General features: G+C 42.4%; 3 protein-coding genes across 11 annotated transcripts; 2 read left to right on the forward strand and 1 right to left on the reverse strand.

The window, feature by feature from the left end:
* The first annotated feature begins 18,109 nt into the window (after positions 1–18,109).
* On the forward strand, positions 18,110–40,325 carry LOC116584576 (cytochrome P450 2U1). 2 transcript variants are annotated; one of them, XR_004283239.1, is made up of 5 exons: positions 18,110–18,730; positions 32,583–33,218; positions 35,015–35,176; positions 36,474–36,567; positions 36,681–36,767. XR_004283239.1 is itself a non-coding variant. In XM_032333093.1 (5 exons), the coding sequence occupies exons 1-5, from the start codon at positions 18,241–18,243 to the stop codon at positions 38,179–38,181; spliced, it is 1,635 nt and encodes a 544-aa protein (XP_032188984.1). In that variant the 5' UTR covers positions 18,111–18,240; the 3' UTR covers positions 38,182–40,325. The 2 variants fall into 2 exon arrangements, 1 of the variants encoding a protein (XP_032188984.1); XM_032333093.1 differs by lacking the exon at positions 36,474–36,567 and adding an exon at positions 38,003–40,325 and having other exon boundaries at positions 18,111–18,730; positions 36,681–36,848.
* Positions 40,326–54,562: 14,237 nt separating this feature from the next.
* Positions 54,563–102,189, forward strand: HADH (hydroxyacyl-CoA dehydrogenase). Its single transcript, XM_032333094.1, has 8 exons — positions 54,563–54,802; positions 79,933–80,061; positions 83,206–83,363; positions 87,105–87,231; positions 90,646–90,735; positions 94,483–94,555; positions 100,252–100,368; positions 101,292–102,189. The coding sequence occupies exons 1-8, from the start codon at positions 54,671–54,673 to the stop codon at positions 101,408–101,410; spliced, it is 945 nt and encodes a 314-aa protein (XP_032188985.1). The 5' UTR covers positions 54,563–54,670; the 3' UTR covers positions 101,411–102,189.
* A 10,714-nt stretch (positions 102,190–112,903) lies between these two features.
* On the reverse strand, positions 112,904–232,942 carry LEF1 (lymphoid enhancer binding factor 1). Of its 8 annotated transcripts, XR_004283240.1 has the most exons (13): positions 232,554–232,940; positions 229,973–230,039; positions 228,457–228,590; positions 149,177–149,309; positions 143,313–143,403; positions 141,589–141,672; positions 139,329–139,451; positions 138,182–138,344; positions 132,976–133,083; positions 127,406–127,454; positions 126,736–126,776; positions 119,157–119,222; positions 114,026–114,098 (listed from the first exon to the last, which is right to left on the reverse strand). XR_004283240.1 is itself a non-coding variant. In XM_032333097.1 (12 exons), the coding sequence occupies exons 1-11, from the start codon at positions 232,767–232,769 to the stop codon at positions 126,742–126,744; spliced, it is 1,203 nt and encodes a 400-aa protein (XP_032188988.1). In that variant the 5' UTR covers positions 232,770–232,938; the 3' UTR covers positions 114,003–114,098; positions 126,736–126,741. The 8 variants fall into 8 exon arrangements, 7 of the variants coding, with proteins under 7 accessions (XP_032188986.1, XP_032188992.1, XP_032188989.1 ...); XM_032333097.1 differs by lacking the exon at positions 119,157–119,222 and having other exon boundaries at positions 114,003–114,098; positions 232,554–232,938; XM_032333103.1 differs by lacking the exons at positions 119,157–119,222; positions 232,554–232,940 and adding an exon at positions 231,212–231,403 and having other exon boundaries at positions 114,003–114,098.
* Positions 232,943–288,358: the final 55,416 nt, after the last annotated feature.

The raw sequence follows: 288,358 nt of genomic DNA on the forward strand, positions 1-288,358 counted from the left end.
TCTGCCACCCACATCCAAGCCTTGGATGGATGGAAAGCTCGTTTCACTGATGATCCCATTTTCCCGCGTGGAACATTGGCGGGTTTCATTGGCCACGAGCTCAAAGACTGCCCTCGTCTAGAAGGCATTACACAAGGAACTGCTGCCCTGCTCTGTAAACCTTGACATGTAACATTTCCTTTGCTTCTAATGGATGAGACTTCCAGAAGCAGAATACTGGATTACTCACTAATGTCAGTTAGAATAGGAATGGATTGTGGGCTACTGTGTGTCTGTGTCATGCAGATTTAATTCCTGTGCAGCACCTGTAATGAGGCATAACATTTTAGTTAATTTATGCTTGACATACATTCTTTAATCTTCACAAAACCCTGTGAAGTAGGTAAGGAAAGGAGCGGTGACCCCATTTTGTGAGATGAAAGAGTTCTGAAGTGTCAGAACTGGAACTTGAGTTTTGTTTTCTCTCTTTTGCTGCCTTCCTGTATAATTACTGCGGCCCCCATTACCATTTGTTAGAGGGGTGTGTGTGTGTGTGTGTGTGTGTGTGTGTGTGTGTGTGTGTTTTGAGGGGGAGTTTAGTCCCTTATCAGCCAGTTAGTTTGTTAAGAGGGAAGCTGGCCCTTGGAACAGTTTTTCCTTCAAATGATACTACTTTTTCTTATACTTGCAATTTACTGCATATTGGAGGGGAGAAAAGTCAGCACTAAAAGCCTTAAACGCAGAAGAATTCCCAAGAGTTTGAGCTCGCAGATTTGCTGGACGAAAGCAAACTCACTGCGAGTATCACTTACGGGAGAGCACACCATTATACACTTCTGTCTTAAACAGGTTAACACAGGGGACAACCAAGTCCATACGGGCCTTACCTCTAACTGTGACTCTCAGGGTTATTCTTGGAGGAGACATGGGATGACCTGCTTTCAGAGGACAGCAGCCATCTGAGGAGATGGACCAGGGTTCTTGGGAATCACGGCAGTCTGGGTTGATTCTAGACTCCCCATAGGACCAAAGTGAATCCCTAGGAATTTTTGGCCCTGCCATGAGCTGGTAAGTTCGCTAATAATCAGCCCAAGCCAACATGTGCCCTTGCTTCTGGACAAGTTTTGGGTACATGACATCAATGCTTACACCCAAGCGTTTATCTCTTTCTTTCAGCCTTCCCTAAATGACGTGTTTCTTTGGGTAAAGAGAAGGGAAGATCCATTTGAGTTAGCCACAATGTGTCAGGCGCCCCTAATTGGCTTACTGGTATTTGAGGCTCGCAGTGCTCGTCCTCCTCCTGGGGAGGCCTCCTCACTTTCCTCTCTAATTGAGGGAACTCAGAGGTAAATAGGGGGCAAGGCACACGGCAACACCGAGGCCAGGAAGGCCAAAACCATAGTTTTCCTGTTGCTCCAAAGTTACAGAAGAGTCACCCGTGTGTGAGGAATTCTGGACAAGAAGAAAAGCCTCTTCCAGAAATCTTTTGACAACCAGGTTTTGTGTTGTGGAGAGCAGAGTTGCGGAGTGTGTGAGTGAGCCCTGTAAGCATCTTTGACCCACATTTTGACCATTGATGTGGCGAGTGAGGCAAAAGCCTGTTGCCCCCGTGCCCCTCCTTCCATCGCACACCTGTGAGGGCAATGGCGGAGGGGCTCTGGGCCTGTCAGACACTCCCCAGAGCAGACCTAAGACTCCCAGCCATGCAGCACTTGGCCAGGAGGAGATGGCACTTCTGAACATATTTTGTATTACATCCAGTTTCCCAGCCCATGGTTGAAGGGACTGTTTGACATTGGACACTGGGAAAAAGACATTTCCCTGGTGTCTTAGTCCTTTGGGGCTGCTCTAACAGAATACTGTAAACTAGGTGCCTCAAGCAACAGACATTTATTTCTCACAGTTCTGGAGGATGAGGAAGTCCAAGATCAGGATGCCGGCATGGTCGGGTTCTGGTGAGGACCTCCTCCTGGTTTCCTCACATGTGAGGGGTGGGAGGTGGGTGAGGGAGAGAGAGCTCTCTGCTGCCTCTTCTTACAACGTACGGTGACACTAATCTCCATCATGGGGCCTCTACCCTCCTGACTTCTAAACCAAATTACTTCCCAGAGACCTCACCTTCTAGTGCCATCCTATTGGGGTTAGGGTTTCAACATCAAGATTTTAGGGACATGCACATAGGGTCTATAACACCTGGATTTCTTAAATATACAAACCTCTCTTTTTAAAGCAGAGTGCACTGCTTAAAGCATAAAGTCTAAAGTGTCTTGGGTCCCATCGCTCTTTTAACCTGTGAGCCCAGTCCGTGTGTGGTACTTTCCCACACTGTTTCTTTCTTTCTTTCTTTCTTTCTTTTTTAAGATTATATTTATTTTTCAGAGAGAGAAAGAAAGTACAAGCTTGGGGAACAGCAGGCAGAGGGAGAAGCAGACTCCCCACCAAGCAGGGAGCCTGATGCGGGGCTTGACCCCACGACCCTGGGATCATGACCTGAGCCAAGGCAGACACCTAATAGACTGAGCGACCCAGGCGTCCTCCCACAGTTTTCAACAAACAGTGCCTTCCGCCTGGTCTGGTTGCTCCTCTGGTCGTCCCCATCCTCTGCGTGGTGGTGCTCAGTCCTACTGCACAGTGTGTTTCCCCACACAGAATATCCGCCACCCCCCACAGAAGGCAGCCTGCCGCAGTGGCCTTGTGCTGCCTGGGTTCAAGTTCCAGTTCTTCCAGAACGAGCTGTGCGTTCGAGGAAGTTCAACAGGTTGCCTGACCTTTGTGCTTCAGTCTCTCTATCTGTAGGATGAAAATAATAAATAGTCCATGTCTCACAGCGCTGTTGGAAGGACTAAATGGAAAAAATAGTAATTATACACATTTAGTAAATGTAAACTGTATTCAGTTAACAAGTGTTTTAGGCACCATGATTCCAGCACTGAAATTTATAATGTTTATCCGGGTCTTGCCCACCTAAAACTTCAGCTTTATCTTCACGTTCTCTGAATTCCTACCTAAAATGCACATACAAGCTAATTGCTCAAATCACTGCTATAAGGTTGATTTTTTTTAATCCCATTTCTATGCCAAATTAAAGTTCCTTGAAAGGAGGGAGTCTTAGTATTCATTTCAGTATCAAATAAAGTTCTTAACCACATACAAGATAATAATCAAATACTTGAATGAATGTTTTTAAATGTCTTGTGTATTTCAACTAACGATTCATTGGAAAGGAAATGGCCCATGATGCCACCAAATAATTTGCTATTAAAATAATAGGGACATTTGCCAAACCACCAAATGTTTATAACTTGAAATTGTTTTAGTAGCCATCATATTATATGTATTTTGCAATATTTTGGTCAAAAATATGGATTGAAAAATAAAGATTGAAGCGGAAAATCCAAAGACTTCGGACTTGACCTCTGTGTTTGATTCCTAAGGCAGTTGCATCCCAGCCATCTAACCTTGGGCAAGTTACTTTATCTTTCTGGAACATCGTGTCCTCTCTATAAAATAAGAATAAAGAAACTTAATCTCCTAATGTCATGGTGAGGATTAGAGGTAACGCATATAAAAAAAGCACTTGATACTTGACTCATATTAATATACAATAAAGTCTAATTGGAAAATATAACTCATGGAATTTTAAAATATTTTTAGTTTTATTGTAAATATGAGTGTTCTTTAACTTTTAAGAACTTAAAAATGAAGCATTTTCTACTTCATATGTGACACAAATACTTGTCATGTTACACAAGCTTTTGGATTTCAGTTGAGAACATGCCAGGTGTTTAAGTTTATTTCCAAAGGGCCCACTCTGCCTGCCTTCCCCACATTTTGTTCACTAATCAGACACATGAATTATTTCTATCCAGAAACATTCAGAAAAAAATGAATTGCTGCTGTGGAATTATTTTTTATTAGGAAAAAATAATTATTTTCTGATTTTCTAATAAAAATAATTCATTCAATAAAATAATCCATGGCTCACGCTGGCCCTACCACCCCGACCATGAAATTAAGAGTGATCGTTTTATCTTAGTCATGTGAAGCTACAGCTGGTTCATCACAGTGGGATCAATGTTGGTACAATGTTGTGCTGTCAAAAAAGTTACTAGATTTCACCAGTAACTAATCGAGAGAGCTGACTTCTATATGACTGGCCTATATATTGGGGAGAACACCAGAATTTGGGCAGTTCCCAAACCACCTTGAGATAAGTCGTATTAAAGAGAGTCAAACTCAAAAATAGAAAAAGTCATTAAAGGCTGCTTTGCTATCAACAACCTTCCCAGGAGAAATAAGAAATCCACTGCTGGAGCTATTTTAAAATGAAATTGCTCAAACATAAAAATTCGCAATATGGAAACCAACCAAGACATTCTGAACCAATGGGTCAAAGAAGAAATCACAAGGGAAATTTGAAAACCAAATTTTTCAAATTTCAAAACCTTGAAACAAATGACAATGAAAACACAGCATACCAGAATTTGTGGGATACAGTGAAAGAGGGAATTTAATAGTTGTAAATGCATGCATTATAAAAGAAAGATCTTAAACCAATAACCTAACTGTCGACTTTAAAGAATTAGATGAAGAGCAAACTCGATTCCCAGCAAGCAGGTGGAAGGAAACAGTGGGGCGGAGACAGGAATAGAAAAACAACAGCAAAATTAACAGAACCAAAAGTTGGTTCTTTGAAAAGAGCAACAGAATTGATAAAATGTTTCGCTGAAATGACTAGGAAAAAGAGTGAGAATGAAAGTGGAGACATTACTAGTGATTTTATAGAGATAAGGTTTATAACAGTACTACCAGTAATTGCAAATTGATACCCCATATGAAATGGACAAATTTCTAGAAACAAAAAACCAACCATGCTGAATCATGAAGACATAAAGTATCTGAATAGACCTATAACTAATAAGGAGGCTGAAACAGTAGTCAAAAACCTTCCAACAAAGAAAAGCCCTGGACCAGATGGCTTCCCTGATGAATTCTGCCAGTTATTTAAAGAATTAACACGAGGGGTGCCAGGGTGGCTCAGTTAAGTATCCGATTCTTGATTTCGGTTCAGGTCATGGTGTCAGGGTTGTGAGATCAAGCTCCACAGTAGGGCTGGTATTCTCTCTCTCCTCCTGCCCCTTTCCACTTTCTCCCTGTCTAATAATAATAATAATGAAATAAAAAATTAATTAATTACACCAATCTTTCTCAAGCTCTTCCAGCAAATTGAAGAGAAGGGAACAATTCCTAACTTGCTCTACGAGGCCAGAATGAGTGTGATACTAAATCCAGACAAAAGCTCTACAAGGAAAGAAAACTTCAGGCCCACATCCCTTATGAATGCTGGCACCAAAAACCCCAATAAAATACTAGCAAAACTGAATTTGGCAACATATTAAAAGGATTATATGCCAAAACCAAGAGAGACTTAGTCCTGGAATGCAGGAGTGATTTAACATGAAAATCAACCTACTACATTAACAGAATGAAGGAGAAAAACAAAGAAACCAATTCTTTCAAATGATGCAGAAAAAGCATTTGACGATATTCAACATCCTTTCAAGATAAAAACACTCAGCAAACTAGAAATGAAAGGAAACTACATCAACCTAATGAAGTCCATATATGAAAACCTTACAGCTAACACCATAGGCAGTGTTTTTCCTCTAAGATCAGAAAAAAGACAAAGATGCCCAGTCTTGCCACTTCTACTCAATAAGTGTTGGAGCTTCTAGCCAGAACAGTTAGGCGAGAAAAAGAGAGAAAAAGCATGCAAATTGGAAAGGAAGAGGTAAAATTAATTCTGTTTACAAGTAATATGGTCTTCTATGTAGAAAACTAAAGATTACACTCCACACACACACACACACAGTTCAGCAAATGATATTGGGATAAATGAACAGTACATACACAAAAAACTGGAACTTTTTCTTTCTTTTTTTTTTTAAGATTTTATTTATTTGACAGCGAGAGATCAAGTATTTTATTTGACAGCAAGAAATCAGATTATTTAACAGCAGAGAGGCAGGCAGAGAGGTGGGGAAGCAGGCTCCCCGCTGAGCAGAGAGCCCGATGCCAGGCTCGATCCCAGGATCCTGGGATCATGACCCGAGTTGAAGGCAGAGGCTTCAACCCACTGAGCCATCCAGGTACCTCAAAACTAGACTTCTTTCTTGCATCGTACACAAAAATAAATTCAAAATGGGCTGAAGACCTAAATGTGAGACCTAAAACCATAAACATCCTAGAACACAGGCAGTAACCTTTTTTTGACATTGGCTGTAGTAACTTTTTTCTAGATATGTCTCCAGAGGCAAGGGAAAACAAAAGCAAAAATAAACTATTGAGACTTCAGCAAAATAGGAAGCTTTTGCCCAGAAAAGGAAACAATGAACAAAACTAAAAGGCAACTTGCAGAATGGAAGAAGATACTTGCAAATGAAATACCCTCTAAAGAGTGTGTGTGTGTGCATGTGTGTATCAAATACATAAATATTAAAGAAATTATGCAACTCCATACCAAAACCCAAATAATCCAATTCAAACATGAGCAAAAGACATGAATAGACATTTCTCCAAAAAAGACATCCAGATGGCCAACAGGTACATGAAAAGATGCTCTTCACTTACCATTGGGGAAATGCAAAACCAAACTACAAGGAAATATCATCTCACACCTTTCAGAATGGCTAAAATCAACAACACAAGAAACAACACGTGTTGTCAAGTATGTGGAGGAAAAAAACCCCTAGTACACTATTGGTGGGAATGCAAACTGGTCCAGCCACTGTGGAAAACATTATGGCGACCCCCTCAAAAATTTAAAAATAGAACTACGCTACAATCCACCTATTGCACCTATTGTGGATATTTACCCAAAGAATACAAGAACCTAATTTAAATACCCACATATTTATTGCAGCATTATTTATAATAGCCAAATTATGGAAGCAGCTCAAGTACCCAACAATTGATGAATGGACAAAGAAGATGTGATACACACCCACACACACACACACACACACACACTAGAATGAAATCTTGCCATTTGCAATGACATAAATGGATCTAAAGAGTATAATGCTAAGCAAGATAAGTCAGTCAAAGAAAAACAAATACTATATGATTTCACTTACGTGGAATTTAAGAAAAAAACAAGCAAAGGAAAAAGAGAGACAAACTAAGAAAAAGACTCTTAATTATAAAAGTCAAACTCATAATTCCCACAGAAGGTGGGGTCTGGGATAGGTTAAATAGGTGATGGGGATTAAGGAATGCACTTGTGATGAACACTGGGTCGTGTACGGAATTGTTGAATCACAATATTGCACATCTGAAACTAATATAACACTGTATGTTAACTAACTGGAATTAAAAAATTAACAAGTCTGGAAATTTTTTAATGCAATCAACCAAAAGAGAGATTTGTCCTTTACATACTTAATTCTGAGCTTGGATGGGAATGATTATTTTCCTTCAACTGCAATATCCTGGAACTGTAAGACCCATATACGGCTCCAGTGGGGAGAAAACTGGATGGAACCATTGGACTGAAAGCCCGTGTCCAAGGTAAGAGGAAAAATCCAGGTCACTGCAGAAGGGTCAGGCTTCTCAATTATAGACTTGATAGGAGATTCAAGTAGGAAAATGAGTTTTGTAACAACTTCTAGACTTCATATATAGACTTGTCTAAAATGATATATAAATTATATATATTTTTTAATTTATAATTTATATATTAAATTTTACATCTGTGTGTGTGTGTGTGTATATATACATACACACCTGGACATTTACCTATTTAGGAGAGACCAAGTCATACAAATGTCAATACTTAGAAGATATACAGGAGTGGAATAAATAGATATTTAGTAACAAAGATTCTGGGGCACCTGCATAGCTCAGTTGCTTAAGTGTACAAGTCTTGATATCACCTCAGGTCATGATCTCAGGGTTGTGAGATTGAATCCAACGTTGAGCTCCATGCTGGGCATGGGACCTGCTTAAGATTTTCTCTCTTCCTCTCCCTCTGCCCATCAGCCCCCTCTCAAAAAAAAAAAAAAAAAAAAAGAGAGAGAGAGAAAAGAAAGAAAAAACTAAAAACAAAGATTCTGTTGCATTTTGTATTGTCTTACACAGATTATAGAGTTTGGAGAGGAGGAAATTAGCCTTCTCTTATAAATTCTCTTTTCAGAGATACAGGGATTGCCTAGAAACGGACCTCAGTTCTTTACTGAGCCCTTTGTCTGAAATGTTAAACAAGTGGCTTCCATGTTACTAGAAGCAGCCGATGTCTGGTTTAGCTTATTATTGTCTCCTATCTTGAATTGATAAAAACATTTTTTTAAAACGACTATCAGATCTAATAAATAACTTCAAAGTTGCAGGATACAAAATAAACACACAAAAATCAGTCCCATTTCTGTATTTTAACAAAAATCTGAAAAGGAAATTTTTAAAAAATTACAATAGCTTCAAAAAGAATAAAATAAGAATAAATTTAACCAAGGGGATGAAGGACTTCTGTACTAAAAGCACTGAATAAATGGGAAGACATCCCATGTTCATGGATCAGAAGATTTATTTGGTTAAGAGAATACTACTCAAAGCAATCTACAAATCCAATCTTTATAAAATCTTCATGGTGCTTTTTACAGAAATAGAAAATTCATCCAAAAGTTCATATGGAATTTCAAGGGGTCAAAATAAGAGCAAAATTGCCAATGTAGCCAAATTTGCCAAAATAGCAAAAAAAAAAAAAAAAAAAAAAAAAAGCTTGAAAAAAGAAATGGTTGGAGATCTCAGGCTTCCTGATTTCAAAAATTATTATAAAGCTACGATAGTAGGGCTCCTGGATGGCTCAGTCAGTTAAGCATCTGCCTTAGGCTCAGGTCATGATCCCAGGGTCCTGAAACAGAGTGCCTCATCAGGCTCCCTGCTCAGTGAGGAGTATGCTTCTCCGTCTATCCCTCTCCCCTGCTCATGATCTATCTTTCTGTCTCCAATAAATAAATAAAAATATTTTTAAAAATAATGGTACAGTAGTCAAAATAGTATGGTACTAGGGTGCCTGGGTGGATCAGTCAGTTGAGTATCTGACTCTTGGTTTCAGCTCAGGTCATCATCTTAGGCATGGGATTGAGTCTTGCATCAGACTCTGTGCTCAGTGAAGAGTGTGCTTGAGATTCTCTCCCTCTCCATGTACCTCTCCCCCTGAGCTCTCTCTCTCCCAAATAAGTAAATCTTTAAAAACAAAAAAGCAGAAAAACCCAGGCACCCTTAGGCAATAATTTCTTAAGCATGACATCAAAAGCACAGGAAACAAACAAACAAACAAAAGATAAACTGGACTTAATCAAAATTAAAAACCTTGCACAAAGAACAATAACAAGAGAGTAAAAAGACAATCACAAAATGGTAGAGAGGCACCTGGGTGGCTCAGTCGGTTAAGTGTCTGCCTTCAGCTCAGGTCATGATCCTGGGGTCCCAGGATCAAATCCTGCATCAGGCTCTCCATTCAGTGGGGAGTCTGTTTCTCCCTCTCCGTCTGTCACTCCCCCTGCTTGTGCTCTCTCTCTCTCTCGAGAAAGAATCTTTAAAAAAATCTTTAAATTTTTAAATTTAAATTTTTAAAATTAATTAAATTAATAAAATTAATTAAAATAATTCAATTAATTTAATAATTAATTAATTAAAATAAAATTGATTAAAAATTAAATTTAAATTTTAAAAATCTTTAAATTTTAAAATTTTTAAATTTAAATTTGAAAATCTTTTAAAAAAACAGAATGGGAGAAAATATTTGCAAGTCATATACTTCATAAGAGATTAGTATCCAGAATATATAAAGAACTACAACTCGACAATAAACAGACTGATTGACAAGTAGGCAGAGGATTTGAATAGTCATTTCTCTAAAGAATGTATAGGAATCACCACTATAAGCACACGAAAAGAAGCTCAGCATTATCAGGCATTAGAAAAATGTAAATCAAAACCACATGGTACCACTTTATACCCACTAGAGTAGCTACTACGAAAAAAACAAGATGGTTATTAAGAAAAGAAAAAGAACAATGGAAAATAACAATTATTGGTAAGGATATAGAGAAACTGGAACTCTTGTCACTGATATCATAGAGACGTAAAATGGTGCAGCCACTGTGGAAAACAATTTGATGATTCCTCAAAGAGTTGCATATAAACTTAGTATATGATTAAGCAGTTCCACCCCTAGGTATATGCCCAAAATAATTAAAAGCAGGTACTAACAGATAGTTGTACACCCATGTTCATAGCAGCCTTATTGCCAATAGTACAAAGAGGAAACAACCCAACAGTTCATTGATGAATGAATGGATAAAGAAAATGTAGTATATACACACAATGGAATATTATTCAGCCCTTAAAAGGAATAGCATTTTCACATATTACATGGATGAACCATGAAAACTTACAGTGAGCTAAGCCCGGCACAAAAGGACAAACAGTGTATGATTCTTCTTATAGGAGTTACCTAGAACAGGCAATTCAGAAGGACATAAAGTAGAGATGTTACCAGGGGCCAGGGAAGCTGAGGAGTTATTATTTAATGGTACAGGGTTTCTATCTGGAATGATGTCATTCTGGAAATAGCAGTGGTAGTTACATAACTGTGACTGTTATTGGGAGTGTACTTAATGCCACTTAAAAATGATTAAAATAGTAAATTTTATGTAACTTTTACCACAATAAAGAAAAACAATCCCCGCTAATGTTTATTCCACCACTATTTTTAATAGATACTATTTTTAATAAAAGATACTGGAAATAACTTAGGCATTTATTAATAAAAGATTTGGCTAATACAGTGTGACATGCCAGATTGATTTCCTAATGGTTTTGGTTTCACCTCTGGCCCTTTACAGAGCAGCCAAAGGGACTTTGTTGAAACCTGAGCGAAGGGCGTCTGGGGGGCTCAGTCGGTTAAGTGCCCAACTCTGGATTTGGGCTCAGTTCATGATATCAAGGTCATGGGATGGAGCCCCATGCAGGCTCCACATTCCGCATAGAGTCTACTTATCTTTCTCCTCCTGCTCCTTCCCCCCCCCTCACAGGCACACATGCATGCTCCCTCTCTCTCAAATAAATAAACCAGATGATGGTATTCCTTCTCAAAAGCACTTCAGTCATTGACTATCTTACTCTGAATAAAAGCCAAAGTCTCTACAATGCCCTGCAAGTCTACCTCTTCAATGTCATCTCTTTGTACCCTCCCCTTTATCTCCTTCACTCCAGCCATATGGCCTCCTTGTTCCTAGAAAACCCACAGCATACTTCATCCTCAGGGCCTTTGCACTTGCTGCTTCCTCTGTCTTTCCCCAAATACCTACAAACCTTTCATGAGGTGACCAACTATCCATGCAAAAGAGATTTCCCTGTATCCCTCATATGAGACAGCACACCCCTCCCACACACACACGCGCACACACACACAAAGATAGCAATCCCAGTGTGCTTTATCTCCTTCATGGTATTTGTCACCAACAGACACTTTACATTTATTCCTCTTTCATCTGTCTTCCTGCACTAGAAAGTAAGCTCCTTGAGGGCAAGCACTTTGTTTTGTTCACACGGTATTCTCAGGGCTTAGAACAAAGTATGATGCTCAGTGCTCCATGAATATTTATTGAGAGAATAAATCTATTTAATAAAATACCCAACAGCTCTTTAAAAAGGATGAGGTAAATCAACAGTCACTGATATGGCAAGATCCTCAAATTACACTGTCATGTAGAAAGGGCGGGTTAGGGAACCAAAAGCATAGTGCGATGACATTGATGGGGGAGGGGGAGTCACAGCGAGTAAAAAGTCTGAAAGGACATACTTCACACTTAATAGAGGTCATTTCTGAGAGGAGAAAGGCAAAGTGTGTGTGTGCATACTCTGTTTTATGTAGCAACAACCGTAGTACCAGTTCTATTTCTCGGTATTTATCCTACTGAAACAAAGATGTATACATCAGTTTTGTTCACAATGGCAAGCAAAACAAAACTAAACTAAACAAACCCTGACATAGACTATGTGTCGACAACAGCATGTTGTTCAGATAAATTTCAAAATAAACGATGGGGGCGCCTGGGTGGCTCTATCACTTAAGTGTCTGCCTTCCGCTCAGATCATGATCCCAGCGTCCTGGAATCGAGCCCTGCATCCGACTCCCTCTGTGGTGGGAAGCTCGCTTCTCCCTGCCCCACCCCCCTGCTTCTGTTCCCCCTCTCCTGTGTCTCACTCTGTCAAATAAATAAATAAAATCTTTTTTTAAAAAAAGATACTCCTGGGGCGCCTGGGTGGCTCAGTGGGTTAAGCCGCTGCCTTTGGCTCAGGTCATGATCTCAGGGTCCTGGGATCTAGTCCTGCGTCGGGCTCTCTGCTCAGCAAGGAGCCTGCTTCCTTCTCTCTCTCTCTCTGCCTGCCTCTCAGTGTACTTGTAATTTCTCTCTGCCAAATAAATAAATAAAAATCTTTAAAAAAAAAAAAGATACTCCTAAACAATGGATTTCTTCTTAATCCAGAGGTCAGCAAATAATGACGAGCTGCTGTTTTTGCTGTCTTAGTAACTAAAATGTTACTGAAATAGAGCCACGCCCCTCCCTCTATGTATTGTCTACCGCTGCTGTCCCATTCCCAGAGCAGGGTTGTGTAGTTGTCACAGAGACTGTGTGGGTTGCAAAGCGCCAAATATTTACTATTTGGCCCTTTACAGGAAAATGTTGCTGACCCCCCTGGACTAGAATATAGTAATTAAAAATTATTTGTGGGGAAAAAACATGCAAATGTTAATGATCTATCTTTGGTCGCATGTTTATCAAATATGTGGTACTCTAAATAGAAATATTAATAAAGATTTAAAATCTCATAGATACATGGGGGAAAAGATGAAATATACATGCAGAAATGTTACAAATTACCTAAGTGGAAAAAATTAAAAGATGATTCTTTCCTCTTTTATGGTTTCCTGCATTTTCAAAATTTTCTTAAAAAAAAAAAACTTATGTATTACTCTTTTTAAAGTCTGACTTTTTAAAGACTGACTTTCAAATATCTGGTTTGCTATGAGCATGTTCTTGACTAAAGGAAGGAATAGGTAACTTATTTTTTTAAGCTTTTATTTAAGTAATAGCTACACCCAACGTGGGGCTGAAACTCATGACCCCAGGATCAAGAGTTTATACTCTTCTGACTGAGCCAGCCTGGTGCCCTGGAAGGAGTAGATAACTTTCCATGTCTTACCTAAAACATGATTCTTCAAGACCCTTAGAAATGAGGCTTCCTTTTCAGGAGAAGGGCCACCCATGCCACCTGCAATAGGAAGTCAGGATCCCTCGTTTTGTTAGGCAACCAGCTTATAGTTTACCTTGTAAATACACTTTTTTTTTTCAGATTTTATTGACTAATTGTGTCATTATTAACCAGGGCCAAGTTCAAAGTCCTGACAATCTGATTGAGAGGGTGAACATCAAGGACAGTAGGAATCTTCAGAGTCCTGACGTTACAGCTCTCTCATTTTACCAGGAGAAGAAAACAAGTCAGAAGATTAACAACTTGTCCATGGCGACCCAGTTGGGCTTGGCCAGAGCTCCTGTGTGGTTTCTACAATGATTGGTGAATAATAAATAGAAGCAAATGAGGGAGAAGAAAAGAACAGCGGAGATTTTGTCCACGGTTCAGCCTACAAAAATCAAATATGAGGAATCTTTAGCAATTACAGCCAGGCTAACTAAAGTAAAGGGGGCACTTACTTTTTCAAAGGAGTGTCCTTCTTTAATCACCTTTTCTGCTAGTCCTCTTTCTTTTTTTAATTAAGATTTTGCTTATTTATTTGAGAGAGAGTGCACACACACACAGGGGGCGTGAGAGGGACAAGCAGACTCTGTGCTGAGCACAGAGCCCCACCCAGGGCTTGATCTCACAACCCTGAAATCCTGAGCTGAGCAGGAACCAAGAGTTGGAGGCTTAACCAAATGAGCCACCCAAGTGCTCCTCTGCCATTCCTCTTTACTTACATACTAAACTACTGGTCACTGTTATAACAACAATGTATCATGTACCTGTTGCTATTGGCACTCACAGTTGGTAACTGTCTTCTTACTTCCCCATGCCTTTTCCTCCCAAGATACTGGATTTCTTTAAAAAAAAAAAAAAAAAAAAAAAGTTGTCCCACTGAGATATAATTTGCCTACAGTGAAATACACAGTTTGGTATTGACAAATACATACACCCGAGTAACCAACACTCCAATCAAGATAGAGAGCATTTCTACCACCCCAGAAAAATTTCTCCTGCCCCTCCCCAGTGACTCCCACCTCCTGGTCTGATTTCTTCGCCACAGATGAGTTATGCCTGTGCTAAGACTTCATTTAATTCAGTTATACAGTGTGCACTCTGTAGCGAACAGGACTGTCACTCATGTCAAGGAGGGGCCTGCGTCAAGCAGGGAGAACGAGCAGAGAAAGGTACTGTAGCTAGGCGATATCGCTTGGACCCGTGTCAGCTGACACCCCAGAACCAATAAGAGTAGAACCAGCAGAGGTCTGCAGGGGCCCAAGACTGATTAAATCCTTTTAAAAATGGGAGGGCTTTTGCAGCAAACTGTCAGACTCTTCAGACATGACCTCATGTTTGCCTACTTGAAAAAGGCAGTTGGCCTTGAAGGCTCTGCCCAGCTGATCTCCTTCACTGCTTGGACATAATAAGGAGGAAGTGCCCAGAGCTGACCTGGAGGAAACCAAGGCCTTATCTCAACCGAGTGCTCACAGAGAGTTTGGGTCGTTAACTTCCTGCACCCTTCTGTTATCTTGTTTGTTGTGTGGTCTGTCTTACGTTCTGCTTTGTGTACTGTGTAAGAAGCCAAGTTCAACCACACGGTGAAATGTCACTGAGTTTGGAATCCTGCACCTGTTTCATAATTACGTCAACCTTGCTTTATGATTGAATAAAACTGACATGGTGGAAAGACAAAAGTCTTGTGTGCATCTTCATATTGTGCCCATGACACACTCTTTCATGTCTGGGTTTTTCCACTCAGCATGTTTTTCGAGATACATCACGGAGCGTATCATAGCTTCTCTCTTTTGCCTTGCTGAGTGGTAGTCTTTTATAAACACATCACAGTATCCTTCTTTCTTTTGTTGAAGGACACGTGAACTATTTCCAGTTTGGGCTCCAAATTTTTTAAAAAAAATTTTTTTTTGTTCCAGTCCTGGTACCCCTTTATCCCAACAAAAAGAAGTTTTGGGAATTGGATTTCATTGCTTTTGAGATTCTGCTTTCACTGATATTTAGATTTTTCAGGACCTCCGTCACTATATCCTTCTGCAGAAAAATCATAGTATATACACGCAACTGGAGAGGAATGAAGTCGCTAACATTGAAGATTGGCAAGTTTATTAATACAAGGCATAAAGGCTGAATTTGAAAACAAGTTAATATTCTCTCCAATTTCACAATCAAATTTTGGAAAGGGTAGAAAAAGCTGAAAATGGTGCCAAAAGGGTAGTAAGAGGGGCAACTGGGTGGCTCAGTTGTTCATCATCTGCCTTGGGCCAGGGCATGATCCCAGCGTCCTAGGGTTGAGCCCCATGTTGCATCATGTCTGGCTCCTTGCTCAGCAGGGAGCCTGCTTCTCCCTCTCCAGCTCCCCTGTGCTTGTGTTCCCTCTCTCACTATCTCTCTCTGACATAAATAAATAAAACCTTTAAAAAATAAAAAAGAAATAAAAGGGTAGTAAGAGTACCAACTTACAGAGTTTAAAGCATTATTAGGCCCCAATGATAATTCTTAAAATTATAGCTTGTTCTTACCAAGCTTTAACTAAATGCTAGACATTGTGTTAATTATTCCGTCCAATTCTTATGCTTGAGGTCAGTACATATATTATCCCAATTTCATGTAGGGCACACAGACACTCAGAGAGACCAGAAAGAAATTCATTAACACTATACATAGAACATGTTCAAATGAATATATATAAAGTAAGTCATAGAAACTTAAGGGAAATGAAGCAGTTAATTTTTAAGTGCCTTGTGGAGTTGGGCATCTAAATAGTATAAAGAGTATTTCTACTCTCTCTTTTTGTCAACACTTTGCAAACTTTTCTTGAACCATAAGCTCTCTCTGTTCATGCTCACTGACTGGATGGGTATAGTGTGCAGTCTCTATTTCCAGGGAATTATAAACCAGCTGGGCAATTATTGTTTCACAAGTAATTTAACACTACTCTTGGAAACAAAACAGTAAGTACTTAGATATTTTAGATATACTGTTACCAATACCTCTGACTGAAATTCATGTACAGTAAGAAGGATTTCAGTGGGAAAGAGACTGGTGTAAAATTATCCTTGAGGATTCAATAAAAAAGGATTTTTTTCCTCAATGCTCTCCTTGGTTCCTTTCTCTCGCTCCCTACCCAAAGATCTTTTAGTATGCTCTTCCTTAACTGCTAAGGATGACATTTTATTCACCCATTTAAAATAGGAAGAGTGGGGCAGAAAGTCTTCTTTTTTCTGGCAAGAAAGCCCTGCATATAATTTGGGGAAATTTAACCCTAAGAAGTACTGGATGAGCTACATGGTTAAAATAGTTTATCCAGGGGCTCCTGGGTGGCTTGGTTGGTTAAGCATTTTCCTTCGGCTCAGGTTATGATCCCAGGGTCCTGGGATCAAGCCCTACATCGGGGTCCCTGCTCAGGGGGAGCCTGCTTCTCCCTCTCCTGCTCCCCCTGTTTGTGCTCTCTTTCTCTCTGTCAAATAAAACCTTTAAAAAAAAAAAATGTTTATCCAGGAGCACCTGGTTGACTCAGTTGGTGAAGTATGCAGCTCTTGACCTTGGGGTTGTAAATTCCAGCCCCATGTTGGGTATAGAGATTACTTAGAAATAAAATCTTTTTTTAAAAATTTTAAAAAAGTTTTATCCATGGTGTTATGAAACATTAGTTTACTCTATTAGTTTGTGAGGGCAGCCCTAACAAAGTGCTATGCACTGGGTATTTAAATAGCAGAATGGATCAGAGAATGAATAAAGAGGACTCACTATGCTTTAGTCAGTCTTTTATAAGTAGTCCGTGGTGTTCGAACTTTTAGGGTCTATGTATGGGGAAGAATTAAAAGGCATCTGAAATTCGGAAAAGAACTTTGTTCATTACGATCAATTAGATTGATTCTTAAGAAACTGACCTTTCAGTAGATAAGTCATCTGCTATCGACAATTCTATGTGTCAACTTCACATTGACGAGAAATCAGAGGGTTTAGCGTATAGGAGATGGAAAGGAAAGTTCTTAGGAGCCATTATCGGGGAAGATTAAAGGACTTTGCCTTAAACGTATTATACAATTCATACTTAATTGTATGAAAATCTCAGCATTTCAGGGTTGGCCTCATACCAATAATAATATTGTCATCCCTCTTCACCCGATTAATTTTCTTTTTATATTATTAGCTACTTTAATCTTCCAAGTCTATTCTTTTCTTTTTTTTTTTTTTTTAATGTATCCCTGGATTAGGCTCGCTGTTTTACCCAGGCTACGTGTTTAAATAAACGCTGAGCTTTCGCTCTCCGCACAAAGTTCTGCCAGAGGCAAGTTCTGAGAGCTTTACTCCCCCAAGCCCCCACCCCGCCCATCCTTCCCGCAACGTTAGCTGTCTGCACCTGCAAATTCTGCACTTTGCTTTCCCATCGTCCTCCTGTCTCTGAACGGAGGAAACGGCCTCTTCTTTCCGAGTCCTGCTTCAGACAAACGCAGTCTTTTTGCTACCGAGGGGGGCGGGGACCCTTAGGGTAGAGGCGCTGGTGTTGAGGCTGAGTCATGTCAGCGGCCTGTTCAAGCACCGTTCATGCACTCAAATGACACATGGGTAACACGAGGAAACCCAACAGCCAATCGGAACGCAAGCATCTTTGTGTCAAGGGCAGTAACTGCCCTGCCCGACCCGGAGAAGAAGCCCGACAGGACTTTGGGGTCAAACTTTCGGATCGCGCGCCCCGCCTCCCAGAGGACCGCTTCTACCACGCTGCGAGCGCGTCCCCGTTTCTGCTCGGGCGTAGCTGATTGGAGGCGGGCGGTGCGCGCGGCCAATCCGGGGCGCCCTCCGCCGCCCTTCTCCCCGCCCCGCGCCCCGCGGCGCCGTCAGCTGCGGGCGCCCGGGGAGCTGGCGCCGCAGTCAGCTTGCGGTCTCCAAGGGTCCGCCCGAGGAAGCCGAGGCTGCGGACCCCGGCGCCCGGCCATGGCCTCCCCCGGGCTGCCGCAGCCCCCCGCCGAGGGCTCGCCCTGGCCTCTGCGCCTGCTGCCCGCGCCTCCCGGGCTGCTGCGGCTGGACCCCACGGGCGGCGCGCTCTGGCTGCTCAGCCTCGCGGCGCTGCTCGGCTGGAGCTGGCTGTGGCGGCACCGGGCGCGGGGCATCCCTCCCGGGCCCACGCCCTGGCCCGTGGTGGGCAACTTCGGCTTCGTGCTGCTGCCTCCGTTCCTCCGACGGAAGAGCTGGCTGCACCGCCGGGCGAGGGCCGCAGGGACGGAGCCCTCGGCGCTGAGCCCGCAGTTGCTCCTGGCCGACCTGGCCCGCGTCTACGGCAACGTCTTCAGCTTCTTCATCGGCCACTACCTGGTGGTGGTCCTCAGCGACTTCCACAGTGTGCGCGAGGCGCTGGTGCAGCAGGCCGAGATCTTTAGCGACCGCCCGCGGGTGCCCCTGGTCTCCCTCGTAACCAAGGAGAAGGGTGAGCTGGAGCCTTGGGGGTCGCGGGCAGCGTGAATGCGCGATGCGGCGCCTCCTGCGCCCTTTCCAGCAGCCGCACCGAGCCCACCCGCACCCAGCCCCGAAGTGGCAGGGAGCGGCGTCGCGCGACCGGTTAACGGTGCCCTTAAGATCGTGCTGAGCTGCTGGATGGGTGACTCGACCATAGTCGGAGATCGGAAGTAGGAAACCCACCGGAAAGTTAAGGAAGGGTAATGGGGACAGGGGTGGGAGGGATGTGTAAAAGCCAGGTTCTACCTTTCCAGGGATGTTCTGTCCTTCCCAGAGCAAGGCCTCATTCTCAAGGCTGTGTGTCCCCAGGGGGAAACCTTGGCCATGTTAGAAGGAGGCAGGGATATTCTTTACAGCTTCTGAGTTCTGAATGAGAGCTTAAGAAGGTATTTTCCATAAGATAAAAGGTCCAGGAAACATGTTAGGAGCCTATTGGCAAACCTCTTTTACTGGGTTTGTAGCTTCTGCTGTCTGCTTCTGGAAATCCAAGTTGGGCAGATTTGAATGTTGGGAAACATATTACCTACTGCAATAAAAGATCACATTTACCCTTTCCCTAACTCCATCACCCCACCCCTTTGTTTATCAGTTTTACCCTTTGTCTTACTGGCTGCTATAGACCCAGACTTTTTTTTTTTTAATCTGAGTCAGATGTTATTTTAATTGCTTTTCATCAGTCAGGTGTTACATTTAAATGTCTTTCCCTCCGGAAATTTTTTCTCACTTCCTATCCAGGTTAAGCTCCCTTTTGGAACCAATTTCTGTGCACAACTGCTTTAACTTTACCGCACTTAACAAAACTGGGGCTGCATAATTTTGTAACTGGATGTAAGTCTTCACTACTAGATTGATATCTAGGAGAATGTGGAATGTGGCATAAAGAGATCCAGGCTTTTTTGAATCTGATTAAGCCAGAGTTCTGCATCAGGATTTTAAATGAATAGAAATGATGATCATAATGTTTTAAATATCCCACTGAAAAACAAATGTCACTGTTCATAATTCACCAACTCCGTGCCTTCACACATCACTGCTGCTTCTACCTAGAATTTTCTTTCCATCTCATGGCTGCCTGGAGAACTCCTGTTTGCTCCCCCCCCCTTTTTTTTAACTTATTTATTTGATAGATAGAGACCACAAGCAGGCAGAGAGGCAGGCAGGAGGAAGCAGGCTCACCGCTGAGCAGAGAGCCTGATCCTAGGACCCCGAGATCATAACCCGAGCTGAAGGCAGAGGCTTTAACCCACTGAGCCACCCAGGCGCCTCTCTCCCTTTTTATTAAAAAAAAATTTGTGGTGAGATCACATAACATAAAATTTGCCATCTTAATCGTTTTTAAGTTCAGTGACACTAAGTCATTGACATTGTTGTGAAACCATTACAACTATCTGCAGAACACTTTTCATCTTGGAAAACTGAAACATCATACCCATTAAACAAATATTTAACAACTTCCTCCTTGGGACACATGGCTGGCTCAGTTGGTGGTGCATTCAGCTGTGATCTTGGGGCCATGAGTTCAAGCCCCACATTGGGGATAGAGATTACTCAAAATTAAACAAAAAACAAACAAACAAAAACCCTTCCTTCTTCTCTCTAGCCTCTGGCAACCACTGTTCTGTTCTAGGTACTTGATATAAGTGGTATCATACATTATTTGTCCTTTTGTGGTTGACATTTTTCACTTAGCATCATGTTTTAAGGTTCTTCCCTGTTGTAGCTTGTGCGAGAATTGCCTTCCTTTTTTTTTTTTTTTTTTTTTTGAGGGTTTTTTTTGGGGGGAGTTTTTTTTTTTTTTTTGGTTAATTTATTTGAGTGAGAGAGAGCTTGAGGGGGGAGAAGGTCAGAGGGAGAAGCAGACTCCCCATGGAGCTGGGAGCCTGATGCAGGACTGGACCCCAGGACTCCAGGATCCTGACCTGAGCTGAAGGTAGTCGCTTAACCAACTGAGCTACCCAGGTGCCCAATTACCTTCCTTTTTAAGTCTGAATACCATTCCATTGAATTTCTAGAACTCATTTTGTTTAGCCTTTTGTCCCCTGATGCCACTTGGGTACTTCTGCCTTTTAGCGACTATGAAAAATGCTGCTGGGAACATGGCACACATCCATTCAAGTCCTTCTCCATTTCATTCTTTTGGTAGAAACCCAGAAATAGAATTGCTTGATCATATGGCAATTCTATATTTAAGTTTTTGAGTACTGTCCTACTATTTTCCATGGCAGCTGCGCCATTTTACATTCCCTGGAGGCAATGAACCAGGTTCTAGTCTGTCCACATCCTCACCCACACTTGTTATTTTCCATTTTTTGCATACCTGCTTGAAAGTCACCTCTTTGAGAATGTGTTCGCTGACATACTTCTCCACTCCACCAAGGAGAGGTGAGCTACCCTTTCTCCATGGTTCCACTGTTTTATTTCAAAACCTGCTCCCCTTCCACTCCGGCCAGTCAGTCAGCATATCTCATCCCTTCCTCCTGCAGACACAATTCTACATCCACCCACTTGTTTCCATTTCCGTTGTCAGCACCCTCAGTCAGTACCATCATTTTTCATCTGACGCTTGAAGGCTTTTAACTAGCCTGCTTGCTTCCACTCTTGTTTTTTTAATCCACACAGCAGCCAAAAGGATCTCTTTTTAAAAACCATAAATCAGGGCCGCCTGGGTGGCTCAGTGGATTAAAGCCTCTGCTTTCGGCTCAGGTCATGATCCCAGGGTCCTGGGATTGAGCCCCGCATCGGGCTCTCTGCTCAGCAGGGAGCCTGCTTCCTCCTCTCTCTCTCTCTCTCTCTCTCTGCCAGCCTCTCTGCCTACTTGTGATCTCTCTCTGCCAAATAAATAAATAGAATCTTTAAAAACAAAACAAACAAAAAAAACCCCATGAATCAAACTTGCCTCCAGCTCCATCCTTGACCTATTGTGCCCCAAACAACTTGATCCCTGCCTGCCTTTCTGACTTTAGCTCTTTTGATTCTGCCTTTACTTGTACATTTCTACCTGTTCTAGAAAAATTAGGCAGATTTCTGCCAAGCTCGTGACTGTTCCAGTCTGCTGTGTTTGTTGTCCTTGGATGTGGAATAACTTCTCACTTTGATCGACTCCTTATTTTCTCTCAGGCCAGTTGTCACCTTTCAGTTCTGTTTTAGACACTGCCCAATATCACAACTTATTTTATCTTGTTCATATTTCAGTCACTGAACACCGTGAAAATATTTAGGTTACTACAAGCCCCACCTACCAATGGGATAGAAACTCTGTGAGGGCCAAGATTTGGTTTGTCTTATGAACCACTCTTTCCCCCACTTAATTGGTACAAGTAGGTAATCAAGAAATGAGTAGCTATGTGCATATAAGCATCTGTTGATACATTTACCACATTATAATTTTTTTTGCATGTCTGATGCACTTACTACATTATATTGTTTTTTTTTTTTTTTGCATGTCTGTCTTTTCCTCTGGATTTTTTTTTTTAAGATATGAGTTAGATTTCCTTCTTTGAGGTCCTTGGTGGGTTTATGGTTTGCTGAAAATCTGTAAGAAACAGTTTCTAAGTATTAGTTGGGTCACAACTTATTATTAGATCCTTTATGTAGGAAGAGACTGGGAATCTGGGGTAACTTGGTGTTTCAGCATCTCAAAATATTCATTCCTGCAAGAGACAGGATTTTTTAGGTGATACTGCTCTGGTATTCTAATGGATGTGTGTTGGATCATGGGCTGTAAACTGAGAAAAATACTGTGGCTGGTGAAGGTGATGGACAAGAGAAGGTGAAGGAAGAACCATAGTCACAAAGGAAGTACTTGTGGCATTAACCTAGAGTAGAGAACAGATAATCTGAATAGGAAAATGGAGATAGCTGAGGAATGTTTTTAATGGAACTTTTTCAACGGTGAAGAATAAAAGGGGAGAATGTGAGTTTATTTCAAGATGTCCCTCAGAGGCGGAAGGACCAGACAAATTCTGAGCAGACTTTATAGATCAAGAAAAGGATAGACTGAAGTTATCAGCCTGAAGAGAGAAGCCATGAGAACTAAAGGCTGAGCTACTTGGCTACCTTTGGCTACTGTTTCCAATGGTAGAATTATAAAATGTGAAGTTGCCTAGGAAAGAGATGTGTAGAGAATAGGAGAAAGAGAAACAGTATTAGGAATTAGAGGTTAATAAATTATTGATTACAATATATTTTTGGAGAATGTTGCTGCTAAAGTTGCAAGACTAGCAGAGAAGTGAATGTTTCATAAACAGTGATATGTGCAGGTAGGCGTGAAATAGTTGACAGCATGTTGCCAAAAAGTTCTAGAATGTGGGAGGTTGTTTATTTTGTTTATTATATTTGAATTTTTCAAAATATCATGCTTAGACAAGTTGATCTTCTTTTAAGCCCATGAAGACTATAGTAAGCTAAATATGCCATAGAGATATTTCACATTAGCCATGGCCATCATATTCTTTAATCTATATAATTGTTTTTCTGAGCAGGAATAGGAAATAAAGTTACAAAGTTAGAACCAAGGCTACCAAAGAGTGCTTTACTCTAAACGTGGTCTACTTCTTCTCAAAGGTTTTGCACATCACATTTTTATTACAAAATATTTCAAATATGAAGTTCAGAGAGCAATATAAATTCATTTATTTACCACTCAGATTTGCTTCAGATTCATAAACAATACAGAGCTTCATTTGGTATTTTTTTTTAAACTTATATATGTTATTTATTTGTTTGTTTGAGAGAGTTCACGCAAGATCAGGGAGTGGGGGCTGGGAGGGAAAGATGGAAGAATCTTAACCTGTCTCTACAACCAGCATGGAGCCCCGTGTGGGGGCTTGATCTCACGACCCTGAGATCATGACCTGAGCTGAAATCAGGAGTCAGATGCTTAACTGACTGAGCCACCCAGCTGCCTTGAAATTACCTTTCTTTTTTTTTTTTTTTTTAAAGATTTATTTATTTATTTATTTGACAGAGAGATCACAAGTAGACAGAGAGGCAGGCAGAGAGAGAGAGAAGCAGGCTCCCTGCTGAGCAGAGAGCCCGACATGGGACTCGATCCCAGGACCCCCAGATCATGACCTGAGCCGAAGGCAGCGGCTTAACCCACTGAGCCACCCAGGCGCCCTTGAAATTACCTTTCTACTTCCAGTTTTTGTTAGCTGATTTATTTCCTTGTTGATAGAAATTAGATCCTTTCTAATTTTAAAAGATTGCTAGAGGCTTTGAACAAGAGCGAAAGCAAGCTGTAGAGCCATAAAAATGGAAAGTAAGGAAATTTGGAAGAAGTTTAAAAGTATAGACTAGTCAGTGTTGACTACTTTAAAGGGGAACATGATACAAAAATGAAATTAGGAAATGAAAATAGAAAATGAAAGTTCAAATGAATTTAAAAATGAACGAGGAAAGCAGGATAACCAAATTTTGTAGTAAGTGCAGTAAAATAGGTATTTGAAATCATTATGTATTCATATCAAGAAGGCCTGAATTCCCACTAAGAGGAACATTTCTCTGACGCTACAGAAAGAAAGGACAAATATAATCAGTGGATGGATAGCGCCTTCTCTGCTTCAGGAGGAAGAAAATACATGTGTGATAAATGGAAATTGCGTCATTTAATGTAAACTAAGTATTTTTACTTTAGTGTATGTATATTACTATAAAACATGAAACGTGGGAAAGGAAAAAAAGAATTCCTTTCCATTCTTTCCAAATAGAATTGAAAATCTCTATGATCACTGTTATTTTGAGATAACCATTATTGACATTTTAAAAAGTTATTTTTATTAACATATAATGTATGATTTGGCCCAGGGGCACAGGTCTGTGAATCATTTATGTATTGCCTTTGTCTTAGCCTATTTGAGCTGCTTTAACAGAGGACCAAGCTGGGTGGCTTATCGTCAGCAGAACTGATTTCTTAACAGTTCTGGAGGCTGGGAAGGGCAAGGTGAAGGCCCCAGCAGACTTGGTGTCTTGTGGGGACCCGCTTCCTAGTCCCCAGATGGCCATGTGTAACCTCACATGCTGGAAGAGGGGCAAGGGAGATCTCGGGGGCCTCCTTTACAGGGGCACTGACCTCCTTCATGAGGGCTCCACCTTCATGATTTCAGTCTCCTCCCAAAGACCTCCCTTCAGATACCATCCCATTGGGCACTGGGATTTAGCATATGAATTTGGAGAGGGACACAAACATTCAGCCTGTGGCAGCCTTCCAGTATTTTTTCTATTTGTATTTGTACATGTATTTTTTTCCTTTTTTAGAAGTGTAGAACCAATTAGCAACATATAATACATCATTAGTTTCAGGTGTAGTGTTCAATGATTCATCAGTGGCATGTAACACCTAGTGCTCATCACATTTTACATGTATTTTTTTTAAAGGTTTCTTATTTATTGATTTGACAGACAAGAGATCACAAGTAGGCAGAGAGGCAGGCAGAGGGAGAGGGGGAAGTAGGCTCCCTGCTGAGCAGAGAGCCCGATGTGGGCCTTGATCCCAGGACCCTGAGATCATGACTGAGCTGAAGGCAGAGGCTTAACCCACTGAGCCACCCAGGCACCTCTTACATGTATTTTTTAAAAATGTATTTCCTTCTTTAAAATGGAGTCATATTCACATTGTTTTTGTCGCTTAAATTTTCTGAGTATATTTCCACATTATTCAGTATTCTCCTGCAAAGATCATAAGAGCTGTACACCATTCCTTTGTGAGAATGTATCACAGTCTGTTTAGCCTATCCTGTATTTGGTTTAAGTGGATTTTTGTTTCAACTTTCTACCACCTATTCCTCGGACAAGCTCTCCCCTCTGAGGACCTCTTTGTCTTCACCACACCTTTGTACCCACTGACTGCCTTTGGAGCATGAGATGCCCTATCTTTATATGAACTCCCCTCTCTGGCCAGTGATTAGTCAAGGGATAGACCCAGATCAAAGATGACTTGATCAGAATATCTTACGTCTCTGTACCAGTGGCTCCTCTGTAGGCTGGGCACAGAACTCAAGAATTTATATTTACAGTGTAGTTCAGAAAACTCAAGACACAAAATAAACCTCGGGTATCCAAATTGCTATCATCATGAAATACTGGACTAAAGCATTTGAATCCTCCTCCAGCATTTTTCAACGTCGATCTGGTCTTTTCTCTCTGGTGGGGAAAATGGGAGATTAGGAATCCCAAAATAGCTCCTGATGCTTGGAAAAGGTGGTTTGCAATAGGGAAGAAATGAAGCCATGCAGAAAGTAGTGAAAAATCGGTGCAGGGAGAAAGAGTTGTGTGGGCTTTAGTCTTCTCTGATCTGATAACGCCCAGCTTTTCCTGCTTTTGTTTCCACAGCCTAATTGGCCTTTTTGCCAAACCTACTTCAGGTTATATTTTTGTCAAACCTACCTAAGGATATATTTTTGTCATTCCCAACAAGAAGAGTCCTAATTTTTGCTTTGGAGACATTTTTATGTTTTAGTATTATCATCCTCCTTGAAATGAAGCGCTTGTATATATCCATGAATACAGTTGCTTTTCAGGGCTAGGAGTGGAGAGGTCAGCAACTGTAGAAAGGGCCTGAATCTCTTTCAGACAGTCCTAAGACCTTAAGCCATTCTGGCTCTGAAACATGAGTGTTTTGTGAAGTTTGGAAGCTTGAGGCCTTTAATTCTTTCCATGTGCCACTCATCCGAGCATTCTCAGGCGTGGTCTCCTGGGTCACCTCTTTTGTCCAGGATTTCATACCTGTCAACTTATTGTCAGATGTCCCAGTCTTCAAATATCCGCCACTTCTGAGTAGGTTCTCTCCATCTCCTTGCCTTATCTTAACCTGATTCTTTCTAAAGATAATTTAGCCCTTCTTGTAACATCCTCTTTAACTTTTTTTTTTTTTAAGATTTTATTTATTTATTTGGCAGAGAGAGATCGCAGGTAGGCAGAAAGAGAGAGGAAGAAGCAGGCTCCCTGCGGAGCAGAGAGCTAGATGCGGGGCTCAATCCCAGGACCCTGGGATCATGACCCGAGCCGAAGGCAGAGGCCTTAACCCACTGAGCCACCCAGGTGCCCCACATCCTCTTTAACTTTGCTCAAGTTTTTTATTTTTCTAAAATGTGCCTTCACACACACCTTTATTTACAAATGTGGCATCTGTTCACGTGTCCTCTCTTCGGAGAAGTGCCAGCTTCCCTCAGCTGACGTGGTGCTCCTTCCTTTGTCTACATTACAGCTTCAGTACACCTCTGACATACAGCATCCAATCAATATATCCTAGCAGTGCAACATTCAATACAGTCCAACATGAAACATTCAATACTGTGCACTCCAACTGTGCAACTTCAGCACAGTCCAACAGAAAAATTCAAGACAACACATCCCAACAGTACCACATTCAACAGCATATATTCCGACTCTGCAAATTCAGTACAATCCAACATAGAGCATTCAATACAGTATGCAATTTCAGTACAGTCTAACATACAACAGTGGATATGGATTGTTGGTTGATCTAGTTCCTCAAAAGACTAACACCTTAAAGAGAGGTATTATGTCTTTTTAATTTATATTCCTTTAGCAATTGGCACATGGGGACTCTACATAAATACTGGAAAAACTGTTAGAAAAGAGGCATTTTAATAGGTAAAATATGTTTGAATACAAATGTACAGTTTGAAAGATAGTAGATGATACAGGCTGAAGACCTAATAAAAGAAAAATAGTTTCTTGAGAAATAGGACAAAGCACAGATGTCATGTGTGATATCTTAAATTAGACAGCAGTTAAAATTAGTGTCAAATCATGAAGTGAGGAAAAAGAAGGGGACCAATGTCTCCATACTGAATCAGCAAGACTTGGCCATGGTTAATTGCAGGAAGAGTGACTAAGCTGCATTTGCCTAGGAAATAATTTATGGGGCTTAATTGAATCAAGGGAGAATTTTAGTGTCAGGAATGGTTAAGACATTTCCATTTCTTCTTTGTCTTGATAATCACACACTAAAACAGAGGGACTTTTAACAGAAGCACACACTCTGTCCATAGTGAAGTGAATCTACAATCCTGCACCACAACATTCGAAGATAAAAAGTAGACCTAGGATTCGTCAATGACTTCATAGAGTGGAGGATGACCACTCCCTAAGTGTCTACATGGAGGAGAGGAGTGTACTAGTGGAGGGTGAGACAGTTTACCCTGCAGAACCCCAGAAAGTCTCAGGAATTGGAGGTCCAGTGATTACAGGGGACAGGGATGAGCCACTGAGTTTGAAGTACATATAAAATACAGCTAGACCAGTTCCTTATCACCACAGCCACTCCCTCAGAAAACAGAAAGTAAATGCTCTGGGCACTCTTAGGTTTTAGTGACCCCTTGGACAAGGATGTGGATTAAGTGGAGGGAGGGCAGAGAGATATGACCTTCTATCACACAAGATGAAAAGTTGCCTCTAGATAAAAGAGGACTCTTGAAGAATTTCACTTTGAGTGAAAGATTGAATTTGACAAAGAACACCTGACAAACCTGGCCACCAGCACAAGAAAACAGGGAAATTTGTCTGTCTTGGCTTGGGCCCTGGGAGAGAAAGTGTTCTCTCCTACCAACAATCCCTGCTGCAAGTACCCTGCCATTTTAGTGCAAAAGAGCCACAGACTACATGTAACTGAAGTACAGTGGCTCATTAACTGGCTGTGCTCTAGTAACATTTATTTATAAACCCTGAAATGTGAATGTCATGGGTTTCATGACATATTGGGTTTTTTAAATATTTTTTAAAGATTTTTACTTATTTATTTGACAGACAGAGATCACAAGTAGGCAGAGAGGCAGGCAGAGAGAGAGAGAAGGAAACAGGCTCCCTGCTGAGCAGAGAGCCCGAGGTGGGGCTCGATCTTAGGACCTTGGGACCATGACCTGAGCCGAAGGCAGAGGCTTTAACCCACTGAGCCACCCAGGCGCCCCCATGACATATTGTTTTGATTTTTTTTCCCAACCATTTAAAAAGCAAAAACTAATCTTTGTTGAATATATATATATATTTTTTTTTGACCATAAAAAGAGGCAACAGGCTGGATTTGCCCTGTGGGCTGAAGTTTGCTGATTGTTAATCCAGACTGTAAATAAATGTGTTAAAAATTTGAGGGTGAGAATTCACTCTGTTTCTCTAAGTCAAAAAAGGGCAAGAGAAGAAAAGAAGAAGAACAGATACAGTAGGACAAAGTTCAAAATAATATATTAAAAATAAATTGGTAATTATATTAAATGTAAATGGAAAAATTGACTGGCTAAGAGATTGCTGGAATGGATATTTTTGTTAGAATGGATTTTTTTAAAAAACCCAAATGTAATATTAATAAATTTTTTAAAAAGATTACTTACTTATTAGAACATGCATGAGAATGTTCACAGGGGGAGGAGCAGAGGGAGAGAATCCCCAGGCAGAATCCCACTGAGTCTGGAGCCTGACCCTGCTGATCTCAATGACCCATGAGATCACAACCTGAGCCAAAACCAAGCTGAAACTGACTGACCAACCCAGGTCCCCCCAAATGTATGCTATTTTAAAAGAGACATACCCTCCCCCCAAAAAGAGACATATCCCAAACATAAGGGTACATTAAAATTCAAAATAAATGAAAGGAAAATGTTATACTGAGATAATACTTTAAAAAGGAAAGCTGATATCTTTTTGACAACATTTACTTTACATATACTTTTGACAATATATATTTTAAGTCAAATCATTGTTAAGAAGTAGTGAATTAAGTGGTGATAAAGGAAGCTTTTTATTAAACCAGGTATATATAATAATTTTAAACTTGCATGTACCTAAGTGTATATACATCTAAGAGAAAAGATAGATAGATAGTTATAAAGAGCTACATAGCAGAATTCTGTAGCAAAACTTGCAGAATTGCAAAGAGAAGTTGGTAAATGTACCAGCATACCAAAATATTTTAACATTAGTATTTGAATAATTGAGAGAGCAGGAAGATAAAAATTTGCTAAGGATACAAAAGATTGGATTCCAACATTTATCAGGTTTCTACTGGACATATAAAGAACCCTGTATCCAACAACTGATTTAGATAAAAATTCTTCTCAATTTTTTTGGAAATTTTATTAAAATCGATCACATACTAGGCTAAAAAGCAAGCCTCATTAGTGCCAAAAATCAGTGTAAGACCAATAAATTTAGGTAGCAAAAAAAATTATAACAAAAAATTTTTAAACACGATTATAATGAAAATGCATGCAAACAATACTTGTGGACTGTAGCTTATGTGGTACTCAGAGGCAAATGTAGATTCTTAAGTTATTTATTGGGATAAAGGTCTGAAAACTAGTGAGTTAGATGACCAACCTTATGTATCTGGAAAAGAACAAAAGCATGAAAGAAAAAAAAAAAAGGAATGTATCATTATAATTTTAGACAGATTCTTCCAGAGAGAAAGAGTATACACTGGCTCATTTCAGGAGGCCAGTATATTCAGACAAGTGTATTATGAGAGTGGAAATTTATTGGCCATGAAAAAAATATTAGGGGGGGCCCTGGTGGCACAGTTGGTTAAGCATCTCACTCTTGGTTTCAGCTCAGGTCATGATCTCAGGGTTGTGAGATGGAGCTTTGCATTGGGCTCCACACTCGGCTGGAATCTGCTTTGGATTCTCTCTCCCTCTCCCTCTGCTGCTACTACTCTTGATCTCTAAAATAAATAAATAAGTCTTTTAAAAATATATTAGGAAATCAAATCCAACAATTAAAACCAAAATAAAACTGTAACCAAAACTGGATTTATTCTTGCACTGCAAGCAGCTTCAATTATCAGAAAGAAGGCAGTTTTCACATCTGTAAATTAAATGCAATTCCAGTGAAAATCCCCAAAGTTTTTTTTTAATAGAACTTGAAAAAACAAACTGACTTCAAAGTTTTATAAAAGAGTGAAGAGCCAAGAATAATAATAATTTAAAAATAGTTTTGGGGGCACCTGGGTGGCTCAGTGGATTAAGCCGCTGCCTTCAGCTCAGGTCATGATCTCAGTGTCCTGGGATCGAGCCCCGCATCAGGCTCTTTGCTCAGCGGGAGCCTGCTTCTCTCTCTCTCTCTGCCTGACTCTCCGCCTACTTGTGATTTCTCTCTCTGTCAAATAAATAAATAAAATCTTTAAAAAAAATAAAAATAAAAATAAATAAAAATAAATAAAAAATAGTTTTGAAAGAAAACAAGAAGGGGGGTTTCCTATTAGATGTTAAGACTTACTATGAAGTCTTATTTGTATCTTAAAAAAGTAACAGTGATTAAGACAATGTACATTAAGCACTTCATATCATAACTTGGCAAGTCTTCTGTACATCGAAGATATACATATTTTATGACTCATCAATCTACTCTTAGCAATGTCTTCAAAATTCTGAGGAAGTAGAAGAGGTAGAATATGTTTTTTTAAAAAATCTTAGAAATTTGCCTCCCAGGCATTTTTGCTTTAGCAAAATCAGGGAAAGAAACAAGAAAGAGGAAGAAGTAGAATCTGGGAAATAGGTCCAACACAGGAGAGTCTAAGAAAAGTCCTAAATAATGCCACACAGAAGTTACCAGACACCTGAACAGAAGATCTAGGAAGGCAGCTGCTGTGGATTTGAGCAGATATGTGGCAGAGTCCAAGGAGAAAAGCTGAGTTGATAGATTGTCTCATTTGTTTGACCACACGGATGTCTATTTTGAAGGGCATTTTATGGAGGTGTTCAAGACTGTGAGATTTAACCACAGAGAAGGGTCTATATTTACAACATCCCAGTGCCGGGCACATAGTCAGCATTCAGAAATATTTGTTAAATACGTGAAGCATGTCTTCAAAAGTACCAGAAATGATGTCGATTAAAAATGGGAAAGGAGAGGGGCACTTGGGTGGCTCAGTCATTAAGTGTTTGTCCTCAGCTCAGTCAGGATCCCAGGGTCCTGGGATCGAGCCCCACGTCAGGCTGCCTGCTCAGTGGGAGGCCTCCTTCTCCCTCTCATACTCCTGCTTGTGCTCCCTCTCTCCCTGTCTCTTTCTGTCATAAATAGATAATCTTTTTTTTTAAAAAAAATGGGAAAGGAGAACCAGCTGGAACAATAAAGGGCTCATGGAAAATAAGAGGGTGAAATAGGTGATAGGAAACGAATATTTGAAAACAATTTGACACAACATCTTGGAACGACTCTGTTGGGCTTTGGTGGTGGGACATGTATAACGTAAGAGAGGATCAAATAAGGTAGAGTTGTGGAGACCTTGAGTTCAGAGGTTTTTAAAGTAGGGCTATTGCCAGCAACAGACATTTTAGAGTACCTGCCAGCTATTCGGATCCAAACTGATAGCTGGGGTTTATAATCCAGTTGGGCTGTTGATTTTTTCAGTTAATATTTAACAAGCTCCTCCTATATCCCCAAAATGATGCCAGAAACTGGGATCTTAATGGTCGGCACAATCCAATAATGTCCCTGCCTCATTCTATTCAGAATGCTGAGAATATGGGAATATCCAGCCTGAAGCACTTTTTAAGCCTGGATTTACTCTTAATGAAGCCTAAGATTTGGAAATTTATGCCAACTCTGGAAATTGAAATTCTTTCCTTTTCATTTTACCGGGAGTTCCTACCTATCATAATAAGCTTTATTGGATATGATTTTTGTTATTAGGAACATGTACTGTCTTGATAATTCAATTTTGCTAATCATTCTTCTTGGTGGTGATCTCTCCCTGTGCCTGAATTTTGCACACGGGACTTGACAAACACAGGTCACGCCTCATCGTAGGCCCTGCTCAGTAGGATCAGGCACTGTTCTCTCTCAGCTTCTTTCTCGCTGTCCTTTTGTAGGGATTGTGTTCGCACATTATGGCCCAGTGTGGAGACAACAGAGGAAGTTCTCACATTCAACTCTTCGTCATTTTGGCTTGGGAAAGCTGAGCTTGGAGCCCAGGATTATTGAAGAGTTTCAGTATGTGAAAGAGGAAATGCAGAAGCACGGAGAAGACCCCTTCGACCCTTTCCCCGTTGTCAACAATGCTGTCTCTAACATCATTTGCTCCCTGTGCTTTGGCCAGCGCTTTGACTACACCAATAGCGAGTTTAAGGAGATGCTCAATCTCATGTCGAGAGCGCTAGAAGTCTGTCTGAACACCCAGGTCCTCCTGGTCAACATCTGCTCCTGGCTCTATTATCTTCCCTTCGGACCATTTAAGGAATTAAGACAAATTGAAAAGGCTATTACTACTTTCCTTAAAAAAATCATCAAAGACCATCGAGAGTCTCTGGATGTAGAGAACCCTCAGGACTTTATAGACATGTACCTTCTCCACGTGGAGGAGGAGAGAAAAAATAACAGCAACAGTAGCTTTAATGAAGATTACTTATTTTATATCATTGGTGATCTCTTCATTGCTGGGACTGATACCACAACTAACTCCTTGCTTTGGTGCCTTCTGTATATGTCACTGAACCCCGACGTTCAAGGTAATTAACCTGTACCTCCTTCATTCAAGCAAAGCCAGAGTATTTAAATCGGTGTCAGCAGCTTGGGAAATCCTGTAGCTCCTGGCACTGAGCAGTGTCTTCAGGCTGGTAAACAAAGTGGAAATACTCGAATCCCATAGGGAGTTGGGAAGGTGTTAACAGTGCAGCTCCCAAGTTTCTAGACAGTGGGGCTAACGTCCTTTCTTCTTGCCCCTGCTTTAAATCTCTACGTCTGGTTGGGTGTGAAATGTATGCTAGTGGAAGACTTTTAGAAAAGAAGGACCATCCAGGGCTAACGGGTGTTACAGTGATTATCTGAACCAGTCATCTTGTTCTGAAAATGGGGACCAGGGACCCAGAGAAGCTATGTGACTTTCTCAAGATCACAGAGCTATTTTGACCACATCGATACTGATAGGTAGAGTCTGGAAGTTCACAGTGGAAGACCAACAAGAAGGACAGTGTATTGCTTTTCTGTTGTCCTATAACAAATCACCACAAACTTAGTGATTTAAATGAACATGAATTTGTTATCTTAAAGGTCTGTGTCTCACTGAGCTAACATCAAAATGTTGGTGGGGCAGCATTCCTTCCTGGAGGTTCTAGAGAAGTTTCCATTTCCAACTTCCTTGGCTCCTGGCTCCCTTCCTCCATCTTCAAAGCCAGACATGTTACCACTCTTCTGAGCATTTCCTTTTACTCAGATCTCCCTCTGACACTAAACTGGGAAAAGTTCTTCGGTTTTAAAACCCATGTAATTAGTGCACACCAGAAAATCCAGGATCATCTGCCCATCTCAAGGCCCTTAATCAAATCACACCTGCAAGGTCTCTTTTTTGCCACATAAAAAGTATCATTTTCCTAGGTTCTGGGGGGTTGGGGTGTAGACATCGCTGTGGGGCCATCTTCTGTTTATTACGAATAAGATCATGCTTACTTCATTAGTTAACAAGTAAACAAACAAACAAACTTGTTAACAAGTTAAAAGTACCAAATTATCCCCAAATTTGGCAGCTTGAAACAACCACCATATACTATCTCTCATAGTTTCTGGGGGTCAGGAATCCAAGGGCATTTCACCCAGGTGGTCTGGCTTAGGATTTCTCGTGAAGTTGTTGTCGAGAGGTTGGCCGGAGCTGCAGGCATCTGCAGGCCTGACTGGGACCGAAGGGTCCACTTCTAAGACAGCGTGTCCACTTGACTGTTGGCTGCAGGCCTTACCATTTGGGACTTTCCAGTAAGGCCGCCTGACTTGGCAGCTGCCTTCCCTCAAAAAAGAGCAAGTCCCGAGACAGGAGCCACCATGTCTTTTATAACCTAAGCTCAGAACTGACCCACCATCCCTTTTCCTTCCTTCTGTGCGTCACACAGACCACCGTGGTACAAGGTGGGAGAGGATGGTAGGAGAGGACCGTACAAGGATGTGAAACCGAGAGGCAGGGATCCCTGGGGCCCATGCTGGGCTACCTCATGTTGTCACATAAGACCTGAGAGAGTCCACTCATTATTCATATGAGGGAATGGTTGAGAGGTCTCCCTAATTCCAGAATGCTTTCTCCTTTACCCGTCTATCTGTCCTGTTAGCCACTTTTCAAAGTTGCCTCTACTTGGAATGTGTAACCAATGCTTCCCTCCCCAAGGCTGAGTCAGGTCTGACCTGCCCGCTTAGCAGTTGTGGGTATGACGTGATGACAAGTATGCATAGGACGGCAGTCTCAGTTCTGCTAGCTTATCTTCTGGATTATTATTTGTTATTGTTTAATTTTGTTTTGTTTCGTTTTTCATTTTTATAATAGAAAAGGTTCAGGAAGAAATCGAAAGGGTCATTGGTGCTGACAGAGTCCCTTCCCTCACTGACAAGGCCCAAATGCCCTACACAGAAGCCACCATCATGGAGGTGCAGAGGCTGACGGTGGTGGTGCCCCTCGCCATTCCTCACATGACCTCGGAGAAAACAGGCAAGTCTATGATCCCTCTCCTTTGAGTGCCCTTGAGGGAAGCCCAGGCTCTTAATCCAAAGGAGGTGAAGTGATGGCGTGTGGACCATTCTGAGGGTTGAACATCATGTCGTGGATAAGCAAAGGTTACCCAGCTTACCAGGGAGAGCTCTGGCCTTCAGCTGTTGGTTATTCAGGTCCTGGTGGTCCTGTCCAGCTTGTCTTACAAACAGCTCTCCAGAGGTCAGGGCACGCATACTTACGCTGTCAAGCACGTTCTGCTGCCATCTAAGATGGCTGTATGGACAGGAAAAACAAGTTAACACAGGCCCCTCTCAGTCTTCTTGGAGGATCAGAAAAGCTAGTCTATATGTCAAATTAAGGATTTTAACTGGGAATTACCCTACTTTACCTTTTATGGTTTTACAACCGAAGCACGAATAGTAAAGACTTAGAAGAGCCCTTCTGATTCTAAGGGCACCTGTTTCAACTTCTCACCTACACTGAAATGGGTCCAGTTTGTCATGTCGTTGACACGTAAGGACCCAGACTCTATGTAACTCCCTCATAAGAAGGAACTTACCTCCTCTGGAGATAGACCATGATGTGAAATATATATATATTAAATATATATATTTAATATATATATAACATAGTCATATTATATATAATATATTATATATATATTATATATATAATATAGTCATAAGGCAGTTGTAGGAGTCAATACCTTATAAATGACATTGGATCACTTCATGTTTTCAAATTGATACACTGGGTGTGCATATGAACTTGTCAGCTGCTAAGAGCCTGCATTGACTTCCCTGTACAGCTAACCCTTGGACAATACAGTGTCAACTTCATGGGTCCACTTATACACAGACTTTTCTCAATAAAATATTGGAAAATTTTTTGGAGATTTGTAACGATTTGAAAAAATTCACAGGATGAACTATGTAGCCTAGAAATATCGAAGAAATTAAGAAAAAGGTATATCATGAATGCATAAACCATATATGTAGATATAATTTATCATTTACTACCTTAAAATATAGCTGACTCTTGAACAGCATGAGTTTGAACCATGTGGGTCCTCTTACATGCAAATATTTTACCCTGCAGTATTGTAAATATATTTTCTCTTATGATTTTTTTTTAGTATCATAAAATTTGTAATTCTTTGGAAAGTTTATCTGGAATGCCCTATGATTTCTGTTTCAGTGTTTTCTATTATTTGTAATGTTTTTCTGGTTTTGTTTGATTTAATTCATTAACTCAACATCTGTTAGAGCAACTCCTATGCCTTACCTTGATCTAGGTCCTGGGAGCATGTGGTGAGGATGCCAGTTGTTAAGGTCTGGCCCCTACCCTCCGGCACCTCAGTGTTTAGTCTCCACAAGTTAAGTAGCTAGGTATGTAAGTGGATTTTTTTTTTCCAGATAGTGATGTTTAGGGAGAACTATTAGTAAGAACGTGTTGAATGACACTGTTTTTTGTTTTTGTTTTTTTTTTTTTTTTTTTTTAGTGCTCCAAGGATATACCATTCCTAAAGGCACAGTGATATTACCCAACTTGTGGTCAGTGCACAGAGACCCAGCCATTTGGGAGAAACCAGACGATTTCTACCCTAATCGATTTCTGGATGATCAAGGACAACTTATTAAAAGAGAAACATTTATTCCTTTTGGAATAGGTCAGTTCAACTTTTGTTTCTTAATGGCATAATTAAAGAGGTAGAACTAAAAGAATCTTGTGTCATTTCATGATATTGTTTTAAAAATAATTCTTTCTTGGGGAGCCTGGGTGGCTCAGTTGGTTAAGCTTTCAACTCTTGATTTCAGCTCAGGTCATGATCTCAGGGCTATAAGATGGAGCCACGCATTGGGCTTGAGCTCAGTCAGCACAGAGTCTGCTTGAGATTGTCTCTCCCCCTCCCCCCACTCATGCTCTCTCTCTCTCTCTCTCTCTAAAATAAATAAGTAAAATCTTTAAAAATATTTCTTTTCTAAGATTTTATTTATTTGACAGAGAGACAGCGAGAGAGGAAACACAAGCAGGGGGAATAGGAGAGGGAGAAGCAGGCTTCCCACTGAGCAGGGAGCCCAACGCAGGGCTCAATCCCAGGACCGCAGGATCATGACCTGAGCTGAGGGCAGATGCCTAATGATTGAGCCACTCGGGCGCCCCCAAAATATTTCTTTCTTAGCAAACAAATGTAAGAGAAGAGGTAAATAACCAAGCTAGTACAGCCCTACTATATTCATCTCAGATTTTAAAAACAAAATGAAAGCAATTGGCATTAAATCCTTAAATATGACTAAAAATCTCCCTTTCTGAGCTGTCTCAATGATTGAGTCCCAAGAAACTGTTGGTGTTAAGAGCATCTCGTTACCTTCTGCTGGACTGGTGGCTGAGAGGCTGGGTTCTGGAATCTCACCAGTCCCTCTTTTAGACACCTGGATGGGCACATGCAGGATTCTGTCTATAAAAGAGGAATGCTCCAGAGAGTCTCTTCTGACTCATTCTCTCTTTAATCTTCCAGGTAAGAGCAAAGGAAAGAGATAAAGTAGGTCTGAAGGAGACAGAGTAGCCTGGATCTGTCTCTAGTTCCCATCTAGAATGAGGATAAGTTTTCATGAGCAGGAATTAAAATGTGAACTAAGTACATAAAAATTCTGAGCAGCATATTCTCTGGGAAGCCATGAGGAATATGTGGCCATTTTATTTTAAAACTCTCTATATATGCATATAAAACACTTAATTGAGATATATAAAAATTGCTCTTCTCGAGATAGGAAGAGCCGGGGGTATTCTAATCACAGCTTTTTCTTCTGATCTCATTTTTAGGGAAGCGGGTATGTATGGGAGAACAACTGGCAAAGATGGAATTGTTTCTGATGTTCGTGAGTCTAATGCAGAGTTTCACCTTCGCTTTACCCAAGGATTCTAAGAAACCCATTCTGACTGGAAGATACGGTCTAACTCTAGCCCCACACCCATTTAATGTTATCGTTTCAAAGAGATAAAGAACTTGCCCAAGAAGAGAATGTAAATACATTTCCTCCTCAACAGATTCTTCCTTCTGCAGTTGACGATAGACCCAGCAGTGCAGTGGCCTCTGGTCAGACTTGGACAAGGAGACCAGACGTGGGTAGAGCTTGCATCATCTTGGACCATCCCTCAGCAGGGTGCTTCTGTCACTTTAGTAACGCACGTCTGTGACTTAGGGGATGGGGACCCAGGTGCTGGGTCGGGAAGCAGGAGATCCAGATTTGTTCCCCCATGGCTTCCACCAGTGAACATTCCTCCCCATCACTCAGTGCCTCAATCACTCATGCATCCAATGAGGTTAAGAAAACGTGCCTTCTCTCCCTCCTCAGCACTTAGGAAGGTCAAATGCCACGTGTCTTTCCCGACTTCACAAAAACTCTTGTTAAGTACAGAAGAACAAATTCAGAAGCTGAAGGAAGACCCTCCATCTTCAGACCTGTGACAACACGGAAGCGGGGTTCCAACTTGAATACTTTGCCAGAGAAGGATGTGGGTTTCGGTCATGATGAGTTAGAGCTTTTCTTCCCACAGATCCTATGTCAGTCCTGGGAGGGGGGAGGCTTGTTTTGCTACTGTTGTCTTTTCGTTTTGTGATTTAGTTTTTTACATTTTGTAGACGTACTCGAGTGCCCTTGTCAGGTATGGAGAGGAAGGGCTGTTTGGATGTGTATGTCTGCCTTCTGTTTCAACTACTGGCGAAAGAGGTGGCTTCACAGTGCTGAGTTGCTCTCTGCTGAGTTGCTTGAGGGGCTATAGCTCTACCTTTCCACCTGAGCCCTGAATAGTGAGCTTGGGAATTCTGATTCTGGGATTCCTCGGGGAAGGATACAGGCTGTGCCAAAAATGCCTTTCTTGTTCTCCCTTCCACGAGGCTTTGTCTGTCTCACCTTAGTACTTCTCAGAGACACAGAGGCATTCTGAATCTGGTTAATAGAACTGTATCACTCCTTCATAAGGATGGTCCCTCCAGAAGAATGGTTCTCAAAAAAGGCACTGAGCCCTTTTGGGGGTACTTGGAAATGTGTAAGGTGTAATGTGAAAGGCTATTAGCCTTTCCCACCTTGCGGCCAGGATGCTAAGATTCTGGGCAGACCTGAACCAGGAGGAATAATCCTGCCTCCTCTGCCAGTATTTCCCCAGCGAGGGAATGCTTCAAAGAATGGCCAGCGCACTCCTGGATTCTCCCATAGCCCCTCCTGACAGAGAAGTAACCACGATCCTAAGACGCTCACCCACAGTTTGGAGCGTTCCCTCCTGCTGGCACCACACTTGGGACTTTCCTTGTAGGCCTGCATAATTCTTATAGAAACTCTAGTAAGAAGACATTATTTTGTAGCTGATAGAGCCGAGCATCAGCCAAGTGAAGGTACCTAGTTAGAAGGTCCCGCTGTTCATTTCAGACCTACGAGTCCTTGTGACTGGAGAGTTCTGTCCAAACCACTACTCCTTACTGCTGCCTCCTGAGCCATGGGAGTCTGCTTGGCGTTTTCAGTGCAGATGGATGAAGTCCAGGCAAATCTCTAGGTGCCTTGAGGACTTTTGTCAACTAAACAACAACAACAACAACAACAACAACAACAACAAAACACAATAAAACAAATAAACAGATTGTCCAGGAATTGTGAGCGAATGGAGCAATTGTGGTCTAGATTTGTGATGAGATGATGCTTGTGTGGTTACACTGTATCTTGAGCAGGACAGTTTGTTCCTGGAATTTTATATGCGTTTGAATTGCACTAATAATTTGGCATTAGCAAGTTCATTACTCCTTAATTTATACATAAATTTTCAACATTCCTAACCAAGCAGTTTGTAGCTTACTTGGGGGGTGGGGGAAACCTGTTCCGTGAGATTTTGTTGAAATCAGATGTTCCTTAAACTTTTAAATACAGTGCCTCAGACTGTAGCACTTTAAAAACATCTTACATGGTAAGTCACTGAAAGGACTGTTAACGCTTTCCTTGTATATGTTGGCATTTTATGGTTTTATACCTTTCGATTTATTAGATGTATAAAAATAATAGTAATTTGTTTTATATATCTTCCAAATACCTAGTTTTTAATCCTCATCTTTAACATAATTTTTGGTGCTTTCATAAACTTTCAGTTTTAACTGAAATAGTATCACGTCTGGTTTTTTGTTTCTCGTTTTAACCGCTAAGCAAAAAATTTTTTAAACTTAATGTCCAGTTAGGAAATGGAAGAGGGAGCAGACCTCCAAAGAGAGAAAGATGGTCACAATTTAACAGAAACATGGCTTTTAAACTGGAGGATACTTCTTTTAAACTCTCCCCCTCAGAACACAGTTACTTTCAGGACTGTGCTGCCCCTCAGGTTTCTGATTTCCCATGCCCAAATCCAGCCTTATTTGAGGGAGGGATGAATCTACAAAAGCCCACTGTGGCAAAGTAGTGAGTATTTGTCTAACACTTCTCAGCTCTGGGAGAAGAATTTTCTTAAATACCTCAATCGTGGATTTTGCCTACAGATGAGCCCACTGACGGCTTTTTCCTTGTCCCACTCTTCTTCCTGATGTCGTAGCTCAGAGGTCACTTCCTCTCAAAAGTGGTGTTTCTGGAGAACTCCCTGCTGTAGCCTAATGTTTGTGCATCCCCCCTAAATTCATATATTCAGGCCTAATCCCAGTGTGATGGTGTTTGGAGTGGGACCTTGTGCAGGTGACTTGGTCATGATGGTGGAGCCCTCAAGAAGGGCTTAGTGTCCTTAGAAAAGAGGCTCCTGACAGCTCCCTTGCCCCACCGCCATGTGAGGAGCCATGTGAAGACAGCTGTCCGTGGGCCAGGAAATCAGCTCTCAGCAGGTCCTCTGCCCTGATCTTGGACATCCAGCCTCCAAAACTGTAAGAAATATATTTCTGTTATTTATTGGACAGCCAGTCTGGTATTTTTGTTCTAGCAGCCCACGTGGCGCTGCCTAAACTCATCACCCAGTTCCTCCAGGCCCTCCTTACTATTTATGGTTACTCCGTTTCTTTAAACTCTCAGCTCCTACAACCCGCTCCACCTCCTGCCAGTTTAAAAATCTTGATGCACAAATTTTTTAATTTTGATGAAGTCCAATGTGTCTATTTTTTCTTCTATTGCCTATATACACCTTTGGTGTCCTATCAAGAAATCATTGTCAAGTCCAGTGTCACAAAACTTCCCCCTGTTTTCTTTTAAGAATGTTACAGTTAGTTTCAGCTTTTTTGTCTAGGTCTTTGACCCATTTGGAGCCGATTTTTGTATGTGATGTAAGGTAATGCCTGAATTCATTCTTTTGCATGTGGTCACACAGGTTCCCCAGCACCATTTGTTGAAGAGCCTATCTTTTGCCTCTCGAATGGTCTTGGTATCCCTGTTGAAAATTATATGACCATATATATGAGCGTTTTATTTCTGGGTCAATACTATCTTTTAAAATAAATGAATTACTAGGAGTGCCTGGTGGCTCAGTTGGTTAAGGGTCTAACTTCAGATCAGGTCATATAATCTTGGGGTCCTGGGATTGAGCCCCAAAGGGGGCTCCATGCTCTGCAGGAAGTCTTCTTCTCCCTCTCCCTCTCTGCCCCTCCCCCTGCTTGTGTTCTGTCTCTCTCTCAAAAAAATAAATAAAATCTTTTAAAAAAATGAATTACTAAATTTTAACATCAGAATATTCAGATGAATCAGTGAAACAGAATAGAGCTAATAAAACCATATCCTCTAGTATGAAAGTGACATCACACCATGAAGGAACAGGAAATAATATCATTTAAAAAAAGTGCTAGGGCAATTGGTTAATTATTTAGAAAATTAAAATAACACATTTTCAGTTGGTTAAGCATCTGCCTTTGGCTCGGGTCATGATCCCAGGGTCTTGGAATTGAGCCCCGTGTCAGGTTCCCTGCTCAGCTGGGAGCCTGCTTCTCTCTCCCTGTGCTCTCTCTCTGTCTCTGTGACAAATAAATAAATAAATAAATAAAGTCTTTTTAAAAAATGAGACCAACTTAAAGAAAGCTGATTACATAAAAATTAAAAAAAAAAAAGAATAACATATTTTCTCTCTTTTCATATACCCAAGTCTAAAAGTTAGGTCTAAAAAGCAGAAACAATATTGTATGTATATATATTATATATATGTAAGTATCCATCTATGAAACATTTGATAGGGGAATGGGAGCTAATTTTTTAAGCATAAAAAAATAGATTCAGGGTTGGCGGGGAGGGATAGAGAGGCTGGGTTATGGACATTGGGGAGGGTATGTGTTATGGTATGTGTTGTGAATTGTGTAAGACTGATGATTCACAGACCTGTACCCCTGGGACAGATAATACATTATATGTTAATAAAAAATAGATTCAATCACAAATACAAAGCACAGTAGATTGATGACATAAAAAGGGAAAACTCATGTTCTAAAATGACAGTTGGCAAATCATGAAAAATATATCAGTCTTGACAAAAATTTAATATTCCTAATATATAGATTGTTTATAACTCAGTGAATGGAACACCCAGTTTTAAAAATAGGGAGGGGCTTCCTGATTGTGTTGGTGGATAGAACATGCAACTCTTGATCTCAGGATCGGGAGTTCAAGCCCCACATTGGGCATGGAGCCTACTAAAAAAGTAAACAAAAATAGGTGAAAGACACACAAAATTTTGGAAATACAAATGACCAATATATGAAAGAATGTTTAAATTCATTGAAAATGCAACTAAAACAGTAAGATACCATTTTTTACCCATGAAATTTTAAGGATACATCTTAAAAGGAAAATACCAAATATTGATTAGAGAGAAGTGTTCATATATTGCTGTTCGCAATTACACTGAAACTATACTTCTGGATAAAATTTAAGACTATGCATGAAGGTTTTTAAAGTATTTGTTCCTAGCTGCAGACTGGTTGTTTACATTGGATTCTGGGCCAGAATACCACATTACCAGGTAAACCTGAGAATCCCAGGGAAGTCTGGAGTTTGGTTAATAGCATTGTCTTCAGTGTTAATGTCTTCATTTTTTTTTTTTAAAGATTTTATTTATTTATTTGACAGAGAGAGATCGCAAATAGACAGAGAGGCAGGCAGAGAGAGAGAGAGAAGCAGGCTCCCTGCCGAGCAAAGAGCCCGATGCAGGACTCGATCCCAGGACCCTGAGATCATGACCTGAGCCGAAGGCAGCGGCTTAATCCACTGAGCCACCCAGGCGCCCAATGTCTTCATTTTTGAGAAGTATATCATGGTCATGTAAGATATCAAAATTAGGGGAAGGGAACACTTGAACTCTCTGCACTACCTTTACAACTCCTCTGTAAATTAAAACTCATTCCTCCCAGAAGTTTTCTTAAGTAAATATTCATCCCACTTGGCTCAATCAGTTCTACTTCTAAGATGTAACTATGGGTAACAATGATAGAAAAAATAGTTTTGGATTAGTTATTCGTTATTCGTTGCAGTCATATACTTGATAGCAAAAGAGAAAGGAGGAAAAAGACAAGCAGTCCAAATGCTCAACACTATGGGCAATGTCATAGCCAGACTCACTCACACATTAAAGAATTATGAGACCTGCTCTGGATATTGGGGTATAGAAGCAACCGAAGTGAAGATCTCTGACATGAAAGAACTTAATTTCCAAAAGAGGAAAAACTGACAGTGAATAAGATAAATAATACGTGTAGATATAGTCACCAATATTAAAGCCCAAGATAAAATCACTGAAGGGATGAAAAAAACCAGGGGGAGGTTGCGCTTTTAGGTAGAGAGGACAGAGAAAGCCTCACTGGGCAGTGGATATTTGAGTGAAGACCCAGGGGAAGGACCTCGAGGCAGAAGGACGGCAAGTCCACAGGCCTCAGTGCAGGGGCCATGAACGGGACATCTGCACAGAGCGTACAGGAAGGATGGTAGTAGGAGAGGAAATGATAAAGTTGGAAGAGAGCACAGATGGTAGGGACAATGGCTCAGTCTGAGTGAGACGGGAGCCATGGAGGGTTTTGAATAGAGAAGGAACATGATACGACTTGCAGCTGAATGGATTCTCTCTGGCCCTGGGTTCAGAATAATCAGAATAGGGGCAAGGGTGGAATCATGGGGTGTTACCTAACAAACATGATTCTTAATAACTTGATGGCATCAAAGTGCTCAAAATATTGCACTGTAAGTTTAAAAGGAGGACACAAATCTAAATACACTATGATCCCTTCTTCTAAAAAAACAAACTGACTGACTTTTGGATAGTAAAATTATGGTTAAGTTTTGTTTTCCTCTCAACTCTTCTATGTTTCTCAACTTTTCTGTAATGAACATCTTTTCCTTTAAAAGTAAGTGAATGAAAATGTCTACCTGATTATGAATTGCTCACCTCTAATCAGTTGAGGTCTTGAGTGTGATTTCTTTTTCTTTTTTCTTTCTTTCTTTTTTTTTTTTTTTTGACTAATGGGAATTTTCTTTTTAATTCTTTTTTTTTTTTTAAGATTTTATTAATTTGACAGAGCGAGAGATCACAAGTGGGCAGAGAGATAGGCAGAGAGAAGGGCGGGTGGGGAAGCAGGCTCCCTGCTGAGCAGAGAGCCCAATGCGGGGCTCAATCCCAGGACCCCGAGATCACGAGCTAAGCCAAAGGCAGAGGCATAACCCAATGAGTCACCCAAGCGCCCCCTGAGTGTGATTTCTTACAGCATTGAGCCTGTTTGATTCAAGATATTTTAATATTCTTCTATAAAATGAAAGCTTTTGTAGCTCTGAAAGCATATTGAGCTTTTTTAACTGAAACTTCTTTAGTCTGAAATGACAATAGGTTAAGGTTTTTTTATTTTTATTTTTAATTAATTAATTAATTCACATGTAATGTATTCTTTGTCCCAGGGGTGCAGGTCTGTGAATCATCAGTCTTACACATTTCACAGCACTCACCATAGCACATACCCTCCCCAATGTTCACCACCTAGCCACCCTATCTATCCCTACCCCTTCCCCCTCCACTCCAGCAACCCTCAGTTTGCTTCCTGAGATTAAGAGTCTCTTGTGGTTTGTCTCGCTCCCGATCCCATCTTGTTTCATTTTTTCCCTCCCTACCCCCCACGACCCCCTGCCCTGCCTCTCAAATTCCTCATATCAGAGAGATCATCTGATAATTGTCTTTCTCTGATTGTCTGATTGACTTACTCCGCTTAGCATAATATCCTCTAGTTCCATCCCAATGGCAGGATTTCATTTCTTTTGATGGCTGCATAATATCCCATTGTGTATATGTATGTATGGAGATATATATCTATATATAGATATATACACCACATCTATTTATCTATCTCTCTATATATACCACATCTTTTTTAGGCTAAGGTTTTTACACAACAGAACTTTAGAGCTGAAAGTTTTAAAGATAATTTCATTTAGTTTCAGGAGATGGAAGAATCAGTAGTGAAATGACCAAACCATGGACTCTTGTTGGATCCAGAATCAGAACCCACACGTTCCCATACCTGGTCTGACTCTACCATATGGTCAAGGAAAATTGAGAGCAAGATGCCAAATTTTAAGGGTTTACCTAAAACATCAAAGGTAGGATTCTTATTTCCTTTCATTTCAAGCACCTACGTTAAATGGTATTTTTTAAAGATTGTATTTATTTATGTGTGTGAGAGAGAGAGACTGAGCATGAGCAGGGGGAGAAAGGGGGGGGGAGGAGCAAACTCCCCACTGAATAGGGACCCTGATGCCAGGCTCGATCCCAGGACTCTGGGCCCAGGACCTGAGCCAAAGACAGACACTTAACTGACTGAGCCACCCAGGTGCCCCTAAATGGTATTTTTAAAAAATATTCATCTATTTTAATCTATTCTCTTATTTAAGGAATATCTTCAATGGCTACTATGTGCCAAGCTCTGGTAAAAACTTTCAGAATTTAGTCTAAATGAAAAGCGATGATTGTAGTTCCTTGCCTGTGCACTTAAGGGGGAAAAAAAGAGCTTAAGGAAGTTACTTTAAAATATAAAAAGTACTGCCACTATCAGATTTTCAACATGCTAGTAACTGTGTATTGAAAAGCTCTTTGCTGCCCCATTGTGGGGAAATAAAGGTCTTCACATTAAAAAATCTTAAAGGCAAGAGTTACATTGGAAATTAGAGATAATTTCTCTGGGGGCCTGAGATTAGCTTAATACCATTTACCCATGTGAGTGGTAAGTTCTTTCTGTTCTGTTAATAAGACATGTAATTGCATAGAAAACAATGAGGCTTTGCTTCTTTCAGGAATCATCCCATGATGTGTGTAGAGGTAAGTTGTAGGCAAAAACTTCTAAGGTAGCAGAGCTCAAGCTGGCATACCTAGGAAGAAAGTCAAACATAGCAGGAATGTGAGGACGGGACTAACGGCATGGCATGCTTCAGACACCAGTGTCTCTGCCAGGAACTGACCATATGACCTCTCTGGGCCTCAGTTTCCTCATTTGTCAAAGATTTGGAGAGAGGATCGCTCAGGACCTTCCACAGGTTTCTTGTCCCGCCATTATAGCCTCTCATGTTGAACATCTTGGCTGTGTCCATGAACTAATAATATTCCCCCACCCCCAAATAAGGAGTTGTGAAGTTTCTGGGCATCTTTCTCCTCCCTGCTTTTCTGCTATGCATCTACAGTGGGCATATCCAGGAATAGCTACAGGCAGTGGAAAGAGGACTGGACTGGAAGATAGCGCCTGGGTTGGAGCCCCAATTCTGTAGTTACCTTCTCTGTGTAACTGTTGGTAAGCATTTAACTTCCTTGGGCCTCAATTTTTCCTGCTGTCATAGAAGAGAGTTCAACTACATCAGTGACTCTCAACTCTGGCAGTATGTGAGGCTCACCTGGGGAGTTTGGTAAAAATGCTGATGCGTAGACTCCTCCCCAGACCAGTTAAACCAGAGTCTTACCCGGGTTGGGGCTAAGCATCAGTAGCTGCAGAAGTGGCAAAAGCTAAAAAAAAAAAAAAAAAAAAAAAAAAGTATTTGTAAAAGCAAAGAGCCAGAATAGCCAAAATGATCATGATACCAAGATGTCGAATCTCCTTCTAAAGCTACAGTAAGCAAGACAGTGTGGGATCAGCACAAAGTCAAACAGACCAGTGAGGCAGACTCACACACATAAGAGTACCTGATTTGTGATGAAAGACGCCACTGTCACATGGTGGGGGAAAGGGTGGAATTTTCCATGACTGGCATTGCATCCGGTGAATATCAACATACGGGCATAAATGAACCCTGACTCCTTATCTCACACCACATACAAAAAACAATCTAGACAGTGACAGGCCTAGATGTGAAAAGTAAAGCAAGAATTCTAAAATAATGTAGGAAAGTGTCTTTATGACCTTGAGGTTGTATGGTTGCCCTTACCTATTCTTTCTGTAGTTCCCTTCCACATCGAATATGGCTGACTCATGTGACCACTAGGTTACTGGGGTGCAGCTTTGGAAGAAAAGTCATGAAAAATATGTGGCTTCTGCTTTGTTCTCTTTGGATCACTTGTTCCAGGAGAAGCCGGCTGCCACATTGTCAGGACACACAAGTGACCCTCTGGAGAGGTCCATATGGCAAGGAGCTGAGGCCTCCTACTAATAGCAAGAATCTGGCACATCCTGCCCATAGCTATGTAAGTGAACCATCTTGGAATCAGACATCCCTGCCCCAGTGAAGCCTTTGGTTGACTATGGCCTTTCATGATATCTTGACTATAACCTCCTGAAGAATCATTTGCTAGAACCACCTAGCTCTTCTGCTCCTGATTCTCTGACACACAAAAACCATGAAATCATTTACTTTAGCCACTAAGTTTTATTTTGTTGTTTTGGGGGGTTTTGTTTTATTTATTTATTTGAGAGAGAGAGAGAGATCGTGAGAGTGGAGAGGTCAGAGGGAGAGCAGACTCCCCTTGGAACAGGGAGCCCAATGCAGGACTTGATTCTGGGACTCCAGGATCATGACCTGAATGGAAGGCAGTTGCTTAACCAACTGAGCTACCCAAGCACCACCTTTTTTTTTTTTTTTTTTTTTAAAGATTTTCTTAATTTATTTATGAGAGGGAGAGAAAGGCAGAGGGAGAAGCAGGCTCCCCACTGAGCAGGAAGCCCATTGGGACTCCATCCCAGGACCCTGGGATTATGACCTGAGCCAAAGGCAGACACTCAACCAACAGAGCCACCCAGGCACCCTTAGCCACTAAGTTTTAGGATAATTTATCGCATAGCAATAGAGAACAAATATACCCTTCAGAAAGCTTCCAGACTAATCTTATTAAAGTATAGCTGTGCCCAGACCTCGGTCTCCAATATCATTCCCATTAAAAGGAACTGGAGCACATCACAAAATGATTCTTTCTGGAACTAAGGCAGTGTAGCTTCATTATGCCAGAAAGTGAGGAGGTGTTGAGAAAAGAATGGGGAAATGTCACAAGAAATCATCTGAAGAGGTTCCCACTGGCCCAATCTAGAAAAATTTGAATCTCAAAATAACTAAATCCAGTAATGAATTATACACCTTTGGAAAAATTAGAAAACTTGTGAGTCCAAACCAATAATAAAACCAATGAAAAAGTATATAAGATATGAACAGATGTTTTCAAAGAGAAGATACATATATGGCTAATAAGCTCATGAAAAGATATTCAACATTAGGGAAATCCAAAATAAAACCATGGAGATACCATTTCACACTAGAATGAGAAATAAGACAGAAAATAGAGACTATAATAAATGACCATAATAAAATGACAGAAAATAACATGTATTGGTGAAGATGTGGAGAGATGGAAACCACTGTCTGTCGATGGTGATTATATGAAATGGTACCATCACTTTTGAAACAGTTCTGTGGGAGGCACCTGAGTGGCTCAGTCAGTTAAGCATCTGCCTTTGGCTCAGGTCCTGATCTCAGGGTTCTGTGATTGAGCCCCATGTCAGGCTCCCTGCTCAGTGGGGAGCCTGCTTCTCCTTCTACCCATTTCCCCACTCCCTGTCAAATAAATAAATAAAATCTTAAAAAAAAAAAAAGGAAACGGTTTTATGACTTTTCAAAAAGTTAAACATAAAACTACCCTACTTCTCAGCAATTCCATCCCCAGGTAACTGGGGAAACAAACACTTGCAAGAGAATGTTCCTATCAGCATGATTCATTATAGTCCCAAACAAGAAGCAACCTAAATGTCTATCAACTGGTGAACAAATAGACAAAATAGAGTAGATGTATACAGTAAAATATTATTCAGTAATGAAATGGAATGAACCACTGACACATAGTATACCACGGAGAAGCCACAGTTAAAAAACATTTTGCTGAGACAATGTATTTAAATGATTCCATTCATATGAAGTGTTTTATAACAGGTAAGTATACAGAAACAGAAAGTAGATGTTTGACTGCCTGGGTCTGGAAGTAGAAATGAGGATTAACTTTAAAAGGGCATTAGGGATCTTATTGGGGGGATGAAAATTTTAAAACCGATTTATGGTAAAGGTTATACCATTTTGGTAAAAGCCATTGAACTGCACACTTGAGCTGTGTGATATGTGAAATAAATCTCTTTTGCAACAACTAACATGATAATCTGAAATATAATAGGAATGTAACAAATTGACTCAATGGTATTTCATTGAAGAGGAGTCTACAAACAAGGATGTAAATCATGTTTTTTTTTTTTAATAATAATCTCTTTAATAAAGCATTTTTAACACTTAGGCCAAACACTGTATTTGAGATAAAGGATAATGAAATGATTTTATCCAGGAGCCAAGATGAAAATTTTAAAACCATATTTCACAATGCAAGCAAATAAAAGTAATGACCATAATTGAACACATTTTAATACCATATGCAGTTTTCCTCTTTTTATTTTTTTATTACGGACAATACCTACAGAAGTTAAACAAATCTTATTTCATCTACACCCAGCCCCATCCTGCATTGATTTACTGTGAAGCTAGTCTTAGACATATCATGTGAACATATTCATAATGCAAAATACATCTTGCAAAGATGGCTCGAATCTAGTTGCAGTTTTATTTCAAAGAAAAAAATGACAAGGTGTATAAGTATATTTACAAAATAGTATAAGGAATATCAGAATGTCAAATCAAACAGACTAGAAGATCATGGTTTGTAATTCTCAAATATCTTATGATTAAATTACAACTGTAACAATGTTATTGAAGGTTGTATATCCTATAGTTCTTATTCAGTCTTACTACTCAGATTTCCTTTATGTATGATGTGTGCTTCGTTTAAAAGAAAGTTTTCCACAAGGAATATACCAATTTGGCATTTCTAATTCTAAAAGATGACACAAAACTCTGTTCTTCTCCCACCATGTTGTTTGGGAGCATTTGTCCTCATTGTATTTTTTCCGGTCTGAATTTGTGTAGCCACTCTCTTCCCACCTCATATGCACAGGCTGAGAAGTGAGCTGTCAATGATAGCTTTTAAAAGATCTCTCCAAAGGATATTTAAGTCCTTTATATAGTTTCCTTGTTCACAAACACAATGTTCATGACAAAGCCAGTACCTAAACATAAAAATAATGACAAATTAACTAAACCCTCAATAAATCTGTTATTTAAAGAGAGAGAGAGAGAGAGAGAGAGAGAGATGAAACTAAATGCCATATCTGACCCTAGAGTGGATTCAGTACTAGAAGAAAAAAAAAATCTATGAATGGTATTACTGGATCAATTAACTAAATTGAAATACTGGTGCTCAATGAGATAGAAATGTTGTAACAATATTGAATTTACCAATGTTGACAACTGTGCTGTGTTATATAAGAGAGCCACCCAATTCTTGGGAAATACACACTAAAATACTGGATGAAGAACCATGATATGTGTAACTTACCCACAAATGGCTCAGGAAGTATATCTTTCTCTCTACATGTTATACATATCTTAAATATTATGGATAGATAAAGATATTTAGAGAGGTAGACATAGATAAATGATAAGAAAAAAGATGACAAAGCAGGGGCACCTGGGTGGCTCAGTCAGTTGGGTGTGGGTCTCTTGACTTTGGCTTGGATTATGATCTTGGAGTCATGGGATTGAGCCCCACTTTGGGCTCTATGGGGAGCATGGAGCCTGCCTGGGATTCTCTCTCTCTCTTCCTCTCCCTCTGTCCCTTGCTTGCTCTCTCTCTCTCTCTCTCAAAAAAAAAAAAAAAAAGATGAAGCAAATGTATATAATATTAACAATAGGTAAATATGGGTGTATGGGTTTCTTTGCATTATTCTTATTCTTAATAATTTTTCTATGGGTTTGTAATTATTTCTAAATAAAAATTTAAATGTAACTGTGACCACGACTCTCATAAAAAGGCCCACCCTGATCTGGCCCATGCCAGCTTCCAATCTCATATTTATGGTTATTCTATATTAATTGTATTTCCAGACCATTTTCTCTTCTGTGTTCCTTCACAATCTACAGATACAATCCTCTGTCTGGAACATCATTGTAACTCTTTTTCCACTTGACAATCTTCTACTCACTCTCACTACTCTGAGGAAGTAGTTTAGCACACTGGTGAAGAGCAGAAACGTGATCAGCGAAGAGTCAACAAATTGAGCATTCACGAAGTATGTTAGCTGCTACCCCTGTGACACCCCACAGACACCCTGCTACTCACCCCAAGCTAACCTCCTCCACAGTCCCTCGCATTCCCCTGTGCAGAGCAGTTGCAGCACATCTGAAGGACCTACTGTCCTCCCTGCTTCTGCCACTCTCCAGGGCCTCCACGATATATATTTGCAAATAATCCTTCTTTGATATGTATTTTTTAAGTATTACAATGATCCATTTATGAGACAAAAATAAAAGCAGTCATCACTTACTCCATTCTCTGTGCCAGTCCTTCCCTTTGCAGTCTCCAAACTGGTTCAGTGAGCAGGGTCATGCTTCCCGGTACCCCTCTCTTTCTGTAGAGAGAAATGACAGAACCCCCAAGAACAGGGTGAAGGTACCAGTCAGGGACCACAGAAACTATTACTGGATCCCTGAAAGGCCAAGGCTACACTTGGGAAAAGTCTCGCAGTCTTGGTAAAAGAAAGTGATTTTATTCTGTCATTTGATCAGGACGGGGCTGGAGTGGAAATGATGGAAATGATGAGAGTGGAATGATGGAGGAAAGATGTTAGGGTTCAAAGACCAAGGCCAAGAAAGAACTCTTTCTTGGTTTTTGTACTCTTTGGTGCAAAAAGCTAGTTTTATTGAAGCATGGGGACAGGAGCCGTGGAAAGAAAGAGCTGCAGTGGGGTCATGAGGAGTGGTCCATTATATACTTTCAAGTTGGGAGGGGATACGGATAGTTAAGTCTCTAAGGCATTTTGGAAGCAAGGTTTCCAGGAACGTGAGCGGGCTAGCTATTGTTAGAAAAGGTCATTTATTACTTTCTAATAAAACCTTAGTCATGAGACCCTTCAGATCCATATCGGTGGGCCATGGACTTGGGAGGTAATTGCCAACATGTATCTTGGGGGGGGTTAGAGATAATGGAAATTTCTAAAGGAATTTTTATATGTTAAAGTAGTTTCTCTCTTGCAAAATGAAATAAATAAAATCTTTTAAAAAATAGACTTACAAGATCCTGGGCGTTGGGCTAAAGTTGCCTTTTGCCCTTAGCAAAAACATTAACATCGAGGCAGTTGAGTCCTTAGAGGAATGTCATTCTGCCTGTTTCAAGGACTTGTCCATGGCCTGTGGGTAGTAAGAAAATTCATTTCTCTTCTGCTTTGTTTCCCACATCAAGAAGACTGTAAACTGGGGGCTGTGTCTTAGTGTGGAATCCCCTCATTTCCTTTGATAGACAAGGATGCTGGAGCCCAGGTAGAGCAAGTGTTGCAAGAGTCCTAGTGCACACAGGTGACAGAGCCAGGACTCCTGACGTCCATGTCTGTGCTCTATTCTTTCCCTCACACCTTTAGCTAACAGACAGCCTCAGATTTGAGAGCCACTAAAAACATGGCAACAGTAATTCTTCCCAGGGGAAAACAGATCACGATCTGAAAATATAGCATCCTTGAGCACTGTTTTACATTACACACATTTTAATTAGAAAGTGTTTATTGTGGCAGTGCTAGAGTATGTTTGGACGTCTGGCCTTGCGTGAGACACAACTTGTGAATGAGAACTGAAAGCTAAAATCCACCTCAAGAAACCTCCACACGTCCTCCTAATCCAGCATCCTAGCCTCACTTCTAACCACACCTAATCCTCCGTCCCACCACCCCCGCAATATTTTCTTCTGTTTCTACTTTTTAATGGGCAGCTGCTTCTTCTGCCTAGAATTCTCTCTTCATTGTTTTGCAAGTTACTAGTGTTCTCTGTGTAATCTTTCTTATCCATTTCCAGTCCCACTGGCTTTTGCATTTGCTACATTCTAGCACTCAATGGACTTTAGTTACTCGGATGTAACGCTGTCTCCTTAAGCAGTAGTGATCCTAGTATTGCTCCAATCCTAACAGAGCTCTGAGCAACAACTTCTCCCATCATCTTACAGATAAAAAATGAGACCAAAGCAAAGGCATGGCGAACACTGGGTTCACTGTGTGGATTCCTTCTGACAGAAGAGGCCGATTTTTGTTTGGATGGTGTGTTTGTGGAGTCTTATTATGTATTTAAAAATAATAAAGACTGTGGATTACTAAAGTACAGTAACCAGAAATCATTCACATGAACGAGAAGACTGACCTAACGGGTATCCGCATCTTCCGTTACTTGGCGAGGCATCTTTTTTTCCTCCGCTTCCTGCGCACGTTACATCACAACGGCTGCTTTTCGACCTTCAACCGTCCACTTTCACTGCACTGACAGACGCTGACGTTGACATGGGTCCCCACAGGTCAACGCCCTTTCCCTCCCGCGGGCCTGTTCTCTGTGCTGCGACGCAGGGGTCCTCAGCCGTTTGTATTGGGTACGAGCAGTTTGTTTCCTTCCGTTTCCGCAGGAACGGCCAATACCCACCGCATTAAAACGATCACTACCGCGAATCTGCAAGTCTGTATCCGGCGCCGATAGACGCACACGCCTCAAGGGCGAGGATTTAACCTCACCGCCCGCGCTTCTTCTCACGAGCGCCTTTTCCGAGCAGACGCCTGCACCGCGAGGGGACCGAAGCCCCGCCCCGCGGCCGCAGGGAGCCCACCGCTCTTCGCCCGCGCGCGCTCCCTCCTCGCCCCCGCGACCACGCCCCTTTCCCCGCCTGAAGGCCGTAGCCGCGCCCGCCCGCGCTGGGCCGGAAGCCGCGCCCCGCCGTTAGAACGCGGTTCCCCGCCGGCCCGGGCCAATGGGCGGGGCGCACCTCGAGACTCCACCCCCGCCGCCGATGATGTCACTGAACGCGGGGGCGGGCGGGACGGAGGCACCGCCTCGGCCTCCGCCCCCCAGAGGTCACCTAACTGCGAGTGCCCGTGCGGGGGCTAACTTCTCGAGGTCTTATCGCTGTCGCCGCCTTTGTGTCTGCAGCATGGCCTTTGTAACGCGGCAGCTCGTGCGCTCTGTGTCCTCCTCGTCCACTGCCTCGGCCTCGGCGAAGAAAATCATCGTCAAGCACGTGACGGTTATCGGTGGCGGGCTGATGGGCGCCGGCATCGCCCAGGTGAGCGGCGGGGTGGGCGGCGTACCCCGCTCGGGTTGCTGCGCACGCTTCCGGGCTGGTCCTGGCCCGCGGAGACCCGGCGTGGCTGCTCCGCCGGGAGGCCGGCGTCCGCGGGAAGCCGGAGGAGATGCCATCCCGCCCCCCACCCGTGCAGTTGAAAAGTCTCGAGTCTGGGCCTGACTCCTGCAGTCCCCCAAAGAACGAATGTCCTTGGACTGAGCCTCAGGTTCCTGGTCTCTAAATTCCAGCCGCCCCCAGGGTCCGACGGAGGCTCTGTGGAAAGTTTCTGAATGCACTTCGGAATGGGGCCGTGCAGAGAAGATAGTATTCCATGTGCACAATACTGAGGAATAACTTGCGCGCTCGCTGCTCGGCTTAGACCGAATTTGCTTCCGGAGACCCGGACTGCGATCAGTTAGTTTTGTTTTTATTCCGTGTTTTCTAATTCTCCAGTCTTTGTTAGAGCCGTTTTCTGCTCTTCTGAATGATCTCTCTTTTCCGCCCCCGCCGTGTGTTTCCTTTGCTTATGGGTTACAATGAAAGGTAGTAGTCATCCTTTTGGTAGCACTTTGTAAAGTGACCTAACCGAAGCTTCCAAGGCCCTGGGACTCCTCCAATTGCAAACGCGTTGGCTGCTCAACTTTGACCTGTTACCCTTTTTGCAAAGAACAGCGCGGTTTAGGTTCTGGGGAGAGTGGGAGTAGAGTGGCTGAGGGCCCAGGAAGAGTGTCTAATCTCATTGTTCATCTTCAGGACTCTGCCCTGTTCGCCTGAGCTGAGTAGTACGGGGTCAGTTGTGCAACTGATTACATGGTTACTGTGATACTTGTTATTTATTTATTTATTTATTTTTAGCGCTTACATTCCAGCTCATATTGGAGAACTGTGATTTTCTTAGCTGACTTTGTTCTTAGCGTTCCAGCCCTTTGCAACTTGTATTGTGGAGGGGGTGGGGCGGGCAGTTACCAAGTTTCTCTTAAGGGAGTGCTGGACTTCAGTGGCTACAGTCAAGAATGTTTAATTTTTTCAGTGTCTGTTTGCAACCAAGCCCACACTTCCATGCTTGCTTTTTAAAAATGTCTTCTGGGGTGCCTGGGTGGTTCAGGCAGTTAAGTCAGACTCTTGCTTTTGGCTCAGGTCTTGATCTCAGGGTTGTGGGATCAAGCCCCACCTGGTGCTAAGTGTGGAGCCTGCTTAGGATTCTCTTTCTCCCTCTGCCTCTCCTTCTCCTCCCTGTCTCCCTTTTTCTCTCTCTAAAAAAATCTTTTATTACAGCTATATATTTTAATTCTCCCTGCAGTTTTTTTTTTTGCAGCATATTCATATTTTCTCTTAAAAACAGAACATTTAAAAATGTTTTTATCCATCTGACTTCTTATAGTTTCTCCTTTTTTTTCTTCTGAGATTGTGTTTTTGGACATATATTGCCATTTTTATTGTTGGATACCCTGGCTGCTAGGTTATGGTGTTCCAGTAATCTGTTTTTTGTGAGGAGGTGTAAGTCCCTCTAACCTAGAAGTTCCACATGTTATACTATATATAACATACTTGAAGAGAGCTTAGCCTTGAGCGCACTTGTATTCCTTCTGCTCCACCAAAATCTCCCAAGGTTATGAGAGTGAAATTTATTGCAGGCAGGTGTAAAATAATGTATTGACTTAAAAACAAACAATGTCTTGGTGACAAGTTATTAGGGCTTTAGTCTCCAAGAACAGAATAGGAAATGGACAGTACCTTGAAGACATCAGTGAAAGAAGATCAGAAACTGTGTAGAAAGCATCACCTCAACTTTTGTACAAAATGGGATTGCTCAGTTCTTGCAATTCTGCATCCATTATTGGATACCATGAAAAAGGTATCCATGAAAAGGCATAAAGGTAGCTCCTAAAATTACGGGTATGGTAATGGAGCATTCACTTGAGAAAGGAGTGGGGAGAAATGACTGACATTGATGGAAACACATACTTGTGGGTCAAATCCTTGAGTAGTTGGAACAAGGAGTGCCTTTTCATTAAGGGGGAAATGTTTTTTTACCCCGCTAGTTGGAAACATAATGGAATTGTCATTCTGAAAGCTGATAAACACCAGAAGTCTAGGGGTGCCTGGCTGGCTCAGTCAGCCAAGTGGGACTCTTGATCTGTGCCTTGAGTTTGAGCCCCAAGTTGGGTGTGGGGCTCAGGGGGGAAAAAAAAGACTGGAAGTCCAAGAAGTCAACATTCATAAGGAACATAGTTCCAATCTTACATAATAAGGTTTAAAAGAACCTCACCCACTTCAGGTGACAGCTTTAATCCTGTGGAGGGAAACCATGCTTTCCTGTAGAACCTGGGTGCCTCTGGTGGTTTTGCTGATGTTTTGGGTGGTTTAGTGGATCTGTGTTTGCATTCTGCCCTGTGGCATGCGGTCCCAGGCAGTATCACCTCATTCTTTATGCTCCTTGCCCTATGGTTTTTTGGCACTGGGTAAGTCTCTTTTGCTGATTGAGTGCCACTGAAGAATTAGTTGATGTGTTTTGAATAGAGAATGGGTCCACTTCAGTATGAGGAATTGGATGATTTTTATGCTGTCTCAGCTTCACATGCCAGCTGTGTTAACATGGGAAAGTTACTTAGCCTCTAGCCTCAGTTTACTTTTTTTTTTTTTTTTTTTTAGTTTAGTTATTTCTAAAAGTAGGACTAATACTAGTACTAGCCTGGTAGGAGTATGGGGAGGATTGAGTGAATTAGCAAAATTCAAGCACTTAGCACAGTGTCTATCACTTAATAAGAGCTCACAAAATGTTAGCTGCCTTTGCAATTACTTCTCTTCATTGTGGTCATCCTTGTCCATTTGACCTTCTCCCCTCATATCCACTCACAACTCTGATTGTTGCTGCAGAGGTAGGACTGTATTATTTAGATGGAGAATATTGGTATGATTTGGTTCCAACTTGCTTAATCATTTTTTTTTAATTTTTTTTTTTTAATTGGACACAGAGAGAGAGATCCCAAGTAGGCAGAGCAGCAGGTAGAGAGAGAGGGGGAAGCAGGCTCCCCGCTGAGCAGGGACCCTGATGCAGGACTCTATCTCAGGACCCTGAGATTATGATCTGAGCCAAAGGCTTAACCCACTGAGCCACCCCAGGCACCCCCCAACTTGCTTAATCTTGAATACAAATGGTGGTTGATACTGTGGTTGGTTTGCTAATGGACCTCTGAAAAGAGGGAAGTCGCTTTTTACTGTCCTCTCACCCATGGTAGATCCTCACTGAAGCCGTAGAAACACAAGCACAAACTAGCATCTCAGCTCTGCATTTATCTTCACTTCCCTGAACTCTTTCTGAAGTAGTTTGAATTTTATTCAGGGTGTAGTTCCAGTTACAATTTTAATTTTTTGTAAAATGTATCCTTTTGCCAAGTGTCCCATTTCATGCTGAGTAGGATAAAAAAAAAAAATTTTTTTTTCTAGATTTTGTGGGAGCCTGACACATTTTTCAAGCAATTTAACAGTTTCAGATAAGTGAGGTTTGTGCTTCATTACATTTGATCAGAGCACAGACCATTTGTACATGTGTATTCTCTTAGAGCATCTACTTTGCCTGTCATTTTTGTTTGTTTTAAATTAAAAAAAAAAAAAATCCCTTAGGCTGCAGGTTAATAATTAGTAAGGTTAACCTGTGTTGTTGCCCATTACAGACTTCTGACTTGGTTCTGATTACCAGTTCAGCTATAGCCAAATACTTAGGCCAGCAAAGAAGCTTATAGAATTAAATGACCCTTGAGTGAGGGGCAGGTTGTTTTTTATTCTGTGAAGGAGGGGAGAAAAGGAAGAAAGCTACTAGCTCTGCATTTCTTCTGTTTATTGACTGAGTCCTTTCTGAACTTTGCTTTGTTGCCTTTTTTTCATCTGAGGCACCCAGAGAGACCATAGCTTTCCTTAAGTTACTGGGCAGGGGCAGGGGAGTCAATGGGCTCCCTGGAAATGGCCGTTTCAGAAGGTGGATTCCTCCAGGGCTCCTGGTACAACCTTCCTTTTAATGTACTCTACTTCTTTGAAGAAATAAGAAAGTGTAGAAGATGTTGGAGGCCTGATTATTCTCATCCAAAGCTCCCCCTGACCCCGTTAAGAAACAAAAAGTACACACTAATTCTGGGGTGGGAGGGCTCCTTAAACTATTAAAGTTGGAGTGTGGCGGGGAAGAGTGTTCTAAGCCGTGTTACTTCGTGGTGCTCCGTAAGACTGAAGTGGACTTGAGAGCTTTTTTCCTCCTGGCCACTGAATTTGTTCATGCCCCAGACTCTGAATTTTCTGATGCTGGATAGGAGAGTGGCCACAACTGCTCTGTGCTGTTTACTTTTTTGTTTCTTTCTTTCTTTTTTGCTACAGTGAATATGTCTCCGTTGAACTGTGCTTGGAAACAGTGCAGTGACCTGGGATAAGTTTCAAGATCACAGGGGACTGGCATGGTTACCTGGCTCTCAGCTGTCCTTTTGGTGTTCTTTCTGGAGGGGAATGTTTTTACTCCGGGGTTAACTGCCCCCTCAAGGGTGTGGGATGTATTTGTCCTGAAGCTGTTCCCTCCTTTCTTGTGGCGTTGTTCACTTCTTTACTGAGCTCTTCTCTGATCTTCATGATCCACGAGGGACAGCCAGACCAGCCTCTGTCAGCATGTTAGTCATTGGACTTGGGTGGGCCTGGAGATGCTGTAGAAAACTTGGGGCTAACAGGTAAAAAAAGAATGCCAAAGAATACATTTGGCCATTGTAGAGCCGAAATGGCACCTCAGTCAGGTTTGGGGTTTTCTCTACCATATCCTAGATAGAGCCTCACTGTTTCCTACCCCTTGCTTGAGTTTCTGATTTCTTTTCCTCCACTTCTGTCTTCTCCCCGTCTACCTTAGGCACACCCCTCACTGCCTAGCTCTCGAGGGCCCACAGGGAGATTGTACTGCTGCTGTCTATCCTGTGTCTGCCTAGGGTATACGAACAATGCAGTCGTTTCTGGTGAGGGGTGGTCCAACCCTTGAAAGTGAGCAGAGGAGGAGGTGCCTCCCAGAGCCTGGCCCCCAACCCTACCTGGCCCCTGCCGTAGGAACCTTAGGCAAATCTCTTAACCCCTCTCTGCCTTTTGCCTTACCGGCAAGCAAGGATTGCCTCACAGTGTTGGGAGAGCCAACCACGCAAAGAGCTTCGGCGGCTTCTCTAGCATGTTCAGTGGCAACTGTCTGGTAAATGTGGCTTTCGTGTGGATTTGTGAGACCCATCCAGGGATGACGTCTCTATTCTCAGTTCTTTTCACTGTCTTTGAAGGTGTCTGATCCCCAAAGCCGAGGTAAGCACAATTCTGCCTGGACCTCTGGCCTCTGCCGTGTTGTAGAGAGAAGTGTGGTCTCCGCGGGTGGGGGGGATCTTTCATGGGTATCTGGAATCAGTAGATAACAGCTTGACCTCTCCTTAGCTCTAGACTCGAAGTAGGAATCACTCCCTGGTGATCTCTATTTGGCTTCCCTGATGCCACCTTTCTGCCAAGAATAGACTTAAACTGCAGCCAAGACTTAATCATTCAGCCAGTTCCCTTCCTTTGCCCCCTCCAGCTTTCCCTGCGACGTTCCTCCCTCTGTCATTACCACTGTTGTTCCTCCAGCCACATACACTCTGAGGCTGAGGTCACGGTCGGAGTCTCCTCTATTCTGCAAAAGGCTCTGCGGCTTTTCTCTGTGAGGAGTGTTCTTTCCCCTGCACTCCCCTTTGTAATTCCTGGACCGGGCATTGATCCTCAAATTGTTGTGGGAGCCTCTTAATTGGTCCTTTAGCAAAACCCATTCATTCTAGCAGACACTGCTGTACTCATCTTACGGAGAGCAGTTTGGATTTGTAACTGTCTTTTCTACTCGGAAAGCATTCATCATGGCAACATCTTGGAGAGCTGGGTCAAACCAAGGGTTTGTTGATGGCTAGTGACATGTCCAGTTGCCCCTTCTTCTCCTTCCCGGAATTGGTGGGAGATGGGAGGAGACAGTCCTGGGAGAGAAGTTATTTTCCTCTATGTTACCAAATCCAGATGCTTACCGAATTGTAAAAAAATGTGTTCTTCTCATCTGAAAATGAAGGCACATTTCTTTGGCTTTTTAGAAATCCTTTTTGAAATATAAAAATCAAGTTAAAAAAAAAAAAAGGCCAACTAATCAATTACACTGTTCTAAGAATCAACCAGCTGGTTATGGTGGCAGTCGTGATTGAAAGCCTCAGTGGAATGCCTTATTTTGGATTGTCGAAGCTAGCGAAGACAGCCCACGCGGATGGCAGAGTTGAAGGGATTGCACAATCGGAGGTAATCATAAACCCAGAATTGCCAGCTCTGAGAGACACATCTGATTTATGACTTTTTTCCTTCCTGAATCCAACCATGTGCTCAAGGGCGGGTCTTGATGCAGAGGAAAAGCAATGTCTGGCTACAGTCAGCATCATGAGTGCTCACTTGGTGCACTTATTCTGGGAGTTGGAAGGAAGTCAGAATAGTTTTCGGAGGCAGCGTAATGCTGATGCCCCACGAACCTCCTGTCGTGTAGAGGCGTATGAGACAGCGCTCTGTACCAGGTGACAGAGTTCTCATACACTTACCATTCAGGTTATGCTTTGGAGAAGCTGCTTCAGATCTGGTGATCTGTTTGCAAAAATACATAAAACCAGCATGCTTCTGCTTGGCCTGCTTCCTTGGCCCAGTGGCTGGAGTACTCTGGGGCTTTGACAAGTGTGTTCTTTACCTGGCCTATTTTTACAGCTCTGAAGCACCCTGGTCTAAAAATATTTCTCTCTGGCTAAGCCTGCCTTCCACCAAGGCTAGGGAAGTCATGGAACTATGAGGACATAGCCTTCAAATAATTTTTTTTCCATTATAGATTGCTTGTCCTCAAGGTCTTTCAGTGGGTAGGTACTATAATACAAAACAGGAGTTCCCGAGCGCCTGGGTGGCTCAGAGGGTTGAGCCTCTACCTTCGGCTCAGGTCATGATCTTAGGGTCCTAGGATCGAGTCCCACATCGGGCGCTCTGCTCAGCGGGGAGCCTGCTTCCTCCTCTCTCTCTCTCTCTGCCTACCTCTCTATCTGCTTGTGATCTCTGTCTGTCAAATAAATAAATAAAATCTTTAAAAAAACAAAAAACAGGAGTTCCTAATGGGCTCACTAAAATTATGGTTGCTTCAGGCGCCTGGGTGGCTCAGTGGGTTAAACCGCTGCCTTCAGCTCAGGTCAAGATCTCAGGGTCCTGGGACCAAGCCCCGCATCGGGCTCTCTGCTCAGCGGGGAACCTGCTTCCCCTCCTTCTCTCTCTGCCCTGCCTCTCTGCCTACTTGTGAACTCTCTCTCTCTGTGTCAAATAAATACATAAAATCTTTAAAAAAAAATTATGGTTGCTCAAGTTAAAAATGGTAGGCAGAGCCCTCTTTATTGTAAGAACATCAGCTGTCTATGGGAGAACGAACAAAAGACCTTTATTTTTCTGTTCCATTTCTCCACTGCCATCTCCTCCTCAAAAGTTGGGAATAACTTGGGGGGCACTGCTGCATAATTCAAGAAGAATGAGTGTGGTTTCTTTGCAGGCGCAACACGTGAAATTCTTTTCTAAGTAAGAACCTCCGGTAATATAATTATTTTCACATTGGCGGGGGGCCTTCAGCTACACTGATGAAAAGAACCCTGGACCTTCAGGAGATCTGATCTCATCTTAGCTTTCCTACCAGCTCTGTTTGGTCAGTATTTCCTGGGGTGGGTATTTCCCGGGGGTATTTCCTTGGTCTTGGTGCCCAGTACACAGAGACAAATGACATTTTGTCAGGAGCCTACGGTGGGGAAGTAGGGAAGACAAGGCTGAAACAGATGGTCAGAGCAGTGAGGTGGGTGCAGGGCCATTACCAGAGTGCAGGAGGGACAGCTAGCCCAGAGCTAAGATCTTGGGGTGGGAGGTCTCAAGTGATCTTACTTATTATCTGTGTACTCAGCACTTAGTATGTGTGAAACTCAGACGTTGTCTGTGCGATACTGAGGCTTAGTTAGTGAGGGGAAGCTGCGGAGATGGCGTGGACCGAGCAGAGGCCAGGAGAGGAGACAGTAGTAGGCGTGGAGGCCGTGGTGGTGAAGTGGTCGGCATCAGGGAGCCGTGCGTCTGGAGCAGAGGTGAGTCTCCACTGTGGAGGGCTTCCCAAGCCGTATGTGGGAACTGAAGTTCTATTCTTTGGTTCCCAGGGGCCATTGAAGAGTTTGGAGGAATAAGTGCTATAGATGGAAGTGCCTTTTTGGGTAGAACGCTACTACCTGTAGAGTGATCTTACGTGAATGGTTTTTCTGCTTTAGTTCTGTTTCTTTCCTCAGGAAAATGAAAGTGTTGTGTTGGGATGGAACAAAGGTTTTTTGTTTTCTTGTTTTTTGTTTTTTTAATTGTGGTAAAATAGGCATAACATAAAATCGATCATTTTAGCCATTTTTACATGTGGGTTTCCCCCCATCTTCCAAGAGCTTGCATTATGCCATACTGCTTTTCTGAAAGATCTACATCAGTCTCTTTTTGGTAACTGAGGGAAAGCCATGGAGGACTTTTGCTGTTGCAAAAATAGGTGAAAAAGCATTCAGCACTTGTTTGGCTGCCAGCTGTGAGAGAGGCGGGGCTGTGGTGAGAGAGGCCATGCACAGCTGGAGGGGCTCCTTCCTGGGAACCACGCTCAGCAGGAGCCACCAGGGCTTTGAACTGTGTCTGCGAGCACCTGTGCTTTATCTTCGTTTATTTTGTGTATGCATCAGCAAGATGTGTCCTAACATATCAAAAGAGCTCAAGAGGTTATTTTTGGGGTCTGAGGAGGTTCAGAATTTTCCTGTATAAATTAATGATAAATGCTTTTTCACTTTATACCATTTTGGCTTACGAAAGGTGTTATGGGAATGCTCTACTTCCAGATAGTGGGGGAGACCTGTATGCAGTGCAGTGATATTTGAGCATATACACATTGTTGGAAAACCATCACCATCATCTATCTCCAGAACTCTGAATCTTGCAAAACTGAAGTTTTGAACCCTTTGAACGATAACTTCCCCCTCCTTCCCCAGCCTTTAGAAGCCACCATTCCACTTTCTGTCTCTGACTGTTCTAGGGACCTAAGTGGAATCATACAGTAGTCTTCTTTTTGTGACTAGCATATTTCACTTAATATTATATCTTCAAGGTTCATCTGTGTTGTACCATGTGTCCAAGTTACCTTCCTGTCTAAGGAATAATAGTACACTGGAATATTTTTAATGGAGTGATGTATATACCACATTCTGTCTCTCCAGTTATCTGTCTTGGGGCACTCAGGTTGCTTCCACTTACTGTGACTGATGTTGCTGTAAATATGGGTATACATAGAACTAACAAGGGCTGTTGAGAGTCCTTGGTTTCAGTTCTTTTGGGTATATAACTGGAAGTAGAATTGCTGGATAATATGTAATTTTTCCATTTTTTAGGAATTACTGTAACATATTCCAAAGCAGCTGCAACATTTTACATTTTCATTAGCAGTGGGCAAAGGTGCCTATATCTCCATATCTTTGCCAGGACTTATTTTCTGGTTTTTGTTCATTCGTTTGTTTTTTTGTCTTAGCCATCCTAAGGGATGTGACTAGGTTAGAGATTTTTACACTAAAGCTCTGATGGACTGTAAGGGTTCTCTGAGTCTCCTCAGTGGTTCCCAGACCTCCCTCCCCTGACCTCTGTTTTACGTATCACTCTTCCGTATGCATTCCTGTAGAAGGATTTTATGGTTAAAAAAGTTTGAAAGCCACCACACTGACTGATTGTTAGGGTGTCTTTCTGATCTAAAAATCTGTAGCTAATTATCTGTAGCTAATAAACATGAACAATAAATGCTTTTGCTCATCTCTGACTGTGTAGCAGTTGTCAGAAGCTAAGGTGCTTTCATTTCCCTGGTGTGATAGAGAAACAACCTGTGTGTCTGTGGCCATCCTTGATGTGGCTCACACATGTGCCCCTCAGATGGTCACAAATACAGGGTTTGCATGCCTCTAGCCTTGCCCACAACCCCTTTGATAAAAGGGTACAAGGCCCGTTCACATGCTGGAGGAAATTAAGCGTAAGTTCATTTTTTAAATCACTCATACTGCACAGCAGTTGTCTTTCAGTTCTGCTTTTGCCTGCCATCTTAACCACCAGTGCCAGAAAACAGTTAATGTGCTTCCCAACATAACAGAGACTTTTGTAGCATTGACTAAAGGACTGTGTTTATTAGCTCTTTCTGTTGTTGTTACTGTACTTTTCAAAGTAATGTGATTTTTCATAAGTAACTTGAAAGTTATGGAAAAGTTGTTATAGTTTCAAGTTACAGTCATGACTTTTTTTTCAAGTTTTTTTTTTTTTTGAATTCCAATTAACATACAGTGTTAACTTTCAGATGTAGAATTTAGTGATTAGTCACTTACATACTCATCATAAGTGCCCTTCTTAATACGCATCACCCGTCCAGCCTAAACCCCCATCCACCTTCCCTCCAGCAGCCCTCAGATTGTCCTCTATAATTAAGAGTTGGTTTCCTGGTTTGCCTCTCTTTCCCCCACTGCCATGTTCATGTGTTTTGTTTCTTAGATTCCACAAATGAGTGAAATCATGTGGTATTTGTCTTTCTCTGACTTACTTTGCTTAGGATAATACCCTCTAGCTCCATCCATATCATTGCAAATGGCAAGATTTCATTCTTTTTTATGGCTGGATAATTTTCCATCATACACACACACACACACACCCCATGTCTTCTTTGTCTGTTTCTCAGTCAGCGGGCATTGGGGTCTTCCCATAGTTTGGCTGTTGTTAATGGCTGCTGTAAACATTGGTGTGCATATATCCCTTCAAATCTATATTTTTTGTGTCCTTTGGGTAAACACTTAGGAGTGCGATTGCTGGGTCATAGGGTAGCTCTATTTTTAACTTTTTGAGGAACCTCCATACTGTTCTCCAGAGCAGCTGCACCAGTTTGCATTCCCACCAGCAGTGTAAGAGGGTTCCCATTCCTCTGCATCCTTGCCAACATCTGTTGTTTCCTGTGTTGTTAATTTTAGCCATTCTGTATAGTCATGACTTATTGAGAACTCTGAACTAAGGCTTTTTAGAAATCTATTATTCATGTGTTCTTTTCACCAATATTAAGTGTCTTGCATGGGCTGGGTTTTAGGGTGGGTAAAATGTACTCCGTGGTTGCTGCTCTTGAGGACTTCAGTGTCCAGAGAACGAAATACAAGCATGAACGACTAACTAGTGGAGGCAGATAGAGTTCCTGTCTGTTACATCTGGGATGTGACCTGATACAGATGAAAGTTTTCGTGGTTTAAATATCCTAAGGCCAGTGGCACCTGGCTGGCTCAGTTGGTTAAGCGTCTGATTCTTGGTTTTGGCTCAGGTCATGATCTTGGGGTCCTCGAATCAGGATGTACTTGGGGGAGGTCCCCGCTCTGGGAGTCCATTTCTCCCTCTGCCTCTGCCTCTATCTCCGCTCATGCTTGCTCATCCGCGAGCTCTCTCTCTCTCTCTGAAATAAGTAAATCTTTTTAGGTACCTTAAGGTAAGACTTTTAAATACATAAGATCTGACTTGATCTGTATGATACCTCTTTTATGATAAGGAAAAAGGGACATTTTAAAAGTATATATAAAAAAGGCATATGTATATGGGCACCTGGGTGACTCAGTCAGTTAAGGGTCCAACTCTTGATTTTGGCTCAGGTCATGATCTCAGGGTGGTGAGACTGAGCCCTGAGTTGTACTCCATGCTGGGTGTGGAGCCTGCTTAAGAGTCACTCCTTCTGCTCCTCCCTGCCCTCAGCTTGCACACACACACTCTCTCTCTCTCTCTCTCAAAAAAGGCATATGCATATATTGTGCTATATATATGTATATGAAATTTATATTAATGGGAGTCTTTTTCAAAGACTTTATTTCTTTTTTTTTGTAAACACTTTATTTATTTATTTTTTTTAAGATTTTTTTTTTTTTTTTTTGAGAGAGAGAGAGACAGTGAGAGAGAGCATGAGCGAGGAGAGGGTCAGAGGGAGAAGCAGACTCCCCATGGAGCTGGGAGCCTGATGCGGGACTCGATCCCAGGACTCCGGGATCATGACCTGAGCCGAAGGCAGTCATCCAACCAACTGAGCCACCCAGGCGTCCCCAAAGACTTTATTTCTTTAGAGAGCAAGCTGGTAGAGGGGCAGAGGAGGAGGGAGAGGAATATCAAGCCTACTCCATGCTGAGCATGGAGCCTGACGTGGGGCATGCTCAAGACCCTGAGATCACGAGCTGAGCGGAAGTCAGGAGTCAGGCGCTTAACCAGCTGAGCCACCCAGGTGCCTCTACTGGAAATTCTGCTTGGACTACACATAGGAGTGTGCCAGACCCACCCTGTGTTGGTATTTGGGGTAACAGCAAATTCAGACTCTGAAGTGGATGATGCAACAGCTTTTTTGAAAAAATCTCTAGGTTTTATCTTGAGTTCACCATTAAAAGTTGGTGTTGGTCAACTTTCCCATGTCCAATTTATCTTTTATCTTTCACACCTGGACTTTCTCCTATATACCGATGGGTTAGTGCCTGTTATTCTGAAATTTGTAAGATTTTACAACATAAAATAACCTGTGACCAGTTTGGTTTTGATTTATCTGTTGTGTCCATATCCTGGTGACTGCACTGCCTACATAATGGAGCAGCCATTGATAGCTGGTGGCTTACAACAGCTCTGTGCTTTTTCTTTCAGTATTTGGAGTCCTATATGAAAGATTTTCTTGTATCTGTAAGTCAGTAGAGGTTCCAAGTGACCACATCTGTTAAAGTTTGGGAGACATGTCACTAAAGGAGAAATAGCCTCTGTGTTGAATTCTAAAAGATGACTGGAGTCCCCCAAGCAGCAGTAAGGGAAATGGGGCTTCCCAGTGGAGGGAGCCACCTGGGCTGGGGCATGAGGCCATAAAATAGTATGGAGGAGGAAGAAGTGGGGTGTGGCTGGAGAAGAGTACAGGCTCAGGTTACTGTGCTCCAAAGAATTTAGTATTTACCAGTTACTTTTGGGACAGCCACCATGTGCAAGGCATGTGGTAATTACTAGAAGGTATAAAGACCAAATCAGTTTATGCCATAAGGAATTTCACCTGGGAGCAGAGATTGCTAGACAAAGATCTAAATGACACAGTTTACTTCAGTATAAAGTAGCAGCATAAGACCAGTAAGAATCTAGCTCTGAGGAGCTAGAGCACAGAGAAAAGAGCACATTCATTTGGAAAAAGGCTTCATAGAGAGGGTAGCCTTTGAAGTGGGTCTTGGATAAGGCGTAGGTTTTTTTGGACAGTAATTAGGGATTTAGATTAAGAAAAAAGTGTTATGTAGCAGATTGTGAGTGTCAGAATAGTGGTACTGTTAAGCTCAGAGAGAACTAGTTTTAGGATGTCAAGATGATGACTGTAGGACATCAAGATGATGACTGAGAACAGATTATGTTAGTTGTAGGCACAGTTTGAATTATGAGAATGATTGAGATTCCAGAAGGAAAAAGATAGAGGCAGAAGAAAAGAATATTGAAAGCAGAACCTTGAAGGATACCCTTTGTTCAGTGGTTGAGAAGATTCAGAGAAGTTAATATGGGGTGCCTGGGTGGCTCGATTGGTTAAGCATCTGCCTTCGGTTTGGGTCATGATCTCAGGGCCCTGGGATCAAGTCCTGTGTCAGACTCATTGCTTGGCGAGGAGTCTGCTTCTCCCTCTGCCTGCTGCTCCCCCCTGGTTGTGCTCACTCTCTCTCTGACAGATAAATACAAAATCTTCCAAAAAAAAAAAAAAAAAAGTAAATATGGCTAAGAGGAACAGAGATAAGAAATTGAAGAGAGCGTTTCAAAAAGTAAGGTCTAGTTGACAGAGCGCCCCGGCTGTGGAAAGGTAGAAGACGTAGTCAGAGAACAGGCATTGGCTTTAGCGCTTAGAAGACCACAGATAAGTTATATGTAATTAACTACAGCAGTGGTGATGGAGGAAACCATATTAATAGGGTTTAGGAACTGCATGGCTGGGGAGAGAGTGGAAGCACCAGGCCTGGTGACCAGAGCGGCAGCTGACAAGCATCATTGCCGGTCTATGTGCCTGGCATTGGTCTAAGCACTTTAAATGCATTTGTGGCAATCCAGTGAGCAAGGTACTGTGTTGCTCTTTGTAACACATCAGGAAACCACAGAGAGGCTGTGTAACTTGCCAGAAGTCATGCAGTAGGTGGCTAACCCAGGGTTTAAACCTAGAAAGTCCAGTTCTAGAACTTGTATTCTTCATACCACTCTGCCGCACAGTAATCAGAGGACTTTAGTGGTGAAACAAAGGCCAGCTTAAGATGGCTAAGGGAGTTTGTGGGGGCCCCTCTCCACCTCTTTTTTTTTTTTTCCTTCTTCTTCTTTAAGATTTATTTATTTGAGAGAGAGACTGAGAAAATCTTCAGTAGACTCTGCTAAGCATCGATCCCGATGCAGGGCTCAGTCCCAGGACTGCTGAGATCATGACCTGAGCTGAGATCAAGAGTCTGTTGGCTTAACTGACTGAGCTTCCCAGGTGCCCCTTTTTTTCTTTTTAAGTTTTTTTTTTTTTTTTTATTCATTTGACAGAGAGAGATCACAAGTAGGCAGAGAGAGAGAGAGGAGGAAGCAGGCTCCCTGCCGAGCAGAGAGCCCGATGCGGGACTCGATCCCAGGACCCTGAGATCATGACCCGAGCCGAAGGCAGCGGCCTAACCCACTGAGCCACCCAGGCGCCTTATTTTCTTTTTAAATGAAAAGAGATCCCAGTCTGTAAAGACAGAAGGACAAAGAAAGGAAAACCTGAAAATGAAAACCAGAAAGGGAACAAGTCTTGGGATTGGAAGGTCTAAGAACAAAAGCAAAATAAAATTATTTACCGTAGGAAGCTGTATCTGGATCCAGTATTAGGCCTCAGACCCTCAAACAAGGAGGAAGGGAGCTGCCTAGAATAAAAATAATGAGCTCTTGTGACATGCCAGGCACCATTTTGGAATGTAATAACTCGTTTAATCCTCTCAACAACCCTGTTGTTCCACATGGCCCACAAAGGTCATAGAAAGTTTCCCATCTCACAGCTGGTAATTGAGCTCCAAATGGACTAGCTCTTGCCCAGCTCCTAATGATCTTGACTGTTCCCCTTAGACCCAGCAGTGCCTTTTGGGTCTAGAATAGCCAGCACGCGAGCTCCAAATGCAGACAGCCCTACCTTGAAATCCCAGTCATCTGCAGACCTGCATGTTGCTTATTGTTACAGCGCCACCCCAAAGGCTGTTATGAAGATGAAATTGGGTAATTTATGAGGAGTGAAAGCTATCTGAGAGCAGGGCTCTTGTTTTGTTCACTATCTCATCCCAGAGCCTGGAAGAGGCACGAGCGACATAGATGTTGAGCATGTCGTAGGCGGTAGGCAGTAGTGGAAGGAATGAACATGGAGATGTGGCCAGCATAGTACTTTAAATGGTAGCCCCCCTGCATTCATAGGGGAGCACAGGTGTTGGGGAGGGGATCAACAATGCTCACTTCCAAGAAGCCAAGCTTCTTATCTGTGACTTTGGATCATTTGTTGAAAGCATTTTCTAATCCTGCGTTTTTTACCCAGACTATTCTCAAAGGCTTCCCCACTGTGTACCCCAGTACCATTATTTGGCTTCCAAGATAACACAGCAGTCTTGTTCTGATCTTAGCCTTCAAACCAGAGTGTAACTGAAAGCTGTGAATGAAGCCCTAAGCACTTGAAGGACTCTGGATTTCACTGGGGAGGGGTCACCAGAAAGCCATAAACGTGAACCACCATCTCTGTCATGGGAGAGAAGTGGGCCTCAGCAGTGGATAGGTATAGTTCTTACAAGAAAGAGTGAGGAAAGAGAGAAATTAGATGGGAAAGAGGGTTTAAGCTTAAAAAGAAAAGGCTTGAAGGAACTGTGTAGGTTGGCCTTAGGAGTTAGGAGTTTTAGACCTGGGTAGTTAGTGGAGGAAAGGGATGTGAACCCATGGAGACTTCTCACTTGCACTTTAAGAAAATGAAACAGACATCTGTAAGGTTGGGAGAGATGAACTTAGAGTGGGGAAACTCAGCTGGGAGGCTTTTGCTGTTGACATAGTACCCCTGCACTAGTGTATTATTATTACCTGCGACTCAAAGAGGAGTGCTATTGAACCAAGCCTCAGCCCTGTATTTCAGTTTAAGTGTGTGACCTTTTTTTTTCTTTTGTTTTCTTGATACTTTGTAACTCAGCTGTACAAACCTTCTTAACATTTGATCTTTTGATTGCCAGAAAGGTTAGATGAGGTCATTGTTTTTCGGGCTAAGGTCTTTATGAAAAGAAGATTTTGGGGCCCTGAAAATTCTGTAAGAAATTTTAAAAATTATGTGTTTTCCTTCCATTGATGATCCTGAAATCTTAAGCCTCTTCTGGGTGATGTGAGTGTTTTTATTGTTATCACCGATGAGATATGAGGCCTCAGTGCCAGTATGTACACTTAAGTAAGTTCGCCGTATTATTTGTGGCAAGGGAAGATACAGTACCTCCTCCAGGAACTCTGCTGTAAATTGAAGAGAAGTGGGAGAAGAGAAGAGTTCCTGGCACTTGGTAAAAATGTAGGAGCTCTGAATGCCGAGGAGTGCGAGCCTCCCAGCAGTTAGCGGAATGCTCACGCTGCAGATACTTGTATTCCGTGCGTCTTATCTCGGGGTCAGCAATGAGCTGTGGGAGTAATGGTACCTGCATAAGGAATTTTCCCATTCCAGATGTCAAAAATAATATTATGTGCTCTTTTATTGCAGGTTTTAGTCTCTTCATTGTCTTCAAGAGAATACTGCAGAACTGTAAAGTGACATCTCATTAAAATTGACACTTGAGGGGCGCCTGGGTGGCTCAGTGGATTAAAGCCTCTGCCTCCGGCTCAGGTCATGATCCCAGAGTCCTGGGATCGAGCCCCACATTGGGCTCCCTGCTCAGCAGAGAGCCTGCTTGCCCCTCTCACTCTCTGCCTGCCTCTCTGCCTACTTGTGATCTCTGTCTGTCAAATAAATAAATAAAATCTTTAAAAAAAAAATTTTAAAAATCGGCACTTGATAATACTTGAGACTTGGTTAAATAAAATTAAATGAGATAGGATAGGCCTGGTGTCTGGCATATAGGAAGGACTCTAAACTGGACTCGGATTTCCATTTGTTGTGGAGTTTTTCAAGGGATTTCTTCTCTAAGGAGGGGAGGATTTTTCTTGGCATTGTGGCTTGTGGAGAAGAAAGAGGGAGTGGCTGGCTTAAGGCTGTTAGGGGTTAGCCAGGAGCCATCAGTTAAGAATCAAAGATCAGTACAGATGCAAATATGGCTAGAGATCAAGGCCGGAAGACAGCCATTTCAAGGGAGGGGAGTGGAACACAATTGGGAAACACATGTGCAGGGCCTGACCTTGAAGAAAGGAATTGAGAAGCAAGTTCTCTTTAGGGGAGATGTAGCGAGTCGCTGATGTTCAAGAGACCTAGACAGAAGTAGCAGCTTGTTGGGGCCTGACTTTTCCTTCAGGGACCTGGGGAGAAGGAGGAGAGGAGTCTTCCTTCCAGATCGTGTCTTCTAGATCACGTCTAGAACTTGCTCATGGCCACAGGGCAACAGGAAGACATAGGAACCCCATGGATTTAGGGACAGAGATTTGCTGGTTTCTCAGTGGTTTGAAGAGATAATTGGCAACCCAGAAGGACTGGGGTGAGTGGGGGTAGGAATCAGGGAAGATGGGTTCTTTTCAAGTGATGCTTTAGTATTTGGGCTGCACATTAGAATCACCTTAGAATCAAGCTTGAGGTTGATTCTCAGTCAGTTTAGTGTCCAACTCTAGGTTTCAGGTCAGGTCATGATATCAGGGCCCTGAGAGCAAGCCCCTTGTTGGGCTCTGCACTCAGCAGGGTCTGTTTAATACTCTCCCTCTCCTTCTGCCCCTTCCCTCCCACTCGGCTCTCCCTCTCTCAAATAAATAAATCTTCCCAAAAAATTGTCTTGGGCTGTTTTTAAAATGCCAGCGCCTTCAGACTGCATAAATCAGAGTATCTACAGATGAGGTTTGGACATTGGTCAGTTTAAATGTTCCCCACCTGATTCTTACCCACAGCCAGATTGGAGCACAGATCTTAGAGCACCAGGATCACCAGGAAGGGTTTGTTATAATTCTGGCCCCAACCCATAGTTTCTGATTCATTGTGTTGGGAGTGGAGTCTGAGAATTTGCATTTCTGACAAGCCCCCAGGTGTGGTTGATACTGCTGGTGTGGGCCCCACACTTGGAGAACTGCTGTTCTAGAACCACAGGGTGTTTCAGGTGTCTTTTGAGACTTTCATGCTCACGTGGCAGATGTCATCTGTCTGGATAGATGTTCTTGGTTTTCACGTCATATTTGCTGTGAATGTGACTGTGGTTTGATGGAACCAAAGGCTGCTTCAGGATGTTATCACACCTCTTGCTAACCCTCACCGTGGGACAGTGTACAAGGTATGGAACCTCTTTGAGCCCCAGTTTACCTCCTGTACAAAATGGAATGGTGCTTCCAGTTTCGTAAGGACTGTGAATTTGTATTAGGACTCCAGTTTGGGGAAGAACTGATATGTTATTTAAGAGGAATTTTTATAGATGTCACCACATCTGTAATAGTTACTAAGGAAGGCATGGGGGAAAGAGAATACAAAAAAAGTCAATAGCGTGAAATTTTTGTGAAAAGATACTTTATTATTAACTGTATTTTGAAAGGTGGTTGTCTCAACAAGTAAGACCGCATTCCTTGTCCTCCTCTAACCAGATTACAAGAAAAGTTCTGGAGCCAGACAGCCTTGGAATTTGAACTCTGGCTTCACAGTTTAGCCGCTGAGTGATACTGGGCCAAGTGACTCAACCTCTTTCATTCCTTTTTTTGCAAAACAGGATGGTGTCTACTTCAGCACGGTTATTGGATTGATCAGAAATAGTCTTGGAAAATGCAAAATATGTGCCTGGCACGTAGTAAATGCTCAGTACATTACATCTCTCAATTTTGCTGCGTTGGGGTTTTTTGTTTGTTTGTTCGTTTTAAGGGCTTGTGTTCTTTCTGATAATTGTGGGTAGAGACTGTTATTTTTGTAAGCTCTCCCAACTCTCAGGGATCTCATAGGGGAAATAAGACAAATGCATTAATAACTGAGAAAAAACAAGCTGGCCTTTATGAAGTGGCCTGTGGCTGTCTAGCCATGCTTAATACTGTCTCAGTTTATTGAGTGCATCTGGGATGGGAGTCGTGCAGCTGGGGTGAGAGTCTGACATCGAATGCATGGGGTCAGGCAGCAGACTGCTTGCATCCTGGGTCATCTCAGTGTTGGACAGTTGAGACACACAGCAGGAGTAGATAAATACAGTCAAAAAGCACTAGGCTTATCCTGTGGAAATTGTATTAAGTATCTAACATTGTGTTTTGTTTGCCCATTTATTTAGCAAGTAAAGATTGAGTGCTGAGTCTGGGCCAGGCACTTAGGGTTGCAAAGACAGATACGGCTTGAAGTTGTCCCCGAGATATTGCTGACCTGGTATCTGTCCATAGGGTATTTCTGCAAGAGATGATTGCAGGAAACTAGAATATTGGGATGGGTTGCTCTCTGCAGGTGGGTAGAATGTAAATGTTGTTATAACTTGAAATCACTGGGTTTGTAATTTAATGTTGTAATTGTATTTTAATGTTTAAATTTGTAATTTGACGTTCATTTATTTCTACACAAATAAATTGTGACCTGCACTAAAGAACGTCTTCATAAAATGGAAAATATTTCAGAAGAATTTAATTTTCTCTTTTTTGCCTACATTTTCTTTATTCAGACCTAACCATATCCACTTTGGGTTTAAATAGGAATGTCCTTTCTGTGTGTGTGTGTGTGTGTGTGTGTGTGTGTGTGTGCTGTTTTGTTGTTGTTGTTATTTGACAGAGATCACAAGTAGTCAGAGAGGCAGGCAGAGAGAGAGGGGGAAGCAGGCTCCCCGTTGAGCAGAGCCTGATGCGGGGCTCGATCCCAGGACCCTGAGATCATGACCTGAGCCGAAGGCAGAGGCTTTAACCCAGGGAGCCACCCAGGCGCCCTAGGAATGTCCTTTCTATCTACCGTAAGATTTCCTTCATATTTTCCTGAAGTTTTATGAATTAATTAAAGAAAGAAAAGCTGAAGTAGGAAGTATTTACAAGAACAAACAAAACAAGATTCCTTGGGATAACTGTTCAGAGTAGACAATTGTGGCCTTCTCACTGGACCAGAAATACCAGTAGAGGCATTTGGGAGCATAGAAAACACTCCAGTCACTTGAGAAAGAGAGATAACATTGAGCTTTTTGAGACCAGTGGAGCCCGGTGGAGCTGAGTGCAATTTTGCAGAGCAAGAATGTGATCAGTAACAGCACACTAGGAAGGATCTGTCTTCCTCTCTCTCAGGTCTGGCCCCTCCTTGCATCTCTTGCATCTCCTAGGTGAGAAGGAAGCTAAAGGTTACACACTCAGTCCCTTTGACACAGTTATTTGACATGTGCACTTGGCTCTCCTGAGACATTGTCTGGAGAGCCGGTGTTGTAATAGCTGTGTTTGGTCAGGGTCTACACACGTGCTGTCTCCAGTGAGCTTGGTCAGAAACTCCGATGAAGCAAGGCCGGGATCGGGTTGGCTAGTGTCTTCTTACAGTGGGGGCAGGAGTGGCCGGGGGAGTTTGTCAGGGGACTTTGGATAAGAGAAGAAGGTCCGCATGAAGGCCGAAAATGCTCTTCCAGCTATGCGTTTTCCTGGCTGCATTTTAGTGTTTTTGTAACGCACTTATCTCTGGTTTACTTGAATATTTGGGGTACTTCTCATCTAGGTTTGAATCTGCTTGCAGTTTAAAACAATTACAGTTGATCCTTGAACAACATGGGTTTAAACTGGGGTGATCCACTTATACATGGATTTTTTTTACACTTTTTTTTTTTCTTTTAAAGGTTTTATTTATCCATTTGACAGAGATTACAGGTAGGCAGAGAGGGAGGGAGAAGCAGGCTGGCTCCCTGCTGAGCAGAGAGCCGGATGCAGGGCTCGATCCCAGGACCCTGAGACCATGACCTGAGCCAATGGCAGAGGCTTAACCCACTGAGCCACCCAGGTGCCCCCAGTTTTTGTGTTTTTTTTTTAAAGATTTTATTTATTTGACAGCACAAGCAGCAGGAGCAGTAGGTGAGGGAGAGGGAGAAGCAGGCTCCCCTGCAGAGCAGGGAGCCTGATGTGGGATTTGATCCCAGGACCCCAGGGACAGCCAAAAGCAGTCACTTAACCAACTAAGCCACCCAGGTGCCCCTGTATTATTATTATTATTTTTTAAGATTTTATTTTGAGAGAGAGTAAGCAGGGGAGGGGCAGAGGGAAGGAGAGACTCTGGGAGACTCCATGCTGAGTGTGGAGCCTGATGTGGGGCTCAACCCCACAACTCTTAGATCACGTCCTGAGCTGAAATCAAGAGTCGGGCGCTTAACTGACTGAGCCAGCCAGGCGCCCATATATTTTTTTTTTACAGTATTGTAAATATATTTTCCTTATTAGTTTCTGAACATTTTCTTTATAGTAAGAATACAGTATATAATACATGAAGCATACAAAATATGTGTGAATTGATTGTTATCTATAAGGCCTATGGTCAACAGTAGGCTATTAATAGTTAACTTTGGGGGGAGTCAAAATTGTATGTGGATTTTCAGCAGTGCAGCTACAGGGGTCAGCACCCCTCACCCCAAGTTGTTCAAGGGTTAGCTGTCTAAGGAAAGCATTGTGGCTTATCTGTTACATAACGAAAAATGCCCCATGATTATCACAATCAAACATGACTATAATACCTTTGAAAGTGGGTTTCTAGAGAAAAGATGTGAAATCACCCCTCACTTCTTTATGGTTAGTTCTTTTATTCCTTGGGAAGTTGGCCCATTCTAGATCTCCTTTTATCCAGCCTTCTGAGTTCAGCTTCCTGACAGGATTCTTCATGATGACCATTTTTATTTTATTTGACTTCCCTGTATGGAGTCTTACATACTTAGTTTTCTCTCCTGTGTATTCTCAGTGTGATTATAAAGTCCCTAAGCAAAAGGACACTGCCCTCATTTTCTTTATCTCTGTCCCCTTCAGCTTTGGTATTAACTTGTGCCAAATGTACTTGATACTCTTTTCCAACTCCTTGAGGATCAAAAAATTCTGAGTGATTCCTACTGGAGGTAAAGAGGGGGAAAGAGGATCGGGACCCAGTCAGGTAGAAATCTGGGAGGTGGGGGGTCATTCCTGGCCTATTCAGAGAATGATCTAGGTCAGAAGTTAAGAGGGACAAAGTGAAAATCAGTTGTGTCATTCCCCAGGGACACTCAGAGGAGCCAAAACAAAAATGGAAGGTACCTAAAACTAGTGTCCCTGCCTGCCCCTGCCTTGCAGGCAAGGTGCCCCATCAGTGATCATCCCGCCCCCATTCAACTATTGCCCCCGCCAGCTGCCTGCCTCAGAGTAATTTAATTTCATCTCTAACTGCATCTGGAATCGGAGATTTATTTCCTTAGTTTCTGTGTCCGGATTCTCCACCAAATCCACCCCCTCCTCTGAGTTTGTAGATTGAGTCACAGACCCAGCACATAATGATGGTCGTGGCTACAGTTTATTTCAGCAAAAGGATACAGAACGAAAGCAGCAGAAGGCCAGGGGTAAGGGGCAAAGTCCAAGGAGAGCAGGGGCCTCTTCCAGAGTCCTTTCCCTGTGCGGTCGCACGGGACACATGCAGTTCCTCTGGCAACCGGGTGTGATGGCACATGCGGAGCACCTGCCGGGAACGCTCGGCGGAGACCCAGGGCCCTGGGCTTCCACTGGGGCTGGGCACACAGGTACCTCTGCCTGGCACACACCCAAGTCCTAGACCCCTGGAAGGAGGCAGGTGTGCAGCAGGGCCACAGTGTATCAGCAGGTTAGACACAGCGAGCCCCTCTCCTCCGGGAAGGATGGGCGCTGTCTCCGAATCTGAGTTTCCCAGGACAAGCCAAGGGCCTTTCTGAAGACAACAGTCTTGGGCCTGCTAGCTCGCCTTTTCTGCACGGTTTCTAAATGTGCTCTTGCTTTCTTCACTCTGCATGTGTGAGAGGGGCCAGTTCGTGTCACGTGATTAAGTGTTGGCAAGCTGAGCTGTGGCCGGCTGTTACTCAGGAAGAAGGCTTGCTTCGGATCGGCGGGCACTCGCTGCCCGCCTGCAGGCCTGCATTTCTGCCAACAGGGCAAGTTCACTGCTTGCCTCTGCCCTTTTATCAAGATAACGCCATTGCCCAGCCAGGCTGATGAGACCTTCCTGGCAGTGCTTCCTTGACCTGATTCCCAGGCAGGCTCTGGGGAGCCGGCAGCCTGACTTCTGCCCGCAGGTCCCACAGGCTCAGACCTGCAGTCTCTGTAGGGAGCTGCCTCAGGGAGAAGTCAGAGGTGCTATTGTTAATTAACTTCCATTTTTTATAAGTGTTCTTCGGGAGTCTCAGTTCAGGGATTTGGACCTCTTTGCTGTGGAGTTGTGCTCTTCTGTTACTTTTCCTCTCCGGTTTTCAGTTTGGAGTTTGAGTTTCAATAGCCTTGCGTCCCGATGGTGAGTTACAACTGTCTTCCTGTCCTCTCTGGGCAGGTTTGCTTCAGCTGACTGTGCCCTCTCCTACACACTGTTGATCCAAGGACGTTCCAGTGCAGTGGTTCTGCCAGGGCCTTTTCGGACTCCGAGGGGCATCTAAGTCGTGCTGGTGTCCTGTATCACTCATGTTTGTTGTAGGCTGCATGTCCTCTTAACTGCGGCATGAACAGAGTGCAGTATTTACCTGTAGTGTGACCCAGTGACCTACTTTTAGCCACACTACCTGTTCCACAGTCCTTGCAAAAGCTATCGGCAGGGGCGCCTGAGTGGTTCAGTCGTTAAGCGCCTGCCTTCGGCTCAGGTCGTGATCCCAGGGTTCTGGGATCGAGCCCTGCATTGGGCTCCCTGCTCAGCGGGAGGCCTGCTTCCCCCTCTCTGACTCCCTCTGCTTGTATTCCTGCTCTCACTGTCTCTCTGTCAAATAAATAAATAAAATCTTTTTAAAAAAGTTATTGGCAAATCGTGATGAAAAAGGGATTGACCTATCACTGAATTCACTGAATGTGGCTGAACTAAGCTGGCTCCAGGAGAACTTCGGGGCTGCGCTAAGTGTACCCTCTGACCTTCAGCAAAGGTGGGATGGGGAGTTGCCCTCCTAAATTGGCTGATCACCAGAGACCTACTTTCATGGGAGCCATGTCACTAAATAGCCCTTGGAGTCTTTTTTTTTTTTTTTTTTTTTTTAATTTATTTGATCAAGTGAGCGAGAGTGAGCATGTGTGTGAATGGGGGAGGGGGAAAGGAGGAGGGAGAGAGAGAGAGAGACTCCCAGGCAGACTCCATGTGAAGCCTACACGGGGCTCTATCTCACGACCTTAGATCATGACCTGACCCAAAACCAAGAGTCTGACACCTAACCGACTGAACCCCCCAGGCATCCTAGCCCTTGGAATCTTTTTGCCACCATTATGGAAGTCTGGCCTATTGCTGATTTAAGGACTACAGGAAAGATGGGCTAACAGTCAAGCTGCATAGAATGCTCTAGTTTTAAGGAAAAAAGATGATGGGTGGGGAATTAAGTGCTCTGTGAATGGGCTGTTGAGCACTTGGAATATGGCTAGTGTAACTGAGGAACTGAATTTTTCATTTTATTCAATTTCTGTTTATTTCAATAGCCACATTTTAGTGGCTCCCTTGTGGAACAGCTGGAAAATAGTTCTGGTGTGGCCTTCAGAGCCTTGAGTCACATCCCAGCTCCGCTGCCTGCCTGTCTTTAGTAACCTTATGAGGTGTTTCTGAGAATTCGTCGACCGTTTAAAGCCTTCAGAGCGGTGCCTGGTGAGAAGTGTGTGTTTAGTTGAGGTTGCCTTATGATGTTTCCTCAGTATTTGGAAGAGAATGGTGGCAGAGTTCATCTGGAATGTGAAACTCTACTGTTTTTTCTAACTTTTGTGTTTCCTTTCTTTCCTTTTTGCTCTAGGTTGCTGCAGCAACTGGCCACACAGTAGTGTTGGTGGACCAGACAGAAGACATACTGGCGAAATCTAAGAAGGGGATCGAGGAAAGCCTTAGAAAAGTGGCCAAGAAGAAGTTTGCAGAAAACCCCAAGGTAATTTGTTTATGTGACCTCAAGACCTGTTTCCTGAATATAACATGTTTGTTGGCCTTTGCTTGCTTTTTCGATTTGTCAAGTAAAGCTCATTTTTCCATAACTTTAGACCAATATAAGTGACATATGATCACTGCACATTCTGTGAGGACTGACTACAAAACAGAAGTAAGAAACTGTATTGCTGGGGAGGTTTGGAGGTAAGGGAGATTTCTGCAGGTAGTGAACTCATTCTTTCTACTGGGAATTTGGGATGGAAGAACACCTGTTTTGTCATATGGATGGAAGAGAGCAAAACAGGAAGAGAATTTTGGTACTTTCAAGTTAAAAAGAGAATGATATAATAAATATTGCATTTAGATAGAAAATCTGGACTGCTGGGGTGATGTCTTCCACACATTCATAATGTAGTTACTGGAGAGGGAAATAAAAAGAGTGTTGTTCCCACTTCCCAGCAGCAGAGGGGGTACGAGAGCTTGAACTCAGAAGGTCGGGAACTCTGGTTTACTGACCCTTTCTCATTGGACCTTACGTTTAGTTGGAAGTACTGCAGAAATCACCCAAGTGAAATTAAAAAAAAAAAAAAAATGTTTTATTTACTTATTTGATAGAGAGAGAGATCACAAGTAGGCAGAGCAGCAGGCAGAAAGAGGGAGAAGCAGGCTCCCTGCTGAGCAGAGATTTCCAATGCGGGGCTCAATCCCAGGACCCTGGGATCATGACCTGAGCTGAAGGCAGAGGCGTAATCCACTGAGCCACCCAGGCGCCCACCCAAGTGAATTTTCCCTTACCTTTGCTACCTTCTTAAAGTTGCTTGAGATTGCTCTCCTGGGGCTTGGATGGAATTTCACTTCATATATGTGCAGAGAAGAGGGCAAGGGGGGCTTTTGTTGTGTTTGTCACCTCAGATATCACAGGATATCACAGGCTATTCCCTTTTGAAATTTTGTGTTGTAAAATAATATGTAACAAAATTTGCTGTTTTAACTTTTTAAGGGTACAGTTGGGTGACTTTAATTATATTTACGCTATAGTGCAAGTATCACCACTCCTTACAAAACTTTTTCACCTTTCCCAAGAGAAACTCTATACCCGTTAAGCAGTAAGTCCTCATTCCCTCCTCCTCCCAACCCTTGGTAACCTCGAATCTGCTTTCTGTCTCTCTGAATTTGCCTCTCCTAGGGACCTCATGTAACTGGAATCCAGATATTTGCCCTTTTACGACTGATTAATTTTGTGTGGTATACTATCTTCAAGGTTCACACGGGTTGCAATGTGTGTCAGAACTTCATTCTTTTCCTGACTGAATAGTATTCCTGTGTGTGTAGACCACATTTTGTTTAGCCATTCATCTGTCAGTGACACTTGCATTGTTCTCACCTCTTGGTCAGTGTGAATAATGCTGCAGTGAACGTCTGTCCAGGTCCTTCTTTAGTTCTTTCACATTTGTACTGGAAGTAGAATTGCTGGGTCATAAGACAGTCCTGTGTTTGGCTTTTTGAGGCACCACCAGACTATTTTCCATAGTGGGTGAACCATCTTCCATTCCTGCAAGCAGTATTTGAAGGTTCCAGTTTCTCCACGTCCTCGCCAGCACTTTTAGTCTTCCATTTTTTCATCACAGCCGTCATAGGAGGTGTGAAGTGGTATCTCGCCATGCATTTTCTTAATATGTAGTCACCTTTCAGAAACCAGAGGGGTGGGAGTGGAGTTAATTTTTACCCTCCCCCTGAAGAAATCCAAACACTAAATACCACAAGCAGATTAACATCTCTGTCACCTGTCCCCTAGATTCTCCATGACTGGGGGACCTGAGTTGGTCATGTGTGAGGGTCCAGGCAAGTGAGATTTTAAGAGCCCTGGGCTAGAGGTTGGAGTCAAGGACAGAGTGAGTCTGAACCCAGGTAATCTGCATTTTTCATGTGTTTACTCTGCAAACTTCTGCTGCTTGGCCCCACTCAGAGGGTTAAAAAAACAAAAACAAGGTGCTTGTACTCAAGATGCACAGCTTCAGAAGAGTGAGTCCTTGGGAGCCTCGTCTGTTGGCCTTTCTCATCTCCAGCCAGCATGTGCATGGAGGAGGGGCGCAGCCCTTCGCCTTGTCTGCTGACCACCCCGCCGCGCCTGGCCCGCACCAACCCGCACAGCAGCCACAAGGGGCTGGGAGCGTGCGATGTGGAGCCCAGAATTCAAGACTTAATAAGAGAAAAGAGTCTAAAACATCTCAGTGCTTTTTATATTGATTACATGTTGAGATGATAGTACCTTAAATGGATTGGGTTAAATAGTGTTAACTTTACCTGTTTCCTCTTTATAATGCAGCCAGTAGAAAACTGAAAATCACCTGCCCTCTCACGGTGTATTTCTGTGGACCAGCTGTGAGAGTTGTTTTGTTGCGTGATGGTTTCAGATGCCTTTGCTGATGGTGCCCATTTTGATGCCCCAGGAACAGATAAAATGGCAGTTGATAGAGGTGCCGCTTTTGGCCCACACTAAGATCTGTTTGTGGAAACGTGGAGTCACAGATAAGACCACGGTGGGACTGCAATCTCTTCGTGAGCAGAGGCTGTGTCTGGCGCGTTGTTGTGACCCCAGTAGCTGGCCCGTGCTGGGCACTGATTGCTTGCAGAGTGACCGCTGAGTCTGGCGTGCTGAACTTCTCTTGCCCTTACTCAGCTCTTCTCTGCCCCTGTTAGTGATGAACAGTCAGTACCACATCTCAGACTAATGAAGGGTGCTAAGCTAAGCTTGTCCTCTTCTCCGGAAGGTCATATTTCAGCACCTGTTTCCTGCAACAGCACGTGGCAATCTGTTCACAGTGGGCACAGAGAGAAAGCCAGCCCGGACAGGTGCTGCGAGAGGGCTGCGTGGTGACTGGGCAGAGCCGACGAACAGCGTGAGGGCTACGGCCTGTGCACCACAGCCATCTCGACCGGCAGCTGGCAGGTTCCCAGGCTGATCCTTGCCCCAGCGTCTGCAAGTACCTGAGATGCCACCATCCCTGAGCAGACGTGTAGGGAGTTTTATTGCTTAGAATCCCTGGGTGTATTCAGGTTGCAAGTTGGCCTGTCCTCACCCGCAGACCGCACATAGCGTTTTCCATGGGTCCAGTGAACGCTCTCTTCTCCTTCCTCCCCCTGTCAGGCCGGTGACGAATTTGTGGAGAAGACCCTGAGCAGCATATCAACCAGCACAGACCCCGCATCCGTAGTCCACAGCACGGACCTGGTGGTGGAGGCCATCGTGGAGAATCTGAAGGTGAAGAACGAGCTCTTCAAGAGGCTGGACAAGTTCGCCTCTGAGTACGTGACCTGTGGGCATTCTCGTTGGGTCTAGGGGCTCCCCCCCGGGCTTGGGCTCTTCTCCCAGGAGGGAGTCTATTGACACCAAGCCCAGTTCTCCAAGCTGTTTCCAGAAGACCTGACGCTCTTTCCCGTGTCCTCCATCCTCCCACCCCCAGTCGGCTTCCCCAGGCTTGGGCTGCCTTCATCAGATCCTTGTCCCCCAACAGGGGTGGGGTTCCCCACAGTAAAGTGGGGCATCCTTTTAGGGACAGTTCTCTGTCTCTTGCAGTGTCTGGGCCATGGCCCCACCCCGGGCCAGAGGATGAAGAGGCTTGGGCACGTCCTCAGAGGTCTGCCGAGGAACCTCAGGGTCGTTTGTGTGTCCCCCTTTTTTGAGTGGAACATACAGAGTGGTGCAGTTGAGGGGAGTGCCTTTCTGTCTACACAAAGTTCCCTGAGCTTTCCTGTTTTGAGCTTTATCTGGCTTCAGTCACAACACTTGGGAGCAGTATAGGAGCACTGAGTTCTCACCGGGTGGGAGAGGAGAGTCAGCCCCACGCAGGTCAGGTATCTGGGTGCCTGGGGCTCAGGAGCGGTGGTGCAGCTCTCTTTCTCAGAATCCGGACCCTTTGTTTGTGTTTGACTTTTGGCTTTTGGCAGTCGTGGCACCTGGCTGACTTATTCCTGCTCTCCTTGGGGCTTGTATATCCCAGCTTCCTGGATAGAGCTGAAGTCAGAGTAAGATTATAGGACAGAAGTAGTCCTCAGCCAGTGAGCAGTGGCTGGAGAGGGACGCTCGCATACCTGCCTGCTGGAACGGCAGCCCCCATAGTTGTACAGCCTGGTGTCTGAGAAGCCCTGCCCTGACGCAGAGGAGAGCCCTGCTGGTCACCTGTAGGTCGCCGTGCTGCGGAGTGGGCTCATGCTCCTCATAAGTCACGAACCCCACTGGCCCCAGGCAGTTTGGCCTTTATTGAAATACTGGTCATTCCGTGGTGACAATAACAGGTCTGGCCGCCCTCTCGTGCCTGTGTGAGTAATGGAAGGACTCTTGGGGAAAGTCAGGGGGCCTGGGGCCTGGGGCCATGTCCCCACCTCTGCTCTCTTTCCTCCGACAGTCATGAAGTCTTTCTGGCTATCAGTGTATATCATCTGTAATTTGACTGAGGGGTTAGGAGTAAATCCTTTCTAAGACCTTCCCCGTTCTGACTCTCTGAAGACGAATTTCCTGAGTGATCTGCACAACAGGGGTAGCAGTGTCCTGCTGCGCAGACTTCTTTAGGGTATTCATTCGAATTGGCTCAGTTTCCCCAGCACCTCCTGTGTGTCAGGCACTGCGCTAGGTTTCCGCTTAGGTTTCTGTCACACAGATGAGCCTTATGAAAGGGCACTCCAGAGGCGGCACACTGTAGATGTGACCTTGCTTCTGGCTATCAGCTGGCCATCTCTGTACTCTTGTTTTCATTTCATTTATTTTATTTTATTTTATTTTTAACAAGATTTTATTTACTTATTTGACAAGAGAGCACAGGGCAGAGCTGCAGGCAGATGGAGATGGGAGGGAGAAGCAGGGTTCCCGCTGAGCAGAGCCTGATGTGGGACTTGATCCCAGGACCCTGGGATCATGACCTGAGCTGAAGGGAGCCGCTTAACTGACTGAGCCACCCAGGTGCCCTCTTGTTTTCCTTTCAGATCACCTTTATTAATCCCCTACTCAGTTTTGTGGTTGCCTTTTTAGGTAGCTTGATTGAGATATCCTTGACTGTTGATTTCTGCAATGATTCCTGTAATGGGAGAGGAGAACATGTTCTAGTGGTGAGGTTCCCAGTAGCACCCCTGACACGCCCTAGGAAAGAACATGACTTCCTTGGCTGCGGAAGTGCAGATGAAGAGGGGGGCCGTGGCCCACAGAGAGCCCAGCTGTCCTGTCCTCCCTCCTCTGCTCCACCAGAGTCCCCACTGCACCTCTTGTCTTCTCCACACTAAGCCTTGGGGTGTTGCCAGTGATCATCGTGTTTGTGCTGTCGATTTTCTGTTAGTACGTGTAAGAGGAAAGTAGTGTTTTGGGTCCCTGAGTGTCAGAAAGGGAAGAGCCAAAGACCGTCCAAGAGTCCAGTGTCCAAGGAAAATGTGAGGGTGTACTTTTTTGTGGAAGGTAAGGCACCCCTGTAAATTGACTGTGTCTGCACATTGTGTTTGTGTGGAAAGAAGGCAGTATGAGAGCTATTAGGAACAGAGCCAGCCTAGCTTATTGGGTGAGGGGGAGGTAGAGGTATGTGAGGAAGAGGCATCTTTCCTCTACTGGTAAAAGGTTCACTGAGACCACCTTGAACTGGAGACACTGGGGACTGGGCTCTGATGTAACTTCACCCTTTAATGAAACGGGCTGTCCAATGTGCTTCCATCTCTCCTCTCTGCAGGGAAGTTGCCTTCCGTTGTTCTATAAGACGGCACCCCAGTATGAGTGTAGCAGCCCCTGCCCATGCAGCCTTGGGGTGCCACAGCCTTCTGCTGTCCTTGGGGTGCCGTGGCCTGCTGCTGTGGTCACAGTGTGCAGGCTCATGGTACCTGTGCCAGCCACACTTGTGTTTCTTCCCCCCGACCGCTCCTCCCTGACTCACCCCTGATTGCAGGCAGATTGTAGTATTGCCTTTCGGGTAAGCTAGAGCCCCCAAATCGGGTCAATCAGGGGCCACTCTGCCGGCCTGCACCAGGCCGTCTGGTTCTCGTTAGCATTAGGTGTTTTATGTTTGTGTACCCACAAGGTGGCGCTATAGGAAAGCCTAGAAGTCTTGCTTGTCTTTGTTTTCAAGATTTGCCCCTAATGCCTTTGGCACCCCACTTTATGGTGGTCTTTAAAAATTGAATTTGGATTAAGTCAATATGAATTTTTAGAAATTTATATTAGCAGACACACACAGATGGTACTGCTTTTTTAGATGTCTTTCTTTCTTTTTCTTTCTTTCTCTCTTTCCTTCCTTCTTTGAGAGTGAGTGAGGCTGGGATAAGAGAGAGAGGAAGAGAGAGAATCTTAACCCCCATGCGGGGCTCAGTCTTACAACCCTGAGATCATGACCTGAGCTGAAATCAAGAGTTGGAAACTCAACTAGCTGAGCCACCCAGGCACCCCTACTTTTTAAGGAGATTTTATAAACAGAATACCTTGAGCTACATTTCTTGTAGATGAATGTGTATCCTTCCTTCTCCAGATCTACCTGTGTAACCTTAAAACTATTTTTTGACCATGTTGGTTTTTCTTCTGTTTTCATTTTAATTCCCATTCAATGGAACATGAAAGCTTTTCACTTGAGGGGGAAAGATCTTAGTTCTTTTCGAGTTTTTTGTTGACTTTGAGGGTATGTGGCATATCCTTTCTGTCATTAATCTGTACTCACTTGGGGTTTCATTTTGTGACCGAGGCTGCTACTTAATTAACCTCAATTTTCCCCCACATACCATAAAAATTAACAAACACAAGTAGAGACATGTTGCTCCCCCAAATAAATGGAAGATTGGTAAAGATTACACCTCTGAAACAGGTAAGTTTAAATTACCTAATTTAAAGATTCAACCTTGAAATGAAACTGGTCACTTGATTTCAGCTTCTTGCGTGAAGATCTCTCTTCCCCGACTTCCTCCAGGGGTCAGGACAGCAGATCTGGGCAGTGGGCAGTGGTCTTGTGCATTGTACCGAGGGCAGTCCTGTTTGTTGCAAAAGACGGGACTCATCCCGACACTCCACTGTCTCTCTCTCCGCAGACACACGATCTTTGTCAGCAACACCTCCTCTCTGCAGATCACAAACATAGCCAACGCCACCATGAGACAGGACCGATTCGCCGGGCTCCACTTCTTCAACCCGGTGCCCATGATGAAGCTGGTGGAGGTTGGTGGGCGTGTGCTTGTGTCCGTCTGCTTGCCTCGCCAGCTCCGCCAGTCCTGCTCTCAGACTCATGCCCCTCTGCCATCTGGGGGGGTGGTGGCTCCAGGTGGATTTTGTTGGGTGGGTGGAAGGTGTCTTGGGGCACAGAGCCAGAAGAAGAGAGAGCCCCTGATATGTAGGGAGGCCTCTGTGCTTTGTTTCTCTGCAGCCCGGTGGTCTGACCAGTGAGGTCCGGGAGGGATCCTAACTCTTGGGATGTCATTTACTTTTTTGTGCCATATGGGCTGGGCAGTACAGGGAGAGGCGTCTGACTGGGAAGACAGCACTGCAGACCACTGGCTCTTGGAGGCCACAGAGGCCAGAGCCACACGTGTTCATACGGTCTCAGTGAGGTCAGTATGCTCCAGGCTGTGAATGGAATTTTATCAGCCTGTTTTAACACAGGAGCCACTGCACCCCCTAGTCCACCGTCACTGGGGTGAATTCTGGCCCAGGTAATCAGGCCTTACTGTTGTCTCCAGATGAGGCCCATCTCCCGGTGTTTTGATCGTAGCTGTTCAAGCAGCTCTCCATAGCCTGAACCTGCTGAGCACAGACCTTTGGAGGGGAGTGGGGCCCCTGATGATCCTGTTGGGGTCACTTCTGCTTGCTTGCTTGCTTGGAGACTTGGGTACAGGGAGACGAGTCACAATAGACAATTTGCACCTGAAATGTGGCAACTTGCCTTTTACAGGGGGCTAATTACAGGGTCTGAGGAGCAACCGCTGTTAAAGTAGCATTTGTTCTGGGGTTGAAGAGTTATTGCCGTGCGAAGTGTGGGGGATGTGAAGCCAGGCAGACCTCCGGGGGTGGGCCGGGGCTCCCTGGGAGAGTCTTGGGGTTTGCTTTCTCCCCTGGTGCCTTCTCCTGCCAGCCCTTTCCATCTTTCATCTCGCATGCCCTTACCCCTGCATCCCCTGCCTAAGCATTCACCTCTAATTCTAATTCACTTTTAATGACTACTGTATGTCCTAAATTTTCTCTCAAAGACAGCTCTGAGCTGTCTGTGGTAGGAATTTATCTGTTCTGCTAGCATTGCTCCTCAGCTGCTTCCCGTGTACTCTCCCGTATGAAGGAAGTTTTTGAAGAAGTTGAAGAATTGGGGGGTGGGGGGCAATAAAAGAAGCAGAGAAGACCAAAGAAGTGGGATGGAATTTTCAACCTTTCGGTGCTTAGGGACTAATCACTTTCCTAGTCACTGTGTCAGGTACGTGTGTTTGGAGATAAAGACACGTTGTATACATTTCCTTTAGACTCTAATGCTGTTTTCTTCTGCAGTTATGTAATAGTGTAGGCTTGTGTCTTTGGGAAGGTAGGGTGTTGGCTGTTAAAGGCCAATGCTTAGCATATGTTACCATTTTCTAGAAAATGTTTTCTAAAAGTACTCCCTATTCAGTTTTTATTCTTGGGTGTTCACATATGTGTCGCTGGTGGTGAGCATGACAGTGAATCATGTCCTAAGTTGAGCCTTTCTGCTCTGCTTGGGACAGGACTCACACGTATGTATGTAGGTGTATTTTTCCAGACTTTGTATTGGAGCTATAAACGGAATATCTGTAGCACATTGCTGCTTGTTGAATGGACGAATAAATATTATGCCTCCTCTTATTAAAAAAATCTTTACTATTGACTCCTTTAAATCAGTAAATTACATTTGAAACTCTATAATTAGCAGCCTTCGTCTTAGTTCAATCTGCAGGATTCTGCTGGAGACCTTTTCACACCTCCTTTTGCATCACTCTCGGATTGCTGTTGGGTTGAAGGTGTTTGCAGAGCAGTTTCTGGTCCATCTCCTCCCATTCCTCATCCCCATCGTCCTGGTGCTTTTGTCTGTGCTTCTCATTCACTTAATGTCATAACATACAGCCACACCCCAAACTGGGATCACATTAAAAGACGGGTGGTGGTAATTCTCTCCATTTATATGGCACCTTTCATCCTGCACAGACACTAGCTCATTAAGCCACACAGCCCTCTTGCAAGACGCAGGACGTGGCAGATATCATTATCCCTGTTTCATAGTAGAGAGGTGAAGCACGGGGGTTGACTGAGTTGTCTCACCTCATATAAAGGGTCTAAAGTAGAAGCCAAGCCTGTTTGCTTTGACTCCCATTGAAGTTCCTTTACTGGCATTTACATCATATATATATATACACATATATATGTGTGTGTGTGTGTGTGTGTGTATATATAATATATAATTTTTTTTTTTTTAATTTTAAGTTTAAATTCACCTGGGTCTCTCCATTTGCCAAAATCTAGTTGCTGACAGGTGTGCTAACTGTGTCCTGGGGCTGGCTGCAGGTGAGGTGGTTGGTGAGACCTCCCAGAGTGGCAGCGGCCTCTATGAGCAGGGCGGCTGGGCCTTTGCTTGCTTGCAGCTCTGGGGTCCAGCGGGCTGCCAGGAGCCTTCCCCAGGTGCACGTCAGGTGGTAGGCCCAGCCTGGGGTACCTGTGTCCTGGAAGTGGAAACCTTCCTCTAGGATAAGCCTGTTCTTGGGGCATCTGTGTGAGAGAGAGTGGAGTATTGGGGGCAGAGGTGGTGGTGAATACTCATCCCAGTGTCCAGAGAGCTGTAACTTGGGCAAATCACTCTGTTTTCTGGGGGCACAGTCTCCCCATCTGGACCAGAAGATGGCACTCCAGGCAGAGTACTATAAGGGCACTTGTCATACTCCATAGACCTCCCATTACCTCCCTGAAGTATAGTAACAGTACTGAGTAAAACAATATCAAAGTCAGCATTTCCTGAGCACTTTCTGCCTCCTACCTTTAGTGCTTCCCTTCCTGATCTAATCCATTGTCACCTCACCTCAGCTGCTTGAGGTGGGGAGAGTGAACTTAGTGTCATCTCAATTTCAAGAAATGTGCCCAGGGTCACAGAGCCAGTAAGTGGTGTGATGGACATTTGAACCCAGGTCTGTCTCAGGGAGAAAGTCTATAAAACTCTCCTACACACAAACACATTTATATTTTAAGCCTTGATTTTGTACATTTTGTAGTACTTCATTATCCTTTTTTAAGAGATTTTATTTATTTGAGAGAGTGCACACAAGCAGTGGGGGGATAGAGGGAGAAGTAGATTCCCTGCTAAACAGGGAGCCTGATGTGGGGCTCAATTCCCAGACCCTGAAATCATGACCTGAACTGAAGGCAGACACTTAATGGACTGAGCCACCAGGCACCCCTAGTTCTTCACTGTCTTAATGTGGACATTTTGGTAAACGCTTTGTTTCTGGGTTTAGATTCTTATATTATGGAACTAAAACTATTTTTACCCCCTTCTGTATCGACACTTTACATCAATATTTTCTTGAATTGTTCTGTGGCAATTGTTTGCTGACTCCCTGGTCATAATCCTCTGCTTTGCATTTCCAGGTCATTAAAACACCAATGACCAGCCAGAAGACTTATGAATCTCTGATAGACTTCACCAAAGCCTTGGGAAAGCATCCTGTTTCTTGCAAGGTAGTGTATAGGTACTTTGGGAAGGGGGTGGTTTTCCTCAGAACTGACTCATTTGGGGTAGAATTCATCTGTAGAAGGATGTGAGGGCTGGGGACACTCCCATGACAGGGCTGTCTGGGGGCTGGGAAGAGCAAGCTGGGCCTCTTCTCTAGTTTGCTGGCAGGGGAGCTGGACCCAAAGCCTTGCCCGAGGCTCTCTGATAGATCCTTTGAGATCTGAGGAGAGCCAGGGCTTCAGTTGAGGAGAGTGGGTCTTGGCTTTTGTCTGTGGATGGGCTGCTGTGTTTCCATAAATGGTTTATGTGGTCCCGTTGGCTTTAATTTCTGCTGGGTCTGGGGGAGCCATGGAGCCTGTGTGTCAGCGACAGCGTGGTAGACACGTGTGTCCCCAAACTGAAAACCAGCGCCTCACTTTGGGAAAGAGCGCAACAGGTTGCTAGGGAAATAACGAGAGAGGGGAAGAGCCTACTTCCCCAAGTCGGATTAATGAAGCTGTTTCTCAGGGAGTGTGGCATTATGGTTTTGTGTCTTGTTTTTCATTAAGAAGCAGGGCTCTGTGGGAAGCATGCCTCCCACCTTTCTTCCCTTCTTGCCACACTCCAGCACTCCGTTGGTGTAAGTGAAATGACCCCAGCTGCTGTCACCTGCGGTCATTCTCCTTCCGTCCCCGTTGCCTCTAGCTCCTCTTTAGTCCTCCCAAGGCTCAGGACTATACTTCTGCATGACTTGGCAGTTTTTCTAAATGGGTACTTGTGCCATACTGTTAAAAAGTCTTGTAAGTGTGTATCTCTTTTTTTGACCATACTCTTTCCTGTCACTTCTTTTCTGTGGAAAGGTCTGTTTCTGAATCCTCTGAATGAGTCCTCCGTCGGCATGGCCCCCACCCATAGGCTTGAGAGAGCAGGCTTACGTGCCTGTCCCCCCGTCCAGGAGAGTAGCCTTCTTAGGGAGTCTCATTTTTTAGCACTCACTTTTGATTTGTTTAGTGGTTTTCCTTTTTAGTTTTTTTAATTTTTTTAAAGATTTTATTTATTTGACAGAGAGAGACACAGCAAGAGAGGGAACACAAGCAGGGGGAGTGGGAGAGGAGGAAGCAGGCTCCTGCTGAGCAGGGAGCCTGATGTGGGGCTCGATCCTAGGACCCTGGGATCATGACCTGAGCCAAAGGCAGATGCTTAATGATTGAGCCACCCAGGCACCCCTGTTTAGTGGTTTTACATTGACTGGATTTTTTTTTTTTTAAGTCCAATAAATAACCAGAAGTTGCACTCTCTCACTGGGTTATGCTTTGTTCATGGCAGAAAGTAGTAACGGTGTGAGAAAGAGCATCTGTGTGTAGTGAATGAAAAACTAGATAAGAAAGTGGAAATGTGGGGCAGGCAGTGATTGTCCTTAGCAGCATAATCATTCATTCACAGAGAGTGAGGATCCCTTCTTCCACTGGAGTGGCCCCCGCAAATGCAGGAATCAGAACTCCCTGATCTCATAAAACTGCCTTGTTACATCATGTTCAGAACTCTTTCTGGGTGATACCTTCCAGCTTTCTGGGTCAGTTACTCGGGCTCTCGATGAAGTGTCCAGACAGTGTAAGGCAACCCTGAAGAACAAGGGTCAGCACACTTCCCTGCAGGGGGCCAGATAGTGTTTTCCGGTATGTGGTCTCTGCTCTAACTACTCGGCTCTGTTGTTGGGGGTGGGTGGAGCGGCGGGGGGCGGCCTAGACAGTACACGCAGGGCCCGTGGCTGTGCCAAGGTGGTGGAACAGTACAGAGGCAGGCTGGGGGCTGGATTTGGCCTGTAGGATCACAGCAGACCAACACACAACATAGCAGATGATGCTGATGCACCCGGACTGTGTGTTTCTTCATAGTGAGACTTCTTGAGAACGTGGTGTGGAAAGCATGAGACCATGGACTCTGGAGCCAGCATGACTGGGATCACATCCTGGCTCTGGCACTTGTTAGCTGTGTGATCTTGTGCAAGTTACTTAACCTCTCTGGGCCTCAGTGTCCTCTTCCCCCTGGTAAAGGTAATAATAGTGCTTATCTCACAGGTTTATCATAAGGAGAAAATGGATTAATATTTATAAGGTACATAGAACAGTGCTTGACACATAGTAAAGTAAATATAGCATATTTAATAAATGAGTATAAAAGTATAAGGCATCTGGTTACATAAAATTAAATTGCTTTATTAAGGGACTGTGTCTCTTTACGGTACAATTTACATATCAATATCGTGAGAGTACATGTCTCTCTGAATCAGCAGCAGCATTGAATATTAGCATGAGGGGGAAAAAACCCTTTTGCCAGTAATCTTATTGGCAAAATGCCATTTTATTCTAATGAGAACAACTTTGATTACTAGTGAGTTTGAATATTTTGTGAGTTTTAGCACTTTTTTGGTATTGAGCTCTGTGGATATTAACTGTATAAAACTCCATGTATTCTCATTGGAGCAAACATTTTCCCCAGGGTACTTTCTGACTTCTAACCTTATAGAAGTGTGCTTCGTCTGCCCTGTCCTGAGCTTCTACAGTAAACTTTCTGAGGTTTAAAAGCACTTTGGCCCTAGTTACAAAGTCAGCATCTTTTCCTTAATACAGTTGTGGTTAAGCTGATGCAGCTGTTTTGCTCATCCCTGTGGTCCTGTGGAGCTAGGAGTAGGACATGCTTTCTGCTTGTGCAGAGTTACAGGAGGGACAAATCCAGTGGCTTTACTGCCTAGTTTATACAGCATGCAGTCAGGCTAGTTTAGACTAATGAGGGGGGCAGGCTGGCTTTCATTTGTACATTTATTGAGGGCCTAGTGTGTGTACTAGAAAGGGAACACAGGGCCCAGGGCAATAGCGAGGAGTTCTGTCTGCAGGAACATTGCAGCCTTTTGTTTAAATTCATACCATTTACTTAGTGGTAATCAGCTTCATAGAAATAACACCAAAAAAAATTACCAGCCCAGCCTGCCTCACAGATTCCCCCAGAGAGACCACATCCCACAGGAGACCTCCAAGAGAGCTGATTAGCATGGTAATGATGAGGAAATCGAAAGGGGTGTGTGGTTCCCGGCAGGGGGTCATCCGGGGTGCAGGGACCTTCTGCCCTGGCACCTGTCCCCAGTTGCACTGCCTGGCACGGTGCCCTGGAGTGTGAGAACAGCCCAAGTAGCCCAAAGATGGCAGCAGGGAGTCCAGGCAGTGGCGCTCCTGTGCAGATGTTTCAGCGTGCAGATGGTGGTGCGTGCTCTTTCCAGAGCCCTGAAAGGGGTCCAGGCAGGGAGAGGGGTGAAGGGCCACCGTTTGAGGGTTGGCCGTGTGCATAGCATCTTGTGTGTTTTCTGAGTTGTCTTCACAACTTGTGGAAATTATGACTCTCATTTCACCCGTGATGAGCCTGATTTCAGAGTGTCTCAGTGTCAGAAACTGTTAGCATTCGAGCCGAGACGGCCTGCCCTCCGAGCTGCAGTCTTTCAGTGACCTCTGTGCCTTCATCTGCCTTTATTTCAGGATTCCTGCAGTGAGGGCATCTAGGCTTGATCTTATTTCATTTTTATAAAGCATTAGAACTGTTGGATAAATTGTCATGTACCATAGAAGTAGGGCCATGCTGGGAGTTCAAAAGAAACCTTGAGAACGCTGAGCTTTGTCAGTGCAGGTCATATGATGCAGAGGGAGAAGGGGCAGTCTGCTGACTCGCAGAAGATCAAGTTCAGTGAAAATTCACCTGTCTTTGATTTTTCTCTCCTAAAACAGGACACTCCGGGGTTTATTGTGAACCGTCTGCTGGTGCCATACCTCATGGAAGCGGTCAGGCTGTACGAACGAGGTAGCTGTCCTGATCCGCGCTGGGGGGCAGTGGGTCTTAGCTCTCGGTGCTGCTCCCTGGTTCTCAAGCAGCCCTGTGGAAGTGGTGAGGCCTTGCAGGCTATGGGAGGTGCTTCTGTTCCTTTAGCTCTGTGAATCAACCTCCCTCTGGACCCCAGGACCTTTGTTGTTGTGTCCCCCTGCCCCTCTGGGTTCCCTGTGAGGCCTCTGAGCTGCTGAGATGTGGCTCTGGAATGTCCCCTCTCCCCCCAAGCACCCAATTACAGTCAGCCAGAGCAGCTGCATGACCAGCCTGGATTTATAGCCTGAATCTCTGCTTTTGATGAAAAGTTTCCTGCTTAAAATAGTAATAGTGTAAAAATCACTGGACTAAGGGACCTTTAACATCCTTAAAGTTCTGAAATTTGTGACTCTGTGACAGATGATGGGAGGTAAGTGACAAGGCTAATAGGGGACAATGACTATTTCTAAGAGCCTTCCCCATCCTTACTAAGTGATGCCATGGTGATTTGATGATTTCTTTTTAACCTTAAGAATGGTCTCAAATGTTTTTCTCAATACCTGTTGGTTTACAAAGAAAGATTTCCCCTGTTATAAAATTATAGAACTTGGGACATGGTCCAAGGTTATAAAATGGTGTGCATTCTCCTGCCTCCCTTCCCTACCACATTTCTGGAAAGGTAACTCTCATGTCAGCTTCAAAGGCAAATAGGCCTTAATAGGACTGGATAAAAAGCAAGTGTAATTGTTTTCAATTACTTCATTCACAAATGCTTGCTCCTGAGAATGTCATTTTTGAAACAAAATATTTATACCAGCTCTTCAGAGAGATGAAAGCACATTTGCTTCCTCAAAATCTGCTTTAAATATTAAAACTTTTCTCTGTTTTATGGAAGCATTTGCCACACTTTTGCTCTAAGATCAAACCAACACTTCTGTGTTTATCTATCAACAAATATGCCTAATTACACCTCAAAGAGTGTGTGAAGCATTTTACCCTACTTTGAAAGGCAGGTGTTTTTTTTTGTTTGTTTTTTAGTGTAATGTTTTAGAATGTAGCATGCGGGTAATCTACTTCTTAATGTTTTTTTTTCCTCACTAAAACATACTGTCACTTTGATATATTTTCAGATGCACCTTGTATCTGATCGTAAGTGGAGAGGCGTTTTCTTGTCTTTTGCTCCCTCCCACTGGCAGTGGTCCCTTTGACCTTCTTCATCAGCACCCCCCACCCTGCCCTGTGAGGTGAGGCTGGATAGGGGGGGTCTGAGCCCCGGTGGACGTGTTCTTAGACGCTGCCCACGGTGCTGCCCAGGACAGCACGGCACTGCTCGCCCCTCTGCCTCTATCCCCGTGGCTTCTTGAAGCCTGGGAGCTGGAGCATTGGCTTCGGGAGCAGCTAGGGCCATGTGTGGGGTGGGCATGTGCCCAGGAGGCACACTGCGGTCTGGACTCCACAAATCCTACCTCGGGCTTCTTACCAGGCCCCTTTGCCCAGTCTCCACTGCCCCCCGTTCCGGCCCGGTGAGAGGGGCGCCCACTCTCAGCGGCTGGTGGAACCGCGTCAGTTCTCCTCTGAAACCTGAACTAGTTTGGACCCTTCCTCTCCTGTCTGCCCTGCCTGTTCATTTGTCACATCATCCGGGAGGGCGAGGAGACCCTGCCTGCCGCACCTCCCCACACACGGCGAGGAAGCTCGGGGCCGGCAGCGGAGTTGTGCAGCGAAGACACTCTGACACTTGGCTTTGCCCAGCCTCTTCCCAGCTTCTCCGGAGAGCTCCTCTACGTATGACACCATCTCGGTCGGTGTGGGCCCTGGTAACACCAGCCCTGCAGACTGGGTGGTATATCAACAACAGACACTCAGATTTCTCACGGCTCCACAGGCTGGAAGCCGGGGTGCCAGATGCTGGGATTCTGGCGAGGGCCTCTTCTGGGACGCACACGGCTGCCGCCTCGTATTTTCACATGGCAGGGAGCAGAGAGGGGAAATGAGCTCTCCTGACTCTTGGAAGGGCTCTCATCCCTTCATGGGGCTCCACCCATGATCTCATCTCATCCTGGGGGCAGGGGGTTAACTTGCATTCTGGGGACGTGCACAGTTGGTCCCTCACAGAGCCTGTCAAGCTGGGCTGTGTGTGCTATGCGCAGAGCATGGCGAAGTGCCGCTCCAAGTAGGGGAGGCCCCGTGGGGGGCTGTGTTGGCATTAGAGCAGTCACCTCTGTCATGGCCACTCAGGCCCCCTGGGTGACTGAGGGCTCTGCACCAGCGCCGCTGGCCAGCTCCCTGGGGCGTCTGGGGACACTGCGTCTTGTCCCCCGCCACTGCTCTCTGATGCTCTTGGCCTCGTGGCTTTTTCCTCGGGCCTGCCTTCTCAGTCCTTTGGCTTCTGGCCTCACTCTGCGTGGCTCTCACGCGTTCGTGCTGTAATGCGGGGCCCGGTGGGTGCAGTTGGTCCCCCTCATCCTGGCCGTTTTCTGTCCAGATCTTTGAGCAGGCTGGTGCCCTGTAGCAGACTGCCACACCTGTTGGAGGCCCCTTCCTGCCAGGCCCCAGGCAGCTCTTCTGGGAGGACTGGGCTGGTGGGGGCCCCCATCACGGTGTGACACGCTGCGCCCTGTCATTCCTCTGCTCAAGTCCTGTTCGGTGTTTCTGTTGTAGCCCACCGGATACAGTTCCCTTCCCGGAGAAGCTGCTCTCAGCTTCCCCTCTGCCCTTGCTGCCCCTGCGCCTCCCCCTCTGCCAACGGACCTTACTCCCACTGTTATTACAAGGTCCTGCCTGATGTTCCTGGGGTTCCAAGCTGGTCCTGATCTGTGTTCTTTTCCCTCTCTTTACAGCTTGACTCTCCCTCAGGGTGGTTGCCACTCTCCTCCCTTTGGCAGGGCGTGTCCCTCTGTTGCTGGATACTCTTTTTTTCTTTTGGGGCCTGGGAAGCGTCTCCTCTTTATCGAGGCCCAGAGTGCCTGGACTGGCACTTAGGGAGCTGTTGATGGAGAAGGGAGTAGGGGTGCTGCCCGGTTTGTTGTTAATGCCGAGAGTGGTTGGTAGGTGGCGCTGGTGAGCCAGCCTAGGAAACAGGAAACTCATCTGGCTGCTCCCAGCTCCCCACTGAGCAGGAGGTCTGGGGGCTCACTGAGTTAGGGGCTCTTAACTGGGGAGAGGTGGGAAGCCCCATGAACCTCCTGAAGTTGATGTGAAGTTTTGTGTTTGCATTTTATTTGGGGCAGGTGTCCTCTTCTGAGTGAAGTGCTTGATTCTCTACAAGTTTAGGAATTACTGGTCTAAAGCACAGTTCCATATTTAACTCCCACATGGAACAGCAATCTGTGTGCTTTATTTCTCCCTCTTTTTGCCTCTTTTGCTCTGTATTACTGAGAATTTTTAGAGTTGCTGACTTTGTAACACCGCTTAGATTCTTCTTTTTTTTTTAATTTTTTTTTTTAAGATTTTATTTTTATTTATTTGAAACAGAGAGAGAGAGAGAGATCACAAGTATGCAGAAGTCAGGCATAGAGAAAGAGAGAAGAAGGCAGGCTCCCCTCTGAGCAGAGAGCCCTATGCGGGCCTCGATCCCAGAACCCTGAGATCATGACCTGAGCCGAAGGCAGAGGCTTAACCCACTGAGCCACCCAGGCGCCCTTAGATCTTTTTTCTTTGATATGCTTTATCTTCATACTGTTTTTTGAAATAAAAGAGTCTTCACATGAGTCTCTGAATTTGGAATTACAGAATTGCCTCCAGGGTTCATTGTTTGTCCTTGAATATAGATTTGATGAAATGGCTTTAGGTAAGTTGGGACTGTTGTGCTATGAGATTTCTGTTCCCAGGAGCGGATATTCTAATGAAGGGAGCCATCCACAGCGAATGAAGCAGTAGACACCGTGTTAGGTTGTGACCAGTAATCTGGAGAGAGATAAAGGGAAGAGGATGGCGGGAGTCCTAGCCTGGAGTTCTTCCAGTTGCTAGTTTATATGCAGGGAGAGGGTGGGGTGCTCTGATGAAGGGACACATGAGCAGAGGCATGTGGGAAGCAAGTGTCAAATGTTGGAGGAGGGAGGACCCTAGGCTCAGGGAGCAGCAGGTGCTGGGCCAGGAGAGGCGCATGCTGGGTGGTCTTTTAGCATTCTGACTCTTAACACCACAGAAGTCTTAGGGTCCAGTGAAGGCCTCTGAGCAGAATCCATTTATCACCTGCTGTGTTCTTGCTCATTTCTCCTTGGTGCATGCCTTTCCCTCTGCCTGGCATGCTCTTCCTGCCTGCCCGTCCCTTGGGATTCTCTTCATCCTCCAGGACCTGGGCCTCCGTGAGTGGGTTTTGGTGAAATGTGGGCACTGCAGTTATATCTCTCACCTTTGCCCATGCAGAGGCGTGTCGGTCTTCATGAATCTTCAACGGGGGGTTGGTGAAGTTTTTGATTTACACATCTGAGTCGTCCCGCTATATCATGAGTCCTTGAGTGGTGGTCTGGTGTTTCTCTGTCTCATCCTAAGTCTCTGGTGCCTGGTATGGAGCAGACATAAATAAAAGTGGAAGGAAGGAAGGATGCCACCTGAAGCTGATGTATTTGATCATTTTTGCTCTTTTTGCTTTCTTATAGCCTAAAACTCAAAATTGTGATTCTCGGCACCCCTGGTTGACAAATCACTGAAGCACTAATAATGTCACCCATAGGAAATAATCAGTTGGTATTTTAATCACCTTCAACTGTATTTCATAGACTTTTTAAAAAATACAGTGTGGGGGTGCCTGGGTGGTGTGATTGGTTAAGTGTCCAACTCCTGGTTTCAGCTCAGGGCAGGATCTCAGGACCATGAGATTGAGCCCCACTTCAGGCTCCGTGCTCAGCACAGAGTCTGCTTGGGATTCTCTCTCAGAGAACTTCAGACCTTCCAGAGTTCTGCTTCACTCGTGCTCTCTCTAAAGTGAATAAATAAATCTTTTAACTACACACACATACACACACACACACATATGTATATACATATATATACATACATATACATACAAGTAGCTCCTATTCTTCATGTCTAAAAATCTGAAACATGTTCAGGTATAAAATTCTCTTGGAGTATTTGAACTTTTTTCTCCTTTCAATTAGCTCTGGTATAATTCACCATTTCTTTATATTTTGGAACAAAATTCTACATAAAATAAGCTTGTTATAGACTATTCCCATTCCTCATTTTGGAGAAAAGGAACCAGGTTGTCTGAGAGACTTCTTGTGGCCCGAGGACCATAAGAGTGAAGGGTAAAATTCCAAGGAAAAAGCACATGCTGGAAAAGTAAAATATGCATAATAATACATATAAAAATACAAAGGTTTGTTCTTTCCTATTTTAAAAAGGTCCTGTTTATCAGTAAAAATGATGCTCTAAGCTTTAAGTGATGTTGGGAAATCCCAGTCCATTAAAAATAACTAATGTTTCCAGGCCACCAGGGCCTTCTCCCTGCGTCAGCATTGTAGCAGTGCTCTCGAATGGACCTTGCAGAACAGCTTGGCGGAATGGCTTTGGAAATCTTGTGGTGGGTTTGGCGTGTACCTCTGTGATGAAATCTTACCATTGCCAGAAATCCTGACTTTGGATGTTTTTTGAATATGCAGATTTGCAAAACTGAATTCTGGGGTTATCAGTGTGACAAGGAGAACCGTGGGAAATACAGTGATGGCTCAGTGCTGCCCTCTTGTCCTCAGGTGATGCATCCAAGGAGGACATCGATACTTCCATGAAGCTGGGAGCTGGTTACCCCATGGGCCCATTTGAGCTTCTCGATTACGTGGGGCTGGATACTGTGAAGTTCATCTTGGATGGTAGGAATTGGATTTCTCTCTTATCTTTCTGTAATGCAGTTGAGGTAGTCTCTTTTGACTGGGAATTACAGTGCCTGTTCACAACCGTAACTTCAGACCTTCTAGAGTTCTTTCCCACCAACTTAAAGATTCAAGTTAAAAGATGACAGGAAAAGGAAAAATGTGCTTGCCAGCATCTCCTCACAGGGTAGCTTATTTTTAAAACTTTTCATCTTGAAACAATTATAGATTCAGAGGAAGTTTCAAATATGGCACTGACCGGTCCCCTGTACCCCTTCCCCGGTTTCCGCTAATGGTTCTGTGGGATAGGATCGCACTGGAAGCGGACATTGGTACACTGTGTCTTTCCATCATAAATGCTCATCTGTGTGACCTCCACTTCTGTGGAGCTCTAACCTCCTTTAAAGACAATAATATATCTATTTAGTGGCTCTGAAGACGGTAAAGATAATTATGAAAACTGGGCTCCTAAAGTTTAGTGTAGCTCCTGCTCCCACCTCTCATGAAGAATACCCAAGTATTTGTGGGGAACAAGGAGGGTTCTAAGTGAAGCGTGAACTTTTGGATTTAATGAGCCTGCCAGATCCCAGTGGCACCAAATCCCAGTTTTTAACATGTACTCCAGAAGTCGTTTCTTGGTGCCACTGAGGAGTCCAGGGGGCAGAGTCACTGGTTCTGTGTTTGTCCCTGGACTGTGGGTATCAACCATTTCCAGGAGGAGACTGCGTGAGTGGCGGGGCCACGTGAAGCCAGCTGTGACAGCCACGGTTTGTCCGGCTGTGTCCTCCCAGTGGCCTCCTGCCTCTGCCACAGTAGAGCAGGGCCCCTTCTCCCAAGCTCCAGCCCCTGCCTTGCCCTAGGGATGCTGAGGTGTCAAAATAATCCCACGCTCCATCCTAAGCCCTTTTCCCTCCTCTCAATAGGATGGTATGAAATAGATCCAAAGAACCCCTTGTTTCAGCCTGTTCCGTCCTTGAAGAAGCTGGTAGCGGAGAACAAGCTGGGCAAGAAGACTGGCGAAGGTTATTACAAGTACAAGTGAGGCTCAGCTTGTCTGGCTCCGGGAGGAAGCCCCGGAGGCACATGCCAGCAGCTCCCCCAAGTGCCCACGGGAATGTTCTGTGGTCGGACGTTCCCTCACACAGCACAGTCTGTTCGATGTGCATTTTGATTATAATCTAGCTGACGTAATTATTTACACTACTTGTCGTAATGGCAGATTCCACCATTGAGAACTGATTTCCCTTTTTCAGTCTGTTCATTTCTGTGTATTTTCTGAAAAGCTTTACACCCTCAGTGCCTTGGAGCAAACCTTACCATTTTTGTCAAGAAGTGCCCAGATTCCCTTACTTGTGGAGGGGCCGGCTCTTGCTCTGGGTGCTGCTGTGTTGGGTGTTCCCGTGTGGGAGCGTGAGGAGCTGCCGGTGGCGTGGCTGGGAGGTGCCGCCGTGAGCAGCACCCGCACCTGGCCTGGCCGAGAACAGTTGCTCCCCGCAGCTGCAAGCCTTACCGTGTATTTGGGGCACAACCTGAGACGTCATGTCTTTACCCATCTCGGGCTGTCGGTGGGCCTGTCTCCAAGTGCTTGGTTTGCGGGAAGAGGTTTCATTCACATCCAGAATCTCAGTGATGATGATGGTCTGTCTGTCTGTCTCTCTCTTTTCCCCATGAGAAATCATTGCAACAGACTGCCTGTAAATTGATTCTAATAAAATGCAAGCTTTTAATCTGTGAAAATCTGAACTGAAATAAACGTGTATAATTTAAAATTGTAACATGCTTGAATGGTTACAGAAGTAAAGGTTGGTGATTTAGTCAAAAGCCTTGCCCCATCTTCTTTGGCCTGTTACAATTTTTTTTAAAAAAGATTTTATTTATCTATTTGACAGAGCACAAGTAGGGGGAGGGTCAGAGGGAGAGGCAGAACTCCCCCCTTCCCCACCTCATTGAGCAGGTAGCCCAGTGCGGGACTCGATGCCAGGACTCCAGGATCATGACCTGAGCCTAAGGCAATGGCTTAACCGAGTGACCTCCCCCACGCCCCTGTTGTTACTTTCATACCGCCGCAGCGGCAGTAGGCGTTTCGGTGGGACCGGCCTGCCACTGTCACTCCGTAGACTTCTTACCAGTAAAGCAGTAGTAAGGGCACAGAAAACAATTTTTAAGGAGCATCTGTTTCTTCTTTGCCAACAAAGAGAAATAGTGTAACATAAGCTTCTTTTCATCATGGAGTTGAGAAAGTGTCTTCCAAGATAGAAATTTGAAGCAGGAAACACATCAGAGACCCTCAAGTCCAGCAGCCCCGGTAACAGTGCTTAAGGGACGCGCCGAGGTCGCAGAACTGGGTCAGAGCAAAATAGCACGTCTGAAAATCTCAAATCCAGACATTTCACACAGGGCCGTCCCCAACACGGCTGTCCTTGTTTGGTGTCCTGGGTCACAGTTCTCATGGTTGAGAGATTCCCACCCCCCCACCCCTGTGTCATGGTCTGGTTAACCCTTTTCCTGACTCTGTAGCATCACGGGAAAATAATATGGTACATTTCTACCCACGTAGAGCCTGGCTTAGGAAACTTTTAGGGTATTCTTATAAAACATTTCCTAACGAAAGAAAGGAAGCACCTGTGACACCACCACCGTTGCAGTACCCAGTCCCCTGTGGTCGCACAGGGCCCTGCTGTGCTCAGGCTGCTGCTTGACCTCGGCCAGGAGCCCTCACTTCCTTCCCGCTCTGACGGCAGGGCCGGGCCCGGGCACTGGGGCGCTCACCCCGGGAGCTGCAGGGCTCGCTCCGGACCGTGGAATTCCCGGAGAGCAAGTACTCCCTGATGCGACTGCTGCCCTGCCGGGATGTCTCTTCCTAGCCTAGGTGTTTAAATGCACTTCTAGACTACCGAAAAGTCCGCAGGCTTGGCCTCCGCCACCTCCACCATGCTTGGGGCCAGGCAGGAGTGTGAACATCTGTCGCCACTGGCAGGCGGGGCCGCTGTCCCAGTCTGGTGTGCCCTGGTCTCTGCGTCCCCCGCAGGCTGGGTCGCTGCCCAGCCGGACCTGCTCGGGTTTCTGCTTCCCGGGGTGCACCCATGCTTAAAGACTGGGCCTCGGCAGGGGCCTCGGGGGCTGCTCGGTGGCCCTTGTGCGGGAGAAGGCGAGTCTGGCTGGAGCCACCGGCCCTGGCCCTTCCTCCACACAGCAAGCGGGGACCTCTACTGGAATCTGGAAAGGAACCACCAGGCTTTCAGTCAAGAGGATACTTATTTCCCCCTCTCTCCTGTCGTCCCTCCTAGTGATACTTTTATTCCTAGAAGAGAAAGTAACAACTGAGAGGAGAAAGAAAACGTACCGTGGGTGAAATGGCTAACCGGGAAAAGCGTCTGAGCTCTGAGCTGAGCCATCCGCCTGGCTCGGCGTTCCATCCAGCAGGATGGGGGTCTCTGAAGCACCGCTTCCGTGCTTCTCGAAGAAGTCTTTGTAAAGTCGAAGCCGTGGCCCTTTAATGTCTGTAAGATTCACTGTTCATGGAGGGGAGGGTGGTTGGATCTTGACACGTCCTAAGGTGTATGTCCCGTCTGGGACTGTTCGATGGTGAGGCCAGGGGGCGGGGGTGGGTGGTAAGGGGGGACCGGCTCTGGGAGCTGAGAAACTTCTGTACTTTATCCCAGTGGTACAAAATGAGGGCCCCTCGGGTGCCAGGGGGCGGTGATTTCTCTGGCTGGGTCCCACATCAGCTTGAAGCTCCCTGGAGGAGGCCCAGTCGCTCGCCGCAGGGCAGCATCACGCGGCTCCCTGAGCTCCGGCTCAGACACCGTGTGCGCTGTGCGCTTCCTCTCTCGGTTTGCAAGCTACACTTCCCACACGTTCGTGAACAACCTTTTGTCTCGTCTCACCTCGATTTTAGCCCCCATAACATTTCAACCTAGGGAACCAATTAAGTCTATCTAAAAGTACAAGGTGTGGCTACTTCCTTGTAATTTTGTGGGGCTCATTTTCTTCTTGGAAATAGGCATTGATGCTACATAAATAGTAATCTGAAAAACACTTCGAACAATGGAAGCAGTGCTATATTCTCAACACATTTGGTTGTGTAAATTATATTTTTTTAAAATTGGTCGATGGGGGCGCCTGAGTGCTCAGTCTTCGGCCATGAGCCCGGAGTCATGGAATTGGCCCCACATGGGGCTCCCTGCTCAGCAGGGAGCCTGCTTTTCCCTCTCCCTCCGTCCCTCCCCATGCTTGTGTGTGCTCACTCTATGTATGTATGTATGTATGTATGTATGAAAAAAAAAAAATTGATCAGTGGCAGAACAAATTTCAGTTCCGGAAAGAAAAGTCCCATCACACATACTAATTCTATTTGGCGTTTTATTTAGAGTCACCAGCGTATTTGTTGCAGAATTAATCAGCATAAATGATGAGTGGCATGGGCTTTGGGGTTAAACAGACTTGGGTTCTAGTGCTGTGCACCACCCTGGTTTCCCTGTGTAACCTGGTGGGGGGGGGGGTGTTTGTCCCCTGGGGGCCTCGAGTAGGATGGACGAAGTGACAGTACCCATCTGGGGAGGTTGGGTTGATGGATTAAAAATGGTGAGCACCCCGCCAGCCAATTAGGCTACTTGTGCCCCACCTCCCTCCTCTCTGACCGATCTGGAAGGGAATGTTCCTGAAAACCTATTGGCTTGCAGAGTCCCAAACCCTTTACACCTGGGGGGAGAGGGCTGAAGATTGAGAACAGGCCCCCGTCTTATAAAAGAGCCTTGGCAGTTAGGCTGTTGGGCCGCCTGGGTAAAAGGACAAGGGCCGGAGCCTCATACTCCGCCCTCAGCCACCCCAGGGGGCCTTTCCAGGCACCGGAGAGGTGCTGGTCCCCCCTGTGAGGGAGGTGGGAGCGCATGGGGAGGCGACTGCTGCTCAGGTAAGTTCTGTTTTATCAAATAAGCGACAGACTGCTGCTGACAGAAGACCCCAGGAAGAAAGCAAGTGCCCAGAAGAGATGTGTCCAAGGTTCTAACGTGTATGGTAGAGAAATAGTGGTGTACAAACAGGAGAAAACTTCAACTCCATTTTATCCTAATGTGGTTTGTCCAGGCAGAACCCCTTTGCAGGCCAGAGAACGAGGCAGGCCGTGTGTCTCACCACCCGCAGCTGTTACAGAACGAATCCGTATAAATGATGATTACCCTGGGTTTGGGGGTTAAGCAGGCTTGGGTTCTGGGGCTCAGCTCCACGGAGCTTCTGTCACCTGAGTGTGGTGGGCATTTGTTTTCTGGGTGTCTCTTAGCGTGACACCTTAGCCTCATTTCTGTAGATGCACTTACCGGAATGTTCCACCAGAAAATGTCGGCTGTTCTTGGGCAGGTAGGTATTAATTAGGAAGGAGAGCCTGGAATGGGAAGTGCTTCCTGCTACTTCCTTGTGAACAGCCACTGGTCTCCGAAATCCCAGGTTGAGAAGCCAGGAAACCCAGAAGTCTCCAGAACGAGGAGTGGAGGGAAGTCCGTGTGTGAATGAAGTATCTGCTTGGGGCGGTTTGAAGGTCTGAGCCCCCAGACCTCCTTCCGGAGCTATGTGGGGGTTTTGGCGTATACTTGTGGGAAGGTAGATTTCCAGAACCTTCCGGCCTCCATGTTTAAGCTCTAGAGAAGGGCGAGGGTGCAAGCTAGCGTGCCCTCCTCTACATGGAGCTGTGGTGGGCTGGGCAGGCCGAGCAGGAAGCCCCTGCCCGGTGGTGCCCATTACCCACTTGCTCCCCACTTCCCCTGCTCCCCCCACCATAGTTTCCCCCGTGGGAGAACAGGCCGTCTCCCCTCCGCCGTGGCAACAGGTGAGACGTTCTCCCTTAACTGGCATCAGGTGGGTGTGCGGCTCAGGGAAGGGAAACAGCAGAGAGCGGTCCCTCCCTGTGAAGTCCATGCGGCCGGCACCAGCTGACCCTATCTGCACTCGCGGCCCCGGCCGAGAGCCAAGGGCATGTGCACGGGCTCTGGGGACACCTGCTCCCTTTTAGCACCCCGTCTCCGGGTGGATTCGTCCAGGCGCTGGCACCCGGCTCTCGAGTCCTAGGCCCGTGGTAGGTCTCTTCGTGCTTGTATCTTTATTTTCTCTGTTGTCCTTGTGAAGTCTTGTGCGTGTTAGGGGTTGACTTTTGCTGGGAGGGAGAACGAGTTTATAGTGCCCTTTTACTAAATTCACGGCTAATCCCGAATGTCGGGAGGTCAGTAAGGGACAGCACACCTCCCTCCAGAGTCTTCCGGTCTGCAGGCTCCCGACCCCCTCCAAAACGAACCACAGCCTCCTTGAGCCTCTGTGTTCCTGGGTCTCTGATTTACCCCTTTGAACTCCCCCAGCCTGCAGGACAGATGGTGGGGTAGGGTGGAAAGCCTGAAGGAGGGAATAGAGACTGCCATCCTAAAGTCTCAATAAAGTTGGAGTGGCTGTGATATTGAGGGTGGAATTCAGGTGGAAAGCTCCTAGAGACAGGCCCACTTCTGCAAGGGCTGCCTGAAGGGTTTGGTCCCCTTGGACTGGGCACCAAGGAGAGAAGAGTCCCAGCTCACTGGAGTCTTAGAACTGGGAGCCTACCGCAGGCCTAGGTCACGACGCTGGTGTATGAGAAAGTGATGGGGGCTGTTCAGGCACTTCGGGGCTTTTATATGCCCTTGGGTGAGCACCGAGGGGCCTCTCCAGAGCAGGGCACGGAGGGCAAGCTCGATTTTAAAACTCAGTTACCCCTTCTGCATTTGAGCTGACTGGAAAGACCTGTGACAACAAGGATGCTTGGCTGGCTTGGTGGTGGAGTGTGGGACTCTTCGTCGCTGGGTTGTTTGAGCCCCACATTGGGTGTAGAGATTAAAAATAGTCTTAAAAAAAAAAAAAAAGACCTGGGAGTGTCTGGGTGGCTTAGTCAGTTAAGCGTCTGCCTTCAGCTCAGGTCATGATCCCAGGGTCCTGGGGTCAAGCCCCATGTCCCTCAGCGGGGAGTCTGTTTCTCCCTCTGCCCTTCCACTGGCTCATGTGCACGCGTGCTCTCGCTCTCTCTCAAATAAATAAAACCTGGAAAAAAAAAAAAAAACTGTAACAACAGCCCAATTTGTAGGACTCCATTTTACTTTGGTTGCTTCATGCCTTCTATGGTAGAAAATATCATTACAGTATAGAACATAATTCAGTAATTCCATGAGTTCAAATACGGAGACAAGCTGAAGATGGAGAAAAGAAAAGTGACTCATCTATGAATTCCACTGTGGCCACAAAGGAAAAACAGTTGTGCGAGTCAGTCTGCTACTTGGATGCAGTATTCTCATTCCATCGGGCAAGTAACACATGCCCTACCGATTTCCTCCGCACATCTAATGGGGAGCAGAAACTCAGGATAGCCCGTAACATCTCCAGCTATGATAGATTGAGAGAGATTGAATGAACACATCAGAGCAGATGACCCAGTACGATCCAGATTCTGCCCTTTGGGGAGAAGTATTTTGTTGATCTTTGGTCCAGAACAGATTGGTTAGTCCTGGTTACCAACTGCTTCCGTGAGCAGAAGACATAATGTTCATATGCTCTATGGCTACAGGTGATCCGAGAACAACACGCTTCATACCAGACGAAATATGTTTAATAAATTCTAAGCCCATTCAAAGGGAAATGCATTTGTGAGTCATTTCCTGTGTGCGGGCCAGGTGGCGCTCTCATTTCCCACTCCCTGTAGCCCGTGGGGGTCTGTGACCTCGCTGTTCAGCCCAGGAGGAAGCGTGTTTGCAGGGGTCAAGTGCACAGTACCCAGCAGCACTGGGAGGGGACGCTGTTCCCCTCTGTGGGACTCCAAGCCCAGGCTTTCCCCACGGGCCCCCTCTGTCCTGGTGGAAGACCCTGTTTCCTTGCCTTGGGTGCAGCCCCAGCCGACCACCTTGAGCTGCCGGAACACTTGGCAGTTGTCAACAGGGACTTTCCCAGTTAAAACCCCCCTTCTCAGGGCAACCTTTGAGCTGCCACCTCTGTGTTTTGCCTAAGGGGGCCCCTGATGGTCACCATGTCCTCCATTTCCCTTCGTTAACTCCTTGGAGAAGGTTACAAGGAGTGACCCAGACATTAAATGATCACACAGATCCGTGCGTGTTCACCTCTGAGAACAAATGGAAGGGGCAAAAGAGAACTTTTTCAAAGTCTTTTAAAGTTTTTTAAAGTCCAGATTACCACTCAGGGAGAGGATGCTTGTATGTGAGAACAGGAGAACACTTGGAGATGCTGAACAATCTTAGTGGAAAACCTTTTCTCTAGGGTCTTGCCCATTGGCAGGTGCTCGGGAAGAATGTATTTCAGTGGGCACATCGATCATTGCTTTTTTACACCAGGTCATTACTGCCACCCACGGGTCTGCTGACGATACCCACCATTCGCATTGTTTCCTCAAGTGTAAGTCAACAGCAAGTTTTCACTTGAGTTCTTCAACTCTGACTGAAAGTTGTTAATTCTGTATTACCTACCACATAAAGCGTTCACTTCAGTTGATTCGTGCCTGCAATGTTTATTCCAAGTAGTAGCTCTTGCACGCCCACCCGTCTGCTCTCCATTCCGACGACTCCTGGTTGCGGAGCGAGGTCATGCAGGTCTTCCCAGTAAAGCACTGTGCAAGTTTGGAACCGCTGCTTCCAAAACGGTACCTGCTAAGCCGTGGCCCACCCGCCAAGGATCTTCTTTTGCCCACAATACATTTAGAATCACATCTTTCTATTCCAATTAAGATGCTCATGTGTATAGGGCACCTCATGTGTATGGGGTGTATGGTGGCTCAGTCATTAAGCATCTGCCTTCGACTTGGGTCATGATCCCAGGGTCCTGGGATCGAGCCCTGTGTTGGGCTCCCTGCTAACAGGAAGCCTGCTTCTCCCTCTCACTCTCCCCCTGTTTGTGTTCCCTCTCTTGCTCTGTCTCTGTCAAAAAAAAAAAAAGAAAATGCCCAGCTGTAGTCAAACTACTCAGTTTCTACTAAAAAACAGCTTAGATTTTTGCATACGTATGTATACCTAGAACTTAGCTGGGGTTTTTTGAAGTATAATTACATATAACAGATTATTGGTGTATGTATAATATAGTGATTTGATATTTGTAGATAATGTGAAGTGATCACCAAAAGCCCAGTTCACATCACCATCCCCATAGTTGCAAAAGTTTTCTTTTATGGAACTTTTAAGATTCTCTTAGTAACTTTCAAATATGCCCTGCAGTATTATTAACTGCAGTTACTGTGCTATACATTGCATCCCCAGAACTTACCTAAAGATTTTATGTATTAGCACAAGCAGGGAGAGTGGCAGGTGGAGGGAGAGAGAGAAGCAGACTCCCCGCTGAGCAGGGAGCCCGATGCGGAACTCGATCTCAGGACCCCGGGATCATGACCCGAGCCCAAGCCTTCACTGACTGAGCCACCCGAGCTCCCTGTGCTCCCCGTCCCAGCCTTATTTTATTACTGGAATTTTGTACCTTTTGACACTCTTCACCCATTATTGCCACCACCCCGTCTACCCACCTCCCCATCCTCAAGCAACCCCCGATCTGTCCTCTGTATCTGTAAGCTCTTGGTTTTCTTTGAGATTCCACATCTAAGTGAGATCATGCAGTATTTGTCTCTGGTGGACTTACATCAGGTAGCATAAACCATCACAGGTTCTACCCTTGTTGTTGGAGATGTTAGGATTTCGTTTTGTCTTCGGGTTGAATAGTATTCCATTGTGTATGTTATACCCTATTTTCTTTATGCATTTCTCCATCGGTGGATATTCTGATTGCTTTCATATCTTGGTGACTGTAAAGAGTGCTGCAATGAATATGGGGGTGCATGTATTTTTTTGAATTAGTGTTTTTGTTGTCTTTGGATAAGTACCCAGAAATGGAACTTCTCGGTCCAATATGGCAGTTCTTTTAATTTTTTGAGGAACTTCCACATGGTTTTCCACAGTGTCCGCTCCTGTTTACATTCCCATCAACAGTGCATGAGGGCTCCACACCCTTCCCACATGTGATTTCTTGTCTTTTTGTTACCAGCCATTCCACCAGGTGGGAGGTGGTATCTTTGTGGTTTGATTTGCATTTCCCTGATGACTAATGATATAGAGCATCTTGTCATGGACCTGTTGGCTATTTGTTTGTCTTCTTTGGAAAATGCCTGTTCGGATACTCTGCCTGTTTTTTTAAATCAGAGTGGTCCCCCACCCCCATGGAGTTGTAGGAGTTCTTTATATAGTTTGGCTATTAACCCTTTATAAGAACTCTGAAATTACGTTTCATGGGGCAGCTCTTGACATTCCCCAGGTTTTTATGTATGGAAAATGATATCCTGTGGCAGAAGTGGTAAATGTAATTTGTAGAACAACTACTATGTCATGTGGAACATTTAAGTTTCTCTTTTCTGTCAGAACCCTGCATTACTCCCTCCAGATTTTTCTCCTTTAAAAGGAAAGCCACACAGGCATCTTGTTACTGCTCACAGACCCTTGATTAGAGGTTTCCATGTTGTCACAGCCTGAGACCAAACTCTGGAAAAAAAAATTATTGTACTTGGGACATCTGTAGTCAAGAAACAGTTCAAAGGCCCCTTCAAACAGCTCAACAGGTAGTTGCCAGCAACCTTAGCAACTTCACACACTAAAACCAGGAGGAAAACACCCCTTCGTGAGGACCAGCATACCAGCTGTGACCTCAGAGGAAGGCAGTGTTTCCAGAGAGGCTGACCCATCCTCCTCCTCTTGGCACAAAGTTCATCTCTGAGCTTGCAGGGAACGGAGCCAGATCACTCCCAGATCAAACGAGGCAGAGCCGGTGGTGCATCCCTCTGCCCACAGCTGCCCCCAGGATGCCTTCTTTTGGGCCGTGCCCCTCGGAGACTCCCAGCTCTCCTTGCCCGCTCTGCTGCCTGCAGAAAGCAGGGTTTTGGTAGAGTGGGCCAGGAATGAGCACCGAGCTCTGACGTCAAAGATATCTGGGAGAAACAGGTTATTCTAGAAGGAATGTAGAAAACTAGAAGGGAACCAAGTTGGTGGAAGGAATGACTCAAAGCTGCAAACGATCCCATTCTTCAGCATTTTTTACTGTTTTTTTGTTTTTAAGATTTTATTTATTTGACAGAGATCACAAGTAGGTAGAGGAGGCAGGCAGAGAGAGGGGCCAGGGAGGGTGGGGGACAGGCTCCCTGCTGAGCAGAGAGTCCGATATGGGGCTCGATCCCAGGACCCTGGGATCCTGAACTGAGCGCGAGGCAGGGGCTTAACCCACTGAGCCACCCAGGTGCCCTTGTTTACTGTTTTAGGTCATAAAAATGTAGATGAACCACTGAAGGAGGGAGGACTTGTGGTGGTCCATTTTCAGCTTCGTGTCCTTGCTCATACTTGGTGAACAATTTTTTTTTTTTTTAAGAGACTATTACTAATCAGTTTCCTTCTAAGATCCAGGGGGAGCCAATCACTGTGTTGGTATAAGTTTTTTCTACTCACCCCCCCTCCCCAAAAGTAACCCATAAGTATCACCTCCTACACCATTTTGTTTAGATTTTCTAGTTAACTCCCATAAGGAGCTTGAATGGCAGCATTAGACTGCTTGGTTCGTGTTATTAAGAAGAGTCAGATGATTTTCAAAAATGAATATGAAACCTTTCTAACAAGTAGGTCTCCTGAACGTAATGGAGTTTCCTCTGGTTCACGTTCAGGACTAAATGATGAGGAACTGGAGAGGTTCCAGAGGATAGTAACGAAAATGATTAAAGGACTGATGATGAAAGGTTCAAGGAGTTGGGATCACTTAGCCTGGAGAAGAGAAATTGGAGAGGTGATTTCATGGCAATCTTCAAGTACAGTCCGTGGAGGGTTAGTACAAGTGTGGCTGCCACCTGTTCCCCAGCTGTACCGGAGCCTGGGAAAGGGAAACAGACGACCCTTTCAGCAGGAGATTTAAGTTAGACCGGGGTATCGGTGGTTCTCAAACTAGTTCAAGATATGGCAACCCGTAAGATACTGGTTTTAAACTTTAAATATGGTTTTTGCTAAGTCAGCTACTGATTTATATGCTAGCCTAATAAAAGCTTAAGAGAAAATTACGGAATAGAAACTGAAAACTGGGATAATGTTGATTTTTGGGAGATCAGTGGGAGTTATAACCTATCTTCAGCACAGGACCCCTTGCTTTGGGGAGCCCCGTTTTGAGAACAGATGAGCTCTGATGATGGAAAATGACCTGCCCACTTGCCGACGGCTGGAGCCCACGAGGCTGGTTTGCGGTGTTCAGGGCAGAAGAAACTCACTCCTGTCTGCATCCTGGTGGCCGTCTTCTTTCCACTGGCCCCTTTCTAGGTCTATACCTGTGAGGACTGCGTGTCCTGGAGAAAGGGGAAGGTGCCTTCCCACAGCAGGGGCCGGGCTGCCCCGGGAGAAGGCTGCATGGCGGCACGCCTCGGGTGTGGAAGAGTCAGCTTGGGCCTGGCCCGCAGACTCGGTTCATCACCACCAGCTCTGGAGGGTCAAGGAACTTCACTCTTTAAGGAAAGGACACGTTGTTTTAAAATGTTTTATTACAAAGCTTCTTTTAAAAAATGCTCAGCACGTTAACTCAAACTGGAATGACAAACGTTAGATGGCAGTTTGGGGCAAAGGCTGTGCCTTGTTATTTAAAAAAAAAAAAAATGGGTACATCAATGCTCATTTTAACAACTGGCATAAAATCCCACTAATTGGCTAATAAAAACAGATACAAATACAGAACATTTAAAGTAATAACAATTCAAGTGCTGGGCTTTTTACAACAAGGGGGTGAAAAGGAAAGAAATGAAAATTCACTGCAAACCGGCCTGCTCAAAGTATCGGTTAAGGTTTACCATTAAACAAAGGTGATCAGAAGAAAAAGAAAATGGACTAGGACTGCCCACTGCTACTGACAGGGTGGGTTTGGCTGTTCCGTGGACTTAGCTCTATCAAACACCTCACAAGGACGGAGAGGCCACTGTTACAAGTAATTCACAGAGAATCCACTTGTCTGACAAGATACCGCTCAGAAAAGGGCGGCTTCTTTTCATTTTTTATTTCAGACTTTTCCAGATCTTTGAATTTTACTCAAAAGCTCATAGCTAGCAAAATATACAACAAGAAAGTTTAAACTAAAAAGTGAAAAATTTTTTAAAAATTCAAGTTAAAAAAAAAAAAGCAAATACAAGATCAATCCTTTTGCACTGTTAAATAAAAGCTTTAGGAGAAAGGAGGATGGGGGGGGAAATGAAGACGGAAACAAAGAGGGAACTCTTCCACAAAGTCCCCCACCGGGACACTGGTGATGGATGTGCTGGCTGCCGGCTCCAGTCGCTCCTGGCAGGCGGATGTAGCCAAGTTACTGTCCTTGCCAAAAGGTTACAGGTATGGACGCAAGACGCTCTGGGAAGTGCACGCGGAGAGGAGGGGGGCAGCTGCTCGGCCTGCTAGCATTCTCGGGGGCTCTGTACTTCTCGTTTAGGAAACCTTTACACTTTATTTTGGAACTTGGCTCTTGAGGAAGATGAAAGGGGTTTGGCAGTGATTGTCTTTATGGAACAGCGTCTCTAGCATTGACCTCAGGGTGAAGGTGGTGGTAATTCTCCACTGGGGTCGACTGGACAAGCCCTGGAGACAGTCTGAGTTTTCAACAAGCTTCCATCTCCAGCAGAGGTCCCGGGGTCGCTGCCTTGGCCTTGCACGTTGGGAATGAGCTTCGTTTTCCACCTCAAGAAGGAACAAATGAGAAGCTGTTAGTGTGCATGTGCACAGGCCTTTGGCCTCTGTGGTATACAGTACATGTCTTAAGATCTCTGCACTTAAGAGTTAGTCCACTTTGTTGACTTGGGTGATGGCTAAAATGGCTAGCCCTATGGTAGCCCTAAGTCCTCGGACTACATTAGAGGGTAAATCTTACTTAACAGAGACTTTGCTTTGGTTCCACATGCGTGTGCCTGTGTGCACGGGGACATGGAATGACGGAACCCCTGGCAGGCTGAGCAGTGTTAGGGCCATTGGCACTCCAGCCACCTGGGAGCTGCTCTTATCATTAATGCAACTACTGTCAACACTGTCCCTCAAGAGGACGGATGAAAACCGTGAAGAAATGATCTATGTACGTAGGCTGCTACTGAAATTCACAAAACAGGAGCAAATCAGCCACAGAATGCTGGGGACTGTAGAGGCCTGCAATGCCCATTCCAGTTCCCATTCTCCTGTCGAGCTAGCCTTTCCCTGTTTAGCAGGCTAGCACCTACTATAGCCCTATGGGGTCTGAAATTTCAGCAAGGTACAGAGCCTGCACACAGGAGAATCAAAGAGTCAGGAAGGACCCTACCTTTCCAAGGATAAAGGAGTAAAGCCTGGACCCACAGGGAAGGCAGCCCGCAGACCCCTATTCACATGTGCTTTTGCAACACAGATTTTCAAAGGTTTGGCTCACACTGCTGTTCCAGATGAGAAACGGCCTCACAGGCCTGGGCTAGGCAGCTGAGCCGCCAGCTGCTGGGGCCAAGTGGGGTGATCAGAACGGACTGCATGCTGAAGGAGACGGGATGTCCCTCTGCCGGGATCCAGCCCGGCCCCAGCCTCAGGCTGAGGACCGTGCCCACCTCCCAGCCCCCGCTCAAGGAGGCCGCACTGTCTGGGGCAGCACTGCACACTTCCAGCCCCCCATGCCGTCCTGGTCTTCCCCTACCCGCCTCATCCGCAGGGCCTTGCCCTCTCCCTTTCTGGAGCTGAGCACACTCGCATAATTACTAAGACAAACTGGGCTGTCCAGAGTGGCCATGTGCTTCCCTGGGAAGAATCTCAACATCTCCTAATAAAGCCGTTTCTTTCTACAGCCTCCTAACTTCCCACTGTTATTTCATTATTTCAGTGTCCTCTTACTGATCCTCTTAATAACTAGTACTAAAATAAATTGGCCAAGAATTTGTCTTTGCTGTCAAACAAGACCGACCAAATGTGGTTGCTGCTTTAAGATGCAGGACCATCGGGGCAGACCAAGTCTTACCTCCGAAGGGGAGACACGGGGGCCTTACAGAGTTGCTCTATAGATATAAAACAGGTCAAATCAAGATTCTTTTCAAGAAACCACAGGCATGAGGCTCCGGAGACTGGAGACTTCCCACATCTAAGGCTTCAGTGGGGGGCTGTGGCTGGGCCGGGCCAGGCGAGCCCCAGCGCAGCCCAACCCACCAGTGAAGTCGGTGTCATCAAAGCCGGCAATTACGCTCCCGCTTCAAAGGCGGCGCAGCAGGGCCCATCGTACAGATGTTAAGGCTTGGGCTCGGCCGGAGTCCCTTCGCGGGCCAGTCCTCGAGGGTTTAGAGACGGCACACGACAGCCCCCTCTGCCACCTACCCCCACTGGCCAGCTAAAACCTGTGAAGTCTCCTGGACCAAACTCCAATCTTGACAAAAAGAGGCCACCAACCAAATGGAACCTGGAACTCAAATGGGGAGAGCCCGAGTGGTCAAGGGGCAGCTAAGGAAGACTGCCCGAGTAGCTCGATTTCTGGGCGATAAACAGCACTAACTCCTAGGCTTTAGCAATGTCCAGGCCTTGATGCAAAAGCAGGGAAAGACGGGAGTTTCCTTCTCTGTAAGCTCCAACGTGAGGAGCTGTTGGAAGATGAGTGCTTCACCAGCCCGCTCCTTGGGGTCCACAGCCCAGCCCTCTGCCCCAGGCTGTCCTCCTGCAGCAGGGGCCAAGGAAACAGGCCCTTTTGTAAGGATGAGGTGGACTAGAGGAGGGTCAGCTCAAGCTTTCGGGGCCAAGCTGGGGGCAGCAGAGCCGGCCTGTAGGAACCACAGGGGAAGACCGGCCCCCAGCCCCATGACTCAGGTGATATCATTTCCTTGTTCAGAAATGCCGAGGATCCCAAAAAGATGGGCTGGAACTACAGATCCTTCTCCCCCCTCCCAAATGTTACTAATAAAGAGGAAGAACTTTAGTTATTACCTGAAATTCGAGGGGAGAGTAGCAGAGAGAAGAGGTGAACAGAGGCAGATTTTAATTGCAAAAACTGCCTTAGAGCAGCATGCCTCACACCTCGCGCCAACTGCCTAAGTCCTGGTGCCTGGCCCAGGGGCAAACTGACAGAAACCTGTTATTTCAGGACATGAACTCTCCTGTTGTGCAATGCCGTGTCTCTGAAGGAGAGTGGCACAGAGGGCTAGAGCAGGCTGCCACAGGACCCAGCGTGACCCGCCCTGGCATCGCGGAGGACACTGAGGCACGTGGTCATTAAATGATTGGTCCAAGGGGACCCCTGGAGAGAACCCAGGCCTCCTGGGCCCATGGGGGTCACAGCCTCATGGCTTTCCTTGTGACTTAGGGGTGGCCTTGTGTGCATGCTGGTGAGGGAGAAGGAAGGAAAACCATGTCCGGTGAGTCCTGATGCGCCAGACACCAGGACACATACCTGGTATGCACGGTGTCCTGTCATCACGATGGCTCCCTGAATTCTTGCTCATTTACAAATCAGGAAATGGGGTGCTGTGTGAGGTTGAACAAACTGACCTAAGGTCACCCAACCTCTGGGTGGCAGCATTTGTTCTTGAGCCCTAAATATATAGCTTCTGCACCATATCTTGGAGCTAAATTATCATTCACTTTCTTTTTCTCTCCTGCCTACCTTCCACCCACCCGTCTGTTCCCGGTCCACAGCACGGTGGAGGTGGTGTTCATTGAGCTCACTGCCCAGCCCAAGACATTACGGTCTGCTGGAAAGCAGGATGCTACCGAGAACAAAGGGCATAAGACGTTAACTCTGAAATTTAAATTCTCCTCTAAGATGGAAAGTGTAACCCATAAAAACCAACTCCAGCTCCTTGTAGGTGAACACTGCTCGGATTTTGGAAAAAGGGAAAAATGATCATACACGGTGAGGAAGGCGGCACGGATCTCCTTTCTGCAGCTGAGGTCAGTGGAGTCCCAGCCGGGGAGACCAGCCAGTCTGCTAGCCGCAGGCTCGGACGCGGGTGGATCCCCAGGACTGGTTGGAAGGGGTGGGAGGAAGGGAGCAGCGCGAGGATGTGTCTTTGGGCCTGTGCTTGGGTCCATGTTCTACAGACGGAGGCAGGGGCACTGGATGCATGCAGTTACCACTCTCCCCACCCCCACGGGTTATTCAAAGTGAGCGTCAGCGGAAGCAGACTTTGCAGTGTTGAGAAGACCCTGAGGCAGGCCCAGGACCATTACTAACTTCTCTGGGGGGAGATCTCTAGCTGCTGCGACCGGTTTCTGTTGCACCTGCTCTGTGGGCACACAGATCACATCAGGGGGCTGTGCCTCCCAGGGCAGGTCCTCCAGAGCCTTGCTGCTTCTGGAAACAATACAGAGAACTTCTCGAATAAAGGGTGGAATAAGAGAGCCTCAAAACTTCATTTGAGTTCTATAAATTGAAGTGCTTGAGGAAGACAGTAACTAGGTAGACCCACCTTATGCTCCCACCTCCAACTTCTTTATCCAATTCACATTTTTCTGTACGTCTCCCCACCAAAGATGCTAACTTCACCTTCTAAACATGAAGCAACAGAATCAGCACATCCTTGTTTTTTTTTTCCTTTTCAGACCCAGATTTCCCTGTTAAACACCTGTGAGTGTGTGCAGGTACTCAGGTGTCTCGGCACAGGGGCCTGGGGAGGCACCAGTGTGCTGTGGGCTCTGGGCAGAGCTCTGAGGACAGCTCTGGGCTGGGTCTGAACACTGGCTACAGCGTACTACCCCATCATCTCAGGTAAGTTACCAGAACCTATCAGTTTCCTTATCTGCAAAATGGAAACAGTAAGCTCCCCCTTCATGAAGGAGGTCGTGTGTACGGTGGGTGGGCAAGTGTTTGGCATCTGCAGGACATAATAAAGGTTCGTTACTGCAGCAGGTGCAGACTGGGTGGCAGAGACCGACCAACCCAGGCTGGAGCCTGACCCTGGTGCACGGTGGTCGCGGGGCCCTGCTCCTATTCCTGGGGTTTGCTCACCAGCCTGCAGGCCTGAGGTCTCCCCTGCCCAGGGCTGGCCCAAGACGGCACGAGGGACCCCAAGCAGGGGCATCTCTCAGAGCACCCGGGACACAGAATGTGGTCCAGAAATGTCTGTTCTATTCCTGAGGCTCCCAACCTCAACATGTTTGAGGTAATATGCAAGATTCATACTATTTATAGAACTTCGGGTGGAGAATTAAGACCGGTAGAAGAGTTCTGTAAAATGTCTCTTAGGAAATATAAAATATCTCCAGCAACACAATAATTGAGAAAAGTAATCCCAAAAGCGCAGCAAAAATTTGTTATATTCTCAAAGAACAGACCTAAAATTTTAGAAAGTGTCAGGTTAGTACGAATTAAAACTTAAGTGAAAAGGTGAGCAGTATTGTCCCACTGAAATGCTCTCATTTTTCACTCTTTCTGCCAAAAAGAACCAAGCTCACGGATGTTGTAAAGCAGGGTCCCCCTCACTCATACGGATCTCAGTTAGCTGGCAGCTTCAGTCCTAAAGAAGACAGTTGAGGAAAGCAAGCAAAAAAAAAAGCCTCAAGCTGTGACGGTGCTATCGCAAAATTCAGACACAAACCCAGCACACTTTACCTTTCCTTGCAAGAGGGTCCTCCACATCCCAACTCAGAGCCCGTCTACTTTTAACTCACAAATCATTCAAATAAGCTTCTTTTCCTTGTTCCTGAATCTACACAACAGACCAGAGGAACCTATTACTGTAGGGGACCACAGAGTCCCCGATGACTAAGACGTGTAAATTATGAAGAGCAGATTTCTTAAAATCCCACCTTACTTGCGATCACTTAGCACAGTGGCAAACAGCACCCATTCCTTGTTAGCATACACTACGTGCTCTGTAAAATAACAGCAGAGAGTATTAAGAAATACTTAATTTTCATGTACTCTGTTGAAAGAGATTGAGGTTGCACTCAAGAGTTAAACAAATTACATGTTTTCATGCTTAAAGTAGTAAACCCAGAGTTCTCTGGGAAACCATTACCCAGAAGGCTCATTTCTTCAACAGTTCCAGATGGCTCATTGAGAAAACCATTCTTTTTAAACCAAATTTGTCCAAAATAATTTTCTTGTTCTATAAACTATTCTTAAGTGCATTGATCTTAATTCAATTGCACGCTCTTTCATGAACAATACTAAATATTCCAGGTCTCAAGAGGGTTTAAAGGAGCCTCTTCCTCTCCTATTATTTGCTAATGGCATGTGACCAACCTTGGTAGCCGAGGGTCCCGTTCCCTGTTTGTTTCCCCAGGCAACTTCAACAGGATTCTAGCTCTCCTGACCATGAAAGAGGGGAGAGGAGACAGAAAGGATGCTGCAGCACAGGAGAGATTTCTAAAAGCTCTCACCTGTGCCTTCACTTGGGCAGGGTTGGCGAGAGACGATCACCCTGTCTGCTGCTCTGGCAGACCCCAGCCAGCTGCTTCCCAGTGAGCGGTAGGAGACACATGTGGGGTTGCTGCCTAACTCCCCTCTGGACTGTCCCAACTCCAGTACAGCCGTGATGAGAGCGATGTGCCCCAACGTGACCCTCCCCTGTGGCTACAGCTGATGATGGGGTTAAGGCCGAAGTGTGACCCACGCTGGGCTTAGCGGAGTCCCTCCCCTGGAATTGGAATCATCTCTTTGGGACACGGATGCGAACAATGTGAAAGCTTGGGAGTTCTGGACATGTGGATCAAAGAACTGAGGAAGTCAATCTACAGAAGGGAGGAGGAAGCAGTTCTGGGGGACAGATGTAAGAACAGGCCCTCTTCTAGTCCTCTCCCTGGGCCACAGGCACTGCTGTCTTGGCTCCCACAAGATGCTCCTGCATCCTTGCAGTGGACTTCCCCATTCTCCTTACTCCAGCACGGACTGTCTCGTCTTGCCATCAAAGGCTTCCATCATATGAGTCAGTAGAAAGTGTCCTAGAGAATGGTCAGAATTGGAAAACCTACATTCCACACAGCAGAGTCCAGCCACACAGTGTCGTGATGCGGCTATCTCTCCCTTCAGGACAGTGTGCTCAAGCCTGCCCTTCCTGCCAAACGTCTGGATTTTCCTTCCTGAATGTTGTTATTACAGAGTTCCTAGTAAGAGACATCGTAATCAAGTGTCATTGCCTTGTGACTCCTCTACAAGGTTTCTACGAACTTGTGACAAGTTTAGCAGGAATTTGTGGACAAACATACAAGGAAGGAAGTCACAAGAAGGCCGCTGCCTCAGACAGAGAAGGCGTCATTCGGGAGCCTCTCCAGGCCGCCAAGATCTCCATCTTCTAGGAGAACAGCCTGCCAACCATGACACGACAGATGCCACATCAAATGTCATACCAGCAGCCACTTGTCAAGATCCCAGGCAGGAGGCTCCTCTCTGCTCTCGCCTGCTGCCCCTCGCCAGGCCAGGCCTGCTGCAGGGGAGCACTGGGCCCACGTGAGCAGGGTATCCCCTGGCGCCCGATGGAGGCAGCACAGCCATGCCTGCCGCTGCTGCTCTGTCCTCAGGGGTCCTCTCCATCTGATGGCCCTTCGACTCCAGGCCTTTGGCTAACTTCCTCAGAGCCCCAGCACGTCTCCTGCTTGTTCAGTGACAATTCTAAGTGCTTAACAGACTTAGTGCCAAGCACGTGACAAAAAGATGAAAAATGGAAGACAGGGTGTCATTTTTTTCACTTTCCCATTTTCAAAGCCTTAATTTTTTACTTTGAGACTGGACAAGGCTAAGATTCCTCTGTTTCTGACCTTCTTATTTTGTAAGGGCTTGGCTTTGCTTTCTAACTGACGGGTCAACCAGAAAAATTCCTGGAGGCTTACTGATTCCTAATGACTATATCTGCTCTTGGGGCACAGAACTCAGAGCAAAGATGAGGCAGAAGGGGCAAACTCACCAGGGCAAGCACCAAAAACTTTCTCAACGAGACCACTAAACACAGACCGCTTGCTCCCCGATTCCAGGAAGGCACAGGCTCTGGAAGACCTTCTTCAGGCCTAAGCCCCATGGCCAGTCCTGAAGGGGCCTCCAGCCCCACGCTGAGCTCTGTAGGGAGGCTGGGTAAGCCCCTGCGGCCCCAGGTCCCCAGGCCTCCATTAACAGCTCACCAGGCTCCCCAACATCACCCACCAATGGAAAGTTAGAGTTTTTAGAAGACGTAAATCCAAGCACTGCACAGTCAACTGCTATATTGTCTACGGCACTAGAAATTACCTCTTCCACACACCTCTTGGCCCCAGGGATATAAGGCGGAAGTAAGAAACAGAGTTTTCTCAGTTTGTCAATTATGCAAGGTAGAGATTACACCAAAGTCAAAAAGCTATGTTTTTGCAAGTATGTTTACATATGGGTGCCTGTGTGTATCTCTGTGTGTTTCTATTCTAGATAGCTGGTTCTTTCTCTTCAGCTAGCTCACTGATGTTATATAATCAAGTATGCTGAGGTATCATAAAAAAAATGTCTTTTCAGTCTATGTGATTTTAAGATGGGATGTTTGTATTTGTTTTGTTAAAGTAAATGTTAATAAGCCATTTAGGTTTTTAAGTTGGTAAACTTGGGAGTGATAGTTCTCTCTAGCCTTTTCAAAAATGCACATTCTTTGCTTCTTTAACTCCTTAGGAATCTTGATTAAGTCAGGAAGAAAGGGAAGTTCAGTATTTGATGAGGATCTTGGACTTCCGACAAACGCTTGAGATGTTACATTCTCCAAATAAACTTGTATGGAAACACTGGAAACTCCCGGCAACGCGATCACTGTTCTGTCAAACCCAAGAATTCCCCTCATGACCAGACAGCTCAATGGTTACTTACTCCAGGAAGCCTTCCTTGACTCACTCTGATTTAGATACTTCTTATTCTATTTTAGCATAAGGCATCCCTCTCCTTTATAGCATAAAATGTTTTTATAATTACTTATTTTTAGGTCTTCACCTTCTTAAATTGAAAGCTCCTCCAGGAAGAGTCCATGGAAGGAGTCCATTTAGCAAGTATCCCCACTGCCTAGTGCAGTCCCTGCCTTGCCAGTAGTCCTCGCGATGTTTGGAGAACGAAGAAGTGATAGCATTTACAATAGTGGCCTTCCAGGTGCACACAGAGAATGTGTGCAGACTCCTTCCCCAGGGCGCTGGGCTTCCAGCATTCTGACAAGTGACAAGTTACTCCTAAAAGCTAAGGATGAATCTGGCTTTTTTGAAAAACTACACAGCTTGGGAATGTCTAACCTCTAACCTAGAAGAATGTCATTCATGGAGCCCATTTCCAATTATCCTAAAAGTTGTTGAAGAGCACTGAGACTCGTTTGATACTCATTTGTTTCAACTGGATTTCACCAGAGTGGGTGTTTTTATAAAGCCTGGAAGTAAAAACACATGGAAACACAGGGACACGCTGGGTGTATGAGGAACTGCTCACGGGCTAGTTTCTACGTCGGCCCGCAATGGGGCACCTGCAGTGATATTTCCCACCAGAAAATGAAAGCATCAGATGAAACATATATCTTGTAAGAAGAGAAATGCAAGTTTTGGGGAGTGTGTTTCTGTTCACTGAGGAGAGCCTTTCCTCATTAAGTGGGGGGTGGTTTCCTTACTGTAACGAGTCCTGCACTAGTTCAGAAGAATGGGAATTCTCTAGCCTTGGTGAGACACGCGTGGCCACCTGAGCTCAAAGAGCTAATGCCACAGGACAGCAAGATAATGTTAAGTTTCATTGTGTAGCTAGAGAAAGAAACCCTCTCACAAAATCTCTGCATGTCGAAGTCACAGGATGTTCCCCTCCTGGGCATGAGGTTCCAGCAGCTCTGCCTCACGAAGGAGGAGACTTAGCTAATGCTCAGCACCTTCCCTCCAGACCCAAAACCAGTCTTGGGAGATTTAACTCCCCACTGTTGGCAGGATTAGCTCTAATCGAACATCTGATCTGGGCTTTGCTTGTTCCGACTGGGAAGCCAGCACTTGTGTGGCTGTAGTCTGGCAAACGAGGCTCCAGAGGCTCACGTTAGTGGGGAATCCAACCCCCAAACTAGAGGGAGTGTTTCTGAGGCGCCCGCGGGGGAGAGGCAGGAAGGCAGGAGGTAACCTACACAGAACTGAAAAACAGCCACACTGTCTACATGTCATTTTCCAGATCAGACTGCTACTTTGACAGAACCACTCAGAGAACAAGGACTACAAATCAGTAAATACAAGAGACCCTAGTCACTTCGACGACACTGGGAGGCAGTGCAGACCATGGCAGAGCTAAACAGATCTGGCAGCTGGGAGGCCCCGGATAGCTGGGAGCCCAAAGGCCTCAGGACCCAGGGAGGAACCCAGGTCTCCCGGCTTTTAAGGACTTACCCCCAGGCCTCACGTGGTTGGGGAGGGTAGGAGGGGCATTCCAGAGCCTGGGTGGCCTCTTCCCAGTCTAAGCCCTTTCCACAGAGCAATGTTCGGCTCCCCACGTCTTTCATTTCTCTGCCACTGCTCTATTCCAGAATCACACACACGATACCCTCCATTTTTCAGGGATAACCAGCTATCACCTTCTCAGAAGAGCCTTTCCTGACCACCCCACCTAAAGCAGACCCCCTAGTCAGTCCCTGTTTTATTTTTATGAGCGCGCCGCGCTCATACTGTCCTGTTAATGCAGTAACTGCCCTCAGCCACGTAAGCACTGCGAGAGCCTCGCTCAGCACTATCTTCCAGGTCTTACGACGCTGTCTGGCATCTGTTAGAGGTGCTCGCTAACCACTCGCTAACCAGCTCGCTAAGTGCTGACCACTGAGGAAACAAGTCAACTACCTTACGTACAGAAGTTTCTGAATTCCCAGAACAAAGGGGAGTGGCGATGGCAGGAACAGTATCATTCTTAATTTAGTACAATTTTTATGAATACAAATCAGGAGCTCCTCCCTGCAGTTCTTATCAACTGGCTGGCAGTGCTGCTCTCTGAAGGGAGGCCAGTGGCTTCAAAAGCTGCAGGATCAGCCCAGCAACAGCAACAAGAGCAACACTACAGACTCTGATAACGTGAAGGACACCAGCAAGCCAAAGCAGCTGCTGAGACTGGGGCAGAGGTAGGGTACACAGGGGAGGCACTTTGTCTTTCTGGGATAGGGTAGAAGGAGCACCTTCACTTCTAGAAAAAAATAAGTGACAAGAAAGCACAGTGACAGCTGTGACATTACAAGATGTCTGAGATACACTAGGACAAAATACACTTTGCCTAATCTTGTCTAAAATACTACATAATGTTGTTTAAGGACACAAAACCAAATACCAAACTGTATAGAAACCTGTTTCTGCATGATTTTTAACAGAAAGAGTGTTAAAGGTTTTGGAGTGACCGTAGGTCCTCAGGACACTGTACTTGGGAGGGTTGTCCACTGAGAAGCAGAGCATGGAACGGCTGCTGCCCATACCTAAGTGTTCAGTAATTAAAAGGACAACATTCTTTAATTCCATTTAGTGGCTGTTAATGGAGGACCTCTTCTGATCTGGCTTCCCAGCTGGGTCATTAGGGACCCAGAGGGGACAGTTGCAGGCCCTGTGTCATAGTAGAGGTAATTCTAGTAGCAAGCATGTACACATGCTTTTTGCATTTGATTTTTGCATTCTCTTTTTTTTAAACATGGATATCGTCTGTGATACCAGTTTTCAGGTATCTTACTTGGTCATCTGTATGAAGGGAAGATCCTCTTTTCAGAGAAGAGGCTACCCCTCAGCTTAGAAGAGTTTTGATATCATAAAACTACAATGATGGCATTTTGAAGAACCTGGGGAATCGGACTCAAGATCAGGAATGTTTCACAGAGGAGAGGGCAACTGGGTTAGGTCTCAGTGAGCGATGGAGGGAAGAAGGCGGGCATATAAGGTACATGAACAACCACTGGCGGTGGGTATTACTCCCATTTCACAGTTGAGAAAAGTGGACAGTGAATAAATAGCTCGAGGAGATGACCCAGGCAAATAGCTGATTGGAAATTCCTATCTATCTGGTACCAAAATGTTGATAAGCTTCTCTGGGAAAGTCCATTGAAATTTCAGCACCAAAATGGAGTTCTAAAATATTAAGTGGGGGTCATGTGGTTCTAGCCAAGAACCCAATGATCTGAAGGTTACTGGTCTCTTCTCATAAACACTGCATACCCACCCTTCCTTCCTCGGAAGAGGAAGGGAGCTTTGCAATCAAGGGACAGCATGTGCGGCAGCGGCGGTATGTGAGGGGAACTGCTAATAATCTTGTTTGGACTGAGCCCAGGACTCTTGATGGCTAGGATGGAGGCGAGGAAGAGAGACCAAAGGGAGAGGCCAAGAGAGGGTACAGGTAGAAAGAACCACACTAGCTGGTTTGCACTTTATCTTCCAGACAATAAAAAGCACTGACCGTTCTCAAGTTGGGAGGTGGCACAATCTATTTGTGTTTTAGCAAATCCCTCTTGGAGCAACATGGAGGCTCGATTGGCAGAAAAGAAGCTGGAGGTGGGAAAATTATCCAAAGGCTATTCCAGTAATCCAGACAGACAGTAAAGTGGGGGCGGGGGCCATGATGAGAGGAAGGACTCAACCAACACAGGCCACGAAGACAGACCCGACGGAACCTGGATGTGGGCAGCTGGAGAGGGAGCAGAACTGAAGGTAGCTCCTTAAGGAGCAGGTTGTCACTGGAAAACATGTCAATGTATATGAATTCAAAGCTCAGCACAACTAAGTCAACTTACAAAGCCAGGTTCCCACCAGGGCTGGTGGCCAGTTGGTCAAAAATATGGTCACTACAGTAAAACAAAAACAACTAAACATCACCTATGAATACTTGACTGGGATCTAGCAATGCTCACCAGTAAAGAAAAGAGCCTGATTGCAGAATACAGTTAATCAAGTCTCCATGCCATATTTTTAAATAATAGAAAAAGTACATAAAGCCCCTCTTTCTCACTAGAAGTAGATTACTTTTAAGTATCTACATATCATCTCCACTGAAAAGAAGTCTCTAGAGCAAGCCCTTCTGAGTCCTGGGCTGGAATGGGTCTGGACGCCTCATACACAACCCTGGGCTTGCAGAGTAAGTAAGAGGCCTTGGTGGTTTTGTTGTTTTTTTCCTTCTGCAGGCAGATTTGCCATTGGTCAGTAAGGAACAGCTGAGAAGAGTTAGGGGAAAGGGAAAGAAGAAAGATTAAAGGGGCAAGAGGGGAAGGAAGAAAAGAAGAGAGAAACACACACTATATTACAAAAACATAGCCGGTATAAAAACCATCCGATTTTTTAAAAGCACTAATTGGATTTTGATGGAGTTTCCTCTTTAAAGGAGCAGTGTTGAATGCATCAGCGCGAGCAAGGAGGTTCACAAGCAAGTTGCCTTTGTTTATAACTAACGTCAGCAGGAGGACCAGAGAATCATTCTTACCATGTTTCAGATGTAGGCAGCTGTCATTCTTGGACCTGTACCTGCAGAAAATTGTGTCTTTAACAAATTTTTATTGAAGCGGTTTTTTGTACATTCCAAATACGTAGTAGCTACAACATCATGTGGACTCATTTGCTTTACTTTTTATGGTTCTTATACCAGCCGTTTTTATTTGTGCAGTACAAGTAGTGGCCTGCCTTTTAACGAAAGAAAAAGTAATAAACAGGACCTCACTGGTTGATGCCTTGAATTAACGTCCAGGAAACTGTTGTCATGTTTTGTAATTTCAGAAAACCCAAACCACAGAAAAGATTCTCAGGGACACATAAAGTAGTGTACTACAAAATCAGAACAGATGCTGTCACTGTGAGGGGCTGTGGAGACAGAAGCTCAGCAGAAGTATCAGGACAGAGACAACGACAGCAACGAGACACAGGCTACCGCAGTCAACAACCAGGATTCTGGGGACGGGGTTTGGGGAAGGAGCGCTCAGACGTACCTTCACACAGTCACATTTAAAAGAAAGGTCTTTTAGACATTTTTAAAGACTGTCAGGAAGGAAAGCAGAGTTTAGAAAACCACGGGTTACAGGTGCAGAAGATACAGACTGCTTTAGAAGGTGTTTGTCGCACGCAGGAGAGCGGGCTGGGAGGTCACATGGTATGCCTACCTGACGTCGATTCCTGGAGCTTCTCTCTCTTCCTCTTCTTCTTCTTACCCTGGAAGGAGACGGACACACGGTCACGTTAGAGACTGGGCTGCGATCACAGGCATGAAGGGACACAACGGTACAAAATGCAGACAGGCAACAAAGAGACAGAAGTGCCTCATTCTCACTCTCTAATTGACCATCTACACCTAGAAACAGCAAAAGAGAGAAATTCTTCCCTCTTTGTGACCTTTGACTCCCCTGCTTGGTATTTTACTATCAAAACTGACAATGGAAGTGGTCTCCCACATACACGCTACGGTAGTGATGTCCTAGGCCTGTGACCACAGATGCCCACTTACGGAGGTGTTCTGTTATCAACTACCACACTTGGAACCCACTTCTGGTAGTGTTCATGATAAAGCTCCCTTCCTCTCAATTCCACCATGTCATTAAAAATTCACGATATTAGGTGAAGACCCTTAGCCCCCATGGCACAGGCATGACATCATCAAGGATAGCGGCACAAAGGTAAGACTGAACCTGAGGAAATGAACAGTGATTTCAAAGATACTTCTGGCAAATTTGGACCTTGTATCCTAAAATAGACACAATAACACAAATACTCCTGCAATCTTAAATACATCTTGAAATCACCCTCACAGATTTACAACCTTAAGTCCCATTTATGGTATTCTAATGTTCTGTTTTTCTTCATAATTTCCCCTAAAAAGTAATTATAATTGGGAAGAGACACAGTACATATTCAGTTTCTGTGTACAGTAAATGGCCACCCGGGATTAGGACGGTATTTTCACAGAACTATACAGAACACACATCACATCCAATAGTTCTAGCTTCTGTCTGCTGTGATAATCACATTAACAACATAAAACTGTAAGATTACACTGCATATCCTGTGTGAATGTATAAAAGTCTGTGTTTTTATGCACCTCAGGATAGTTTCTCTACACGTCCCGTGGCCTGACCACTGAAGCTTTAAAGCTTGGGGAGCTTGACTCAAACTATCCTCGGAAACAGCAGAGATTCATGCCTCTGGGAAATGGCCTATCAAAAATAATGGAGTTGACTTTAACGCTGTTATTAAAAGCACTCTGGGAGGAGGGGAGCAGACAGAAGCAGAGCAAGAATGAGAAGAATGCTTCTCAAGGGCTTCCCCTATTTTCCTTGCAAATGGCAGAACTGTGGTTTTCAGAAGATACTATGAGGTTGTTTCATGTGTCAGGAACTTCTCACTCTCTCCTCCGGGCTCCCATTTACCCTTCAACACTCATGTCAAGTGCCAGCTCTTCCAGGAATCGTCTCAGCCCTGCTCACCTCCAATCTACCCTGGTCTGGTCTGTCCCCACCCCTCCCTCAGGTGGCCCTCACTGCCAGAACCCAGCCCCTTCCAGAGGCTGCAGCAGGCCGGGTCCCTCAGGCCCTCCCCACAGGGCTCTTGGCTCCAAAGAGCACTATCTGAGCGTCTCAGCACATCTCTGCTGCTTTGTGCAGGCCCAGTATACCCGACCATGGCCTGAGGTGTCGGACCACTAGTGCCTTTGTGAAATGACCTGTATTAGAGTCTCAGCATGAACCACCGTTTCAAGAGAACCAACATTTTATGCAGACAAAAAAGACCTAAGTAGTTTGGATGTTCTGATGTCAGCTTCTACAAAAAACTCATTTGCATGTGGTTAATATAAAAATATTCTTCATTAAAAGGATACATAATACTGGGGATATTAAGCATTAAATTTAAAAAACTCTAACAGGGACGCCTGGGTGGCTCAGTTGGTTGGATGCCTGCCTTCGGCCCAGGTCATGATCACGGAGTCCCGGGATCGAGTCCCACATTGGGCTCCCAGCTCCATGGGGAGTCTGCTTCTCCCTCTGATCTTCTCCTCGCTCATGCTCTCTCTCACTGTCTCTCTCTCAAATAAATAAATAAAAATCTTAAAAAAAAAAAAAAAAACAGCTCTAACAATACAAATATCTGGTTGATCTCACCTAAGAAAATATGTGTACTGTTGATTTATGAAAACGTTGGTTATAAAAGTTACAAAAAATAAAAATGATAAGTACTGAAGTTATAAAATCTATGTTGCCACAGAATAGAGCATTTTAATATTAAAAATTGATATAATATTTAATATGAGGATAAGGACACTAACTGCTAAGATACAAGGCATGCATCTTGTTTAGACTTCATTCCTATGCTGCTATTTTAAGAATAATCTCTTTAGGAGCACCTGGGTGGCTCAGTGGGTTAAAGCCTCTGCCTTCAGCTCGGGTCACGATCCCAGGGTTCTGGGATCAAGCCCCACATCGGGTTCCCTGCTCAGCGGGGAGCCTGCTTCCCCCCCTACCCCCCTCTGCCTGCCTCTCTGCCTACTTGTGATCTCTGTCAAATACATAAATAAATAAAATCTTAAAAAAAGTAATCTCTTTAGCTAAAGCACTATCTCTTGATCGACTTCTGTTTGCCTTGGTAATTAATAGGCTTATATTTATTGTTATAAAAATAGTATGTAACAAAGCCGGGTTTTCCATTCATTCCAGGGGAATCCCACAATCAAGTTATGCCCAACAATTTCCTTTAAAAATTCTGCAGAAGAACATCTTTAAAGGTAAATTCACATTATACTGGCTTTTTCAAAACTACTTTCTTCTCATCTCCCCACATGGAGAAAAGGAGAGAGGGACAGAATATGTGTTTATCTCTTTTTAAAATCTTATCCTTTACCTAAGATTCAGAACAGAAACTTCCCTCAGAGATGTTCAGCAAGCAATGCTAAATCTATACAAATCCACAGCACAGCATAGTTCTTCCATGGGTCAAATCTGTCCAGAAAGATGCTAATTGTTGCCCAGAGAACAGAAGCACAGCTCAGGGGAGAAAACTCTTGAATTAGAGCAGTCGCCTTAAGAAGGCGCTGGAAAGACTGTGCTAGTCTCCTGCGGAGAAGGAATACTGCATAGATTTTCAGAGTCAGGGAGACCAGGGTATAACTGCAATTTAGCCACTACATGGCCTTGGACTAATGACTCAACCTGTCTGACCCCTTCATTTCCCCCATATTGCAGTAAGATGCAATAACACTATTCATGACCCTAAATTACTGTAAGGATTAGAAAATATCACAGAAAACATTTAAGACAGTTCTTGACAACAGGCATATGGTACTTATTAAAACAACCCAACAAGCGCTCAGGAGAGTCCGAGGAGCTGCTGTTCCTCTGTAGCAAGCCCACGACTCTTCCTTCCTGTGGCAAAGCTGTAGCCAAAGCTTAAGCTTCAGATCCCGACCAGCGGTGACGTTCGTCGGAGCACATTACAGGAAACAAATGTGTGCCAAAAGTCCTGGTGTCCCGTTATATGGGATGTCTGACCTCAGACATGGGGCCCCACAGGACCATCTACAGCAGTGGTCACACATTAAATTATATATTAATGGTTTCAGCCTCACCCTTTTGAAAAGGGACAATTCTACGTAATATTAAGGCTGTCCTAACTGGCTTTTCTAATGCCAGGTGCACATGGAACACTGAAAATGATCTTCAAAAATTTTAAATTAGGAACTTAAATATTCAAAATTATTCCCTTTAATAAAATATAAAACTGAAATATATAATTTATAACATACTTTCTCAGTAATCGTCTTTGCTGTATCAAGACCACATTAGTAAAATCTACAAATTCTAAATTAATAAAATAACGGGCCTGATAAACGGGGTATTTCTGGCCAATTAGTACAACTTAAAAAATATAATACTTACTCCATCTGAATAAAACATATACTAGACATCAAGGTACAGTAATATGAAACAAAAAAATTTTTAAGTCCAGCTTTAATTAGTCTGTGACAAAACAGTCACTTGAATACATACTTTCTTAAGAATTAGATAATATCTGGTGACTAACATAACATATTAAAAAGAAAAAGAATTAGATCCTTCTGGAAAGAAATTTGACAGTAAGTATCAAAGAGTCTTTATAATGTTTATATCCTTTAACTCAACAATTCCACTATTGTGAATCTATCCTACAGAGATAATAGCCGTAAACACAGAAAAAAAAACCTGTTATGTATAGATAGCTTCATTATAGATTTCCAATTGTAAAAAAAAAAAAAAAAATAGTAATTTAGTTGTCTAATAAACAGGAAAAAATGGTTAATTGTGACAATCATTGAAAATAATAAAGCCATTAAAATCGATACATAGAAACACTATGCTAAACAGAAAAATGCTTTTTTTAAAAAAATTTTATTTACTTATTTGACAGAAAGAGATCACAAGTAGGCAGAGAGAGAGGCAGAGAGAGAGGGGGAAGATGCTGAGCAGAGAGCCCAATGTGGGGCTCGATCCCAAGACCCTGAGATCATAACCTGAGCCGAAGGCAGAGGCTTAGCCCACTGAGCCACCCAGGCGCCCCAGAAAAAGGAGCCTGCTTTCTCCTCTCTACCTGCCTCTCTGCCTACTTGTGATCTCTGTCAGATAAATAAATAAAATCTTTAAAAAAAAAAAAAAAAGGGCATTTCTTTTACAGAGAGAGAGAGAGAGAGCGAGCATGAGCAGGGTAATAGGGCAGATGGAGGAGAGGGAGAATCTCAAGCGGAGTCCCTGCTCAGTGCAGGGCCCAAGGCAGGGCTTGATCCCATGATCCTGAGACCATAAAATCAACAGTTGGCTGCTTAACTGACTGCGCCATCCAGGCACCCTGAGATTAAAGGCTTTTTTAAAAAATTATTTTTCACCAACATTTTAGTGGATTTTTTGGATTAAGTTTTGCCTTAAAAGTGTATTATATAACCAAAGGGTAAAAAGCTATGACAGCTCAAAGCTTTCCACAGTTTGTTACCCCTGGTCAACCAAGGTCTGGAAGCAGACAATCCTCCTTCTAACATGGCGTCAGCAGGCCAAGAGAAGGCTAACACAACTTCACAATGCCTACATCAGTCATCTTACTTCATGTCTCATGTTATCATTTCACATCATCACAGAGAGAGAGGTGAGGACAGTACAGTAAGATATTTTGAGGGAGACAGACTACATTGACATAACTTTTAGTACAGTATATTATGTTTTTGTTCTATATTATTGTCAATTGCTTACTATGTCTCCTTTATAAACTTTATCATAGGTATATATGAACAGGAAAACACATAGTACATAGAGGTTCAGTACTATTGGTGGTTTCAGGAATCTACTGGGGTTTCTGACATGTGTCCCCAGTGAATGAGGTGGGGGGGGGGAGATAATGTACTCTAAAACACATTTTCATCACAAAAGTAACAGAAAGAGAGGCGCCTGGGTGGCTCAGTCCATTAAGTGTCTGCTTTTGGCCCAGGTCATGATCCCAGAGTCCTGGGATCGAGCCCTGCATCAAGCTCCCTGCTTCAAGCTCCCTGCTCAGCAGGGAGCCTGCTTCTCCCACTCCCTCTGCCTGCTGCTCCCCCTGCTTGTGCAGGTCTGTCTCTCTCACTCACTCACTGTCAAATTAATAAAATCTTAAAAAAAAAACAAACAAACCCAGAAAGCAAGAATGAGTGAAGGTAGAGAGCTGTTGGTATGCAGAAGGAGCTTACATAATTGTCTCTTGCAGACCAGCCTGGATAGAGCTGCATATGTAGCTGTCGTTCCTTCCGTGCTAATTCATAATATTTAGCCTGCTCTTCACGGGAGAGGGCATGCCACTAAAACAAAAAGAAGAAGGAAAACAAATCAAAGTAGGCAAAAGAGCAATGATATTATATATTTCACGTTTCAAACATTAAAGGATGAAAATATTAAGCACTGAAACTCTGATTTATTTTTAGATGGCAGAAGAGCAAGTGCTGCAGAAGTCCACTTGGGAGTCTGGCGGCGAGAGTGAAACTCAAACTTTGGTCTCTATTCTGTTCTCCCAGATCGCATGAAACACATCAAAGGCAATTAAATATCCAAAGTAACATGATCTGTCCCCCACCCTTCCTCTTTTCCAGTATAAATTAGAAAGAACTTTCACTGATGAACCTCAACACCTAACTTAGTGCTTTTTCAGTCTGTACTATATTCTGGTATTTGAAACCAAGTACCATTTATTTATGCAAAATGTGATCATTTCCAGATGTCTTTTCCACGCAGATGCATCTTCACCTTACAAGGATAATGCACATCTGTCATATAGAGAGTCTGAGACCTTCTTCCTAAGACCTCAGGTCAGTCTGCCTCCATCCCATCGCCCCTCCTCACACTACCTAGTCTAGTGGAAGGACGCTGACAACACTGTCCAGTCACACGTGCGCTCCTTATGGCTATGGTGTTTGGCTTCCTTCTGCTGGAAAGCAGGAGTGCTATCTAGATTTATTTTGCCATCTAGCACCTGAGATTGTAGTATCTAACCTGGAGAATGAAATGCCTGATACCCTGCCAACTTTCCATTTCCCTTCTGATAACAGACATAATTATGTATCATATACAGCAAAATAGCTTATGTATGCAAGGCATCCATTCAGGAATTTAAGCAGCTTACATGTGCACATTGCTTTGCATATGTTTGCACACCACTCACTTTAGGTGCCCTAGCAGATGGTTTTCAAGTCTTTTCCCCACTTCTCTGGTGCTAGGATCTCCCCTAGCACCAAACTTCCAGGAGAACCAGCTGGACTAGGGGACCAGCTAGCCAGAGAGGACGGCACGGAGGTGCAGCCACGGGAGGGCAGACCTGACCCACGCCGCAGGCACGCACACTACGGCTCAGCTCCCGCTTCCCACTCTGACTAGCCTCAGCTCCATGGTGCTAAGCATTCCTTCTCATTCAGCTGCCCTAAGTGATTTTAATTTCCCTGTCCTAGTTTTAAAAAACAAGGACAAAGAAAAGAAAGGTGTGGCTGAACTGGGGTGGGGAAAGGACAGATGAGGGAGAGAGAGGCCATGAGAGAGAAAAGCGCTCCTGGAGAAGGCTCCTGGGGTAGGGCTAGGCAGCATTCCTCAAGAAAACCCCCCCGCTTGTGTTTGTTCCAGGATCAGGGATCTGACCTCAAGAACACTGGAGCACCTTCTGCCACACCCCACCCTCCCACTCCAGCTTCCCACTGCGTGGTGCCCAAGGGCCGGGCAGCGGATTCAGTTCCTCCAGAAACCCCAGAACGGCTGGGCCTCTGTGTTGGGATAGGACAGATGGCTTCTTTTTCAATCGCTTTAGAAGTACAGTGTCAAGTAGTTAAGAAGCAGGACACACACAGCAGGACTTGGGTCCGAACCTGAGGGCAAATCAGGTAATTTGCTTTTCCTTTAAAAAATGGTGGTGGTGGGGTGGGGGGGACGGACACTGGGGAGGTGGCAGGAAAAAAAAAAACCCCAAATAAGTTACCTGAGACAGAGTTCTTTGTACCGGCAGGGTGAACACAATTAGTAAAATCAAGCCTAAGAAGGAAGCATGTGTGGGGCGGAACTTCGAGTTTAATTAATTTTTTTTTTTTTTTAAGATTTTATTCATTTATTTGTCAGAGAGAGAGAGAGGAGCGAGAGTGAGCACAAGCAGACAGAGTGGTAGGCAGAGGGAGAAGCAGGCTCCCGGCTGAGCAAGGAACCTGATGCGGGACTCGATCCCAGGACGCTGGGATCATGACCTGAGCCGAAGGCAGCCGCTTAACCAGCTGAGCCACCCAGGCGTCCCTTCGAGTTTAAACCAGGCTTCTGCCAAGCCCAGGCCTTCCTAAATCTGGAACACTGACCCAGTACTAGAGACCTACAGGGCGGAAAACAAACTGCACACCATGGAAAAGATCCACTTTGATTGTCTGTTTGGGGTTTTGTTTTGTTTCTAAGAAAAGACTGATCATTAATATTTATACAGTCCTGGAGCTAAACCTGATTGGCAAGGCAAAATGTTACCAAATGGAGAGACAAGACAAAAAGAAAAAAAAAGTAAAATTATAACTTTTGTAAATTTGTTTATTCATTTGACAAGTCAGAGCTCTCTTAAACTAATGCAACATACATCAGTATAATTTTACATAGTTTCTGGCAGCTTTGTAACTTGCTGAGAAAACCTGGAGTAAGTTTTATAAAACATATCTCTCAAAATACAGATAGAGATTAGGTCTTTTACCCAAACACCAGTTAGTTTTTACTTAAAATGGGACATTTAGGTTGACAAAACGATTCCAGCTAACAAAACTGAGCAAATGCAAGGAGAAAAAAGAAAAAACAGGCCACAAACCATTTACTTGAATTTTCAATTGCTCTTAGTTCCCTGATATTTCTAATGCCCAAAATCTTCCCACAAATAAAAGATCATTTACCAGAGTAAAACAGTAGGTAAAACAACGGTACTAAAGCCTTGTAAATGAAAACAAAAAGTCTAGTACAAATTAGAGAGATGATCTTTCTTTATAGGAATTTCTGAAACACAATGGGCTAAAAACACTTATCTTTCTTTTGCTTGTGAAAAAACTGAATTATTGGAAAAAAAAAATCTGATTTCATTGTCAGCATTTCCCAAGTTGAGAAAATACCAATTTAAATTTGGAAAATGTATAGAGTCAAAAAAAAAAAAACTGACAATAAATTTGCAACAAATAGACTTTGCTTAACAGCCTGGAAGTTCTGAAAAGGCTTCTTTGAAAATAAGATTTGTGCTATTATTATTTACAAACACGAAGAAGAAAACTTAAATTTATGTGACTGAACATTTCTTTTTAGAGATACAGTACAGATGAATAAAATCAAAAATTAAAAATGTTCCAGAATGAATTTAAGTTCTAATTTTAAAAATTCTAATTATGCCAGTGTATAAAACTTCATGATTTTAAAGCAGGATCTTTAAAGAACTAGCAAGGACTACCCTGCCAGAGGGGAGTTATGAAAAGGATAGAAAACCTGATCTTAATCAAAGATCTCAGAGACCTATAAATAGAAACAGGTGTCCAAATCAAAGACAGAGAGAGATTCCAAATGAGAACCATCTTTTAGGATACACGCTCTGATCTGGGGATCATTATGGGAGCTGAGAAAGTAGCAATTGTTGGAAACGTGCATTAAAAATAGGAAGCATACCTCTGTATTATATCCCTACCTACTCTCTTGAACAAGAAAATAATTCCCACTGGAGGGTCAGGGGACCTTTAACTCAAAAATGGAAAAAAGCTAAGAGTTTTATATAAACTGAAAAAAGAACATCAACCCTTCTTTCCCTCTGGTTTCTTTAAAGGGTCAGGGGGAATGGTCATCAGCCTTTAAGCTTTTAAGGTGAAGTTCCTCAAAGATGATGGGAATCATTTATCTGCTATGCTCTGGCTTGGGAAATCACTGTAATTATTGTTATTACGTGTTTAAGAATCCACAGGGAGGGAGAGTATTGGACACGGGGCACCAAGAGAGCTATAATCTGCCACCACACCCTACCCCTGAAACTCTGGTGTCCTGCAGATTGGAAATAACTGCATTTTTATTCTATCCAACAGGAATCGATAATACAAGAAAGCTTGCTGCCCCCCATCTGTTCACATGGCCTGGTAATCTCCTGCATGTCTTCCATTATGAATGCTGAAATTTATTAGGTTTGTATCAAACATGGTAAAAATTAACCACAACAACAGCTAAAACACAATCACCTAAGTTTTACAAAGACTGTTAGGCCTTCCTCGCCTAAATGTTCATTAACAAATCATGAATTCCTTGAGAGGTTGCAAAAACAAATATAGGAGTTCATAACTGAAGTAACTATCACACACATATGAAGAGCATCAATTAAAATGAAACATTTCTAAAATTATAATGTAATATTAGAAAGACTCCAATTTTTTCCACCACTCCTCAGATATCCGATATTTTAAAACCATTTCTATCCCAAGAAAAGCACCTGGAAAGACTTAATAGCCTCTGGGCTGGTGGATGGATAAAGAAATCTCAAGAGTGTCTGTCCTGGTTGTAGCCTAGAGCCTGCTATATAGCAGGTGATCTGAAAAGTATCTTGGCATGAGTTAAAGAAGGAATGAACAGAAAAGGGGCAAGGCAGAAACCATGCACCTATATACACTTTAAAAAGACCCAGAGAGCAATTTTTCTAGAATAAAGAACTTCTCTGACCCATATAAATTCTTCCTTAAAGCTTCTGAGTAGAGCAGATCTACTTCTGTCTCGGGAGGGGTGGCCCCCTGTGTTTGCCTGGGTGTTTCCAGAAGCGTGGCTGGTACTGCAAGGCCTTCCTATAGTTCCCTATGTGGGCGAAGTGCTTTCTTGCTTCAGACATGAATGCACACACCTGTCACTCCATCTGGGGAGGGCCCACCTCCCACCACTAGTCATGCGGTTAATTTCTACTCCTTACTCAGGTCTCAGCTTTAATACCATCTTCCTAGAGGCGCACTTCCCTAGCTCCCTATTATGCTTTCTCATAGAATCTTACTCTTGACATTCACAGCATTTCTCACAGTTTTAATTATACACCAGGTAATTATCTTTCTAGCATCTGTATCCTCTCAGAAGACATTAAGCTCCATGAAGACAAGGACCCGATCTATTTTATTCAGCAGTTATTATCTAATGCCTACCAGAGTACCTGGCACATAAAGACACCCAATAAAAGATAACAGGGAAAACAGTTAACATTTACAGGAGGTTTTCTATGTGCTAGGTACAATCTAAACTGTTAACCATGCATTCTATCGTTTAATCCCCCTAAAGATTATTATCCTATCTTCTGTTACTTCCCAAAGTGGCTGTGATTATACAAATGCATTCTATGACCACTTTTAACAAGACAGTCCAAGGTCACCATAAACATTTACATCCCACCCTACTACTTACCCTTCTGCCGAGAATCTGGTTGATAGCTGCGCTTTCTTTTAAGGTACACTCAGCGACGACATTCGCTCTCATTTCTTTCATGTATAACATAAAAGCATTCAAAGGCTTCTTAATGTGAGGTCTTTTTGGCTCCTGTTCCTTTCTCTGTTCATGCTGAGGCTTCCTAAAAGGTGGTTGGGATGGTAAGGGGGTGGGGAGGGAGAGACAGGGGAAGCAGAGCATCGCTCATGTCACCAGACAAAAACTCAGGCCGGGGACAATCCTCTAGGAGCTCTACAAGCACCCAGAAGAGCATCGGGTTAGAAAAACAACTCAGGAGGAGCAAAGATCCTTTGGTCTGACAAAGTTGACCTATAGCTATGCAAGTGTTTGACGCCAAATGGGCCTGAGCCCGTGCTCCTTGGTCACCTCAAGAAAAGCTGAACACAAAGTATGGGTGGTTATTCCTCTTTCAGAACTGATGTTCTGAGCTTCTTCTGTCAAGGGTCCCTCTGAGAACCTAATGAAACTTTAGACATTCTCCCCTAAGCAAGTGCATGTTGGCTTTGACTGCATGTGCCGGGGTTTTCTGCACCGATGCCCCCTGCGACCCCATCCTCTTGTCCCCGTCTACAGACCCTAGATTAAGGAATTCAATTACTGATCTCTTTAGGAAATTTAGTCCTGGTATAACATCCTGAGAAAAGCCTGGCCTGATAGGGGATCCTGGGCTTGGTCTGCCCCTTTCCCTTGAATTCTGTGCTTTTGAAGCCGAAAGCATGGTTAAGTGCATGTCCAGAAGGAAATGCAGGGAGCCGTCCTGTCTACTTCCCTCCGGTACCATCGGGTGCAACAATCAGAACCCAATTAAAACCTGGCTGTGAACTGCTAAACAGCTCAAGATTATTCAATCTTCCACACTTGGAAGATTGCTCCGTTTTGGTGCAGGTCCCTTGATTTTTGAGGTCCATGCTTCATTCCAATCTTAAAATCAGTGCAGTGAGAATCAAGCTGCTTAAAGTCCTCAGGGGCGGTACTATCAAGGCAGAGACACACTGATTTTCGTAATAAAAGAGAGGGAGGAAGTGTTCAACAACAGCAAGCAGAAGCTGTGTTTAAGTCCTCAGTCTGTTCAGGTGCTCACAGGTGAAACCAGAGGCGTACTCACACGTGCATTAGGTCGCTGTCAGTGTGGGGGTGCTCCTGTTTGACCTGAGGTGTTACAATAGCTGGATGAGGGATGCCAGTTGTGTGGGGACCAGGAGGACCAGGAATCATGTGATGGGAAAACCTGAAAGAAGGAAAGAAAGGAAAATATGTACTAGTGGCTGTTGCAGCAAAAAGGAGGCAGAATTCTGAAACAATCCACTAACTGCTATTGGCTGAAAGTGAAAACACACCTTTATACATCGGAGAAATAACTATGAATCAGAGTGGGCCAATAATTAATTTCTCTCTGTATTCAAGTGGAAACATTTATACTTATTCCTTGTATAACAGAATTTTTTCCCAAACTAACAGAATCAGACATTTTTCCTGAGAGGACTCTAGAGCATAGATTAAAAAAAAAAAAAAAAGAGTCAATTTTCTTGCAAAGCAGTTTTCAAAGAAGAATTTCAGTAATTGCTGGAAACATACTTTATTAAGATTTAGCCTTTTAAATGATTTTTAAATGAAAGCTGAAGACACCACATTAAAATATCTGCCTAAGCAAACTGTCAAATTAAGTCTTCTCAAATGGCTGGCTGGCTTTATTGATATCTGGAGAGAACAACTGAGAAAATAAGGCACAGGAAGTTTATTTTCAGTCCCTAATTTAATAAAGCTGCCATCAGCATCTTCTAAAATAATCTTCTATACGGAAAGAAAGTACTATTTGAGAGATCTAGTCTTATGAAAAACGGATAATAAAATTAAGGGAAGGGTACAGTTCGGCATCAGGTAAAAACTGCACATGCTAAGGGCTTTTCTCCCAAGTACACTTGGTAGAGCATTAAAAAAAATCTTAAACTGTCCCCCACCATACAGCACAAAGAAGGGCAACTGCCATGCAAGAAAAAAATAAAAATAAAAATAAAAATAAATGCTTTGGATAAATTTTAATAGCTTTAGAAATTTGTGTGTTTCAAATGGATTGACTGATTGATTTGCAGGCTCCACACACAACGACCTGAGAACTGGAGACCCTGCGATCAAGCTCTGCATGCTCTACCAACTGGGCCAACTAGGTGCCCGGCTTTTCCAACTGTTTTAAGGTGAATATCTAATTCAACAAGAACAGTGTTCTCAGGTCTTTTATCGCAGCAGCATGATTAATCTCTGCATCTGGGAAGCAAAGAAAGAACTCTGCTTGGATCAGAAACAAATTTTTAAACATTAAGGAGGCATGGGAAAAATACAAAGATTTTGATTAAGCAGTGATGCTCTGCTACGTGTACCATTTGCAAAGACACATGATGCTGTTCTTCGCATGGGGAGAAATCCTGTCACCAGAGAGTTCTCGCAACGTTAAAAGGTGTGAAAATACATTTGGGGGGAAGGATATTAATTTTATCTCCTCCAAACAGCTACATTTGCAATTTGCTGAGCAAATAATGATTTTTTAAAAAGCTGAAATTCACCACAGAAATTGTGAATTTCATACCAAATAATCAAAAGTGAAGATTCCCAACTAATTACTAGCCCAGTAGTTTAACTTCCAGCACAATGATGCTAGCTCCCCTGAACAAGCCACATGGGACAAACAGATGATGCACAACGAATGTGTGTGTACATCGAGCACAGACGCCATCCTTTCCAGAAGCAAAAGCAGTACACAGAGCAGTGTGGCATGGCAGACCTTACAGAGCTTCGCTTGAACTACAACATGTCCACACAGGGCCTGATTCACACACTAGGACACACACCCCGCATGGCCTGACAGCCAGTAAGCACCGTTCTTTCTCTTCGGACAGCCTTGGTCCAGGAAGGTTCTTGACTATCTGGGCATTTTCGGACACTGTCGCATTAAATGGTTACAACTTTCCTCAAAGAAAGCAAATTACAGAACTCAGACCAGACCAGTCTTTCTCCTCCCTGCTACCCCACTCCCAGCATATTTTGAATCAAAGAAGCTCTTCTTAGAATGTCTGCTTTCAGGTCGTTTCACATCCCGTAGTAGGGTGGCAGTGAGTTCTTTCAGATGCACAGTTTCCCAGGTGTTGCTGCGTCGTCTCCCCAGGGGTGTGGCTGGTGCTGGGGGTGCAGCGTTTGGCTCCTACCCAGGAATCTCTGCGACACCTAGTGTGGGAGCCAGGCACACTGCACAGACAGACGCGGGGCTGAGGTATGCACCCTCCTAGCCGACCGAGAGGCAAGCAGAGGCGCACGAAATGCAAGCGCAAGAGGAGCAACTTGTCCTGGGGTGCCCAGTTTCCACCTCCACCTACCTGGACATGGAAGTGTCGACTGACAGTGAGGATGGGTAGGGTTGCCTGAATCCACCCGTGATGGGATATACAGGCTGACCTTGCCTGAGGTCACAGAAGAAAGGAACCCATCAATGACAAAACATGAGTTACCAACCAGCAATAAGAGTTTGATGAGGGGAGAAGAGGGAGGTATTCAAAAAGAACCCCATGGGGGTAATTACAGAGCACAGCATTTCTTCAGTTATCCGAAGCTTCCCTTCTTGCCCTCCACCCAACCAAAGCACCATTTACCTTGAAGAAAATCTCCCACCCTCAACTTGAAAAGCAAACCAGTCCATGAATTACCTTTTTACCCCTTCCTCTCTCCCGATCCCACTAACGCTTTGAACAAAATAAGACATATAACACGTTTACTGAATATAACAGAACCATGAGAATGGTGAAATTCTCCTTTCAGAAATCTTTGAGAACTTCAGGGAAGGAAAGAGGGGTGAAATTTACATAAAAATGAACAAATATTTTATTTTATTTTTTTAAATGAACAAATATTTTAAAAACACTGCACTCCCCCACCCCTTCATATACCTATTCTATAGTCAAGAAATAAAAGACCAATTCACTGAAATTATTCCCTCTCCACTCTGAGAATCCCATCTCTGTTTTTCCCTGCATCTCACATTTCTCATTTACACAGTCTTTATTTCCAGCTGCCACTCAACACAGGATTACTGCCCCTAAGTCGTTAAGTTCAGACAGAATAATTGATGTAGGTTTGAAAGTATGCATAATCAATTAAACTCAAACAGTTGACTGGGAGATTTAGTGCTAGAGAGAGAGAGACAGACAGACGGACAGACAGCTGGAATTTCCAAGACAGGATGACCCCTTCTTGCTGAAGAAGAGATAACATAAGGATGTCAAGGTAAGGACTGGGGGAGTGATAGGGGCTTTGAGGACGGGAGGTCAGATAAAGAAAAGAGAGGGTTCCTCTGCTCAAGTTGAAGCAGTGTTTCTGTGGAGTGAGCAGTGGGGAGGGAGGGATGGAGAAGAATGGGAGTGGGACGGGCGTAAGCTGTGTGCTAACAATAACACGAGAAAAATAGGCTGCACTATGTAAGTCTTCCTTCCAAAAACACATTTCCTTTCCTTTACCTTTATAATTTAAAGAATTTTGAAAACAGCAGTAAGAATTTTTCTAGATATAAACAACAAAATAATGAGTGTCTGGATTCTGAAGAAAGGAAGCACAAACATCAGTTTTTCACTTGTCCGAACTCAAACTGGTGCTTACTTTATTAACATTCAAAAGAGGCTTTTGTATTTTTGAATTTTGAGTTGCCATTTCCCTCACTTGCTCATTTTATAAGCAAAGACTGATATCCAATGTGTCTAAGTTTGTTTCAAAAATAAGTTGTTCATAAAAAAGTAAACAAGAAGAACCACACTGAGCCCTGTGTATAGGCATAGCAAATGCCCAAAGCCACAAATTGAATCCGTAAGACTATAAGCCTCAAAGTAAATGCTACAGTCATTCACATATTAGCAAAGGGATTCAATCCATTTCAAAGTCTATATATTTTTTAATCCTTCAAATTGAAATGAAATAAAGTTAGCACCTTGCTTGTTGATGTGAAATTTCTTCAACTCCACAAATGTTATCATTCATAAAGCTAATTTCCATGAATGGAAAGAAGAGAGCACATGCTCAAATGACTGACTGAAGGCTGCAGGAAGGATCTTACCAGCCAAGAGGTGGGGTAATCTGTCCAACACCACCTGGAGACAGGGGGTAAAAGGTAGGGATCTCAGGAGCTGGAGGATGTCTGGACATGCCTGTTCAAAAGAACAATGGAGAAGAGAGTTTTCAGATTCACAGGACATCAGACTACAAGAATAAAAGAGAAGCAATAAAATGCTTTATACCATTAATTCTTAAGGTCTAGCATGAAACATTGCTCATAGGATGCATTTAACTGCGGTCAGTTTGTTAGCCTTTCTCCAGATCTCAAAATCAGAAAAAACAGGCCCTAAAACAGGACATCTTGAGGAACTCCTTAAAGAGTAAATATGCTGCTAGTAAAACAGTAACCATAGGAAGATTTTTAAATTACTTAGTTTGCCCTCATTATTCCACTTGGGTTAAGAAAATGGTAGACAGTAGTTTTTGTATAGAATGGAAAATGACAGCCTTCATGAGTAGATGGCCTGACATGGTGCCCAAGGATTAGGTAAATTGCCACTTTCATATTTTCATTGGCTCCCTTATGGACACATAGATTTGGGAAATGTGATACCTCAGAGGATCAAAGATTAATTAGGAATCATCTTCAGCCCCATAATGGTCACACTTGATATGATTCATTTGGTCTCTGCCACTTCAGCTCCAACTAAGCTCTTCATCAAGTTGAGTCCTCTGGGCTCCAAGGTCAAGCTGTTCTGGATTAGTTGTATTCCACAGAAAATGAGCATGCCACCAAATTGTTTCTTGAGCTCACACTCCCTGGGGCACATTGCCCTATAACTGTAAAAACCACCTAAAGATTATACCTAATCCTAGTCCCAAATGGCATCTCTTTGTTTATATTTTACCTTGGGTACAGAAAAGAAGGGGCACATGCATAAAAAGGCAAAATATAAAAACTTAGATTCAGTGTATTTGGGGAAAACTGATTCTGATTAGAAAAAAGCCACAAGTTTCTTTATATTGCTAATCTGGCCTTAAAAGGCCAACTCCATATATGAGCACGCATTTCCAGGTTTAACACCCAGAATATGCATTCAGTGGCTGTATACTGACCAATATGTGAAATCAGGGGAGCATATGAAAGATGTTCTTTAGTTATTCTGCTTTTTTACTGTTTAAAATGCCTATGGGTTTTGTTTGGGTCTTATTAGATATTAAAGGTCTTGAACCTACGGAAATGACTTAATTAGTATGGCCTTCAAAGTTGGTGTTAATTCAACTCTGAAGTTAGGACCAACTTTTACTCAACTCTTACAGGAAGCAGATAGGAAGAAGGTTTTTAATCCCTCAATAGAGAGTTTACATGAGATTATCTCATGTTTTGCTGTCTTTAAAAGATTGTTTCAAATCCCTGCCACCCCCCTGCCATTTTGGCTAGAAATATCACTACTTTTGGGGCACAGTGGACTCCAAATTTCATATTCTGGGACTTTTTTTGCCTTGGGTCTGGGGAGGTTTGGGCAGTAGGGGTGAATCTAAGGGAACCTACAAGAATGATGATTCTTGACATATCAGCATCACTGGGCCAACCTGCTGCCTCCCTTATCTTTGAGATTCAGAAACCTCCCCAAACTCAGGGTCTGCAGGGGAACTGCTCAATTTAAAAAAAAAAAAAAAACTCAGACAGCAACTCAGAAGAACTTTGGAAACTTTGTGGAATATTGAGCTTGAAAATCATGACTACAGGTCACAGACTATCAGAATTGTCTACTTTACTCTTTTTCTTTTGCAAATAGGAAAACCAAGGTCTGGAATGATTACTGATTACTTAGGCATCCTGTGCCGGTATATAGAAAATATGTATTTTCCTGGAATTTTAGCACTGGGACACAGACAGGTAACTTACAAGCACATTATCTATGCAGACAAGCCTAAAATCTTGCTCTCCACTCTCATCCATGTTCTAGGTAAGCCGAGAGCCCTGCAGCAGTGATTCTGGGTAGGAGGACTGCAACCAAACACAGTACCAGCTGGGTGGATTTGGGTTTACTGCTCAAAGGAGGAAAAAAGGAAACTATATTTGCTTACTAGCACCTGCTAGATTCTAGTTCTATGATGGTATTTAGTTTGATGGCTTCTACTAAATAAATTTCTACTCACATTTCAAATATGCCCCTCTAATGTGTATAGCTCTGAGAAAAACTTCTTTGTCTGAATCTACAATGTTTCATTTGTACTTTCAACATGGTACTTAAGATGTTCTTCATTTTGTTTTACATTAGTTTGGGCAAATGATTTCCTGTGTGAGCTTATATACTGCTTGGAAAAAAAGAGTCTATGTTTTACCAATCTAGGTGTCAAAGTATGGTTGTCTCCAGAGGAGGCCCTCAATAAATACTTCTGAATGACTGAACAAATGAATGAGCAAATTAAAAGTTCTTCATTCTGGGTCATTATCACCAACCATTTTGCATGTATACACTTCATGGATATCTAAATACGTGATGTGGCTTAGGTCATTATATGAGCAGAGAATGGATCTGTGTTTTTTATTTGGCCTATTGTTACGTTACGTCCTGTAAGTGTGTGCCTCTCCACCAACTGCTATGCTATTGAAACACATCTCACGTCACTCATTTCACTAGTATTTATTGAATATTTACTACGTATGAGAGGCTAGACACTGCAGAGCCTTAAAAGTTTTTAATTTTTTCTTTTTCTTTTTTTTTTTTAAGATTTTATTTATTTATTTGACAGAGAGAAATCACAAGTAGACGGAAAGGCGGGCAGAGAAAGAGAGAGGGAAGAAGGCTCCCCGCTGAGCAGAGAGCCCGATGCGGGACTCGATCCCATGACCCTGAGATCACGACCCGAGCCGAAGGCAGCGCCTTAACCCACTGAGCCACCCAGGCGCCCCAACAGTTTTTAATTTTTTGTAAGTCACTTTGATAATTATGGATGAAATGATTCTGGAATTGGACTTGTATGGATCTATCAGTTCTGCCATGCACAAGCTACGTATCTTTGAGGAAGCTACTTAGGTGTTAAGATTCTTTAAAATCAGGATAAAAATGGAATAGGGGTTGTTGTGAGGAATAAAGCATGAATACATGTAACAAAGAGTAGTGTTATGTGAGTATCTGTGGTTATTTATAAGGATACAGTGGGTAATACAAAGATATAAACAGGCACAGAAACCCAGAATTTCCCCAAATCTTTCTTTTTAACATTTTTACTGGACATAATGAGAAGAAAATGACTGGCATCAGCTTCCTTTCCTTTTCCTACACCTGTACACATACCTCACACCAACATACTGGGAGGAAGGTAAAAAATGAATGTGCTCCTATTGTGAAATTAACCTAGTTATTTTCCTACAAGTGAGAATGAGTTCTGCTGACAATTTATATTTACTCGATAGTTCTACCTACCATTAGAGTATGTGCATGATACTACTTTTTTCTTTTAAATAAAACTAACCCGCCTCCTAGGAACTTTGAAATTAGTAACTCTGACCTCAGTACCTCTACATTCTAACTAGTTTAGCTACATGATATAACTAAAAATGTTGGCAGAGAGAGAGAAAAAGCAAGAGACCTAATGAGCTTTTTACTTATCTTTTTGGTGATGAATTATGACCAAGTGTAATGATACAAACCCCAAATCAAGCAAATTAGTTCTTTTCAAAGCAAAGTTTACATATCCCCAGAGATAAATGGTGACAAGGTCTGTGAGGTCTTTGTTTACAAAAAAAGTAATTAAAAACAAGACTTTATATTAAAGCAAATACAGTGCATGGATTAGAATGCAAAAATCACACAAATTTTTAGGCCAAAATAAGAACTTCAAAGAATATGCAATTTTCTAATCATGCCCACTTGTTCTTTCTCTAGTTCTAGAGAGTTTAAAAATTAAAAAAATTTTTTTTTGAGAAGTAATGATATAAATTACAATTAGTAAAAGCAAAACAAGGTAGGGCAGCAGAAGAGATGGAAAGAGAAGAGAAAATAATAAACGTTAATTGGTAGCTAGTCAAAAACTAGTCTTTTTTAAAAATAGAACCATCCTAGAATTCTTAAAAGAAAGAACTACTGAACCATCATGTGTTATTGTTTTAAATAAGTTTATTTCAAAAGTGCTTAAAACAGGGCCTAGGACATAGTAAGCACTATGCAATTATTAAATAAGTAGTTTAAAAACAAGTAAAAAAATTCTTAAATTCTTTTTGCTAGTAGCTTGTTTGAGGCTTTTACATCTATATTTAACTGTTATCTACAGCTTTAAGGTTCCCAGATATGAATCTCCAGCTCAGATACTGCTCTGGGATGGTGACCCATAAATTATCTTACTCCTTCTCTCCCTCCAGGTATCTATAAGGCACTTGAAATCACCATGACCAAGGTCATGATCTTCCCTCTTAAACTCTACCTTTTTCCTAAAATATCTTATCTTAGTTCCCTTTCTCACCATATGTCCTCCATCTGTCTTGGATGTTTCTTATTCTTATTCGATAAAAGGAAAGTAGAGAAAGACTGGAAATGAGGAGTAAAACAGAGGCAAACCTGGAGCCACCTGGGTGGTTCAGTTGTTGAATGTCTGCCCTGGGCTCGGGTCATGATCCCAGTGTTCTGGGATCAAGCCCCACATTGGGCTCCCTGCTCAGCAGGGAGCCTGCTTCTCCCTCTCCAGTTACTCTGTGCTTGTGTTTTCTCTCTCCCTCTCTTGCTATCTGTTATAAATAAATAAAATCTTTAAAAAGATAAATAAAAACAAAAAGGCCAACCCAGACACATCTGTATAGGTGATTCTACCTTCCCTAGGTAAGAGTACATAGCTTCACTCAAGACAGAGTCCAACAATAACTAAGTCCTCAAATAAGCTGTTTTAACAATGGATGGAAATGAACGCAATACAGATTTAACGCAGTGGAAAAAACACCTAGCCTCTGAACTCCACTCTTTTTTTACACTTAAAAATTTTATTGACCACTGTGGATCAATGATTGGTCTGGACAAAAGGGGGAAATGCTGGTGATGGCAGATTTTACACCTTTACATTCTCTGCCTTCACATGGTTCTATAGGATCTTTTATTTCGAACTTCTAAAGATCCTGTTGAGGTCCAAGTGTGTATGTAAATGGAGAGAAAAACGGCCATCCTGTGAACAAATTCATCCTCAAAGTGTGCTCTAAGCAGATTGAGCCAGAAGGCTTGGAGAACCAGAGCACTGAGTCCTACAACCAATGCATACTTATACCCATCAGGTTAGAGAAACCAGGCATTTTGATTATGCAGACCTCTTCTGCTTTATGTTCTTCTGTAAATGATACAGAAGCAGACCTGGGTAATAATGAAGAGAAGTAAAATAGGAATCATGTTACTTTGACTGTAAACAGAGATGGTTTTGTACTTTATTATTCTATCTAAGTTGGTGATGGTAAAAAAAAAAAAAAAAGGATAAAACAAAAGGACTGAAATGAAATCACAGAAGACTTAAAAAAATAACATTTGAAGTAAAAATCTCCTATTTTGTCCCTTTTCTAACATTTTTCAAACACTACCATCAACACTTCGTACATGCAATAACCGAAGACTGTAGGGGGCATTGAGGATTGAATTTTTAGTGTAATATCTGTGTAACACACTGGCTTATACTGTAGATCCTAGATTTTAAAAGCTGTAACTTTGAAAATATGTTTTTTTTATGTTTTTCTTCTTCTTTTTTAAAATCCTGAAAAATAAGAGAAGCAACAACAAATTCTTGTGGGCTATAAAAAATTGCTATCAAGTTAATTACTCGTCTCCTACAAAGATGCTTTGATCCACGCAGTGACACAGAGCAAAGACACCTGTAAAGGCACTGGACTAATGAGATGTGGCTCCTCACTTACTGAGAAAGGCCTAGGAAGGCAGGGTCTCTCACCTTGTTTGGAGTTGACATCTGATGGGAGGTGTGAGGGGTGTGATCCTGGAGAAAAGTGCTCGTCGCTGTACGTGATGAGGGGGGTGAGAGGATGGACCGCATGCGATGGCTGCACCACCGGCACCTTATTTGACTGCGAAGTAACCACAAGGTCAATGGTTAATAGGAACGCCCAGGTCCTGTCTCCTCTCCCATAGAACAAGTCAGACAAGAGCAGTAACTGGACATCAGCATAACCCAAGAATCACCTCTAAACCTGGATAACGGAACTCATCTGCTGTCCTCATTCTATCTTCAGAACTTTTCCATGTTAAATACTCAAGTACATGAATATCCCATCAAGAGATAATCAGTTATTTAATCACTGTCCCTTGGAGATTTAGGTTGATCACTATTATTTCATATGACATGAATTTCTGTATGCACATATTTATATTCCATTTTGGATTATCCCCTCAGGTTATATTCAACCAGGAGTTACTGGAGCAAAAGTTATAAATATTTTATAAGCTCTTTTTATTCATTACATATGTCTGGCAATAAAAAGGCACTCAACTGTTCAATGAACAAAGGAATGAATAAATATTACAATTTGAAGGTAAAAATTTTAAGCAACCTAATAAATATAAATTTGCTGTACTGATATCCCCTTAGTTTATAGAATCTGTAATGCTATAGTTGTACATCTTTAAGGATTATGTTACAGTATTTTTTTTCATGTCTTACAGCTTTGTCAATCAAACATGACCATCCATTATGCTTTAGCAGTACTCAGTTCATCTTCATGTTCTCTAGTTTCTAGAGAAAGTCTTAACTGATAAAAGGGAATTTCTTATCTTGAGTTTAATATGAAATATGGCTTATAAGAACACTTTAAATTGTTAACATTTTATATATTTTGACATTTTGTATGTCTTATATTAGTTTAAAAACAAATTTTATTATTGAATTTGGAAGTCTAAAATTATATACCAATAATACTTTTAAAGATTCAATTTATTTTTTTGGTTAAACTTGAATTTTTTTCTCCCTTCTACCCCCCAAAAGTGGTTGCTAAGCAAATCAAGTAATGTAAACAAGGCGCAGGCAGTTTAACTGATTAGAAAAATTGTTTTGTTTTTTTTTAATAATTTTTTATTTTTTCTAAACATATATTTTTATCCCCAGGGGTACAGGTCTGTGAATCACCAAGAAAAATTGTTTTTTATAAATTCTATGCCCACTCCCCCCCAAAAGAAAGTAAACTCAACAAAATTATATACATGCAAAATACATATCTGATTTTAAACTCATCTACTAATTACAGCAGTCCCAAGAAAATCTCTATTTACAAACACCACAAAAATAAGTAACTTGTGAATTTAAGAGGAATAAAATATAATTAATTTTGAACATTCACTAATTAACTAGTTCAGACATGTCTTCCCCATAATTAGTTTGAATTAGTGATATATTTTACTGTGTTATAAACTAAAATGCTTGTGAAATCTGTTTCTCCAGAAGCAAATATCTGTATTTAAAAAAAAAAATTTAGTAAGTACCTGACATCTGCTTAAAATGTAGGTCTGTATCTAAAAGGCTGAGGGCCCTGTAACATGCCTGTTGTGTATGGTGGTGGCGCCTGACACATGTGTTAATTTAAACTTGATGTTGTTGTTTTCTTTACAGATTAGACATAAAAAGTATGTTGCTCCAATGGGTAGGACTACCCTCAGGAAAACTAGGAGCAATTATCCTAGTAACACTTAATTCTCTTTACAGCTAGTAATACTTATTCTCTACACCCTATCATTACAACCTCTACCCTAAAAAAACTTATTTAAAAAAAAAAAATGGAAGGGGAAAAATCACCTTTTTTTAGATGATATAATTTCCATACTAGATTTTCCCTGTTTTATAACGATCAGCTCGTCTCTAATGGCGGAACTTGCACAGCTCATATAGCCCTGGGCATTTATTAAATAGAGCACCATTATCAAAGCCCCATGCCTTTTCTCTATATACCTCAGCACAGACATCAATGCATATAAATGTGTAAAAGGTTAAAAAAATGTTTCAGTGCTTTTCAAGTGTTAATGATGCAGTTTGCCAAATACACAGAATGAGCTTCTTAAATACAAGGAATTTAGAATGTTAGAGGAGGTGGGGGTGGGGGTGGGGATAGGAGGGTATTATTAACAAACCCTTTTTAAAATGGAAACAAAAATCTCAGCACCCAAATGCTAAAATGAATATATTTCAACTCCACTAAACTGCTTTGAGTTTCATTTCAAAAGTCTCACAAGAAGCATAATTGCCAAGCAATCTACAAAGGTATTTTCTTAGAGTGCTTCTAAAGAGTAAGCATTGCAGAAACCTTCTAGAAATGTTATATATATATATGTATATATATACATATATATATATATATATTTTGCATGCCTTTCTTATTTCCAGAGCACCACCTTAAGGAACCCGCATTAGCAGGCAGCATCTTCTTAATGTCTGACCTATCCCTCCAGTCATATAGCTCAGAATCTGGTGCCATGAATTTTTGCTAAATTATGCTATCCTTGCTCTCCTCTTAATTTTACGGTTTTCAACACAGATTTGCTTTCCTGTGGGAAGGAGATAAGAAGCTGAGGATTTTAATTTAAGCTCTGGCCTTGTCTTATATTTTGCAAGATGGATACTGAAAGCAGTACTAGTAGGTGTGTTAAAGCCAACAAGGATTATGTCCATTTTTGTGGCCAAATAATAAAAGCAATATGAAATCTCAATAATATGTGTGAGCACAATTCTGAGGCTTCTACTCTGCCTCCTGCTGACTACCTCCACTACGTATATAAACGTACCCAGCCGTGTGCCACACACATGTCGCCATCACGGTCACATGGCCCAGTGGCCGCAGCTCTAAACTGTGGGCTTCCTCTGATATCCGGAGTTACTGTCCTTTGATATTACATGCGCTCACAAGGCAAGAACCCAGGCACTACTACTTTGTGTAATTTTTATGACAAACAATATAACCATTCTTAATTCTAGTCCTTTAATCTCCAAATAACAGTGTGGTATATGTTGTGGTGGGGAGTAAGGGAGGGGAAGACCAACCGACTGACTGACTACCTGGTCAAATTCGTCCACCACGGACAAATTTATGTAATTATATTATAATGCATGATTATACCTCCATATGAGGGCATATGAATATATTTACTAAACATCGAAAACATGCCAAGCACTCTTTCAGCACTGCCAAAAGAGACAAGGCCCCTATTCTCATGCTGCTTCCTTTCTAGGGGCCTGGAAGTAGAACGGGGGTATTGGAGACAAAGAGTAAATATGCTAAAAAAACAAAAACAAAAACAAAACAAAGAGATGGCATCAAGTACTAAGAAAAGGAACTGGGTGTTAGGAGAGACAGTATATATGTAATTATAATGCCTTCGTATCCCATTAAAGCTGTAAGAAACGAAATTTCATTTAGTTTAAGATTCCTATTTTCTAAGACAGGAAGATGAGAAACAGAGGTCACCAGGAAATGGATGATCAAGCTGTGACTACTGTCAGCACTGCTGGTAACACAGCCTTGTTCACGACAAAACTCCAGTGATACGGGGTCACCGTGAATAAAATGGGAATGAAAACCTCCCAGGGGGTGACTCAATAGAGTGGAATCAAGTAGCAGAGAAGTACCATCTTTGGGGCTCCTACTCTGTGTTGGCTCTTGGACGCCCAATATCTCTCACTTAACAGAACTGAAATCTCCTGACTCCCAATCTCGTGCTTTTTCCTGCTACACATCTCCCCGTGAGGGAGAGAGGACGGGTAAAAATCACATTGATTTTTTTTCTTTTTCTTTTTTTAAGATTTTATTTATTTATTTGACACAGACAGAGACACACAGCGCGAGAGGGAACACAAGCAGGGGGAGTGGGAGAGGGAGAAGCAGGCCTGTCGCAGAGTGGGGAGCCTGATGTGGGGCTCAATCCCAGGACCCTGGGATCATGAATTGAGCCGAAGGCAGACACTTAACGACTGAGCCACCCAGGTGCCCTCTTTTTTCATTCATACATCCAGTCAAGTACATTCAGAGGTGCAGTCATTGGTATTACATAGGTACATTTATAGTGAAGTCTTAGCTTCCCATGGAGAATCATGAGGTATTCCCAATGTGGGTCCCTTGTTTCATTATCCCAGGGTCACAGCACCCACTACTATTCCCCCTTTATGAGCTACCTGGCAGCTTTAAGACATCCCAAATCCTCCACTGCTGCTCAGAGAGGTTCAGAAACTTAGCTAAGCTCACATGGCAGTAAGCGAGCCATGCCACAGACCCTCATCTTCCAACTATAGATTCTTTAATCTCAGGCAGGTAAGCAAAGGAAAAGTAAGAAGGATGGAAAGAGCAGGTACTTGAAAAGGGACAGAAAATATAAGGGGGGGGGACGCCAGAAGACACCCTCTCACCTACACGCAGCACCCACACATGGCTATTCAGTCAGAAGCCTGCAATCTTTTCCCAAGGTTGAAAAATCATCAGGCCATCCTACCCACATAGCACATAATAACTACAGCAACTAACACTTACCAAGGGCTTGGTGTGTGCTAAGCATTTTATAATGCCTTTGAGGCAGGTACTATTCGTGTCCTTCTTTTATAGATGAGGACACTGAGGCTTGGAGAAGTCAAGTAACTTTCCCAAAGGCACAGAGATGGTTAAGTGGCAAAGCCAGGCTCAAGGGCAGAAAAGTCTGGCTCTGGAGACCACATTCGTTACCAGCGCACCCTGCAGCCTCCCTGAAGAGCCGAGTTCATAAAGTCTTGGACGCGGAGTTGACCATCCGGGCCGTACCGGACAGTATGTGACAGCAATGAAATGACCGTGTGGTCTCTGTCCCAGGCACAGGAGTCACATCAGACAAAGAGGCACCTCAGCAGAAGCGGTTAGCGCTACAGAGACTCCACTGATGCCTTTCTCTCCAGGACTGGAAAACATTCCAAGGAAGCTAGCTTGGCTGCCACCCAGGTAAGGACCTCTTTGGCATCACAGCCAATAAAACCCACACCTCCCGTGGACACGAAGTGGGTGCCACTTAGGGAGCCTGAGAGCCACCCCCAAAGCAGCGTTCCCAGAAATGACCCACTCACCACTGGCAGTAACTCAGCCTGTCATGAATGCTGTCAGCCTCCAAGGATGTGGTTCCGGGAAGGACTAAAAAGAGGTTCAGCGCCCTCCTGGCTAAGGCTGCAGGCATGCTGGTAAGTACAGTAACTGGGGGAGAAACCTGCTGGTCTAGCAGCCAGTCCCCATCCTGCACATCCCCAGATTTCAACTCAACCCACACTGCAGGGTCTAGCTGTGCATTTTATCAATAATCCTCTGGGTAATAACCAATTCCAAAGAGTAGTAACACTCAACCAACTTACTGAGATGAGGAGTTTCATCTGGCCTCAATTTTTATGGTGCCATTTTACTTTTTATTAAACTCTTAGGAAATCTGGTACTCATGAAATAGAAACTGTGTAATTTTATATTGTGTCTTCCCCTCTTCTTCTGAGAATCTGAGCTTCTCAAGCCTTCCCACAAAGAGGAGCAGATTTAATTTACTCAGAAAAGATATAATGTTTCTTGTACAACTCATCCTCAAAAGTAACAACTTGTACTGGAAATCTCCTAAGAGCCACCAAAGCTAACTGCCTGATTCTGGTCTGATGTGGCCTTCAAATCTGAGACCACTACTGGCTGTGATGTAGCAGCTTTTTAAGATAACAATTAGAGCCTAGGCTCTGAAGACTTCCTGAGCAGGAACTGATAAATTCTAAGGTTTGCCAGACAAATATTCTGAGCCTAAGTCTGGAGGGAAAGGGATGGTCTCCAGTGGAGACCCAGAATGTTTTCTAAGAGCAGAAGCAACGTGTCATAGGGAAAGGAATTAATATAGATTAGACACCCAGTAAGTGCTAGTCATTACGGCCATGCCTTTATATTCTCTGGCACTCATCCACATACGTGGGCCGCATCACCTCTGTATTTATGGCTGAGAAGGCAGAGTTCTCTTGGACAGAGGCCTAAGTAATAATTAGCTGAGCAAGGACTTGTGCCGGCACTCGTTTGACACCCAGGTCCCTGCTCCTCCTGCTCCACCTGCTCATGCCTTCGCTCCCTCCCCAACTGTGTTCCAAACCACTCTGCGAGGGGAGTGAGGCCTGCCATGGACCCCGCCGCCCTAAAGCATCTAGACAGGAACCACTGCCCACAGGAGAACCCGGATGTCACCACCAGGTCTTCTCCCAGTTTTCCCAGTTCTCCTTACAGTGAGGGTTTCCATACGTTACACCATGCCATCCTGAAATCACCCCGAAGTTACTGGCGTTATAATTTCTGTTTTATCGAGAAGAAAACTGAGCTTCTGAGAGGGGAAGTAATCTGTACAAGATCACGGAGGATGTGAAGAAGCAGAGACAGGACTGGAACCCAAAGCAGTAACTCTCAAGTCCACAGCTTGTATTCTAAAGACCCAAAGTGGGCAGTCCTGCCATCCTCTGGTTTCCAAGTGGAAGTGATGAGAACTCATATAGTTTAAGATTCGAGGACATGGGCAGTGAAGGCACAGAGTTCAGATCCCAAACATTCACATCCACTTAGTTTCATGTTTAGGTAATTCACTTAATTATTCAGAATCTTAGTTTCCTCATATGCAAAATGGGTGGAAACAATACCTGACAGAATTAGGTGAGGATTAGTGAAAAATGCAAATAAAACATCAGATCCTGGAATATATTATATGCTCAATAAATATTTGTGAAACGGATAAAGGAAAGAAGAAAGGAAAAAGAGGCCCAATAAATGAATTATTCTGGTTCCCAAAAGTGCACACTGCTCATCTCTATGACACAGTAAACTTCAGAGTTTAGACTGGCTTGGACTTTGCAGCAGGATACATATACACACAGGTTTTTCTATGTGTTTGCTTTGTCTCCCCTTTCAGAGTATGATTTAATAGACAATACAATCTTAGTTCATTCATTTGAAAAATCTCTTAGAGCAGTAGTTCTCAAACTTTTTGCTTGCAGGGCACTTAACACTCTTAATAATCACTGAGCATCCCACTGAGTTATTATTTGTGTGGGTTTATCTATACTTATCACATTAGAAATTAAAATGAGAAATTTAAAAGTATTTATGAGTTCATTTAAAAACAAAAAACCTATGTTTCCTTTATGTTACCATAAAAAATCATTCTTATGAAGTGACCATTTTCTAAACCAAAAAATTAGGGGCACCTGGGTGGTTCAGTCGGTTAAGCATCTGCCTTTGGCTCAGGTCATGCTCTCAGGGTCCTGGGATTGAGCCCCACATTGGGCTCCCTACTTGGTGGGAGGCCTGCTTCTCCCTCTCCTAATCCCCTTGCTTATGTTCCCTCTTTCATGGTCTCTCTCTCTGTCAAAAGAAATAAAACTTAAAAAAAAAAAAACGAAAACAATAAGGGTGGCATTGTTTTACACTTTTTTTGCAAATCTCTTCAGCATCTGGTTTAACAGAAGACAATTGGATTCTCTTATCTGCTTTTGCATTCAAATCTCCATTCTATTATGTTATTTTGGTTGAAGTACATGAAGAAATTCAACCTCACACAGATTTGTTGTTGAAAGGGTAATATTACTTTACCAATTTTATTCAGATTATTGTGGAACTTCTTTGATACTATACCAAAACTTGTCAAGTGATAATTTCCTAAAAGCTAGTTGCAATGTTAGGGCTCCTGGCTGGCTTAGTTGGTGGAAAGGAGATTCTTAATCTTGGGGTTAAAAGTTTGAGCCCCATGTTGGATGTAGAGACTATTAAAAAATAAAATCTTAAAAAAAAAAAAAAAGAGGCTAGTTGCAGTGTAGAGTGAAAAACTGTATCAATTTACTTTTCCAACTCCTTCATTAAAATCCACTGATCTTGAATTTTGAATTTAACCATGCATGATTTTATACCATTACACACTGGTTATTTGGAAAATACTGGTTAACTGAGTTGACATATTTTGTTACATAATATAAAAATTACATTCATTAATATCATCACCGATCTCATCAGAAAAGCGTTAAAGATTTAGGAAGCTGGGGTGCCTGGGTGGCTCAGTGGGTTAAAGTCTCTGCCTTCGGCTCGGGTCAAGATCCCAGGGTCCTGGGATCTAGCTCCGCATCGGGCTCTCTGCTCCGCAGGGAGCCTGCTTCCTCTCCTCTCTCTGCCTGCCTCTCTGCCTACTTGTGATCTGTCTGTCAAATAAATAAAATCTTTAAAAAAAAAAAAAAAGATTTAGGAAGCTATCTGGCTCACAGTAGTGAATACAAGTTTTCTAAAATCCTAATTCTTACTCAAAAGCTCAAATTCTATCACTGGCAACAGTCAATTATTTTCACTAAAGAGAGACTCACTTTGCTCATTTGCGAGAAAATACCTGCCAAGTACCGAAGTTGGAAGAAACAAAGTTTGTCAGGTATGTGATCAAGAGTTAAGATTTAATAAAATTATTAATTTTTACTGCTTCTTGATAGTCTTAGGTGACACTGTCGTTTTTTCCTATGGGAGGGTGTTGTGATACGGATTCGATGACTATAAGTACGAGTTTTACCCACCATTTCTTCTGCACCTTCAGTGCAAACATCAACACAGTGAAAAAGACCATCTGTTAGTGTCATCGTGGGAACAGTTTTGACCGTATGTGTCAAACCATCTCAGGGAGTCCCAAGGGACCACAGACTACACTTTGAGTGAAGAATGCTACAGAAATAGTCATTGATTGTAGACAATGGAGGCTAATAAAGTGAAGAGTATTTTTTCAATTAAGCTGAATTAAGGGAGAAACTGATTTCTGGGTTGTAAATATGGAATGTTTTTGCGATATACTAAGCTATCATTTTTCCCTCCTATTCGCTAGTATTCTAAATGTATCAAATCAAGAGAAATTTGAAAAGCAAACCAAAATAACATATGCCACATCCTTTTAAATTGTATTTAGAAATTTTTAAATTCCTTTGACCCCCTTAATTGTTAGTCAGTATAGAACCCCAGACTTGTGTGCTCTTTCATCAATTTTGAATTTTCTTCTTCAAAGGGATTCTAGATACACAGTAGCTGGGAATACAGATTTGCACCCTTTGGTGCTAAAAAGCCTTCTTCAAGTCCCTCAGTTACACTCAGCCGTTGTTCGCACTATACGTACAGCCCCTTGGACCTGACTCTAAGTATTTGTCACCCTGTACTGTTATTGTTTGTTTGTGCATCTGTTTTCTCTCACTAGAGGCCATACCTTGGTGACTTACCCAGCATCTAGTGCAGGTCTCGGCAAAACAGAGATAGTCAATACTTGTTTCCTGTAAGTTAGTTGTCTGAATGAGGCATTTCAACACTAAGAAGCCAACTCCTTTTAAGAAAGAATTCATACCCTTACATTTTAAACATGGATTGATCCCTGCATTTTCTATTGCTGCATAAAAAATTACCACAAAGTTATCAGCAGTGTGACATATGACAATGTCTTATGTCACAGTTTCGGTGGGGCAGGGTTCCAGCATGGTGTGACCAGGATCTCTGCTCATGTGACCACAGTTCAGGCTGGTCTGAACTCCCATTTGCAGACTCTGCAAGCTCACTTTCATGCTTAGTAGACTTCAGCTCCTTCTGGTTGTCGCCATTTCCTCGCTCGCCGTCAGGAATGTGAGTGGGAGAAATGTGAGTGGGGACCACTCACATTCCCTGACAAGTACTCCTTCCATCTTCAAGCCAGCAATGGGGTGTCAAATGTTTCTTTCTTTCTTCCTTCCTTTCCTCCTTTCTTTCTTCCTTCCTCCTTCCTTCCTTCCTTTTCTTTCTTTCTTAAGATTTTATTTATTTATTTGTCAGAGAGAGGGAGAAAGAGACAGGCAGGGGGAGCAGTGGAGACAGAGAGAGAAGCAGGCTTCCTGCGGGAGTAAGTCGCTCCAGAGGAGTGACTCGATCCCAGGACCCTGGGATCATGATACTGGGATCATGACCTGAGCTGAAGGCAGACGCTTCACCAGGTTCCCCAAATGTTTCTTGTTTTGAATCTCTGACTTCCTCTTCTGTGCAGTGGAGAAACTTTCTGCTTTTTAAGGGCTCATGTGACCATGTCAGGCATAGCTCATAATCTCTTTCCTCAAGTGACCAGTGAGAGTGGGAGAGGCTGGAGGGGCAGCTAGGATAAGCTCAGGATGCTGCCAGTCCTGTGTCATCCGTTAAGACAAAGATAACCCATTTAACCTCATTTTCTTCTTGTTTACAAAACATTATCTCCAATTAATCTTCAGCAGATAAAAATGGAAGTGCCTTTACAAACATCTGGTGTTATAGTTACTCTGATTACACTGCCAAATTCTGAGGTCCAGTTAGTTTTGTGTTTTTCTTTCTTTCTTTTTTTAATCCAGGAGACACACTGTCAAGAGCATGTTACTCACACATATCAGAATTGACAGGTGTTGCAGTTCAGCAGGGAAGGGACAAGAGTCAGGATTAGCACATCCTCTCCTTTCCTCCTAATAGCAGGGAAATGAGGAGAACTATGTGCAAGGAAAGTTGTACATTAACTACACGGTGACGGCTTAAGAAATGGAAAAGGGCAATCACTAAACAGAGTTGAGGGTGTAAATAAATTTATTTTGAAGAAATTTAAAAGAGATTTGGTTTTCTCTCCAACATCAACAGGTCAGATTTTGGCCAATCATTTACCTTTTAAGAAAACTTTTAGAGAAATCCCTTTATATTTAAATGCAACTCTTCTGTTAGGAGGATATATACCTTTATTTTAACTTAATTATCTCACCCTTTAGGGTGACTTAAGAGCCATATAACTGTTTTACCATTTATTAATCATTAATAATGCACTAAATGGTGAATGAAACAAACATGGTAGAAGTGAAATAAATCAAGGGAAGATTACTAAAAAGAGAGAAAGTAGAGGCTGCTAAAACCTCTGAGTGAGAAGGACAAGAGAAAGGGCATTCCCTGAGTGTTTACTATACTCTAGAAACCACACGCAATGCTTTTACACTTGTGCTCCAATTTATTTCCCCATTTTCAAATGAGGACACAAACCAAGGCTCAGACCAGCTAAGTTTTGCCCCAGGTCACAGAGGCTAGCCTATGATGGTTGAACGTGGATCAAATACAGAGTTGTTTTATCCCAAAGAGCTGAATGGCTACAAAGAATGGTATCAAAAGGGAATAATTGATTCTGGGAGCCAAAAGGAGACCTACACTTTTCAGTAACTGGAGTGTCTAGATAGAGGGGCTGGGGTTGAGGCTGGGAGCTGGGAGATCAGAGTAAAAGGGAAAAGGACTTTTAATTATGTAAAGTTGCCGCATCCTATTATTTGATTGATATCCTACCTTTACAACATCCCTAATCCCCTGAGTGCATGCATTTATTTTTTGTGTTAAAGACTGTCCTTTGTCCACGTTAAGATGGTCCTTTGAAAATGAAGGGAAAGAACTGGAGTCATTCAAGATTAATGAACAAACCAAAGAACAAAGCAGGTGTGAGATTCACTGTGCTACTGGTGAAGTATTAAAAATAAGTCCACACGGTGGCAAATTCAGAAGTCAAAAAAGGCCTAAGTGAAAGAAAAGACCACTAGATACTAAGGAGGCAGGATAAGGAAGAGGAGGGACCCGCCTGCACTACCAGCTGTCCAAGTGTGGGTTCTATGTGGTGCATGTGTGTCTATAAAATTTTTTTTAAAGATTCATTTATTTTGAGAGAGAAAGAGAGAAAGAAAATACAAGTGTGGAGAAGGGGCAGAGAGTCTCAAGCAGACTCCCCATTGAGCACGGAGCCCGATGCGGGGCTTGATCTCACGACCCTGAGATCACGACCCCAGCCAAAGCCAAGAGTTGGAGGCTTAAGTGACTATGTCACCCAGGTGCCCCACGTATGTAAAATTTTACAGTGGAAGGACATGGGGTAGGGCAAGATTCCAATGTTCCTAACATTTTCTGGATCACAGACACTGATCTGAGGAAAGCTGTGTATAAATGTTTTTGTACACAAATACAAACACACATCAATGGATTATGGGAGGGGGTTGCAGTATGCATAGGGGAGGACAAGGCCTATGGACTCTAGATTTTGCTGCCATTTTTCCAAGAGAGAAGAGCTTTAGCAATCACTGCATAATATTATTATTAATAAGCTGGGTTTTAATCAGCTTGTCCAAAGTAGTATTTGTGTAGGTCACTGGAAAATAATGGATGATAAACAAGTCACTGAAGTTGGGGAAGTCAGCAACAAGAGCCTTCTCTGTCTAGCCACAGCTGCGAGCAGAGGCAGAAGGCTCCATCTGCCTCTGGAGCCCAGGGACAAGGCTGCATGCTGACAATGGGCAAGAGGAAAGGATGAAATGAGATCTCTCCGGGAACTCCAGAATAAAAGAGAGGGTGCCCTGCTTTGGGCTGAATGAATGTCCAGACATTCTCCTCTAAACCCTATCGGCCATTATTCCTGAAAAGAGTTAATCAGACTTTCTGGTGCGGTCTGGGCACATATTGGCTAAAAAGGCTCTCTCAACCCACTGCTCAGGGATGGCATACTTGAAGGGAAGGCAAGTCTTCCCATGGCCACCACAGCAGTACCTCTCTGTTACCCAGTTTCAGAGGGCTGGGAGATGCCCCAACGGCACTCAGAATGTTCAATGGCCCAAGAAACTGGATGAATGCAGCTCTCCCCTTAGGGTGGGGGTTGGGGACTGGAGCCTGCATGGGGTCAAGATCAGGGAAGTCCCACAGCTACCCAGAGGGGGAGTGTGGATGAGCTTGTATGTTCAGACTACAAATGCATGGTGCACAATTCTGCAAGGGCAAAGGCAGCAGACTTAAACCTAGTAATTTCATACTGGAAAGGCACCTTTCACACTTAAGTAACTGTGCAAAGAATCTGCCTTATTTTTTTTTAAGATTTTATTTATTTATTTGACAGACAGAGATCACAATTAGGCAGAGAAGCAGGCAGAGAGAGAGGAAGGGAAGCAGGCTCCCCACTGAGCAGAGAGCCTGATCCAGGACCCTGGAATCATGACCTGAGCCAAAGGCAGAGGCTTTAACCCACTGAGCCACCCAGTTGCCCCTTGAATCAGCCTTATTTTAAATAAAATTGATTTTTGTTTTAAGGTCAGATGCAAAGCATTTACAAAATCGTAATAAGGCTTCTGTGCCTATTTTGTCCCAGCAAGCTATCTCTCTCATTTTAATAAATGTTGTAAGTGAAAAAGGTTCTCTGCTTAAAACTGGGCGTTTTAGGGGCTCCTGGGTGGCTCAGTCAGTTGGGCATCCAACTCTTGGTTTTGGCTCAGGTCATGATCTCAGGGTCGAGGGATCCAGCCCTGCATGGGTCTCTGCACTGGGCATGGTGCCTGCTTGGGATTCTCTCTCTCTCTCTCTCTGCCCCTACCCAACCCTCCCACCTCCTGCTCACAATCTCTCTAAAAAAAGCTAAAACAAAAAACCGGGTGTTCTAAAAAGTGAAAGGAGTAACATTTATGTCTATGGGGATCCTCATTTTTCTACAGATTTTACTTAAGAGTCTTTCAGAAATGAAAAGAAAAATACAATGAACAAATCATTTTGCATTTGGCTACTAACACTAAAACTCTAACTAAGCTAAAGTTTGTTAGGAAATTCAAGCCATTTTCTATGAATGTATAAATGTGATATTTGCACTGTGATATAAGCACTATGCTAGTCTGTAGAGCTGGGCTGTCCAATATGGTAGCCATTAGTCGCTAGCTTTTGAGCCCTTGAAATGTGGTTTTAACTGCTGTATGTGTGAAATACACACTGAATTTCAAACAATGTGAAAGAAAGAATGTAAGAAATCTTATCTCTTTTTTAATACTGACTACAGGTTGAAATAACATTTTGTCTGTACTGCATTAAATAAAGTTATTACTAAAATTAAATTTACCTCTTTCTCTTTACTTTTTTCATGTGGCTACTAGAAAATTTAAAATTATATAGGTCACTTGCATTTGGGACTCACATTTCTATAAGGTAGGTCTGCTTTAGGATTTGAAAATCTTTACCTAAGATTGCCCTTTCCCCTACTATACACCAACATGACTTAAACAACGAAGTAGGCATATTTACTGAGAAAAGTTCCTTTTGGAAAAGGAAACTTATAAATAAGGAAACTGAAAATTAGAAAAGCTTAGTGGAGGAGCTGGCAAACATTAGATTTCAATATCCCATACTCAGGGTCAAGTGAAGTTTAAAACCAAGTATTTATATAATAAGTTGTATAAAACTCTGACATTTCATATAATGGTATGAAAAAAATTACTAAATGATATCTTTCATAGGTTAGAGTGAGCCTTCTGAATAAATGGTTTTAAGGCACAGCAGTTATATACAACTTCTTTGACTTGTCAGTAAGCTCAGATCACCTTTAAAAACACCTAATACACATTTTCAGATTCATTACAAGGTAATGATCAACTCATTCCTTGATGGGTAACCATCTTTTCCATCTCACATCAGAGTATACTGCCTGAAAAACCCCCAGAGCTTATCTTGAGTGAAAAATGATGCCGTAGACATCACTATTCATAGGATATACCTGTATGAGTCAAGGAAAAAGAACCTTTTGTTTTGGATTTAAAAACAAAATCCTGAAATGAGTCGAGGCAGAATGGAGGCAGAAAACTTAAATGACAAATACAGTAGATTACACAAATTAGGTTTTATGTAATCTTGCACATTCTGATTCATCTTAAAGTAAGTCAAACTAGAATAGAAAACCTTCCTTGAAAACTTCTGTTTCAATGGTATAAAGAGAGGAAGCAAAATGTAAAGACCTTTTGAAAGACTCTCAATTCTACTTATATATTATGAAAGAGAAGCCTTCTATAGCAACAGAGAAGTCATAGCAGCCCAAAGATGGAAATAGCTACTTTCTGCGGGTGAAAAAGTATACTTCTGCAAACATAAAATAAAAAATAAACTCTATTTTGTACCATTTATTTTGAAGAGGTAATTTCCTCCCTGAAAATTTTTCCCCCCTTTTTGTGGGAAGGAGGACACATGCTGATGAACTTGAAGGCAGATTCTGAAAGCCCCATCTATAAATCCTTCCTAAGAGCAACCTAGGTTGCCTTTAATTTACAGTAGTATGTTGGAGGTGGCTTGTACTAGCTCTCTAGAGTGAATTGCTACATTTTCAGGAATTTTGAGAACCTGTTAACATGTTGGTAGCTTGGGGGACTGGCCATGGTGGGGATTATTTACACCATGGAAATTGGCAAATGTGAAAAGTCAGCATCACTTCCCCTGAAGCTGGTTGTTAAACATGTAACAGCACACCACTAACAAACACTGAAACCCTTCCTAACTAACTAGGTGAAACAAATTTTCTTCCTTTATTTCTCTTTGACAAGCAACAGGGACATAATTCTGATATTTGTCCGAAACCATTCCAGAGTAAGAAATTTCAAAGATCATCATTTGACATGATCTAGAATGACCTGATCTATGATCCCAGGTCCTGTTAACACTGGGGGAACATGTAGCCGTCCTGTGGTCATTAATTACTCTGCCTGGTTCCTTACGTTTGGGCCTCAACAATGCAAGGGTCAAAGGAGCTCCACTGCACAGAAATGAGAAGACTTGCAGAAGATTTGTGAGCATTTTCCTCCCTCTTCTCAAGCAAATAATTAATGTATTTTAAAAAATGTAAAAATGCTTGATATAATTTATCTTTTAGAGTTCTAAGAAATGAATCTTATGCAGAAAAGGAAATAACTGAAATGATGCCTATATGCATCAACGAACGCAGCTTTCGCCATAAGGGTGGTATATGAGAGTGCAATTATCCAGGCCATCCACAGAGAATCACATCCGCACAGAATCAGGCATGGGACTAAATACTAAAAAAGGAGCTGAGAGGCTGCCATCCTTGCAGCACATCCATTCAGGAAACACAACAAATTTTTGCAGGGCTATCTGAAAATAATTATGAATTTTAGGGAGAACTATAAAAAAGCCAAAATAATTTAAGAGCTAAAGAACAACTTTTAAGACACTCAACTTTTTGCTTTAACAATCCTTTTGCCCAGGTTTTGAGACCAAGGTTGTCAGTTAGGGGCCAGTTCTCAGGCAAAAATAATAGCATACTGGATTTGAAGTCAAAAGACCTAGATACTTACTATTCCTAGTACTACCTCCTACTTGCTGGGTGAACTTAGGCAAAGGACTTACTGCTTCTGTGTTTCAGATTCCTTATTAAATGAGGATAATATTTTCCCTTGCTAAGTTTGTGTAAAGATCAGATGAGATCATGCATAGAAAAACATTTTGCAAATAGTAAAACACCATGTAAACACCACATTAATTCCACTTTGGAAAAACGAAGTCATTACACTCATTTCCTACATTGAGAAAGTTATTACTTGAATCAACAATGTAAGAGTTTGGTGAAAACCAAATAAAGCTAACTTTGACATTTGCTGAAACAGTCATGGCCTCAAAGCATCCTCTCAATTACTGTTTCACTACTGATTTGTAGCCTCTGCTTGTAGCCCTCACAGGATAACGTCTTCACCTAAGAATGTTTTTTATATGGTCCATCTAAGTGCATGGATGATATTTTTTTTAAAGATTTTATTTATTTGAGAGAGAGAGAGAAAGCAGTGGGGAGGGGCAAACGGAGAAAGAGAGAGAAAAAAGCAGACACCCTGCTGAGCAGGAAGCCAAAAGTGGTTCTGGATCCTAGGACCCGGAGATCACGACTTGAGCCCAAGGCAGACACTTAACCCACTGAGCCACCCAGGCGGCCATAGAGAATATTTGAATTCACCTCTCTAATATGTATCCCCTGCTCCACCGGAATACCAATATTTTAATGATGTTTGAGTGAAGGCAGATGAAGGAATGATTGACTGGGTAAGATCATACAGAAAATGGATACGTATGTACTGGGGAGCCGAGAAGTACCACAGATGATCCACAAACACAAGAGGTAGGGAGAAAGGCAACTACAAGAAAGAGGAGTGGGTAGGCTAGAACTTCGGGTATAACAACTTAATTGTGAGCTTGAGGGTTGGATTCCTGCCATCAACAAATGGTAAACATGTGGGCCTGAATATATTCAATACCCTTTCCAGCAGGGATGACCCTGTGATCCCAAAGGTTCTAAAGCTTTGAATTCCAATAGTCTAATAGTCTAATATTCTAATATTCTATACTTATGACTTTTCTAACAGCAGCTACCAAAAAAAGAAAGTTAGGAAGCCAAAAAACAAAACAGAACAAAAAAAGAACTGCGTACAATAAGAGATGATTTATTTACCTGAACATGTGAAAGTCATATTTTAAAGAGGGAAGACTGCCACACTGCTGATGGGGTACAGGCTCAATGGCAGTGTGGACTGGTATTGTCAAGGAGCACCAATAAAGCTTACAGGACAGATACACAACAGAAAGTAGGAGCAATTAAGTTGTCATTAAACCTTTCTCCCAGTGCAAGGACCTATAGGACTGTCCATGATCTCAGGACAGAATCCCCAGATGAGATGGTGGATCATACTGCCAAAATTCCATTAAGTGCTTTTCCCTTTCTGCAGCAAAGCCTGGATCTGCTGGGTATTCCTGCACCCCAAATCTACCTTGAATCTCCAACACTAAATTAACCTTCAGAAACAAACCCACTGGAGAAGTCTGTGATCAGGGAGGTGGCACTCCCTTGCCAGAAGGGCAGGAAGACAGCAGGCACCTAGAGTTTACTGCACAAGAAGTCTCCACTGACAAATTAAGCCAACCCTGAATAGTGGTGGGCTCTAGAAATTCATCTTAATAAATTTATTTATTTGAGAGAAAGAGAGAGAGAGAAGCAGACTTGCTGCCAAGCAGGGAGCCTGATGTGGGGTTCCATCCTAGGAATCTGGGATCGTGGCCTGAGCCGAAGGCAGAGGTTTAACCGACTGAGCCACCCAGGCGCCCCTGGCTCTATGAATTGTATGATTACAGAGCTATGGTCCTACATAACAGCAAACATGGAAGAAGAGTCAGCTTTATTTCAGGAGTCTCACTTCCAGGTCTCAGAGTACATTATTCCGAAGAGGAGGCAGCGTTGGCAGTTTGGTCCAGCTATGAACAAGCCACTTCAAGGAAAGGCTGAGGTCTTGGAGGGAAAGCCAGAATTGAACTATAACAAAACAACCAAATTTACATTAGTTAACAAAGTGTTTTCATTTTCCTTACTTCATTTGAACCTCCTCACCCCTTGTAAGGAAAGTACGGTCAACATCATGTTTCAGGTAAGGACAAGAAAGCTCTAGAAAGTCCAACATCACACAGGAAGTAGAAAAGGCTGGAGTCAGTCCTGTTTCCTTTTATCAAACTTTGATGTGGCCCATTTTCTCACTATTCCGTGGCCAACAGCCCCTCTTAGGTTGGTCTGAAAAGTTGACCCGGAGCAGCCAACAGAGTCTCAGAGTTAGTCATGAAAAATGTCAAACCAGAAACGCACAGCCAAACAAGAAACTACCACAGAACATTCCTTTCCTCTTCAAATGCTATCATTGCTATCATCAAGTGTGTTCATGTTTTTGAAATCATCTTAACATGCTAACGAATAGTATAATCAGTAAATTATTCACAAGCCTCAGGACACCCAAGCAAAGCTGATGAGTGGAATGTCAAGAAGGAATGTAAAGCTATCGTTCTACTTAGAGAATTCCTATCCATAGGACAAAGAATCATCATTTTGAGATATCTGTGTTATTTTGTACTTTCCCTTTAATTTTCCAGTTTATGTGAATAATGGTCATTTCCATTTTCTCCAACCCTATTTAAGTCCTTTTTAGTGTCTAAATGTGCAGATAACATAAATCATTACATACAACATTTCCTTTTTTTTTTTTTTTAAACAAAACCTGGAATTTTCCTTCTCAGCTTATTACTAATTCAGTTGTGTTTTCTCTATGTTTTTATTTAACTGCTACCTCTCTTCAAAACTTTTAACGAGGTAAAACTTAGGGCTCTAAAAATATTTAAAAGAAATAGGAAAATACCTTTTCAGTTCCTCAAAAAGTTAAACAGAGAATTATCATATGACCTAGCAATTCCATTCCTGAGTATTACACCCAAGAGAACTGAAAGCATGTGTTCACATAAATACTTGCACACAAATGTTCACAGTAGCATTATTCATAAAAGCCCCAAATCAAAAACAACCCAAATGCCTATCAACTGATGAATGGATAAACTGTGGTATATCCCTACAATGGAACATTATCCAGCCACAAAAAGGAATGAACTTCTGACACCTGCTAGAACACGGATGAACCTTAAAAGCTATACTAAGTGAAATAAACCAGACAAAAAAGGTCACATATTATGGGATTCCATTTATATGAAAACATCCAGAATAGGCAAATCCATAAAGACAGAAAGTAGATGAGTGGTTGTAAGAACCTGATGGGAGAGGGAAATTTGGGACTAACCGCTAATAGGTAAAGGGTTTCTTTTGGGAGTGATAGAAAAGTTCTGGAATTAGAGGTGACTGTTCCACAACTTAGTGAATATACAAAAAAAAACCCAACACTGAACTGTACAATTTAAATGCTGAATTTTATGTTATCTGAATTATGCCTTAGTTTTTAAAAACAAACTAAAGGCACAAAAAGTGATTTGAACTGAATGGGAGCTAATTTTACTTTATATGTAAGGCAAATTGAAGTGAAATTCTACTGTGTATGTCTTTTGTATCTTTGAACCTAGTAATTTTAGCTGCAGCCATGGCAGGGGAATCTCAGAAGGCCAAACGTGGGATTATATATAACCATAGCAAAGCTCCCAGCAAAAGCATGACATACTGCATGTATTTAGGGACGGGGACAATACCCACATTTATCATATTAAGACCTAACTAGCAGCTAGCCTCCCACCTTCCCACACAGACACAGTTCCCGGGCCTATCTCACGGTGATGGCACTAAGGCTGTTATTAGCCCTTCTGTGCCCCTCCCCTTCCAGGAGTGCTTTCCGGAGTTGCTCCATAAACAGCCATGGTCTGATTCTTTGCGGGCACTGCCAGGGAAGAGACAGTTGTGAACTGGAGATGTGCCTTTTGAGGCAGTCTCCAACCTCCGGGAGAATGAAGAGGGTGCATGCAAAACTTCTGGGAACTGGCCCTGTCTGTGAGCTTGCTCTCGGCCGGCTTCCAGGTAGACAGATGGTCAAGTGCCATGGGAGCTAAAGGGAGAGTACCTTGCAGACCCTGAAGCTAGGCAAGCACAGAAAGGCTCAAGGGCATTCTGCTTGCCCAGTAACCAACCCAGGTTTTAGTCACCGATAACCTAGATACTATACATTTTTAACTTGGAGTGCTACTGTGCTTTCTATTTTTTCCTATATTTAAAAATGCAATAGTTTTTAAAACTTAGAAGTATGTGAAGAGTCTACTTCAATGTACTCCTTAAAGAGAACTACAAGGGTTGGAATAAAAAGCTTAAAGGCTTCTCTCTCAGAATTTTAAATATTATATTTACTCCAAATATTTCCATTTTCCCAACGGGTTTCGAAATGAACTTCAATAATGTTTCAGAAGATGATTTTTACTGTCATGAATGAGATTTTTAAGCCTTCTATTTCATTTTGCTATAGATGATCTGGTCAAATTCTTATGATAGAGCAGTGAAAACAATCCCATCTCTTGAAAAGTCTCTATCAGGGTTTCATTAGCCTCCCATCATAGGATATGTGCAAAATGGCTTCTGGGCTTGCGATGAAATATTCATTTTATCTCACATAAGAGGGGAAAAATTGCCACTTCAAAGTGATCGAGTGCAAAGCAGTTTATTAAAGTGGAATTTGAGAGCTGGAAGGAGCCTGAGGGCCCATGAGTCTGACTACCCTCAGGGTCCTATGAGGGAAGCAACTTCCAGAGAAGTTAGGTAGCTGGTCATTTGCAGCCAGACTCCAGATCTTCCCACCCTGGGATCCAGTGCTCCCCCAAGGACACAGTGCTACTACCAGATTTGCCAAAAGTGCTCAAAGGTGAGCCCAAATCTGGCTCAGGGAGATTAGACAATCAATCAATTCAGTTCTCTTCATTAAACTTTCAGATGAGCACCTCCCTGGCTGGCCCAGGGCCAGACAAGGAAGCAGGGCAATGGGGGGACAAAGATAAGTAAAACTTCATCACTGTTCCCAAGGAACTCAGTATCTAACTCAAGGAGGTAAGGCACACATGCAAATACCTAGAACATGGAATGTTCAAAGCAAAACTACACGAGATGGGAGAGGACCAAGCCCAGCAGCAGGTATTAGGTTGGGGGGGATGGCAGTGACAGAGGGAACAGTCACCAGTGTGAGCACTGTAGAGGAGCCAGAGGACAATGAGTTGACTGGGGTGACAGACTGGGTGTGGTGCTGAAAGGAAGGGCCAGGAGAAAAACACTCAGAGATTTCTAAACTACAGAATCCTCAGAGAACGTGACGCTGCCTTTGTGGACTGGAGTGGGAAAGGGAGGTAGATGAGCAGTGCTAACAGGCCAGGTTTCCAGCATTTGCTGAAAACTGCAATGGTAATAATGACACACATCCATGTACAGACCAGGGTTATTTGTGTTGTGGTTCTCATTTCATAAAAAACACAATTAACAAAGTGACCTGCATGAGGTTACTGAGCTAGAAAGTGGCAGAGCCCGTGCCAGATTTCAAGGCTTGACTTCTTCTGGTCCCCAGCCATCCTACAGACTTCATAATGCTACCTCTTATCATGGGTTAAGTTCTAAAGATCAGTTGCATAAAGAGAAATTATTTTTCCAAAGCCCAGTCATTTTGGTAAAAAGTATATAAGAAAAAGTAACATCACATGATCATCAAAAAACACCCAACGACGAAAGTCAGTTTATACCTATTTCTATTCTTTCGATTTTTGTGAATGCGGGGAGGAAATGCACGTAGGTGAGGAAGTAGACTGGCTGAGAAATGTATCCTGGCCAAGGGACAAGTAGAAATCAGAAAGCAGGCCAGCAGAGACTGTGTGTCACACAGAGCCCACACCAGTGGGCTGGTAACGTGAGTCCTACCAGAAAACATGAAAAAATATCAACCCCAGACTTCTCATGCCTCTTAAGATAAAAGTAGACAGACTAAGTCTTTCAACAGCCTCCTCTCTCTGCCCTTCACCATTTTTATTCTGCATGAACATACAGACTCATGCCTGTAAGAGGGACTGAGGTCAGTGACCTCTGCAGGTAAACACGAGGGAGTTCATAGCCATAGAAACGGAAAAGCATTTTTTGAAAAGATAACACAGGTATAGCAGTCTCAGTTCTGGGAGAAATGAAATTTCATATAATGTATACAAACAGAAACGAATGTAAAGATCTGCACTGAAATGTTAACCACAATGTTAACTTGTAAGACTGGAGGTGATTTCTCTCTCTTGTGCTTTTCTGTATATTCCAAAATTTTTACCTTATAGTCAAGGAAAAATTTTATTCTATAAAAAAGGGAAATTGTAGTGCTACTTGGGCTTTCTAGTATGTAGGGAATTGTATTCTATGAATTTTATTTCAGGTAGCACTGAAGTCAGCCTCACACATAAATTTTTAGGTTTTTTTACATAATTTCCCTCTATGTTTCTATCAAGTAAATGATTATCTTCTCTATCCCCCCCCCCACACTTTGATAACATTTTATTATGTCCACTGAAGCAGAACATCTGGGCATCGTGCCCTCCATCACAGAGTGCAACACTCCTTACCCAAGCCCACTCTGCTCTCTCAGTGCCATTTCTCTACTGAGAAAAGAACAAGACACAGAAAACCTAGCATAGGCACATATCTCGTGGGGACAACTACTACATGTAGGTCTTACAGTGGGAGCCAAGATGTCCTCAGAAAACACCACTCTGATGACCCATAGCCAGATACCTACAGCGCAAAGCTGGCTAGAATGGGGCAGGTCCGCTGGGCAGAGGTGGGTAAGACAGAGAAAGCCACAAAGTGAAACTCTTCTTCAGTTGAATTCAAGAGACAGAGGGACGTATCAGCGAGACCCAACCATATCTTCAATCATTCTGGAAAGTGTACAGCTGCAAGGGACCTCAACCTTGATATGTGGCTTTATAATAGTGTGCTTCAACTTTGAGGTTTCCTCTCCAAATGGCTCAGATTTTCCACATCAACCTTCAGGTGCTTTGCAAGAGATGACAGTTTTGTAACAAGCCGTAACATTGTGCTGATAATAAAAAGGTCTCAGTTTATCATCATCTTATCTGTGATCAGTTTGCCATATCACTTCTTTCTTACTTTCGGCTTCTTCTAGATTTGACTCACTCATAGTATATCCTTTCTCCTTGCAACTGACCTGGTTAAGAGATGCGGCACGGATGTTTTACTGGACTTGGTTTTTTTTTTTCCTATCCAAATTAAAGCAATGACAAGTGTACAAATTGGTATTTTCCTTCTGAAGGTATATAATCAATCATATCAAAACATGGGAGATACCCAAAGCCTTGGAACTGGGGACACTTTCAGCAAAATACAAACAGCCTCATGGTCAGGAGAAACTGAAGTCAAATGCTGGAAAGTGTCCCACTTCATCCTACCAGATCATCTCCAGGAGGTAAACAGGATCACTCATGAAACCCATACAAATCACTACCTTCTCAATTTCCTTATTTATAAGGTACACTCGCATGAGGTTAGGATTAACAGTTAAATATTAGGTTTAAAAATAAACAGAAAACAAGCATACAAGCCCTTCCTGTTGAGCTGCACTCATAGCCCTATCAACCCTCTTAATTACATTAAAAGGATCTGAGTAAAGATCTTACTAATAATTAGAGCTGACTTATGTGTGTTTTTCATTCTCTATCTGCAACCATGAATACAGGATTGGATCTAGACCGAGTATCGAATTCAATAGGTCCCTCCTGTCCCCAGTTCAGGAGGCAGACTTTGATCTGTAAAAACTTACATTTATACCTAGGGATGTTTTGGTAACAAAGGAGATTGGCAGACAAAGGGAAATTTGTTAAATCTTCTAGAAGCCACTTATCTGCTGTGGGCATGCCATCTTTTGGCATATTTGAGTTAGCACCTGTGTGGAAGAATTAATTAAATTCGAGGAAAGAAAAATTCATTCCCTATAAGACCATCCACTATTCCTCCTTAGTGTTTTAGCCCAAGCACTTCCTCAATTTGTTTCAATGATTAACAGTTGAAAACTAAATGCTGTTGACTTGCTGGAGGCTGTCATCCAGACCCGTCTCCACAAATGAAGAGGGCCCAAGTCATCCTCCAGGAGAATTAGGTGCTTAGGCATGAACTCTGGAGCCAGACTGCCTAGGTTGCCTGGGTTTGAATGTCACTCCTACCCACTTACCAGCTAGGTGATTTGGGCAAGTTCACTCCATCTCCACGGGCCCTGGATTCCTCTTTTGAAAAATGGGGAAGAACAGAGGACCCATGAAGTACTCTATGAGGAGCACAGGTGTTAATATCAGCAAACCACTTAGAGGAGTGCTTGGCACACTGTAAGTACTATGTAAGTGTTAAGCAAAAATTAATATATGTGACATGCTTAGAATCATGGCCAGTAAACACTCGGCATTATTACTCTTGTCTGATATGAATCTTAATCTAGAAAACAGAGCCCAAACATGTAGGGTCCTGAATACCAAGACATTGCCTGAGCTTCTAAACGATGATTCCTGTTGTATGCACACAGATTTTTTAAAAATCCAGGCAAGTTAGTTTTCCATCATCAAGTCCCAAGCTCTTGGGATGGGGTGGGGAGGTCAGGTCCACAGAAATACCCATCTGCCCAGCCCCATAATTAAAAAGAAGTCACCATTACAGAACATAGATCTGTTTGAAGTTCACCGGAGCTTTAACAATACAAATTACTTTCTCCCAGTATTTCAAGCAATTATCACTTTTAAAGTCTAGTGGGGGAGGGGTGTGAAAGGGAAAGTAATGAGGGTTTGTATTAGAACTGTTTTCCCTTCAATTGTTTATATTCGGCAAGGGCAAGTAGCCTCCAACAGGGAGGGGAGATGGGGAAGAAAGGCAGATGGCAATGTTGGCTAAACAGTTTTCCAGGTAGAAAATTAACATCCTCCAAATAATACTTGTTAAATTTTTCTGTCTGCTGTTTTGAGTACAGCAACAGGGGTCACTAAGTATTATAATCATTTCCTCATGGGGCCTGTTTTCACTTTCTAAAATTAACACATTTCATTATTTTATACTCATTTCTCTGAAGTCAGAATTTCTTCCAAACATCATACAGTGTAGGCATTTGCTATCTCTACAGTTTAATAGCTTCAATCTGTCCCTGGTGATACAAGGATTTGTCTGTTGCCTAGAAGGTTGCTAATAGGATGATTATAAATTGTCTTTGAGATTGACACTTGTGCTACCGACATTTTTTAACAAAACAACACAGGAGGTTATTTCCCAACAAAGAGACAGATACATCAGTGTCCTTTATGTCTTCACCCTCCTAAGAAAGCTCCCCTTTCCACTTCTCTCAGGAAATCAAGCTCCTCCTCTAGCTCAGGCTCTCCATGCAGGCCTCTTGGTAGGCAAGACCGACAGATTTGGATTTGAATCCTGACTCTGCACCCGTCATAATTCTTGTCTACTTGCTTAACCGCTCTGTTTCTTCTACTATAAAATGGAAATGTTCATATCCACGCCACGGTGTTATTGTAAGGCTTCGGGGAAAATACACAGAATTCATGGTCCTAGCAGCTGTTCAGTAAGTACATGGTCATCTTTCATATTGCTTCAAACCTTGGATGTGTCCTCTAACATACGGTCTCTGAAATCTGTCTGGACGGAGCATTCCTTAAACTGAAAGATGGATCATCTTTTTAAATGCTGAGTTTCCTAACAACTGGACACATTCAGTAAAATAATTTCCTCCAGGTTTCTCCTAAACAGAATATATGACTTGTTAACATCTCCCCTCCTCCTCACCCCAATATTTCTTCATTAATACACCAAAGAACATGTGAGTCGTGGGACGTCTGGGTGGCTCAGTGGGTTAAGCCTCTGCCTTCAGCTCAGGTCATGATCCCAGAGTCCTGGGATCAAACCCTGCATTGAGCTCCCTGCTCAGCAGGGAGTCTGCTTCTCCTTCTGCCCACTTGTTCTTCCTCCCTCAAATAAATAAAGTCTTAAAAAAACAAAACACACGAGTCACAAAAGGAAGAAGAAACGATTTTTCATGGTGGTAATCTAAAGAGAAGCCCTATGAAGGTAAGTGAAGAATGCTCACCTGTGAGATGCACTCATGCAGACTTGATTCTCTACCATCCTTGCATTCTCACTGTTTTCTCCTGAACGTATCGAAAGCTTTAATGACTTCACAAGAAACGTATCTTTATCACAATTCCCAGCACATTGGTCTATAACTAATTTCTGAAAGCACCACCTGCTGAGTGTGCTTGGGGACCCAGCCAGTGAACTGCTCTGCTGGCTAAGTTACCTTGCATCAACCAGGCCATGCTGTAGAGTCCCCAAACTCCTGCGTGAGAGAGGAAGAGGAGGGGGAAAACAAGAGAACCTACAAAAAAAGATTCTTTCCCTTTTGTAACTACCATATAAATTATGAGCCCTGACTCTGTCATTTATCCCCATCACCTACCTTAAAAGAAAGCACGTTAAGAAAGGATGAAGTAGAAGAGAACAAGATGAGTAAGAAACTTGGCATACAAGACTGGCCAATGGCTTAAAGAGGACAATTCACGCTATATTTTCTCATCCATAAAATCAACCCATGCCCTAACTCCCCCTTCAGAGGTCAGCAGCTAGTGGTCGGAGCAGACAAAGAATTGGTTGTATGGAGACAGATGTGAAACAGTGGTTCAGTGGTGCTGGAATGGTGGATTGACACCAACCATCCTAGACCATGTTGTCATGTCAGGAACTGGTGTACACAGTATGGCGGCTGGGGTTTAAAAACTCTCATCTTTAGAACACTATGTGAGCCTGTGATAGTTTTGGTGTGGTCAGATGACAGCCTGAGGTATCTACTCCATTAGAAGAGGCTTAAGAAAGGCCAGTGCCAGTACAAAGAGCTCCCTGGACTGAAGGTCGGTTTTTCACCATGTGCCCCAGCCTCTGTATAGAGTATTCTGATCTTGGTTTTTCATAGGCAAAGAGAATTTGTCTCTGGAAATGGTACCCAGGACTATGCTGGCCACCCCACCACCTGGAGGCTCACAGCCATAGGATGGTGGTGAAAGGGATAGTGTCTAGATCAGACTGCCAAAGTCCAAGTATCAACTCTGCCACTTATGCTAAGACTCTGAGCAAGTTACTTGTCTTTCTGTGCCTCATTTGAAAATAAGGATCATGGTAACAGGTTTTTGCTCACAGGGTTAAAGATTAAGTGAGCTATCATTAGCTAAGTTTTTGGATCAGTTCCTGGCTCATAAAAATGTAAAAATAAATCAATAGTTGCTTCACAGTCACAAAATGTCATTTGTACCCTGTACAAATGTCTTAGCATGAATATGGTTAGTGTGTACTCCTTATTTTAAATCTAAATCTTTATAGAGAAATAGGCCTCTCAGAAAAGGGAGAGTCAAGCCAGGGTCTCACTCTACGGAGTAAAGTCTTATCTGTCCCTAAGATGTCCCCCAGCAACCCATAAAGTACATTATTAGATAATATCAAGAAAGCATGGTCAGAAACTACCTTGTTGGTAGTGGAAACAACACTAGGAGAGGCAGGAGCCCAGAAATGGAAGAATGGTGCCGCCATAGCCTAGACTCTGTAACCAGAGAATGCTATCCAAAGGTGAGATATTATTACAGTGAAAAATAAACCCTGTGTCAAATGAATGGTTTCAAGGGAAACCATGCTCTTTTTTAATGTCATACATGACCAAAGAGGAATAAATACATTAAGCCAAGGGTACCTGGGTGGCTCAGTCAAAGTGTCTGACTTCAACTCAGGTCATGATCCCAGAGTCTTGGGAATGAGCTCTGCATTGCCGCAGGACTCCCTGCTCGGTGAGGAGCTTGCTTCTTCCTTTCCCACTCCCCTACTTATGCTCTCTTTCTCTTACTGTCAAATAAATAAATAAAATCTTTAAAAAAAGTACATTAAGCCAGTAAATCCAGTAACCAAGAATTTTCAATTTGAAAATCAGAGCGAAAGTACATGGGTCAGAGAGGTTCTGATGAAGGCAGAAAGGAAGTAGGTAAAAGAGGTCCACAGGGCCCACTGTTGCTTTTGTTGACCAAGAGCAGGGGAAAAGAGCCATTCGGGTTCGCATCAGGGAACGGGGCTCCAGTGGAGCTGTGTTAAAGGGGAGAAGGGAACATCTGCTGAATGACTGCCCCTTGACAGGTCCCTGAAACTAATAGGCACACAAAGAAACTGAATTGTTGTGGGCGTAGAGGGGGAAACAGTGACCAAAGTCAGGGAGCACCCACCCTGCCACAAGCCTACCACTGTACAGTCAGGCTCACCTAAAACATCCTGTTTTTGCCGCAGATCACAAGCACCTTAAACCCAACCCTGCACCTACTGCTATCAAAATATCAAAACATAAGACATCTACAAATCTGCTCTTCGAAGAATTCAACAAGATTTCCCTGGCACTCTTTAAAATGGGAGGAAGGGCATATGCAAACAGTAATAACCATGTTGGGAGGCTGGGGCCATGAATAAACTAAAGGTATATGTGTTGAGAGAGAAGGAGAGGCAGGGAAGATGAAGAAATATATAGCTTTTTCTACCATTTGGCCAGACATTATCATGGTTTACAATAAGCATTTTGAATAAAAGGACAGATTCGGGTTGAAAGTTGGTTTATTCTACTTTCAGCTATAAAAGATTAATCTCTGGAAACTAAACTCATTAAAAACCACTATGTGAAGACAAAGAATAAAAAAAGGCAACAAGTTTAAAGCAATCTGAATTTTCTTTTTTTGTTTTAAAAGGCAAATAGGTTAGGAAAACTTTAGGAAGTTTCAATTACTCAAAACTTTACCTATTTCATTAAAAGCTATCAAAGTTCCATTTTTTTCATTGTAGAAATTTAGCATATTTAGGTAGTCACAAGCATCCAAGAACTCAGGACTCTGAAATAGCCCAGAGTATTTAGTATTCAAGCAAGACAAGAAACACAAAGAAAAATTGTCCTTCACAGAGCTTCTCTCTCCTTTACCCATTTGGTAAGCAAAGTAACCTAAAAAATATTTTCAGAGTTAAGTAAAGAAATCTGTAAAAACAAGCCAGGAAGAAAAACCAGGCTTGCCTCAATGACAGAATCTACAGCATTTTGTATATAAACGCTCATCATCATCATCATCACCCCTGTTGTTGATACAGCAGGACGAAAAGTAGTATCAACCCTTCCAGAAAGTGGTTATTGCAGAGAGAAGACTTGTATCACCACGACCACCCTGAGGGTCCCTGTGCTGAAGGGCAAAGGTCAAAATGAGGAAAACAAGAAAGATACAGAGGTGAAAAGATAGATATGCAGTTTGGACGGATGGGGCAAAGCAATAGGAAATGTGGAGATGATTTTGGTGAGCAAACACCATGAGCTGAAGAGATGAGATTTAACATTAATGGAGAAAATGGAATATAGTGAGCACAGCAGCTGAAGGGCAAGGAAAACAACTTGCCCTCGAGAAAAGGGGAGAAATGGGGCACCTGGGTGGCTCAGTCAGTTAAACGTCTGCCTTTGGCTCCAGTCATGATCCTGGAGTCCAGGGATCGAGCCCCACATCCAGTTCCCTGCTCAGTGGGGAGCCTGTGTCTCCCTCTCCCTCTGCTGCTCCCCTCTTTATGTTCTCTCTTGCTCAATAAATAAATAAAGTCTTAAAAAAAAAAAAAAAGAAAGAAAGAAAGAAAGAAAAGAAGATGGGATGGGGCACCTGGGTGGCTCAGTTGTTAAGCATCTGCCTTTGGCTCAGGTCATGATCCCAGTGTTCTGGGATCAAGCCTCCCATCGGGCTCCCTGCTCAGTGGGAAACCTGCTTCTCCTTCTCCCATCCGCCTGCTTGTGTTCCCTCTCTCAGTGTGTGTCTCTCTCTGTCAAATAAACAAACCTTTAAAAAAAAAAAAAATAGAAAGGGGAGAAGTTAGGACCACTGTCAGAGGCACACGTCCTATGAGACATATAATGTGTCTCCATCGAATGATATGATACTGAAGCATATTTGCAGTATCTGAGAGAAGTGCCATCTATACATATCTATGATACGTATACAGAAATACACTGCAGTAACTGGTATTGCTCTGCCGGAGACAGGTCCCTGCTGGCCGTGTGAACACCCTATTTTATATATTAGAAATAAGCTGTCCAAATACATAGACCAATAGGCACAGCTTAACCTAGGACCAAATGGAGCGTGAGAACCAGGAGTAAGTACAAACAGTATGCTGACCTGCGAAAGAGAACTTAGACAGAATTTGGTTTAATATTAAGAAACTACCTCCTGGGGCGCCTGGGTGGCTCAGTGGGTTAAAGCCTCTGCCTTCAGCTCAGGTCATAATCTCAGGGTCCTGGGATCAAGCCCCACATCAGGCTCTCTGCTCAGCAGGGAGCCTGCTTTTTCCCCTCTCTCTCTGCCTGCCTCTCTACCTACTTGTGATCTGTCTGTCAAATAAATAAACAAAATCTTTAAATAAATAAATAAACTACCTCCTCTCTTAGTGGCTATGGTGAATCCACGTCATTCCTCTACTGTATAACCAATTTAAATATTATCCCAAATAATATTTAAATATTATTTTGAAGTGATTCACTTCAAAGAGATAATGGTCTTTCTAGAAGCAGTTTTGCTAATAACCCAAGAATTGGTAACTGAACTCTTCATTGGAAAGTGAATTAGTAACAGATGTGACAGTACAGATAATTGCTATCAAGTCAACAGGACACAGCTGAGGTACTAATCCACTATGGCTCCAATTTCTCTCTGCTTCTGGAATATGCTAGAAAAAAACAATCTGTAACAAAAAATGTTGAAAGGCTGCACAGAAGCTTTTCAAAGAAGCATAGCAATGACAGACCTTGAAATTACTTTAATTCTGTCCTTGCATTTTTCCAATCAGAAAACTGGGGCTCAGAGAGGTTAAGAGGTCTATTACACACAGAGAGATGGCTTAGGTATTCCCGTGCTTTGAAGACCCCAGGCTAAGGGTGCACTTTCCTCCTTTAAAAAAAAAAAAAAAAAAGATTTTATTTATTTATTTGAGAGAGCAAGCATGAGAAGAGGGAGAGGTCAGAGGGAGAAGCAGACTTCCCATTGAGCAGGGAGCCCATCCTGGGACTCCAGGATTACAACCTGCGCCAAAGGCAATCGCTTAACCAAATGAGCCACCCAGGTGCCCCCACTTTCCTCTTTCCCTCCCTCTACTCTCCTTCCTCTACTGAGAAGCAGTCATAAAAAAGCTATTTTTGTAGGGATAATAGAAGGCACTATGACAGAAGACAAAGAAATGATGGTTTCCATTCTGAGTGAAGTTACAGACTCACTGCTAGTTCACACCCAGTCAGGTAAAATTTTGACTCTCAGGTAAAATAAGTAGTAGAAGCTGATAATTGGGGTTGTGAGGGATTAAGACTGGGACTCACTGAGGAGGGCAGAGGGACCTGGGCTGGACTCCACTGACTGAAGAAAGAATCAGCAAGAGAAAGGTGTCCAAGGAGCCCCCTGCCTCCACCCGTAAATGAACTTGTCCGCAGTACAGCAATTCACCTCACTAGGACTCCCCGTGTAAACTCCAACTTGAAAACTGCTTGCCAGGGTGGCTGTCAGAGCCTCAGCTCAGGGCGACTCTGAACAGTGTGGGCTGAAGTGTGGGTTCTGATTCTGAGTGTTGGCTTTCCTTCTTACTGTTTGTGAGAGCTCAGCTGCACGAGCCTGCCCAAGCTTCAGCTTCCGGTAAAAGGAGGGCACCAGGATGGACCAAGAGTGCTAGGAGCAGTGCTGGGCATACAGTAATCAGTGTGTACATGTTTGCCAACAAAGAACTGGTTATATTCCCTGCTTGAGCCCACAAGCCTCTGAGGGTGGCAACATGTGAACACACGGTACAGTCACTTCAGGGCGTCACTAAACACAATTCACATTCACACATCCTCTTTTCTCTGAAAAGGTTAACCTTTTCATTTGAAAGACAATTTGGTTTCTTTCTTTAAAATAAATCAGCTTTGTTTCTCCTTATTAGACTTCTTAACTCATGTAAAACATTCAGAAAATCCAAATAAAAGTTAAACAAAAAATTACTGGTAACGGACACCCAGAAAAAAACTTTGAGATGAATTTCTTTCCAATCTTTTTTCTCTATTACAGTTTCATACATATACCTTTATTTATAAAACAAAACAAAACAAAACAAAAACCTATGATGTTTGCAATCTGGTTTTTTACTCAGTACATCAGGACTATTCCTCCTTGTTGCTTATATGTTTTACGACACCATTTATCAATGGTCGCTGTTTCACTATACTGTAATTTACCACTTGCTGGAATCTTTAGCAAAAGACATGACCCTCACCTTCCTATTCTCACCTTTCACGTATCCCAAAAGAAAACAAAAGCACAACAATGAAAGCTTTTGATGGCAACCCCAAAACATGCATTCTCCTTTAATAAGTTTCTCTGCAGCTCAGCAGAGCCCCAGTGCTCAGAAAGTGGCTTCTAGAAAAGCCTCTCCATTTAGGGGCTGGAGTACTGCAGTGCTAGATTAGGAAAGGGCAGTCCTGCAGCCGGCTGAGTGTCTCTCTGCTCCAGGAATGCCTGACCTTTCCCAGGGCTTTGATCTAGCAACCTCCTGCCAGGCACTAACTGGCCAGGGTGGCCGCAGGGAGGGAAGGAAGGGGGGTGGTGAGGCAGGCAGGGTGGAGGGGAGGACCCTCCAGTGGGCAGCTCGCCAACCTCCAGAACACAACTCACGATGTCTAGCTGGAAGATTCTTGGAGCATACCTACCAACTCCCCATTTTAGAGATAAGAGAACCAAAGCTCAAGAAGATAACAGGACTTAATTAGACTTGTGAAATACAACTTAATATTAGTAATGATAACAGCCACAATTACTATTACTACCAGTTGGAACATTTACTATGCACCAAGTTCTGTGCTAAACAAATGTTTAATCCCAACGACAACCCTGTGAGATTGCTATAATTATCTCCATCTTAGGGGGGTGGGAGTGATGAGGGTTGGAAAGGCTAAATTAGCTGCCCAAGATCCCACAGCTAGTAAGTGGTAGATCTGACCCCACAGGACAGGTTCCTTACAAGCATGCTGTAACAGTGAATGAGGATTTTTCGTTCCAGTGCAGTCTTTTCAAAGACGGGCTTATTTATTAGTACTCCCTGCTAACTGAGAGTGTGGTAAAGAATTCATGGTTTCATCTCTCTAGTCATCTTTTTACAAATCTACTTTCTGCATTTGCTAAACAGTGACAAAGAAATACTCAACAGATCAATTTGCTGGTAGTCAACCTCCACACAGTTCATGGGCTAATGGTTTTGATAACAGCTTGAGTGTCAAGTTTAGGCTAAATCTGAAATGCCAACTCTATTGCTATGGTTAACTGGCAGGAAGGTGACAGACCTGATAAACACGAGGGCTCCAGCCAATGACGAATAAAAAGACATTTCTTCTAAATTTCTCGGTGAGGCCATTTCAGGCTTGGAAAGGCCTTAGGCCAGGGACTCTCCCGAGTAGTAATTACAATGCTTCTCTCAGATGATTATCAGGTAGGAGACAAAGATTTCAAATAGTTTGTTTACTTATTTTTTAAAAGGCAGAGTCTCTTCTCAGAATGACTCATGTGAGCAATTTAAACAAACAGCTGTGGCAGGAGCCGGCCACTGCAGCCTGGACTAGTGGGTAAATGTGCTGAATCCGTGTGAGTTAATTAGATCAATCTTGACTCATTTTCTTTAATGAGACAGTGTAACACAACATCCACCCGACCTGTCTTTGGGTTTTGTTTGACATACATTTGCTGTGATGGCCTGATCTGTTCTTGAGCTTCCTCCTTGTTGAAGGAAAACTGTTTAACTCCGTATTTTTCAAACACATACAGGACAGCTATGCTTCTTTGTGAGGGAGCTCTGCTTCAAGGCATGTGGTCTTTGGTCAAGTACATTCAAGTAACCTCTACCAAACAAAGAAAGATAAAAGCAGACTCTTATAAGGAGGACTTTATTCAATGTCCCCTCCTTCCCAGGAGGTCAGCTATGTAGTTTACAGGAGCAAACTGCAGAAAGGTGAGATTTTCTGGAATATTATATGACTACGTGGCAAGATGATTTCTTGCTTACCTGCTCCTCCTGACTCTCTTAATTGTGCCTGTGGAATTCTGAGGTCTAAAGGACAAGAGGAAAGGTTGTGATCACAGCTCTGTCAAAAAGAGGTGAAGGCCAACTCGCCATTAGGGATAAAGGCTCAAACGCCACATACTGCACAAAAAAGCAAGAGTTTGGGTTCTAAATCTTTCGTCTCTGTTTTCTGTTATCGTGGGGAAAGTTTCTTTTTACTTTCATTTAGAATAGATCATTTCTATTCTTGATCTACTCTGAACACATATGCTGAAGTTTTGTTTTGTTTTGTATTAAGTAAAAGCTAAGGACATGACCAATTCTCAGCACAAACTTTCACTCAGGGAAGTTGAGTTTCCTGTAAATACATTGTAGGGTTCAGATGTCATTTAAGAATATTACAGTCACATACAAAATGACACTGAGAATTATCCATACTTGTAAACAAAATCCCACCATAACACACACACAAAATAGCTCAAATGCTCAGTAAGAGATGTCATAGTCTTTTCTACTGTATTGTGTTTGGGGTTGTGCTGAACGGTGTGGCTCATCGTTAATAGCCTCTGTTACAAAAAATACTATGTACATATCTGTGCTCTCCAGTTGGCAGCCTCAAGTCTTTCCTATCAAAGAGCCTAAATTTTGACTACTAACAAGTAAACGGTTCTCAAACTTTTCAGTTTCAGGGTCCCTTTACTTCTAAAAATTATTGAGAATCCCAAAGAGCTTCTGTTTATATGGAATATATCTATCAACACTTACCACATGACAAATTAAAACAGAAAACATTTATTAATTTATAAAAACCATTGTAGTAAACTCATTACATGTGAACATAAATCACATATTTTTTATGGAAAATTAGTGGCACTATTCTCCATTTTTGAAAATCCTTTTAACATCTAGCTTTTAGTAGAAAACAGCTGCATTCTCATATCTGCTTCTACATAAAATCTGTAATATGTTTTATGTATTTATTTTTTAAGATTTTATTTATTTATTGGAGAGAGCACAAGCAGAGGGAGCAGCAAGCAGAGGGAGAAGGAGAAGCAGGCTCCCCATTGAGCAGGGAGACCAATGCCAGGCTCAATCCCAGGACCCTGACTGAGGTCATGACCTGAGCAGAAGGCAGACACTTAACCGACTGAGCCTCCCAGGCATCCCTGTGCTATGTTGTTTTATTTTAAGCTTATGCAGAAAATCTGGTCTCACACAGATATATAGCTGGAAAAGAATTATTTTACTAGCTTTTAAAGGTAATTATGAATATTCTCTCTTAATATTACAGTGGACACAATGATGGTTCCTTAAAGGTTAGCTGCAGTATGGAATTTGAAAACATACTAGTAAACGTTCCTGTTCTATTAAAATCCATTAGTTTATCTTACACATTGAATGATGGATCTTTCAAGTATTTTGTAAGAAGCACCAATAATTTGGAAACTACTGGTTTAGTGAGCTATGCAGATCTTCCAAATGCTGACACATTTCATATACAATATCAAAATCACATCAAAATCACCAATGATCTCATCAAAAGTCTTTAAGGATTCAAGGTTCAATCTTACAGTGAGGGATATAAGATTTCCAAAATTCTAATTTCCCCTGAAAGTCTGAATTTTATCACTGGTAACAAACACAGTTTTCATTCAAGTGACAGGCTCACTTCATTTAGTTTTGATAAAAGGCTTACCCAATTACTAAGTCTGAAGAGCCATATTTGTCCTATCAATTATTTTGTAAAGTAAAAACCTAATCACATAGGTTTTTTTCCTGAAACAGCCATGACATTTCACTACATAGCAAAAGTGTGTGTGTACTTCTCATTTCATCACAAGAATATTAGAAAAACATGTACTCAAGGGCCTAAGTTTAATAAAATAACTTTTACTGCCTTATCAAGTGACATCAGCATTTTATTAACCAAGGACATGATAGTAAAGAATATAATGACTTGTAGTACAGTGGGTAACAATGTCTTGACTTATGCTTAGTTGTCACCAATTTTACTCATCATTGCTTTCAAATCACTAGTGCAATGTAATGGCAAAAACAAGAAAAATAAAAGAGTTAATATTATCATGGAAACAGTTTTGATCTCAGAGACCCCTCCAAAGTATCTTGGGGACTCGAGAGTTCAGAGACCTTGCTTTGAGAACCTATCTACTAGACCAAACCGCTGATACTAATCCACCCAAGTAAAGGAGCTGGTTTTATTTTTGCACTGGGAAAAGAACAGAAATGCCAAAGCATAACCTAAGCATGCCCTAGTATTTTAGGCATTACAGAGTAACCATTTCCCTTTTCTCTCCATCTGAAGGTCGTCTCTCTCTCTCTCCCTCCCTTTTCACTTCTTTCTATAGCCTGTATAATACTTCCTGACCAAGATCTTGAAAGACTGACTTCTAATAAAGTTATGAATAATGAATATAGGTGCTAATGACTGCTAGCAGAAAAGAGTAGTCTTTTGCCTACACTGTGTTGCAATCATTTCTCATGCCTCATTCTCTTTGCCCCACCACATATGGACTGTATCTTTAGTTTTTCTTTGCTATTATTAGTATTTAAGGCCATAAGTTTCCCTCTAAGTGTCCCTTTGGCTGCACATCACTGATTTTGATTTGTAAACTTTTTATTACTATTCAGTCCTAAATACTTCCTTTGACCTTTGAGGAATTTTAAAGTTTTCCTTATTGAGAAAAGAGGGTTTTTCTATTTACCTTCCTCTAAATTAACGGCTTTGCAATTGAGAATACATTTGTATGATAACTAACTAATCCTCTGAAGTTTGGTAACACTTGATTCTTGGCCCAATATTTTATAACCTGGAGTTGCTGAATATAATCCACATGTGGATCAAACTTGTTAACTGTGTTATTCAAATATTTTATAGATTAATTATTTTGGAGGGAAGGGAGTATCTAGTGATTTATCAGTTAATAAGATATGCTGAAATCACTAACTAGAATGTAAGTTTATATTTCCTTGTGGTTCTTTTTTTTTTTTTAAGATTTTATTTATTTATTGGACAGAGTTCACAAGTAGGCAGAGAGGCAGGCAGAGAGAGGAGGAAACAGGCTCCCTGCTGAGCAGAGAGCCCGATGTGGGGCTTGATCCCAGGACCCTGGGATCATGACCTGAGCCGAAGGCAGAGGCTTTAACCCACTGAGCCACCCAGGCACCCCTGGTTCTGTCTTTCTTTAATAGATTTTGAAGCTATATTATAAGCATAACAATTTAGAATTATACTTTCCTTTGTCTGACATCTCAGTTCCATCAGTTTATCCTGGATTGGTCTTTGCATGTAATGTATTTTTTATGCCTTCATTGTCATAATTTTCCTTTTTTTTTTTTGTATTTCTATATACATTCTGTAAAATTTCTTCAGATCACTTTTCCATTTCATTAATTCCACCTGCAACTAAGTCTAAGTTTCTCTTAAACACATTCATTTTAGCTTTAAAAAATTTTTATTTATTTATTTGAGAAAAAGAAAGAGAGCAAGCACAGAGGGAGAGTGAGAGGGAGAAGCAGATGCCCTGCTGAGCAGAGAGCCTGACACGGGGCTCAATCCCAGTACTCTAAGGTCATGACCTGAGCCGAAGGCAGACACTCAGATGCCTGAGCCACCCAGGTGCTCCTCCATTTAAAAATTTTGACTTGAAATATTTTTTCCTTTCTAGAAATCATGTGATTCTTTTTCAAAACTATGTTATCAGGGTACCTATGTGGTTCAGTTGGCTAAGCGACCAACTCCTGATTTTGGCTCAGATCATGATCTCAGGATTGTGGTATTGAATCTCACATTTGGCTCCATGCTCAGCATGAAGTCTGCTTGGGGTTTTCTCTCTTCCTCTGCCCACTGCCCCCACACCCCAGCTGACTCACGCACATGCTTTCTCAAAAGAAACAAAATCTTAAAAAACACAAAACTATGCTATCATTTTTATATATTCTCTTGATCTTTACTCATATTTTTTAGTTCCAGAAATTCTTTGATGCCTATACTGAAGGTAAGTGGTTCCAGAGGGGATCAGTCTTGCTTCTGTCATGTATTAGGAAGCACTGTATCAAGACTCCTTTATAGAAAATTCCCTATTTAAGATATTTCAGTCCACCTGGACAATGTGAACTCAGTGAAAGCTAGCTGTGGTTTTAATTCTCAGGTGGAGTGTTTTTCCTCTTCTGGTCACTACCAGTATTTCAGACAACAAATTTTCTTTGCAGTTCCCTGGGAAAATGGGATTATTTCTAGTTCAACTTTATAGCGAAGATATAGCCTTTGGGATCCAGTTTTCTGCTATGGTTGGGATTTTTCTCCTATTAGACTCTGCTCTTTGTTCTGTGAACCTTGCAAGATGTAAAACAAAGCTTGATTCACTACATTAAACAAAAGCCAGCTTCCATGAGCCTCTTATATCATTGGTTCCCACCACACTTATACTTTTGATTGGTCTCAGAGTATCCCCTAAGTTTCTGGCCACTCATGGATGCATTCAAAATGTGTATATATATATATATATTATTTATTTATTTATTTATTTATTTTTAATTTTTTATTTTTAATAAACATATATTTTTATCCCCAGGGGTACAGGTCTGTGAATCACCAGGTTTACACACTTCACAGCACTCACCAAAGCACATACCCTCCCCAATGTCCATAATCCCACCCCCTTCTCCCAAACCCCCTCCCCCCAGCAACCCTCAGTTTGTTTTGTGAGATTAAGAGTCACTTATGGTTTGTCTCCCTCCCAATCCCATCTTGTTTCATTGATTCTTCTCCTACCCACTTAAGCCCCCATGTTGCATCACCACTTCCTCATATCAGGGAGATCATATGATAGTTGTCTTTCTCTGCTTGACTTATTTCACTAAGCATGATACACTCTAGTTCCATCCATGTTGTCGCAAATGGCAAGATTTCATTTCTTTTGATGGCTGCATAGTATTCCATTTTTTTTTTAAGATTTTATTTATTTATTTGACAGAGAGAGATCACAAGTAGGCAGAGAAGCAGGCAGAGAAGCAGGCAGAGAGAGGGGAAGGGAAGCAGGGCCCCTGCCGAGCAGAGAGCCCTATGTGGGACTCGATCCCAGGACCCTGAGATCACGACCCGAGCCGAAGACAGCGGCCCAACCCACTGAGCCACCCAGGCGCCAAAGATTTTATTTATTTATTTGAAAGACAGAGATCACAAGTAGGTAGAGAGGCAGGCAGAAAGAGAGGGAGGAAGCAGGCTCCCTGCTGAGAAGAGAGCCCAATGCGGTGCTCGATCCCAGGACCCTGGGATCATGACCTAAGCTGAAGGCAGAGGCTTAACCCACTGAGCCACCCAGGGGCCCCCAAAATGTATACTTTTAAAAACATTTACAGATTGGATGTGTATGTGTGCCTGCTTCTGTGTATATATTATGAATGTACACATATTTGTGTACATGAGTGTGTTTAAATAAAACATATCTTTGTAATTTCAGCTCATTTCATAGAGGGGTTGGTTAGAATATCTCATCTACCATGATGCTAGAATTAGAAGAACACACCAATTCTGAAGATGCCTACCATCAGTTTTAAATATAACACTAATAATCAAAGCCACCATTTATGGAATATCCTGGTTTATCATCTATTAAACAGTGTTTTAGAAACTTTCAAAATGACCCTACAGACTAAGAATTATCCTTTTAGAGGTTAAATAACCTGTCCTTGGTCTCACAGTAAGAGGCAAACCTAGATTCAAATCTGGGTCTAACAACAAAATCTGTTCTGTTAACAAAATAGTATGGTATTATGACCCTAAAATACATAAGGTAATAGGGGTTTTGGTCCACAATGTACTAGTTATTTAAAATCTGTGGGGTCAATCATTTCTGAGTTTCCAGAACTTTTGTATATATGAAAGTAATGTGGGATGTGCACTGCACAGTATGTAACACCTCCAGCAGAGTCTGGGGCAGCAGCCTTTAACCAGATACATGAACATTTTCTTCAGCGAAACTCAACAAGACAAGAGTCATGTTGAGTGGGTAGATAAAGGCTACAAACAGTCTCACATCAATTTTGTTCAGCTTTGGCTATCAAAAACATTATGAAAACATTTTCAGAGTTCAGATCTTTTTTTGGATTTCCACACTCTTTTTTCTGTGAGCTCATCTAGAGTCCAGAGTCCATCTTGGACCTAGGATTAAAAACTAGGTTTTTTACCTTTCTAGGTGATACATTTTTAGATATCACCAGATTTTCCCATATACTTTAATATAGAATTACTGGTACCAAACTGTGGGAAACATTAATTTTTACTTGTTAAATGTGAATTCTAACACACTAACTTATTTTCTCATTATAGACTGGCATTTATTTCTCTCTGGACTAGTTCACTGAGTATTCGTTGTACTTATCAATTCAATGTAACTCAGCTATTGTCAGGCCAATACTACTTAAAATGGTAAGACTCCAGTGCTTTTAAATATGTCCCTCCAAACATTATCATTTTTAAATTTCCCACTGTTACAGGTGAAATGTTTAGTCTTAGAATTTACTTGACAAACTAATGAAAAATTTGTGGAAATTAAGCAGGTATGTAGACATTATTGATAATTCATATAGTATTAGTGAGATTTTGCAAATTCGAGGTTTTCCAAAAGACCATTTGTTTACTACTGCATACCACATTAGACTCTTTTTTCTTTCTTTCTTTTTAAGCACATGAGTTCAGAAAATAGTAGTCTGGGACACCTGGGTGGCTCAGCTGGTTGACTGTCTGACTTCATCTCAGGTTATGATCTCAAGGTCCTGGGATTGAGGCCCACATCAGGCTCCTTGGGGAGCCTGCTTCACCGTCTCCCTCTGCCTGCAGCTCCCCTGTTTGTGCTCTCTGTCAAATAAATAAATAAAATCTTAAGAAAGAAAGAAAACAGTAGTCAAATTTGGAAACAACTGACTCATAACAGACGGTTGAGGTGCAGCAGTGTGAATGACCAGTCTTACCACCAAAGAAGAGAGGCCATGACTTGCCAGGCTTCAATTTAATGTAATTCATAAAGGCTGATCAAATCCATTATGATTCATGTGTGAGACGAGCCTAAATGTATTATGCTGTATTACTTAAAACTGTAAGTTCAAAAAGTTACTACTTACAACAGTGTGAACCCTGATCATTTATTTTTACCACCAAAACCCACAAGACTACCCATAATCTACCAATTTTGAATGTTTCAGTTCTTAGATGGACATGAAACAACCTTACTAGAGTAGGGTAGTTTTTGTTGTTTCAAGAAATGGTCCTATTCCAGAGTCCACTGGTCTTAACTTTGTTCTGAAACTCTCTCATTTCCATTAAGAATTCTGGAATTCTGACAATAAAAAACCCCAGATATTATGAATATTTTTAGTAAGTATTCAGAAGTTGTTTTAGTCAATTATGTCAATTTCCCCAGTCAGTATTTTTCATCAAAGTTCTTAACGAGGATTTAAGTGAATTATTTTGAGTTTGACCTTCCTGATATGATAGGGATGAAGCAAAGTGGGCAAAAAGATCAAACTTAAGATAAATCACAAATGGATAATCATTACTGCATTTTAGTAGTTTCTTAACATACTTATCTCTTGATTTTTTTAACCTTTAAAAAAAAAAAGAGGTAGAAAGTGCCATTTATTTACTCCATTATTCACTGATTTGTTTATAAGAAGCCCTATTTTAGGGGCTACTCATATAAAGATGGCCCCAGTCCTGAAGAACCTGCGCACAGTCTAATGAGGAGGAGGCGATGTACATTAGTCACTTTTAACACAATGTGGAAAATGCTATTAACTGAGGCATAAGAAAAATACTACAAGAGTAATTAAGGCCAGCTAGGGATAGAAGAGGGCTTTTTAGGGAAGGTGACATAGAAGTTGGGTCAGTTGGCCCAGCAGAAGTTTTCCACGTGAGGGGAGCATCTTGACAAAAAAACAGCACAAGAAAAGGCCCAGAGTCCAGAAGCACACACTGAAACAGGGGATGGGCTCACAACTACACTTGGGACTTCCCACCCTACAAATCAATTTTGGGGGGATATTCTATCCTATCCTCATGCTTTTCAAAGCCCTCTAAATTTGAGGGACTATTAAAGAAATGGAAGATATCTAAAGATTACTTATTTCATTTATAAAACTGTTCCTAAGCCAACGTTGACCACTTGAAAACTAAATACTATGTAAATCGCTGAAGCTTAATCTTACATGATCCTCTAGAGAGAGACAGGCTACAGAGCGAAGAAAATGGTGGCTAGAAAGAAGCAAGCTCAGGAGTTCGCCAATGATAACAAATTATTTATAATTATGATTGTGTTGTCACAAATTTTTTCTTCTCTTTCTTTCCGTGAATTTGAAAACCACCTGGTCAAACCACTTCACTGGGACTATAGGTAGTCTCAACTGGTCTTGTAGCACATCTCACCTATTTGAGCAGAAAATTATAGCACTCTGCCATTATAAGGAACCAGATATTTTAGGAATATAAATAGTGGGGAAAAGTAAGTCACAGAGAACTTATGGACGTAGGGAGTATCCTGTACAAAGTCATAAAGGCTGCCTGGTAGGAAACAGGTTTCAAGTGTTCTGAGTCAAGCAAAGAGAACCAGCTCAAAGACTGGGTGTCTGCCCTTTTATCTCTTCTTTCTGGAACCTTCCACTATGGTCCTGAATCTTCTCTGTGGGGTCTGGGTTGGACATTTCAATCCCACAAACCTTATTTCTCTAACTTACCAGTCATTGAGAGATTTGCTAATATAACACCTGCAAAGAACATTCTCATAATATATGATTGGGGGGAGGGGAGACAGCAAATAAATTAATTATGTACCATTCTCAGGAGGGAGTACTACTTTCAAAAATCAATACCTGTGCCAACCATATTACAAAAGTGAGAGTATTCACCTGTTATGGAGTTCCTACAAAGGAGCTTCTACTCATGGAGAGAGCCCAGCAGTCAGGACCTTCACAAAGACCTGCCATCTTGCTCTCCAAAGACAAGTTGGAGGTTCAAGAAAAACAACAAAAAGATGAACGAAACTGGAGCAGGACCTCTAAATATCACTGTTTACAATATAAGTAAAATTATTTCGTTGTCATTTTAAAAACTGTATCCATAAAAGCTTGGCAAGAGATCGGTCACTGTTAGAAAATCAAGGAAGGATTAAAGAAAGAAGGTTTTTTGTTTTTTTTTAAGGATAAACTGATGACTGAAATTAAAAACTTTTTCTACCCTTTGGAAAGGTATTACTTATTTTATTTTCTTTTTTTAAAGATTTTATTTATTTATTTGACAGACAGAGATCACAAGTAGGCAGAGAGGCAGACAGAGAGAGAGGAGGGGAAGCAGCTTCCCTGCCGAGCAGAGAGCCCGATGTAGGGCTTGATCCCATGTGGGGCTCGATCCCAGGACCTTGGGATCATGACCTCAGCTAAAAGACAGAGGCTTTAACCCACTGAGCCACCCAGGCACCCCAAAGTATTACTTATTTTAAAGCTGACTCTGAAGAAGTCCTTTTATAAATTATGAGGTATGGTCACTTTAAACAGAAAATACACAGTTAAGATGCAGCACCTACACTTATACAAATCTGCACAGATGAGATTGCAAAAATGTAAAAGATATGTATGTATATGGGCAAGGACTAGAAAAGATCGTGAATAATGAAAAGTGTTATTTATTTGGGTGGTAAGACTATGCATAACTTAGCTCATTTATTTCTTTTGTTGTTGCTTTAATACAAAGTAAAAATAAAAAGAGGAAAAGAATCCATAAAAATGCCTATCATTAAAGGTTGTTTGTAGTAATCACATTAATATTACCACAGATATAGATAAATGAACACTTCTGAAACTATTAAATCATACACAACACTTTCATTTTGGAAAATGAAGCCAGGTAAAACCTGGATTCCATCTTCACCACTCCCTTCTCTCTTAACCCCTCAAAAGGGAATCAGGATATTTATTTTGTTTCTGCTCTTTCTCTAATTCCTGGCATTACCAAACCTATTCCTCCTAAGGGAAGAAGAAAGGAATTCAGATAATCAAGTTTCTTGAACACCTTTACAGGATTCTGGCCACGTCAGAGTCTTGCTGATTATATGGAACTCTGGTCAATTCCAAATTGTTTAGATTACCCAACCAGCTCACCAGACACACTAACATAAAAACCCTTTCCATTCCCAAGGACCAGTGGTCAAATTAAAATGCTCTCTTAGCCTCTAATATTCTAAGAGCACTAGAATTTCAAAGAAAATTATATAATTTTTGAAGGAAAAAATATCTTTGAATCATAGTTTCTCAAAGCCTCAGGAATCATACTTTTTTGGTAAGGAGTAGTTAGAAGCTCAAACCATGTATAGACTGCTTAAATTTTGAATGCTCCGTTCATGAATAATAGAGAGGCAGAAGGAGAGAGAACAATCCAACTAAAACAGCATTTTTCTAAATTCTGAGGAAATTCCAGATCTAGTACAAACCCTGTGGTGGGTGTTCCACCTAAAGAACAAACAACAAAAATTACATATGGCTTTTCCTCCTGTTCTCCATAAATCTATCCAACACCAAAATACTCCCAATTAATTCAGGTCATATCTTGGTATTCTAATTTTCAGAAATATACTTAATTTTACGTTAGTAAAAGTAGTTGTAAATCCAAGGCACAAAAACGGGATATCAATATTGAGTATTTACTAGACTACAACCCTAGGAGTCAACATTGTGTATTCATTGTGAATAATTTTCTTAGCCTGTCTGAAGTACCAGTAAAAAACAGTACCTGTTTAGGAAACAAATATGGTTCTTGTAGTCATCACCAATTTATTCAACAGTGACCCCATTTTCCGTATCTTTCTTATATAACATCATCAGTCCCAATGATCATTTACAGGAAAACAATACTTCACACACTTCCCTTTGAGTTTAAGGATGAGTTGAAATAGTCCTTCAAATCTCTCCCTTCATACAAGGAGTTTTAGAGCACAGCTGGAATTCAGGTTAAGAAAAGAGGAAGGACAGCCTGAAACACAGGTGACCAGAACCAATTATTAAGACTGCTTATATGGTTCTCTTTAAATGAAGCCATTAAGAGCTTGACAGATAACTATCTATCTGGATAATGTTGATGAGATCCTTAAAGGCAAAGAATACTCTTTTATGCTACTCGGTCCTGTAATGCTGTGTTGTCAGCCTAGGATTATATTAACTCTTTACTGTTCCTCAAAAGGGCTTTCCAGTTAATTTTCTTTTCTTTTTTCTTTCTTTTTTTTTATTAACATATGATGTATTATTTGCCCCAGGGGTACAGGTCTGTGTCCAGTTAATTTTCTATGAAGTAAAAATAACATGTTCGCTTCCTCACCCTTCCAAAGTTGCTTCCTGGAACTTAGCCTTGTCCCAAACTAATGAAGAAAAGAAAACGAATAAAGTATACTTTTAAAAATCTTAAACAATATTAAAATATTACGTGGTGGTGGTGGGTGCTATATAGAAATTGCCTTCCTTAATTTAAACCATTCAAAAGTCCCCAGGCCATGCCTACACAATTATGCATGAAGCTATCATAAAAACAGATTTCCATATATCATTAGACATAACTTTGGTTGAGAGAAAGACATTGGAAGCACTGATTTCTCAAGTAACAACATAAAAGTGAATCTCCACAAATTGCCAGAGTGGTCTAAAAAAGGAGACTGTTGAAGACTGACCCTTTGTTTTGGGTGGTATTCTGGCAAAAGCCAATATATGCTACTAGTCACAATTACAGATTCTGTGGGCATGGGCTCTTTGGGAACATAAACACGACTTTAAAATTTCTGACAGGCTAAACTCCAGACAAATCCTGCCTTTGTGCAGTTCATCATATAAAGGATACCTTATAAAAAAGCTTAAGATGTAAAAAGTTCCCAGTAAAAAATAAAGGTGTGTGTTGTATATGGTATGATGATAGAGTGAGACTTATTTTTTTACAAACCACACAATAAATCAGGATTATTTCTTTTTAGTTCAGAAAGCACAATGAAATGCTGTTAGGATTTAGGTCAAACAGGAGGGAAATTTCAAATGCAAGATTCAAGTTTTCATTGATGACTTGAATGATGATTTAATTAGGTAATGAGATGACAGATTCAGGAATCCAAAACATTATAGGACTAGACTGATGTGTCTATTCAAGCAGAATTAAATTTAACAAAGATAAAAAAGGTAAGGCACTTGGGTCCAAAGAGAATTTACTTCATATCCAAAATATTTGAAAAATGTAATCCAGCAGTCTGGCTGATAGTATTGTCTTAATTCTTCTTTGTTGGTGCTATATCTCCACTGACATTCTAGAGGCAAATGAGTTCTTCAATGGGGAGGTTAACTGTTCTTTCCCCTGAGCCAGGAGTTATCCCATTGTGTAGCCCCCAAAGCCTTATACATGTCTTAAAGCACACTCTTTCCATGAGATTTTCTCGTCGTCTCAGTTAGAATCCCTTTACTTCTCTGCTATTCTCTTTCTGCATTATGAGTTTGATTTACACCCTTTCTCAAACAGAACCTTGGCACAGAATAAGCTGGATCTCTCTATCAACCATACTTTGAGGCTTAGAGTGCAATAACCATGGGCTCCCACCAGGTGTTTTCTCTATGAAAAGTACTCAATAATGTTTATTGGTTAGCATGCATCTGAATCAATGGAGGGCTTAATAAAAACATGTTTCTGACTCTTGTACAGAGTTCTCAGTAGATCTGGGATAGGAGTAGAAATTAAACATTTCTAAAAAGTTCTCAAGTGAGGTTGATGCTGCTGATCCAGGGACCACAGTGAAAACCTCTGGATTAGCTCAACCTCATGAAAAAAGAAGTTTATCATACAACTTTTATTTAGAACTTGAACCCTACAATGACTATACCCCTTCTATGTAATCATGAGACTTTAAGTAATAAATGTAAAGCAGTCACAGTCTCCCCATCATCAGTGCCTGCGCTCTTGGCATGGCACCCTATTAGCTGACATCCTAATTCGCAGAAAGAGCTGGGGCTATGGGCTCATTCTCCCAGAGAAACCTCTTTTGGAACTCATCCTCCTAAGATTAAATCAACTGTGTCTTCTTTTTTAAGTTTATCTTCTTTAGTAATCTCTACACCCAGCATGGAGCTCAAACTCGCAACCCTGAGATCAAGAGTTGCATGCTCTTCTGACTGAGCTGGACTGGCCCTCCTCGACTGTGTCTTTTAAGATAATAAAGGTAGAGTTGATGGAGAGTTGAAAGAGGCTTTAGACTCTTTTAGAGGTCCAGTCTTCTGGTCAATAAACTCCTTTGACGACATCCTTAAGAGATGGTAGCATAGCACCTCCCCATCCCCAACATGAATGGTCTGTGTTTGAGATATCATCGTGGTGAAAAATAATCTCACCTTATCATCAAGTATGTGAGAAAGTCTTCCTTAAACTAAGCTGGTATTTGTCTTTCCAAGACTTCTATTTACCTATTGGTAGAGGCCCACAATCTCTTGGGGCCATATATTTTATAACTTAACGTTTCAGAAGTAGAAAAGCAATATAGGACACACACTATGCATTACATATTTCCTTCAGTGGGGTCCAGGACAGTACTATGTAATCAAACACATTATTATTATTTTTTTTTTTGAGGCACATAACTATTCATACTTATTGGATAAAAGACTGTAACTTCACATTAGGGTAAGATTTTGCCACCAAATTTACCAAAAAGCTGAATTCTCAGGTATTTTCAATTTTAACTTTATGAGTAAAGGACTGTGGACCTGTATAATTTTATTCTCTGTGATTATACAAAGTATGTCTACTTCTTCTTCCACATTAGTAGTTCCTCAATGATCTGAAGACCACAATCCCATTCACCTCACCTTGTGTGCCTCCTCCTCTTCCATGTCACCATCTTCTAAATTATCAACTGATAAATCAATTCAGTGTAATGAAAGAGAACCAGGGAAAAAGTCAACCCCATGTGCAGTCATGGAAAACATAGGTGGAGCAGTCAAAAGAAGTGGTACTCAAAAAAGAGAAGACTTGGGAAGCTCACGGGCAAGATGATTCAGTTAATTCAAGACACAGGGATGAGGGATTAAATTTTACCTCTGTGATTCCAAAGCAAAGAGGAGAACTTATCTTTGTTGATCACAGCTTATGTGTTGGGCACAATTTTTGAGGATTTACATACCTAATCTCCAATCCTTATAATGCTCTACAAAGTAGGAGGTATCATCATTTTATATAGGAAGGAATTAACACCTTGAGAAGTTGAATTACTCAAGGTCATACAGCAAGCCAACAGTAAAACCGAGATTCCAAGTCTAAAAAAGACACTTTCAAAATACCCAAAGGGTACTGATGATGAACTGCTCAGTAAGTCTGTTCTTAGCCCTGGTTCTACATATACTTTAATCAATGACTTCAGAGAGGATGAAGATGACTGCCTTGCATATTCCAGTAGGACAAGAAAATAGGAAGAATAAAAAAGACGGAATCCAGGGCACCTTGGTGGCCTAGCTGGTTAAGCATCTGCCTTTGGCTCAGGTCATGACCTTGGGATGGAGCCCTTCATCAGACTCCTTGCTGAGCTGGGAGCTTGCCTCTCCCTCTGCCTGCCACTCCCCTTGTTTGTGTGTTCTCTCTTTCTCTCTTACAAATAAATATATAAAATCTTCAACAAAAAAACAAAACAAAACAAAAAGGATGGGATCACTGGATCCAAAATGGCTAAAAATGTTCAAGTGACATTGAAGAGATTTAATGTAAAACTCTGCAAGTTGATAGGTTCGTACATCAACATGTTGGAAGAAGACAGAAGTTTCAGGTGCCCAAAATTAACGCTGAGTCCGGGTGTCAAGAGGTGATTAAAAGGCTAAAACCCTTGGCTACATTAATAGGACTCTAATGTCCAGAATGAAAGATGCTACACAGATCATCCATATACTGTAGTGGTCAAACTCAATATGATGTACTGAGTGGTTCAAACCTCAAGACTTTATGGAATCAAAGCAAAACATGTAACAGGAGGGGGATCAGAAGGGCAAAACTTCCAAAACCAGAGATCCAAAAAATGAGGTACGTTTGGGTCACCTGGAAGAGTGAAGAAGGGAGGAAGGAAGGCTATCACAGCAGCCTCAAATACAGATGAAAGAGTGATTCCATTAATTTTCAGTGATGGCCCTTAATTGCAGGTGCTCCTCCCATCTGGGGAAGAGAACGGTGGGAGCATAGAAGTGAGGGAATTGCTCCCGCAGAAGGTTGGCCTCACCTGGGGAAAGCTACAACGCTGTGTCTAACAGCCAGAAAGTCAGGCCAACCCCCCCACCTACAGCCCTCCCCTTCCCAGCGTCTAGGTTACAGGCCTTGAACAGGGGCCTGTAGGCAACAACGCCCCTGCTTTGTCCGTAGAAAACCTCTGACAGAGGGAACTGGGAACAAGAAGGCTGGCTGAGTGACACTTCAATGGACTGCCAGCAGGAGAGAGAATTTTAGGCAAGCACTGACTTGTAGCCCTCCTCAAGCCCTACAGTGTAGGTAATTATCCACTCTGAATCCTTCAGGGGCTAACCCAGCTTGGAGCCTGCAATTCCTTCTACCTTCCTCCCACTCACCCACGGGCTGGCTCCAAGGAATCTCTTCTTTTTGGCTTCATCACAAGTCACCTCCCACCCCCAAATGTACATCAAAACAATATGTGTGATTAAATACATCCTTCAAAATTCCTTAGGCTAACTTCTTCTTTACCCATCTATAAAGAAAACCAGTCAAAAAATTTATTAGATGAACAGGCAAACTGAACAAAAACTGGCCTCACTTTACCTAGAAGCAGGGCAGCTGCTCATAGGAAAGCGAGGATCTGAGGCAAAAAGACTTAATTAAATCTTTCAGATGTTAAAATTCAGGTAAAGACAAAACATGATAGGTAAGGTAGGGGGAAAGACCCTCTGAACTGACATGCAAAATAATTTCCTGAGGATTATATTAAAAACTTAAAAATTATAAAGCATAGTTCATCTTTTCTAAGATGCTTAATTACTACAAATTCTATGAGGAACTCTTTAAAATTTCCACATGATGTTAGTTTAGCCCTTTATAAAATTTTGTATCTTTCTACAATTTCTGCTTTATTCTTCTGCTATATATATTCCCCCCAAGCCTTCAATAGTTCCATTGCACTGGCTATTCAACCAAGTATTCTAAAATCAAAACACTAATCTTTATGGAAACATGTGTATGGTAAATTGCCAGTTCAAATAAAATACTTCTAATGAAAGACAGCTCCTCAAGTTTCCTTTATTTGGTTTTGCTTTTATAAGTTTATTTATTTTTAAAGATTTTATTTTCATGTAATCTTTACACCCAACTCTACACCTAACATGGGGCTCAAACTCACAACCCCGAGACCAAGCATCACATGCTCTAGCTACTGAATCAGCCAGGTACACCTGTTTTTGTTTTTAACCTTTAAATACTTACGCTACATAGTAACGTTCCGGGTCGTCATACCCCACACAGAATCTTAAGAACTCAGCAATGCACAGAGGATGGAATTCCAGATCCGTGCCTTTTAGGACTCAGATCTACAGAGTCAGACTTATGATTTATGTATTTTATGAAATACATTTAATCAAGCCTGAAAATCATTTACAGTCGCATGCCCTCCAATAAGATTTTTTCCAAAAGCATAAAGGTTTGTGATTGTTTGCTATGCTTGTAAGATTTCGAAATAACATTCTAACTCTAAATAGCCAAGAGTAACATAAAAGATACCTTCCAATAATTTTTATGAAGTTATCTATCCAGAGGTATGTAGTAACTGAAAATTAAATAGCCCCCAATAAGAGCTCTGTGTGTGTTCTTTTAAGTTCTAAAAGGTTGGTCAAAATATCACATTGTACACCTTCAGTATGTATAGTTCTTATTTGTCAATTCTACCTCAATAAAGCTGGAAAAAAATCTGAAAAGTTATCTGATCATTTCTGCTAAGAAAAGAGCTATTTAACTCGGACTAAGTTTCCTTTGGCTTGTCAAAATTTCAGTGTTTTCATTTTAAATACTTCTAAATTAACTTTTTTTGAATTTTAAATTAACTTTTTTTAAAATTAATACTAGGGACGCCTGGGTGGCTCAGTTGGTTGGACGACTGCCTTCGGCTCAGGTCATGATCCCGGAGTCCCGGGATCGAGTCCCGCATCAGGCTCCCAGCTCCATGGGGAGTCTGCTTCGCTCTCTGACCTTCTCCTCGCTCATGCTCTCTCTCACTGTTTCTCTCTCAAATAAATAAATAAAATCTTTAAAAAAATAAAAATAAAAAAATAAAATAAAATTAATACTAATTAAAATATGTTTTGGTGTCCCTCCCCTAAATAATTATTCTTCAAGCAGAAAGGAGCAAATTAATTAAATAAAGAGGTTTTCTTTTTTTTTTTTTAGCATATTTTTTACAAAAATGACACAAAGCACCTCAGCACCTCAAAGTTAGAGATTTCCTATAACAACAGAAGGGCCAAGTCATATTTGATAGAACATAAATTTACCGTCACGCTACTACTCAGATTTTCAATTTAGAGTCCGCATGTGATAAAAGTGCCCTCGAAGAGCTGAGGAGAGAAAGGTAAAGCAGGGCAGCCTGTCTGAAGGCATGAGGTGGATGTGTTGGCAGGCAAAGGGGACAGTCCGAGGGCAGGAAGGACAGACGGTAGTTACTTACACGCTGCCCATGGTCTGCTTTTATCCTGAAGGACTGTAACAACCTAGTCACCTGAATCCTGCTTGTGTCATACACGATATCCCTGAATATTATAAATTTTAGATCCTTAACCCATATTTTGATTCAAAATATTTGAAATATGGTTTTCCTTTTTATGATTCCAAATGTAGTGAATTACATATACACATACTCTGTAATAAGAACTTAATATTGTCCTACAGAATATATCCAACTAAATATGATATGCTACTCATGGAATTTAAAATTTTTCTTCCTTTGAAAGAAATAAGCTTTTTCCTTGAGTATATTAAAAAGACTAGAAAAATATGAATTAGTTCTTCCCTAAATTCCAAACGACTAAAACCTAGAGTTTAAGGAATTATTAACCATATATTTTCTCCCACAATTATGCAGCCCTTAAGACCACCACACCAAAACCTCCTGTTTTTGAATCTTCAACAGAAACTCTGGCTTAGATAAAACAGGCCGGACTCAACATTTCCCTCCAGTGCCTGGGCTCTACTCCTGGAATGGGACATGAAGAAATTCAAATATCAAAAGTGCATAAATAGGTAAGACAGGACATCTTAAAAGTTAGTAAGAAAATGCAAATAATGTTTCAATTTTGTGCAGAATAGACTGCTCTTTTCTAGCAATAACAGTAATAGTTAAGGGGCGCCTGGGTGGCTCAGTGGGTTAAAGCCTCTGCCTTCGGCTCAGGTCATGGTCCCAGGGTCCTGGGATAGAGCCCCGCATCGGGCTCTCTGCTCAGCAAGGAGCCTGCTTCCTCCTCTCTCTCTGCCTACCTCTCTGCCTACCTGTGATCTCTGTCTGTCAAATAAATAAATAAATAATCTTAAAAAAAATAATTAACATTTATTAGCACCTAAATGTCAAGTATGCTTTGCATTGGGATTGCCTTCACACAGAGCCCATCAGTAGCTACTACTATTACTCTCATTATACGGATAAGGAGAGGAGGATTGGAATACTTAAGTAACGTGCTTAAGGTCCCACAGCCACGAAGCAGTGAACCTAGGCTTCAAGTACAGGCGATCAGATTCATGAGCTGGAGACAGCACATCTTCCAGCCAGGTATCCATACACAGGTGAATACGCCTGACAGTTCACCTAGCATCTACATTCCCATTAAAGGGGTTTAGGAACAGCAATCTGGCTGGAAGAGAGATTAAAGGTTCTCTCCTGAAGAATGTTTTACTTAGCATAGATGTTTATTTGAGGTTGTTAAGGATATTCTTCCTAGAGATTATAGAGGCTGCCCCCCACCCCACCCCTGACCACTTCCCAGTCAAGTCCTCACAGCTGCTGCTGGCTCTATGAAAGTAAAAGAGTTCAGAAGGTAGAGCTGGGATGCCAGGAATTCAAAGGTTCCTCCACCCAGGCCAGACTGGAGCTTGCTGGGGCATGGAACCTCGGTGTGGCATTCACCACCTTGCCCCATTTTCCTCCCCGCCTTCTTTCCTTCCTCGGATGTAAACATGAAGACACTTCTAACTACATCCTCTAAAGAGCCTGGAAGGATGACAAGAAGGGATTAAAGTAGGAAATGGTAGAGAGAGATTGGAGTGGAAATGCTAACTGAACCCAGCCTGAAGGAGAGTCAGAGGACAAAGGCCTAAAAATACAGACTGTGATTTTCTACCATTGCTTAATTATAAGAAACTAGAAAGAATCTTCATTCCACTTCTTCTCTCAGGGCCCATAGCACATACTCCAAGCTTCGATGTTTATAATAAAGTACACTCATTAATAGTTCAAAAAAAAATTTAGCCTTAGATGTGTGGAAGTGGCCCTGCCATCTTTCTGCTCATTAACTCTCTACTAGGAAATAAAAGTTGCAACCCGCAGTGTGTGGTTGTTTTCCATTTGAGTTTATTTAATTTTCAAAACAGTGAGTCATCTGAACTATGCAAATGAAAGCTATGATGGTTTTACTCAAATGATTAAGTGTAGTTTATACATAAAACAAGTTTCTTTAAATAGCAGGGTTTCCAGTTCTACAATGCCAAGCTAACTACCCTTTCTCCCTTAAAATCTGGAAACTGATTATCCAGCAAGGGGCAGATTGGGCTCCACAGTGGTTAGGGAGACAGAAATCGAGTTGGCCTCCTTTGACAGAAGCTCAGGTACCTGATCAGGGAGGAAAATAAGGAGAAACTAAGGGAAGGGTAAGAATGAAAGCTGAGCTGCCATTTTATGAAACACCTTGAGGGTAGCTAATGAAGGAAGAAGGAAGTAGATCTTGAATAATCTCAAAAATGTTTACAGTGATAGATATTTAAAAGCATAAACAGCCCCCCGACTCGTTTTTTTTTTTTTTTTTCTGTAACTTGGATTCATAAAAATGCTCACTGGCTTGTATATCAAAATGCTAGCAAAAATGTTTCAGACAGATAGTTAAAGTTAATCTCCAAAAATATCTGACATTACCAACAAGAAACAGAGGGAAAACACAGATTTCTTACCTCAAAAAGAATTCCTGGGGGCTTTCCTGCTCTCCTTAAAAATTTGGTTTGAAGAACAACACACACTATTGAGATTTACCTTACTTTTCATGTAAATCTACAGCTTTCAATAAACATTAAAAAAAAAAAACCCTCTCCTCAATTTATATTCAAAATATCAAGGGATTATTGAAACCTCTAATTTGCTGTTGAAGTCTGTGACAAGTTTTATACCTTAAGTAAAATGCAGTCTAATTCCTATGTGGTTCTACTTGGAGTGGGGGGCAACTTGGAGCCCATGCTCCAGGCAGCCCTGGAGCGGACTGGATCCAGTCTGAAAAGAACTGGCAACCCTAAAACTTTTTGATAAGATAAAAATCCATTGATGTTGGCTCACATGAGGCCCACTTCAACTCTGCACTTGTCCTCCGAGTTTCCTTGGCATCTCTGCTCCTTTCCTCTATCTGCTTTAGCATAACTTTATTTTTCTCTTTTATCTTTCGATAACTGCACCCAGGGACCGGAGGGGATTGATTTTTTGTTTTGACTTATTGTTTGAAGATCTGTAACTCAAAGCAGCTCTCACGCCTCTGATGTCTAAGCTGGAGCGGCATAAAAGGTAAACCCAGGCCTGGGTAGCAAGCTGAGCGGCAGCAATACCATTTTATAATCAGCCATCTAGGTTTTCATCTTATTTTGCCTGCCCCCCCCCACCCCCGTAGCCAGGCTAGCTGGCAAAGTGTGAGGTTTCTCCTATGCCTTTGTTAGGTGACAAGAGCAAGTTAAAATAAAAATAAATGCCTCAACAGCTTTGCGTGCCAGGGCTCTGAGATTAAATATACTTCTACTTAAAGCAAAAAGTTATTTCCTACCTAGAAAAAAGGCCCTGCTTTTATGCACAATGAAAGGAAACTTCAACGCATTTCAGAAGGTTGCTTTAGAAAAATAACATTTCAAAACAAGGGAAGATAGTACAACTGACAAAACCATTTTTCCAAAGGGCTTAAATCAAGATGAAAAAACATAATGCCTTTTTGAGGCAGAAAAATGAACTCAAGACAAAAACGTTACTTTTGAACCAGAAGATGTTTAGAAAGACTCATATATGAGGGTAGAAACTTTGGTGGTGTTTTCCGTTTGGTGTCAGGAGGATATACTCCAACTTAGCAGATGTACTAACCCGAAGTTCACTTTCTTTCTCTCTTCCAGTATAATTCTCAAATCACTAGGATTATTTTTGCCTTAATTCAACTAATATCAAATTCAAATGCTAGTATATATAGACACAAATACCCACAAGAGTTTTTGAGGGTCTGTTCCCTGAAGTTTTTCAGCTTGCTGAAATATGGTTACATATGCAAACATTATCTCCCAATTGTAACCTCATTTTCTGCTCTGCTGGACAGCGTGACCAGCATTTGTCATCATGCCTCCCCCGCCTGCGACATCATTCATATGTCTATAATTGTCATCGAGATGTGGCATGTCAGCAGGACTCCAGTGTTCTCTGCTCCCCGTCTCCACACAGTCACTCAGGTAACAAACCCGTAATCTCGTCCTGTTTTCATGATGGTTGAATTACACATAATTGTTTCTGCACAGTGATTGATTTCTGCCTGAATAGAGACCTCTGCCTTTTTTCAATGCATGCGAGTGGCAGCCAAGTCTCTCCATCTAGGAGGAGGCAGCAGCCTTTGAAGAGATCAAAGCCAAGGCCGCAAGCAGTTGTGCGCCCTGGGAATATGGAAAGCCTTTATGCTCTCAACCCCATTTCCAGCATCATGTTGGATTGCAGCTGCATTACATTCTGCCAGCATTCTTAATGCTTTTAGTATTGACTCTGACATCACCGATAGCTGTTTTAAAGTAACAAAAGCCGAAAGATGACTTATTTTCACAACTCTGTAATTGGAACATGCAAAGATGGGGGTGGGGAAGCAAGAATGAAGGGGAGGGAAGTACATTTGCTTTTAATTTAAAGCAGCACAAAAGAAAGCCAGCCCAAAAAAAAAAAAAAATTATATAAGTTTCCACAAATGAAAAACATGTCTTTCATATGGAAAAACCAGCAGGGGCATTTTTATAACTCAGACCACACAAAATGAACTGATGGTTAAATACACACTTTTTCAAGCCTAAAGGGTAAAACGAAAATGATGGGGTAAGTGATTCCAATTGGGAAAGGGACTTTAACATGCTTTCAGTCTGAAGACTTTGCAGACACCTGATGCAAGGTGAACCACTGGGGCTGCTGCTCAAGGCGGGCCCTTCCCCCTCCCTGGGGCCCTTTCAATTAAGCAGAGCTAAAATTTGCATTTGTAATAAATCACAGGTTATTTGGGAAATTGTAAATGCATAATTCCTTATTAACAAGAGAGGAAAGAACAGAAAAGTCAAAAGAGGTTTCCAATTCCAGCTCCAGACACACAAGCACAACTCAGCCTGCCATGATAATTGAATCAAAACCTGAAGTCACCAAACAAGGCAGAAAAATTCTTAAGGACACAATAACCTAAATATGTCAGTGCCAGTATACTACTACTAAAATAGCAAATAAAAGTGAAGGTATTTCTGATTAAAAAAAAAAAAAATTAATGAAGTCAGTTTGATTGCTATTATTAAGCACACCGTGTAAATATATCCAATACTGCATTTAAAATCACAAAAAACAAGTAGGTCAACCATTATACTGCATCTCTAGGGTTACATATAGTGCTACGTACGTCAAGTGATCTGCACTCCCTAGCTATCAGAATACCCTGATATTTCAATTCCGATACTTAAATTGCTGTTTTTGAAAATGTCTGCCCCAATTAATATATGTAGCTCTGTTTGGAAACTCCAAATTAATAAACAGTAAGACTTTAAGATGAAGAGACTGGAAAAGCAGAAGAATTTTTAAAGAATTTACAAAATTAAATAGATCCCATTTACTAAAGCCCTTTTCACGAGGATTTAATATTGCCTATGTAAATATTAGTCAATGAACTATCAGTTTGTTACTTGTCCTAGTCTACAAAGTTCTGAAATTCACTGAAATCGAAGAAATTACTCTGAAAAAACTGCCTCCCTTCATTTTGTACAAAATCTCTTAGTTCTGAAACACCAAGTATTTGGTGAACAAAAGCTGCCTTTGTCTGTTCGATAGGATTTTAAATCAACAGGCCTGATTGTCAGGTACCAAACTGCACCTTTTCTCTGAAAAATTTGTCTGAAACTGTGCTGACCTGGAAAACTCTTAACAGCTTGCCTACCTCAGTTTATTGCACTAAAGTTCCAATATCTGTTTCATTTAGGATTCATTTCTTTGTTTTTGGAGGAAGAGGTGTAAACTACATGAATTTAGAATTGCAACAGCAAAATTCAGCAAGAAAATACAAATAATAATATTCCAAAGTCTAGATTTTTTTCTTTTTACTTAGAAAAATGCTGTCTTTCCTTAATTTTACGATTTTCAGAAAATGTGAGAAATAAGTTCCAGTTATTAAATATTTTTCTCTAGGTTGCATTGCTAATAAGCTTATCACATTTTCCATATCCCAAGGCCCCAATCTAATTTCAGATTATCAGGCAAAACCCCTTTCTTTTATGATTCTATCATTAGCTTTCTCCAGCAAAGTAAGAAGCAAAATAATCACTGGCAGCATCCCAGGCTTTTCATTCACACCCAAGCAAGTCAGTACAGTGGGGCTAACTGAACCCAGGCCCCCTGCTCACAAACAAGAATTCCACTTTTGCTCAGTTCTTTCCAGTGACTCCGGTATTCTTTAAAACACTCCTCAGAAAACTGAATTTACATCACTTGAACTGCATATGAGGTGATACAGCAGCCCCATGTGCTCAGCCACCAACCTCAAGACAGACAGCACGGCGGTGACACAGAGACACATGGAAAGCACATGGACTCTCAGCAGCCTCACAAGCCCTGGGCCCCACACACTCCTAAGACTACCCCTCAGCAAAAATTGCTATAATTGAGAATTGCGGTGACAACACTATAATAATACACAGGAGACTCGTTATATAGCATAATCTATATGCTGGCCTATTTATTTTTCCCTTCAGGAAGGAGTATAATCTTTTAGAGGACCTGGAGGGTTTATATGCTGCTTACTGAAAAGAAAATAAAACTGCCTCAGAGGTGAGGACTTGGGGGGTGAGGGGAGCTGGGTAAGAAACAGGACCAACAGGCACAGCCCAAGGGCTGGGATCCCTCCAGGTGAGGCATTTAAATCGCTTCATTCAAATAAACATTTATTCTTCAAACCTTAAATAATCAGATTCCATGCTTTCCTTTGATAAACCATTCCAATGTTTATTAATCTCTCCCTCTGAAGTAATTCTTCCAACCTAAATTCTTTCAACAATTTAAGCCCATTTCCTTTGGATATTTCTTCAGCAAAGAACAAAGCTGGTCACAAACTTGGGCTGAGGAAACAGTCTTAAACACTAAGAGATGTTTCAAAAGGCTTTCCTGCCTTCTCCAAGTCAAATGACCATCTTCTTATCGAGCAGATCTCTGTGGGGACTAGCAAAGAGCTCTGCCATCAAGCCCCACAAGAATTTGTCAAGATTTGGATAGTGCCCAATTTTCAACCTGCTTGTCAGGCATGAGAACTGTCTCAGATAGCACAGGGCTTTCTTTCCAAGCAGTTTCATCACTTGCACACAGAGTGCCTTTTTGGTTTAAAATAGCAAACACCCTAGCACAGACATCTAATCTAGGGAGAGGAAGGCAGCAGAATTCCCACACAGCTGCTGGAGGGCAGGGCCACAAGAAGGGGAAGCAGGAGACAACACAAGGTCAGCATGAAGCATAACCTCAAATGATGTAATTTAGCTGGGCCTCACCAGGGGTCACACACAGCTGCAGCCCAGCGCCGGGCGTGCAGCAAATCCAGGTGATTCTGAGCAGTCTGCAAGTAGCCTACATAGCAAAGAACTGACAACAACCAGGCAAAATGAGAAGGATTTTCATAGTGCTACATAATCTACCGGTCTCATAAAAACCTTCACATGAAACACACAGCAGCCAGACTGTCAGACATATCTTACTAGAACAATAGGAATGTAGTTCTAGTTTACTTTCCCCATTCATCTAGAACAGCAGATTCTAGTGTACTATACAAGCATACACAGCATCATCCACTGGGGTACGGGAAGAAAACACTACAACATTAATATGTGCTTTTATATTGAAAAGTTTCAGCTTTACAAAAATATTTAATTTACAGATTGTCCCTGGGACCCCCCCATTTGCTCTGTATGTCAGATAGACAAGAGTGCCAAGTAGACTGAAAATAATACTAATAATGCAAGCACAAGTAAACATCAAGAAAATGGCAGTTATTCTACTTCTAATACCAACTCTTCAAGAGCTTGCTTTAGAACTAAAATCTATAATATCTAATAGGAAGCTGCCCAAAGTAATGAGAAATCATCAATTTTATTTGATATAAGGATTTGCAGCTTCCATCAATGACCACAAACATCACCCTAAGTGTATACAGTAATCTGTGTTAGTAGATAATTATGTAATTTGGGTATTTAATCCACAAATAATTATAAAATGGTCAACTTCTTTAGCTGATAGGGACATGCAATTAAAAAAATTCTCACCACTGATTTATATATCTGAATTATCAATTAACTTTGACTTTCCTTCCTCTCCAAATAGACTAAACCAACTCCTTTCCCACTGCATTGGTAATTATATCTGCACCAGGGAAAGGATCTAACCTTAGGGAGGGAAGATCATAGAGCTATGAAAAGCCAGAAGGAAGAAGGAATGAAGTAGAGATACATACTACAACACAGGTAGTAAGGAAATAGTAAAGCTACGTGAAAGAAGTCAGTTATGAAGGACCACATATTATGATTCCATTCTTATAAAATGTCCCAAACAGGTAAATCTACTGAGACAAACAATAGATCAGAAAGTGCTTAGATATGTGGTGGCAGTGAGGGAATGGGGAAATATGGGGTAAGAGCTCAAGGGTAGGTTACCCTCTAGGTGATGAAAATGTTCCAAAACTGACTGTGGTTATGGTTGCACACATCATGAATATACTAAAAACCACTGAACTGTACACTTTAAGTGGGTGGACTGTACAGTAACATGAGTTGTATCTCAATAAAGCCATTTAAAAAATAGGTGACCACTGAATATATGTTTGTTGAAAAAGTAAATAAATTCCTCCTCCCCCAGTTAAGAAAAAAAAAAAAAAAAAAACTGAGGGGGAAAAACCTCCTGGATGTGATCTCCCCAAGTAGAACTACTGTGTGGCTTTTTCCTTGTCCACAGAAGTACCTTGTGACTTTAAAACAACAAAATGTTTACTCATGAAAACGTAGCATCTGGATGACAACTGTGTGTAAGGAATTTAGAAATCTTTTGGAGTGTGAGGAGAGAAGAAAGCAAAAAACAGGTATGGGCTGTTTCTCTGAAGGCAGCCCTATAATGATAAGCAGTTCAACCCAATGATTTACTCAAGTTACATGTCCAGATCTCACCTCATTATTAAGTCTGCATGTTTGGTGCCCCAGAAAGTTACTGTCACACTAGATGTACCCCCCCCCCCAGGGCCAGGCAAAAGCAGCAGTGTGGTAACTTTCTACCTTTCTCATACCATCAGACCTTGCTTTACTCCTATGGCAGAAAAACCTCCTTTCCCAAAGCTCTGAAGTCACTATTGATGCTTTCAGAACTGATGAACAACTAGAGAGAAATGCAAATGTGTTTCCTTTTCTGATCCAGCCCAAAGGTCTGGCACCAAGAGGACTGGGAGCCTTTAAACCAGCAAAGCACATGATTTTAGTCCTTTAGTCCACACAGCAATTTCTTATTACCACTTTCAGATAAGAAAACTATGCTTGAACAAATTAAGAGTATGTTTAAAGACACAGAGTTAGTGAATGACTTGTCTAACTCCACATTGGTAATTTTGCCCCAGCATGCAATTATCAACAAAACTTAGGAAAAAAAAAAAAAAAGTCTTCTAAAATTTGTTTTCTTTCAGGTAGCCAGGTATTTTCAAACTTCACATTGCATACACATTATTGAGTCATTCAAAAAGTATTAAACAGGGGTGCCTGGGTGGCTCAATCGGTTAAGCATCTGCCTGCCTCTGGCTCAAGTCATAATCTCAGGGCCCTACTCAGCAGGAGCCTGCTTCTCTCTCTCCCTCTGCCTGCTGCTCCCTGTTTGTGCAAATGCTCTGTCAAATAAATAAATGAAAAAAATCTCTTTTTTTTTAAAGGATTTTTTTTCTTTTTAAATATTCTTTGACAGAGAGGGAGAGCACAATCGGGGGGAGCAGCAGAGGGGGAGGGAGAAACAGACTCCCTGCTGAGCAGGGAGCCCAATGTGGGGCTCAATCCCGGGACCCTGAGATCATGACCTGAACCAAAGGCAGACACTCAATCATCTGATCCACCCAGGCACCCCTAAATGAAAAACATCTTTAAAAAAAAAAAAGCTATTAAACACAAAATAAACATCTCACATGTCCCTGAATTATTAACTGTTTTCTCATTTGTAGGTTAACGGTCTTATTTCTCTTCCCACTACACAGAGACCTCTGTTCTTTCCTGATACCCAGCCATCTTGGGAGGAAACGTTTCTTTTTGAAAAATTTAATCTCTAATTTCCCCAATTAGATACATAAGAATCTTTCATAAAATCTAGTTAACATGATCTTGCATTATAACTTTGGTTTTAGGCTAGAATTATTTGAATGGTGTATAAGGCATGAAAGCAAACATCCTTAGGCCTACAACGCACAGATCTATCTTAGCACCTTATTCCTAGCAAGCAGTGATTTCCCACTATGGATTTTGCCCCAATATTTCCTATGTTAACTAGGTGACATCATTTTCAAAGCTATGTTTGCAACCATCATGCAATGTTTCAAACTATGAGTAAAGAAACAAACAAAACTTAAAAGTAATTTTCCCATTGGACACTTAGCAAGCAGCTGATCTTGGATTTGGGCTCAAGCCACTACATGATATAAATAAATGGGAACTTGTCTATCTTCAAGAGATTCTGTTTGCCTAATCCTAATTATAGTCAGATCTGACAATTACTATTTAAAATATGGCTAAAGAGCACACAGAGCAAATGTCTTCCAAGTGAAGGTTTCTGGTGCCACAGCATCAATAACATGAAACAGAAGAAGGTCTAACCCCCAGCCTTCATTCTCGCCAGCCACCACCAGTTCCCTTGGCAGCTATGTTTATAAACCTTTACATCTGGAATGTTTTAGGATGGATATGTTAAACTAACTTTATTTTAAAAATAAATTAAAAAAATAATAAAATGCTCTAGAAATACTTCTTCTTCTTCTTCTTCTTCTTTTTTTTTTAAAAAATACTTCTTTACCTAGATTACTTAAGAAGCATGACCTTTTATTTAAAAAGTATTTATTAAGCAACTTTCCTGTCCTGACCAGAACAGAGCTATCAAGCAACCACTTTTAAACAAGAAAACCAAATACTATCATCCTTGGAATGGGCCACTTTGAACTGCAAGCAGGTAGAGAAAGAATGGCACATTGTAAACACGGCAGTCATGTGGAATGGCTGAACAGTCTACACTCCTCCAGACCTGGCTCATCTAGGCCTGATCTGCACCCCAGGCTCTGTACTCTCATAGCTCCTGCTCACTCTCCATGTAAGCTGGAGGCGTCCGCACAAGTTTACGTTTAAACCATAAGCTCCCTAAGGCTGCTGATCATCTTCATGGACATACATCCACAGTATGGCTCAGCACAATGACTTTCAAAATTAGTGTTACCTTCAATGAATAATAAATCATTCCTGAAATAAAAGTTCTCTGGGGTCTGTCTTCATTCTACCAGGACACTTGCTTAACCCTAAATTTTAGGGTTAGTTCAGAGACAAATGAGACAGGTGTAACAATAGGTATCTTCTTCTGAACAGTGAAATGAGATAAAGTGTCCTTTCTCATTATTATACCATTCTACTAGGGACAAAGAGTTTTATGAGCCTCTTCTTTCCTAAAATAAAATATAAGAGCTGAGCCAAGCTAATGCTGGAAAGCATTTTCTTTAATGAAGTAGTTAGTTGATTACACAATAACCAGCAGGTAAGTCTTAATTGTGTTGTTCTGAAGAAACAGAAAAATATTTATAAGTTTGGTGAATTATTTTGAACCATTATTATTTCAAGAATAGTTGATCAAAATGATTAACATGCTTTATATATAAAAAGCTCCAGGGGCGCCTGGGTGGCTCAGTGGGTTAAGCCGCTGCCTTCGGCTCAGGTCATGATCTCAGGGTCCTGGGATCGAGCCCCGCATTGGGCTCTCTGCTCTATGGGGAGCCTGCTTCCTCCTCTCTGCCTGCCTCTCTGCCTACTTGTGATCTCTGTCTATCAAATAAATAAATAAAATCTTAAAAAAAAAAAAAAGCGCCAATAAATCCATAAGGATATGAATAAGCAGTTCACATGAACATGTAAACCACATAAATATATAAACATAAACATGTAAATACCTATTTTTCTACATCTATTTAATTAGATTTCTATTTAAATCTATATAACCAGAACACCTAAGCTCACAAATCTACTTAAATCCATATAACCTATAAAAAGTAAATTATAGGTTATATGTATTTTTTTTTAATTTTTTATTTTTTATAAACATATATTTTTATCTCCAGGGGTACAGGTCTGTGAATCGCCAGGTTTACACACTTCACAGCACTCACCAAAGCACATACCCTCCCCAATGGTTATATGTATTTTTTTAAAGATTTTATTTATTTATTTGACAGAGATCACAAGTAGGCGGGGGTGGGGGGTGGGCAGGCTCCCTGCTGAGCAGAGAGCCCAATGCAGGGCTTGATCCCAGGACCCTGAGATCATGACCTGAACTAAAGGCAGAGGCTTAACCCATTGAGCCACCCAGGCGCCCCTATATGTATTTTTTAAAAGATTTTATTTATTTATTTGAGAGTGAGAAAGAGAGAGAGAGCAGGGCGGAGGGGTAGAGGGAGAAGCAGACTTCCCACTGAGCAGGGAGCTCGACATGGGACTCAATCCCAGGACCCTGGGATCATGACATGAACCGAAGACAGACACTTAATGACTGAGCCGCCCAGGAACCCAGGCATCCCTATATAAATGCTTATATTCTAAGTATAAATGTGGAAAAAAACATGAATATATGTACGCATATAAAAATGAAACCATTATATCTGAATGATGGAAATACAGATATTTTTATTTTTTCTATTCTTTAATGAATTCCCACAATTTTTAAAAGAAAATATTACTTTTTTAAAAACAACCAAAAAATAAAAGACTTTTTTTTTGAGAGAGAAAGAAAATTACTCCTAATAATTATCTCCATAGTAAGAAAAGTTTCTTCACTTTTTAAAGGAAACCCACTGTTGCAACTTCTCAGGAATGATCATCATTCCAGTTAATTCTAAACTAATTTCTCCTAACCTAACATCATGATATCACAAAAATCACCACTAACAGCTCCTAAAAATGAAGCACATACCACATTTTAATTGCTTATTGTGCAAAGAACATTTTGGCAGTAGATTTTTGCTTGTGAATGCTCAGTTCTTATGCAATAAAGAGGCAACATCATTTATCAAAGAGATTCCAAGAGTCACAAAATCTTTGGCCACCCAGCTATTGATTAATCTATTTAGTCCCTAAGACTTGGGGACACTGGGCCCTAGAAGTGAACAATAAGGATTCCCATAAAAATTAGACATTTATCAAAATGAGTCTGATACACCCAAAGAACAAATATTCCCAGGAATTTTCAAGAACACATTAAAGCAATCACATGGTTATGTGTTGAATGAAACAGAAGACAATTTCTAAGTATGCTGAGAACTGTTATTTAAGCCACCACTAAAGCTGGACTGTTTCCATTGTTTAATAAAATGCACATACAACAGACATTTTAATTCTCAAAGTAGTTTACTGACATTGACTAAGGATTCTTCTCAATACCTTTTCAAGAGAGGAACTAATTTATGGATTGGGTTCCAGCTCCTGAATCAGGGATACCTGGCTTTGAATCCAAGTTCTACTATTTACTAAACCTTGGGAATACAGCAATCAAGTAACTTCTCTGTGCCCCAGTTTCTTTGTTGGAAACATGGAAAGAATAGTAATATTCACTTCAAGGATTTAATAAGAAAAATGCATGTAAATGCATTCATTAGATAATACATAAATATTAATATATTGATACTGTAACTCTTGTTATCTCTAGACAAAATACAGTTCTGTGTCTCATAATCATACAGAGGCTTCTGGTCAAAATCCAGGCAGCTTCAAAGTAAATGAAATGATTTTGTGAGGCACTGCTGATTTAAACAAATCATGGACCAAGGAATGCTTGGGTGGCGCAGTGGGTTAAGCGTCCATCTCTTGATTTCAGCTTAGGTCATGATCTCGGGGTCCTGGATTGAAGCCCCACATCAGGCTCAGCACTTAGCTTGGAGTCTGTCTGAGATTCTCTCTCCCTCCCCCTCTGCCCCTCTCACTACTGCAAGCTCTCTTTCTGTCAAATAAATAAATATTTTTTAAAAAAACAAGCAATCACGGACCAAAATGATGGCCGTAATATAAAATGTTTGGTTCCAGATATTGGTTAGTTTCTTTCCTTAGCACAAAAGAGAAATACAGGACGATCCTTTAGCCAAACTCATGAATGTCTGTCCTGAAACTTGCTCCTCTTTCTAAATTCATTATTTCCACTAATGCTGTTGCCTCATCTTTTACACATATCCCTCCCTGGGCATCTAACTGGTTTGCCTCTGAACTCCATAGTCCCCATTAGCACAAAAGCTATTTCTACCAAACATAAAGAAATTTATAATTTCACATACTATCTCATTTATACTCACAAAATCTTTATAAGAATCAGCTACATCTCACTGGTGAGAAGCTGACTGATTGCATGGTTACCTGACATCTTCCATGTGTCAGTGGCAGTGAGGACAGTAAGACACTGAAGGTGCAGAAGGCACCCAGCAGTAGGAGTCAAGCCCTGGGCCTCAATTATGGTACCACTGCTTACTAGCTGTGTGCTTGGAACAAATGACCTATTTTATTTGACCTCCTACTTCTTGATCTGTTTTACAGTGGTCCTTAATCCTTTCTACGGCCTCTATGCCTCAGTTTCTCAATGCTCTTTATGCCCCAGTCTCATTTGTAAAATTGGGATATTAGGGATATTATCACGTTATACTGAGGATGAAGTGAGCAAATACATACAAAGTACTCAGAACAGTTCCTATGTAGGATGTACTCAAAACTGATAGCTCATGCCTAGTCCATGAACTCCATGCTGAATGCTCAGATAATTTCTAAGTGCAATTTCAGCTTTGTGATATGTATGAGCTTATTTTTTTTAAGAGTCTCCATTTAAATATGGAATGACATCTGATACTATTGCTCGGTATTGGTTAAAATTAAAATTTTCTGAATTAATTCCTCCAACATCTGGGAAGCAGCCTGCTCTATGCCAGGGAGTATAACAGGTTCTGGGTAATAGAGATGAATAAAACATGCGCCCTATCCTGAAGGGACTAACAGCTTAGTGAGAAATACAGACACAGAGACAACCAACTACTTTAAGACATGGTAACAGTTAGGAAAGTCCTGTGGGAACCCTCAGGAGACAGAACTTAGTTTTATCTGGTGGTAGAATCAGGAGGGACTTCAAGAAGGAGGTACCTTTTAGCCTGAACCTTTCAGGATGAACAAGATTGTGCTGGCAGAGAAGAGGGAGCAGGGCATTTCAGGGAGGCCAAGGCAAGAAAGTGAAGATGGGGATTTGGGAAAGGGTTTAGGGTACAGGTCTGGAAATGGAACTGAACAGTAAGCTGCAGGGTAAGGCGGTGAGGAGACAAGCCTTGAAAGGTAGATTGAAAATAATGCTAAGGAATGTGGGTTTTACTCTGTAGCCAATGGAGCAGGGCACTCGAGAAGGAAGCCTGAGCTAACTAGAAGTGAACTGAGTGCCAGGGGTCTCTGTACAACAGGGCTGGATAGGGCTGAGCAGAGAGAACGTGAGTTCTGGGGCTGAAGTGCCGGGAGTGCTCTACTGCTCTTCTGGTTTGAGATCTGTGCAAGTCACTTAGGTATTCTGACACCCAGTTAAATTATTAAGGGTTAGTGTTTTTCCAAAACGTACTTACGGTAAGAATCAATAAAGTAGCATGTTAAAAGTGGACACGTGTGACTGCCTGCAGCTTCTGGTTCAGGACACCTGCAAGGGGCCCAGGTATCCGCCTTTTTAGCAAGAGTACTAGTAATTCTGATGCAGTCAATCCCTGTTCTAGAAACACCACCACTAACACAGAGTCCTGTACATTTTTGCAAATAGAACAGGTGGCAATCTATGTTATAGGTGAAGAAACCAAGGCCCAGAAAGAGTAAGTAACTGGCTGAGGAACACACAGTGAGTCAGTACAGAGCACTGGGATCTGGACCTTCGGACTCCACCAGCAGCACTCTGCGGTGACTCCCATCACATGCATACATGTATGTTACCATTACAGTCTCTGGCCCACAGTCTGATCAGTCTCTCAAGGATTATGACTAAGGGGATACCCACTCTGTCCTTCTTCCCTCCTTCCTAGCTTGGCCAATAAAGTAGGAACTTCTGGTCTCCGGGTAGCTGCTATTCCTCTTCTCTTCCCACTCTCCACAAGGGAGAGCCACCCATCTCTGGTGATTTGGAGAAGAAAATGTGCTAGGATGGACTGATTCTTTGTTCTCTCTTTGGGGGCTAGTTTGCCCAAGCATGGATTTGTTCTCACCTCCAGTTCTGCAGGAGGTGAGCTCCCTGCCTGTTGGGAAGTCTCTGGCTTAGTGATGTGTTCACTCTAGGGAAGTCAAAGGGAGTTCAAATTCATGTCATGGTTCAAGCCACATTCTCCAATCCAGCCTTAATAAAAAAAAAAAAAAAACTGATAGTCTGCTCTCCATCTGTCTGACTTCTTCACTAGTACTGGACTGATTTTTGACCAGAGAGGCATAAAAATTATCAGCCTCAAAACACCAACCATAACCAAACTTGAACATAATCAAGTACATACTTTTAAACAATTGACTTTAAACAAATGCGTTTTTTTTTTTAAGGTTAAATTGCAATGTTGGGTTAATCCCAACTTAAAAATAAAGTGCATTCACTATCTTTCACTCTGCAAATTCTACTAGCGATTTATTTCAAGCAAAGAGAATCTGTGCAAAGATTTAGTTAAACAATACGGATTTCATCACAATGTTGCCTAAGACAGAGAAAAATGTGACTTCATCTGAATGTCTTCAATAAAAGATTGATTACATAAATTAGGCAATAACTAAAAATGTTGTTACAAAAGAATATCTTGGTGGGAAAAAAGCAAGTTATGTAATGGTATACTATGTTCCCATTGTTATGAATGTATAAAATACATACTTATGTATATTTCTGTACAGGCATGGGAAGAGGCCTAAAAGGCTACATAGCTAGTTTTAGGAGAGATCATCTCTAGCAGTTATTCCTCTTGCTTATATATCTGAGTTTTCTAATTTTTATAGTAGCCATATATTATTTTTTTAATCAAAAGTATTCAATTTTCACTAAAAATAGGTAAGCATTACTGAAATTGCCAACAAAATCATCAAAATAACAACTATTTTTCTGTTTTACATTTTAATCAATATTATGATTCATTTAGTAAGTGTCTCATGTTCTGAATGGCAAATGTGGTTATTTTTAATGAAAATAAACATGCCTTTATACCTTAAGGAAGGGCACTAACTCTACAACTTATTAAACTGAGGCAGGTTACTGCTGTCCCCGAGGATGGCTCTGATCTCCAACACGGGAACTATAAAACTCACCCACAGTTTTCAGTTAGGATTAAATTAAGGAATAGCATCTAGCTCAAAGTAGTAGTTCCTAAAAAAAGGTAGTTGTTTTCCCTTTCAAAAAAACAAAATCTTGAGTTTAAATGTATATACACAAATGAGCAAAGCCAATTCAAGCAATGTTTCAGAGACTTAATTCTTTTCCCAACCCTGCTAAGCTAGCTAACTGGCTAGCCCAATTACAGTAAACAGTAAACAATTTTTTACTTCAGTACTTTTAGATTTATTCCAGACTTTTAAAAAATCTAATTGTTGGAGTCAAAGACAAAGTCTAACACACTTAAGATTACAGTAACTTTCTTTTTAAAAAAATTTTTTTTAAAGGTTTTATGTATTCATTTGACAGAGGGAGAGAGATGACAAGTAGGCAGAGAAGCAGGCAGAGAGAGAGGGAGAAGCAGGCTCCCCCCTGAGCAGAGAGCCCGACGCAGGGCTCGATCCCTCAACCCTCAACCCACTGAGCCACCGAGGCACCCCTAACAGTACCTTCTTCTTGATCCAAGTCATCTGAACCAGTGCATCAAGATGATATGTGATCATAATTATTATGAGATGTAATACATACTGTTAAGAATGGAAGAATTCTTTGCCAGGAAAGCTGACTCCATGTTAAAATATATTTAACATTCACCGGGTTTTATTGAAAGAAAAAGTAAAGTCTTGAAAGGATGGAAGCTGGAATTTTCCACAAGGCTAGGAAACCACTGATTTCTCCTTGCTGCTGGGCCAACATACCCTCTGGACCTGATCCTTGTAGGTGCCAGGAAAGCTGGAAAGATTTAACTTAAAAGAAAATTCAAGGTGGGGGGAATACTTGCCTGTCATCCTCTACTTTCACATGACTCTTGGATCTCCTGTCTATATAACTTTTGCAGTGGAGAGAAGGGACTTGGCTCCTAAAGGATTAAGGAGAAAAGTCTCCTAACCCAAAATAATATTCTTACCTCCAGCCAAGGAGTTCAGAGTTATCTGGCAATTTCATATCAAGTTTATTAGAATGACATGAGATTTTTCACAAATATGAGATTTAGAAATCTGTTCCTTCAAACATCTCATTCCCTACGGTGCTAAAGAGAAAAAGCAGGTCTCTCTTAACATGACTGGAGAGAAAAAAGGAGCCTGAGAGAAGAAAACCACCTCTATATAGGACATAATGACAATCCCCAAACTTATTTGTGCAAGTATTTTCTCAAGGTGAATGTAAGGCCTTCACACAGCGTCCAAATTCCAGGTCAGCGTGATGACACAGTAAAACCCAAAGCCTTCTTCCCTTCCTCAGTAGCTTCCTGGGTACAGCCAAACACTGTACCCTTGTGGCTACACAATTCCCACCAGGTGGGGGCCGTACATTGGCTCACACCTCTTGACACTTGTGCTTTGCTCCCTAAGAAAACAGAGTACTTTGACAGGCTCTGTGCCATCTGAATTTCGCATCAAACATGTAAAGTATGCAAGCAAGCTATTAATAGGCCATCTTATAAATGAGGAAACAAACGCTGATAAAAGCTAAACACCTCTCCACAGCTCTGAGGAAGAAGGATGGACTTGGGACTAGCCCCCAGGTCTCTGACATCTCACCCAGAACTGCTCTTCTCCACAGGCTCCCCTTCACAGGGGACTGCCTCCCTCCTCCTGCCCAGGACTCAAGCACAGTGGACGACACAATTGATAGCACACCCTGGCCTAGAAAACTCAGCACTGATATTGCCACATCTATTTAGAAAGAACACACAGAAGTTTTTAATACTTCAAGTGTTACTGGGGGTGAAAAAAAAGGTCCTTTCTAACTGGAAAAGAAAAAAATAAACTGAAAAGCATTAACCATATGATACTGAAACATAATTGAAGGTGGTTTTCTTTTTATTACTATTATATTTGCATCTCAAGCACCCTTGGGAAGAAAGTGTTTCTACCACCTCCTTTTCTTCAATTAGGTTTCTAGAACTAAGGAAAAAAGTACTTCTTATGACCTGTCCTCATATGAGGGTCCAGTCCCATTCTTTTTTCATTATTGCAGCAAGCTCCTGGCTGACTGTTTTTACCTGTTACTTGGAAACTTAACAGTCTGTAAGGAGCAACTCTGACTTTCTTGTTAAAGACTCTCATCTAATGTGTTCTCTCTTTTCACTGATGAACAAACCAAAGAAAAAGTAAAATAATAAAATACTAAGGATTATTTGGCAGACACTGTCAGATTTTGGTTTTCACATAAGCATTTGGTTTGATAAAAACAGATCTCTTGGAAATATCCAAAAAACACACATGAAAAATTTCTAGTACATTTTTTACTCAGCAAATCTAATGAAGTGTCTATTCTGTGCTAGGAGGAACGAAACTATCTTGTAATTCATCAGTAGTCCCTGATCAGCGGACCACATGATCAACTATGACCAATAGTTGATAGGTTTTACTGTAAAAGTTTTCAGGACTGAAAAAAAAAAGAACTTATAAGAGTATTTTAGTATGTCAGCACTTAGAAATTTGTTTTGGGGGGGCACTTGGATGGCTCAGTCAGGTAAGCATCTGACTCTTGATCTCAGCTCAAATCTTGATCTCAGGTCTTGAATTCAAGCCCTGTATAGTGGAGCCTACTTCAAAAAAAAGTTTTTGTTTTGTTTTGGTAACTGCTTTATTCAAAAGTTGACAACAGGGGCGCCTGGGTGGCTCAGTGGGTTAAAGCCTCTGCCTTTGGCTCAGGTCATGATCCCAGGGTTCTGGGATTGAGCCCTGCATCATGGGCTCTCTGCTCAGCAGGGAGCCTGCTTCCCCGCGACCCCCTGCCTGCCTCTCTGCCTACTTGTGATCTCTCTCTCTGTCAAATAAATAAATAAAATCTTTAAAAAATAATAAGTTGACAATAATAAAGGAAAATTAAAGCTACACCAGAGCCACTCCTCTTTTATTAGAGTCTCCTTTACACTTCGTGCAATCTTTCTCTATGCTGAGGAAAAAAGCAATAGGCCTCTTTCTTAAAGTGAACATAACATCAACAACAAATTACTGTGATGAAGATCAAAACTTGATTCTGAAGAACTATCAAGTTTCATACAGAATTATTTGTGAGCATAACTAGAAGCAGTGGCCAACAATCAAAAGCTTTTTTAGAGGTCTACTTGCTCCTAGTTAGCTGCAAAAATAAAAGGCATTTCTAGCCTCTTTGTGATGTAACATCTCTTCCAGTCATATTTCTCCTAAGATGGGAAAAATGGGACGGCTAAGCAAAATTCTTGTTTGCTCTGTAATGCCCTTGCAATATTCCCCACATGAATTCTCAATGAGCTTTGTGACTGATCTACATACAGGAAGCAGTTAATTTCAGCAGGTTTACGAAATTTAGCTAGAGTAGGTATTGTGTGTAAATGTGTCATTTCACAGAGATTTTAAAATCCCCTGAACATCCTGTTAAATACTCCGCAAATAGTACTGGGTAGCTTGGCTACATTAGCGGATCTCCGGAATTAGCAATCCCTATTTCCAATTCATCCTCTACTCAACTCCCCACTCTCCCCTTCAGTGCATTTAATGACCCTACCTGTCCACCCCTATATCCCACCCAACCTTTGTGGTGGTCTCTCGGTTTTCTGGCTTTGCATCTCCAAATTTTGCAAAGATTGAATCATTTATATGCCTAAAATGACATAAGAGCTTGTAGCAAAGTCTGCAGGTCTTATACTGTGACTTAATTTGGTCATAATTAATAATGAAAAAGTAATCGTGATCTGAAATATATTTTTTAAATTATTGAAACAAAGTCCAAAGGTTGTCTTTTCCAAATGACTAAGGACCTGTCACAACAGTACAAAGCAGTACAAGCCTCTTGATTACTACAGTATTAGCTTTCTATAGACTCTCTGAGTTCGGCATAATCACTTAAGTAATTACTTTGTTTTATTTTAGTAGCCCAGGATTTGAACTCAGATCAAGACCTGAGCTGAAATCAAGAGTAGGTAGCTTAATCGACTAAGCCGCCCAGGTGCCTCCTAAGTAATAATTTTAAAGATACACAAGTTTTAAATGAATGTCTTCTTTTCAATAAACCTCCCTCCCATGACAGTAGTACATGTAACGCTGAGGTCTACTTTTGCCTAGGAATAAAACATGTGCTTTTCTGCTAACCTACGGACAGTGCTGGCTTGTTTTCTCTTTAAATGCTGAGTCTCTCTTGAAATCAAAGGGAAACCAGTTTTATAAAATTCCAATCATGTCTATAATACATAAGTGAGGAACAAAGGAGTCAGACAGGAATGGAATGATCTGACTAAAGAAATGTCAGTCACATATAAACCAAAAATGGTTCTGCTTAAAGAACTAACAGGATTAGTTAAACACAGATACAACAACAACAACAACAACAACAAAAAGACTCAAAAGCTGGAAATTTTCCTCAACTGATATTATGTAAGAATACATGTGAGGCTACCAGTTCAAGTCCGGATGAACCCATTTGTGGTGTTCTGTCTCTGTCCTGTTGAATCACAGAAGTCTTTGACCACGAGAGAGACTAGATGAAAATAGTGTGGTTGATGAGAGCAAGGTCAGGACCTGTATGGGGCAGGGAGCGGGGTACTTCAAAAAGCAAGATTTTCTGCAGGTTGGCTCAATGGTCTTATTTCCATGAAATTGGGTTATTCTCATGTTTTTATGAATGAACAAGAAATTTCTAGAATCATTAAAAAAAAAATAGCTGAATAATGAATATTTGGCAGCACAAGTCATGCAAGTAGAGTATTAGCTCCTGAAAGGTCATATGCAGGTAGTGTGGTTCCCTGGGACAGACGAGTAAGCAAACCATTTGGTCATGAGATACCTAAGATATATGAAGTTGGGGGAGGAGGGGTGGCAAGAGCTTCCAATTATTCTGACTGAGATCCTTCCCAGCTTTATAGCAGCACAATTAAAAATGAATCAAACAGAAGAGTATGAGGGCCCTGAGGAATTTCCCCACACATCTCCTGATATCCACATTCAAATGTGAGATAAAACACACTTTCTAAGATTTAGCTTCTCCTGCACTTGGGGTAAAGAGGAAAATTTAATACACTTAGCTTCAGGAAGTATACAACTTAGATTAGAAAATTTAAAATAATTTATCACTAAGTCAAATTAAGTACCTTTTTGCAGTAAGGTGAACACACTCCATCTTAAAAATCTTGCTCAAAATATAAGGCACAGTCTCCCTCTACTCTTGAATTGTTTCTGTATTTTCAAAGCTATGCAGCAATGGGATGGACAGTGGTATAAAAATAAGCTTACTGATAAGCGTAAGCGTACTTAGTTTCTAATTCAAGATGTGACAATGACAAAAATCAAATTTAAGCTCTTTGTAAGCAAATACAAACATGGGGGTAGGTTCAGACAAAGTCATAACAGGTACAATTCTGTCCGTCAGAAATCAAAATGATGATTCCCTTAAGGTAAAAACCACTAGAACTGAGATGCTCAAAATAATGAAAGATCCCTTGAAACATATTAAGAGCAACATCTACTAAAAATAAGGGAAAAAGGAAAGATGAAATACAAGAATCTTCCTTTCCCACCTAAAAACCCATCCTCAGAAAGAGCACAAAGAAACAAACACAATGAAGTCAGCAGCAGGGTGCTGACCAGGTGTTACTGCGGTCGCGGTGACCCAGCTACAACGCTTGCTGTAGCTTCCGGCATGGAGGCTGCTGCTCTGCCCTCCCTGAGCGTCGGAAGAGAAATGACATGTTTCTCTTCAAAGGTGTTAAAAACTCGGGTTGCCTAAAGGACAGATGTAAGTTTGACACCTAAGATTAATAACCAAAGCGTATTAAGGCCAGTGGGAACTTTCACTATGTTGAAGTCAGACGAACTTCCTGCTCACATGGTATTCAGGCACCCAAGTGCCAGGACCCAGTGGAAGTAACAAACTATTTTTTTCTCTTCCTACTTTACCATTGGCCCACAGGGACTGCCATAAATAAGACTCACAGAAAGAAAGGCTTGGGAGTATGCTTTTAATAAATTCTCTGGGGTTCTTGCTCTGAAATATTTAACAAGCTTCGGCATCTTTTTACTCTCTATGAAAACTACCAACTCAAGCCAAGGTTCACTGTGCTTTAGGAACTGACACCAAATGTGTTAGGATTATAGGTGCTTTCTTCTTAGGCCTGCTTTATCTGAACTAAGAATTCTTATTTAAAATTCTGTGAGACACTCAAAAGATTTCTAGCATAAACACACCTCTAAGAATTCCAGTTCTGAAGGATGTAATTAGCCAAATAAAATTTCCCTTCAAAAGGAAAAAAAGCTGGATTGGCAAAGGTGTTTCGGTTCTCTTGAGTAGATAATACTGTACTTAGGTTACAGATAAAAGCTGTACAATCATACCTAAGTCAGTGTCTGTCTAAAGCAGAGCGAAAGCATATAGAATCGTTAAAGTGAGCTACCAACAGAAACATTTCTGTGCAAGCCAACTGGCCCTAGCTGCACATAGCTGAATTTATATACAGTTACATACAAATGGAAGATTCTTTGTGAGGAAGGGGGCGGTGAGGCCCCACCCCCACCCCCAGATGTTTTTCTAGTTCTAACACCTGCAGGCAGCAGATGCAGTAAACAAGCAGTTGTTTGTAATGCAAATTTAAGTAACAGGGATTTCTCCGGGCTGCTCCCACCTTAAGCTCAAACACAAATGGTCACACCGCTCCTGACACCCTAAAGGAAAACTTATCACTGAGGATGTCAGTTACACAAACACTAAGTACTCCCAAGGACAGAGTTAAAGAGCAAGAAGGCACAAGCATGGTTAGTAAGGGTGAATAAGAGAGGATGCCTTCCGGTTAAAGTGTTGGATCTCAGACACATTAAAAACAGCTGTTGGGTATTAAAAACCAAAAACTGCCACTCACTTCGGTTGGACCATTAAAAAGAAAAATGGACATAACCTTGTGGTTAAAAACTGAAAAGCTTCCGTAATTGTGCAAATGCAGAATATCACAAGAAAATGTGCCTAAAATAAATATGTCCTAAAATGTAACAGAATAAACCAAAGCAGCAGATAACACGGTAAGGTAAATGCTTCCTGACCACACCCCTTTCCTCCACTCTACACCCACCAGCATTTATTCTGGCCACAAATCTTTCCTAAACAATGAATGATTGTTCAATTCACCAACCTCAAAATTTTAATATATATACTAACAATAAATACCTTCTATCAGAATTTCAAAATGGTTAGTATTGGGGGAGGGAGGAGGTGGCTGGAGAGACCTAAAGCAGAAAATGCTGATTTAAAAAAGAGATGCTTAATTTTCAAGATGCTTAGAGATAATATATGAATACCGGTAGATTTTTATTACATTGACTTTTAATAAATTATTGCTTTGAAAGGAGAAGTGGCTGAACTAAGGAATAAGTTATTAAGTATTAACTGTGTTTATAACTGAAAAGTGTTTAAGATTGTTTTAGGGGTGGGCGCCTGGGTGGCTCAGTTGGTTAATCAATGGCCTTCCGCTCAGGTCATGATCCCAGAGTCCCGAATGGGGCTCCCAGCTCCATGGGAAGTTTGCTTCTCCCTCTGACCTTCTCCCCTCTCAGGCTCTCTCTCACCCTCTCTCCCTCAAATAAATAAATAAATAAATAAATAAAAATCTTGGGGGAAAAATAAAAAGATCGTTTCAGGGGTTATTTTCTATTGTTACCAAGTCAGAGACTATAATTTAGATTTGTCAGAAATATTATTTGTTGTTCTCAAAAGTCTTTCAACAGAAATCTTCAATTATTCCTTACCTAAAACATATTTTCCTCCTCACCACTAAGAAAAACAACAACAACAACAACAAAATAGCGCAACTATAAAAGTATCTGATATGTTCGCATATTTAGTTCAACAAATATAAAAATCTACAAATTTTAAAACTCAGAAGCATTTATTTGGGGGTGGTCCCTAAATATTAAACTGTATTTGCTTTGATTATTTAATTACTTTTTAGGCAGGAGATTCATATGCACCACACAGATATCTCTATCATTAAATATCTGAAAAGCCTTTTAAAATAAAATGTGAAAATGGTATTTCCTATAACAACCGTGGTAAGATCTCCAAGATCACCATTTTAACTACTATATGAAAATTAGAACTATCTCACTCCCTACTTGAAAGTTCAAATATCATTTTGAAATTTATGGAAAAATAATTACAGGAACTTCTAAATCATAGTGCTCACACAAAGTGGTTGTATTTCACGTGCCTATCATTCTAACTGAAGACTACAAATAATCATGCAAATACTCTTGTTCATAATTGAGTCCTCTCCGCTACTTTGGTGAATCTTTTAGATCCCAGATTCTGTTCACTGAGGTATTAACACAGTACTTTCCCCAGATGTTTGTGACCTTTTTTTTTTTTTTTCCCACTTAGCGTAAGCACTGGGCTAATAAGGCAAAGACCATAGGTTCCATTTTCACAACCCTGGATTTGTCTCCCTAAGGGGTCAGCCAGACTGAAACCCTAATCCCCAAGACCCTGCAGACATACATGTTCTACACTGGAGGTTAGGTGGTAGAGGGAGAAAAAGGCTGAAACAGGGTTAAATATATTGATGGATCAGTGAAAATCCGTCACTACCACAGGAGGGATGACTGTCAGAGAGAAGAACTTTATCACCAGTACATTTCACATTCACATACTATATAAGTTACCCTTTAGATGTCTTCCTACTATATAAATGATATTTCCATTTCCCAACGAAAGAGAAATATCATCAAATAATATATCTGAAATTCTTCACAGTGCTAAACATTTGAATGATGCAGTTATGTTGCCACCGCTTTTTTAGAACTTTAAAAGTTAACTGAGCCATGAAATAAAAAGAACAATTTTCATTAGGGTTATCTTCAAGAGATATTTTCTCAACATTTGACAATGAAGTTAAAAACAACTCATCCCCACCTCCCCTCAACTGATTTTTTTAATCTTTTTTTTTTAAGATTTTATTTATTTATTTGACAGACAGAGATCACAAGTAGGCAAAGAGGCAGGCAGAGGGTGAGAGAGGGGGGGAAGCAGGCTCCCTGCTGAGCAGAGAGCCTGATGGGGACTCCATCCCAGGACGCTGAGATCATAACCTGAGCCCAAGGCAGACGCTTAACCCACTGAGCCACCCAGGTGCCCGCCTTCAACTGATTTTTTAATAAGATTTATTTATTTGTGAGAGAAAGAGACAGAGAAAGAGAGAAAGCAGGGGGAGGGACAGAGGGAAAGGGAGAGAGAGAGTCCCAGGCAGATTCCGTGCTAAGCCTAGAGCCCTGACTTGGGGCTCCATCTCAGACCTTGAGATCATGACCTGCACTGAAACCAACACTCAGTCTCTTAACTGACTGAGCCACCCAGGCGCTGTCCGCCCCCCCAAGCAACTGATTTTCAAAAAACATCATGTAATACAATAAAACAAGACAGAGTCTTAAAAGCTGAAGTAACATTCTAAATTCAGGCCCAGATGAGGTCAAGTAGTTCTGATTCTAGATAACTTGTGAGCAGGGAAAGCTATATAGTACTTAGGTAACTGAAAAATTAAATCAATTTTTTCCTCTCATCAGCATCAACAGCACAATACTCCTAAGAGCATAAATTTGTTGATTTAACTTCACTTGATTTCATGATAACTGGCAATCTGTTATTTATTTATATTAACCAATAAGCCAAAAGCTAAGTCCCAAGTGTAAGACATCAAAGGTAGCACTCTTTTAAGGCAGCCATTCCTCACAGCAGGTCTTGTTTAGTAATGACTGGTCACATATAATGAAACTATTTCCGATGTGTTTTAAAAAACAACTATTTGGTGAAAATACAAATTTAACTTGCATTTCTGAAAATAATTTGCCAGCATCAGTGTGTTACTCACTGTTCTTGCGATGGGTGGAGAAAGAGATCCATTTGACATGTATGGGTCATTATTCATATTTGGCATCATTATGTACCCGGAATAACTTGAGTAGGAGGGTCCCTTATTGTAGAGGCCTCCATCTGGATGCTTTCCTGGGAGAATCCAAATAACAATCAATGATGCATTGAGTTCCTTTTTATATCACCGTATTTTTCATCTGAAAATCTAATCAGACCTTACATAAAAGATTTGTTTACAAAATACTGTAACTGAATTATTATGCTCTATTTTAGATTGACAGTATTTATTCTCTTAAATGGCTTAGCAGAGAAACACATGTTTTAAAAACATGTGGTTCAATTTACTTCCACTACTGACTAGTGTTTTTACAAAAATAAGTGTTATTCATCTAACTTAATTTGTTCTAAAACTAACAGACTGGACCAAGAAATACAGACACATGAAAGAACACACACAAACTTAAAGCCGTATTATAAACATATTAGGCCATCTAGCTATACACACACACGTAAGTACTTACACACCTGAAGTTATGCTCCACCTTATCAGCAAACTCAAAAATTCTACGTGTGCTTCTAGACTTTACTGAGGAAAAGTGTTGTATCTAGTATATATGGGCAACTACCCAAATTCATGAAGGATTAACTCCAGGAGACTTAATTTTATATACTACACCATTCTGCCAAAGAAATCTGTGTGTTTAATATGTACCTCTCTTCTCTTTAATCTGTATAACTACTTTGTAGCTCAGAAGGAAATCTGATATTATAGTTCCCTTCCCTTCTTCTCCTGGCTGACATACTGTACAAATCAACACTTCATTCTAGTCAAGCCAATTATAAGTGAAGAGAACAAAAATGCAGACTATTTGACAAGAAAACCCTACAGATTATTTATTTTAAAGTCACAGAGAGTTCTAGTTCAATCTAAAAAAAATATGCAATTTTTAAAGTTTTGAGCAAGAATTAGGTATGGGGACTGTCTGTCATTTTCCATGTGCAAAATTCCTATTTTAAGAATAAAGTTTTATATTTTTACAAATTAGATTTACTGAGTCATATTTAGTCTGTGCATTCCCTCCCTGCCTTCTCACTACAATAAGAAACAGCAATTTAACAAATGAAAATCCACTTGAAACTATTCTGTTGGAAAATAAATTGGTGTAGACTGTCATTCTGCAACAACGCAGAAAATAAATACTAAAGGTCTAAGCAAACATGAACTTGGGTTAAAATAAGGAAAAGAGGAAAACTTATTATAGACATTTCCTCTTCCACATAAAATCTGGAAGCCAACTAAAATCCAAAGACGATTTTTAAATCATGTAAATATACATGAGAAATAGGCAGTAAGTTTCCTAGGTCTTCTTTCCCATTTTGTTAAAATAGGGGGCACACTCTTATCACATCTGGTCCCCATTTTTTGAACTCAAATAAAAACCACAAATATACCTATAGTCACAAATTGCACATATTAAGTGACAATCTTGGGAGAAGTTGAATTAGTGTCTTACCGTCATCAGGGTGTTCTCTGGCCTTGTCGTGGTAGGACTCCTGAGAGGTTTGCGCTTGTCTGGCCACCTAACAGCAAGAATCCCCATCCCCAAAAGAAAGAAAATCAACTTTGAGTTTGTGACTAAGTGTATGTCTGCTGGTGGAGGACCGGCTGCAACTCAATTTACCTATTTTATCAATCTAAGAGGGGTAGGCTAGGGTTGAGAACCTGGAAATCTTTTGCTTTTTCAACACATATTTTGATTATGTGTTTTTATGATTATTATGTACCCAGGACTAGGAAGCATAAAGGATAATAATAACAAAACCAGTAACAATACAGTGAATTTGAGAAAGATCCACATGCTGCTCTGAGTACTGGTTGCTACAATGTATCAAGGCTACTTCTGTACCTAGTATGATAGGAGTTTGATTTAATGAGGTTCATCATTTTGCTAGCTTCTTTAAACCACTGTTCATGGTCAATCAGAGCTGATTAAAGTCGGGAAGAAATATCACTTTGCAGCCATAAAGACATTTTAAATAAAAAACTAGGCACTCACATTTAGGGGTCTCAAGGCAACTGTCCCAAACCAGTCCCAGCAGGAGACCCCCTCTTTATAACCTACCATGGCTGGCTGAGCCCAAGGTAACAAAAAAAAAAAAAAAAAAAGAACTATTTTGTGGTTAAAGGGAGGAAAATTTGAGAGTTGGGTTATAAACATCTAAAAGGTAGCCCAGCTAATATCAGTTCTGGTAACCACCATCTACCCAGATTCAATCACGTGCAAATCAGTGGTATTACCCATTCACTGTCTTCCCTGGTCTGCCCCATGCCCACTTACACCTCGGCAAAGATTCACAAAGCCCTAATCCCTCGGTTCTATGCTTCAAGCTGCAGGACCCTTCTTCCAGAGCAAAAACGGAAAATGTGAAGTGGGTGACAAATTTATTTATGGACTAAGGAAGGACAAGCAAAATGAGCAGAAAGAACAAGAGACTGCTCTGCAAATTTAAGAGTTTGGCCCCTAAGTAAGTGTTTTGGATGTTACTCGGTTCCTTGGACATATGTCCTCCAGGTAACCTCCTCCCCCCAAATACATATTCACAAACCTTTCAAGTGAGTGTGGGTGCACCCTTGCCCCCCCAATCCTGGCCCCCTTCAAATTGGCAGGTTGGGATGAAAGATTCGGGGATAACAAACAGCCGTGTGTATCTCCTTAGAACCCAGGCCCCCAGCCTTCCAAATGCGTACTCACCCCGGCCATTGGTATAAAGAAGGTAACTCTGAGGTGTTCTTAAACATGTTGTTTAAAACCCAAAATGACCCCGCCCCCAAAACCGCACGCTTTCTTTTTGGGGGCAGAAGGATGCCATTTAAGGGAAAAGGGTATACCCTCCAAGTTTCTTTGGAGGGAAAAAGCGTTGGTGAAATCGTTTGAATGTCAGGACTTTTCTACCGGATTTCCTCCAAAGCGCTTCCCAGTTGCTAAACGAGGGTGGCCAGTGGAGTGTCGGGTATCAGGGTCCATCCGCCCACCCCACCCCCATCCCTCCCTTTCTGAAACTCTCCACCGCCTGAAATAGCCGTTCCGCGCGGTCCTGCTTGCGGCTTTCTCTAGCAGGCTTGCACGTGTCTCTATTTACTCTGCTTGGGTTACCTGCGCTATCGCCCGCAGCGGGCCAGGAGATCAGATAAAGTGCTTTCCACCCTCCCCTGAGTGGGTGCCCTGGCTTCCGCCACATCTCGACTCTGACTCGCCTTTCTTCTACAAAGATTTAAGGCCTGATCCGGGCCCACACTTACCCCAAATATAAGCGCTTTTTTACTTTGCCGGGTTTGGAGAAAGCTAGAGTTGCTGGCGGTACCGGGAGCTCCCCCCTACCACCACGCCCGGGGGGAAGGGTGGCTCGGCTCTGGGAGCCCACGGCTCCCAGAAGCCGGTCAGGGCGCTGAGACCCCCGCAGCCGCAGAGACTCAGGCGCGCGCCCCCAGGGCCAGCCGGCTCCGCGCGATCCCCGCTCCGCGGCGGTTGAGACCGCCCCGCCTGTCCCCGGCCCACGCCCGCCTCCCCTTCCTCTCAGCCAGCGGCTCTGCTCATCTCCACCTAAGCCTCTGGTGGTTTAACGCACTTTTGCAGAGACATCTACCGCGAGAGATAGCGGGTGCACTTTGTTTTCCGTTCCACGGAAGAACTTCTCAGTGTTGTTCAGACATCCTGGCTTTAATGCGTCGCACCCTCTCAACCCCACTAAAAAGTCCGCAGGCGAAACGTTATGGGTTAAGGGCAGCTTCTCCGACCCACAAACAATTTAGTCATCGAACCTCAGAACTGATCCACTCGGAATAACCTTCCCTGCACACTCCACCTCCCATCGACACCAACACACGCGCCAGGACACACACACACGCACACGCAGGCACACACAGGAAGAATGTTGACCAGGGGCCCATCCAACCCTCCCACCCCACCCCCACCCCAGCAAACGAGGGACGTCCTCGGGACCCGTCAGTCGAGGCTCTCCGGAGCCTTCCCTCCTTCTCTGCTCTTCCCCGGGACCCGCCACGCCTCTCGGACCTCCGGGCAGCGGCCCGCTCACCTCGTGTCCGTTGCTGGCCGGGATGATTTCAGACTCGTTAACCAAGGAGGACTTGATGTCGGCTAAGTCGCCTTCCTCTTCGGGGTGACTGATTTCTGCGAAGATTTTCTCCTTCTGAGGATCGCCCTCATCTTTGAAGGGGATCATCTCGTCGGTAGCGCAGAGTTCCGGGTCTCCCCCGCCGCCGCCGCCGCCGGCCCCGGAGAGTTGGGGCATCCCGACCACTCTATAATCTCCGCTCCGCTGGAGGAGCACCCGAGGCGACAGCAGGAAAGACAGGGGGTCAACGACAGAGGGAGGAGGAAAAGGAGAACTGGAAGGATGCGTGAGGGAGAAGAGCAGGCGGAAACCGGGCCGGCGGCCCGCGGCCCGAGCAGCTGCGGCGGTGCCCGAGCCCCGGCAGCCGCCCGCGCCTTCCCGCTCCGCGGAGATCGGCGGCGGCGCCCGCCCTCGAGGCCGAAGGGCACCGGGCTGCTAAGGCCGCCGCAGCCGGCGCCTCTGGGGGCGTCTGAGCGGCGTGGCGCGCGCTAGGCTAGGCTGCCCTGGCGGCCACCCCACGCCCCCAGCGTCTCCAGGGTCTGCGCACGGAGGACGCCGGTTCCGTAGGAGGCAAGACTCTCCCAAGTGCAGAGGAGGGTCCGTCCGCGCGTCTCTACGCAAACCTCTCCACCCTAGCTTGCCCGGTGGCCGATTTGGGAGTTTGTTTTCCGAGAAAGGAAGCAAGCTGGGCAAAAAGGCTCCGTTTGCCCCAGCAGAGAAGGTGCAAGGAGAATCAGAAAATAACGAAATGTCCACTTCCTGGAGGGTTAAAAAAAAAAAAAAATTTAAAGAGCCACCCGGGTCGAGATGTCCGTTTTAGAGCTTCTCATTTCCTTCCCTTCCGCTTCAGTTTTCCTTCTCCAGGCGCATTTCATCTGCTGGAGGAGGAGGAGGAGAAGGTGGGGGAGGAGGAGGAGGGAAGAGAAAGAGAAGTTTGCCAAGAATAAAGTTTGTGCCGGCGAGCGCTGGGAATCGGCAGTGGAGGGTACGGCAGGGTGTCGGGGAGTCACAGCTGGGGCCTCCGACCCAAATGCTTCTGCGGGGAGCTCGAGCCGACACACACACACAGCCCGACCCCTCTTTGTTCCCGGCTCGAGTTTCTCAGCCTGGCGCTCTGGCTCGCCGCTCTCCACGCCTTCGCCGGGCCGCTCTGTCAAAGCAAAGAGCTGCACCCTTCGGGTTCGCCTGGCCGAAGGGAAGGAGGGGGAGTGCCCCGAGCTTGCCCGCGTTGGAGGCTCCGGCGCGTCCCGGCTCCTCGGACCGTGAGTGCTCAGCCCAGGTCCCTCCTCCGCACCCTGCCCCGCAGGTGAGCGGCTGCGCCTCCCCACCGCTTCTCCTCCTCCCGCGCCTCGCTGGCGCTGAAAAGCTACCCACTTGCGTCGCTTCTCCTCCCCCTCCCCTCCCCCGCCTCCAGCTCTCCTTGGCCGCCCGCTGCGGGGTGGGGGGGGGGCGCGGGGAGAAGGAGGTGGTGATTGAGGACTTTTTTTCTTTTCCCAGAGCCTGCAGGACGGGTCCTAGTGGGGTGTGTGTGTGTGTGTGTGTGCGCGCGCGAGAGAGAGAGAGAGAGAGAGAGAGAGAGAGCGCGCGCATAGAGGAAAGAATCAAGCAACTCGCTGAGAGAAGGAAGAGCCCGCCGCTTCCTGTAACCCACGGAGAAGCACCCTTTGCCCGTGTGAAATTGACAAGAAACTCTGCGGGAATGGTTTAACTTCATCACCTAAGTATCTCTTCTCTTGTACCCCCCACACCTTCTTCTGCCAGTCTCTACCCCCCCCCCACTTCCCGCCTCCCTCTCTCTCCCTCCCTCCCTTCCTTTGGCAGGGCAAAGAAGATGAAAGAGAAGCCGCCGCAGCTGTGATCGACACCACATTGATAGATGCTCTGACAGAGCGGATGAGGCGGGAATTGGGGACAGAGAGAAGGAAAAGGGGAAAATATAACAGATTGCTTAACTAAGAAAACGTAAATAAGGAAGAGAGTTGTGGCTTTCCTAAATATAATATCAAAGGACAAGGGAGCATATGCTAGCAAAAATTAAATCTCCAGTCTTACTGAAAAAAATAGGACAAAGAAGACAAAACTGAAGACTGGATCTTAATTACTGCCTTTTAAAACGATCTCTTTCTGTACCTCCTCACGAAGGGATGTATAAAAAGTTGCTCTAGATCTCTCGTGGATTTTAGGAGATATACACCACAATGTATGGGAACCTCATGGAGAATGAAAACTCAACCTAAGGAGGGAGAGAGAGAAGAAGGCAAAAGGACCCAGGAGAGGGATGCCAGTAGAGGGAGGGAGGACCAAGCAGTGTCTGGCACCTCAGACTACGCACTCAAAGGGACCCTTGAAGATGCAAATCTGAATCCAACCTCAAAAATTCGTCAGCCTCTACCATCTCTTTGATGCATTTTGTACACGGACAGGACTTTTAAGGAGATGCTTTGTGAAAGTTACAGTATAAGCGAAGCTGAAGTTTGAAAACACATTACATTTTGTTCCTTGGCTCTCAAACCCCCTCAGTTAAAAATCCAGGCAAAATTATTATACCTAATACACTAGCCATCTGTAACACCTCAGAACAGTAAACAAGAGGCAGGAAAAATGTGTCTCCATCTACCTTAAATTGAAAAATAAGAACTCTGCTGAATCAGACTTTAACTCTATTTTATAGGAATAGTTATGCAAAGATCCCTCTTTTCCTAAGGAAAACATTGCACGCTGCTGGATATTACATAAGTTAACAGTGCTCCCAATGAGCACTTAACACTTGGGCTAGGAATGGGAAATTCACTAAAAAGCAATATTAAAAACTATCAGTTGGTCACATACAGCATGGTCAGTTGTCACACATAGTCTATTTGAGAGATTGAAGCAAAATTAAGGATCTGGTGATGGAAGCCAGGAAGAGTAAAACATTAAATACACTTTAAATAGACAAAGGTAAAGCCTTAGAGAAGAAAAACAAAAAGAATATTCTGCTACAATGTGTCTGTAAGACAATACTAAAAAGATTGGAAAGAAACCAATTTTTATTGGTGGCAGTAGTCAACTTCCCTTGAAGTTATGTACCAATGTGAATGTAAAGTACTAGTGATGTGAACATGTAGCTATGTAAGACATTAAGACCCTCTGTTCTAAGAAGGAAAAAAAAAAGGGAAAGTAAAGCCAAAAGACCTCCCATAAATGTGCCAATTTGGCTGATAGGAAAAGAACTGGGAAATGCAGTTTCACCAAAGTAACCAGAGTGGAGGTTCCTTTTCATCAAAATGTTGAGGAGGGGGAAGGATGGGGGACAGGAGACACAGAATTGCCAGCGAATATTTTCTGGAAGCCAAAAAGAGATTAAATGACAGCTCCTACATCGCCCTGTTGAAGTGTAACAACTAATTCGAATCCCATTTTCTCCTTCATGTTAATTATCTGGACTCCCAGAGTCTTTTGGAACTCAGCTCCAGGTGTCCTGGAGATTAGGAGCTCGACAAGATGGGAATTTGGGAAATAACTCGTAGGAACTGTTCACCGGAAGGGCGGAGGGTAGGTGGCTATGTTTGGTATTTTTCGGTAACCTTCTCCTGTGGAAACACTGTTTTTAACGAAATCACCAGCGCTTTGCTCTGTTTCTGTGGCGGTTTGTCCTCCTCGTGGCGTGCGGGTATTGACTGTCCCCAGCTTTGTTGCAAATCTTGAGACGGGCTGAACTTAAAGGGGGCATTACGAGGCGAGAAAACATTCACCCAAGTTTTAGAGCTTTGTCTGGGAAGGAGGTTGACATTTCCACGTGAAGTCTGCCTTTTACCAGGGTCGAGAGGGAGGGGGTTGGGAAACAGGGGCACGCGGGAGGGGTGAAGTAACCTCGGGAAGACGTTCCTTCTTCTGACAGGTTCGGAGATGTTCCAGGCAAAGGCAACTCTGGCGCAGGGAGGTCTTTTCGAAATCGTGTGGGAGCTGCTATTAGAAATGCAGACGCCTCTTCGGGTGCACAGTCCGGGATGTGGTGGGCGCGGCGCGGGAGAAACGCCGCCGCCCGCCGCCCCCTTCCCTCGGATGTAGAGGCGGGTTGTTCGTGTGAACTCGAGCGAACGACTGGAGGTTGGCTGTTACAGGTTCACTCCTTCAGGATGTGGGTTTCAGGGGGCGTTTTGATGTGATTTAATTCCGACCGTGAAACAATTGCTAGGGGCTGGCTGGATTGCTGTTGGTTTTTCCCCTCTTGGTGGCTTTGGTTGGTTTTGGTTTAGTTTGCGAGCAAACAGTGACTTGTTTTATATCAACATTTTTCTCAGTGCCGGGCGCCGTCGCCGTCGCCGGCGCTGCGCGTGGGGGACGAGGCGCCCACCCCGAGCCGGAACCGAGGTGGGGGGAGCGGAGACTGGCCTCGCAGTCCGCAGGGTACCCAGCCCCCCGCGGGTGCGGGCAGGGACCGAGGAGAATGACCCCCACCCCCCAGCAGAGACCCCTCCCCCCAGCGGTTTTGCTGCCAAGTCGACTCGGCTACAGACACTCAAGTGAGTCCTTAATTACAGGGAGGAGAGAAAAGCGCTGTGCCCTTCAGAGCCCTCTCCGCCCCCTCGGTCCTAACCCCCCCCCCACCCCGCCCAGACTCCGGGTCTTCCCCTTTGTGTGGCCTGGACTCTCCTCCCGCTACAACTTTGGTGGGATCCCAAAGGAAGGAGGTGGCGGGGGCCTACGCAAGAGGATGCTGGAAGAGAGAGCAAGAAGGATGAAGCACTAGGAAAACGAATTATGTTGACTCCGGAGACGGAACTCCGGCACCCTCGACTTCCCACCCCAGCTCGCCAGGAGACTAAAGCTGTGGCACCTTCAGTTCAACGGACTTCGCAGAAAGGAGAAGGGGGGTGGGAGTGGCGAGGTAAATGGCAGTTTGTGTCCCAGGGGTTCTTCCGTCTCTTCTTGCCCCCTTCTAAGACAAACAAACTCAAGCCCCACCTCGCCTGGGTAATAGAACTCTTAGCACCGTGAAAATGTCGTTCCCCAGTTCCGCCGCGTGCAGACGGCCGGTTCCCGCGGGGCAAGGCGCGGGTTGGCATCCGCGGCTCTGCACCGCCTCGCGAGGTCCGCCCTCGGAGACCCCGCGGCCACCAGCCCCTCCAGCCCTGCGGGGGCGTCGCTCGTACGGATGCGGGCCGAGCTCGGCGGCCGCAGCTCGCTGGTTGGGGGTCCGAGGCGCGCCCGTCCGGGGGGCTGTGTCCTCCCCCACCCCACCCCCCACCCACTCCGCAAGGCCCGCGAAGGAGGGCCGCATCCCAACCCGTCTGGGACCAGCCGAGTCTCTTGTCAGCCGGGAAGCGAGGGCTCCCATCCCCGGGCCTCCCACACCCGAGAACAGTCAAGGCGGGGTGATCGCGGACAGGATCGCGGGGACGAGGGACGCGTTCGGGGGAGCCGAATAGGCCAGAAAGAGCCCCGCCACGCGCCCTCACGGCTGGGCTCCGCGACTGGAACCTCTGTCAACCCTCCCTCCCCCCGCCATGGGGACCCGGGCTCCGGGGCAGAGGAGCCGGCGCTACGTCGGGAAGGGGAAAATCCCCAGAATGCAGGGGAATGGATGTGCGACCTGGGATAAACGTGCAGGCCACGGGACAGCTCGCCTAATGGGCTGGACGTAAAATTCTTTTCGCTTCTGTATGAAAACTTTTCTCAGGAGCCTTAACTTGGCGTGGGGACCGGCCTCCGGCCTCCGGCCGCGGGCGGGTAGCACCACGCGGCGGCCCGCCCCTTCGGCCCCTCCTTGCACAGCTGGTTCCCCTTCAACCGCTCTGAGGCCGGGGACGCGCGCGGGGCAGCGGCGCAGAGAAGCTGCCCCGCGCGCGCAAGCCGCGCCTTATATCCTCGGAGGGCGGCGCCTGCGCAAGGCCCGGCTCGGCGGCATGGCCTTTGAAGTCCTGGCGGCAGCAGCTTTCATCCTTTCTTTTTTCCCTTGCAGGCCCCTTTGTGTGACTAAATTTGGCAAGAATATGGATCCGAGCCAGTCTTTCCACGTGTGCTCCCAGCTCCCAGCTGAGAAGGCCAAGGGTTCTCTTCCGGGTAAGGAGACAGGGAGAAAGATCAAAGAGTTTGGGGAGCTGGATCTGAAATGTGAATTGAAAATAAAAATCAAGCCTGGACGCATTCCAGTTTCTAAAGCAAAACCAACTCTTAGCAGAGGCCGCCTTGCTATGACTCTCTTTCTCTTTCTGCTCTTTTTTACCCTTCTCTCCCTTTCTTTCCCGCAACCATTCTTGAGGACATGGAATAAAATAAAGAGGACATAGGGAAACACTTAGTTCCTCCAGATTTTGTCTTGCAGTAATTTTATTAGGGAAAATATCTTGTACATAATTACTGTTAACGTGAAGCCGAATTTCTTGAGCCATAAATATTGTTTTATTTCAGTATGCTTCACACTTTCTTTTGTAGCCACATTTGGGAAGAGAACGTTGACACACGCGTGTGTGTTCTCTGTGCATAGTGCTTTTTTTGCTACACACGATATGCTGCACTACCCAGTTTTCTCCCACAGAAGTTAGATCCTGCAAAACCAACCTTAGTATTATTTGTTAACAAAGCACCCACTATCTGGTATCCATGATTCGAAATCCTCTTACTGACAGAGTCCTGAAATATTTTCCTACAGGCGACTAGCTAGGAAGTCTGTCTTTGAGTCTAGAAAAATCACAAGGCCCCCTTTTGGAATACAGTATTCTGTTGTTTCAGAAGTAACCGATATGAAGAGACTGCTTTGAAATAGTGTAATGCAGAGTGGGAAATCCTGCATCTGAGGTGGGCTCTATCCCTCCTGTCATGCTGTGCTGACCTCAGACAAGCCATTTAACCTCTCCCAGACTCAGTTTTTCTTCTGCAGAATGGGTGTAATGATAGCATACTCGACAAGGTTGTTGTAAGAATGCAGAGAGATGATGCACGTGAAAGTACGTACAAATGCAAGGTCTTTTTGGTCCGTGAAGCAAAGATGATTCTGCAGGAGACCTGTAAGTTGCAAAACAAAACTTCTAAGGCACTAGGCATCTCTACCGCAGGAGTAAAGGGGGATGATTTTACACACATGCCCATGCTACGACCATCTCCACATCTGCAACAGTTGTGTTACAGAGACACAAAAACGATCTTAGCATTTGTTACCCCTAGAGCTTGATGAGGAAAAAACCAGTCCATTAACTCTGCCTCATGTTTTTGTGGGACTTTTTTTTTTTTTTTTAAGATTTTATTTATATATTTGAGAGGGGGTTGAGAGAATGAGTGGGAGGGGCAGAGGGAGAAGCAGACTTCCTGCAGAGCCTGACTTGGGACTTGACCTCGGGACCCTGGGATCATGACCTGAGCCAAAGGCAGACGCTTCCTGAGCCACCCATGCTCCCTTATGGTGGGATCTTAACGAACAGATATAAATGAATGTAGACACATGACACTGAAAATAGAATATTATTTTGTGAGGCATTTTACACAGCTTGTAATAAGTCTGAGAACATCCTTAGTAGTATGACACCCAATGAATGGGTTAACATGTAGTGTATATAGATAAAATACTCAAACAACAACAACATTAAAGACACTGTGGGGAGTGACTAGAAAGGTGTAGAAGAGGAGTTTCTTGGGACTATGTAAATACCACCAGAATTTATGTTTCAGAATAGAATGTGATTAGATATCTCAGACTGAGGCATCTCACGTTTACAAGGCAATAAAGGTTATGGCTAGGGCTGGGTATGAGGTGACAGGGCTGCCACATCTGTAGCATTTAGGGCATCTAGCTGAGGATGCTTCATGTGCCATCCTTTCTAACTTTTGGTAACTCCTCCGATGGAGTCATTTCCTGGGCTCCACCACCTAGTATAAGCTTTTCAGTGAGACCTGCGTACAAAATGGTAAGGAGTAGGGAGTGGTTTCCAGAGTTCCGCTTCCATTCTCCTTTTACTGTGGCCCCAGGCTGCCCAGGTACAGAGTCTTCCTGAGACGCCCTTCTTTATAGATGCAGCCATTTTGAAATGTATTTCTGACTGGGAAAAGAACATGGAACAAGGCACTAAGGGTTTTGTCTTGTTTTGGGGGGCAGTGAGGCGGGCCTGAAAATACTTAGAGAAAACCTGGGGTCCTCTGTGGGGAAAAATGAAATCTCTGTATGGGGAAGCATGGTTAAAGGATTTTTCTTATTTTCATAAATCTATTTACTCAGTGGATATGATAGCGAAGTGTTTCTTGAATTGAGGTAAATGCACCTCTCAAGATGGATGGCCTCAGTAGTCTTCTCAGGCCTCCCAGACTGTAGAAGCAGGGCCCTGGGCTCTGTCAGCATTGAGCCAGAGTCTAATCCCTGGTCTGAGGCGAGAAGCCAAAGCCACAACCTTCTTGCCTGAAGGCAAGGGCAGTACCAACAGAGCCATATGGAGATTAGTGCAGAACAAGGTCATTAGTCTCCTTGTTTATCCAGTTACTCACGGCACAGATTTGTGTGAATTTCAGCTGCAGTGGTAGCAGTCTGTCTTTGATTGAGTGTAATCTATACGTTTTAGTGCTCCGGGAAAGTACCCACCTGACAGGTATGACATCCAAAGCCCAGAAAACACATCTACACAGGCACAGTGAAGCATGTTGAACAATTTTCCAGTGAGTTCCATCAAAGTAAATAAACCAACCTGGAGGGTCAGGCAGGAGCCTCCTTTGTGTCATGATATGACTTTAGAAGTCCCTGTGACTGATTTGTATTTGTTTCCATTTGAAACTGGGTACCTGCTTTAAACCTTCATTTGCCTGCTAGAGAAGGGACTTGCTTGGCCTATGTAACATTTGACTTTGAGGATACTTTCTTTTTTAAAGTACTTCTGTCCATAAAAACAAACTCACTCAGTGCAGTTATCCAGGCTAACACCCACGCTTACTCAAGATACAGCTTCAAGTTCTTAGCTCTGTCTTGCATGTGTAGCTATGCTTAAACTGAGAATTAGCAATTATGGGAGTCATTCAGGAGGTAGGCAGAGCCAATGCAAATAGTTTAGGCTACAAAATTGTCATCTGGCTCAACTGAACACTTTTCTCTGGCGAAAATAAAGCTAATTTGCCTGATCTTGAGTTTGATTTAAAGGTCCTACAATCCCACTCTGCCAATTACAGATCTCAAGTCCACTTCCCTTAGGTTAAACTGGCAGAAAGCAAGGGGCAGAGCTAAACGACTATGCTATGAAGTTAGACAATGATTTTTGACTGCCAGTTCAGATAACTGTACAGAATCCCAAATATATTTTGAGGCTTGAGTTATCCAGACATTTGACCTTTGCTGTTCAAATTCTCTGAATAATTTTAGATTATTTTACTTTGTATTGCAGGAACAGCAAATCTCCAGGGGCTGAGTCACATAGACCTTATAAGATCTCTCTTGCACGACTTCAGCAGCCTCCAGCTGGTGTCTGGCTTCCACTCTTGCTAGGTTCCATGCATACCCCGCAACAGTCCATGCATCATAAAGCAGTCAAAGTCATCCTTGAGCAGTTTCTAGTGTGGGAAGGAGGCTTCCAAGTTGCTATGTGGACTGACTCCTGGTTTCCTCTCCTACTCCTCTTCACTGCTTTCAAACCCTGCTCTCCCTAGATATTCGTAGGACTCATTCTTCATGTTTCTGCTCAGATGACAACTCTTTCTCACTGCTCCCTTATCCCAATTTTGGTCACCCTCTATTCTTTTACAGCTTCATCTTTCTTCAACAGTTACTTCCTGACATGTTTTTTATATTTACTTATTTTTTACCTTCCTCTCCCACTAGAATATAAATTCCACAAGAGTGGGGACTTTGTTTTCTTATATCCCCATTGCCTACAACAGTCCTTGGTGCACAGAAAATATACTAGATACATGCCGAATAATGAATTAATACAGCTTTTGAACCCTTGATTTCCTTCTCTGTAATCCTTCCTTAATGGAAGATTATATATATTTGATATAAAATTACCGGCTGCCCTGAGTAGGTAATAGCTATAGCCGTGTAGATCAGCACTGCCAATAGAAATACAGTGCAAGCCACATAGGTAATTTTAAATTAAGCTAGAGAGAGGAAGGTTTAAATTAAGCTAGAGAGAGGAAGTTTCAATTAATTTTAATAATATATTTTATTTAACTTGAATATCCAAAATATTACCATTTTAACATGCAATTATTATAAAAACTAATTAATGGAATATTTTGCATTCTTTATTTTATATTAACTTTTTGAAGTTCAGTGTTTTGTTTACTTACAGCACTGTCAGTTCAGACCAGCCACATTTTGAGGGCTCAGCCGCACATGTGGCTAAGGGCTACCATATTAGACAGTGTAGCTATATTCCCTCAACTCTGTAATGGCAAAAGTTTGTCTGATTCATCTTGGTAGCCCCGTTGCTACAATAGTAACTTGCACAGTTCCCTCAAAATGGTAGATGATGAAAAATGCATCAAAGAGGGGCGCCCGAGTGGCTCAGTGGGTTAAGCCGCTGCCTTCGGCTCAGGTCATGATCTCGGGGTTCTGGGATCGAGTCCCGCATCAAGCTCTCTGCTCAGCAGGGAGCCTGCTTCTCTCTCTCTCTCTCTCTCTCTCTGCCTGCCTGCCTCTCTATCTACTTGTGATCTCTCTCTGTCAAATAAATAAATAAAATCTTTAAAAAAAATGCATCAAAGAGTATTATAACAATATGTTGTTATATGCCATTTTTCAGGCAAATACAGATTTTCATGCAACTTTATTGGAGAGTGAAATAAGTCTGAACTAGATGGAGATTGTAATCATCACCCCAAGTACCTTATAGTGCTTTGCACATAATAGGGGCTCAACAAATAGTTGTGGTTCAAGTGTGTAGTTGAATTGTTTCTTTGGGTGTGTTTTCACATTCTAAATAGTGGATTTACCATTGAACTTTAGGAAATATAGAAGTTGATGATTTCCTGAAGCATATCTTCTTGAATGACTTTCTCCTCCCTGACCAAATTGCTGAGCTCAAAGTTCCCTACAAGTCATCTGAAATCATAGGTTTCTTAGGAGATGGATAACAGGGAGAGCTCCCACTCCCACCCCAGACCTCATTTTCAGTTATACTTCCTCAACTGCTTTTCAACCACACATGGGCAGGTAGTAAATCTTTGTCTACTGCCTAGAATTTTCAGCCAAAATACCTTAATAAGGCATTAGTCTTAGGCTTAGGCAGATGCTTTAAAGGTACAAAATCATTTCACCCATTTCAGAGATTTAAACCCTGATGCAATCAAGAAAGTAAACTGAAATTATTTTGCCAGCAAGGAGATCACTGAACATATATTCAATGGGGTGCCTGGGTGGCTCAGTGGGTTAAGCGTCTGCCTTTGGCTCAGGGTCCTGGGAAGGATCCCGCATCGAGGTCCTTGCTTGGTGAGGAGCCTGCTTCTTTCTCTGCCTACTGCTCCCCCTGCTTGTGCTCTCTTTCTCTCTCTCAATCTCTCTCTTTCTGACCAATAAATGGATAAAATCTTTAAAAAAAAAATACACTCTTAAAAATAAATAAATAAATAAAAATATATTAAAAAGATTGTCTGTGAGATGTTCCTGGATGTGAAAGGCTTGACCGTTTAAACTAGGGGATTTGTTAAACACATTCTAAAAAGTCATACAGGGGAGCACTATGCAGATATGAAATGATATAATGATTTTTATTTGCTGGATGAAAAGATATTAGTGCTATGTAGAAAAAAAGTGGGAAAAAGAAGATTATAAAAGAGCAAGTACAATCATGCCTCATTACAAAACAAATCTCCTCCACGGCGTTTATTAGCATGTAAGTTCTATGAGGGCAAGGGCGCTCTCTCTTATTACAGTTTACTCAGTACCTAGAGCAGCTCCTGCCGCAACGTGGTCACTCAGGCAATATCCATTCAATATATACAGAAGGATAGACACTGAAATGCTAACAGTGGTTTTCTCTGGGTAGTTGAACCTTGGATGGTTTTTAGTTTCATCTTTGTGCTTTTAAAAACATTTACATGCAACAAGTCAAGATTAAAGGATGAAGATAAAAAATACTAAAAGGTAATATGATAAAAAAAAGATTTAAAAAATAAAAGAGCTTGTGCTCAGAAATTTTAACAATAGTAACAGCAACAAACTAATTATCAAGGAGAAGAAGAGGATGAGACATCAATGGCAGTGCTGGAGCCACTATGTCATAGGGGACTCAATTTCAGGGCCTATTGAAAGCGTGGGCACGTAGAAATTAATACAGAGGGGCTCTGACCATTTATAGCAACTTAAAAAAAAAAAAAGGTAGGGACTTTCGGAATGCCTGGGTGATGTAGTTGGTTAAGTGTCCGACTCTTGGTGTTGGTTCAAGTGGTGATCTCAGGGTCCTGAGATTGAGCCCCACATCAGACTCTGCTCTGCAAGGAGACTGCTTAAAACTCTCTCCCTCTCCCTTTCCCTTCCCTCCCGTGCTGAGGCGTGCTCTCTCTTTCTCTCAAATAAGTAAATCTTTAAAAAAATTTTTTTTCAAAAGCCTTTTTTACTTTTAAGGCAAAGTTTAAACACAGTGAAATGCACAGGTCTCAAGCATATAGTTCAATGATTTTTAAAAAATATTTCACTACATGCATTAGTAGAATGAGTATCACTTCCATTCACTAAAAGAACACTGTATTGAATGAAACTTGCAAGTACTTTGTAGAAACATCTTTATAAGTTTTGATAAATACATATACCTGTGAAACAATCACTAATCAAAATAACAACATATCAGTTACTCTGGAAGTTCCCCTGGAGAATGAACTTATTTTGAAGCAACTTTTTAAGCTACATTTTTGGTGAAATGTCATAATGGTATTAGATTGTTCTTTTCTTGCTGGCTGCTTTGGATATGTCCCTTAAGGATTCTGTGATTTAATTTTTCAATCTGAAAAACTTGTCAGATTAAACTACGCCTTTCCAGAAAATGCACTAATAACGTACTTTGTAGGAAGAGCAGAAATGGAACTCGTAGTGTTAGGTTGGCTATTGAAAGGCTGTATTGGAATACCAACCAAGTAAATTCGGTGAAATACGTGTATCTTAAAGAAATATGTGTATCGTAAATTGTTTTTCAGTGTCACAGATGAAATGATGTCTGTGGTCTCAACAAACCTCAGAAGAGGTCTTGGTTGCTACAGACATGGATGTTTTGGAGGGAGGAGCTGCAGGGGGTAAACCGAGAAGGAAGTGATGGGTGATTTCCAGAGACAGCTGCGTCCCAGAGACTTGGGAATGTGAAGATCTTTGGTGGGTGTAGAAACACAGAAGAGCAACATAGTGGATAATGTGCATGCCTCCAGCTCATGCCTCCTGGGCTTTTCGCATTCCTCTGGGCTCTGTCTGATCTACCCCATTGCATACATACAGTTGAATACAGCAAACAGGAGGGGTTTCTGACTGTAGCATAAAATTGTTCTCAATGTTAAAAAAAAAAAAAGGGAAAAAAAAGCATTTCCTGGATTTCTCTTATGGGAAGTGTTAAAAAATACAGACGGGATGTAGTCTGATGTTTTTTCCCCTTATTGTGAAATGGTTGGCGTTCTTGTGTTTTCTCTGTCTCTCTGCCTTTAACATGAAGATAAACCTGGATTTCCAAGAAGGGGAAGATTTAATCAACTTAAACATGGGTACAAAGGCCCATGCCAAAACAAGTTGATCAATAAGCAGGTCAGAATTGTCCAAAAGAGGACTGGGGAATGGGTTGCCGTATGGTTTGGGTTAGATGATTTCTTAGCTAAGTGTCAGAACTTCTTGGATTGCTATCCTGGTAGTCCAGAAAGACACTGCATGCTGTGAGGGAAATAAAAACAGTAATGTGAAAACAACATTCAGAATTTACTCCCAAGTATGGACTGCAAAACGCTTCTGAGCTGCTGCCTTGCTCTGTGATGCCTTTCATCTGTCCCCCTTTCTTCATGGACCCTGCAGCATGTGGGGTGTGAAATCACTTGATAAACTGTTTCCACTGGTGAGCCATGAGGATTTCATAGTTTGACCCCTGAAAATGAAGGGAATTAAGAACTGATAGGAGAGATGATTTGGTGCCCAAGGTGGTGAATTGGTCGCCAGAAAGACTCACCTAAGTAAGAAGCACTTTTGCATAGCGGCTATGTAGGTAAGAAATCATAAGTGAGCTGAAAATTAAGATAGTAAAATAAGATTTATTTCTATAACAAGGCCAGTCAGACAGAGAACAATAATAAAAGTTAAATTATAATCTGAGAAGAAGAAGCAGGAGAGGAAGTTTGCTTAATAACTATTTTTCTTTAGTCTCTACCCTTCATTTATAAACCAAAGTCATATTTATTTATTTATTTGCTTATTTTCCAGGCAAGAGCTAGTATCTATAATTAATTATATTTATAAGTCCAGCAACAGCCAAAATGAATTTTAAATGATAATCATTGTCATTGTATCTATTTTTTAATTACTAAAAGTGGAAAAAGAAGGTTGAATATCATATGGGCATTGCACATTATATACTGTAAGTATTCCACTTACTATGGTTGATTAAAAATAACCTTACTCTGTTTCACGTAATGCTTCAAGTAAATTACATTTTCTGCCTCTCACATTTGAATACAAGACTGTTATCTTAGGGTTCCCAGGACTATGGAAGAAAGAAACATTTCATGGCAAGAGCTCTATTTCAGCTGTACTGTCTCTTTTCTGTTCCTTTTTTACTGAACGGAAAAAAAGGGAGGCGAAAAATAAATAAAACAACAATAATTATATTTTTACCCTAAGACTAAGATCCTTTGGATAAAATGCCCTCACTTCTGGTTATGCATGAAGGTAAGAGATATCTTATTTCCTTCTAGTTTCAGTAAGATGAAAGGAATTTACAAATAAAATTGGAACTGCAGACATTACAATTAATTTATATAGTTAAAAACTCAGGATTGTATTCGGATCAGCATGACACAAGATTTAATTTGAAAGAAAAAGGAGCAACTTCTCTTTTTATTTTGGTAATTCAATTCACATTGTACATGAGTCAATAATTATATTGCAAGCCTCACTGCAAACACTGATGAGTGTGACTTTGTGTTCATTATGTTGAGAACTGGGTTTAAATGGAACAACTCCATCGTCAGGTTGAGATAAATCAGAATTATTACTTGCCCCTCTTTTTCTTCTACTGTCTCCTTTTTCCTACCTTCCAGATCATTGGTGCCTCACCAGAGCAAAAAGAGACAAGGAGAAATTTACCCACATATGTACTACAAGTCACTACAGAGACTACATATGCAGAATATTCATCATATATACTTCACATATTAGAGTTTGTAGCTGATATTTTGTTCAGGTAAAAAGTAAAGCAGAAATCAAACCAATCATTACACATCTTAGGCAAAAGAAAAAAGGAACCTTTTTTTTTTTAAACTTGAATTAGTCAGCTAGTCAATTAAACAGAATTAATATTCAATTATATGTTATTTTGCCAGGGATAAAAAATCAGAGAGGTGCCTGGGTGGCTTAGTTGGTTAAGTGTCTGCCTTTGGCTCAGGTCATGATCCCAGGGTCCAGGGATTGAGTTCTGCATGGGGGGAGGGTCTCCCTGCTCAGCAGGGAGCCTGCTTCTCCTGTGCCCTCTGCCCCTCCCCCACTCATGCACACATGCACTCTCTCTCTCTCTCAAATAAATAAACAAAATCTTTAAAAAATCAGATATCATGCCCCAAACAATGCTAAAATCGCCAACACAAAGAAGGTAGCAGTTATAAATACATTCCTCTTATTTTTTCTTGAACACACCCTGGGCAAGCTTTTGGTCCTACCTTGCCACCCAAATCGCTAAACCTAAGGGTTAAGTTCTCAGTCTCTTTATTTGACCCATCATCAGCATTTGTCACAGCTCATTACTCTTTCTTTGAACACTTCCTTCCCTTGCTTTCAGGATGTCATCAGCTTCTGGTTCTTCGCTGGTCTTCTGGACCAGCCCTCAGTCACTTTTGCTTGTTCCCCATCTTCACCCGATTTCTAGTTGGTGGGGTGCTACCAGGGCTCAGCCTCTCAGCCCTCCACTTCTATTTGTTCCCTTGATGACCTCATCCAGTCTCATGCCCTTAAATACACTGTAGTTGCTAACAACTCCCAGAGTTTTATCTCTACCCTAGACCCAGTCCCTGACATACAGACTTGCTATATCCAACTGCTTACAGACCTTTCCATTTGGAGGTCCAGTAGTTATCTGAAACTAAACGTGTTGAAATCCAACTTCTTATCGTCCCCCAAGTCTGCTCCTCCGTGGTGTTCTGTATCTCAGGAAATGGGAGGTCTATTTTTCTGCCACTAAGCTAAAAGCCTTAGAGTCATCATTAACCCTTCTCTTTCTCTTACTCCCACATCTAATCTATCTACAAATCCTTTACCTGCAAAATATAACTATCCACCAACCCTGTTCAAGCTGCTGTCCTCATTCATCTGGATTTTGACAAGAACCTCCTAACTGGTCCCCTTAATTCTGCCTTTGCTTTAACTGCCTACTGTCTGCAAAACTGCCAGAGTGATCCCCTTAAACCCAAGTCAGTTCAGGTTTTTCTTCTCCTCAGAATGCTTCATTAGTTTACCATTCACAATGGCCTACACGATTCTTTTCTTTTCTTTTTTCAAATTTATTTATTTGACAGACAGAGATCACAAGTAAGCAGAGAGGCAGAGAGAGAAGAAGGGAAGCAGGCTCCCTGCTGAGCAAAGAGCCTGATGTGGGGCTCAATCCCAGAACCCTGGGATCATGACCTGAGCCTGAGCCAAAGGCAGAGGCTTTAACACACTGAACCACCCAGGCGCCCCATGGCCTACATGATTCTATACGATCTACACTCATCCCTGACTTCTGGTCTCACTTGCTCTACATCAGCCTCACTACTTCCCTTGCTATCTCTCAGATGTCAGGCATGCCTCTGCCCCAGGACCTTTACACAGGCTATTTCCTCTCACTGTAGTAATCTTTCTCTACTTCTTTCCATGACTTACTCCCTCATCTTCTCTTGGTATTTTCAAATATCCCTTGTCAGTAATGTCTTCTCCCATCACCCTTTTTAAAATGGTAACCCCTCCACAGCCATTGGTACTCCCTGTCCTCCTTTCCTGCTTTAGTCGTAGTACTTCTTACCAGCAGACATCCCATACCTATTAATTATTTACTGGCTTCCCCACAAGAATATAGTTCCCTGAAGGGAGGAGATTTTTATGTTTCCTTCACTGCTATATCAATGCACCTAGAATAGTTTCTTATATGTAGTCCAATAAATATTTGTTGAATGAAAGAGTATCTAAAAAGCCACACACAGTTTGGTAGCACACAGTCCCGGTATTTTATCCATTATAATAGCTGTGAGCTATGGGTGGGTGGATACTTTGATATTTGTAAATAAACCATATTTTTTTGCCTTTTAAAAAATTTTTATTTATTTATTTTTTAATATATAATGTATTATTAGACCCAGGGGTACGGGTCTGTGAATCACCAGGTTTACACACTTCACAGCACTCACTATAGAACATACCCTCCCCTAGGGCGCCTGGGTGGCTCAGTGGTTTAAGCCTCTGCCTTAGGCTCAGGTCATGATCTCAGGGTCCTGGGAATGAACACTGCATCCGGCTCTCTGCTCAGCGGCGAGCCTGCTTCTTTCTCTCTCTCTCTCTGCCTCTCTGCCTACTTGTGATCTTTGTCAAGTAAATAAATAAAATCTTAAAAAAAAAAAAAAAAAAGAACATACCCTCCCCAATGTCCATAACCCAACCACCCTCTCCACACCCTTCAACCCCAGCAACCCTCAGTTCGTTTTGTGAGATTAAGAATCTCTTATGGTTTGTCTCCCTCTGATCCCACCTTGTTTCATTTTTTTCTTTTCTACTCTCTAAGCCCCCAACTTTGCCTCTCAAATTCCTCATATCAGGGAGATGATATAATTGTCTTTCTCTAATTGACTTATTTCGCTCAGCATAATACCCTCTAATTCCATCCATGTCATTGCAAATGACAAGATTTCATTTCTTTTGATGGCTGCATAGTATTCCATTGTGTATATATACCACCTCTTCTTTATCCATTCATCTGTTGATGGACATCTAGGTTCTTTCCATAGTTTGGCTATTGTGGACATTGCTGCTATAAACATTTGGATGCGTGTGCCCCTTTGGATCACTGCATTTGTATCTTTAGGGTAAATACCCAGTGGTGTGATTGCTGGGTTGCAGAGTAACTCTTTTTTCATCTTTTTGAGGAACCTCCATACTGTTTTCCAGAGTGGCTGCACCAGCTTGCATTCCCACCAACAGTGTTGAAGGGTTAATAAACTATATTTTAAGGGAATCAGGGAAGATATTACTTGGGGGAATTTGACGGTTCATTCCTAAGAGCAAAAATTCCTTTTTAAAATAGCCATTCATATTCTCATTTGTCTAGGTGGTCAATTTCTTTCTAATGGCTTTCTTCCATAGGGAAGAATCTTTGACGACTTCATTGGGCAAGCGGATATGATGAGGCTATTTTGAATTGACAGGGAGGAAAGTACACTTGAATTTTAAATATTTTAGAAGATCTGTTTTTCACTAGCCAGGTTTGGATGAGATTCAGCCCGACCCCTCAGGAGCATTGTTGGGTTAGACTTCATCCCTCCTGTGCTGCTTCGCACCTTCCAGGGTACCTGGAAATTTCACAGGGTGCTGGAGCCTTAGCTTGGTTGTATGGAAGAGGATTTTGAGTGATTGACAGGCCTAGAATAAATTCCCTTGACTCAAATGCGGAGAAAGCTGTTTCCTCTTCTATTCTCTTTCAGTCTCAGTCTGGTATCCAGCAGCCTCTGTGGGGCCTCACCCGTTGCTCTTATGTTCATCCAGACTTGCAAGGGCAGCATTAATATTCTTTGCCTGAGGTCTTCTCTTTCCTCTGGTGCCTGCTGTGATGCCCACAAAGTAGCCCAGAATTGCGGGGGAACTAACAGCCCCAGGATCAGTCTTCAGCAATGGTTGGTGTATCAATACCCCAGCTCTCTCATGCTTTCTGTGGGCCAATGCTGAGGTTTCTTCCACACTGACTCCCAGAGTTTCTGCAGAGGAAGTAAGCTTCAGTTGCCCAGAGTGATTGCTGGCTTGATAACACATCATTTATTGGCTACCTTCCCTTTTCTATCTCTCTTCCTAACTCCCTCATTTGTATTCCAATGCTTCTTCACCTTTGAAGTAAACTACTTGCAACTGAACTCTTATTTGAGGGTTTGCTTCTGGAGAAATCCAAACTAAAACAATACCAGTAAGGCTTTATCTACTTCTAGTGCTTATAGAGCTTCCTTTTGACTGGAGTGCTAGTTCAGGCCCCAGGCTGGAAACTTTGGGTTGTTGAAATCATCTTGCCAGACTTAATGACAGTAGTTTTGTTTTCATTATACTTATTTTTCAGTTACCTTCCATTTTCTATGACAATGATTTTCCATTTACTGTTGTGATATAAATGGATCCATTTAGATTTAAAAAGTGAGTTGGTTTAAATACAATGTTTACTAAATAATACGATGGTGGTTAAGGGATTTGACACAAATCATGGACATAAATGGCTGAAGTCTGGAGAACATGCTGCTATGGGTTCCTGAGCTGGCTTTGTGGGGTCGCCAAAGAAAGCAAAGAGTTTCCCGCTATGCTTCCTGTGGCTCCTTCACGTAGTAGCAAAGAGTGACATGTAGCAGCAATGTTATTTTATGCCATCTTCCCTATAAAGTTGGTATCTGCCCTTGGGACCATAAATGTTTGAACATGTTAAATAATTTTGTTTCATCCATATAATTTTTACAATATTTTCCTGTTGGAATATTGTACCCGCTTCCTCCATTGACTCCTCAGCTCTTTTCTAGGAACAGAAGGAAGTAACAATCATCCATAATCTCAATGCCCAGAAATAATTACTGTTGACATTGTGTTATATTTCCTTCCTGTCCTTTTCTAATAATATATGTAACTGATGTGCTGAACCCATTCCAGTTAAGCTCCCTGATGACCACTAAGAACAAAGCTTGTTTTCACTTGAATCAAATTACTTGTTCCCTCCACCACATTTAACACTGCTGATCCTTCCTGAACGTCTGTCCTGACTTACTGACTGTGACTCTATTCTCCTTTCTTCCCGTCTAGGTCTGCTCCTTCTCCATCTCCCTGTAAAGACCCCCATCTTTGTTTCTTAAATACAGGCCTTCCTCTTGTTCTTCCTGAGCAATCTCACCATCACACAAAACTAACTCCATTGCTCTCTCTTTGGCCCCAGATCCAGGACATCCTTTCTTGGCTGGCCAATGGCCACAGAAAACTCATCAGGTCCAAAATTTTATTCCTACTTTCCTCCCACAAACCCGTGTTTCTTCTGTATTTCCAAACCTATGAATTGAAGCCCAAATCAATGTGTTACCTTGACTCCCCCCTCTCAGTCACCCTTGCAAATGATGAGGACCTGAGTGCCCTTGTCTCTACCCCTTGGTGCTACCTGCCCCACTGGCTCTCATCCTGTCTGTAAGAACTGCCCCAGTCAGGTGGAGAGTCTCCCTGTCTTCAATTACACTACCTTATACTCAAAAGTGATTTTTTTGGGGGTACAGAATCTGATCATGACAGTTTTTTGCTTAAAACATGCTTCGCTGGGAAGTCCAAGTCCATGATAAACACTAATATGTTACCTCTATGGAATGGGGCAGAACTGTTTGCTTTTTATTCTATGTACTTTTTCACTATTTGCTTTTTCTTAACAAGGAAATAATGGTTCTTTTTTCCCAATTAACATTAAAAAAGATAAAGATTTTCAAGAGGAAAACATGTTCAGTGAACACCCCCTGTTGCTTACTGCATGGGGACTAAAAAGTCCCTGTGCTCCACTGTGGACTGTCCCTCAGGTTTTCTTTTCCCACGCAGCAGTCTTACGCCATCTGGCCCAAGTTCATACTATAGGCTCCAGGTATTTTGAACTCCGTGCAGCTTTCTAGGCCTTTTGTCTTGTGGCTCCCTGTGCTTGAATGTTCTTCAAGACTCAGGTTGTGTCACCTCTTCTGTGAAGGACTCCCCTGCCACCCTCCAGAAGGTGTAACCCGCTGTGAGGCTGCAGAGGTAGAAGAGACTGACTTCCTCCCTAGAGTGTACGTTCTAGCAGTGGGAAGCAAACATGCAAACACAGAAAGACAGCTTGGTGTGGTGTGTGCAACAATGGGAAGGCCTGCCAGCACAGTGTGCATGTAAAGGGTAAGTGAAATTCTGTTTGCAAAGCGTCTGTGCAAATATGGATTTGTAATCAGATTATTATGTCTATACTGAGCACCGCAGCACTTAGAGATAAATGGGAACCACACTCGGTCAGGTTGCTGTTGGGAAGTTGAAGGCTTCCTGCTGAACAAACAATGTTACTTTTTTGCTATTGAGGATTTGGGCTGCACAGTACTTTGATCTAAAAATTTTAGTAGATAAAGAATGAATATTTATTGTTTTTATGAGCATTGTTTTGTATGAAACAAATTTAGGGGAGTGGAGAGGAATAAATATTTGGGACAGCAAACATTTAAATGCCAGCAGTTAATTTACTTTCTTACCTTGATTTACAATGGTAATATTTGGGTGGAGAGCTGAAAAGAAGGACCGCTCTTTTGTTCTTGTTTTATTTAGAATTTCTAAAGTCTAAAGAATGTTTTTATTGCAAGTACACAAAGTAATGAAAACAAAACAAAACAAAAAAACCCCAAACCCAAGGATTTAAATGCCATTAAAAAAGCTTAACCTTAAGGTGTTAAATGAGCAAAGGATAGTCTAGCAGATTTCTTTTGAATCTTTTTCTATTTTTTTCTTCTTAAATACCTTCCAACGACAAATTTGTTTTTTACAAGAAAAAGGGGGTGGGGGGAAGGAGTGTTAAAAAGGGGGAAACAGTTAAAAGAAACTGGAGCTCCAGATGATAGACCCATCACTCAGCAAAGTGTTCAGAGTGGGCTGATAGCTCGGCGCTTTGAGGTGGAGGAGACAGTAGGTGTTTCATAGACTGGAGGATTTGATTTGGATGACTCGGATAGTTCATCTAATACGGCATGGACGGCTCTGTCCTTTGCCTGCATAGATCCAGCCTGCATGACTAAACAGCCACTAGCTTCAGAGTCTTAGAAACCTAAAATCCTAAAATCACATTTAGAGCTGGTATGATGTTTAACAAGGGTCATCTAGAGGGAAAGCAACTGATAGGCTCAGGAGGTACTGATGCTGGCTCTTAATGTTTCAAACATACCATTTGCCTTGATCAGATGTTATTTTCAGGAAAGAAAATAGTCTTGTCTCGGGGACTCTGCGACACTAAAAATTGTTCCGAAATTTAAAAATACTCCGAAGTTTCATCATCTCCACAAGTGTTCAAAGGGCAGAAAAAACCTACAGCTTGTGTTTTTTTGGGCCTATTATTTGATTTCAAATTTGATTTTCTTTATGTTTTATTTGGTTTACATCATTATCACAAGCAAAATGGTGTAGCTATGGCAATGCTTATAGAATTTGTGTGTCACGCTCTGGGCAGCCGTGCTGTGGGCGGTGTCGCACACTCTAGAGCAAGGAGGAAGATGACATCAAAGAGCTTGAAGACTGAGCACATTTACTTTTCTGATTCAAATTACTTTGTTTGGAAAAGAGTAAACACAATTACCTTAACAACTGAGCTGGGAGGCTTTGAGGGTTTAACACTACATTGTTTTCCTAGGGAGAGGGTGGGGACTGCTCAGGATCTGGGAGGGGGGCCTCCCAGGTGGTTTTATTTGTTTTCACTTTCTTCTCAGAAATGCGTTTGAGTAGTCACAGGGCATTTGATTGAGTTTCTTATGAAATAGCTTTGTTTATTTTCTTTATTTAAAATGGAATTAATGTTCATTGTAAAATCATTAGCGAGGCCAACAGAGAAAACCTACAAAATTCTGTTACCAAGTCTCTTCCTACATTTGTACCCACAGCCAACTGTCTGCCTATCTCCACGTATAAATACCCTCCCCCAACCGTGATGGCATGTTATTCATTGTTTCCCTTTCTTACTCAGTAGATTCTGAAGGACTTTCCCTCTCAGCCCCTATGGAGCATCTATGGCATTGTATTCCATTACATGTGTGTTACCTAGATTATTTAACCCATCCTATATGGATATGTATTTTAGGTAAGTTCTAATATTTTACCTCCAACAACAATGTGGTATTAATGTTCTTGTAGTTGTGGGATTTTGCAAGTGCGAGAGAGAGCCTGCCGGGTAAATCACTAGAATTGGAATTGCTAGGTTGGAAGGTATGAGCACTGGTGGTTTTGTTTGAAATTGGGTTTGCTTTCTTCCCTTAACAAGATACCAATGTGTACTTGTGCCGGCCATATATGAGAATGCCTGTTTCCTCACATCCTTGGTAACACAGTGTGATGTCAAATGTCTGGATCTTTGCCAGTTTGGAAGGTGAAATAGTGCCTTCGTGTAGTTTAATGTATACCTATCTTGTTGGTAAGGGTGAACATCTTAAGTTTAAAGAGCTGTTTGCATTTCTTACTCTGTGACCTATATGTTCACATCCTTTGTTCACTTTCCTATTGGACTTTATTCTTTTTCTTGTTGATTTCTTATAGATCTTTATATATTAATAATGCTAGCCTTTTTATCTAAGAGATGAATTACATACATATTTACCAGTTTGCCATTTGTGTTTTATTTTATTTCATTTCTTCACTCCCTACCCTATGTGGAAAATTTTTTATTTTTATATAGACAAATATCCAGGTCTTCATCTTTTATGACTTCAAGGTTTTATTTTATACAAGAGGCTTTTCCCAAAATAGCTTATTTAAAAAAATTCTTCCAGGTTTTCATCTCTTTGCCTATTAGTTCATATTTGATAAATCTGGGATTTATTTTTGTTGGGAGGTACAAGGTAAAGACCAGCCTTACTGACATTTTCCACATGGCTACCTGTTTGCCTCAGCACCATTTACTGAATGATACATCTTTTCATTAATGCTTTGAAAAGTTAGTGTTATGTATTAACTAACCTTAAGAATTTAGGTCTTTTTTTTTTTTAAGATTTTATTTATTTATTTGAGAGTGAGTGAGCGAGAGTGAGGGAGCAAGAGCGGGCATAAGTTGGCGAGGAACAGAGGGAGAACAGAGGGAGAGGGAGAAGCAGACTTCCCACCGAGCAGGGAGCCCCATGTGGCTGGATCTGGGACTCTGGGATCATGCCCTGAGCAGAAGGCCGACGCTTAAGTAACTGAGCCTGCCAGGCACCTCAAGAATTTAAGTCTTTTATGAGCATTCTGTTTTATTTCATTGTTCAGTTTGACCTGTTGTGCACCAGTACCACTTTGTTTTTAAAGCTATACTTTTAGGGGTGCCTGGGTGGCTTAGTCAGGCAATAGTTTGACTCTTGATCTCAGCTCAGGTCTTAATCTCAGGGTCCTGAGTTCAAGTCCAACATGAAGCCTACTTAAAAAAAATTAAAACTATAGTTTTATCATGTATTTTAAAATCTGGCTTGTTCTCACACTCTCTCCTATTACTCCCTCCTCCCCCCAGATTTTCATGGCTATTGCTTATGGACATTGAAACCAACTTATCCAGTTCCCCCATAGAAATAGTTAATTTTTTAGTTGGAAACATGTCAGGTTTACAGTCTGACACAGGGAGAATTGAATTTTAGTATGTTAGTCTTTGACCAAGAACATGGTATTTTTTTGCAATTTTTTTCAAGTCTCCTTTTGTGTCTAGTAGCAGATTCTTTTTTTTTTTTTTTTAAAGATTTATTTATTTATTTGACAGACAGAGATCACAAGTAGGCAGAGAGGCAGACAGAGAGAGAGGAGGAAGCAGGCTACTTACTCCAGTAAAAAGAATCTCTTATAATGAAGTACTAGCAAGAGGGTAAGCTCACCAGAGATTACTCAGACAGAGCAAGATTTTGGCTTTACTGACGCATATTTCTAATCTTTGAAAATCATCTTTCTCTCTATGTAAATATACAGCCAATAATTTCGCATCTGTGTGATCTTATTAGGAACATTTACAAAATTATTCTGTGTGGTTTTTCTGTTTGGATATGATGAGAAAAGATGATTTCCTGGCCTCTAGCATTGTGTTCTTTCTTTTTCTTTTATTTTACATGTAAATTTTATTTATCTTTTTAAACACATTTTTAAAAATTTTGAAGTAACTTTAGGTTTATGGAAAAATTCCAAAGATAGTAAATGTTCCTGTGTACCCTTCACCCAGTTTGTCCTAATGTTAATATTTTAAATAACCATGGGGGATTTGTCAAAACCAAGGAATTAACACTGATTGTACATTAATTCTAACTAAACTCAGGTCTCACCAGTTTTCCCATTGATGTCATTTTTCTGTTCCAGAATCCAGTCAGGAAATTACACTACACTTAGTATTGTTCTTTGATTAACCCACAGAAGGAGGCAGCAACCTTGCTCTTTGCTGCCTCTGGGGTTAACCATGTAGGTTCTTGTCATATGGCTGGAGGGAAACCCTAATGACCACAGAATCAGATCATTTGATCACGTGATACAGCCTTTCTGCCCTACATGTGCTTTCCTGTGTTTGCACCATCCCATTAAGTTAACCATGGTGTGTATATTTGTATGTGTACAATATAAAGACAAACTCACATTTCTTTACACCTTCATAATGTTTTCCTTCAAACACAATCGATACGCTTGTCATGTATTTTGATAAAAAGTCTTGCTTGTTAAATCAATAAGTGGGTTCTTTTTCATACTGTCCACATTTGCCTAATCTGTAAAGATAGAGCAGTATGGTTTGGTTTAGTGATTAAAAGCACTGAGTCTTAGAAATCTGGTTTCAAACCTAACTCAGATATCACCAGCTATGTAAGTTACTTAATGCAAGTTACTTAATGTCTCTGAGCTTCAGTTTCATCCTCTGTAGAACTGAATGATCATAGAAACGTCTAGAGATAATGCATGCAGAGCCCTTAGTACAATAGAAATTTCCAAAAAAAGATAGTTTTTACTTACTTTGTTTTTTCAAGGTAGTTTTTATACATTGGCCATCTCCCTTCTTCCCCGTTCTCTTTCTTTCTTTTTTTTTTTCTTCCCTGTTTTCAAAAAGCTTTATATGCAACATATCCTTCAGGATCACAGCTTGGAATTCAGCAGTGTCACCCTTTATGCTGTGAAGGAACAGGTATGAAGAAGTTTCAGGACCGAGGGTTCTGGCAAGTGCCAATGCCACACACTGTTCCAGCCTCTCTCTTCTTTCTGTGCCACTGCTCTTTGATTCTCTACTCAACAGGTTTTTCCCTGAGTGTGCTAGTGGGAAGAACGCATGGGCTCAGATCCATGTGGAGGTTGGAGGAGTGTGGAGCAGGAAGAATCTCGTCCCCTTTCTCGGTGGCTCCGTGTGTGGGTGCAGGGCTTGAGTGTCTGCCCAGGTGGGCATTGCTAAGAGACCGGGTGGCCCCAGTTGCGATAGTTCTCTCAAGCCTGATTCTGGTGACTCTGTGGTTGGGTGTTCATGGCTGTGGCTGCGAGGGTCTTGAGGGAGTTTCCACGAAGGGTAACTTCAGGTTCTTTTGGATGTCACAAGGAAATTTTCTAGTTTACCTGGGAGCATTCAGAAAAGGCTAGAGAACAGGAGAGGAAGGCAGGAGCTGGCTCCTTAGTCCGCTCTACAGACCATCCTGAACTACAGGGAGAGATTCTAGCCCAGGGAGTTTCTGGGAGATTTATTGTAATCAACATTTTTCAACCAGTGCTATTATCTCTGCAAAACTTGACATTTTGCAATATGGAAGGAAGTATTCTTGGCTTTACATTTAAAGGCCTTCCATCTCAGGTCACATATTTCTTTACCTGGAGGTGATACTAATACTTTCTTCTTCTTAAAATCTTATTTTTTCTGTTGCGGTTATAGAGCCTCTGTGTGGGTGTGTGAGTGTATGTGTGTGTATTTATATATACTTATACATATTTATATGTGTGTATTATATATAATAACAGTTATTATTATTATTATTTCAGGTTCCGATTGGAAAATTCTTTATAAGAAGAAGAAATTCTTTATAAGAAGTTGCTCTTTTCTAATGGTGTGTTCTTAACGTTTAGAAACATCTCATAGGTAATACATAGTACCCCCTCAAGCCTATTTAGCAACAAAATAATCCCCAAGCCCCAGTAATAAAAAATCCACATGTTTATATCATTCTTGCAGATATAGTACTGTTTCAGGATCAAGGACATGAGAAGAAAGAACGCTGATTTTTAGTGTATTATGTCCTTGTAGAGTAGACTGGCAAATTTTTTCTTTGCTATGGTATTGCTAATATAGGATCCTACTTTACATTTTTACCACTTGTTTACAAAGCTGGTGTATGGATCTTTATACCTTGGAATAGGAATGTAAATGGTCACTACAGTATTATGGAAAGGAAGAAATCTAACACATGCATTTCTCAGACTGCTTTCTCTTTCTTCTTCCAGGAAAAACCAGTTCAGTTATTAAGGGAAGCTCTCAACACAGAGCAGAGCAAGAGAAGGCAGGGCTTCCGAGAGAATAGCGGTGTACCATCAAAGCGAATTGGGTTGCACACAGACATGGTATATCATACACGAGACAAAGGTAAATACGCCACAGTCTTTACAAGTAATTTACTGTGTTTATATAAATGCACTAGAGCCTCTAGAATTCTTACTGATCATCTTACTTGCTTTTCTATTGTTAAAAAGAAAGCCAAATAATCAAATATAATTTCAAAAGTCAGTTGCCTGGATTCCCCCACCCACCCTGAAAATAACCTGATGCTTCTATTTTGTCAACATCTGTTTATCTGAGTGATGTGTTTCTTGTGATAAATGCCAATTTGGTGATACTATATAATGAAAATGTACTAGCTTTCATTTATCAAAGTGTCTTTCCCTGCTCAGCTTTAAAAAACAGAAATTTTACTTGGAGTTATATGTTTCTTAGGTTAATTCATATTTTATAAATATGTGAAATTATTAATTCATTCTGTCTGTAGCATGTGTGGACCCTGAAGCTTATGGCAGTGCTGTTATCTGTTGCAGGGATGCAAACATGCTCTTTGATGTGTTATTCTTGGGGACTAGAGAGGATAAAGATGGAATACTCATTGGGCCCAGTTCTCCAGATGGGTTGAAAATGCAGCAGCGGCTTCTATGCATTTTCACAGAGCAGGGTCATAACTTTCAACTTTGTACCATGTTGTAGATAATGGGACACTCCAGGGAGTAATGACCCCAGCAGCTCTTGCTGCCTGCCCTTCTAGGGTGGGGCACTGGACACCGCCAGTCCCCAGACGGCCATTCCCACACAGGCTTGTTTCAGTAAACTGCCTCTGCCTTCACTGTGTGGAATGAGGTACATCACCCAGGAAAAAGGCCCCTTGTGAATAATAAAAATAATAATCACATACAATGCCAGCTTTATTTCTATTAACTCACTTACTCCTCACGACCCCATAAGATAGGCTTTTTACTGCCCACCATTTACAGATGAGGAAACTGAAGGGTAGAGGGGTTACCTAGACACCCCTCCTATTCTCTGGCCCCAGCATTTTGTCACTTTAAGGGAGGCAGGCTGATTCTCAGCATTGAGATTCATTTTCGTTTTGCTCCCTTGGGACTTTATTCATTAATTTATTAATTCATTCTTTCAGTCAACAAATCTGTGTTGAGAGATCGTATGGACCAAGCACAGGGTTAGGAGCTGAGGATACAGTAGTCATGAACAAGACAGGTATGACAGTGGCCCCATAAGCTTACACTCTGAGTGGAGGCTCAGCTGGTGGAACACGGGACTCGATCTTGGGGTTATGAGTTCAAGTTCCATGTTGGGTGTAGAGATTATCCAAAAAAAAAAAAAAAAAAAAAAAAAAAGGAAAGAAAAAGGCTTATGGACGCCTGTGTGGCTCAGTTGGTTAAGCGTCTGCCTTCAGCTCAGGTCATGATCCCTCCCAGGGCCCTGCCTCTCCTTCTGCCCATCACTCCCCATGCTTGTGCCCATGCATGTTCGTTCTCTCTCTCTTTCTCTCTATACATATGTGTATGAGAGAAAGAGAGAGAGAACGAACATGCATGGGCACAAGCGTGGGGAATATATATATATATATAAAGAGAGAGAGAGAGCTTGCACTCTGTTGAGAAAATCAGGTATTAAACAGATAATCACAATAGACTCCAGTGCTGGTTGGGGAAACCCTAGGTGCTATAGGAGAGCAAAGCCAGGGGATCTAATCTACTCTAGGGGTCAGAGTCATTTCCCAGTGGTAGGGTGGGATTTTGCCAGTGAAGATAAAAGAGAAGATGGCTATTGGTAGAGGGCACTCCAAAGGGGAGTCAGATAGAAAGTCTGTGAAATAAAGAGAACAGGCTGCTTGAGGAACTGAAAAACAAAGGTCAAGGCTAGTGTGGAGCTGGATGGAAAATGGGAATGATGGCATGGAGAGGAGGGCTTGCCAAGCCATTGAGTTTGTGCTTTATCCACAAAGAGATGCCTTTAAAGGGGTAATCAGGGAAGTAGTGTGATTTAATGCACAGCTTCAAAAAGATAGGTCTGAGGCTCTATGGAGTATGTCTGTAAGTGGAGGTAAAAGTGGGGCTGGGAAGACCAGAGGGGTGCCTTTGTAGTCATCCCCCAACCATCAGGGATGCTCCTTTTGTAACCCCATAGAGATGAGGACAAATTCTCTCCTTGGTCAGCCAACACTGGGCAGGGTAAGATATGTTCGAGGTGCCTTCATTCCAACCAAAGACCAGTGAAGACAAATGTGCTTGATTTACACAGCTGGGTGACAGTGACCTGAGGTTTCAGCAGCCTGTGCCCTCACCGGGGGAGAGGTGGGGAGAAACAGAACCCTGAGACAAGGCCCTTGGATGTTTGATCAGTATTGGTTCATTCTGTTGATGTGCATCAATTCAATAAATATATTGGCACTCAAATTTTGTCCAATTAATTGATAGCCACCATTTCTGGAATACTTGTCAGGCACCATTGTAGGTCTTGGTGTAGATGATCTCATTTATTCTTCATCATGGCTCTCTGAAACTAATAGTTATTTATTCTCCAGTTTCTAGAACAGAAAGCTGAGGCAAAGAGAGTTTAAATTACTTGCTAAGGGTGTGCAACTAGTAAGAGAAAAGGAGCCAGGATTTCACTATATGAATAAATGAGTAAGCAAATGTACAAAACCTACTGCCTCCTCTCATTTGCCTCTAAGAACATGTGAGAATGCTTACCTGATTGTGAACTTTTAGTCACAGGAGTGTTTGAAAGAAAGTAGAGGGGCACCTGGGTGGTTCAGTCGGTTAAGCATCTGCCTTTGGCTCTGGTCATGATCCTGAGGTTCTGGGATCGAGCCCCACATTGGACTCCTTGAAGTAAATAAAATCTTAAAAAAAAAAAACAAAAAAGAAAGGCAATAGATTGAAAGACAGTGGATCATCTCTACTGTCTTCATGTAGACTAAAACTATGTGGGCCTCACTTAGTCTGCCATTGGTGGCTTTGATCCTACAACGAAGAAAGGAAAATGCAGCTACCGAGCTTTCTGTATTGTGGGGAGCATGTTACACTGGGTCAGCCAGTTAAAACAAAAAAAAAAGTTTTTTTTTTTTTGAAGATTTATTTATTTATTTTGGAGAGGGAAAGAGCGAGAGCTGCACATGAGCCTATGCACAGGCTGGGGTGGGGGTGGGGAAGGGAGAGTAGAGGCAGAGGGAGGAGGGAGAATCCTGAAGCAGAGGCCCTGCTGGGCCTGACAGGCTCAATCCCAAGACCTTGAGATCATGACCCGAGTGGAAATCAAGAGCCAGCCACTTAACTGAGTGAGCTACCTAGGTGCCCCAAAACAAGTTTCTAATAAAGAGACAGTTTCTCTAGGGAAAACCAATATGTAAAAAAGATTTTACAAAATTTGAAGGAGTTTATAGTTAAGTTGAAGCACATACATACCCCCAGAAGATAGCCACATATTCAAAAGCAGCTAGGATCCTATTATAACTTTTGGTGGCCTTAGTAGCTTTCGTCTTTACGGATCCCTTCCTTCACTTAAAAGGAAAGGAAAGGAAATAAAAAATATATATGAAATTTTACAAGTGAAAGTAAAAAGATGAATATAATACAGGTTGGATTATTATATCTTCATTATTACTATTTTCTTTTTTCTTCTCATTTCACTCATTTTTAAAGATTTTATTTATTGAGAGAGAAGGAGAGAGAATGAGCAAGGGGGAGGGGCAGAGGGAGAGACAGACAGAAGTAGACTCTGTGCTGAGCAGGAAGCCTGTCTTGGGGCTCGATCACAGGACCCAGAGATCATGATCTGAGCTGAAGGCAGATGCTTAACTGACTGAGCCACTAGGTGCCCCTTTCTTCTAATTTTAGAAGAAAGTAATCTGTAAAAACATTTTTGAGGGCCTATAGGTACTCTGCAGTACCTTGTGGGTAAATTGGTCCTGTTTACAAATAAGTGACTCAGTGAGAAAAAAAAATCAGGAGAAAGAGATTGTTTTGATCTGAACTATGACTCTGGGGATTTGAAGTTAGCCAAAAAGATGATGCTAAGCAGTTGGTTTCCACGACAAGGCAAAGATGGAATGGGCAGCTGAGAGAAGTCCAGAGGGCTGTGGGAAGGAAGGGGGACAGGTGCACGGTGAGAGAGACCAGAGATTCCCTTTTATCTGAGGCCAGCTGTGGAGTTTGGAAAGAGATTGCTAAAACTCACTGTGCAGGGTGGGACAGAGACCAACAGGAGCCAGTGTGGGTAGGGAAGGGCACAGGGGAAAGGTGGGATTCTGACCCGGACCCTTAACCAGCGTGTAAAACAGGGGAGCCTGAGGTGATGGACAAGTACAGGGACAAGACTGTGCAAGGCAATCTGGAAAGGCACATTGGAAAAGAGTGACATGGTGATACCGTGAAGTGACCCTTCCCCGTTGATGGTAATCTGATTTTTGTGCTCCTTCCCATATGGCAGAGCCTACTAATCGTGGACACCCTCAGAACTAGAGTTCTGGATGTGAGTTAGGCTCTCCCAATCTGATGCATCTTGTGAGGCTTAAATTCAGACCTGAGCTAAGTTGGGAGAAGCATGGACTTCAGCACAATTTTGCGGAAGAAAAACCCTTAATGCTTAAACCCAGTTGAAACATCTACGTATGTCATTACTATGCAAAACACAAAGCTGAGCCAGAATTACAGGGAGTGAGGGAGTTCACTCCCAAGTTTCTTGGCAAAGGGCACCAGTGCAGAGAGGAGTGAAGACTTAGGGTCACAAAAGGTGATCTGATACAGGGAGCAATGTGATATGACCCCCCCATATTAAAAGGGCCACTCCAGTAGCTGTGTGGACAACAGACTGTGGGGAGCACGAGTGGAGTAACAGAACACCAGAACAGTCCAGGCTGGAAACCACAGTTGCTCACAGTGGGGTAATTGCAATGGAGATGGGGAGGACAGGTTGAATTCTGGATATATTTGGAAGGTACAGCCAACAGGATTTCCTGATGGCTTAGATGTGTGATATACAAGGGGTAGAAAAGAATAAAAGATGACTTCTTGGTTTTTGGTCCAAGCAAGTGGGCCTTTCTCTGAGGCCCCACTAGTCCAAGCTATGATCCATTGCAGGGTGATTACACGAATGGGTTCCCTTTGAGATAATCCATGGAGCTGCACACGCCGTGTATGGCCTCCTGTATGCATGGTAGCTGTCGTTTAAAAAACCGTGGGACTATTAGTAAAAAGAAGCTCTGTCAACACTGGGAGTCAGCCTCCTTCTTTCCTCTAATTCATTCTCTTGGCTCATAAACTCCTCATTCAGTTCAGACCTCTTAATTACAAGAGAGCTAACTCCTACCACTGCCTTTGGTCCCCTGTCTGTTCTCACACTGTGGCAGAAAAATCCTTATAAAATACCAATATGGGGGCACCTGAATGACTCAGTGGGTTAAGCCTGCATCGGGCTCTCTGCTCGGCGGGGAGTCTGCTTCCCCCTCTCTCTGTGCCTGCTGCTCTGCCTACTTGTGATCTCTCTCTCTCTGTGTCAAATAAATAAATAAAATCTTTGAAAAATAAAAAAATAAAAGCAATAAACTTGAACAAATGAAAAAAAAAAAACTTAAAACAAAAATACCAATATGATCATGGCTCTTTCCTGCCAAGAGTCACTTCCCCTTTAGAGGAAAGGTCAAACTCAAGTATTTATGATGTAAACCCTTTCAGGTGGGTTTTCTACTTGTCACACCTATTCTTCCACTGCTCTCTCCTTCCCACGCTGCATTCCAGCTGTCACAGCTGTTGTCAGTTTACTCCACCAACACCTTGGGCTTGTGCGCTCCTCTGTCTACAGGACCCTTCTGTCCTCATGGGCCTCTGGGAGACCCCACTAAGCTGCCCGCCCCTCTGTGAGGCCTTCCTGGTGTTCCCAGGCAAAGCCTCACCCCTCCTTTGTACCAGCACTTGGCCTTACCCTTCCTTCCATGTATTATTACAAATAGCATTTGGGGTTATAATTATTTTGTATTTGTGTTGTAATCATTTTTTAAGGCAAAGTTTATTTTCTTTTTCCTACTAAAGGTAACTAAATAAAGTGAGAGAACTAGACATTTCAGTATGGTCTGTATTAAAAAATAATAGGGGGTGCCTGGGTGGCTCAGTCGTTAAGTGTCTGCCTGTGGCTCAGGTCATGGTCCCAGGGTCCTGGGATTGAGCCCTGAGGAGTCTGGCTCCCTGCTCAGCAGGAATCCTGTTTCTTCCTCCCCAACTCCCTTGCCTGTATTCCCTCTCTTGCTGTCTCTGTTTCTGTCAATAAAAGAAATAAAATCTTAAAAAAAAAAAAAAGGTAATAGAAGGAAAAGACATCCCAAATCTCACTAGCTCAAAATCTTTCCTTTTGTTCTTTTATTTTAGTCTTTCAGTGCTTATCTTAAAGATGCACTTGGAAACACACAATATAATTTCCGTGTCTTGCTTTTTATGCAATATTCTAACATAATGATTTTTTCTGAATGTTTAAAAATATTTCATGTATGTTTGTGGAATACCTATTTCCATGTTACCTCTTCGCACCTGTAGTTACTTATCTGTGGGTTTTTTTTTTTTTTTTACATACGTTATTTTCTCATTAACTTACTGGTTTAGTGGTTTTTTAAAATTTGTGTAAGATTTTCTTATATAAAAAATACTACTTGTAACTGATGAATCACTAAATCTACCCCTAAAACTATTACTACACTATATGTGAACTAACTTGAATTTAAATAAAATCTTGAAAAAAAAATTACCTGTTTCAGTTAAAAAATAACATTTAGGACTGAATTAGTCTGCAAGTAACAGAAAACCTGGTCTATTAATTTTCTTTCCCTCTCCCAGCCTTATTGAGGAATAATTGACAAACAAAACTGTATATATTAGAAATGTACAACGTGATGATTTGATATATGTATGCACTGTGAAATCATTAGCACAATCAAGTTAATTAACATACCCATTACCTCACACAATTACCTTCTTTTAGATGAGAATGCTTAAGATCTACTTTCTTGGCCAACCAAGTTCCTACATACATGGCTATACTCTTTGTCTATTGTTGCTGTAACAAATTGCCAACCTTGGTGGTTTAAACCACACAGATTTATTCTCTTAGGATTCTGGAATCAGAGGTCCAAAAAGAGTCTCACTGGGCTAACATCAAGGCGTTGGCAGCACTATGTTCCCTTCTGGAGGCTCAAGGGAAAAGAATCTGTTTCTTTGCCTTTTTCGACTTCCAGAGGCTGCCTGTCCCTTGGCTGGTGACCTCCCTCTTTACAGGCAGCAGAAGTGGGTGGTCATTCTCACGTACAGTCACTCCCACTTCTGCTTTCACCATCACATCATCATCATATCATCTTATTATTATTATTACTATTTTAAGATTTAATTAATTTATTTGTCAGGAAGAGAGAGAGCATAAGCAGGCAGAGGGGCAAGCAGAGGAGGCAGAGGGAAAAGCAGCTTCCCTGCTGAGCAAGGAGCCCCATGTGGGAATCAATCCCAGGGCCTGGAATCATGATCTGAGCCAAAGGCAGATGCTTAGCCTACTGAGCCACCCAGGTGTTCCCCATCACATCTTCTTTGGCTTGGACCTCTCTTCTGCATCCTGTTTCCACTTTTAAAGACCCTTATGTTTATATTGGGCCACCTGGATCATCCAGAATACTCTCCCTGCTTTAAGGTAGCAGAGTAGCCACTATAATTCCATCTGCACCCTTATTTCCTCTTTGTCATGTAACATGGCATAGCTACGGTTAAGGCATTAGGATGTGGACATCTTTGGGGGATGTTATTATGTGCCACACCAGACATATCAACAAAGCGTTATTTGTTTCATGCAAAAATAAGTCTAGGGATGTCATTCCAGGGCTACTGTGACAACTTAATTAAACCGTCAGGTATTCTGGCTCCCCCCATCTTTCTGCTATATGATCCCTAGTGCCTGGATCTGTGACTTGGTACTTACTGCCTCGTGGTTGCCTGATAGCTGCAGGACTTTCAGGCATTTCATCCATGCTAAAAAGGGGAAAACGTAGCAGTGTAAAGGAACAAAAGATGAATGGGTAGGCCAGTTGAGAATATGTCTTAGGTCAGATTCCCTGGAAGCAGACCTTGGACTGTTCTTGTGTTATTGATTTCTTGTGTTAGTGATTTACTAGGGAAGTATTTCTAGGAGAAGTTGATAAAGAGAGTAAGGCAAACAGCATAGAGAAGAAGATAAAGCCAAACAAGGGGGTGCTATAGCCTGACCTTGGACTCTGAGCATAAATCACGTAGGTGTGTGTCCTCTTAAAGCCAAGAGGCTCCCATGTTCAGACTCCTGCCCCAGTCACAGGGGGAAAGATGCTCTAATAGCTCAAGGGTAGATGAAGAAAGTACTAGGTACCAGCTGGATCAGAACCCACAAAAACAAGGACATGGGCACACAGAGCAGACAAAGGGTTTCTGAGGGGTCCTGGGTGGAGCGCCAAGCATTCACTACAGTTTGTCTCTTTTACGAAATTCCTCTGGATGCCCTCTTTAACATCTCTGACACATTGTTTCTTTCTAAACTTACCACATAGCCACCCCTTGCTGCAAAGATGTCTAAAACAGGGCCGCCTGGGTGGCTCAGTCATTAAGCATCTGCCAACAGCTCAGGTCATGATCCCAGGATTCTGGGCTTGAGCCCTGCATTGGTCTCCCTGCTCGGAAGGAGGCCTGCTTCTCCCTCTCCCACTCTCCCTGCTTGTGTTCCCTCTCTCATTGTGAGTCTGTCAAATAAATAAGTAAAATCTTTAAAAAAAAAAAAAAAAGATGTCTAAAACAGGGTTTTTTGTTGGACACTTTGCTCCTTTGATAAAATTGGAGTTCTGTTAGCAAGTCAATAGGAGAGAATGGGTATTGGGTAGGCAACCATCATTTTGTTTACTTTAACTTTTAGTCATTTTTCTTAAACAGAGGATTCAACATTTTACATGGTAGCTATTTTCTTCTGTAATTTCTTCCACTATTATAAAATTAATCAACCTATATTATATCTGTGTTTTCTGGTTGATACAAACATTTAGTTCTTTATAACCTATTTTGGTAAATAATTTCAGATGATGCTGTAGATGATTACCCATACATCCATTTAAACTTGCAATGTTTTATTTGTGGCCCATGTATTCCACTTCACTGGTCTTATCTGCGTGTCCCTTCCTCAGCACCACATTTTTAAAAATAATGTGCTCCTATAACATATTTTAGCTTGTAAGAGGACAAGTGGCCATCCTCATCTCTCTTCTTTTAAATTAGTAGTGGGTTTCACCAAGTTACCTTCACCATTTATTGTTATGGTCAGATAACTTTTCTAAATGATCAGTTCAGAGGTATATTAGTAATTAGATCTATCACTTAACATCTGTGAGCTTCTTTGGTTCAGTCAGGTGACTATTGGGTTCCTATCCTGTCATCTTGTCATCCTAAGAATTATCTAGCTGTCTGGAGAAGATTCCTCTTGACTGACCCCGTTGAACCTAGTACTGGGGACTTTTGACATGAATCAATGGATACTCTTATGTAAGGGGTGGGGTGAGAGAACACTTCTAGAAATCTGTGGCTTCTAGGCTTCCTATCGGTACACTTTGCTGCTTCTAACCACCCAAACTAACTCTTCCAAAGAAAAACATGGAGGAAAACAACAACTTGTACCATTAAATAATAACAGTAAAAGTATTTAATAAATAACTATATTAACATATATTTAATTAATAAGCTAAACTTAGACTTATGCTTGGCACATAATAAACATGACGTAGCTATTATCATCTTTTGTGGTTATTCTCTTATTTAGTTATTCCATAATAAATGGGCAATAGACAACCTGATCCTGCTGGTACTGCAGTGGGTCTCAGTTTACTCTCGCTTCTCATACAGTTAGATCTCCTTGCCCTGAGACTCTCCATACTTTCATTCTCGTGTTTAAAGTTTCATTTTAGTGTTTTTCATGCAGTGTGGCCCCTAAATGCAATCTAATGGCTTTATCTGGTCATTTCCCAGAGAAAGAGCTTTCCGTCAAACACAGAAGAGAAGACTTGCTATGTTGGGCTTATTGAGAAAAGACAGGTCAGTTTTCAAGTTGACATGGTTAAGCCTCATAAATCATGGTCTGTATTTGTGAATTCACCTACTTGTTAACATTTATTTATACCTCCAAATCAACATTGGTGGTACTTTCATGCTTATTCACAGACATGGGTGGAATGGTGAAAAATTGGAGTTGCCAGCACCCGAGTTTCTCAGCTGAGGTTGACCAGTGTGATACTCTGTGTTCTTGTTTCTGCTGCAGTCAGTAAACAAGTGTCCTTTTGTGGTCATTTTAATGCCTTGCTTTTTGTAGTTTTGTGCTTTTTGTTGGTATTTTTGCTGTTTAAAATGGCCCCCAAGCACTCTGCTGAGTTACTGTCTGTGTGCAAGAGGCTGTGGACCATGCCTTATGAAGAACTTACGTGTATCGGATAAGCTTTGTTCAGACATGAGTTGAAATGCTGTTAGCTGTGAGTTCAATGTTAATAAATCACTGGTACATAGTTTTCTTTTTTAACAGATTTTATTTATATATTTCAGGTAAGAGAGAGTGTGAGCAAGAAAGCAGGAGGGGGGGAGGCATGAAGGGAGGGGAAGAAACAGACTCCCTGCTGAGCAGGGAGCCCTGGGAGTGGGGGTGAGTGGATCCCAGGGCCCTGGGATCATGACCAGAGCCAAAGGCTCTGACTGAGCCACCCAGGTGACCCGAGAGTACCTAATAAATAAGAAGCTTTTAAACAGAAGTACACACAAAACAAGGTTATATATTGATCTCTTGACAAAAATGTTGTGATAAGAGATTCATAGAAACCTAACCCTGTATTTCCCCCGGGAATAATGGTTCAGTATTGGCTAATTCAGTGTTTATAGTGACTTTATAGAACAGAACTACCACAAAGAACAGGAATCAAGTATACTTTCCTAAGGGAGATATTATTGGGGCTACTTGCGTTTTTTAACCTTGAGTGTTCCCATGTCACCTCCTGCTCCCCAAATCTGGGACTCCCTTTATCTTATTTGGGCATGACGCAAGAAGCATGTGGATGCCCACGGCACTCACTCACAGTGTCTTCCACTTGAAGTCATTTAGACCGTATTATTTGAAAGTCTAGAGAAAGAGTTTCATTATTTCTTTTAACATTATATATTGTATGTTCAGTTTTATCATCAGAAAAAAACAAAAACAAGATAAAAAAACTAGTGGTGGTGCCTGGATGGCTCAGTTGGAAGAGTGTATAACTCTTGATCTTGGGGTTGTGGGTTTGAGCCCCGTGTTGGGTGTAGAGATTACTAAAAAAGGAATAACTGTTTAAAAAAAGAATACCTGGTTTGTTTTGATACACACTGAATACTGTTTTTAGGGAGGAGAAGAAAATTGTACCCTGATTAATGATGTTGTAGATTCCTCAGTGACTAAAGCATTTTCTTAATGGTAAAAATAGTCACCATTAAGTTCTACCTCATTCCAAGCACTGCACAAAGCACCTTATTACATTATTTTATTGTATCCTCCAAACGTTGCTGCTAAGTATCTTATTGCCTTCATTTCATTAGTGAGTGCAGATCAGGGAACTGGATTCAAATCCCAGTCTATTTGACTGAAAGCCCAGGCCTTTCTACTAAAGTATTCACAACAGGTGTTACTTGTTCATATTACCTGTTCTTCTTGCAGGGGCTGTATAAAACACATCAGGAGAACAAGAGTTAAGATTACTCATCCAGACTGAATATGTCCCTTTAGCACCTTCTTGACTCAAGGCAAACGAACGCAAAGAGCATGAGACTACTCCACCAGTTTATCTCATGCATCGTTACTTTGACCAAGAGAGATATGGACAGGGAGAAAAAGGAAAGGCATGCACCAAACCATCTGCTTTTAGAATAAGCTAAGAATAAATGCAAACAAATATTTGTGTTACATCTACATTTCGTTAGCTGGAAACAAAGCACACGCTTCCAGAAGTGGCACCTTTAGCTCCAGTGTGCAGTGACAATGTAACAATAGTTGCTCTGTCAAACAAATAAAACAGGTCTTTCTGCCAATGCTTTCAGGGTAATGGTAATTAAATAGATTTTCGGTCACTCCTGTCCTATATCCTGCACTAAGTTGATTAACCTGCTTAATGAGTATATGAGAATGACCAAAGCTGACCTCACATCAAAGAGCCCCATTGTTGCTGTGTGTTGACCTGAATTTTAATTGTGCAGTAGGTTCTTTAATTGCACCACAGATGTGCTGGAGAATAGAGCAGGTATTTTAAGCTGCAGTGGGTTTCTTTCCCCAGATGTGTTTGGTTGCTTGTAACATGCAATATTAGATATTAGATGTCGTTTTGCAACTCCAGGCTCTCAACCCTCTCCCTCTTTGCAAAGTTTCACAGTTTAATAGTTCTCTTTGATATAGCTGGCAGTAATGATTAGTTTTATTTATATGATAAAACAACTTTCTGTATTAACTAAACATCACAAAGACATTTAGGAAAAAGTCTGTCAATAAGTCAGCAGTAAGTTAGAATAGTCTTTAGGACTTCTTTAAGGCCTCCAGCCTCCGTCTTCAGCCTCTATGAGGATCGTTAGAGGCAGATGTGGCTTCCTTAGTAGGCTGTCACCAAGGCCATCTGTTACTTCAAGCAGCAAGTGCCAGACTATAGAAAAAGGAAACCAGTTCTTAAGTGATAGCATTCATTTTTTAAAAAACCCTAAAGTTCAGTAACACGTGCTATAGGCTTCTTTCCAAGAAGCCTATAAAGTCTCTTTAACTTAATTTTGTAAGCACGTTGACCAGGGCACTTTAGCTTTCCACCTGCAACAGGGTGATGACACTTGGAACTCATGTTTCACTGTGGCACTTTCAAAAAAATTCAAACACCAACAGTGGTAAACTCTTGGTGCTTAAGACTTAAACAAACAAACAAAAATGATAGGTTGGCTTAAAATCTTTTTGCAACAAGATAGGTTATTTTTGGGGGGGGGAGGTGTAGGGAGAGGGCATATATAAATAAGGTTAAATAAAGCCACCATGGCTGCTCTTTGCTGTACTCTTCCCCACACCCAATTCTGGGATGTGGAAAGTGGACCCACAGAGTGGACCCACTGTCATCCACTCTGTGTCTTCTTACCTGTCACAGATGTCAGTGGGAAATGGCTCCCGCTCCTGGATGGGTGAGAGAGTTGTGAACAGTGGGAATGGAATGGCAGCGGAGATGGAGGGAATGTGTGGGTGCAGCAAGAGGTGACGGGATGTGTGTGTCTCTAACTAATGGAGCAGCTGGGATAACCCCCCACACTCTTGGATTCTTGAGCTGCCTTCTTGACCACTTTTCTTCTCCTGCCTGTCTTGCCTATTCAATTTCTTGTCATAACACTAACTTGTACTGTGGACTGTAGCGTTCCCTTAACTTCTTTGGACCTCAGTTTCGTCAACTATAAAATGAAGGTACACTACGTTATCTCCCAAGTTTGTTCCAGTAAATGAAGCGTCTGCTATTTTGTGGTCATCTTATCAGAGTATTTGACTGAGAAGAATGATTAAACTATTTCCCTTTTCCTTTTTTGAGATACCTTTGGATTTTATTTCATGTTTCTCCAAAAGCATTAAAAAAAATAAGCACAGTCTATTGGTCATAAATGGTTTTATAGCTAGGCAAAGCTGTTGGACTTCAGACAGTCTGAAGATGATGTTGGGGTTTCCCCCTAGAACTGCAATTAATTTTCTGAAAAGAAGTCTCCATATCTGTACATGCTGGTACATTATCACAGTCAGAGGGGGGCCATGGAAAGAAAGTCAGGAAGGTAAGGGCAGCAAGGGTGCTTGTGTCATTGGCTAGATCCTGTTAGTGGTGATCTGTTCCCCAAACAGAAAGCATTAGATTGTTTTGTTCGGGAAAGATTGCTAACACATCAGTAGGACCCCTCCTTCACACAGTAAGTCAGCAGGAGGGAGCCCAAGGAATTTTTGTTTTTCAGTGTATCTGGCTGCAATTAATCCCATGTTTAAGTGGGTGCGGTAGCCCGCAGAGAAACCTTCCATACATGTTGAGGACAGAAGCGGCGGATCAGAAACACCATTCTGGAAAAGTAGAGTCTGAAGAACTTTCCTTAGGGTTATTCAGGTGGGGAACAGGCCTGTGGGTGGTGGTGGGGGTAGGGGAGGTGAGGGACAGGGTGCTGAGGCCGGACAGGTAAAGGGAAGGCTAGTTAAGATACAGATACCTCTTTGGAAGCAGCTCTCCCAGAAATGATCTGCCTGGAAGTCCTCTTTCCTCATCACCAGAAATCTCCTTTGCTTGCTTTTGGTCTTTTTTCAGACACTATGTCTGAGCCCCTTCTGATTCTTGTCTTGGTTCCATCTAATTAGAGGTGAGGAGGGCAGCATCAGGTTTATGCCAAGGTGTCCGGAGGTTGCTCTACACATTTCCTCATGTAGAGAAGACGTGTAGAGAAGACCTGCTGTGCCTTGGGGAGCAAATCCCTCCCGTAGTAATCCTCCCCTCAAGATATTTCACCAAAACCCGAGGAACTTACCGTAAAGGAGGGGGAGGTAGAGTCTGATCTTACCCAGAGAGCAAATTCAGGAAAACTCCCTAGACCTACCTGCGCAATGAGGAGGAGTCTGACGTCTGTCAACAGCGGTGTATGGAGAAGCACCGTCAGATTCAGAAAACACTGGTTCTAGAGTCAAACTCAGATTCCGCACGTCTGCCAAATTATTGGTATTATGCTATAAATCACTGTAGGTTAAAGGGACCAATAAAGATTTCACCCAAACTGTGGTTCATTATGTTCTCCCATTTGGAAGAGATGGTTCAGGTGTGGCTGATTTGAGAGGCATCATAAGCAACAGGCTTTGGAATTAGTTTCTTACCCCAAAGGGTTCGTTTCCGCCTTGAATCCAGTCCACTCACTATCTGTGGGAACGCGATCAAACTTCTTGATTTCTTTGAGCCTCTAGTTCCTGACCTATAACCTGCACATTAGCTATAGGGAATGGCTGCTTTGAAGACCCAATATGAAAGTCTTTGTGAATGTACGTTATAAACTACTGTATACATTTTAATCTTCTGTCCCAACCATAGCAAATATATAAAGACTATTACACATTTTTTTTGGTGTTAGCCTTATTCTGAGTTCCATTTTTGTCCCTACTTTTGTTTTCTTATTTCTTTCCACTTCCAATTTATAAATCTGTTGAATATAGAAACAATTTTGGGGGAAAGATAGAGTATGTATAAATAAGTGAATAAATTTAAATTTAAATTTTGCTAGGAGATTGCTTGAAGAGTCAGAAGCAAAGGTAGGCTAATGTTCAACCTTCCCCACTTTACCACCATCCCAGGACCAGCCCTGCTAGCTTACACTAGCCTCAGTCACTGACTAACGGTACATCATGTATTGTCTGTGGCACTTTCCTTGCCATAACTTCCTGGGGGAGGTGATGCTTGATCAATGTTTACCTGATTGACAAAATCAGTTTATGTTGCTCACCTTATGTAGCCAAGAAGTGGGCAGATCTTGACTTTAGGGCATGTACCATTCCAGGGCCACCAGCTTGGTGAGTTCTTTCCCTGGTGCCACTTTGGGCTATCACCTTGCGGAGAAATCTCCCTGTTCATGTACCTGGAAATCATAGGAAAAATCCATTCATTCATTCCATAAAGAGTTAATGAGTCCCTACTCCTCACCAGGCACCATGGCAGGCACCCCAGGTGATGTAGGAATGCATAACAGATGGTCCCTGCCCTCTGGGAGGGCTTGGGCCAGTAGAGAAACAAATATGGGGGTAACTAAGAAGCTTGATGAAGTAGGGAAGGATGGCAGAGTGCTGGAGTCCACAGTCTCTGGGGATGGTCTGCTCTGTCATCTCCCAGCCGAGTGGCCCTAGGCACCAACCTCTCAGCGCCTGAGGGTCTCTAGCTACAGAGCAGTAATAATAATGGGTGTGCTGAGGATTACTTAAATCAACACACATAAAACAGAACAGTGCCTGACATCCCAGAGACCCCTGCGAGAGGATGATGACGGCGATGATGATGGTGGGTGTGGTGGTGAGAAGTGCTTCCCTGTGGAAGGCCTGGAAAGGCACTGCAGAACTGGGCTTGCTGGGCAGAGGAGCTGGAGCCCCCTCCAGGGGAAGGGGTTAGCACTCTGGGCACAGTGAAGGTAGAGAGAAGAATGTTCTGAGAATTTTTAGTCAGCTAGGAACTGCTCTCGGCTCCTGAATTCGGACCTTCCACCAAAGTGGAAACAAACATGGCATGTTTCCAACTCAAGAATGTTTTGTTACCATGAGAAAAAACTGGCCGGGCTGGAAAAATATGGTCTGCAAGCAAATAAATGCTTCTGTCAAGTAGACATAGTCAGTGCCTAAAGTTGTAGAGAAGCTGATGGTAAGAACTGATATTATTAATTCCAGGCTGGGAGAAATCTTGTTAGGCAAATGAAAGGTTTAAACAAATCTGAATGAAGGTTGGTAGTGTGGTCCAAATTTAGCAAATTATTTTTTAGCACTTTACTTTCTTAAAAAAAAAAGTCACAGGCAGGCTTATGTCCCGCAATCAAATGATATTAATGTTGGGCAAAAACCCCAATAAAATCCTTGGCATTTTTTGTCTTTCTCATTCCTGGAAAAGTTCCTTTAAAAAGTGAGGGATATGAGTTGCTGTGAGTCTTTAAAATGGCAGGAATTACTAAAAATAAAACCAATGACAGGTAGTGAGAAAAAGCCCACTTAACTTTAGCTGGTACATAAATAAGTCCACTTATGTATAATTCAGAGTATTCTGTTCGAAAACATTGAATTCCCAAACAGAATAATCAGTTTAAAATTAATGTGGTTTATTAACAATTAAAAGTGATAACACAAGCTGAAGAAATTGGAGGTGAAATGTTGAGTTTCCTTTGATAGGTAGAGTAATTACAAAGTGTGCTTTTGAAGTTCAAGAAGACAGCCTTAGGACACAACATTTTTAAAGTAAAAATTGGCTTGCCCTCTGTTCAAGTGATTTATTTTGCACTAAGAAATGGGTGTGAGACATGATGTGATTTAAAATTTCATCCCTTGATGGAACTGCTTGAGGGTGACATGATTTTTTTCTTTTTTCTTTTCTCAGCCTGCTCAGCCTATGAAGTATCCTATCTAAAAGTTAATCTTCTGAAATTCCTTAGGAATTTAAGGAAACCTAATCTTCTGGTGTGTAAACAAAAGGGACTAAGTATATTGCTTTCCCTCTGATATCTAGGAGCTAGGGCTGCCCAAGTAGCCCCTAGGAGGATCTAGTGCTTACCATGGCCAAGCAAATCCAGCCATTCTTGTTTTGTTGCCTATTAAGTAATTACCTTTGGAAAACTTCACCTCTGTCATTAAAAATGCTCTTTCTCTCTTAAGAAAGCTTGAAAGGTGTGGGGGTGAACTGAGGCGGGGAGGCAGAATATCCCTGAAGAGGAAAATTAAAAGAAACAGGGATTTAGTTAAAATAGAAGTTTACATTATCAAGCAAATAGGTTATTGAGGAAGAGAAAATGAGTCATAGTTTAAAAAATGGAGATTTTATATGTTTCGGTGAGTGCTTCTCTGTTTTCACCAAGGATAAGAAATGCATTTAACAGATTTATACAAATTGTCAATAGTCTGTTTACTATAAAGAAAAAAAAAACTTGAAAAAAAGATCTCTTATGGTATATACCAGCTATATATATGGTATATACCAGATGCCCCAAAACTTTCTGTCTCAGCAGAGGCGAGGGCTGGCCCGGTTTTGTAGTGTTTGTCAATTTCCTTGGTGTAAAGTCTCCCACAATGGCGGATCCAATAAATGTAAACACGTGGACCTGGGAAGAGATGTACAGTAACACACCATTACTCTTTCCATCATAAGACCCAATAAAGGCAAATAACCCCAGGAATGTAGACAATAGTAAAAAGCTGAGGGGGGTGGGGAGGAAGAGATGAGTCTTGAGTACTTTTTATCTTTGTTTTTAATATAGTTTAATTGTAAGTTTGTATAAGTTAATTTTTAATAATGACTGTGTTTAACAACCAGCTCACAACTTTTCCTGAATATTTAAGTTGGCTCTCAAGAACCAGTATGATCTGGTTCTAGCATGCCACTAAATACACGTATGACATTTGTGGAAAGGGGTTTGGAAGGTCACACCCCAAATTATTTCCTGTGGTAATTACCTCTTGGGGGGGTGGAGGAGTTGTGGTGTATAGAAAGGACCTTCATGTTTTACTCTGCATACTTCTTTTTTGGTATAGTATAATAAAAGTGAATATAAGATGGTTTTGATGAAGTATCCATTGTTTTTTTTCTAATACTTCCTTTCACTCTTTCCAACTGGACCCAGACCCCTGAGGTAGCATGGGTCGGCAGAGAGAGTATGGACTAGGCAATAAAAATTTGGTTTTTAATTCTGGTTTGGCCTCTGACAGTCTGGGTAACTGAGAACAAGTTACTTAACCTCTCTGAGCCTTGGGATCTTTGTTAAGTGAAGATACTTGGAGTTTAACTATGAGAGTCTATTTGGCTCTAAATCTTTCCGTTCCTGATTATTTCTCATAGAATTCAACATGTATACTGACTGCAGAAGATCCAGAGCACACCCACTAACAAGGAGTTCTGTGAAGTCCCAGCTCACCGCATTTATTACTTATTTTATTTCCTGACTTTTCAAAAGATTATAGACTTGAAACTCACTGTTACTGTTGGTAATCATGATAATTGGCTGTGTGGAGAGAACTGAGGTTTAGAAACTAGCTAAAGGAGGGTACAGGAGATGTTCTCAGATTAGCTTTGTTCCTAGCAGAGGGCTTGTTGGCTGACTGGCTTGATGGTGTGTATGACATGGGGGCCTCGACATGGGGGCCCTGGAGGAGCCCTTTCCATGCTGCCTGCTTCATGTTTGTCTGGAATGAATTGGCTTGAGTAGCTGTCCTGAATGTTGCGTCTTCATTGAGCTGACTCTAATCTTTTGACCAGACAAATGAGGAATCTGTTCTCAATCAGAGTAAGGACACGAGTTTTTATTGTTTTAATTTTTAAAAAAATTATGTATTTGAGAGAGAGAAAGAGCATGTGTGCACGAGCGGGGGAGAGGGAGAATCTCAAGCAGTCTCTCTGCTGAGCATGGACCACACCCCCCAGTCCCAGGACCCTGAGATCATGACCTGAGCTGAAATCAACAGTCCACTGCTTAATCAACTGAGCCATCCAGTTGCCCCTTTGTTTCTATTTTTAAACTATATAATATTTACTAAATTTATTGTAGAAAATAAAGCAAATATAGATGAACAAGAAAGAAAAAAGGAAGATCATTGATTTTAAAGTGAAGAATTTCCATTTTTGTTGTTGCTATGCTTCGTGTGTGTGTGTGTGTGTGTGTGTATGTGTGTGTGTGTGTGTGTGTATGAATACATGGATGTTTGAAATAACATCATCCTTTCTGTGAATGAGGCATAGTGGAGACATAGAGCATGAGCTCTGGAGCCAAAGTGCTTAGGCTGGAATCCCAGCTCCACCTGCGAACTATGTGATCTTGGGTACTTTATCCTGCCATTCTGCTTTAGCTTGCTCATCTGTAAAAAGAAGATGCTAGAACCTGTCTTGTGGGTTTGTTGTGAGAACTGAGTTAATAATATGAAACCCTTATGGAATAGTGCTTGACATGCTATTCAATGAATGACAGCTATTTTTATTTTATTCTATTATGTATCATTATACTATAGTTTACTAACCTTACCGTTAGACATCCAAGTGGCTTCTAATTTTTTTTAAAGATTTTATTTATTTATTTGAGAGAGAGAGCATGAGCGAGGGAGGAGCAGAGGCAGAGGGACAAGCAGACTCCCTGCTGAGCGCAGAGCCCAATGCCAGCATGAGCTCATGACCCTGAGATCATGACCTGAGCCAAAATCAAGAATTGGGTGCTTAACTGACTGAACCATCCAAGTGCCCCAAGTGCTTCTAATTTTTCACAAGTATGATGAAATCTTTTATAAGTTACAACTTTACAAATATCCTCAGGATAAATTCTTAGACCTGGAATCACTGAGTATGCACATTTTAATGTTTTAAACTATATTGTGAAGATTAAAGTCCTCTCTGTATAAAGCATAAAGAACACCCATGTAAATGCACAAGCAAACATGTCCCAACTCTCCCTCATGTCAATGCCGCTGAGTAGATTGGGCTTTCACATTCTTTATCAAAATGAGAAACACAGTCTACTTCCATAATGTATACAAATCTATGCTCTTCATCTTAAATGCAAAATAATGCCCTGAGATACTATGAAACTGTGAAAAAATAATTTAATCAAAGGCAAGTATTTTTTTTTTCCCCACAAATTATTTCATCTTGTTGTGCCTAGGCATAGAAATACATCAGTGTTGAGCAACCTCCCCCATCTCCAGTAACCCCCCAAACTCCAAACCGCCCACTACCCAGCCCCACTGCTGGACAGCAACAGTGGAAGAGACACAAATTGCCTGAGGGAGAACATGCACCTCCAGCATGAGGGCAAAGGGCATTCCTGTCTCTCCTTCCCAGCCTTCTTGTCAGGACAGATTGCAGATCCTAATACTTCCTGCTGCTTTGAGGCAGATCCTTTCGGACGCCTGAGGAAAAGATGCTCCTTACTCTGCTTGAAAAGTTTGTTAGCCTGACTGACAGGGCTGCTGCTGAGGGACAGCTACAGTGTGCAGAATATCAGCCAGGGTTCTACCAGAGACCAGAACCAACAGGACACTGGAGACTCTCTGGCAGGGGCTGGAGCTGCTGACCACAAGTAGGATTTCTTCCTCCCAGAAAATACACTTAGTTTTGCTTTTAAGGTTTTTCTTCTGACTGGAAGAACCCCTCCCAGATTATTGAGGACTATCTCCTTTACTTAAAGTTGACTGACTGCAGATGTTAACCCCATCTACAAAGTACCCTCACAGTACCATGTAGACTGGTGTTTAATGAAGGGTTTATTAGCCTAGCCAAGCTGACACAGAGGCAGTCACAAGAAGCCTGAACAGAGGCTTGAACACATGAGCACGTGAACAGGGGTCTGATTCCCTCTCTCACCAGGTCGGGCCCTGAGCCCCTGGGAGCTCCACACCAGGAAATGCACAAGATTGCTGAGCTGATGGAGAAGCTGCTCTTGGTCAACTCCTCTCCTTCTAAGACAGGAGAGTGCCAGCCTCTCCTCAGAGGAAGGCAGAAGGGACTCATTATCTCTATGTTCATGCAGCCTGATTTGGAAATTATAATTCATCAAGTTCATGTAATTAATGATTTTAGAGGGAAATCTCGAATATCAACTCCAAAGACTAGTGGGGGCAATAGAAGTCTAGTCATGACATAACTCTGTGTTTCCAAATATAATTCCAAAGTAAGTTCAGAGGAGCTCTACTTCCATGGGATAATAAAGGTGCAAGGTGGAGAGTCCATGATCAAAAACATTTTAAGAAATTTTGGATTAAAGTTAAACATGTTTCTTTACAGAAAAACTGAAAAGTCTCCTTCACAGGTTAATGTGAATAGGGACTCTTGAAAGGGGCTGTGGTATGCAGTATTTCAAACTGACTTGATTGGGCAATCAAATTTTTGCTGAGCACATTTTGAGTCTAGTGTCTCATGAAGAACTTTGGGAAAAGATGTTATAATCTATAGTGTTGGCCACTGAGAATACAGATGGGATAAAATTTCTTCCAGATTCTCTCATGCCACTCTCACTGCCATCTAGCCTCACTAGCTTCTGTACAAAAGTAAGTTTGTAGAAGTTATTGAACGCCCAGCCTCATTCACTGGATGTCCATATGTGGCAGGTATTATGACCAGTGGTGGGAACATGGGATTGTTCAAGACTGACACAGACCCTCATCTCATGGAGCTTATGTCTTTCTCTAGACATGTGTCCCCTCCTCAGCAAGTGGCCCTCCGGTTCCTCAGCTACTCTAGATGGAGCTCCAGCAGACCCATCATCCACTCTGGTGCATAGGTTAAAGGATTATAGAAATGAGACCATGTATCCAAACAAACAGTCTATGCCTTGGCTGGAGGAAGAGAAATGCTAAGAAAAATCATATTTATCTTGCCAGAGAGCTCGATCAAAACCAGAAGAAAGAGAATCCTTTCATGTGGGGTGGGTAGTTTGGCAAAAAGCAATGCCTCTAGGGCTGATAGAAATAAAAGGTGGCCAATCTCCCCTTCCTGCTGCCAGCATTTTCTCTTGACAGCCAAAGACATCCTTGACTGAAAACCCTGAATATGGGGAGATTCAAATAACTAAAAAAAACTCAGGTTTTTCACAGCATATACAGTTAAAAAGCCAGCCAGAAAACCCCGTAACTATGGTTCTTACTTCTAGGTTTCTTATTGGTCTTACTTTGCTAAGGATAATTTTAGTCAACGTGAGACACTCTACTGTGGGTCTTAAAAAAAAAAAAAAAAAAACCACCAGATTGGCTGTCTTATGCTGGACGGAGGATTCCTTGGTTTGCCACACCCCGTATCTTACTAGTCAAGCTCATCTGAATCAGATGTAACATAGCTAGCCAGTGCTTAGTTGTGAGTACAACTGCAAGCTTTCTAGAGTGGATATCCTATCCTGGGGAGTGCTAACTGGCAAGGAGGAAGTGAGTCTCTAAGGCAATCACGGTGAGGGGAATGGGAATGACATTGGGGGCTGTCTTTTCTATCTTACATTTGACATCAATTAACAAGTTTGTATTAAACATTCATTTTATGTGAAGTGTAAAAGAAAGGGACATTAAAGTAGATCAGATATCTCAACAGCAGAAGTTTAACTCGAAATGGGAAAGTATAAGTGGATATTTCCTCAAGTTGGAATTGGCCATGGACCTGAAAATTATTTCCTTTATGTTTATTCTAGTGTCTAGCCTTTGCCCTTTCTCAGCCCCTTTTCCGTAATGCTTCCATTTGGCTCAACCATACTCCATTCTTAAATCAGTTCTGATGAGGTTACTGAGCAGGTTCAGTATCCTTGGCTTATCAGGTATTGGGGCATGACTTAATCTTGTTGTTATGGACTGTTTTGGGGATGAGTACTGACCTGCCCATTCCATTCTAGCTTTCCCTTAATATTGTCCTCCCATTGATCTCTACCCCATCCCACCTTGATGTTTAAATTTTGACATTTTTTCTTCTAGATCTCTTTGGACTCTGTAAAAGCTCTTAACTTTGTAGAAGCTGGTCCTCTAGTGAGTCAGTTTCCTCAACCAAATTCTCACTCAGCCTGAGCATGATTGAACCAAGTGAGAGAAAAATTTTCTCTGTGGGTCATTTGTGACCATATGAAACTTTGTAAATGCTCAGGGCCAGTCTATGTGGGTTCAAATCCTGGATCTGTCATTTACTTGCTGTATAATCTTTAGGAAATCACTTAATCTCACTGGGCCTCAGTTTTCTCATGTATAAAATAGATATATAAGCTCATAACATTGTTGGTAGGATTAATGAATGGCAAAGCGTTATTACTGGCAAATAATGGTAAATTAATGATAAAACAATATTATTGTTACTAATATTATTTTTCTGGTTGGTCTAAGGGGACTCTCAGTTCAATGGGGACAGAATTCATCAGTTTGGGTTCTTTTCCTAGAGAGTAGCAAGGAAATGTGTATCTCGGTTGCCAAACCCACACTGGTATTTTCTATTGGCAGAGAGTTCAAGACTGACCCTGAACATGTTCCCCCAAATCTGCTATACTAACTTTGGAGTTAGGAGTTGAAACACAGTCCACTCTAATTTTGAGTGCAAAGTAATGACTCTCACCATGGCATATCAGACTCCACCACTGATACATTAAGCAGAGGTTTAGGCAAGGCATGTAGGCAACCTCTTACCTCTTTTACTGCTGAAACACCACTTGGCTGAGTACCCCTCCCCACCTTTGAACCCCAAGCTTTGAACTGTTGCCTAAGACTCTCACACCTTTTCTTTAAAAATACTTCTTAATTTGACTGTTACCCTTGGGGAAATATACTTGCCAAAAATTCCAACAGTAACTATAGGCTGAGATCCTGGGAGTAAATTAGTGTTGAATTTCTGGGCAATTTGCCCTAAATGCTAATGTATAAAAATGCACCTGGATAAGGACATTTTTCTTCTGAATCACAGATTCATGGCCCAATTTTTACTACAAAGAAGAAAAGTGCTACTTTTTAAAAAGCTAAGTTCATTAAGTAGATAACCACTATGGAGATGTACCCAACCTGAAGGCTGAGACTTGGTGACATCACCGTTGTGTCCCTCACAGCTCTAGGCCAAGTGCCTTGAACTTTGTTGACACTCCTCATGATATGGTGTACTGAAAAGTGGATATGTACTGGAGGCGTAGAATGTTGGGTTCAAATTCACGTTCTGCCACTTATCTACCAGAGGTGGGGTCTCAACTAAGTGTTTAACCTCTTTGAGAATCACTGAAGAAAAAAATGTAAGTGAAGCACCTGACACATTCTCTTCCATTGCTGAATGTTATGTAATTGAATCTAGAATTTCTTCCCAATTCTGGGGGCCCTCCTGGGCTTTTGAGAAACTTCTCTTGCAGTGCTTAGTTTCATAAACTTTTCTCAAAATCCTTGTTATTAGAAAATAGTTCATCCGGTATAACCTAATTTTTTTAATCATAGAGATAAATCACATTTGCTCTTTTGCTGCTCATCTAAAAAAGACTAATTATTATGCCTTTGGTAAAAATTAGCCACTTTTTAAAGTAGAATATAAATTATTCTTAAATTACTTTTGTGAAATCATTAAATCCTTGTAACAGACGTTAACTTTTTTTAGTAACTTTTTATTTCATATCCTTTGAAAATTCTCAATCCAAGCTTCCAGGCAAAAAACCCAGATTACTCACCAAGATAGATAATCAGATTGGAATCAACTTTTCATAGGCAGATAGTATAAACTAAGAGATGATGGATTCTGGGGCGCCTGGGTGGCTCAGTGGGTTAAGCCTCTGCCTTCTACTCAGGTCATGATCCCGGGGTCCTGGGATTGAGCCCCACGTTGGGCTCTCTGCTCGGCGGGGAGCCTGCTTCTCCCTCTCCCCCTGCCTGCCTCTCCACCTGCTTGTGATCTCTTTCTCTGTCAAATAAATAAATAAAATCTTAAAAAAAAAAAAAAGAGAGAGATGATGGATTCTAAGGGAAAAGGACCATGGTCCCAGAATTCCACATCCACCAAATTGTCATTCAATTGTGAAGACGTAAGAAGACACAGAAAACATGCTACCTACATAGCTTTCATAAAAACAGTTACTCAGGAAAATACTCCAGCCAAATGAAAAATAAATCAGAATAAAGAAATCAAGAAGGCAAGCCAAGGCATAAAAGATAGAATGGTGAGTATGAAATTCATAGTAACTAAGAGATAGTGTCACTGTTAGCTTAACACAAATTTTAAGGATTTTTTTTTTTTATGCCAGAGGAGACAGATTATAACAATAAAACAACCTGTAACTAAACTAAAATTTCAGTTTACTTCAATGAAGGCTAAGAGTTGGGAGAGGAATTAAAATTCTGCTGAAATTCTGATCTTGTGGTTGTGTGGAGATAGCTTATAGATTTTGAATAATTCTTGACTTTGATAGAGAAAGAGAAATTCAGTTATATTTGAAATAAACACAAGCTAATAAAGAAAGGAAGCAAAAAGCAGATATAATAAACTGAAGTACAAATTAAGAAGGCAGCAAGAAGACTAGGTCAGTTATGAATGTGAATGAGTTCCTTCCCTTCCCCACACTACTCAACACCACATGCACACACTCATGAACAAAGGCTTTCCAAGTAGGTGAAAAAGCAAGATCACTATTTTCCAATTTACAGAGACTACTTAAAAGTAAATGACAAAGAATTATTTTTAAAAAGAGACATGAAAAGATATATCAGGTAAATGCATACAAAAAGAAATTACGGGGGCGCCTGGGTGGCTCAGTGGGTTAAGCCGCTGCCTTCGGCTCAGGTCATGATCTCAGGGTCCTGGGATCGAGTCCCACATCGGGCTCTCTGCTCAGCAGGGAGTCTGCTTCCTCCTCTCTCTCTCTGCCTGCCTCTCTGCCTACTTGTAATCTCTCTGTGTCAAATAAATAAATAAAATCTTTAAAAAAAAAAAAGAAATTACGGGTGAAATAAAAGAGAAAGGAAATATTTGAGACAAAATACACTAAAAGAACAGAGGGCCTATTTTAATATTAATAAAAGATTAAATCCACTCAGAACATATAAGCTTTATGCACTGAAAAGTGCTTTACTGAATTGAAAACTATTTGCAAGCACTATGGCAAAAGAAAATTTAGAAAAGTTAAAAAAATTCTTACAAATTAATTAGAAGTCAACACTGTAAAAAAATACTAACAGGTAGTTTATAAAAGAACAAATACAAATGTCCATTAAACATATGGAAAGGTTCTTGACCTCTTTATATTCAATGAAATGCAGATTAAGGCACAGTGATATATTTTTCACATATCCAATTGGTAAAGAATTGAAAACACAGTTATGATAGTTTGTAAGGATATGGGAATCAGTACTCTCAAACAACTTTTGGTGGAAATGTGGACTGATAAAATATTTATTTTTGGGGAAGTGTTTGTCAGTATTTATGAAAAATTTTAAATGGATCCATTTCTAGGAATTTATCCTACAGACACATTCACACACCTGCACAAAGACATATTTATAACGATATTCAGTATAGCATTATTGGTAGTAAAGAAAAATTAGAAATAACTGATGTGTTCTTCAGCAGAAATTAAATTTTAAGACTCCCCTATGATAGAATACTATGCAGCTATTAAGAAGAATGAGGTATTGGGGCGCCTGGGTGGCTCAGTGGGTTAAAGCCTCTGCCTTCAGCTCAGGTCATGATCCCAGGGTCCTGGGATCGAGCCCCGCTTCAGGCTCTTCACTCAGTGGGGAGCCTGCTCCCCGCCCTCTCTACCTGCCTCTCTGCCTACTTGTGATCTGTCAAATAAATAAATAAAATCTTAAAAAAAAAAAAAAAGAAGAATGAGGTATGGAATGATCTCCATAACATTATGGGGAAAAAAGCACAAATGTCATAGCAGTATATATGTGTTCAGTGTTGTACTTGGTGTTGAGGACACAAAGATGAATTTGGGTACAATTTATTTTTGGAAGGCCCTTACCATGAAAAAGATCAGTGTACCCTTCGTAGATAATTCAAAATGACAATAATGCTAAACCGTGGGGAAATATGAAAGTACAACAAAGGAGGCTGTTAACAGCATGAAGTGTTTGAGGATGAAGAACACACATCCAAGGAATTCTTGGATACCAGTTGGGAGTCCTACAATTCAACTCAATTCTGACACTATCTACCTGGAGATAGCATTAGATCCCACAGATTAGTGGCTAAATTCTACAAGACTGCCTTCCACTTCAGATGTTGCTAGATTTAGCCCAGGTTGTCACCTGTGCTGCTGATGGACCAGCTATAAATCAGGGTTTCCCATGACTCCCTCTTTGGATTTGGCTAACTGGGTAGAGTGACTTACAGAACTGAGAGAAACAGTTATTTACTAGATTACCGGTTTATTATAAAAGGATATAATTTAGGAGCAACTGGGTGGAAGAGATACATAAGGCAAGATGTGAGAAGTGTGAAGAACTTCCATGCCCTCTCCCAGGGCACCACTCTCCCCATGTCTCCACATTTTCACCAACCCAGAAGCTCTTGAAACTCCCTCCCTTTGAGTTTTTTACAGAGGCGTCATTACATAGGCATGACTGATTAAATCATTGACGTTGGCGAGTGCTTCAACCTCCAGCCCCCTTTCTGCTCCCCAGAGGTCAGGGGTGTGGGCCTGAAAGGTCTAACCCCCCAGTCACATTGGTTGGTTCTGCTGGCAAGCAGCCCTCCTCCTTAGGTGCTTTCCAAAAATCATCTCATTAACATAACAAAAATCACCTAATTTTATTGCTCTCATTACTTAGGAAATTCCAATGGTTTTAGGGGCTCTGTGCCAGAAGTGGGGATGAAGACCTGATACATGTTTCTTACTATAAGTCACAATGCTCCTTGGACTTATTGGAATTATAGATAATGTGGGCCCACAGTTTCTTCTTTGGAAAGCATAAAAAAGTTTGGAGACCTTCATGACATCCAGGAAAAGCTTCAGGGACGTGCTA

Source organism: Mustela erminea, chromosome 2 (assembly GCF_009829155.1).
Source record: "Mustela erminea isolate mMusErm1 chromosome 2, mMusErm1.Pri, whole genome shotgun sequence".
NCBI classification, from domain to species: domain Eukaryota; kingdom Metazoa; phylum Chordata; class Mammalia; order Carnivora; family Mustelidae; genus Mustela; species Mustela erminea.

Coding starts and splice junctions, on each gene's coding strand:
- LOC116584576 (XM_032333093.1), top strand. CDS start 18,241: ATGGCCTCCCCCGGGCTGCCGCAGCCCCCCGCCGAGGGCTCGCCCTGG. Junction 18,731..32,582: donor CCTCGTAACCAAGGAGAAGG/GTGAGCTGGAGC, acceptor GTCCTTTTGTAG/GGATTGTGTTCGCACATTAT. Junction 33,219..35,014: donor ACTGAACCCCGACGTTCAAG/GTAATTAACCTG, acceptor TTTTTATAATAG/AAAAGGTTCAGGAAGAAATC.
- LEF1 (XM_032333095.1), bottom strand. CDS start 232,769: ATGCCCCAACTCTCCGGGGCCGGCGGCGGCGGCGGCGGGGGAGACCCG. Junction 149,310..228,456: donor CTCCACCCATCGCAAGAACA/GTGAGTAACACA, acceptor GTTACTTCGCAG/TCAAATAAGGTGCCGGTGGT. Junction 138,345..139,328: donor GACAGCGACCTAATGCACGT/GTGAGTACGCCT, acceptor ACCACCTTTTAG/GAAGCCTCAGCATGAACAGA.
- HADH (XM_032333094.1), top strand. CDS start 54,671: ATGGCCTTTGTAACGCGGCAGCTCGTGCGCTCTGTGTCCTCCTCGTCC. Junction 54,803..79,932: donor TGGGCGCCGGCATCGCCCAG/GTGAGCGGCGGG, acceptor TTTTTGCTCTAG/GTTGCTGCAGCAACTGGCCA. Junction 80,062..83,205: donor AGTTTGCAGAAAACCCCAAG/GTAATTTGTTTA, acceptor TCCCCCTGTCAG/GCCGGTGACGAATTTGTGGA.